Source organism: Acanthochromis polyacanthus, chromosome 12, assembly GCF_021347895.1.
Source record: "Acanthochromis polyacanthus isolate Apoly-LR-REF ecotype Palm Island chromosome 12, KAUST_Apoly_ChrSc, whole genome shotgun sequence".
Classification (NCBI taxonomy): Eukaryota; Metazoa; Chordata; class Actinopteri; family Pomacentridae; genus Acanthochromis; species Acanthochromis polyacanthus.
The window spans coordinates 36,928,502-37,202,004 of record NC_067124.1 but is presented as its reverse complement, the minus strand read 5'-3'; the positions used below and the strand labels follow the sequence as shown (position 1 = coordinate 37,202,004).

The following is a 273,503-nucleotide window of genomic DNA, read 5'->3' as shown; positions in this document are numbered from 1 at the left end:
CGCGGCCAGGTGGACTGAAAGAAAGACGAGGAGAGGTGAAGAGGTGGAGGATGCAAAAATAAAAAAAAGAAGGAAAAAGAAGCAGAGGAGAAAAGAGAGGAAGAGTCAAATGAGCGAATAAACAAAGTAAACAGGGATGCGGGGAGGAGGCGGTTGCCGTGGTGACTAAGAGAAACCAGAATGCTCCAGGAGGAAGCGACCTGTTTCTCCTCGGTTTTGTCTATTTTCATCGCACACAGACACACACACACGGAGGCAGAACACACATGCGCAGACACACACAGATGTACATATGCATGCGGGCGAACTCTTCCTCTCACATGCTATCTTTATACACTCCTCCGTCCCTCCCTTCCTCCCCGGCTCCTCTCTGCAGTGAATGAGCTGACCTGACAGTGCTCCTCCTCTGCACTGAGTGCTGCGAGTCTCTCCGTGAATTATTTAAAAGCTGGGACCCCCACGAGTGCTTGTCTTCCCCTAACACCCCCTCACGCTCTCCCTCTCTTCTCTCGGCGCTGTCCCTTCCTCTGCTGCTGTCATTCTGGCTCCTGGTGGCTGCAGCTGCTTTCTGTGGTTCGAACTAAAATACAAATCTAATCCACGAATCGCTCACCGGCCGGCAGAGTGGACTGGAAATCATCAGAGGTTCATCAGACGAGGGTTCATGCACAAAATCTAACATCAAGCAATAAAATAAGATGTGTTGTAATGGAAGAAATGCAGGAATGTCTCAAAAAGAGGCTAAAATAGTCTTCACCTTGACTCTTCTATGTTAAAATGCTGTTTTGCGTTTCACCATAGAAAAGATACAAAAATGTCCTTTTTTAAATTTTGTACATTTTTCTGTATTTTTTCAAGACATCAACATATCAGTAAAATGGCAAATAAAATATTCTGACTTTATGTATAGAATGTTAAATGGCATTTTAAATGTGTAGCTGTAAATAGCCGCAAAATATATTTTAAAATGTTATTTTTCTAAATAAAAAAAGAGTGGCAAAATACATGTGTAATGTAAAAGAACATTAAAAAAAAAAAACCAAATGAAATAAAGACGTAAGAAGACACATTTTTGACATAAAACAACTGGAAAAATATGTGGGTCATGTAAAATAAAATTAATAAAAATTTATTTTAAAATTAATATCATAAAAGTGTGGCTGTCAATATCATAACATCTCTTTCCCTTTTAAATAAAAACAATTATCATATAAATTATTGTTGTATTATTTTATTATTATTTTTTATTTTTATTAATAATGATATTTTTCCTGTATTTTTATAGATATATTTATATATAGATATATTTGTATAGTTTTTTTTACAGACTGTTAAAATACATGTCGAATGTAAAATAGCATTAAAGTACTGCAGCTGTGATATGCAATAAAGATTTTTTTAATGTAAAAAGAAAAAAATGAAAATGCATTTCCAAAAATTTTGTAATTTCACATTTCTTAAAATTTATTTGATAAATAAAACTGCTAAATTCAAGCTTAATATGTTAATTCTATTTTCAGAATCCACATATAAATATATAAAATGTATACATACAATAGGTAACAGTAAACACAGAAAAATAAATATTGTTTCTGTCATTTCATGTAGATTGTTTCAGTTAAATGATTGATTGTTTGCATAATTACTGAAATTTTCACAACAAAAATATTGAATGAATCATTTTTGTTACACTGGTAATTAGTGAAATTATGGCTAAAGATGGATATTTTGGATAGTTTTCTTATTTTACAGTATGCCAAAAATATTAGCCTTTTTTAAAAAAAGTTATCATAGTTACTTAATATATCACACTGATGTACCGCTGCTATTTTTCTCTACAATCATTTTTTTTTAGCACAATGCTCTTCTGTCACCATATTTTGCTTCTAATACTTGCATAATATCTTTAATTTGTGTTTTTATCTTTCCCATTGCTGCTTGCAGTCAGGATTTGGGACCCTCCTTCATCGCTGGATGTCACATTCCACATGCAGATGATAGAAATTATGCATATCATCTCCGTCCTGCTAAAGCCGTGTATCTGCAAAAGGTTGTCAACTTTTCATGAGCTGTGAAACCCTGTTTTCAGCTCTGTGACAATGCACTCTTCACGTACCCCAGAGGAGGGGTTTAAAAGTAGGAAGTTGGATCATTTTCTCCCACAAAGAAACGCATACTCTTTATAGTTCCATATTTTTAAAAATCAGATATGTAGGACAGTAAATTCACTTCCTGAGCTGCAGCATTCTTCATGAAACCACATCTGTTTTTCAGAGCTGACTCTGTTTTTAGTCATGCTGCCATTCTTAAAATACTGCATTTTCATCTATTTTCTGTTGTTCTGGTTTGAAATAAAGTGTTAAATTTAGTCCAATGCACACAAAATGCTCTGGAGCTGTTCAGTTCTGTTGACAGATTCTCGTACACTGAGTGAATCCCTCGTCAGATGTGTCTTTTAAGGACAATGATCAGATAGCATGACCAGAACACAGACACACCTTTGACCAGCGACGATTAAAGTCCACTTTAAAATGCAGCTTTATTCAAATGACACGATGCCACAGGTGACGAGAGAAAGACGAGAACGAGCTGCTGGATGCTGCGGGTCAGTCAGGGCTGCAGTCAGGCACTCGAATGTCCTCAAGTCTGTTGTCCAAGAAATCATTTTAGACGGCACAAACATTCTGCTACGTGAGTGTAGAACACGTATCTCCACCACCAATCCCAAAACCTGCCTAAAACTACCTAAAGTTAGTCTAATTCCAGTCCAGAACCAGTCTACAACTAATCCAAAATTAGTCTAAAACTAGGCTAAAATCAGCCTAAAGACGAAGCGAAATCAACCGAAAACCAGCCAAAAACACGGTTAAAATCCAGTCCAAAATTAGTCCCAAACTAGCCTAAAACTAGTCCAAAACCTGTCTAAAACTAGGCTAAAATTGACACAAAACCAGTCTAAACTGATAAACCCCACCTTAAAATCAGTTCAGATCCAGTCTACAACCAGTCTAAATCCAAAGTACAACTGCTACATGACGGCAGAACATGTGTCATCACCACCAGTCCCAAACCTGCCTAAAACCACCGAAAATTAGTCTAATTTCAATCCAGAACCAGTCTCAAACTAGTCCAAAACAAGTCCAAAACTAGGCTAAAATCAGCCCAAGAGGAAGCAATATTATCCTAGAACCATCCTAAAACCAGTCCAAATCCAGCCTAAAATTACTTCCAAACTAGCCTAAAACTAGTCCAGAACCAGTCTAAAACTAGGCTAAAAGTGGCCCAAAACCAGTCTAAACTGAGGATAAAACCAGTCTAAGACCAGCCTAAACCCCACCTTACAACCAATCTAAACCCAAAGTACAACTGTGACCAAAAAAGTGCCTTAAATTAGTCTTAAACCAATCTAAAACTAGTCAAAAACCAATCTAAGAGGAAGCGAAATCATCCTCGAATCGGCCTGAAACCAGTTCAAATCCAGTCTAAAGCTATTTCAAAACCAAACCAGTCCCAAACTAGCCCAAAATTAGTCCCAAACTAGCCAAAACCCATCTAAAACTAGACTAAAATTGGCCCAAAACCCGTCTAAAATGAGGACACAGCCAGTCTAAGACCAGCCTAAACCCAGTTTAAAACCCAACCTAAAAGAAGTCTAAATCCAAAGTAAAACTGCCACAAAAAAAACTTAAAATCAGTCCCAATCCAGTCCAAAATCAGTCTTAAGCCAGCATAAATTAGTCTTAAACCAGCTTATAATACCAGCTTAAAATCAGTACAAATCCAGCTTAAAATCAGTACAAATCCAGCTTAAAACTGGTTCGAACCTGTGTAGAAACCAGTCCAAAACTAACCAACAACTCACTACTGAGCCCAAGATCATCACATCTGGTTCATCCGTCTGTACAATCATTTACAGTCGACTGCAGAAGTTGTTGATGAAGCTGAACTGTGAGGAACCTCCTGAGGGGAGCTGGTTTACGATGTTCACACCGACGCCTCCATCTAGCAGCAAAATGATGTAAACAGTCCCAGTGGACGTCCACTCATGTTCACTGGACACTAGCAAGATGGAGGACGGCCCTCTTCATTGATCGATCTTGTTTTCCGCTGTGCAGAACAGATGGTAGACGTTGCTTATGGCGATCGCTATGCAAATGTCAGCGTCATACATAGAGCAGTGAGTAATGCTGCCTCATGTATTTTCATTCATATTTATAAACTCATAAAGCAGTCTAAACGGGAACCTTCATCGTCGTTCTGATCCGTTCCGCATCAGAGCTCCTGAGAAGTTCCATCAGAAAAACATGGAGATAACATGCAACTAAGATCAGTCACCTGGTTCATTTAGACGTAAATACATCAGTGCTGCAGGTTTGAATGGATCAGGAACCAGGGCAGAGGTATGAAATGGACAAAAAGCCTGGCAGCTTTTCATTGATGTCGAGATGTAATCCTCTTACTTACGGTTGGTTTGCTGCCATCTCCGGACATTTCAACAAGGCAACATCCTTCTGTAAAATGTTCAAGTAACACCACGACCTGCAGACTTTGCAGACATATCACGTCGTCTATGGGATGGTCTGGTTTTCGGATAGCTTCATCCATCCAAAAATGTCCAACAGCTTCACCAAGTCTTTCAGGATGAGTAGGACAACATGTGGCTTTCAGTGCACTGGCTGGAGTGGCATACTTTTTGATATGTTTTGCACCTTGTCATGGATTAGATTGGACATTGTGGTTATGTTTTATGCACCTTTGGATTGCAATCAGCAACATTTTTGGTTGAAATATTGTTATCTTATGTGTTGTCTATCTACTATCCATTTCTCTCCGGGCTTTAACCTCACCCCGACTGGTCAAACCAGATGTCTGCTCTACCTAGGCCTGGTTCTGCCGGAGGATTTTCAATACATTTTGTGCAGCTTTGCATAATAATCAGTGCCATTTTCAGTTGAAATACTGTTATTTTACGCGCCATCAGTCTGCTATCCATTTTCATGCTTTACCTTCACCCTAACTGGTTGTGGCCCTTAGTGGACCTGGTTCTGGCGGAGGATTTTTCATACTATTTGTGCACCTTTGGATTTCAATCAGTGCTTGCTTTGCCCTCACCCTAACCAGGTGAGGCAAACCTCTGGAGTTTTTGTGGGCAATCGCTTGGATTTGTTGGGTTTCTTTGTATCAGATTGTGATCTCAGTAAGTGAAGTGTCCTGAGATGGCCCATACTGGGAACTTGCTTTATATAAATAAACTGAACAGAATTTAAGGAGTCGGTGTGAGTTCTGTGGAACAAAAGAAAGAAGCACGTGTCAACTTAAAGCTTCCACTAAATTTAGGATCCTACAAATCCCCCAAAAAACAGACCGACAAGCTCTTGCAGAATCATGTGTCCGGCACCGCGGGCCTCCTGTTTGTTTTGACCTAGTTTGTGATTTAATTAAGAGAGCACAGAGGACTAAACCACGGCAGATCACACGGATGGAAGGAGGCCTGATAGTTAGTGGTGTCTGCTGTTGTGTAACTTTGCCATTTGTGACACGCTGGGTTGCCGGGCGGCCAAGATTAGTCCTCAACCGGAAAAGCCTGGGTTCAGGCGTTAGCATCTGCCGGGTCGAAGTGTCTCTGAGGAAGACGGTATTCGCTCTGAGTCGACGCTGCCCTTTGACCCTTTGAGGAGGTGAAAGCACCGCAAAAAGTGACTTGTGCTGACCGGAAAATTACTCTTTTCTTGCTCTGTAATTAAAGTCCGGACGCGAGACCCATTCACAAAGCGCCCGGGCCGTTCTGCTGCTACTATGGCTACGATTATTCACAGCCCTTTCTATATCGCAGCCTCCTCCCTCCTCGTCGCTTCCCTGCAGAGACGGCCCTACCTCACTCTAACTAATCACCATGGCAACCTGGTAATCCCCGAACAGAAAAAAAACACGTCTGCCTCACACGCACACATGTACACATGGTTGCACACGTTCGCGCTCGCAGCCACACACGCTCGCACTCTTTGCAAAGGGAGTGACGCAAACCGACACACAAACCGGTGTTTACTGGTAAGAAGCATCTCACTACCAAGCTCGGATGAAGCTATTCTTTTTGTGTGTGTGTGAGGATTTAAATACACACCATAGGGGGTTTTTGCAAGAGCATGTGTGTTTGTCAGTTTTTGTTTACTACCGACGTGTGTGTCTGTAATTGATTTCACACTCAGGTCAATGGCTCTGCAGCTACAAAAGAAAAAGCCAACAGATTTGCTCTGGTTTGCTTCCCATCTCTGTTGCATCGCCTTTGACTTTGGCCGCCGGCACGTCTATTAATAACGCTGCTTTTCTACCCCCCTGTTTAAAATGCACTTCATTTATTTGTTCGAATAAATGTTTTACAACAACAACATACAGCTCACATGGTATCCAACAACATCCAACAACTGCTTCATACATGGTACAGGTACATTTCTAAGGCTTAATGTATGTAAATAGGCTTCACATTCACATTGGCTTGGTCACGCTGGAGCAGTTTCTGCTGACCGGCCGCCCTAAAGTTGCACGGCTCCTCCCAGAACGCTCGCTCTAATCACGTAATCAATGAGGCTCTTTCTCTTGACAGACGCGGCGGCTGGCAAACGAGGCCGATGTTCAGGTGGGATCGATCGGCTGATTGACACGTCGGATGGACGGGTGAATATCCTCCAATCAGGCGCATCGATCCGGGATGCGGCGGTGCTAAACGATGACGTCAGCAGCCTTGTATGTCGAATATCAAATCGGTTAAAGTGAATGCAGCACTTCATGTGCATCATTTCAGGTACAACGGATCAATCAGTTTGGCTCGCAGGGGTCATGCATGTGGAGGAAGCAACAGAGCGAGCGTGCAGGCGAAGAGCCGGTTGATTTTTATCTTGGAAACTGTCAGCGCTGGAACAACACGATCCATGCATCTGTAGTGATAATGACCGAGGCGATGCAGACAAATCAACCCTCTGAACTCCAATAGTTTCTGGGTGTTTTTGCACATTTTTCCTAACAGGCTAAAAGTTTGGAAGCAACTCCAGGTTTCTTTCTTAACCGTCTTGGTAGGTTCGTTTCTCAGGAACAGCAATGATGTTCATGGGTCAGGTTGACACTAGGTTTATTTAATCATCCAAAAATGTCAGAAATCTCATTATTAACTCCATTACTTATCATTTCTATCATATTTAGTGCAGTACTGTTCTTTACGTCTCAGATCATGGTTCAATGGGGATAATTTGCTTGTTTTTCATTAAAAAAAAAAATGCATGTTACATATAAAATACAGTAGTTTTACATGACGTAAATTTAAAAAAATTATTTTACAAGGACGATTCTGGTTAATAAGTCTTGTCATTTTGGCAGTTTTTAAAAAGATAACAAACCTGATTTCAGGTGGTTTAAATACATTATAATATATGATTGCATAGAATAAAAGTCAGCTGTGCACAAATGTTCCAAAGTTTTTTCTTCCAAAGACATTTCTCCTTTCTAACCACAACGATGCACGAAATATAAAGCAAGCTTTTCATTCATTCAAGATTCACTGTAATTACAAACACAACCTGCAGTTCAGCGGAATAATCACTGAGTTTTTGTCTCGTGATTGTTGAGTCAGTCATGTTTTTTTTTAACTTAATCAAGCATAGTGCAATAGTTAATACTTTAATTCTTAATATACATATTTTTCTTTCAAATGACAGCAAATATCTGGAAATTTATTAGATTTTTTCTGATTAAATACAGCAGAACTGTGATATTTTACAGTCAAATGTTATAAAAGAGCAAACTAAAATTTGTAAAACTATTCATTTATGATGAGATCATTATTTACAGTTTTGGCCTGTTTTTCTGTTGCTGTTTTTAGGGTTAAAATGTAATTTAATACTTTTTCTGTTAGATTTTGTTTTGACAGGAAAAATCTGTAAATTACTAGGTAAAAAATGATTTACTATTTTTCGGCGGTGTTTAAAGGTTAACGTGTACATTTTCACTTTTTGTGACTTTACTATTTATTATCTGTAACTTAACAAAACAAGGGAAATGTGTAAATTATATTTACCATTTTTCAGTTCTAAATATGAATATTTTTATCTTTCAAATACCAGTTGTGTGTGTAAAACTGTAATTTTATGGTCAAACATACTAAAAGAGCAGATTCATATTTGTAAAATACACAATTTTTTATTTTCTTAAAGATGTGAACTTTATTTGAATTTTTAAAAATGTAAATGTATTTTTTTTCTTTGATTTTGATCAGAATTATGGATAATTTAACAAAAATAAGTAACATCCATATAATTACAGTAAATTGTTCTATAAATAATGCTCAAAAATTAGCTGAAACAAACGGTTGATATTTGGTGAACTTTGAAAAAAGGCAATTGATTTTGACTAAATATCACAATTTTAAGGTTATATTGTTTTTTTTTCCCAACTGAACTGCACATTATACATGATTAGCTTGAAAACAGTCCGAAAGTGTTAAATATGTAGATTTTTTCAGTTTTTACAGTTTCCATCTATGATAAAAGGTGTAATTTTGGCGATTTAAAAAAAAAAAAATCTAACATGCTTTTGGAACCCACTGGGAGGTGCTGGCTTCAGAGGGTTAATGTAGTACAAAGACAGTACAAAGCAGCACATCTCTGAGTATATTTATATATGTACACATGCGTTAAAAGTTCACGTGTGCGCATTCGTGTCATACATGTCTCAGCTGTGTGTCTGCGTCCTTCATGTCCGCTGTGGCCGGGACACGGGGTGCTGCAGCGTCATGTGTTCGGCTCCGGTGAAGGGCAGTCTGTGGGAGCAGTAGTGATGGACCAGCTCAGGGATGCTGGAGAAGACGCAGCTGCTCTGGTCCAGCGTGTAGACCAAGCCCTTACTGCTCTTAGTCTGGGCCACGATGATGTGCACGCAGCTCTGACTGGTCCTAACGAAGCAGGACAGGGAGAGAAAACATAAAATATATGATGTCAAAACTGTCGGAAACTTAAGACTTCAACTGACGAGTATTTTCACTGCTGAATATTGTGTTGCTTGTTTGCCCAAATATGTTCAGTTTCCTGTCAGAGATAGATACCAGAAATTAGTCACATTTAAGAAGATGAAATCAGAGAATTTAAGCCTCTGTTTTTTTAAATTAATTAAACCAATCGAGTATCAAAATAGTTGCCTCGATCAATCAGTTGATCAATCTTTGCAGCTGTGGTGCACACAGAGGTTGAAGAGAGCGTCCAACATTAAAATCTTCTCAAAAAGTAAAGAAAAGCACTTTTGGTTGCATTTAAATGGAATCTGGGTGAAAATTTTGATATATTTAAGTTTATTTTTGACCTTGAAGTTTTGTTTACAAACTGAGATTCTCAGTTTACTGTCAGAGAAGAGGAAAGAAAACATTAAAGATCAGAGAATTTAGACTTTTTTTGTCTTAAAAAAGGACTTAAATCAATCATCAGAGTAGTTACTGATTACTAGTTGACAACTAATTGAGTGGCCGGTTAACTGTTGCAGCTTTATTCAGAAAAAGATTTCAGTGCTATTACAGGCAATTTGTAGAGAAGTCTCAGTTTTATAATTTCCAGAAATCAACTGCTGCAACTAAATAATGATTCTGCATGTCACATTTCACACAAAATCAGTCATCATTTTGTCAGATAAAGGTTAAAAATGGCTGTTATAGTTTCCTACTTTAATGACATGTCTTGCTTTGTTTGACCAACGGACCAAAACCAGCTGCAACTAAAGATTATTTGACATTTTTGATCATTTTCTTGGTTTATCGCTCAGATGTTTGCTCTATAAAGTGCCAGAAAATGATGAAAAATGTTGTTTCGTTCAAAGATATTCAGTTTTTGTCATTTAAGAAGGTGAAATTTGAGAATTCGGACTTTTATTTTGTTAAAAAAAACGACTCAAACTGAATAATGGATTATCAGAATAGCTGGTGGCTTATCTTCCAGGTGAGAACTAATCAATAAAACCTCTGCAGCAGAGACGAGGATCCTGCAGGAAGACGAGCGCAGATGTTGAATAATGAAAACATTATCACTCTCCAAATGAGGCGGCGAGTTCAGCGGACGTGCAAACGGGGTCAATGATGTGGACTCTCAAATGAACGAGCAGCTACAACTAATGCGCACTCGGCCGCGAGAACACGGGCTCACAGTGGCACCGCAGGATTGGAGCCGTGATCCTGAACCTGTTTCTGGCACAGACGTGTCCACGGATGACACACTTTCTCCTGCAGTAACACCTCGGAGGCAGCCGCTACAAACGGCACAGATTTTAGCTCCTCGGTAAAACCTTGAAAACGGCCAAAAATCAGTGAGAGACGGAAATGAGAGCGTCTGTGTTTAGGTTTTTAAATTCACAGCATAACACGAGATAAACGTGCCATACCGAGGTCAGTTTGTAGACAATGTACATGTAAAAAAAACAAGACAACACCACAAGAAGACATTTAAAATTTCACAGCAAGCATGCCAGAAAAAATAGGTCAAAAAACTGTGAAAATAAGGGCAAATACCTGTTAAATAATTCCATTTTTAAAACTGATTTAAATGGTGAACCTGCGTACTTATATGATTACACATTGCAAAAAAAGCAACCTAATATTTCCAAAAAATAGACGTGTATATTTTTATATTCTTTACAGTGTTGACCTGTTTTTTCGGTCAATGTGTAAAATATTTAAAAAAAAACAAAAAAAAATAATTCTGTGACATTAGTCATTATTTTCTGTAACAAAACGGAAAAAAATCTGTTAAAAAAAATACATGCAGAAATATATTTGTAATTTTTAATAGACGTAATTTTTCTTTCAAATAACAGCAAATATGTGTAAAAATATGTATTTCTTATTTAAATACAGTAAAAGTGAGCTATTTACAGTAAAATGTTGCAAAAGAACACGTTATTTGTGGAAAATATATATGTATTTGATGTGGACATTATTTGTAGTTTTGGCCTTTTTTTTGGTTTTTGTTGTTTTTAAAGTGAACATGTTATTTAACAAAACAGGAAAAACTTGTTTTAAAAAAATATTTCAGTAAGATTATTAGTAAGATTCACTTATTGAATTATATATTTGTTTTTAACCACACAGTATAAAACAGAGAAGCCTTTGGTTTTGTTTTTTTGTTTTGTTTTTGTTTTTTTGGGTTATTATTGTTGTTGTCTTTTTTCCATGTTTGTATGTGGAAATACCTTAAAAACCCAATAAAAAGATAATTATGGGGGAAAAAAAGATTCACTCATTGCCCACATTTCAATGATTTTAAAACAATGAAAATTTGTAAAAAAAAAAAAAAAAAAACCTGTAAATTGTGAAAAAACTGCTTAAAACCTTTTTCCCCCGTTGGTCCTAATACACAGAGACACTGTCATGATTCCAGTTCAGGTGAAGACAAACTAGTGGTGCAGAAAAAAAAAAGCAGCGCTGGATAAATCAGCTCTCTATATAATTGTGTCGAACGCTGCGTTGTGTTTTGTGCACTCACTTGAGAGCGATGGAGTATTTGCTGGTTCCTGATTCGCTGTCTCGCACCAGGAAGCTGGCTTCCCTGCAGCGCTGCAGCTGAGCCTCGGCCTGCTGCCGACTCACGCTGCCGTGGTACCAGCTTGGAGAGGTGATGGAGGAGAGGGATGCGGAGACAGACAGAGGATCACTGACATGCAGCAGAGTGACATATGGAGCTCAGTCAGATGTCAAGTTAACGATACGTCAGAGACACGACTAATTACAGTTGCTGTAAATTACGCTGATGCTTCTGTTCTGCAGCTAACAACTTAAGCGGTAAATAAACCCGCAAACAGTCAGGAGGCCTGACAGTGGCTACAGGCAGCAGTCAGATATAAACAGACTGCATGAGGCCTCAGCGCTCCGAGGCAAAGCACACTGACATTCAACCGCAGCATGAGAGCAGCTAGCATGTTCCTCGTCTGAACACAGAAAGGCTCAGGCTTAAGAAGGTGAGCGAAGACGGTTTACAGTTTAAAATGAGCCTTTCTGTCTTTTCAGTCGCCTAGAGGTCGCAGCCTTCATCCACAATTTATGCTCGGCGCCTCGTCAGGAGGCTCAGCTGCCGGTAACAAAACCCAGTTTCACTTATTGTAATAAATTAAAAGTTAAAATTAGGTCACAACTCTGGACTGGAGGGTTTGATGCTGTGAGGCAAAGATTGTTTTATCAGACTGCACGGATAGATGAGTGAAATGCAACACAAATTACTTTATAGAGCAAAACCAAACAATAAATCGACCCCCCTAAACATTATAAAATTTAATAAAAACACTGAGTGCCACACTGAGGATGATGAAACGGGGAAAATCAAAAATTCAAACGAGCAAACGAGGAAAATAATGGAAAATCAAGTGTCCAAAGGCAGATAAATGGGCTGAAGTGTATGGATAAAAGACAAATCTGCAAAATTAAAAAAAGAATAATATATTTGTCAATATAAATATTAATATAAATAATTTAGAAGAAACAGAAAAGTTCAGAGAAAAGTGACTTTTATCATACCTATTCTATCTCTCATTTAATATAAATGAAATTATATATTAATTATATAATAAAAATTATATAATAATAAATAAAAATAAATGATTTTTATCAAATAGCTAAAATTACACCTTTTATCAAAACCAGAAACTAAAAATAGAAAAAAAAACATTGAATTTCTGACAGCATTTTATATTATTTTTAAAAATTGCTGAAATTACACAATTTATCAGAAATAAAAACTGTAGAAACTGAAAAAATTACTGGATTTTCATCTTTCCGACTGTCCTTGAACTAACCATGTGGTTCCATTAGAAAAATTAATCAAAATTAAGTTTGAAATCGGGCTTTTTCTTCAAAATCCCTTTATTCTACATGTCTCGTTTAAAAATCTGCAGAACACAAACCAATTGCAGTGATCAAATTTAGTTAAAAAAAATAAAAATTCTGCACCTCTTTCTGCAGTCAAAAAGCCATCACTGACTCATCTGTAATCAACAGTCATGTGCCAAAAATTCTGGGACTTTTTTTGGATGAACTGCAGGCAGCGTTTACGCTGAGGAGGCCATTTTATATTATTATTTTTAAAAAATGCTGAAATTCCACAATTTATCAGAAATAAAAACTGTAAAAACTGAAAAAATTACTGGATTTTCATCTTTCCGACTGTCATTGAACTAACCATGTGTGACGTGGTTCCATTAGAAAAAATAATCAAAATCAAGCTTGCAATCGAGTTTTTTTTTTTCAAAAATCCCTTTATTCTACATGTCTCATTTAAAAATCTGCAGAACACAAACCAATTGCAGTGATCAAATTTAGTTAAAAAAAATAAAAATTCTGCACCTCTTTCTGCAACCAAAAAGCCATCACTGACTCATCTGTAATCAACAGTCATGTGCCAAAAATTCTGGCACTTTTTGGATGAACTGCAGGCAGCGTTTACGCCGAGGAGACCAGAAATGTGACTCTTTTTGTGTGTGTTTTTATGATTTATTGCATTGTAACTGTGTCAAACTACACAAAAGACATTTCAGAGCTCTGTCTCCTTCTAGTCCTTCTGTGCTGCTTTTATAAAGGTGCAGGGTTTTATATTATAGTTTAAAAAATGCACAGAAAGGGTTAAAACTCAGACTAAAAAAAAAAAAATCCTTACAAGGTGAAACTGATTTTCAGCCAAACCTGAGGAGGGCGCTGTTTGACAGTGGGGTAAAAAAAGAGAAATAAGGTTTTTATTAAAAGCAGAGCAGAGCGGCACAGCGAGCAGATAAGGAGTGCTCCTTACTCTGCAGAGTTTATTCAGATAAACCCAGCGTCTCGTCTCATCTGTTTAATTCCTTCCGCTCATTAATCGTGCTCAGGGTGGCTGCAGTGGGTCATGATGGAGTCTTTCCCAGCATCAGGGAGGTGAGACCTGGGTCACAATACTAATATATAAACAGAAAAAAGCTGCTGTTTGCTATTTAAACATGTTTGCTGCCACTCAGTTCTTTAAATCGATCAAATAAGTTGTTAATTATATGAAGTGTGGCCGTAATTTGTTGGTGTTTTCCAGTCTAATCAGCCCGATACAGTGATTTTAGAGTATTTTCTGTTGGATTATTTGCTGTTTCTGTTGCTGTGGCACCTGTTTGCTTTTTAATAATGCATCTCCAACGTCTCAGATTGAACTTTTTGTGATCAGATGACGGACGGCGGCTCGTTTTTCGTCTCATTTCTCGCTCTAAACTTTGTCCCGCAAAGTTTGGGAGTTTTATTTCAACACTTGTGATCCTTTCGGGGGGGGGGGGGGGGGTTTCAGAGTCAATACTAAAATCAGCTATTAATAATTAACATCAATAACCTTGATAATCAAAAATATTCAGCATCGTATAGATAAAAAAGTACATTTTCACTAAGTTTACAGTTCATTTGTACTAAAAAGAATGACTCAAGTAAATATAAGCTATTTTATTCTGATATGGGAGTTTTCAAGCAGCTAATATTGTTGATTATTAGTAATCAATGAGACAATAATCAATATTTTTACTAAATATTAAAATCTTAATGTCTAAATTCAGAAAAAAACTAACTGCAACACCAAACTTTGCTTAAATGCGTCTGTTTATTGATGTTTTACGTGATTAATTCTAAGCAACTTTTAAATATTTATCCCTCAGTGCTGATTGGTTAGCTTCAGTGACATGTAACCAATCAGATAGAGACGTGTCTGCAAGTAGTGCATGTTTAAATTTCTTTATTTTCTAAGTAATTTGGTAAAAATAATGACACCAGTGCCTTGTTTTCTTTCACTTACTGAAATTCAGTGCAGATTTTTTTTGTCATTTTTGACTGTAAAACACTGATGCTGCAACATTTTGTGTTTCTGTGCTATACTGTATATTGCAATATGAAAAAAATGTACTTTTTTTTTTACAGCATGTTGGCTTTACGGGATGCTGCAAATTAACTCTCGACACGTCAACTAGTCGAGCAGCAGAAGTTAATTGATAGTGAGGCTGCGTGATGTAAAACAAAGCCGACATTGTGATATTTGTGTATCTGCGACGTGAAGAAAACGCAGGCACACTAATCTGAATAACTCCGTCAGAAAAGAATGAATTATTCTAGCATGATTGGGGTGATTTTGATTCAAAATTTTAAAAAAAAATAGTTGTAAAAAAAAAAGCTTTAAACGGCTGTTCTAACTCTGGCAAACACATCAGAAATAGATCCTTTGTATTAGTTGGCATTCAGATGTGGCTTTGCACACTTTTGTGGTGCCGATTTAAAGACACTAACTGACAGAAAAGCTGCTTTTGGCTCCTTTCTGTATCCGAAATATTTCTAGGAGATTGATTTCTTTCTGCAACCAAATCTTTCTCTTCTTTTAAAATCTTTTTTGCTCATTTTTCTGTGCACACATGGAGCCAGCATGTCAACAAACTCTGTGTTTTTAAAGGAAAAACCTCATTTCAACCAAGAAGCTTTAAATCAGACGGACTTCTCTTGCAGATTAGTGATTTAAAATGAAAACTGTGCAAGTTTTCTTCTTATATCAAGCAGCTAAGAGAGTTGTGCTTCACTGAACGTCTCCTGCTTACCTTTGCTTCTCCAGCTGCAGACTCTGATCCGCTTTGGCCGTCTCCCCGTCCATCGGGGCGGCGGGGGACGTGGGGGACGGAGGGGAGAGTTTATTCGGGCTGGAGGAGGGTGAGAGGGGTGAGAGCTTCAGGGTGGGGAAGGAAGGAGGCGACGGGGTGAGGGGGGAGAGTTTAAGGATGGGAGAGGACGGAAAGGAGGAGGAGGAGGTGGAGGAGGAGGAGGAGGAGGAAGGAGAGGCGGGGATGAGGGATCTGGGGCTCCAGTTCTTCTGCCTCAGGCTTTGCTGCTGCTGCTGCTGCTGGTTCTGCTGCTGGGACTGCTGCTGCCGGACGGACGTGGAACCGTTCTCCTTGCTGTGAGAACAATCCTCAAACTGAGCTGGTGGAAGCAGGACAGACAACAATGTGAAACCCCTTCACAATAAAAGCCCTATCAAAGCAGGGCCGGGGCTACCAAAGTAAACACGGCTGTGGAAATTCATTCACCACGACTGTTTTGTTTCCTCTCTAAAGCAAACACAAAGCTGTTGTGGTGTGCGCTGTGCAAATACAACTCGCCGCATCCTTCCTCCACGCCCTGAACCCTCCGCCCTTCCCATCATGCCTCTCTCTACCTGACAGCGCTCTCACGATGTCCTCCTTCCTCCACTCCCAGGGCAGCTCGTACTCGCCGGCCGGCCGGACGTCGGACTCCGGTCGTGTGACGGGGATCCACACCCCGTCGCCGTCGCCCTGCAGGCCGCCTTCGTACGGTGTGTCGTAGATGTTGGGGGGCGTCGGCGTCCCCTCCTCGACCTTCCCTTGTTTCTGGCCTCGGTCCAGCAGGACGCAAACTTTCAGGAGGTCTTTGGAGCCTCGCCGGCGAACGTCTGCAGCAGAACGGACACGAAAATGTGAAATACACCATCACTGAAATGTCCAAAAATCAAAACGTCATCACCTCACAGTAACTGCCTTACTTCCAAGTTAAAAAAGGAGGTATTTATTCTTATATAAATGAATAACTAAGAGTGTAGATTCACCGTTTTAAAAATACAGGCCCCACAGAAGGAGCTCTATGCAGTAAATGAGAACTACGCCTTAGTTTAAGTCCAGTTATACAAAGGATGCTTCTTATGTTTCCAAGTATATGCTTTATTTTAAAAATAATTTGTCATTTTTCATTGGTGCTGTTCAATTAGCGTCATTAAAATGTCCAGTTGATGATTCTACGCATTCATTTTTTATTTTACAGTAGTAGAAATTAGTGAATATCTGACAATGTCATATAAAAAGTCAAATGTTACAGTAATTAGATTACTTCTAAGCTGGACAGCAGGTATTTGCTCATATATTAAATTAAATTAACAGTTGAGAGAGAACTACATCTCAGCATCTGTTCAGATTCCTCCTATCAATACCCACATTCAAAACTTTTTTATGCAAAATATACAAAAGATACTTATTACATTTCCCAATACATGCCTTGTAGCAAAACTATGTCGTTTTTGTTGTAGCTGTTGAATTTGTTTCTATGAAATGTCTAATTATGGTCAAATTAAAATCAGTGGGTGGAAATAGCAATTAGACTTTTCACAGAACAGCAGGTTAAATAAAATATGTAAACAGTGCTTAGAAACGGTCAGGGCTGCCACGGTGAAGGCGTAGTCCTGACAGCGGATTTTCAGAGAAACTAGGATTACGTTTACAGGACGAGCACTGATGTAATGGGACTGAGACTTGGTGACCTCCTGAAGGAACGGAGCTACAGTGAGAAGAAGAAATGTACAGTTTCTACAATGGCCAAGACATGTTCTGTAGGTTTAAATTCATACAAATATTTATGATGAACCAATGGGGGGATATTTTTTGTTTACTGCCATTGCTGTTTATCTCTGCTCTGCGATGGAATTAAGTCACTCATGACCCAACAAAGTGTGGGTTTTATTAAGAGAACAGCAGGTTTTTAGCAACACGGTGCAGTTTTACACCAAAACCTGTGATTTAGGGGAAGTTTAGAATAAAAAGGATCCAAACCCCCCCATGCTTTCATGGAACCTGTCCATCAGCTGAAGCTATGCTTAATTAACTCTGTTTTTCGCTTTAGTGCACAGATGAACAGCTGCTCTACGGCCTGTAAAGCCTCGCTGTTCTGACGGTATTCATGAACTCTGCCCCTCCACTGCTGCACAGTTTGCATGTTTAACCCGTCTGAACATTCTGTGGTTTTTTTTCTACATTTTGGGGAATTTCGTTCGCCGTGTTCCTCGGCCGTCCGACAGGTAGCCTGTGTGTCTGCACTATTGTGTGACCAAACAATGGAGTTACAGGAAGAAAAGGTCAACACAGCCGCTGATTGGCTGGCTGGCCGGGGCTACTTCCTGACTGCTGGGAAGTGATTGGGTGAGACCGAGGGGGAGGCAGGGGGGAGCTGTAGGTTTTTAGGGAGGGGGGGGGGGTCGTTCTTGTCGCACACAAGGGACCATAAAATATTAGGAGTGTGTTGAGTGTGTGTGGGGGCCTCTGCAGGGCCAACGTCCTATCAGGAGAACGGGGCAAAGGAAACAGAGGCAGGAGACAGGAAGCTGGAAGAGGAAGCTGCACCCATTGTCCCTGCACAACAGGGTTGCTATGGCGACCGCCAGCGGGGAGGGAAGTCAGCGGAGAGATCGAGGGTCCAGTTTGGATCTTTAAACCTATAACTTAGCAAGAACATCCTGAGAAACTCGGCTGAGACGTGCAGCAAGCGTTCCCTGACCTGAGCTGATTAGGAATGATGAACAAAGTGTGCTGAGAGGTTTATAAGTTCATTTGTGCTGTCAGAAAACTATTTCACTCACATGATGGTCGTAGTAGAGCTGGAATACACTGTAAAAAACTGTTAAAACAGCAACAACAACAACAAAACTCTTATATTCTGGCGGCTGGGGTACAAATGCAGTAATTATACATTATTAAAATACATTTTCTAGCCTGAATTTACATAAAATTCTGTGTATTTTTAAGCTTTTTGATGATAATCTTTTTGTGTAAAAAAAATAAACTAATTTGCAAAATAAATGTTTGTATTTCGTTGACGAGTTTTTAATGTTATTTCACATTAGAAGTGTAAATTCTATAAAATTATGATAATCAAATGATAATTCTAAAACCTGCATTTTGAGAGGTTGTCACTTATAGACATTATACACTTATTAAAACAGATCATTTAACATTTTTGCTGTGCAAACTTTTGTAATTACCCAAGATATCTGTTATCTAACATACTACACAAGTAGCACTTACTTTTACAAAAACGATCATGTCTTTGCTGTCATATTTTGCAAATTTTAGAGATATATTCCACAATTAAACTTAAATTTGGCACTTTAATCTCATAATTTCAATGTTATTGTTATTTAACTACAGGTTTATCATGTTATTCTACATTAAAGAAGTACATTGAGAGTCTGTTTTTGTAGTTTTTTTAATAATATTGTGTGCATTTCAAATACAAACTTGAAAAACTGCGCAAAATTGCAGATTTGCTTTACAGTGCAGTCAAAATCACTCTTAGAACTCATCTATTTTTTTGTCTGCAGTCCAAATCCAGTGATTCTTTCCTTATTTTTTTAAAGGTATGTTTCTTTCCAATAAGTGCAGGAATTGACTTTTACTGCAAGATTCTGCAGATTAAATTTACTATTTGCATATTTTCTCTTCAAAGTCGACCTTTGAGGAAACAGTTTAGTGCTGTGGAAAGCAGAGATGTTTGATACTTGTGCAGTGCGGATGTCACCTCCGTGGCCCTGAGCTCACCTGTGATGATGACCTGGGCGTCATAAGGCTCCATGTATCCATCATTCATGCCGGCCCTCTCAGCCTCCCTCTGCTCCTTGGTTTTCTCTGCATCAAAAGGATCTGCATAGTCCTCCAGGATGATCAGCTGGAAGAGAGGGTAAAGAAAAGACACAATACTGATGTTAACTTTACCTGGAGACAACAGAGCAGACAGGGGGGGGGGGGGGATTTGTGTGTGGTGTCCATGACTGAGTGACAAGCAATGGAAGGACCAGCGGAAATACTTGTGCAAAGAGGTCAGCGCATTGTGTTTGCCTGTTTGATGTGACACAATGTAGTGAAACTGCATTGTGTTCTTTAGAGAGTGATGGAAACTCAATATGGGGTTTAGAACTGAGGCGGGGAGAGAAAACAAGAAGGAAAAAACAGACCTCAAGCACACAAAGACGCAGTTTTTGGTGAAAATATGCTAACGTTTGATCAGAATGCTGCTATTTTTGCCTTCTCTGTGTCTAAAATAAACAGGAGAACTTGGTGCGTTTTAGTTACTCACTGTTGTTTTTATGTCTGACTTCCCCTTCTCGTTCTCCGGCAGCTTCTGCTCAGTTATCCCGTTCAGTTTGGGAGTCTTGTCCTGTTTGTCCACTTTGATCATCCTGCTGATGTACGCTTGCGCCAGACTGGAGGTCCTGACCTGTCGGTTCTCGTCTGGCGCCTCGATCTTGGAGTTCTTGCGACCTTTCCCAGGTGCCAGACTGTCCCACATCGTCCCACCTGAACCGGTGTTGTTGCGACCCAATTCTGTAGCCGAATTTTTCCTGTTTCTCAAAGCAAGCAAACCCCCAACTCCTCCATCTTTACGCTGATTTCCTTTCAGGCTGTCGCGAGAGAACGAAGGTTTGGGTCGAGTTTGCGGACCTGATTCGGAGGCCGAGCGGACTCTTTCATTTCCGTTCTTCAGGTTGATGGGAAAATCTCTGAACCATTTCGCCATGGCTGCTGATATTCTCACCGACCTTTAAAGTGAACAAATTTGTGGTCTTTTACACTTTCTTGCATTCGCCGCCTCCGAGAACTAACTTTGATCCGTGCGTAAAAGCTCCAACTTTACGCACGACGATTTGGCTCACCCCTCGGTTGAAATAACTCTGGCACGCACGAATATCGGATTAATCAAGTCAAACAGAACCCAATCTATGACACTGTGCTGACTCCTGTCGTCTGAAGCTTCCTGACAATCGGACAACTTCTGCTGCGTCTTGGAGATCATTGGCCGGCGGCTCTCTGTTGCGCTCACCCCGCACCTGCGCTCACAACTTGCTATCCCTGCAGCTTGAAGAGTAGCTTCTGCAGAGCGTAAACTCGGAAGAACTGGAAGTTTTTCTTTGAACCCAGTAAAGATCCCATTCCCGGAGCGTGCGGTGGTGCGTCCAGTCTGTCGACCAGGCGAAGTGAGGAGTAAGGAGAGCAAAGTTGGTGCGCGCAGACTGTGGGATGTCTCTGGGTTTGTGGGGAGGGGCTGTGTGGAGAGGCGGAGTAGGAGTTTTACGCAGCTACATCTGGAATAACATGTGGTCAGTACACCTCTACAGATGCAGATCGGATCACAAATGAGAGTTGTGTTGTGTCTGATCTCTTCATGCATGTAATACTGCAAACAGCCTGCAACAATTTTTCCACTTAAAACAATCCAATAAGTGCTTTTAACCGAATTGTTGTTTTAAAAACGACAAAAATAGAATAAAAGTGTGAGTCTAAAGCATGAAATTGACTGGGTGACAGCAAACATTTAAACTTTTAGTGTACCTGAACTTTTATTTTTCTTTAGAGATTGTTCAATATTTACGTGTCTTTCGGAAATCTAGAGAAAATCTGGAAAAAATCCAGAACTTCTGTAAAATTACACGTTTTTTCTTTTTCTTTTTTAAAAACAGTGTAGTCGTGGTTACTTTTTAAACTGCCAAGTATTTTTGTCTGCAGGCCAAATCTGATGATTCTTTTTGTAGTTATGTAAACCAAAATGTCTGGATTGTTTTCTCTTATTTTTGAGAAAAGGGTACAAGATCATTTAATGATCATTTAAAACTTGACATCCAGAGCTGTTTTTCCTGCTTTATTGTAATTTATGCCCATATGTGGACTTAAAAGAACAAGAATATCTTCAAAAAGTGAACAATTAATCACTGAATTTTGAATGTAGACAGCAATACAAATACCTGCCAGGACTGAAGAGTAAGTTTGACCATTAAAACTTCACATTGTCCGGACGTTTTAAAGATTTAATAAGTCTGACTTGTATCATAATTTCCCTGAAATAGCTGGAAATACGGTCGTTCTCCTGACAAAGAACACTTATGTTACATGTCTGAGATTCTTGGCATCACACATCTCACATTCTTTCTAATTTATCAGTTTAAAGAACCAAACTGACTTCCCTCCCCTGCATAGAGAGCGAGATTGTTATATTTTAACCATCAAAGGACAAACAGAACTAAGATAACAGAAACAAAATTGTACTTATTGTACTTTCGTATTCCTTCTTTTGTCTCTTATTCTGCTTCATTTATATCTAGCTGCTGTAATGTGAACTTTCCTGGTAAGACATGATTAAAGCTGATCTCATCCTAACAAAATCAGAGTTGAATATGATTTCCTTTGAACATCGGGTGGGAGGCATTAAGCAAGGAACTGGACGTCCTGCTCTGAGAAAACTCAGAGTTTCACCCAATTAAATTGCTGCATTCTGGTGAATTTTTAGGCACCAGTTTCTTCCTTTTCTGCATTAATTTATGTTGGAAATGCTTGTAAATGAAGTAAAACACACAATTCAGGCACTGTGATGAATAAAAAGGCTTTTAGACTTTCTGTATTACTGTCAGATATTTATTCTCCTGTAGATGGATGAGCTTTCTCATTTTATATTACACCTGTTTTGTTCACACACATATCATTTGCTCTTTTGTTGCATGTTGTTTAGTTTGTTTGGAGATGGAGCCTCTTTAAATGTGCAGGCGGCACCTTTTCACGTAAACGGACAATTAATTTGATCTAATTAAGATGCAAAGTCCTCTACTTTTATCACTCGGATGTTTTTCAGCAAAGGTTCTGCACATATTCAAAACTTTCTGAACATTCAGGACGCATTACACAAAAGAAAACACCGCGAAACAAGTTAAATATGATCTGACAGTAACACTACTTCTGCTGGAGTAAGATATCTCATGTCACCTTTCAACAGATTCCTGTAGTCAGTTCCATGTTTCTGGAGGTCGTGCACTTGAGGCTGAGGGTTAGTAGAGCTTTAAAGGGCCCTTAATGATGATGATGATGATGATGATGCTCTATCAGCTGGTAGATGTCATAGACTGTAGTTGCTCCATCTACTGGTAAACTGGAGAAACAAACCCACTGGAGCACCAGTCTGCTCTGACATCACTGGCCCTGAAAATGTGTTGTTTATCTACTGTTAAGCTGCAAATGATTCATCCTCATGCCAAGTTTTGGTCAATGGTGCTTTTATAATTAAAGAAAAAAGTTCTTTCAGGCAGGAAATGTCATAAACAAGTGGCAAAAGACAGTAAGACATTGTGTTAGATGTTTTAATCATTTTTCACAAGTTCTACGTGTTTTTCCCTGCTATATTTCTCCTAAAAATACTTTCTTAGTATTTACTATCAAAGTCTTTATTTTCCTCCACATCAGTAGTTCTAGTGTCTAACAGTGTTTCTGCAGGTCTCCACCGGGATTTAGTTCCTCCAAGTGTCCATCTCCAGCTCTTTGAAGGCTTCCTCTCCATCACTCTGCTCTTCATTTCCTCCACAGATTCTGGATGGATTCAGATTTGGACTCCAGCCAGGCCTGCTGATCTACCATTCTTCCAGTGCAGGGCTCAAATCTGGCTTGCTAGCAGCCTATTGACATGTCTCACAGTGTGGAACTCCTTGAACTTTTCATGTGGCTTCAAACTGTGGCCGCTGGACCTTGAAAACACTTGGATATGACTGTAGCCTTTAAAGAAACAATGTGCAGCTTTCTCTCAATGATGGATCCAGATTAATTTTAGTGGGGTGGGGTGGGGGGGTACAACAGATATTTTGGGGGGCACCGAAAAGTTGTAAGAAAAAATGAAAGCTGCAACCGACCTCTTGCTTTTACAAAGTATTTTTCGTGTTTTTATTGGCTCTTTAACCCAAAAGGGAAAGCTGTATATGAGCTTTTCAGTTTGGACTGTTAACATTTAAATTATGATGGACTCGTTTCCTTCTTTATGTGAATTACAGCATCAGCTGCAGCATCTGCCTGTTATGTAAAACTGGTGAGCTCAGCGACAGAATCCTGAGGGAAATTAAGTGACAAATATTGTGCAAGAACAGCACTATATACAACCCTGTCAATTTCCACTTCTTAGAATGTTTACTGACAATTATCACACCTAAAATAAGAATTAATATTCTGTACTTTTAGCAACTAGTTCTCAGCTGTAAACCATAAACATCATAGGGTTCTGTATGCTAATCAGTCTAAATCAAAATGAACACTACCCAATTCACAGTGAACAACAACAATCTGCACCCTTGATCTGTGGTAAAATAATCCGAAATGTTCTGTGCAGTAATGTAAATTTTAAAATGCAATAAAATACAGTAAGTAGCACTTTGTACATTTAATAGTAAATCTGAGAACAGTAACAGTATTTAACCAGGTCTCTGAACATCTCGGAACAACAACCCACTTGACCCTTTTCAGTCAGGCTTCAGGTGCGACCACTCCACTGAGACTGCAGTCCTATCAGTCCCAGAATCTCTGTGGCTGGCGAGAGCTGCTGGTCAGTCCTCTGTCCTACTCCTGCTGGACTTGTCTGCTGCCTTTGACACCGTGAACCATCAAATCCTCCTCTCCACACTCTCTGAGCTCGGCATCTCAGGTTCTGTCCTGTTGTGGTTCAAGTCCTACCTCACAGGCAGATCCTTCAGAGTGTCATGGTGAGGGGAGGTGTCAAGGTCACACGACCTATCAACTGGGGTCCCTCAGGGGTCAGTGCTTGGTCCCTTACTCTTCTCTCTGTACACCACCTCACTTGGTGCAGTGATCCGCTCCCATGGCTTTTCCTACCACTGTTATGCTGACGACACTCAGCATTTCCTCTCTTTTCCACCTGACGACACAACAGTTTCAGCTCAGATATCAGCATGTCTGGCTGATATCTAAACATGGATGAAGGAACGGCACCTTCAGCCAAATCTGTCTAAGACTGAGCTCATGGTCTTTCCAGCTTGTCCATCTGTTCAGCCTCAGATCAGTGTTCAACTTCACTCGAGCCTACTTGTGCCCACAAACTCAGCCAGAAACCTGGGTGTCATGATTGATGACCAGCTGACCTTTAAGGTTCACGTGGCCTCAGTTTCTCGATCTTGTTGTTATGCCCTCTACAACATCAGGAAGATGAGACCCTTCCTGACACAACAGGCCACACAACTTCTGGTCCAGGCTCTTGTGATGTCACGCATTGACTACTGCAACTCTCTTCTGGCAGGTCTCCCTACATGTACAGTCAAACCTCTACAGATGATCCAGAATGCAGATCAAACTAATGTCATTGGTGCATTCAGGTGCAGTCGGACAACGAAGTTGCGTTCAGGAGAGTCGGAAATTGGAGTATCAGTAATGTAAATTTCCAACAAAAAGTTTGGAGGGGGATGCAGGGGGCAGCGGCTGCCCGTCTGATTGGCCACCCCCCACAGAAGATTTGCCACTGGATGGATCCCAACAGCAAGCTTACTGAGCTTTTTATGATGTTAGCCATGACTTGTAATTAACTAGAGAACTACTACATCAGCTTTAGAACATGGTAGGAATTATCAGTGCAATTTTAGATGGTTTAAAGGTTGCATTTTCTGTGCAAGTTGGTGACAATTTCAATGAATAATGAATAATTTTGGACATGGTAGTTTTAATAAAAATGTCAAATAACTTCATCATCATCATCATCATTGGCCTATCCCATCGTAGACAACGATGGAGTCGACGACTTCTGTGCCTGGCACTCTTCGCAAAAGGAGATATAGCAGATAACAAATAACTTAGAAACTTAAAAAATCATTAACATCATAAACACTAAAAACAAACATTAGAATTTGCCATGATTATCAATATTTTGTAAGGTTTGACTTCTTATTTTACTTGGAACAGAAAGTCAAGTCTCCAAATGGGCCAATCACAGTTAATGATTGACGTGGAGATCCTACCAATAGCAAACGCAGCTGATATCTATGCCCACGCCTATATAGCAGCTCTGGTCCAATCAGAGCGCTCCCTGTGGCGGGGCTGGGCGGGACGTTTCCATCCCCGACAAAAGGTAACAGGTTGCAGTTTCAGTCCGCAGAATGAACTTGTTGCTGCGGTTATTTACGGTGGACTTTTCTTCTTTTCCACCCAGTTTTCTGCGTGTGGACTTTGTCGGATGTGTGTGAAAATATCTGGTTTATCGTCCGGAGACGAAGACTGAAGGAGAAACGGAGGAACAAGTTGGGAAAAAGAGGTAACTTTCCTCCAGTTATGTGTGTGTGTGTGTGTGTGTGTTTTTTTTCTGGAGCTCCTCTCAGAGCCAGACGGGTAAAACCAGACAGACACGACTTCTCTGACAGTTAGTTAGCAGCTTTGTGGCGGCTTTTCTGGAGCTCTACGGCACTTGTTTCTTAATTTAAGCCCGTTAAATAGTACTTCATATCAGTATTGTGTCACTGTGGTTGTTTTTTTCTGTTGGTGAGAGTAGCTTTTTAGCTAGCGCTGTCTCGTGAGAAAGACAAATTGTTGATGCTACTAGCTAAAGTTACCTCAGGATGCCTCAGATTTGCCTGTAAAGTGATGATAAATAAATTTAATCAAGCGAGTAGAGTAAAGCTGCAAGCAAAATATAAAATTAAGGAGGTTGATATTTACTGAATTTAAATTTAAAGGCAGTTTCAGTGTCATGTTTATGCAGTCACTGTGTATCACCTGTTATCAGGGGATTTGTCAATGGAAAAACATGCACTGAGGAACAGTTTACACCTGTGTTAATGCTCCAAATTAAATATAAGTATGTTCAAAATCATTAGAGGCAATAAATCTGGGTACACAGTGAGTAAAAACAGCCTGACGTGCACTCAATGTCATCAGTTTCATCTGTACAGGAGTTCAGATGAAACTGATGACACATGTAAGAGGGTGCAGCAGATTATAGTTTTGAAGCAGTTGTGTCATGAATTGCACTAATTACTGCACTTAACCTGCAAAAGTCACTGACACAGGGTCATTTTAAAGTAGTTTAATAGTTGGTGGTTATGCTCATGTCTGTAGAAACGCAGGAAGATGTATGTATTTCATTTAGTTTGACAGCAAGTAATGGTTCTGGACTGATAGAAGTGGAAAGCAGCATTAATCAATTGGTTGTTTGATCTTAAAATGGTAAAAGAAAATGTAAATCAGAATTTTTCAAGCTCAAGGTGACAACTTACATGTCTTATTTGTTTATGACCCAGAGATATTCAGTTTACTGTCATAGCGGAGGAAAGAAACCAGAAAATATTCAGATTTAACCCTCTGAGCCCCAAGCAGTTTTTGTGTGTTTTTCCTCATTGTGAGCTCATTTTTACAGCAAAATAAAGTCCTGCACCTCCATTGAAACAACACAACTGTAGCTAGAAGTATTCTGTAAAGGATGAGATGGTTATGATGCCATAAATCCTTAAAAAATAAAAATTTAATTTAAATTTCTTTGATTATTTGTTTTGCAAAATTTTAAAAAAAACTCTGAATCAACTTGTACAAGGTTTTTCAGAGTTCTAACAGGTGTTGCCAACACTTGGGGTAAAAAAAGGTGGCTTTGTATGCCACCGATTTTACTGTTTATATTTTAATTTGTTTGCATTCTCGTCTCTGCTGTTATCTGCTCTGTGTAAACACCGCCTGCAGTTCAGCCGAAAACCACTGAGTTTTTGTCACATGACTGTTAGCTTCAGCTGAATGGCTAATGATTCAAAGGTTGCGTCAAGAAACACAGATTTTTTTATTTTTTTCCTGTTTCTAGTTAAAGCAAATGGCTTATTTATGGCAGATTTTTAAATGATACACATAGATTAAAGCACACAATTTCAAGATAAGATCAACATTATTCATCCAGGAAATAGTTTTAGCAGAGTACAATGCAATAAACAATAAACAATACACAAAGGTCGGTGGAGTATATACAATTACACAGGGGTTAGTAGTAAAATAGAAATAACAAAGAATACAAAGTACAAAATGCAAACTGTCTAAAAGTATTGTTGTGAAGTGTCTGGAAAAAAAAACACAAGTCCAAAATGTAAACTGTAAACTTAAATTTTAAAGCTTAAAGTTCATTGTCTGTCTGAAATTTAAATATCAATCAATAATTTCTGTCTGTATGGTTTCTTGGTGTAAGAAATGGTGTCATTTTAGACAACCAGCTGGCAGGTTCTCGCTCTCAGAAGATCAATTTTTCTGTTAAAAACATCACTCAGGCTGATTAATTGATTTAAAAAATAGCTTGTCATCGATTAAATATATGACAACTAATCAATTAACTGGCAGCTTTAAAAAAAAGAGTGGCCTAATGTCAGACATAGCAGGAGAAAATGCAGTCAGATATGAAGATATAATCTCATAAATCAGCCTCTCTCCCATGAACACACACTCAGCCTGTATGGGTGAGAATAGAGATGAGTGTGAGGAATGTGTGGAGAGGGAGGGCTGTGTTTGTGTGCTCCTAATATGGTGTCATTTGTGTACTATTTGGTAACACTGGAGTCTGTCTTTGTTATGCCAATGAACTCTTTGGGATTTGAAAAGAGGCATAAATGGCTGTTTTGTTTGAGTGTGAAAGAGGAGCAGTGGCGAGTTCGTAGTGGAGAGGTTGACTCCCGGAGAGTGAGGGTCTGGTTTTAAGTCAAGAATGTAACAGAGGAGGGTCCTTTAAGACCAGAGGAGGAAGAAGCTGCTTTTATCGCTGTTTGTTACACCCTCACGTTTCTGTTTTCTAGGTTGTGCCTGTAAAACGTAATGATTCACGTGGAATTAAAGGTGTGAGCGAGTTTTTTTACAGCATGTCGGCTGTACAGGATGCTGTAAACGTCTCTTAATATGGTCAAGCAGTGGAAGTTAGGTGACAGTAAGGCTGCATGGTGCATTTATTTGTTTTTCTGAGCAAGAATTTTCCCCAGATGATGAAGAATTATTAATTCTACACAGATTGGGGTGATTTTGCAGAGAATATATCTGCATTAATAGTAAAAAGATCATTTAAAAAAAGCCATTTGGAGCTTTCTCATGTGGTGTAACACTGGCAAAGTCATCTAAAGTTGTTGTTTTTTTTGCTTTGGGTGCCTTTGCACTTGTCACACAGAGCTTTGTGCTGCTGATTTAAATGGTCCAACAACTGACACTGTGTTCCTGTTTACGGCCAAATCTTCCTTTTTACTGCTTTGCATTTTTCTGTGCACATGTGGAGCTTGCATGTCAACAAACTGTGCCTTTCAAATACAGTTAAAAAGAAAACTGAGTGAGTCAAAGAACCCTTAAACCAGAGGAAATGAGGTCGTGTTTGATCAAGCAGCAAAAAAAACGCCAGATTATTTATTGCACAGCCCTAATTAACAGCAGTTTTCATAATCAGTTATTGGTTCAAGTGCACTATTAAAGAAAAATGACAACTGAAATTCTTTCTAAATGTGAGGATTAACTGCTGTTTTCTCTCCTTTATCACTACAAATTTAAAAAGAGCCTGAAATTAACATTTTTTTAAACAACACTTTGACCAAAAACCACCTTCTGCAGTCCAGTTCCTCACTGTTTTCCAGTAAAAGTGCATTAATAAACTGATTTATTGTCAACTATTGAATTAATACCTAACTACTTTGATAATCGATTAAACAGTTTTTCCACAATTAAAGACAAAATTCTCTGATTTCTGCTTCTTAAATGTGAATATTTTCTGTTTTCTCTCCTCCTCTGTCACAACAAACCGAGTATCTCTGAGCAAAATGAGACATTCAAAGACGTCATCTTGGGCTGGGCGACATTTTTCACCATTTTCTGGCATTTTATCCACCAAACAGCTGATCGATCGATCTAGAAAATAATTGACAGTGAGAATAATCATTAGTTGCAACCTTCTTTTCCACTGCTTTCACCCTCATTTGCTCGTCTTTCTGACTGAAATAACTTAAAAGTTTTGATCTTTTTGATAATTTTTTGGTGTTATTTTACATCCAACTATAATAAATAGAGATGCCAATGAGGCCAGCTTGAGAATTTTGACAATTTTATTACGTTTCTTAACTCATAAATGTAGAAACTAGTACGCAGGTTTATGATGGCTGGTATAAGCTTCAGTTGCAGAAACTCCCTGAGTTCAAATGTTTTGTCTGTTCCACTCACAGGAAACACAATATGCATTTAATATTACATACTGTGAGTGCACACAGTTGAGCCTGGAGGACGGATAAACTCTTAAAATGAGTTTTGGCTCAAGTAACCTCCAGCTTCGGCTGCTGTCTGGAGCAGTTTGGGGCCGGAGATGATGTGATCTCATGAACCAGACGGACCCCGTGAGTCAGCAGAGGCACTTTCATGATTCCACACTTCTCCTCTCGCTCTAATCTCCTAATTCTATTTCCTATTCCATCTCAGATCTTGACGGGGGGGAAGCAGCTCCAATTCAATTTACTGTGTGAGAATTCAATTTGAGGCCCGAGGCAGAGGGACCGTCAGCATCACTGCAGGGTAGCAGGACTGGCAGGACAATCCAAAAGCTCCAGATAGGACAGCGAGAGAGGGCAAAGTGGGCAAAAGTCAGTGTGGTTTACGGACCTATTTTTAGAGATTTATTATTTATTTAACCTTGTTATATTTAACAAAGTAAAAAGTCCAGTCTTTTGATTAATCAGTTAGTTGTTTGGTTGAGAAAATGTCAGAAAATGGTTAAAAAATAAGGCGATTTTGATTTTCCAAAGCCCAAGGTGACGTCTTTGAATGTGTTTTCTGTCCACACGCCAAAGATATTCACTTTACTAAAAGAGAAAATATCCACATTGAACCCTCTAAACTCAAAGATGACAACTGTGTTGTTTTGTCCAAAGATATTCAGTTCAAAAGATTAAAAGAAATCCTATTTAAAATTTCTTAAAGTCCAAAATGTTATCATAAAAGGGCTTGTTTGCTTTATTAATCCAAAGATCATCATCATTAACTTCTTCTGTATACAGAAAGAGAGCTGAAACTAATGATTATTTCCATTGTCAGTTAATCTGCAAATTATTTTCTGCATTAATCGATTAGTTTTTTGTTTTCTAAAATGATCAAAAATGTCTTCTAAAGTGTCTGAAAATGTTCATAAATGTCAGTCGGTGTTTCCCAAAGATGACAAATCTCTTGTTTCGTCCGTAATCCAAAGATATCCAGTTCACTGTCACAGAGGAGGAAAGAAACCACAAAATATTCACATTTAATACGCTATAAGCTGAGAATTTAAGACTTTTTTGTCTTCAGAAGATACTCAAACTGAGTGATTATCAGAACAGTTGAGAATTAATTCAAAAGCTGACAACCAAACAGCAAAGAATTGGACTGCAGAAACAGTTTTTGGTCAAACTGTTGCTTTCAGGAATTAACTTCCAGGCTCTTTCAAAGTTTGCAATGAAAAGTAGGAAAGATCTTTTTCATAATTATAATTTCTCAAAGCCCAAAATGTTCTCACCAAGTGGCTTGCTTTGCTTTATTTACCCAAAGATCAACAATTTGGCAACTAATCAGTAATATACAGAAACCAGTTGATTGATTATCAAAATGGTTGAGGATTAATTCTAAAGCTCACAACTCATCAATTAATTGATTAACAGTTGCAACTCTACTGAAAAAACAGCAAAGAATTGGACTGCAGAAGATGGATTTTGGTCAAACTTTCAAGCTGTTTTTTAAATTTGCAGTAAACCGATTTAATAATTAGAATTTTTTTACGGCCTGTAATGGCTTGTTTTGCTTTATTAACCCAAAGATTACCCGTTTACCGTCACATGACAGAAAGAAGAGCAGCAAATACTCAGAATTGAAAAGCTAAATTAGCAGAAATTTACATGTCGGTCACTTGTTGATTGAAAGAACACACAAAATGCAACCTAATTTGTGATTTGCATGCAATTTCACATCACAGGAACTAGCAGGAAGCAGATAAATGCTGTCCTAGTTTCATTATGGAAAGTATTATAGAGACATGTGGGAATTAAACCCTAAAAGGGGCGTTCGGGGTCAGAACTCTATGCCCAGAAACTGTCTTGTTGTAATCCGACGGACAGTGTGAGAGCAGAGGGGGTTAGTTTTAACATTCTCAGAATTACTGCCCTCATTTTCCGCCCCACATCAACTACACAATGGGATGGTTCCCACTCACCCCCGTCCATATCAGATCTGGCACCGCGTTCTTCCTCTGAGACAAATATCAGAAAAAACAAAACACTGCAGTGATGAAAACATGCAGGTGAACGGGGGGGAAAATAGCTGCCTTACAGTTGCCTTTCTGTACGTCAGCTCGGCCCACTCATCGCCGCGGCCCCACGGATCGCCTCGGTTCAGATGAGCACGTCACATCGAATCAATGGATCGTGTTTTACGCGTTTCTCGTATGACACAATCATCAGTGCATGACATGTTTGCTTGACCTTGGTGTGAAGACAGCGGGCTGCAGGCTTCGTGCTCGGCTTCACAGATTCGTTGTGACACGGTGCTGCTTCCTCTGTGGGTCCCGAAGGGTGGAAAAAGCTCAACTAGCTGCACACGTCTGATAAGTAGGTCTGTCTGTGGACAAAGCCAGGGCATCACGAGTGTGCAGATAGGTCATTCAGTGCATTATCTTAGAGAGGGCTGCAGCTACTGGTAATTAGCACTGTCGATTCATGTGTCGATTATGGTCTTCAATATTTATTTGGGTCGATTTTGGTATAAACAGTCAAAAAAAATAGGGAACAACTCATCAATCCTTTGTAGCTCCACTTACTATTTACTAGACCCTCCAGAAAAACGCGGGCAAAAATCCTTGATTCCCCGGGCTAAAATCCTTGATTATGCCAATAAATATGCGGGTTTTATGCCATTTTATGCGGAAAGTTGCAAAGTATGCGAATAGTTGTGAAATATGCAAAAAGATGCGAAATATGTAAGAACTGGGGAAAAAAAAGGCGATTCTTCTCCTACATAGGGCTGAGTACCGAACTTCGGTTCTTTAATGGCACCGACCGAAATGTTTCGGTAGTAATGAGTATCGAAATAAGCCTCGTCTTTCGATTCCATGTTCCGGTACTTATCACGTGATTATGATAAAGCAAACCTGTGATTGGCTGTAACATTACACGTGATCGCGGCAAGCTGGGAAAAAACATGCTGCCCATTCACAGACAGGTTTCACGTTAGGTACATTGACTTTACTGTAGCGTGTCGTCGAAGTGGGAAAAGATGCCTCTGAGGTCTAAAACGTGGCTCTACTTTTGTAAAATGGACGCCAATAGTGCGCGGTGCAGTATATGCCAAAGCGGGTGGCAAACTCCATCTAAGGCTAAATACCGGAACGAGACCGATAGTCGACAAGTACCTTAAGGGAAAGTTGAAAAGAACTTTGAAGAAAGAATTCAAGAGGGTGTGAAACCGTTGGAGGTAAACAGGTTGGGTCCGCGCAGTCTGCCAGGGGGATTCAACTCAGCGGGCCAGGGGCGGCTGCTCGGTGCGGGAGGATCCCCTCGCGGGACCTCTCCTCTGTGGTGGTGCGCCGCGACCGGCTCCGGGTCGACCAGGAAGGGTCCGGGGGTGAAGGTGGCTCAGTATGTACTGAACTATGCATTGCTTGCAAATGTTCTTTTGCACTGGAAATCACTGGAAAATTAAACTCAAGATGTGAAAAGTAATGTGTAATGCAGTTTTCATTCTGTTAGTGTATATTGTAAAACTGGTATCGAAAAAGTATCGTTTAGGAACCGGTATTGAAGTGAAGGTATCGGTATCGAAACTTTTAGATTGATACCCAGCCCTACTCCTACATCCTGTTACTAGGCTACCACTGAATGAAAAAGAGCAATATAAAGATAAACAGACATACTGCATGGAAGACACATCACAGTAAGTGCTGCCAATGTCTTAAACATGACTTAAACATTCCTTAATCACAAATTTCTCAGGTTGATTTTCTTCGGTGCTCCAGATCAATGTTGCACGGGGTGCAAAAAAGTTTCCCCCCACTTTCGTGCAGTAAATCTGGGTACTGTTTTGCCCGGTCTCTGGCTGAAATATTCGTAGGTAAATGTGATCTTTGAGCATTCGCCGTTCTTGTTTTTTGTCTCTGAGCGCTGCGCTCCGCATCAGCTCGTGCTTCTAGTGTGTGTGTGAATGCGTGAACTGATGACGTCAGGCCGGGCGTCACATAAAAACTCACAACTCCATTTATATCGGTTATAGTTTTCTCATTTTATGCGGGAATTGTGAAATCAAGCGGGACCCGCATATTTCTTTTTTTTTCGTGGAAGTGTGAGATTCTTGTGGGGATTATGCGGCCTTTTGGAAAATAATTGACCCCCGCATAATCAGCGGCATTTTGGTGATTAATGCGGGAATTCATGCACATAAGCATCAACAGCTGTTTGCCCCAGTGTTTTGGCACGAGCTATCGCTCGATTTCGGAATGAGATTTGCTTTCTAGCGTCCCGAGATTTAGATACAGACCACAACACATAGCGATCGCCAAGTAATGTGGAGGTTTTCGTTCACTTCCCATCTCTAGTATGTTGTGGGACACTCATTGAGACTATCCGAGCCGGTCAGTGTGGGGAAACAACGGGGGGGGGGGCCAGTTGCCCCATACTTTTCGCTAGCTGAGCTGCTAGCTGAGCTGCTAAGCTGCCTGCCTGGCTAAATACTGGAGCTATGTCGAAAATTCATTTCTCCATCACTCACATGTATGAAATGACAAATGAAAACAGACCCCAGGTTGAAAAAAACCAAAGTTCCCCTTTAATCAACAGCACCTTTCAGCTATAACTTCTGCATTTCATTTTCATTGCCGATTGATTTGTTTATTCTGATTATTTCCTAAATTAACTGATACATTATTTGGTCAGTGTTTCCCAAATTATCAGAAACCAGATAATATTCACTTTTATATGATTAGATAGTTTTGACTGTTTTTCTTAGGTGACTTCTTTCTTTCTTGACAAATATTTACCTGCAGAGAACTAATCAATAGATGGTCACAGCGCTAACCTTCCCCTATCCTTGCCCTGAAGCTGTTTCGTGTATAAATATTCATTTTCACAGCGAGAACTGTCCGTCATGGCTCACTTTGCTGACTGTATTTTATCCACTTCTGCCTCTGAATAGCTGGGCTGGCTTTGTGCTGCGTCACACGGCTTCCAAAATCGGCGTGGACAGAAAAAAAATGTGTGGTTAATAAATCGTGTGTCGGTGCAAAATGGAGTTCTACATGCGTCGTCAGAGAACTGGAGGGAGGTTTGTTACCGCGCAGGAACAGCTCGGCTCTGGATTTTATCACACCAAGTGCTGATAAGAAAAGAAAAGTGGAGTGTTTCTTCTCTCTCTCGCGTCACCCTCCCTCTTTTTCCACTTTCTGTCTCTCGCCTCGGAAAGCTGTGAGTGGAAGTGTAAGGTGCAGAGCGGCGGGGTCAGGAGGGAGTGTCGGAATAGTTTTGGAGTGAGTTTAATGAACCGTAACATTGTAATGACACGGGGATAAGATCTAACAATGTCGCCTTACACAGTTATTAATCAGTACCTGGAATGTCCTGTTCGGCTCTTTATACCGTTGCCAGAGACAAATAAGCACAGCCGAGGCTTAACCTTTACACAGGTGTGATCAGTGGATGCATATTATCAGATTTTATCATTGTGTGTTACCAGATTTAACAAAAAGGAGTCAAAAAGCAACCCAGAAACTGCACAGCGGAGTAAGAAAAACGGTGGTTACTAGTTGCTGCCTGTCTGAGTTGAAGCTGTCGAAGTTTTGTTGAGGGAATTAGCTTTGGTATCTGGCTGGAAACTTCCAAAAGTTTGGAAAGGCTTAGTTCCTCACAAGGGGAAAGTGATATGTGGGTGTGTGCACTCAGGTTAATGACTAATGGAGTGCACCGAGGACAAAGTCCACACAGGCAGACAAGAGGCAGAAACTAAGTGTTGCTGCCCATAAATCTGTGTCCCTCTGTTTGTTCAAAGGCGGCCTGAATCTCTGAACTTTTACTGCGAGGGCACTCTCTGCTGGATTTTCTCATTAGAGAGGTTTCTTGGAGGCTGAAACGAGTTACATTTCTGTATGTAAGAAATCAGTCTTGATGCAGGCTCCTTAGATTTGTTTTAGCCTGAAACATTATGTTAAAAACTATGAAAAATCGTCTCATCAGTGCTATTCTGGTGGATAAAACTACGTGACCCACATTACTGAGACTGATATTTTAAGTAATCTCATATCAGCTGATGTATGATGGTGTCTCTTTTTTTGTGTGTGTTTTTGGGTAAATGTGACCCTGCAGAAATCTCTTTTTTTTTGCTTTATTTCTGTGATCTCTAAGCACTTTCTGGGCATTTTGGCCTCCTGTCACATTTTTTCTTCACTGTGGGGTCATTTTTTACTGCAGTATAAAGTCCTCTACCTCTATGTAAAACTTTTCTCGAAGTAGACACTTTGTAGATTTTACAAAAATTGGAACATTGAACATTTTTACCAAGTGTCCACATATGTTACTGAAAAAGATTCCTCCACACACCAAAGATATTTAACTGTTTGGATGAAAACAGCCTCTACTTTTTCTCTCTCCTCTGCACTTCAGCTCTAGATAGATGTTTCACCATGCTGAATGTATCTACCAGCAGCTTGCTATTCTCTTCTCTGTTTTTGAGCCATGCTGCATTTATTTTATTGATCCAGCAGGTTTCATTTCCCTCTCCGTTCTGAGAAAACACGGCCTGCAGTCCACCTGAAACCTTCAGAATTTTTGTCAAGTGACTGTTGGTTGCAGCTGAGGAGGATTATTTTCACAGGATATGATTTTAAAAAAGAAAAATAAACGTGCAGATTAATGGTAAATGGTCTGTATTTATATAGCGCTTTACTATACCTGTAAGGTACCCAAAGCGCTTTACAAGATACGTCACATTCACCCATTCACACGCAAATTAATGTGTTTTTATAATGAAATATCACAATTGTAAGCTTAGGTTTGTGTATTTTTCAATATTTAACTGACTGGCCAACATAATGCATTCAGAGATGGTTAAAAATTAAAAAAATTGACAATTATATTTGTTTTTGCAGTTTCTGACTTTGCTAAATTGTGTAATTTTGGTAAAATTTCACATTTTTTTAGGATAACATGACTGTCAAGCCTGCAAGCGTATTTGCATTCAGGTGGTTTATATGATAATGTAAATGTTAGGGCCCAAATATTCCTTCGCTGCGGTGGTATCTGGATATTAATTTTGGTATCCGAATCCCCCCCCCCCGACATATATCTATGTGATCTTCCCTTCCTCCCCCCAGACGAAAATATTCAGAGCTCGTCTCTTCCCTTCGCCTTCGGCCTACTTCGGTTCATCCCGTCGTGTTGCTCTCATTTCGGCTCCTCCATTCCTGTTTCTTTCCACCACCTGAATGGCCGGGTTGCTGCAGACTCTGACGTCACGCTTCACTTCGTTGCATAAACACAAGACAAGATGCTGAAGACCTCCGCTGTTTGGGAATTCTTCAGTTTAACTGAAGACAAAACGAAGGCAAAATTTGGATCCGGGAGACCAGACGAACAGATCCGAATATTCGGGCCGTCTCCGCCACAAGCCGCCCCCCCCCTTTCATTCGGAGGCCAGAAACCACTATTCGGGCCAGCCCTAGTAAATGTGTGCAAGACACTGAACTCTTAGGTTTAGAAATTTAAATTTTAATTCTGATAGTGTTAAGTTGGAACAAAAAAAGCCTCTCTTATAACCATTTCTTTCTTCTTCTTATCTTAGTGTCCTTGCTGCTCTGTTACCAGCATGAGTGCACCATCTTCAGGCCGGAAGACCCCAGTGGACTACGGCGTCCAGATCCGCTTCATCAATGATCTAAAAGACACTGGTGGAGGGCAGCCTGGACCCCAGCACAGGCCCAAGCTCAAGCCCAAGCCCCAGAATAAATATGGTGTCGCAGTGAGGGTGCAGGGCATCGCCGGCCAGCCGTACGTGTTCCTGAAGGACGGCCAGAAGGGGGACTCGTACGGGGTCCAGCTCAGGACCGATTACCAATCCGGCTACAGCAGCCTTCCCCGGAGGAGAGACAAGGCCGAACCGGGAACAGAGGGGGCAGATATAAGAGGAGGGGGACAGGGAGGAGCTCTACGTCGGGCTCAGTCTCACGGGTCGCTGCTAGACAGAGATGGAGAGTCCGGCAATGGTGATTTTCAGCTGTCTAGACCACCAGGGGATGGGAAGCCTGGTAGTTATGGGAACCTGGATGCAGGAATTGGAGTGAGAGGAGACAGAGAGCAGAACTGGCCTGCCAGTAACAGAAATGGGAGCATGGAGAGGAGTATGTGGGGTGGTTCATATCAAACCGGGTTGGACAGATCAGTGAGAGACAACCAGTCGTATCCTGAACCTCCACAACAAGAAAATCAGTCTAATCAGAGATCTGTCGACAGACAGAGAAACAGGTTCGATGGTGTTAATGCCGGCGGCCAGCAGAGAGGACGAGAATCTCCTCTCCTCCCCCCCAACGCCTACACCTCACCTCCGTCCTCAAATCACAGCAGCTTGGGACGCAACCAGCCCACTAGACCCCCGGTTAATCAGTGGACTAAAGAGGAAACTCCGCCGAGGAGTCTGACCGAGACACATGTAAGTAGCCAGTCTTCTCTGGTTGGGCTGTACAGCTGATTTTCAGTGAGCTCCAAACGCCACAAAGCATGCAACATTGCAAGAGTAGTTTTCTGATCTATGTCTTAAGGTGACCCCTGACCTTTTGCTGGACCAGGGTCACAGTGCAGAGATGAGCAGCGAGGACGAGGAGGAGGAGATCATGAAGACGATCTACAACATCCTGAAACAAGGGTACGAGACTCAATGTTATCATTATGTTACTACCTCAACACATAGGGCTTTCATTCATTTAGTTTAGTCAATTTACAGTTTTGTGAATAAGTCACATTTTGCCCTTTTCATCTTCCCTCAGGAGCAGTGACAGTGATGTTATCATCCAGCACAAAGTCAAGATCATCTGTCAGAGGATTGAGAACCTAAAGGTTTGTTCTTTATTTAAATTGCTGAATTCTGTGAAGAGTTTTTCTTCTCCCGTTTAATAGAGAGGCATTCAACATTGCATAACCCCTTTAATAATTACATAATTTGTAAGATGAACAGTAGACTGTTTCTTCTAATGAGCAATCAAAAGGAAATAGTTTCAGTAAATAGACTTCATTGAAAGTTTAGGTCACAAAGCAGAAGCTCAATGTAACAGAAGTGAATGCAGCTGGGATCACTGAAACTAAACTGTCCATCTGTGTTTTCTGATCAGTCTATGAACTTTGTCAGTTTTGGACTTATGGACTGTATCTATGTCTGCACCATGGCTCTACATGCAAAAGAATTGACAGAATAAACTAAAAAAAATCCGACAGTGAAACTTTAAAAAAGAAGGAAAATTACACAGGAGAGATCAGAGAGTAACTAACTATCAGTGAAACAGTTACAGCAGTAATCAGGAAGTACAGCGGGAGCCATAGTACCACTAATCATGGCTGCAGTTGTCGTCCTCCTAATATAAGTCCTTAAACAGTGAACTACTTTACAAATCTAGCTGTGAAAAACAGACGACAGCTGCTTCAGACTTGACACAGGCGTTGCGAATGGAAATCAGAGTTTCTGTGAAGCTCAGACAGTGAAGAACATCAACTTCTACAGACAGAAGCCAAGAAAATAATCCTTGCTTGCTGCTCGTACAAAACTGCAGGAATAAACTTTGCTAAACAGCATGAAAAGAATCCTGATGAATGTTGGAGAACATTCTTTGGTCAGATGAAGATAAATTAGTTGGGCCTGACCAGGACTACCACAGTGAATGCACGGTCCTGACAGTGAAGCACGGAGGTGGAAGTATGATGATATGAGGAGATGACATTTATAGATGAATGTCTGAGGATAAACCAAAATACTGTTTGACAAGAAGCTGGAAGAAGAGGAATGTTCCTGCATGAGAACCATCCAAAGAACTAAATCACACAAGAGTTTCTGAAGAATAATAAAGTGAAAAAAGCCATGAAACCAGACAAGTATGAAGCCTGACTTGAATCCAGCAAACACCTGTGAGAGTTTTTTAAAGAGGAAGTTAGAGCAGCAGAACCCCTCTGGCATGGAACAGCTGAAAAATGCAATCTCTGAAAAATGTGAGAATATTTCTGCAGAAATGTGGTGTCATCCATGCTGAGGAGGATTTACTATCAAAACAAAGGTGGACATATGAAGTATGGAAAAAATGAAAAATGGGCTGACTTTGGTTGCATTGACTTCCTGCTATGGGACCTGTTTTCTTAACACAGTAAATCTGAACTTCTAGTTTTATATTTTCCATCAGAAAATAACCTTCTGTTCAACTTAAAAGTGATGCTATGACTGTGAGGATACGCAGTTTGACATTTCAGCGATAATGCACTCAGTTCCGTTGTATATTGTCCGTCTCCTGTTGCAACCTTTTTGTTAACAGCCCAAAGAAAGCCCCAGAGAGGAGTGGATTAGAGAGAAACGGGAGCTTGAGACAAAGGTGGCCAAACTACAAACTGCCCTGCACGAAGAAAGGAAGGTAAGTGGAGCAGAGAGAAAGTGTCTCATGACCTTCAGTGTTAATATATTAGTTGTTTTCTTTCTCTCTTTTTTTATGCTTTAAATCTAAAGTTAGCAAAGGTGTCACTTTGAAGAATGTTTGCTAGAATTTTAGGTTGGTACTTTAGTTTTTGTGTCCTGGATCTCCCACCACGTCTGGCTGCCACCAGAGGATGTTAACATTCAGCGAGTCACCTGCCAAATTCACTCAGCTCTAATTACGGGGATCGCATCCAGTGTTGCACATAAACTCTCCTCGAAATGAGAGCAGCAAATGCCAATTGAAGGAAACCGCTTCCAACAAACATCCTCAGAGTTTTTGTGCCTTTTTAGCTAATCTAACCAGGAGGGATGGGGGGGGTTCCTCTGAGTGAGCTTCCGATTAAGCCTCAGATTAATCCTCAAATCCCTGTGGCCTGGTCAGAGGTGCACTCACACACACACATACAATAATCTAACTTCAATAATGACTCATTATATGTCGGCTTAAGGAAGCTGGGCAGGTCTTAAGCTCTAATAGCTCCTAATAACTTAATCCCTTATTCATATTGATCGGTGGGCAAATGCCGGCCTGCTTCAGCATTTCCTAAAAAGCCCTTTGTTTATGCCACCAGAGCCACCTGAAGTCTCATGTTTCACCGCCTCTCATTTATTCATCATGTCTGCTTGTGTGCAGGACTCCGTTAGCAGCTCCGATCCCGCTCTGAAAGCCGAGCTGGAGTCCTGTCTGGATGAAAACGTGCAACTGCAGGAGACGCTGGGCCGCAAGGAAAAGGAATTAAATGAAACACAATCAGAGTGAGGACACGAAAGCATGCACACTCTCAGACACGCAGACAAAAGACGGCAGGAGGGGGGATGTGGTACCATTATCTGTGGGACGGTTTCACCAAACAAGCGGCTACTGTGGCTTATTCACAAGACAAACAAGCGTGCCAGTTATTTCAGCTCAAAGAATCATTCACTGGTGTGTCGTCTTTGCCCTGCAGGCTGACTCAGCTGCGAATGGATCGAGAGAACGCGGAGACTCGGGTCAGAACGATGGAGGACCAGCTGGCTGAGCTTCAAGATGAACTGAGAAGAGAGAACGGCAACAAGACGGTAGCACAAACGCACAGATAATAAATGTCTGCTTGTCAAAAGAGTAGTTTTATGTGCATCTTCTTATTTAAAGCTGGTTAAGTTCAAGAAGCCTGTACTGTTAAAAGAAAGTTTAAGTTAAAATTGTTTTACTCACCGCAACCTAAAGTCCTGCACCTTTATGGAAACAGAACAACCGTGACTAGAAGCAGAGAGAAGCGAGAAATGTCTTCGAGGCAGTATGACACAGAATACTGTAAGACACAAAACGCAGAAGTTGAATTTCTTTGATTATTTATTTTAGAAAGATTTGACAAACCTGGAATCCTGGAAGCCTGTTACCAATTCTGGAAAACAATGTTGACTCTACACACTGTAGATATATTACTACTTACATGTTATTTAGTTTTTATTTCTGTTTCTGCTTTATATAAGCACAGCCTGCAGTTCAGTCAAGAAGTCAGTGAATTTTTGTCACATAAATGTTGGTCGGAGCTGAATCAGTCCATGCTTCCCGGTTGCGCTTAAGAGTGCCGAATTTTATTTTATTTTTTCATAGAATGTGGTTTTTGTGACGGCTTTATTTAAGTGAAACATATAGAGTACGATGCTTCTGATAAAATATTCCAATTTTTGGTTGAGTTTTAGTGATTTTTCCCATTGAAATGGAAAATAGTACATGAGTAGGAAAGTAAAAAAATCCAGTTTCCTCCTGTTTTTACAGTCTCTTTCTCCAATAAAGGGAGTATTTTGGCAATTTAAAAAAACAAAGACGCATTTTCAAGCCTGTCTGCAGTTTTGGGGCTCATATTATTAATTAGTTTTGAAATCTGTGCACATAAATACCAGATGTATGCATGTTGAACAAGCTTCAAAAATAGTGTTTGTGGGCAGAAAATCATCGTTGCAAGGGAGTATTTTGCTCTATGTGAACAAATCTTGCAAACGTGGAATTGTTGCAAGCAAGGCTCACAGTTTTCACAAAGCAGAAATGCTCTCTGTAACGGATGTTTTCCATTCATGGATGCTGTTCTCCAAGTTCTTATCACATGCATACTCCTTATTATGTACTGTTGTGAGACTAGATAAATGGCATGCATCAACTGTAGTTTCCTCGTGCCTGCAGGACCTGGTGTCCTGTCAGACGCAGCTGATGGAGGTCTGCCAGCTGAAACAGAAGCTGGAGGAGACGCTGAGGCAGAGAGAGAGGGAGCTCACTGCTCTGAAAGGAGCTCTGAAGGACGAGGTGGCGACTCACGACAAGGAGATCGAAGCCCTTCGAGAGCAGTACAGCGTCGACATGGAGAAGCTCCGCAGCAGCATGGACCAGGTGTCTCAGGTGGGAAACGCCTGAATGTCACTCACTTTGAACGTGAAATTCTGAAAAAAGTTGAAGGCGTTTTTATGTATTTTGTAGGGCTGTGGCCTGTTTCACAAATGGATGTCGCAACCACTTAAAATTGATGTGAATGGTGCCAACATCCAGTTACTTTATCTGCAAAGTGCACATCTCTTTACCAACTTATCATGAGAAAAGATCTTTTTTTTGGTGCCTGTTGTGTTGATTTTTTGTGTTTCATGTGTCATAAAACAGGATTTGGGAGAGCAGTCCTGATCTCCAGATTCATTTCGATTTCATTCAATCAATTGATTTCAGCTCAATTCGATTAGATTCTTGATGCATCATTAAAGTACCAACATTGAATGAAGATCTTCAAGTCCATCTGGGACTACAGGAGTTTTAAAATCCCTTCAGATTTTGAAATCAGATTGTACAGAGAGAAAAACTTCACATATATTCCTCTCTACATTCCCAGACATACTGCAGGCAGAGTCCAGTTTCGTTGCAAAGAACACGCTCAGCCTCGGTGTTCTGTCAAGCAGCATTTTTTATGCATTTTTCTTGAATATTAGAAAAGAAAAATCATTTAATTTTGATCCCTCCATTGAAATATTGCAAGTTGTATAAATGGACTCAATATTTCCGTCTCTTATTTCAGTCTCACGCAGGAATCGAGGCTGAGCGGCTGCGGGTAAATGCATCAGTTCGTACTTTACAGCAGCAGCTGGAGGACTGTAGAGACGAGAGCAGCCACTGGATGGAGCAGTTTCACGCCACCAGAGACGAGCTGCGAACAACTAAACAAGAGTGGGTCTTTATGCATTCAAACAAAATATTTTTTCCACTATTATTACCCACCCGGCTTTTACCTGGACGTGGATTTTTTTTTTTGTCGTCGTCTTTTCATGGTTTCTCGTTGCACCCACTTTACTACTAATGTGTTTTTTCTCTCTCATCACGCCCGGTAAATGTTTCTCCCCCTCTCTGTCAGAGGGCCACCCAGCAACCCTGAAACACAGTGAGAGTCACTAATTAAACGGCGTTTGTGTTTAGATAAGCAGAGCTGTAGATGTGGCTAACTGTGCTAACAGCTGTGTCACTGTAGTGTCAAGGCCATTCACACTCCGCTCGCCTGATGTACGACTTAATTTATCACAGGTGTAGAGTTCTGTCTGCACCTGAATGTGGCTGAGGACGGACTGCGCTAAAGGCCAGTCACAGTCTGAGGCTTCAGGAAATTATATTTTTACATTCTCCATGGTGGATTTAGTTTCTGTGAACGCTACGTTTAACCCTCTGAACCCTAAGCAGTTACTGACCAATTCTTACTCACTGTGAGCTCAGTTGTCACTACAGTATAAAATCCTTCACCTCCATGGCAACAGAACAACCATGACTAGAAGGAGAGAGAACTCAGAAATAAGTTATGTGCAGTTAACATAAATCATAAGAAGTGCATTTTCTGTGAATATTTGTGTCACAAAAAGTGTAAAAAAAAATAACCTGAAATCAACATGTCCAACATTTTCCCAAAAGCCCACAGCAGCGCTCGATTTAGACGGTCGCCATTTGCGACTAAAAACCGATTTTGGCGACCAAAAATGACAAAAAAAACACGCTGGTTAGGGGCCCAAATATTTTGATTTGGGCTACTGACCTCCAAATCCAAGTTTCAGGGATGGCAATTTTCCGCGGATTTCCGCCGATTTAATTTTCAATTTGAACACTTTATTGTGGCGGCATCCGGAGGACAGCACCAACTGAGCCTGAGCACCGTGAGCGGAAAGCACCAAGCCACCGGAGCTGTCATTTTTAACTCGGCGGGTCCGCCGGCTGCTCTCCCCGGTCACAGACTGCTCAGACTCCCCGGCTGGCTAGCTATCCCCTGCTAGCTGCTCAGCTAACACCTGCCGCTCCTCGCCGCTCATCTGCCCGGGACAAACCGCACCTGTTCCGGCTGTCAACGTCCCAGTCGCCCGCTAGGAGCTCCGCACAATGCGCTGCTCATTCGTGGGTGACTTTTCACGGCCGTGGGGGGTTTTAAGGCACACTTTGCCCAGCGGAATAAATTTGTTGGCCACTAAAAGTTGATTTTGGCTCCTAAAAATGTCTAAATTGACGTATGTTGGTGGCCCAAAAAATGTCATTTGGGCGACCGGACCTCTCGGCCTTAAATCGAGCGCTGCACAGTTATTAAAAATACTTGAAAAATGGTAACTGGACATACTATCGGCATATTACTGCATGTAAATTGTATCTGCTTCCTTACTGTTCTCTTAACTGTTCTGTGTAAACACATTCTGCAGTTCGACTGAAAAGTCCCTGAATTTCTGTCATGTTACTGTGAATCACTATTGGCTTCCAGGTTATATCAAGGAGCGCAGAATTTTTTATTTTTTTGCTGTAGAATTATGTTAGATTAATTGAAGACATTTTAAATGAGATATGTAGAATATAGTGATTTTTTTTGAAATATCAGTATATAATGCCTCTTAGCAGATGAGTATTTCAAAGACCATCGTAAAGTGCAAAACCTGCCAATTTCTGGCTGAAAAATTGTGTAACGTTGGTGATTTGTATAAAGATAGCATGTCTTTTAAATCTGTCAATGGATTTTGGGATTCAGAGGGTTGATCAGAGACGATTAAGTTGCATCGGAGTGGTGTGGATGGTTTTGTGTTTGTGTTTAGCAGAAAGCATATTGTGTTTGCTTTTCCTGTGGATATATCTCACTGTGATGTGCTAGCAGAGAACGCTGACTAATGTTGTGTTGTTTGAAGATTAAATAATCACTTATTTGCTCATTGACTACACCAAAGTAAATCATCCACACTTGTCATAAATCACATATCCAATCCAGCTGCTGTTGATGTGTAAATGAAGCAGCGTTTAGGATAATTAAAAACAGTATGATTCGTTGAGATCGGATGTATGTGCGTATTTCTCAGACTCCTGCAATCTCGTCTGGAGAAGGAGGAATTTGAGGAGGAGCTGAAGGAGCTCCAGGACAAAGTGAGCACCATGAAGCAGCAGATGCCAGACCCCAGCCACGCACAGAGCCTCAACCAGGTGCAGCAAACTTCTGCTGACTTCCATATAATCACTGCTGCACCGGGAGAGTGACCCGTTTTTACCGAAATGAAACTAAACCGTTCACATCTCTGCTCAGGAGGTGCAGCGATGCAACGCCGATCTGCAGAAGACCAGGGCTGATTTGGAGAAGCAGAGGACGGAGTATGACAAGAAGGTCATGGAGGTCATCTCCATAAAGAAATCTCATCAGGACCAGGAGGCTGAACTCAAGTATGAAATCGACCGGCTGAAGGACCAATTACAGAGAGCCAAGGATGACTTCAGCAAGGCACAGGAGAAAAATAAACGGGTCGGTTTGACCTCACAGTGAAAACATCCCCAAAGAGATCATTTAGCTTTTAAAAAATAATCCGTTAAGCCCACAATTATTCATCTCCGTGCCAAATTTTGATTCATAATGAAGGTTTTATTTGACCAAAAGGTTTCTTCTGACTGGAAATTACATTAAAAAATGACAGAAGACAGATTGACAATTTGTTATAGAAATTAATAAAGAAATTTAGCTATTTCCACGTCCAAAAACATTCATATTCCTATACAGTAGTAGGTATCACAGTCTTTTTTTAATATCAGTCGAACAGCTGTTTTAGTTTCTAACAGTCTTTCTGCAGGTCTCCACTTTTTTATTACTTGTTTGTGTAATTTTCAGGAAGGAAAAAATGCTATTAATCAAATAAGAATTGACTGTAAATCAAAAGTTGACGACCAAAGTTAATTAATCAAAAATGTAAAAACTCGAAAATTACATAAATGACAAAAAAATTGAGACAACCAGAACAACTGTTGGACCGATCTGTAGGAAAATAAAGACTTTGACACTGATTACTGAGAAATAATATCATCATTATCCTCTTTAACACAATGTCTTACCCTCATTTGTCACTTAATTTTATAATTTCCAGGCAAAAGAAAAGTATTGGTCAAGTATAATTCACTGTAAATCAAAATCTGGCATTGCCCCTGGCTAACACAATAAAATGTGATGGGTATGTAGTAGTTCTGAGGTTGGTTGCGTGATTAGATTTGTGTTGAAGTGACTGCTAGATCATAAATGTTTAATTTTAATTTTGTCCTTCCCTTGTATTTTTCCTGTAGCTCCCAGATCCAGCCACCCTTACAGAGCTGGAGCAGAAGCTCGACGTTGCACAGAGTGAAGCTAAGCAGCTCAAAGAGAAACTCTCATCGGCTGAAGACGAACTGGAGGGCAGTAAAACCCGTCTGAGTAGAGCTCAGATCGACATCAACTCCCTCCGAGACGCCCAGAAGGAGCAGGAGGAGGCCAATGCTCGTCTCAGAGAGAAACTCTCAAGATTAGAGGTAAAGTTCCCTCCTGACAAACAGCACAGTGTGGTAGATACCCTGAGAGCAGTCAAGCATAACTGGATCTCCCCCGTGGTTCACTCAGGCTCAGCTGCAGACCAACGCAACAGAGAGCTCAGAGGCAGAGCTCGCCCTCCACGCCGAGGCCAGAGGTCTGAGGTCTGAGCTGGACGAGGCCAAGAGAAAAGCTTCCAGAGTGAACCAGGAGCACCGCGAGCTCAGCCAGCGTCTGGAGGAGTCAGAGAAGGACAAGGAGGCGTTGAAGCAGACCATCAGCCAGCTGGAGGAGAGCAAACGGCAGCAGGAGAGAGCTCTGGAGAAACTCAACAAGGAGGTAAGGAGGGGAGATTCCTGTACGGCCTGGTTTAACCTCACTGGAGAATGCAAAAGCTGAAATGTCTTTTTGTTTTGTCCTGCCAGTACGAGTCTCTGACGGCCTCCTCCAGAGAGGAGACGCAGGTTCTCAGGGCTCAGCTGGAGGACCAGAGGGAGAGAGCCCGAAAGGAAATGCAGGAGGCGCAACGTCACGGAAACGACGCTCAATCTGAGCTGGAGAGAAACAGCATCAGTATGAGGAGACTGGAGGAAGAAGTGGGTGTCTGAGTTTTGAATGTTTGACGGCATGTTTGCTTGTTTTTATTGTGAAAATCATGCAGCACCTGTTTTATAGAGAATAAGCCAGGCTTGTTTCTGTTGGTCTGACTTATTATCAGCTTTTTTATGTCTTTTAAACAAATTTAACATTCCATTTACTCTGGAAAAATATGCTGAGAAACTAACCTGGTCCAGATCAGACTGACCGTAAGACTAACCTGAGCTAGTTTTGTTCAACCAGAGTTCCAGATTTAACCACAGACTGTTGATCTGAATCACTTGATGTAGACTGCAGGTGTAACTCTCCTATTCTTCCGAAAAGCAACTTCCCACTGTGAACATTTCAAGTTTCGTGCAGTGAGGCAGTCGTGCTAGTTTTTCTTTGCGGAAGATCATCTCAACAGTGTTAGCCTCCCTTTGTAGTAAAACATCCCAGGTTTTGAGGCTCCAGCCTTCACTTTAAACACAAACGTCTGTAGTAGACTGATGGTGGTGTGCAGCCAGACAATAACATACTACAGAATGGGGCTGGCTAAGCAAAACTACCATGTTATTTAACTTCATTAACTCGCATCAGTCCACAATAAAGTTAAATTAATAGCCTAAATAACTTGCATGATGATGATTAATAAGTTGTAGACCTACGTACATGTATGATTATTTGACTTAGACTCATGCTGCTGCACTCTAAATTAACCAAACTGCAGGATAATAGTGAACAGTACAACAGCAAAACATCATATTGACCTAAAATATCAACACTTTTTTTCTACTCATTAATGTTCAGAAACTACAGATAAATTTTCATGTCCATCATCATTATTCCTATTAATAAGAAAGTGAATAATAAGGACGAGAAAAGACACCAATAGTAGCTGCTGCTGCTTGTTATGTGTCTAGAAATGCGTTAAATAGCAAAATACTTTCTTGATGCATACACAGAAACAGGAAGCTTTGATAAAGTTAATTAGTGACATATCAACTTCATGCATCAATATTGTCCTCATTTTATGCATGATACCCGATGAAATAGAAAAACTGAACAGCAAAAACGGCACACTGTCAATAATTTACTGAATATTTGACCAAGACTCCAGGATTTAATCAGGTTGTATTCTAATATCTCATACTTCCATTCATTCCAGCTGCAGATTCTTGCAGCTTTCCTCTCTGGCAGCTGTATGACCTTGTTTGGTCTTTAGATGTTTCATGTTTCTCTTTGTAGTCGCTGCTGTTTGCCGATAGATCGATTTGATCCCCGTTTGACCTCTCGGGGCTGCTGAAGAAGAGCGCACACATGCAGTTTTCTCATCTGTTTGACTCCATGTCAGATTGATCTGATTGTGTGAACCGACCTTTCTAGAGTCGTGTCGGCCCCGAATGATTTGTTTGTTTCATTCAAGCCAGGTGCTGGAGTTTTATCCACTCATTTTCCGAGCATGTTTTGTGGAGCAGGTCTGAATGCTTCTGTTAGTTTTGGCGTGTAATATTCATGCCGCCTGCTTGGCTGATTGTATTGATGTGTCTAATATGTTAAATCCCACCAGATGTCCAGACAGAAGAAGGAGCTCCTGCTTGCTTGTGAGGAAAGAGACAACCACCAGCTGGATAAAGAGCTTCTCACCAACAGACTGCGACACCTCGAGGGAGAAGTAGAAACCAGCAAGAACAGCCTCAACGACAAAACCAGGGAGATTCGCATCCTGGAGGTGAGGCGCTCATCTGTTCACCTGCTGGTTTGAGAGAATAAACTAAACCTACAGGCCTCTGAGCTTTAAGATTTCTGCTCTGCATGCACACAGTCCTTCACGTCTTACTCCGATGTCCAGCCGTCTAAACTCTGAGCAACTTCTGGGCGTTTTCTTTTGCTGCTGCCATATTTGTCCTCACTGTTTTACTGCAATAAAAAGTCAGCCACCGCTAGAAAGAGGGAGAACTTTTTGAAATGGCACAGCTATAATAACATTTGAATTTGCTTGATAGTTTACAAAAATATGAAATAATTCTGGAATTAACACGTAAGACATTTTTGAGGTGTTACAGATGCTAAATATATTTTACTACTTGGATATTTACAACCTCTACAAACTGCATTTTTCACTTTATTCTGCACATCAACTATACACAGATGCTGCATCTGTCTTCCAACAACTCGCTCTTCTGTTTTGGAGCCATGCTTGCATTTATTTTATTGATCCAATGTGTTTGATTTGGGAAACACTGCCTGCAGTTCACCTGAAAATGCTCTGAATTTTTGTTATGCGATTGTTATTCACAACTGAATCACTAGTGGATTCTCCTTTGCACCAAGGAGTGCAGAATTTTTTTTTTATTTACAGAATCGTGTGCAATTTTTTTAAAATGAGGCTAAAATATCAGGATTTTTAGCTCAGATTTGGTCTTTTTTTTTCTGCCAGAACCACTCATGATATATTTAAAGACAGTTGAAAATATGACAAATATCTTTGTTTTTACAGTTTTTAATATAATTAGCATATTTTTGGTTATTCTTAAGGAAAACTTTTAGAGCCTTTCACACCCTGCTGAGGTTTTTTTTTTTAGACCCTCCAGAAAAACGCGATTATGCGATCACATGAATTCCCACATTAATCACCAAAATGCTGCTGATTATGCAGGGGGTCAATTATTTCCCAAAAGGCCGCATAATTCCCACAAGAATCTCACATTTCCACGAAAAAAAGAGAGAAATATGCGGGTCCCGCTTGATTTCACAATTCCTGCATAAAATGAGAAAACTATAACCGATATAAATGGAGTTGTGAGTTTTTATGTGACGCCCGGCCTGACCTGACGTCAGTTCATGCATTCACACACACACTAGAAGCACGAGCTGATGCGGAGCGCGGCGCTCAGAGACAAAAAACAAGAATGGTGAATGCTCAAAGATCACATTTACCTACGAATATTTCAGCCAGAGACCGGGCAAAACAGCACCCAGATTTACTGCACGAAAGTGGGGGAAACTTTTTTGCACCCCGTGCAACATTGATCTGGAGCACCGAAGAAAATCAACCGTGTTGCAGCACTTCTCCATGATGAAATGAAACATTGGCAGCTCTTACTGTGATGTGTCTTCCATGTAGTATGTCTGTTTATCTTTATATGGCCAACCCAGTCTCACGGGGATTCGTGAAACTGTCACGTAAGTTTTAGTTTCGGTTTCGTGCCGCTCACCACGAAATGTTTTTCGCTGTGGTAATCACATCTGAAAGTGGTTTATACCGGCGGATTCATGACGATCTAAGCTGTCCATCGGCGTATACTGCTTGTGTGATCGCGTTTGCGGCCGCCGGCCGCCGGACATTCTTGAAATTCCTATGCAAATTGGTAAGTGTACCACCGGCTTATGGTTAGGTTATGGTTATGGTTATGGTTATGTTTAGGGACGATGTCATGCAAAATATAGCGTTGGATTCGCCACGGTTTTACATTAAAAATATAATATACACATTCTTTTGAAATACGTTCTGAGTGGCACGAAAAGTCCGCCGTTTAAAATACATTGGTGTGCATTTCGTGGTGAGCGGCACGAAAAACATGACGAAATCGTGTTGGTGCACACGAAACCGAAACTAAAACTTACGTGACAGTTTCACGAATCCCCGTGAGATCGGGCTGATATGGCTCTTTTTCATTCAGTGGTAGCCTAGTAACAGGATGTAGGAGAAGAATCACCTTTTTTCCCCAGTTCTTACATATTTCACATCTTTTTGCATATTTCACAACTATTGGCATACTTTGCAACTTTCCAAATTTCCCCGCATAAAATGGCATAAAAACCCACATATTTATTTGCATAATCAAGGATTTTAGCCCGCGTTTTTCTGGAGGATCTAGTTTTTGGCTTAAAAGGGTTAAACATGCCTTTTTTGGCCTATTTATTGGACTGCATGTGAGGCAACCTGATCTCCTCTCTGAGCTGCTGAGTAAATTGAAGTGTTCTTGCGTCTGTCAGGACAAACTGAAGCGTTTCGAGTTGGAGCTGGAGGAGGAGAAGAGCAGCGTGGAGATGCTGACGGACCGAGTGGCCAGAAGCAGGGACCAGATCGATCAGCTTCGCTCTGAACTCATGCAGGAAAGATCCTCCAAGCAGGACCTGGAGCTGGACAAGAACGCCATGGAGAGACATGTACGTCCAGCAGCGATTTGTCCTTTTCACTCTTTGCACTTTTACATCCTTACTTCAGTTTGAGATGAGGCCTTTAGTGAAAGTCCGGCTGACCTTCCACTGGAGTGTATTTGAAATCTGATTGAACTGCTGTTTGCTCCTGCAGCTGAAGGAGTTGAGGAGTCGAGTCGCTGACATGGAGGGTCAGTCTCGCTCCTCGGCTGGAGTCTCTCAGTTGGAAAGCAAAGTCCAGGAGCTGGAAGAACGCCTGCGCGGTGAAGAAAGGTACGGACAAAAACAGAAAACCTGCTGCGCTACACTAGATCCTCATTCTGGGTAGCATTATTTCACCTCATTTGTTTGTTTGGCAAATAAATCTCTTGGATATTCTTTAATAGAATCCCATAAAATTCAGTTGATAAAGACTATTTGATTATATTTCTTACATTTTTCGGGTATTTAAAACTTTGTAAAATTAAGTATGATGTTGTTTTATCCGTTATGTTAAACATCTATTTGGACTTCAGGTTTATCGTATGACAGAGAGTTTGCACTCCCAGATTAGTCAAATGTTGTAGTTTTATAGTGAAGATGTTTCTTCTGGCTGGAAATGACATGAACAAAAAAACAAAGACATTCAAACATTGTGTTAGAGATGTTAATGCTGAATTTAACATATTTCCCTATTTTTTTTACATTTTTATTAAAAAAAATGTCCAAAATTATTCATACTCCTGCAGATTTTTGAGAAATGCAGCCTTTATTCCTTTAAGAATGGTCGTGGTAACGTCTAGAGAATTCTGCAGTGCTCTTGTTGTAAAGCACTTTGTTTTGTGCTATACAAATATATTGATAATCGTTACTATTGTTATTAATTAGAGGCCAATCAATTCTGTATTTTTGAGGAGGGAAAAAAATCGGTGCCGGTTTTTTATCTGGTTGCACATTGTGGCTGCTCACAAGATGTTTAAAGGCTGTAAAGTCAATTACAAGTGTTTTCAAGCATCATGAAAAAGTCCGTTAAAGTCCAGCAAAGACAAAAGTGAGCCCTGCAGTGGAAGAATGATGGAGGCCAAGACGATCCAAAAAACATAGAAATGGTTCAGTGTCCTCTCTAACACAGTTTCCTGTCATCTTTTGTCACTTGTTTATGTCCTTTCCAGCCAGAAGAAACCTGTTGGTCCAACAATAATTCACAATAAATCAAAATTTGCTGAGAAAATGAAGAATTTGTACAGAGCAGCTCGTTAACATGCTTTCTTTTTTTTAAATTAAAGAGAGAAAAACACCGTTTTGGCGTCCCAGCGTCGACTGGAGAGGAAACTAAAGGACCTAAACATGACGCTGGATGAGGAGAGACACACACACAGCGAGCAGAGAGACCAGGTATGAGCATTCACCGTGTAAACGATGTAAACAACGGGAACGAATCGGCATTACGGCACATTTAAACCCTCGTGTTGCGTCGCAGCTCGCTCTGAGAGTCAAGGCTCTGAAGAGGCAGGTGGACGAAGGCGAGACGGAGCTGGAGAGGATAGACGGACTGAGGAGGAAAGCTCAGAGAGACATGGAGGAACAGATGGAGCTCAAAGAAGCCCTGCAGGCTCGAGTCACAGCTCTGGAGACCGAGCTCAAGTAAGCGCATCCTCCCCTTTTTGTCTGCTCACTTTGTCCCAGTTCCAGTTTGTTACTCGCTGCGAGCTTTCGATTACGCAAGAAAGTCTCCCGGCAGCCAGATTTTCACAGTGACTAAGAGACAGACACCTTCTCCTCCTCCTTTATGTCACTGGGTGAATAAAAAGTGCATGTAAACGACGCCATTATCGCATTCCTCAGCCGTGACACAATGTCAGAGACACCTGGTAGAGATTCACTCGGCGTCCCCGAGGTGCACTTCTTCTCACTGTGATGTGTGTAAAACATACCGACAAGCAGCCACGTGTGAAAGAGGTATTTCATTAACCGGCAACGGTACATTGCTCATGTGCCACAGGGGAAATTAAATTACAAACACGCTCCAACTGGCACGGAAAGAGTGCATGTTGTTCCCTCATTTGACCAGCAGAGGGAGCACGGCGAGCACAGTATCATCCATCTGTTACTGTCACATTTTTAATCACTGTGGCCTCATTTTTCACTGCAGTATAAAGTCCTGAGCCTCTACGGAAACAGAACAACCATGATTAGAAGGAGAGAAAGCTTACAAATGTCTTCCGTGCGGTGTGACACAGTTTTAATGCCATTAATCATAAAACCGAAAAAAATCAAAGTTGAATTTCTTGCCCCTTGTCTACTCTGTCTAAGCAGAAGTTATTGTCCCACAACTGTTGGTCACAACAAAGTCAATCATGGCTTTTTGCTTGTAAAAGTTTTGGTTTTTACTAAATCTTTGTACTGTAAACTGTTCGTATTTCATGACTTTTCAAAAAAGGCTTGTATGATAAAGTGATTTTGACGAAATATTCAGATTTTAAGCTTAGATTTGGGACCAAATGTCACACAACATGCTTTTTTCTGTTTGTACAGTTTCTGACTTTGATAGACGGTGTGATTTTTAGCAATGATAAAACTAAATTGACGAGACTTTCCACTTTGCCGTCAGGGTTCAGAGGTTGATTGATTAAATTTATTTGCTTTATTATTTTTTTTTTACAATTTATTTTACATATTCTATTCATTCATACGTTTTAGTCTATTTTTGTCTGGCTTCACACTTTACTTTTTTCTCTGCACATGAAGCTTAGAAAGCTGTTTCACCATGTTGAATGTATCTTTTTTATTAGTTTCAAAAAAGCTTACAAAAGTGCATTTGTTCACAACTTTTCAGTGCTCGGCCATTATTAGACCCTACAAAGTGAGTCAGAAAGTGTGCAGAAGTCTTTTTGGACCTTTTGTGGTATGTAGAGTTAAAAATCCTGATTTTAAGCTTAGATTTGATTTTATTCCCAAACTGACATATTATTTATTAGTCTGAAAGTTAAACATTTAATGATTCTGTCAAGTTTTACAGTTTCTAGGTGATGAAAAGTGTAATTTGGCGTTTTATTTAAAGATGGCGCCATGGACCACAGAATATTTAGTTTTTGTACAATCTGAATAGTGAAAAGAGTTTATTTTTTTTGCAAATTTTTAAATGATGGACTCTCACACATCTATTTAATGAGACAGGCGCATAGAAGAGGGACAAGCATATCCAGAAATTTCAAAAAGACACAACTTTTTGTGGCTCGACCTTAATTAGGCCAAAGAAAAGGATGTTAAGTTACAAGTTTTACAAGTTAGAAAGTGTGCTGGGGTCTTTAACCCCTTAAGCTTCAGTGTACCGCCGGCGGTACACCTACTAATTTGCATAGGAATTTCAAGAATGTCCGACGGCCGCAAACGCGCTTATACAAACACTATACACCGATGGAAAGCTTAGATTCTCATGAATCCGCCGGTATAAACCACTTTCAGATGCGATTACCACAGCGGGTGAGAAAAACACATTTGTCCGACAAAAACAAATATTCATCCATCCGTTCTCTATACACGGCTTCAACATACACAGCGCGACTCACATTTCCGGGTTTATTATTACACACAAAAAAAGATTCCACAAAAAACGACCATAATCCAACCTTTTACATCCAGATGACACAAGCCACTAAACTATTTTATCCAAAACATGTCCTGAAGTCGGTATAAAATCCCCGAATCGGTCATTTTCAAGGAAATGCACCTCGCGATGCCCGTCCAATATTCCCTGTATTTTTCGTAATTTTTTTTATTTAAAAATAGAATATTAGCGATTTTTTTTTTTGTACTGAAACGGCTGGAATTGACTGAAGCTTAAAGGGTTAATACTTGTGGAATTTTTAAATTGGTAAATCTGAAGAAATGGCTTGGGTTTTGTTAAACTTTCAGTGGCTTTTACACATCACAAATCTGTTTTTTCAGTTTCTGGCTGATGAGTAACGTAATAATTTTTGGCATGACTTTCGAGGTTCAGAGGTTAAAAATACTCCCCGCAGCCCTAGAGTTTGTGAATGCATTTACTGATGTAAAGATGGTTCATCTCGTCTCTCAGGAGGAAAGCTCAGGCGGCGATGCGTCCTGCTTTGGATTCGTCGGCTCTGAGCTCCGACGACGACGACGACAGCCTGTACGACCCGTCCACCATCACCTCCATCCTCACCGAGGGCAACCTGCAGACCAGCTCGTGTTGAAGCTGCACCTCAGGGTGGGGAACACTGCAGGGGTCACACCGGAGGGAGGTCAGCTGCTCTGTAGGCCGGGAGTAGAGCACCGGTATGCACTACAGACAATGAGGGAGGAGCGGGGAGGTAAATCCCACACTGATGTTAACGGGGGAATGATTTTCCACACCAGAGTGAATGACAGGAAGCGACCACATCCTCAGCATTTCAGGGAATTTCCTTCGGTCTATGATATTCACAGATGCTCTCCACGGTACAGTTAGAACAGCTAAAGCGTTTAATTAGTCTCTGAACACCAGCAGGGTCTCTTTTTATGCTGTTGTGAAGCTCTGTTGGATTCCACGGCTGGTTAGAAAAGGAAAGAGAAACTAAAACACTGCAGTCTGACTACAGTTCAGAGGCAAATATTCTACTTTATATTCCTTTACAAAGTGATGACGTATTATTGTTGCAAAGTCCTGCCTTAATATTAGATTAAAATGAAGCTTTATTGCTCCCAATGTAGAGGGAAATCTACAAAATCCTCACCTTTACCAGCTGCAGCATTAAATTAAATCATCAATAATTATAAAACCTAATTCTAAAATGCATCGCTTTGCATAAAGACTACTTTTAGTTTTTTATTTTGGTGCTTTAGTGCATTTGCTGTAGTCAAAATGTGAATGCAGGACTCTTGCATGTAACAGAGTATTTCTTCACTGTGACATTAGTATATTTACTTAAGATAAGTTCTGATCACTGCACCTATTTTTTTTTCCTTTGGGGTTCTTTTGCACAAGTTTTGACACTAATTGAACAGCAAACTGGTCCTTTTCAATACAAAGCACTACGCAGGGTACTACAGCATACAGAACCTCAGTCAGTAGCTGGAATGCAAAGAGAAAACAACATAAATAGAAATAACTCTGATACTTTATTGGTACAAATTCACAGTCGGACCATTTCGGGGTCAAACACCTCCGTAAATGCAGAAATTCAGCAGTGTTCTCATCATTTCCTGGTGTAGAAGGTTTACATGTTTAGTTTTTTATGTCAACACCTGACTGAACTCGTGACTTCTTTAGTACTCGCTGCACAGAAATTCAAGAGAAACACTTGAACCGGTTAAACTACAAACAATATCACATTTCATCGTTAGTGTTGAGATTTCAGCCTGAACGTGATGGTTAAAGCTCTACAGATTGCTCTCACTGAATGAGATCTGGATTTTGTTCACTGAAAACAAAAACAAAAATCTGTATTTTTGTGTGTATTTTTAGAATTTTTCCTCCTGTGTCTGAGGATAGTTCGACTGCACCGTCCGGTCTTTAAAGTCACACAATAGACGCTGAATTCTACAGAAAAAAATAGCATCTGAAGTGGATTCTCTTCTGAATTCTGCTTCCAAACTAATATTAAGTCATGCACATGTGTTAGCAGCTTCACGTTGCTGTAGAGGATTATTTCACACTTGCCTGGAAACTCTTCACTCGCTGTATTTTAAGCGGTTTCCTGGTGAAGGTACGGCCGGTTTTTTGGCTTGTACGTAAAGACAGAGCGCTGTCTGCTCAAAAAAAATGACTGACTTTATGAAACAAAAGGTTGCTTTTGGACATTTAAATCAAATTAATGGCCAAAAAATCTTCTGTCGGCTAGAAACCTCAGTGTATTTCTAGAAGCTGCACAATTTCTATGCATTCCTTTATGTTATGTCAGTGAAATATACAATTACAATGCCTTAAAAATGTTCAAAAATCATTTGTAAGTGACTTACTATTCTGATTTTTTTTTTTTGTAAAGTGTATTTAACATTTGTAGATTTTTCAGAGCTGATTTTGTAAACACTTTGAGCAATCACTTAAAGTTATATTACATTTTCTTGTAATGTTTGTTCTTTTCAGTGAAGCTGATAAATGTTACTGAATGTGATTTGTTGTACATTTCAGGATAATGTTAAATTTAAAGATGTCAGTATATTCTATAATTGTCGACTGGAAATCAAATCGCACTGACTGTACTTAAGAAAATAGATATTTTGTTTCTATTATACAAGAGTTTAGCAACAATAAATCTATTAAGTTAAACTGACGACATCTTTGTCTTGTCATAATCTCAGATTTGTACATTTTTTTTACTGTATATTTTTGAAATTTTACAGTTCAGGATTCAACAGAGACCCCTAAAGATTGGGGAGAAAAATTCTTGACTACTTTTGCGCTTTCTGGCAGTGACGTCTGTGTTACCTCACAATATTTTTGCATTCTGTCGCAATAACTAAACTTGACCAACACACTAACTGTTGGTGAGGGTCAGAAGGAATGTAAAGCATATTGCAAAGGAATGCAAAAGTACTGGGAGGTTACGCAAAGAATTGCAACAGAATACAAGAATTGTTGTGAGGTAGTGCAAAATGCATTGTGATGGATGCTAAACTATTGTAAGAAAAACAAGCAAACAAAAGTAATGTAAGAAAATCTAAACGTTATTTTGAGGTAAAGCAACAGTATTGCAACAGAATGAAAAAGTTCTTGTGTCAGATTACAAAAAGTGCCGTTAGAGGGCACAAAAGTTATTGCAAAGGAACGCCAGAGTATTGCGGGGAAGTGCAAAAGTATTGAGAAGGCACGCAAAACGTACTGGGAGATATCATAAAACTTATTGCGAAAGAATGTAAAAATGCAATATAAAGAAAACATTGTCGCAAGGTTGCACAAAACTGTTGTGAGGAAACAACTATTAGAAGGGAAATCAAAAGTTATCGTGAGGGAACGCAAAAAAATTACAATGAAATGTACAGTGGGGCAAAAAAGTATTTAGTCAGCCACCAATTGTGCAAGTTCTCCCACTTAAAATGATGACGGCTCTGTAATTTTCATCGTAGGTACACTTCAACTGTGAGAGAGAATATGGGGGGAAAAAAATCCAGGAAATCACATTGTAGGATTTTTAAAGACTATTAGTAAATTATGGTCAATAACAAAAGTCCAGCTCAATACTTTGTAATATAACCTTTGTTGTCAATGACAGAGGTCAAATGTTTGGCTGGTATTTTGGCCCATTCCTCCATGCAGATCTCTAGAGCAGTGATGTTTTGGGGCTGTCGCCGGGCAACACGGACTTTCAACTCCCTCCACAGATTTTCTATGGGGTTGAGGTCTGGAGACTGGCTGGGCCACTCCAGGACTTTGAAATACTTCTTACGGAGCCACTTCTTTGTTGCTCGGGCGGTGTGTTTGGGATCATTGTCATTCCCAGCCACGTTTCATTTTCAGTGCTGTCACTGATGGAAGGAGATTTTGGCTCAAAACCTCCCGATACACAGCCCCATTCATTCTTTCCTTAACACGGATCGGTCGTCCTGTCCCCTTTGCAGAAACGGCCCCAAAGCATGATGTTTCCGCCCCCATGCTTCACAGTAGGTCTGGTGTTCTTGGGATGCAACTCAGGATTCTTCTTCCTCCAAACTCGACGAGTTGAGTTTATACCAAAAAGGTCTACTTCTGGATCATCCATATGCTCTCTGGCAAACTTCAGACGGGCCTGGACATGTACTGGCTTAAGCAGGGGGACAGGTCTAGCACTACAGGATCTGATTCCCTGTTGGCGTAGTGTGTTGCTGATGGTAGCCTTTCTTACTTTGGTCCAGGCTCTCTGCAGGTCATTCACCAGGTCCCCCCGTGTAGTTCTGGATTTGCGCTCACCGTTCTAATGATCATTTGACCCCACAGGATGAGATGTTGTGTGGAGCCCCAGATCGAGGGAGATTATCAGTGGTCTTGTAGGTCTTCCATTTTCTAATAATTGCTCCCACAGTTGATTTATTCACACCAAGCTGCTCGCCTATTGTAGATTCACTCTTCCCAGCCTGGTGCAGGTCTACAATTTTGTTCCTGATGTCCGTCGACAGCTCTTTGGTCTTGGTCATGGTGGAGTTTGGAGTCTGTTAGAGGCTGTGGACAGGTGTCTGTTATTCAGATAACGAGTTCAAACAGGTGCCATCAATACAGGTAACGAGTGGAGGACAGAAGAGCTTCTTAAAGAAGAAGTTACAGGTCTGTGACAGCCAGAGGTCGTGCTTGTTTGTAGGTGACCAAATACTTATTTTCCACCATAATTTACAAATAAATTCTTTAAAAATCCTACAGTTTGGTTTCCTGGATTTTTTAAGTGTACCTACGATGAAAATTGCAGCCCTCTGTCATCATTTTAAGTGGGAGAACTTCCACAATTGATGGCTGACTAAATACTTTTTTGCCCCACTGTACGAAAATATGCAAGGAAATGCGGAAGATAAAATATTGAGAGTATTCAAAAGTTGTGAGATAACGTACATTGTTTTCATTCATATTTAACTGTTGTGAGAGAACGTAGAACTTATTGCAAAAGTATTGCGAGGTAATGCAAAAATATTGCAACGGAACACAAAAGTTATTGTTCGGTAATGTAAAAATTATTGCAAGACAAAGCTAAACCATTGTGAGAGAACACAGAAGTCTTGAAAGAGGAGGTGAAAGTTATTGCTAGGTCATGCAGAAGTGCTGCCACGGAATGCAAAAGGTACTTTGAGGTATAAAAGTTATTGCAAAGGGTTGTAAAAGTATTGCAGCATAACACAATAGTACTGCAACAGAGCGCTAAAATTAATTCAAGGTAAAAGTTATTTCCAGGAGCTGCTGAGCTATTGTGAGGGAACCTAAAGGTTACTGCAAAAGTAATGCAACAGAAAGCGACAGAATGCAAAAGGGACTGTGAGGTATCACAAAAGTTATTGCAAGATGAAGCTTAACTATTGTGAGGGAACACTAAAGAGCAAGTAAAGCAAAAGTACTGCGAGGTAATAGAAAAATATTGCAACGCAAAAATTACTGCGACAGATTGTGAAAGGCTCTGTGAGGTGTCCCAAAAGTTCTTGCAAAGGAACATAAAATTATTACGAGCTTTTCAAAAGTTATTGCGAGAGGGCATAAACGGTTATGCAAGGTATCGAGACATTTTTCGAGGGAACACAAAAGCTTTACGAGGTATCTCAATAATGTTATGAGGAAATGCTACAGCAATGAAACACAAAACTAATTTTCCAGCAATGCAAATCAAAAAGGGGTTCTGCAGGACACACACCCTCTAAGTGTGTTTTTTATTTCCTTATTTTGTTTTGGCGTTTCCTTTTGGCAGCTGGATACAAACATATTTGGTTTTCCTCCAGCTCCAGCTTAAGTTTACAGTGTGGAGTCTTGACCTGCTTCGGTTAATTTTTAAGGAAGATAAGCTTCACTGGAACAGATTCCTGCTGGAGGAAGCCAGCGACTCTGTCACCACCCAAGTCAAAGTACAGCAACGCTCCAAGTAAGTCCACTTGTCCTCAAGGATTCGCCGTTTAATTCGCTTTGTGGCCGACTCTATAAAAGAATGACACACAGAACATGACGGACAATGTTGTGGAAGTTCAACGATGTCGAGAAAATGAGGAGGCAGACACAGAGAGATGACTTAAGTTGTGAGTTTACTGATATCAGGAGAAGTGACGCCAACGGAGCAGCAGTTCATGCAAGCAATGCAAGCATCAATTCTGAGGATTCTCTCTGATCTTTGGGGATATTATTGTAGTTGGGAGAAGGTCAGATTTAGATTACAGACCAATATGGAGACAACTAGTCTGCTTAGTCACATCACAATAGACAATATCTAACCTCGACCAGAGCAGAGAGTCTTAGCATATCTTCTTCTACAACAACTGCCTGTCTGAAGATAATTTAGCATGATGTCAGCTAACCAGTGCAAGGACGGGAGTTATTTTCCTTCGCAGACCAAAGCTGCAAGTTTAGTTTTATTACTATGTTCAGAGCTTTCTAAAGCAGATTAAATGAATGCTTTAACTGCTACCGTTCCCATGTTTGAAGATGCTCACGTGACTGTTTCAAAAGAACAGACATAATAGCGATGGTTTTGTGTTTGTTCTGCCTGCAGGGCTGAGCTTCTGTGGAATCGGAGGCGTCGTTTGTCACCTGAGTCCGAGTTACATGGAAGTGAATTTCCTGGTGAGCTGGTTCCACCTTAATAGTAGTTATTATTACTCCATCCTGGACGTGGGCTCACCTTGTTCACAGTGCAAATGTTTGATTTGGATGAATTAACTGCTGAAGTGTAGCAAGAAAAACACTTTAATTCCACTTTTATGTGGCTTTATGTGCTGTTGCTGTACATGTTGACTCATTGACACCGTTTGCTGAGACTTTTAATGTACGAATGATATTAAAGACACCTTTTCTATGTTAAAATGTGCGTGCTCAGTTTGTCCTGTATTTGCATTCTAATTCACACTCATCCTGTGTGTAGAAACTATAAACTCTGTAGAGAATGACATAGTTTGCACACTGTACTAACAATCAAACACCATAAATTACTCAAAGCTGTATAAATATACAGTACAGCTTGTTCCAGAGGCCACAAATATGTGTCACTGTTGTTTTGGCTTCATATCTCTTGTTGCGAAACGGTTTTACTTAGACTATAGCTGTGATAAACATGACATAAAGTCAGCTGATGTGCTGTTAGGAGAGGACTGTGATCTCATTTATGGACAAACCTGGATAAATGCTTCTGGCCTTCTTTGGTTAAACTTCTACTTTCTGTCAGTAGAGTTACCCAGAGCATAAATTCTCTGCATTCCTATCTTAACATAAAATCTGGATCCGGAGCAGCATGCAGAGCCAAAATATGTGAGCAAGTCCTCAGGATTCACTGACTTCAAAGAGCAGAGATGATTTAAAAAAAAAAAAAAAAAAAAGACAACCCACATCTGCAATACACCTGACAGAATTCAAGTCAAATGAATAGACTAAAATAAATAATATAAACAAATTATAATCCAATTTAAAAAATATACAATATTATAATTCTGAAATTTTATTATAAATTATTTTTACAGAATTTATCTTTTTTTTATTTTATATGTATTTACATTTATTTTAAAAAATTTAATAAAAAATAAATTACAGAATGTAATTTAATGTAAAATATTAAATAGAATGTAATAGCTATAAAAATTGATATAAAAACAGTAATTTATAATAAATGCATTTGCAAATTTATTTTAATTTCACAGATGTTTCCTTTTTAATTGATACATAAAACTGTTAAATTTTACATTATGTACTGGAAAATATTAAATTAGATAATTAAAGACAATTAGTGACAGTTCACATAAAAGGAACGATTGGCTTTATTCATTTATTTATTAATTTTAAAGAGTTGTTTATTCAGTTGGAGATATTTGATGATTAGTGGAGTTTTTACAAGCAAAAATGTAGAATAAATCTGTTTTTTCAGTGTATATCTGTCTTTATATATTATATATATATTGAATTTAATATTAAGTCTTAATATTATTTAAATCTAAAAAAAGTTCTAAAAATATAAATTATATATCATTTTATTTACACTGTGATACATAACTGTAAAGATGCAGACAAATTTTAAGTGGATTTCTGATGATCAAAAATATGGTCAAAAACAATAAAATTAATGATTTCTACCATTTGTCCTTTTTTATATTAAGTTTATTTATGTTTCCTTTATTTCTGAAATGTATTTATTAGACTACAAGTTGTCATACTTTGCTGTTGTTGTATAAATGTTCCCAGTCCATAAAAATATAACACATTTTATCCACTATTTATTTTAAAATGGTTGGTAAATCTACATTCTGGATCATAAATATTATTTATTACGTATAGCTTCATTGTTTTTACATTTTAAAATGTTGTAATTTGCAGTTCACAGTAGTTATAATTAGTGTTGATTACAGTTACAATGTTATATAAATGCAGTATATTATAGGAAAATGTCATTACAGTAGCAAACTATATGTTACTGTCGAGTCGTTTAAAGAATAATTAACCATTTTAGTTCAATTATAGCACAGAAAAAAAACAAAGACTGGCAACCACTGTCATACTGTTAATATATATTGCAGGTAATTCCATTGTTTTTGTATTTTTTTACATCTAAATATCCATTATGAAACATTAAAAGCCCCAAAAAATGCACATAATCTCATGGAAAATTGAAGGTAAACACATTAAAATTAGAATTTGATCATAGAAAATTGCTATATTTCTTATAAGATGCTATTTTCTATAACTTTACAGTATTTTTTAAGCACCTAGCAGCCAGAATTTTGGCACTTCTTCTCATTATTTACAGTGCAGTGTGTGTTTGTGGAGCTGTACCAGTGTAAACAGGATTAGTGCGAGTAATTCTGGCTTCCACAGATGGGCCGCAGTCTTCTAGTCATGGGTTCAGTGATGGATGTCGTGTTGCTGCCGCGGGCCGAGGCACGTCAGGAATGTGTCGGCTCGGCTTCGTGGGAAAACGGGGTGAAGGAAGCTTCTCTAGTAGTGAGAGAAATCAAATGTGACACGGAAAAACAAAGACGATAATCCCACCCGTAGCACCTAAACATCAGAGAAACCTCTTCCCGGTTCAGGGAGTAAAATCCGGGACTCTACTGTTCCTGGCAAAGCATTTTTATGACCTCCAGATGTTTGTTTTTGATGAGAGTCGGATCCCTGGTGGGACTCTTCACAAAGTCCTCGGGTTATTTGTGTGTTTACGTCTGATTCGGCAGGAGTTCGACTATTTCCAGACGCCACGCCTGCGTCTTTTCTTTAGCGTCTTGCTGATTTCGACAACATTCCTCCGTCTCCCACTGTGCTGTTGTGTGATTGATCTACGAAAGATGTGAAAAGGCCCCTTTTGTCCTCTCCTGCACACCAGAAGTTAAAGACTTACTGGCATGAAGTCACACCTTCAGAGTTTTTTTTTCCATCTCATCCAGTAAAACCAGCATCAACATGTTATGTACGGTACCTGTTTTGCCGGACTGTAAACTAGCGAGCGAACATACTTTCCATGGGTGGGATTGAGTTTCCATATCATTCCAGCTTTCCACACACATTTTAAATACACCCGAGAGCTGGTTTGCCAACAGTCTGGGTGTGTTGGGTTTTGAAATGTTTGCTATTCTCACATATGTTGTTCAGAAAGAATGCAGGTGTGAAAATATTTTTGCCTCCAGGCCTCAAACAGCCAGAAATGCCAGTTTTATAAGCTTAAAATGACCCATACTCAATGCAAAATAAGTTTATAGTGCTTCTACTGTAATCAAGATTCAACAGCTGACAAATAAGGGAAACGGTGAAGAGGACAGCATCATCATTTCAGTACGTCACGGCTATAAATACCGATCCTCATGTTCAGCAGCACTGTCAAGATTGTAAAATTCTGAGATGACGACACCACAACGACAGTGTTGTGCAAACTATGTAAATGAAGCTTCTGAGGAAAGCAAGAACATCTCCCAAACTCAAGATGACGTAGAATTAAATGGTCAGTGCTGCCAAGAATTCAACTCTAGTGTCTTAAATATTCAAATATACTGTGTGCAGATGGTAAAATAAGCATTAAAATGAATAGAAAAACAAAGAAGATATTACCTCAGTGGTAGCCACAGCCCTGATAATATTAATAAAGGAGTGAAAACCACAGAAAGCACTACATTCCCCCTGTTTAGATCATTGTGCTAAATCTACATACATGACTACTTGTGGTGTCATCCGTGTTTTCGAGAAATCGTCACCATTTTATCAGCTCACATGGACTTTTGACCCTTCCTGGTCCCACACGCAACATATATTCCTGTGTAGTCAGACTTCTCATTGATCGAAGCTTTACCCTTTTCATGACCTTTTATTCTGAATTTCTCTAACCCCTCATTGACTTTTCTGATTGCGTAATGTTGACTATGATCTTCCACCAATGTTTTGGTGAACTAGAACAATGAGCAAAACCCAAAAAATACACTTTCACACCAAACTTAAACATCCGTCTAATTTCTTCTGCTTGTTCAGGATTGGGTATTGACATTAGCAATCTATAGACATTAAAGTCCGTAATCTTCCCCAAGTCCACAAATGGAGGCCAAAATATGTAGCTATGGAGTATAATCAAGGCTTAGCAGGGTGTTCCAGACATTTCTCTGCATTCCGAGGCCAAATGAGATCTTTAATCCCAGCACCAGTTTTGGGTTTACTGTGGAGTGTCCTTCCAGTTGGACCCGCCCATAAAACTTCCAAAGAAGTCATCCAGAAGGCAAAGTAATCAGATCTCAAACCCATATGACACAATGTCACTACATTAGCTCCCTACAGATGTTGAAACATCTCACCTCAACTGGTGTTACCCTCTACGTCAATCAGTAGATTGGGTCCAAGTGACGGAAATTGCGTCAATTCCTGAAGTCATTAATAGTCTGAGCAGATTCCTCCACACAAGTCCATGTGGAGCATATATATATATATATACAAATCCCGACAGACTACATATGTGTCAAATGGAGTCTCTCTAGTGGACTAGAAAAGTAGTTAAAACCCTTGATCATACTCTCTTCTAGACATGCACTCTTCTGTGGACACCACTGACGTGTCATCCTACTTTTGTAGTCTGCAGAAGTCCATTTAGAAGATTCCATTGAAGACATGACCAGTAGTTTATATCTATGTATTCCAGACATGCACATTACTGTCCCTGTGGCATAGTTGTGAACCTTGCAGACCAGGAACATTAATTCAGGTGTCCCTCTCCTCAACATTTTCCATCTCTTTCTAGGAAATCCTAAAGCCTTCTGGGGAAAATCTCAGGCCAGATGAGTTATTTAATCCCTCGAGCAAAGGTCTGCCCTGAGGTTTCTTCCTAATTGCCTGGAATTCGTCCAAACTAAGGCACCCAGGAGGCTTCCTAATCCGACACTTGAACCAACTCAGCTGGATCCTTTTGACACGAAGGAGCATTGACTCATTCCGAGGTCCTCATCCTATCTCTAAGCCATTGTACGCTATTGCCTTCTTTTGGTCTTTACTAAACTAAAACAACGCCCATTGCTGCACCAGTCCATCTATCCGTCTTCATTTTCCTGTCACCTATAAACCAGGTTCCAAGAAACTTAAACTCCTTCACTTGGGGTAATGAGTCAAACCAGAGGAGAAACTCAGAGGAGGCAATCAACTGGTTTTCAGCAGAGATTTATGGCCTTAAACTCGAAGATACTGACTCTTCTGACTGTGAAACCACCACAAGTCTCGATCTGATACAACAAACAGAACCACATCATTTGCAAAAAGCAGAGATGTGATTCTTGGGTTCCCAAACTGGACACCCTCCTCATCCGAACTCACAAACGGGATGAAAAACACAAAAATCCAAAGTAATAATAATCAGCAAAAAGTCGTAAAAGTTGGTGTAATTTTTGTAGAACCGGATCAGATCTGCTCACTGGGTTGGTCATGAAACGTCGTCTTTGGCTGACAGATCTTTTTCATGTGGTTTTCCAGAAACTATTCCTGACTCAAACCTTCAATCTGGACTCTTTCTTTAGAGTCTACAAAACCACAGTGCAACCTGCGAATTCTTTCCGACAACTAAATATAATCAGAACCTGTCCGAGTGTTGTAGTCTTCTGGGAAAGCTTGAACAAAATGGCACAGTGCAAGTTTCTACTGCTTGTTTCTTCTGTATTTGGTCCATTTAAGCATTTTATGCTTCTTATCTGTTGCACGTTAATGCATAACAAGATTTATTTTTACTACAGCCACTGCAATTTTGGAGTTGTTGTGAATAGCAGAATCGTGACTCACTCCATCAGACGTGGATGTATTTGCCTCTCATAACCGTCTGCTGTCTAATCTGAGGATCAGGATGTCTGAGTTTGGACATGAAAACACATAATTACGTCTGAGGTTGTTGCTCAGTCCGTTGGACTCATGAAGACACAGCGCGGTGGTTTAGGTGTGGAGGATCCTCATTCCTAATGATAAATGAGGCGTTAAACGATAACCCCTTCTGTGATATAACCGCATTCCTGCTCAGTGATGTATTGCAGTTTACTTATTCACTCTGGGGAAACGTTGAGGAGCGTGTTTGCTTGTTTCTGCCGTTTCAGATTCTCTTAGCGTCTCTAAGTCTCTTGTGTGCCACTGTGAGCTGTTGTTTGCTCCTAATTAATGCCGTTAAAGTCTTTATCCAATTTGAGGTCAGTGCCGGCTGATCAGCTGCTGCCATCAGCTAAACGCCAGCAGTCCAACGCTCTGCTGCTCTGCTGCTCTGCTGCTCATCTTGTTCCTTCAGCTTGACCTCAGTGGCTCCTGGTAACATGCAGCTCAGGTTCTCAGCATTAAAACACACATCGATACCAGCAATAGTTTTATAATCCTGCCAATCATTTTGTTTGGAGATGAACATCTAGTGAAATGTTTTAGATAATCAGTAAAGATGATGAACTAATCCCTGCAGGACTTCATTATAATGGAAGACTTTAAGTATTGGTCAGCAGTTCACAAGCAATTTCTTTTCTCACTGTGGGCTCATTTTTCACGACAACATAAAATCCTGCACCTCTATGGAAACAGAACAACTGTGACTAGAGGTAGAAATAAGTCGGAAATGTCTCCTGTGCAGCATGACAGAGTTAAAAAAAAAAAAAGGAAAAAGCAAAATTGAATTTCTTAGATTTTACTAAAATTGAAAAAACCTACAAACAACATTTGAAACATTTTTTAAGTGCCCACAGGTGTTAGAAATACTGGAAGAAATTGCTATACTAACTATCTGTATTTTACTGCTTACATTTTGAATTCATTTCCGTATTTGTTTCCTCTCTGCTCGGTGCAAACGCAGCCCGCAGTTCAGCCGAACAGTTCCTGAATTTTTGTGAAATGGCTGTTGATCCCAGCTGAATAAATTCTAGCTTCACCGTTGCATCGGGGAACGCAAATTTTTTTGTTTTTTACAGAATCTATTTAGTGCAAATGGTGTATTTTTGACAAATTTTTAAATTCAGGCGAGTAGTATAAAGTGATTAAAAAAGAAAATAAATAGTTTCTTCTTCACTTATAATCTTTATTATTCTTTACCCAGCCTGGGCTGCTCTCTTTTTTTTTTTTTTTAATAAAAAAATCCATAGTTTCATGAACTAATTGATCATTTCTGTTGCTTGTCAAGATAAAAATGCACATTATTTCCTTGGACCTGCTTCGTAAATGTGAGGATTTGCTGTTTTCTGTTCTATATTGTTACAAATAGAATTTTTTAGACTAAAATGAGACGGTTGAAGATGCTGCCATGGGGCGATTTTTCACTTTGTGTTTATTGACTACACTAAGAATTGATTAAATCAATAAAATAATTAAAGCTCTAGCTGTAGGTCTTTTGTGAAACATCACAGGTCTGAGTAACTCTGTTTGCTGAGATGATTCAGTTCTAAGTACAATCTGAACTGTTCTGTATGAATCACGACTGTTTAGGAACTTTGACCAAACTTAACAGGAGCACCATGTTCACTGTGACAGATTACTTATCTCTAGAAACACGAAATATTTTTATTTTGTCTGGAAAATAGCGGGAACCTTCGAAAACCTGACAGTTTTTTGGTAAATGAAAAAGTCCAATATTAAGGATTTGTTAACAAGAGGTAAATCTGTAATTATATTCAGTTTTGTTTGAAAAAAATGCACAGCGTCTCATTAAATCACTGAATTTAATCCTTGGGTTTCCATTCCTCTGTAATCTAAGGAGACTTTAAGCAAGCGGCCGCAGGTTAAAGCTTCTTCAGTTAATAATTTATTGGAGAGTTGAGCAGAGGTCTTAGTGGGAAACATTTAGTGGAGGGTTGAAGGCAGGAAAAGATCACATTCAAGGCGAAAATTCAGACATCCTCTTCAATATATATTAAATATGTAACGCGTGCATTCATCTCTTTCATAGAAAGTTATAGAAATGATTGAAAATGACCAACAAAAGACACTAAAGAGGATGAAAGTGTGGCTTTGTGTGTGTGGACTAGCATGATGATATCAATTAGGAAGTCAATCAGCAAGAGAATAAACACATGGAAGAAGTACAGAAATATAGAGAGACTCTATCACAGTGTATTCCATGATATTTTGAGTTTTGCACTATTACAGCCATAAGATGAGGCAGGAAAGACACGAGCTGGTTCATAAAAGTTCATCAGAATGCAGGAAATAAAGTGTTTGATGCTCAATAATATTGTGAAACTCAAGAACTCCAACTTAACGTGTTCCCATTAGGCCTGGACATCTGTGAATGTCAGATGTTTTTGTTTGTATTTTTTTTCATTTTGTTTATTTATATTGATTTTTACTTCTATTTTTTTGTGTTGTGTTTTATTGACTTGGATTTTTAGTATTTTAATTTATTCCTTTCTTTATATATTCATTTATTTATTTAAACTTTATTCAGATTTTCTTTTCAATTATGTTTTTCCTTTTGTGTTTTCTTGATTTGGATTTTTATCTTATTTTATTTGTTTATTTATCCATATGCTTGTTTTTCCCCATTTATTTATTTATTGATATTTTTATTTTTTTCTTTCTAATTCTATTTTTCTTTTGTTTTGTTTTGATTTGTGTTGTGCTTTCTTGATTTGTTTTTTATTTTATTTATTTATTTGTACATTTATTTGTTTACGTTTTATTTATTTAGATTTTTCTTTTTTGTTTTGTTTTGATTTGTGTTGTCTTTTATTGAGTTAGTTTTTTATTTTATTTTATGCCTCACACAACCGTCACATCTAATAACTGTTCGGTCCAAAAATTCTAAAAACTATTCAGAATTTTTTTCTACACTACTGTTCTCTGATACAAAAGTGGAAATATGTCACGATAATAACACATTTATTATCTGCTAAGGAGAAAGCAGAAGACAAAATAAAAACGGAGGTAAAAATACCAGCAGATAAGATCGGAAAATGAACCACAAAAACGGTTTCAGATGAAGTGAAACTTTAACACGACGCTGACACTAATCACACCTACTTTTATGGTAGAAACTCAGATTATATTTTATAGCTTCAATAGAGTTTGGAGGTTTTGTTGCTCAGCTCCAGGCAGCAGATTCATCTCAGGATTTAGTGTTATTTATGGAACTTTGTTGAACCTTTTCTCACCCGTTTCTCATCACCTGGACTATTTAAAAGGTATGTTATCCAAATTGAATAACCACTGAAATTAAAATTCAGCTTGTGTAGTTTCACTCCAGCTGTGAGCTAAAAGTTGGTGTTTTTTTTTAGTCACTAGAAGCATCTTTGCATCTGATTCAAGCCGTAAATCGTCATAAACGGGACAAATTTGGACTGGAATTGACTTTAAGTTTGAAAATGGTGCAATTATGGGATCAAAATCTAGACGTGACGCCTCTAACTGACGTGAAAAGATGCCTTTACATTTAAAGAAGCTCCAAACAAAAGACGTAAATCATGTCTATATGTGTGTTTTGGCTCAGTTTGAACAAGAAAAGATGATTATCAGGAGGATAAATGTTGGAAAGCAGCATGAAAACACTCGTATCCTCTCATGTTCTCATTTATTTGTACGTTACTTTCATGTTTGCTCCTTTTTTCCAGGGAACAAAGTGTGTTTTGGGGTCAGAGCTGTCGTTGTTTTCAGAGCTTTCAGAGTTACATAAGAGTCCAATAATAGGGTCAGAAGAAGCTGCAGGACCTTGTAGGGGAAAAAAAACGTCTTTTCATCAGTTTGTCTTCAGAAAGTAGCCTTTCTTCTTCTACGGTATCAGAAACTAACCCGAGGTGAGAGCAGCAGAATGGAAGCAAAGAGAGAGAGGTTTGTGTTCGCTGTGAGGGAAATGCACGACTGATTCTGCTTTTATTTCCTGCAGCGATAGATTTACAAGGCAAAGCAAAGTGATTCTTTAGTTATATTTACAGAAAAGGTCTCTTAGATTTCCACTGTTCCGCTGCTGATTTTGACACTGAACTCCAAGGATTTGTAATATTTCTCTTCTTTTGTTCCTTTTCTGTTGAATTTTTAGAAAAAAAATCTAAGTATACATGCTTTAGATAGCTTTTGGTTACTCTTACTAAATGTTAGGATTTTATTTCTATTTTATTTTGAATTTGATCCTACAACTTATCTGTCTTTTCTTGTTTTCTTTTTTATTTACTATTTTATATTTATTATATTTTGATGTCACAAGTTGTAAGCTTTTTTTTCTTGTTTTATTTCTTATTTTATTGTATATATATCTAGCTTACAAACTGGTGGTTCTTGTTATTTATGTATTTTATATTTATTTTATTTTACAAACTGATCTGACAAGTTGGCCATCGATGTTTTTTTTCTTATTTTTTAAGTGTTTTATTTATTATTTAGTATTTTTTAAAGTTTGATTTTACAGGCTAGAAAGCAGATTTTTCTTCTTTTTGAAGTATTTTCGAATTTATATTTTATTTTAAATTTTGACTGTACAAGTTGTCGATCTTTATTTTCATTTTTCTATTTCATTTTTTTATTTAAGTTTCATCTAGTAAATTACAAATCTTTGTTTATTAGTTTGTTTTTTCCTTGTGCTTTTTATTCACTTTATTTCAGAATTTTATCTTGGAATTTGCGAATCTGTTTTTAAATTAATTTTATGTTCATTTTAATTTGGAATTTACCCAATTTTTTGTTTGTTTTTTTGTCATTTTTGTGAATTCGACAGATTTTTCTTCTTACTTTGTTCAACTCAGGTCGCTTTAAAATTTGCTGATTAAATGTTTGACACTCAGAATTCCTCCCAAATGTTTCCCACCCTGTACTAAAATGAAATCTACACCCGTACAGTCTCTTCGTTTACACCTGAACATTCCTCCTGGAGTATTTTTCCTAACCCAACAACCGCAGCACTGGTATCATGTGATAAAAATATCTGGAGGCTATTGTTTCAGAAGCTGTCGTACCGGTGGCAGCAGGTCTCTCTTCTCTCATTCCCTGCTGCTTCCCTCAGTTCCCTATTTGGCCGTTTTGACTCTGGCAGCCGGTGGGCGGTTCTCTTTTCTTTCACTCCCACAGTGACGTGAAAACTTTTATTGCACAGGCGAGAGCGGAGACAATCAGACGGGAGAAGCCGCCGTGGACGCAGAAACACTCCGGGAGGGAAGCTTTATTTATTTGTTTGTGGAGTATTTATTCTGTTTGTGTTAAAGATGAACGGAGTGACGAGGAGCCTGTGCACGTTTGAGGACATCAAAAGTCAAGAATACGGGGTGAGTTACCGGATGTTCTTCATTCATTTCATTCTAATTGTGTGGATTCATAATGAAGCAGATGTTTCTGTTTGTGCTTTTGTCATTTTTGCATCTTTTCTTTACATTTCCCTGCTCTAAATAGTTTTTAAAAGCTCTCTTTTATTCTCTGATTCTACCACATAGTCAGTCCGAGTGTCTTCATCAGCTCTAAGTGCCGTATTTACTATTAACTCTGTGGCTTTGTAGTAATTAAAGCATTAGCTCCTGCCCTCCTACCGGCTCAGAATTAGTCCACAGGAACATCTGTGTCTGTCACAAGCGCCTTCTGGCTGCATCACTTCTGGGCTTAGGGTTGCAGTTGTGACAGCGAAGGCGGCTCAGCACCTGGAGGAGCTTTGCCCGGCCAGAATGTTCACCACCTGCGAAGTTGGGTTCGAACGGGATTAAACGGCAAACTTGTAAATGAGCGATGAGCAGGTTCACATGCCGCAAAGGAGTGCAAGCTGTGTGACCTTTACAGTAGCAGCCTTATTGTTTCTGAGTGGAACGGGATTTACCAAAGATGTTCCGTTGGATTTAAGTCGGGAAACCTTCTCGTCCAGGTGGTACTTTCTTGTGTGATTTAGTTCTTTGGGTGTTTCTGCGGGAATATTCCTCTTCTTCAAGCTTCTTGTCAGACAGTATTTTGGTTTATTCACAGACATTCATCTATAGATGTTGTCTCTCCAACACCTTTTCTATCATCACACTTCCGCCTCTGGTCAGGTTCACACCAAACATGCTGGACTCCATCTGAACTCCTTTATCTTCATCTGACCAAAGAATGTTCTCCAACATTCTTCAGGCTTCTTTTAAAGTTTTTAGTAAGGTTTCATCTTGTACTTTTGTGCCATACAACAAGCAAAGGTGTTTTTCTCTCATCCTCCGTCCATAAACGTTGGTGTTCTGAAGGGTTCTTCAGAAACTCTGATTTCCACTGATAACCAATACACCAAGTCTGAAGCAGCTTCTGTCTGGTTTTCCACAGCTAGATTGTGAAAGTAGTTCACTGTCTGTGGAGTCATTTTACGACCACTGCAGCCATGATTAGTGGTACTACGCCTCCTATATACCTCCTGATTACTGCTGACACTGTGTTTCCCCTGCTTTTAGCTGATCTTTCTGGATCATTTTCCATCTTTGTGGATAATCAGATTTTTTTTGCTCCTCTGTTCAGTTCTTTCCCATGTGGAGCCATGATAAATGGTGGTATTTATATAGCGCTTTTATCCAAAGCGCTTTACATGATGATATGTCACATTTACCCATTCACACACACACATGATGGCGGGAGCTGCCATGCAAGGTGCTAACCACAACCCACCAGGAGCAATTAGGGGTTCGGTGTCTTGCTCAGGGACACCTCGACATGAGCACGACGGGCCGAGGATCGAACCGGCAACCCTCCAGTTACAAGACGGCCACTCTACCCACTGAGCCATGCGTAGCTCATAGGTCCAAAACTGAGGAAGTTCTCATGTTCACAGCTCATTTTATTCCCATTTTCGTGCAGTTAGACTGATTGAAAATCAGCTGACTTCACTCTGAGGTTCTGCTTTTCAGCATAGTCTTTCCATAGTATTTGCTTTTGGTTGCACGTCGGGGGAAAACACTCCAGCGTTCACTTTAGAAATCCTGTGATTTTTCACAGTTGATCCAGTTTTGAGTCATCTTTTCAGCGACGTTGCACCGCGGTGTCTTGGTCCTGACGTCTATCTGTGCCAGTCACGGTTTAATAATTCACTCACCTGAACAAGCAAACTGTCCTCCTGCTCGGCGGTTTATGAGGTCACCGAGCAACGCGACACTTTCACCTTCCACCCCGGCAGCCTCCCGCCGAGCCCGGATCAGCTGCCTTTACAGAAACACTCAGCAGAGACTGTGTTAAATTACACACAACGGAGTGAAAGGGGTGCATTCAAGAGCCACGTTGTGAATTTGTGCCAGCAGTCTAGACCTAAATGTCGCTTTCTGTTGTGTAACCGTGCGACTGAAGGTCAAAGAGCACCGAGGGCACACCTAGTAAACTGATTAACAGCTCTGAGGAATGTGCTGTGGAGCAATATATGAAACTGTGGATTTGCTCAGGCTTTGTTTAATCGATCACGCATTACATTTCAACACGAAGCCCAGAGCGCATTTGACTGTCTTTATCACAAGTCAAATCCAGCCTACAGGCCCACACCTTCAGTATTTGCATGTTTTTTCTGTTCGGGTCAGACTGAGCCAAGACATTTCACCTCGACGTGAGATCAGAAACGTCTGCGGATTCTTATCGGGGATTCATGAGGAGAAGGAATGCGTCTGATGTAGCAGAAAGAGGCCAGAAGCTGCAGTTTTGTTGTTTAGCTTCCTGGAATAGAGGAGGTGTGATAAAACGGAGGGAACAGGCGGCGCAAACTGAAACAAAATGTTCTTTTCTGTTAATAATCGGCCATTTACCAGCAGTTGTTTGAAACTTTTACCACTTTCCTGTCACTAAAATCACAGATTTTAGCTCGTACAGTCTCTCAGTCGTACAGTCCCTCAACTGAGGGAAGGAAAAATGTGATTTTCCTTCACATTTTTCTATGGAATATGAAGTCCTCCACCTCAAACAGACCTTTTGTGCATTAGAAGGCCTTAAATCATGAAAAAAAAGAAGCAAAAGTTCAATTTATTTGATTATTTATTTTACAGAAATATAAAAAACCTAAACATGCTACCAAAGCTGTAAAAACCGTGGCTGTGAATGCTCTAAATATTCAGCATTTTTACATTTACAAACTCCGTGCTTTCACACTAGCAAGCTGTAGAAAGATGTTTCTCCATGCTGAATGTATCTTTCAACAATTCCTCCTCTGTTCACTGTTTTTTTATAGCCGTGCTGCATTTAATTCATTTGATTTTCCTCTTAATATGTCGAATTTGTGGGAGCACAGCCTGCAGATCATCCTGAAAAGTCCCTGAATTTTTATCATCTGACTGTTGGTTACGCCTGTGCCGGTCATATATTTTCAGCTGGCCTCAGGATTGCAGAATTTTTTGTTTTTTAAAGAATCTGGTTCAAGCAAACGGTCAATTTTTACCATTTTTTTAAAGAGACATGTAGTATAAAGTGATTATGATGAAATATTAGACTTCTAAACTTAGATTTGGATCATTAGTTCAAGGACACGTTAAAAATCCGATGTTTCTTTTTGATTTTTTTACAGTTTCCGGCTCTGATAAATGGTGTAACCTCTGCCAGCGTTATCCCTCCAGACATTCAGTAGCTGAGCACATTCCCAAAGTCTTTCCTCATCCTCAGTAACAGTCAGAAGCTGACATCAGCGGGTGGGCGTCGGCCAAGCATGACGTATAGATGCATGTATGTCGAGAAACCACGCCAACACGCCAGAACACACCTGGTCGACACGCAACACCCAGCAGAGGGAAAATGATTATCATTAAAAGTCAGAGGATGAATCGAATTACAGAGTGAAGTCTGTCCTGATGGCAGCTCTCACCTCGTGACTCGGATCCCTTTTACCTGGACCAAATATTTACCTGTTCACCTGCTCAGGTTCTCATTATGGTCTGCAAACAACCCGACATTTAACTTCACACACCATCATCTCTTTGTTTGAGATGGATTTAACCTTTACAGGCTGTCAGCACGCTCCAAACTAATCCCAACAAAGGTCAAACTAGAGCTCAGTCTAACAGGTCCTTCTATTATGCAGTGTCATTTAGTCCAGGAAATCCAAAAAGATGGTAAAGAAAAAGCACAAAGTGACACCTTAAGAGTCCTTCAAACTCAAAAATAATCGCTTAATGTCATAAATGACAAAGGAAAACGTTACACCTTTAAATTAAAAAGGCTGGAACCTCCAGAGTTTGTTCCTCTGAGGTATAAAATGACAAACTGATCGTCACAATAGTCAATCTTTGGATAAATTAATTGCTTAATTGTTATTAAACTACTTAACTACTTAAACTGGAGCTCAGACTAACAGCTGTTTCTATTATAAAGTATCATTTAGTCCAAGAAATCCAAAAAGATGGTAAAGAAAAAGCACAAAGTGACACCTTAAGAGTCCTTCACACTCAAAAATAATCGTTTAATGTCATAAATGATGAAGAAAAACCGTAAACCTTTACCTATAAGAGGCTGGAACCTCCAGAGTTTGTTCCTTGGGAGTATAAAATGACAAACTGATTGTCACAATAGTCAATCTTTGGATAAATTAATTGCTTAATTGTTATTAAACTACTTAAACTGGAGCTCAGACTAACAGCTGTTTCTACTATAAAGTATCATTTAGTCCAAGAAATCCAAAAAGATGGTAAAGAAAAAGCACAAAGTGACACCTTAAGAGTCCTTCACACTCAAAAATAATCGTTTAATGTCATAAATGATGAAGAAAAACCGTAAACCTTTACCTATAAGAGGCTGGAACCTCCAGAGTTTGTTCCTTGGGAGTATAAAATGACAAACTGATTGTCACAATAGTCAATCTTTGGATAAATTAATTGCTTAATTGTTATTAAACTACTTAAACTGGAGCTCAGACTAACAGCTGTTTCTACTATAAAGTATCATTTAGTCCAAGAAATCCAAAAAAATTGTAAAGAAAAATCACAAAGTGACACCTTAAGAGTCCTTCAAACTCAAAGATAAAAAACTTGATGTCATAAATGACGAAGAAAAACAGTACACCTTTAAATTTAAAAGGCTGGAACCTCCAGAGTTTGTTCCTTGGAGGTATAAAATAACTGATTGTCAAAATATTGCAGCTCTTTATCTTTGGACAAATTTATTGATTATTTGTTCACTCCATCTGCTCAGGTTGGGCACTGAGGACAAAACATTTCCACAGAAAAGTCCTGATAAGTGCAGAAATTTGGCAGTGGGTCTGTGAGTTTAGTTGAGCTGCTGTTTGATCAAACACTTCCTCATCTTTAGTCACAACTCTGAAGCTCAAACTGTGTTTTATTCGGACAAAGATCCCGTTGAGCTGCTTGTGTTGGATCAGCTCAGACGTTTGGCCGGTTACGTCTGTTTAAGTGAAGGGTTTATGTGTGTTTATATTAGTTTCTATTAATAAGGAACAAAGACTGGGTTATGTAATAGACGATGGTGGTGAAGATGGACTGATACCTGCAGCTGTTATCTTAAAGGCTTTATGGCTCAGTTGGATAAAAGACAGACGTGATGACATCTGTGCAGCGAAGCAGTTCAAGAGAGCCACAGAGTGATTTAATTCATGATGAGGTTCACACACAAACACATGTGAGGAATCTTTAGTGGTATGTAGGAACTAAACCTGCAGCTACAACAGAATATTTTACTATTTATGGTCCTAGCAGCTGCTGTGAAGTCATTTCAAACACTTTTCTATCAGGAGATTTAACCTCAAAACCCTGAAATCTGCTGGTGGCTTTAAAAAAAAACGTGTTGTTTTTATGAAAAATCACCGAAATTGCACAATTTACCAGAGCAAGAAACTGTAAAAACAGAAAAAAATCACCAGATATTTCCCTTTTTGGCAATCCTTAAACACATTTTGTCAAGTTTTGAGAGGAAAAATGCAGAAAACGAGCCGAAAAATCACTTTATGCTATCTCATTTTTAAAAAATCTGCAAAATTAAACTACCTGCAGTAGTCATGTTCTGTAAAAAAAAATTTAAAAATCTGCACTTTGCAACCAACAGTCACCCGACAAAAAAATCAAAATTTTCAGGTAAATTTCAGGTGGAAGGAAAGACTGAGAGCAAAATAAATGAATGAAATAGATGCAGCACAGCTCAAATACAGTAAACAGAGGAGCAGGTTGTTGGAAGACGCATTCAGCGATTCTATGATTCCATTTTTTCTTCTTTCAAAATGAATATCATCATCAAAATAAGTAATCAAACAAATATAATCAATTAAATAATTGATGCTCCAGAACATAAATCATTTGCTCTCACAAGATTCTGTTAAAAACAAAAAAAATTTGCACCTTTCAGCCCAACTGTGAAGCTATTAGCGGCTCAACTGCAACTACCAGTCATGTGATAAAAATTCAGGAACTTTTTCGCTAAATTCGGCTGAACTGCAGGCAGTGTGTACACAGAAGTACTAAAATATCTACAGCATGTCCAGCTATTAATTTTTCCAGTGCTTCCGGTGTTCATTCAATGTATTTTTTATAGTTTTTGCAAAATAAAAAATCAAATAAACTCAATTTTTCATAATTTGTGGCATTATAATAACTGAACGGAAGCTTTTTTCTGACTTCTCTCTGCTTTTTTATGGCTGTTCTGTTTCCTTAGAGGTGAAAAATGAGCCCACGGTGAGTAAAAAAAGGGAGAGGAGCAACAAAAAACACCCAGAAAGTGCTCGTGGGGTTTAAGATCTCTCAGGCAGAACTTCAGAATCCTGTTGACGTCCCCTCAGATACTTTAACTCGGATGATTTTCAGGCCTCCTGATGCCAAAAATCCAGAACAAAAGCGTCTTCGTCTGCCCTGATCTTTCGGCCGGAGCTCCCAGCTGTGCGCTGGGTCTCATGTTTCTGCCGCTACAAAAGGCTGCGTGCACGAGTGTGCGTCTGCGTTGTGTGTTTTCCGCTCTGCGTCACCGTGCATGAGCGCCGGGCCTTTTGTCCGTGTTCCCGGGAAGTCTAGTCTTACAGGTTGTCATTTCTGTGTCGGTGGACATAAAGGAGAAAACGGAGCAGGGAGGCCGGCGTGTAAATAGCTGCTGCTCGGCCGAGGATTAGCCCAGGCCTTTTGTCTGCGAGAGGCCACAGAAGTTGTATAATGATGGATTCCTGCTCAACAAACCCTCCCCTGTTCTCACCCTGCTCCCTCCCTCATCGCTGTTCGTTCACGTCTGCAGTCTGAGAGGTTTCGCTTTGGTTTGCGGCCCCCCTGCAGCAGCTATTTCCTCCATTCCTTTCTCTATTTCTGATCCCCGCTGGTTCGCTCTGCGTCTCGGCTGCATTTTCCGTCTTCCTGAGCAGATAAGCAGCCGATGTGAAGGCCCTCTGTAGTCCCAACACACGGCCGTTCTTTGGTAAACGGCCTTTATCTCGGCGTTGCATAACAGGCCATTTGCACTGTTTGCATATCAGACAAACAGACGGCGGATCTATTCACGCTTTAAGTGCAAACGAGCTCAAACGAATGTAAAAGTGAGACTAAAGGGAAGCTTCTGACGGGTCATCTGAGGTAAATGTTAGCTCATGAAACACAGAAATAAACCGTACAAACAGAAAACCGCGTCACTAAAACACGCTGTCATAGAGAAGTTAAGCCCAAAGTTATTCATTCTCATGCCAAGTTTTGATTTGTAGTGAAGTTTTATTTGACCAACAGGTTTCTTCTGGCTGGAATCAACTAAACAAGACAGTAAGGCGTTGTGTTAGAGACATTAATGATGAATTTAGACAGTTTTTCGTCCCCATCAATTAAACTTGTTATATTTGCTGCGTAAATGTCATTTTTTTTAGGAGAAGAGTTCATTTAAAACATGGGAATTGATGAAATTCACCTTGTCTTACTGTTTTTGTCACTTGTTTGTCACTTTTTTGTGTAAGTGGCTTGTATTAATGGTGTTGTTTGGGACAAAACTCACATAAAAACATAGAAAAGGTCAAATTAGTCATTGAATTAGGTCGATTAGAGAATTTACGCACACACAGTTAGGCTCAAAATTATTCATTTTCATGCCAAATTTTGACTTACAGTGATTTTTTGTTTAACCAAGAAGTTTCTTCAGGCTGGAAATGACATACACAAGTAGCAGAAATGTTAATGATCTGTTTAAACTATTTTTATGCCTTTTTTTTAAATTTTTTTTTACCTCAAACTGTTTTTGTAGTTGCTAATAGTAACAGCAACGTATTGGAAATCCCCACTAATAATCATGTAAATGGCCTTTTTAGGAAAAATGATAAAGAAAATCATAGAAAATACCAAAACTTGCCATGTTTTACTGTCTTTTGCCACTTGTTTATGCCATTTCCAGTTAAAAGCAGCCGTTTTTGGTGTAAATCAACTGTTTAAAAGGCATTTTGGGGGGATAAATTTACATAAAAACAAAGAAAAAGTTTAAATTAGTACTTAGATTAGGTCGATTAGAGAACTTATGCACATACAGTTAGACCAAAACGTATTCCTAACATTGCTAAATTTGGATTTATAGGGAGTTTACATGTGATCATCGGGTTTCTTTTGCCTGGAAATGGCATCAATAAGAGAAAAATGGCGGTAAGACATTGTGTATTTCTCAAACTCTTTTACTGAAAAAGTCATTGACACAGTGATTTATGGTCATTTCCACCATGCTGTTGTTAATGTTAGCAATTAGAACAACAGTTTGATTAATTTGAAGGTTAAAAAAACAGACTTGAACACCAATTACTGAGGAAGAGTTTTCGTTGTTTTGGACATGAAGCGTTTCATTTTTAGTAGTTGATCATTAGCATCTCTAAAATGATTCCTTACTGTCTTTTATCACACGTTTATGTCGCTTCCAGTCAAATAGAAATTCACCGTAAATCGAAATTTGGCACGTAAACGAATAAATTTGGTCTTAACTTTACGTCTGTTTATTGATACATTTGAACGATTTCTATAATTTTCACTAAATGTTGAATTTTCACAACTATTTCTGCTATGATTCTGTTACTATTAGCAATTTAAACCGTTATTTTGGACAGAAACATGTTCTGAAAACACACAGAAACAGTTAAAATTCTTCAAAAGCATCTCTAATATGATTTCTTACTGTCTTTTATCACTTGTTTATGTTATTTCCAGCCAGAAGAAACCTGCCAGTCACGATAAAATTCACTATAAATCTGATTCTGGCTTTAACTCAGGATCATCCTCCTCCAGACTTATTAACCGGTTTATGTAATATATCACCGGTTAGTCGGCCTGTGTGTGCTGTGGATGCTTGTTTTTGTTTGTGGCTGCAGTGATTCCATGTGTTGGATGTTTCTGAGCTGACAGAACACTCCTGGGAGAATAAACAGAACAGGCTGCTCCGGGTTATATAATGTCACTGACCTCCTCCTCCTTTTCCTCCCTCACATCCTGAGCTCCACTCAGACACTAAAAATTCACTTGTCCACTCTTTTAATTTGCTTTTCAAACTCCTGCGTCTGTTCCTCCTCCTCCCTCGTGCACGAGCGTCGCCACCGTGCCAGATCCGCGGCGCTTTATGGCCTCCGTGAGGTTTTGTTGCTATGGAAATATTACATTACATTTTCCTCCCACTTCCCCCAGAAATCTTCCAATTGGTCTCCGGCATCTGGAGGGTTCCCGCCTGAGTCCCTCTGACGTCCGTAGCACATAATTTAAATCAAACAATCCGCCTGTGTGCAGCTGTGAGGAACTTTTCTCTCTGACGTCGCCTCCGTCCTCCCGCCCTCCGTCTGCTTCATGACTCAGTCTCTCCCCTCGTCCTCCTCAAAATAGTCTTCCATCAGCCTCTCCATCTCACAACCGTCTCTTTGTGGGGATTCACTACTTCTTCCTCTTCTTGGTTTTATCCAGGAGGGCTGCAGACGGCTGAGGCTCACGCTTCACGACCAGAACCAGGCGGCTCGGAGCTCGGAGCAGACCAGAGACAAGGTAAGAACATCTGGAACATCTGGGCTTTAGAGCAGAGAGCAGATGCAGCGATGGGCAGCAGAACAGAGGGAAAGAAGTTGGGACAAGGTGTTGTAACTCCTTTATGTGATGCCAAATACGCGCTTCAGGATTTTTGGGTGTTTGAACGGGCTTTCTGCACAGATTTTTGTAAGATTTAGAGATTTATCGTGAAGGTGAAGCATCTGAAAGTTCAGACAGCGTGCACACTCCTCCTAATGAAAGGAAAATCCACCCTGAGACACTGTTAGAGACGTTGATGAATAATTTTAACCAGTTTTTACCTCCACATCAATCAAAGTCGTGTTAGTATGTTAGAAATCCCCACTAATAACTGTGTAAATGGCATTTTTTTTAGAAAAATGTTAAAGGAAACTATCGAAATGTTAAATTTACAATTTTTTACTGTCTTTTGTCACTTGTTTATGTGTTTTCCAGCCACAAGTTGTTTTATCTGTAAAAAAAAATTATATAAAAACATACAAAAAAATCTAAATTAGTCATTAAATTAAGTCGATTAGAGAACTCACACATACAGGTGAGCCCAAACTTATTCATCTGCATGCCAATTTTTGATTTACAGTCAAGTTTTTATGTCACTAACGGGTTTCTTCTGGCTGGAAATAAAATAAACAAGTGACAAAGGACAGTAAAACATTGTGCTCGAGGTGTTAATGATGGATTGTATATTTGAACAGACTTTCTGCACGGATTTTTGTGAGATTTAGAGATTTATGAAGCATCTGAAAGTTCAGACAGTGTGCACACTCCTCCCAGTTGAAGGAAAAATCCACCCTAAAACGCTTTGACACCATTTCACGGTGCGTCTCGCATGATTCCTGCAGAAACGTCCGAGCTCTGAGACGCTATGAGACACGTTGGAATCAGTTTATTCGCAAACCTTTTGTATTATTTCCAGCATGAATATCACACAATTCTGGACTAAGTTAGTAATGATGGATAGACGTTAAACAGAACTGTTCATCCTTAATTTAATCCTATATCAGCTGTTTGTTTTGCTGCTTTTTAAGCTACTTTACATCATGATTTTACTTTGAAACAAGAGCGGCTGAGTAGTATTCACTTGACACAAACACGTAGCACCACTTAAATGCACATGAATGATCTTAAAACTCAAAATGGTGCTCAGATGTGTTACAAATATTGCATAATCATTTTGCATAATTGTATTTAACATCACTGTAAAGTTGATATGAAAGCCACAAAACCAAAAAAAATGGTTTCTTTGAAGAAGTCTGCTTCCTTACAGTCTTCAAAAATGAATCATACAAACAGATCTAGTAAAAAAATGACTTAAAGTGCACGGATACAAACAGAAAACCTGTCTTTGTGCACCAGAGTTACACATTTAGAGGTCTTTCTTCAGTGAACGGTGGCTGAAGCTCAGTTCAAACCTTGAAAATCACAGCGATAACTGTGCACAGCAGCTCACACAGCTTCCAAAACACCACAAACAAGCCGCCAGCTTTACTAGCCTGGTTCCCACACACACTCCAAACGTCTCAAGACGACCATTGTTCTACCAGAAAGCAGCCGGACCACCAGAGCCGCTCGGTTACGTAACACCTCCCCACCTCCTCCTCCTCCTCCTCCTTCTTCTTCTTCTCCTTCTCTGGTTCTGACCGCTTCCAAAGCGGCACCACATGTTTACGTCTCCATGGCGATCACCGCTAAACGCCTCCTGATTATAGACCATGGCACAGGAATAGCTGCTAACTGCATATTCTTCTCTCTTTTTATAAATTTCTTGTGTGTTTTGCAAGTTTAGTTGCATCATTCGTGCAGAAATTTCCCAGCAGATCGTTTTGTAATGATTGCTGAGCGGATGCACTTCTTCCCAGATCCTGTGTTGCAACGTCGTGCAGAAACAATCCAACAATCTGTTTGCTGTGTCTGGAAATGTGTCACACCCATAATTCCTCTGTTCTCCCATCTGCAGCCGATCGGGAGAGCTTTTGCGTTGGTGCAGCCGGCCGCTGACAGAACAGCTTTGATCCCCGAACCGGTGAAGTCCACAGAGGAGCAGGTGGAGGTTATAAAGGTGGGTGTTTGTCCACATTTTCACTCGCTGTGGGATCATTTTTCACTGGAATATAAAGTCCTGCACCTCTATGGAAGCAGAACAACACGGACTAGAAGCAGAGAGAACTTCTAGGTGTCTTCAGTGTAGTATGACACAGTTATACCATACCATAAATGACAAAAAATGAGAAAAAAGTTGGATTTATTTTGCAAAAATGTAATAAAGTCTGAACTCAGTATACAGTCCTGCATCTCTATGGAAACAGAACAATCATGCCAATAAGTTGAGAGAACTTCTGGGTGTCTTCGGTGCAGTATGACGCAAAATAAATCATCACAAAGGGGGAAAAGTTGAATTTCTTTCATTATTTATTTGCAAAAGGTAAAAAAAACCTGGAGTTCGTATAAAGTCCTGCACCTCTATGAAAACAATACCGCTTTGAAGAAGGAGCGAGAACTCAGGAGAGTGTTTTTTTGTGCAGTATGGCACAATTATAGTACCATAAATCACACAAAAATGGGAAAAAATAGTAATTTATTTGATTATTCGTTTTGCAAAAATTAGAAAAACCTGGAATAAACATGCCTACAGGTGTTACTGGCACTGGGGGAAAAACAGGAGCTCAACATGCAATAAATATTCGCATTTTGCAGTCTCTACAATCCTGCAGTTTGCAGCAAATCAACTCCACAAAGATGTTTCACCATGCTGAATGTATCTTCAGAGTACTTTCACTCCTCTGTACCCCATTTTTGAACCGTGCTGCATTCATTTTATTACTCTAGCAGGTTTTATTTACCTTTCATATTTCATTTTCTCTGCTTTGCGCCTGCAGTTCAACTGAAAACTCTCCGAATTTTTGTTATGTAACTCTTGGTCACAGTTGAGTCGCTAATGACTCCGTAGCTGCACTGGAAAGAGCAAAATTTTTTGTTTTTTGCAGAATTCGGTTCAAAGAAATGGTTTATTTTTGGAATGTTTTTAAATGAGACACAGAATAAGGCGATTTCAAGGAAGTATCAACATTTTTAGCTGCATTTTAGCTGGTTTTTCTGATCTAAAAGCTAAATATTAGACCATTATTTCTGTTTTTAGTGTCATTTTGGTGATTTCTTTTTAAAGATAAGATGCCATTCAAACCCACAGGTTAGTTTTAAGCTGCAGAAGTTTAAAGCTGTGTCTTCTGGTTCCAGGTTTATCTCGAAGCCCGCAGACAGGAGCAGCAGAAGCACCAGCAGAGCCTGAAGATGCTGTCGGATGAAGTCTCTCAGATACAGGAGGTCAGTTCCTGGACAGCTGTTTAACTGAAGCACAAACACACAGTTAGTCATCTCTGTTTCCCGGATTATGGAGGAATTTGCATGTTTGCATCATGTAAATTCCAGTCATGGCTTCTGTCTGTTCCTATCTTGTTTCCACTTTGGGCCGCTTATGCAAGTAGAAAACAGAGTCGGGCTGCAAGAAATGAATCGTTTCATTCATGTCATAGCTGTTTGGTTTGCAAAACTGTTCCATAACGCCAAGCAGTGCATGTTCTATTGACCTCTTATGCAACTACGCGTTGTTACATTGAACCGTGAATTATCTCCTGATAAAATGAACTTGGATAACTTGCAGATGATAAAGCAGACAAGCTTGGCCTTTGAAATGCAAAGATATGAAAGGAATGTGAGGCCTGCAACTAGCAATTATAATAATTTGAATCATTTTCTGGATGTTTTCAGGCTGTAAAATGTCAGAAAATGGCGAAAAATGTCACAGATCTTCATTTTACTGGCATAAAAGAGGAAAGAAACCAGAAAATATTCACATTTTAGAAGCTGCGATCAGAGAATTTACTGCAAACAGTTGAGCACTAATTGATTATTCTTAAAAAAATACCACAGTATCTGATAAAATGTGTGTGTTTCTTGCAGGTGAGGTACTGCCTGAAGAATCTGAGGGAGCAGATGGCGGCTAAAAACAAGGTGGGCGTATGTTTGGTGTTGTGCCCTCTCCATTGTTAACCTTCCATCCTGTCTGCTCAGAGGCATTTCCTTCACCTCTGGAGTCTCCACGCTTCACTCTTTCCTCACCGGCTTCCTCCTTTTCTCTTCGCAGCCGCACACAAACGGGTGGAAGGTCGGCATTCCCTTCAAAAAGAGCAGCTCGACTGCACCCAAAGGTGTCGCCAAGGCCGACGTTCAGGTGAGAGGTCTGGATTAAGATGCAGTTTCTGCTTGGAAAGAAGCTAGTTCGATCCTCAGGACAGTCGCATGTCGACTTTCTGCAGGATGTTGAGCAATAACGGAGCATTTTTCATTGGAAAATTGTAATTCTTCTACTTTTACGTTAAATATAAGCGCTTTATCTGATTTGTACGCTGTTTAAAGTGAAAGTTTTGCATGAAAAATGGTGCATAAATGAAAAATCCGGTGTTTAAAGATGCAAAATCAGAGCTCAGATCTGTGTTTTTGTGATGCCTGTTAAATGATCACCTCCCAAATAGACACTGAAGTGGGTTAAAGGACAAAGAAGTGAGAAAATTGTGATTAAAATACCCCCAGAGAGAATAAAAATGTGTTCCAGGACACTCTGTTCCTCTTTCTGTTGCGTTCAGGAACCTCCTCTTTCCACACATCCTTTAATAGTTTCGTCTCTGCCGCGTTTAAACCCCAAACTACGACTTTTTTAGCTCCACACTATGACTATGACAGATAGTTTCTGCAGGATGTTGTGCAATAATGGAGCATTTTTCAATGGAAAATTGTAATTTTACTGCTTTTTAGCATTTAATATAAGCACTTGCAAACAATCTGAGTGCTTTATCCATTTCGTAAACTATTTGACACGAAGGTTTTGCATGAAAAATGGTGCATAAATGAAAGTAATCAGTGCCTAAAGGCCTGGAAAGGTTGAGTATTTTCAGCTCAAATCTGTTTTTGTGATATCTGACAAGCATTTGGACTCTGATATGTGTTAAAGGGAGAAAGAAATGAGGAAATTAAAATACCCCAGAGAGAATAAAACTGGATACTCTGTTCCTTTTCCTACATATGCTGTTGCATTCAGGAACCACATTTGGGGGGGAAAAAAATGAGTGTTTCAAGGCAATTTAAGGTTGAGTTTTGAGTATTTTCACCATGTCAGAGCTTACATCTGTGTTTTTGTGATTCATGTCAACCATTTACCTCCCAGATGGACACTGATGTGCATTAAAGGGGGAAAAAATGAGAAAAATGCGAATAAAATACCCCAGAGAGAATAAAACTGTGTTCCAGGACACTCTGTTCCTCTTCCTGTTGCGTTCAGGAGCCTCCTCTTTCCACACATCCTTTGTTAGTTTTGTCGCTGCCGACTTTAAACCGCAAACATTTGGGATCGACCGCTGCCGCCCCCGCTGTGTTTTTATTGTGCAGACACAACAACAGTCGTTTGTGCACCACTTATAGCAGAAATGTGAGTCACCAGCGTTAGCGCTGCAGTATCAGCAGGGAAACATCCAGCGGCTCCGTGACGCACGCCGACACGCCTGTTTTCTTTATAAGGGCCGAACCCACTGAGATTACTCGAAACGAAAACAAGGCTTTTTATGACATCACCATAAAAGTATCTGTGTGTGTCGTTTGTGTTCAGGATGCAGATGATGAAGCAGAGAGAGCCAAACTGAGGGAAGTCAGCAAACGGCTTTATGCACAGCTGCAGGAGGCGGAAAAGAAACATCTGGAGGAGAAAGAAAGGCTCCAGGTAACATGTTTAAACACACAGAGCTCATGTTTACTGCATCTTTATGGTGTAGTTTAGTTGTACAGAAGCAGAAATTTCCACTGAAAAACCAAAAACAATGACTGAATTTAGACAAATTCTATGATGCTGATGTAGTATCAAGGCCAAAGAGTTTAAAAAATCATTTAATTTGGTTCATATTTTACTGTTACTCTCATTAATTAACTGATAATGTTGGAATATTTGACTTATTTTCATGACCACCGTTCAAAATAGTCCAGAAGAAAAGATTCTGTGATGCATTAAAGAGGCAAACTTCACCTATAAGCAAGAGATCCAGACTTTAGTCATGATTTTAGCTCTAAATTCTGTATGTGATGAGAATTAAATATGGCAGCATTTTAATTGATTCTAGGCTCCCTGTGGCTGTATTTTGTTAGTTATTTTGTTGATTAGAGGAGTAATATTCCATAAAGCATCATTAAACACAATTATGTCACTGCTGTGAAACGCCTCTTATAGAATAACTTGATATGACAGAAAAATATTTCAAGTTTAGTAAATGAATCTGGATTTTACAGTGAAGAAAAAATAAAGCAGATATTTTCATTTACTGTTGGACCCTGTCTCCATTCATGGGATGATTTCATAGAGCTTCATCCAACAAATATTTCCATTGTTGTTTATTTGTTGTTTCATCATTAAATGTCTATAAAAACTGCCAAAAGAAGTTGTTTTTCTCAAAGCTGAAAATATCAGTCATAGAGGAGAAAAGAAACCAGAAATGTTCACATTTCAGAAGCTAAAATAAGAGAATTTATTTATTAATTACTATTACTGTCTGCTTAGGCTTTTATTTCAGGCTTAAATGAACCAATAATGATTCATTTATATTTATAAAAAGGACATTTTGGCTGCAGTCTGGTTATAATGGCCTATAAAATCCAAAAAAAGGATGAAACTCCCCTGAATTTGGTCAAGAAACACTGCATATTCACATATGGATGAATATCTAATACTAATCATTTTCATAAATCATAATAATAAACTTTTAAAAACCGTTACAAAATGACAATAACAAATTTAGAAAGACGAGTAAAGTGATGAATATTGGTGAAAAACAGAAGAGGCAAAGAAATCTTTAATGTAAATTACAAAAATAATACGCTCGATGTAAGAAATAAATCAGAATGTGGCATGAAATCAAACTAAAAACAGTCGTTTTCTAACAACATGTACCTAAAATCAGCTCAAATTCTCAAAATATTTGACGAATGACTTAATAGCGGACAACTAATTGATTCATTTTTGCAGCTCTAATAATGTGTAACCATCAGTTATTGATGAAGTTATTACTGTTGTTTGTAAATGTCTGCTGCAGGTACAGTATTTAATCAAATTAGTGGAAAGATGGGAGCAACAAACTAAACTCCAGTTCCCGTTAACACCTCGCTTACTTTAACTAAAGATAAACGACTTTTACACCCTCTGTGATCTGGGCTACAGTCAAACACCGCAGTTGCATTCACGGAAACTTACATTTTTCAGTTTCAGTGATTGAACTCGAGTTATCAGATCTGCAGGAGGTGTTACTGCAAATTAAAACAACATTTTTGAAACGATTTCGTCCTGCAGGCTGAAAGCAGCAGACTCAAGGATCGTCTGAGCGACCAGGAGGAGAAGCTGAAGGTCTCGGAGGAAGACGGCGAGAGGAAAGACCGTCGCATCGAGGAGCTGCAGAGGCTGCTGGGAGGGATGGAGCAGGAGAGCGCCACCCTGAGGGAGGCCATCCGCAGCCGAGAGGACGAACTACGAGAACTGCGCAAGATCAGAGAGGAAGGCCACAGTGGAGAGCAGAGGTAATCCAGACGTTAATACGTGTACGGAATGACCTTCATCTGTCTGTGATGAACAGCGACATGCTACATGACGTGTTTTCAGAGACTAAAAAAAGTATGATGTTTAAAAAAAGTCATAGTATAGTATTTTGAAAAAAAGACAGTATATTATGTCGCTAAAAATCGACATATTTTAGTATTTTCAAAAAGAAATTTCATCGTGTAGTATTTCGAAACAAACCTCATGTAGTACAGTGTTTTAGCAACATACTATATTGTAACGATATTTTTCTGAAATGCAATACTATGTTTTTTTTCCCCAGAATACTATATTATGAAGTTTTTTCAGTGACTAAAAAACATTATGGGATGAGTTTTTTAGTGACATACGATACTATGACTACTTCTGAGCAAAATACTATACTATGACTTTTTTAACAACATACTAAAACGGTTTTTAGTGACATACTGTACTACAACATTTTCTGAACAAAATACTATGTATGACGTGTTTTTAGCGAAATATTCTACCATGACTTTTTTTAGCGACATACTATACTATGACATTTTTTAACAAAATAATATACTATGATGTGTTTTTAGCAAATAATACTATGCTATGACATTTTTTGAGTGAAACACTATACTACGACTTTTTTTAGACCAGAGGCTATACTACGACTTTTTTTGAACGACATACAATACTATGACATTTTTTGAGCAAAATACTATACTGTGACATTTTTGAATGACATAACATTCACCAGCTCCTCGGTTTATGACGTACTTGACTTGCGGTGTTTCGTGGTTGCGTTGCCATCTTCCATACATTTATTAAGAAAGTCTTGTTCCATCATTCTGATGTACGGCGTTCACGACGTTAAAACAAATTTCGCATGGGAACTAGCTAGCGAGTCAAGCGGATGAATACTCCACTCATCATACAGCGCTATACGAGGAAGACAGCTTTGTTTACATTCCCCAGTTGTATGACATGTCGTCTCAAACGTGACCAAGAACGTCATTTTTTAGTATGTCGTCCAAAATGTGACTATAATGATTTTCTATGATGACGACATAGTAAATTATGGCGTTTTTATGACATGTTGAACGACATACTAAACTATGACTTTTTTGTCAATTTTCCGACAAAAAAATTACATTTTTTGTCCATTTTCGGACGACACACTTAACTATGACGCTTTTTGTCCATTTTCGGGCGACATACCAAAAAATTAAGTTTCTGTCCATTTTCGGACGACACACTTAACTATGACGTTTTTGTCCATTTTTGGATGACATACCAAAAAATTGCGTTTTTTGTCACATTTTGGACGACATACTAAACTATGACGTTTTTGTCCATTTTTAAATGACATACGAAAGTATGACGTTTTTGTCCATTTTTCAACAAAAAATGATATTTTTTTTGCTCATTTTCAGACGACATACTAAACTATGACATTTTTTCCACATTTTGAACGACATACTAAACTATGACGTTTTTGTCAATTTTCCGACAAAAAAATGACATTTTTTTGTCCATTTTCGGACAACATACGAAACGATGACGTTTTTGTCCATTTTTTGACAAAAATGATGTTTTTTGTACATTTTCAGACGAAATACTAAACTATGATGTTGTTGTCCATTTTCCGGCAAAAAATGACTTTTTTTGTCCATTTTCGGACGACATACTATACTATGCCGTTTTTTTTTTTTTTTTGGACAAAATTCATGACGATTTTTTTTTTCAAAGAAAACTGCTATGTTTACATTCACCAGTTGTATGCCACATATGTCGTCATATGTGGGTTCCGACTTACGGTGAACATCACGTTACGTCGCATCGTAGGAACGGAATTCCGACAAAAGTCAAGGACTTCCTGTACTATGACGTTTTTTGAACGACCTATGACATTTTTATCGACATGCTATACTAGGAATTTATTTTAGCAACATACTATACTATGATGTTTTTTGAGCAAAATATACTACATACGACATACATATATACGACATACGGTGTCGTATATATGTATATTAAGTCGTATGGTGTTTTTGAACGACATATGACGTTTTTTAGCCACATACTCTACTATGGCGTTTTGTGACTGACATACTATACTATGATGTTACTTTAGCATCATAGGCTAGTACGAGATTTATTGATCGACACACTATACTATGTCGTTTTTTAGCGAAGTATGACGTTTTTTTATCAGTATGCTATACTTTGACGTTCATTTAGCAAAATGCTACACTCTGGTGCTTTTTGAACCAAAAGTTTATTTGAACCAAATACTATACCTTGTCATTTTTTTGTGACATACTCTGCTATGATGTTTTTTAGCACCATACTACACTTTGACATTTACTTGGCGCCATGCAATACTATGATGATATAACTGTCTGTGTGTATTTTTAGGGCTGAGCAGTTGGAGAAGGAGGTGGCAATTCTCAAGGAGAAGATCCACCATCTGGACGACATGCTGAAGAGCCAACAGAGGAAAGTCAGACACATGATTGAACAGGTGAGAGGCGCATGTGCGAGGCTCAGCGGAGCAAACACTTGGTCTGTCAGCGCGTGTTTGCGCAGCGATCTGCTTGTTGTTTGACTTTTGCGTTTGCTCTTCTGCAGCTCCAGAACTCTCGCATGGTGATCCAGGAGAGAGACCGAGTGATCAAAGAGCTGGAGGAGAAAGTGGCATTTTTGGAGGCTGAGGTGAGGAGGAAAAAAAGAGCTCTGAGGAATTTAAAGTGAAGATGCCGACTTCTGCAAACACTTTTTACTGGTTAGTTGTACTGTACATAACCTATGAAACATTTCTGTGTCCGCAGAACCGAGAGATGCATGACCAGATGGACTACTTTCTGGGAGGGCAGAGGTCAAATTCCTACCTTTCGTCTGACCGTAACGCCCAGATTGTCTACAGGTAACTTGTTTTGCCCTCATGCCTCCACTGTTTCACCTGCAAACTGTTTGGGTTGCAAGTTTTGCTTCTAAAATCTGTCAAAATTAATCCAAAAATAAATGATGAAAATTAAATAAATAATCAAACCTTAAATGATTAACTTTTCGCTAAAGGCCTGTTTCTGCTGAATGAAGTAGGTGGCATTTCTAGGTGCATTTTGTTCTGGAAAAGTTAAACAATGTGTCAAAAAACACCCTTTTATGGAGGAATCTGACAAAGAAAACCTGACTTACAAACAAAGCTAACAACTACCTATTATGTCTGATTGTGTTTTAGGTTCAGTTGAGCCACACGACTCAACAAAAGTCTGGCTTATGTCAAATTTACACAAACTCGTGCTTAAACATCCTCCCAATCTAGCTGCAAATCTGCATTCTGATCATTTTAACTGAATAATTTTAAACTCAGTTTCTCCTCTTTTTGTTCCTGCAGCAAACCCATCAAGGTCTCAAACTCGTCAAACAAACCGCTTCCGTTCATCAAAGTCATCGAGATCAAGTCGTGAAGCGGCTCTGCAGGAGGAAACGTACAGTTACTGCTTTAGAAGACGAAGAAGAAGGGCTCGGAACCACCAAACCTTTTGTGTGCAGAGTGAAAGCAAACGTCGGCTCTACTAACCACCACCGAGTGAATATCTGCAAGACTGCATTAATAATAATAACTCACCTTTACAGCACTTGAAGGAAACAGTTTGGCGACACACTCTGAGGCTCATTGTGTGTTTGTGCATAATCAGTCAGCTTTAACGGAGCTACTCAAGCGTCCTGATTTCATATTTGACCTTTGAGTTTATGACATTTTGTGTAACGAAAGCGTGCAAAGTACAGGATAAAGCTAATACAGCAGTGTAGCATCATTATACTGCCATTAACTCCACTGGCATGTACAAATCTTTAACTAGATGATCGAATTTGTGTTATTAGTCGCTCAAACTCGACTCTGTTCACCTGCCAAGTGAACAGTTAAGATGCTTTAACCTGTAAATACTGACTGTAGCCTCTACAAAGATGAAACCCTGTGATTTATTTTGTAGCAGTTGGTTACTTTTTATGTTTTTGAGTTTTTTTTCATAAATAAATGGTCTAAACGCCCCCTAATACCAACATGGCACTTTATGACACTGTGAGGAAGCAGAAGGACAAATGAAGATGTTCACAGAAGCGTAAAGCATTTCAATTCCCTGTCAGTGTGTTTTATTGTTTTGTACATATTAATAATGAATGTGATTTGATGTTTTGATTTCGATATAACATCTTTTCTCCTTTGTATTTATTTATATTCGCCTCTAGGAAGCCTGCTTGATAGAGGAGCTTTTGTATGAAGTACTTCCTAATCTGTTATCTGTGTTTGTGGTTTTCAAAATAAAGTCCTCAAATGTTAATGTGCTGATTAGTGATTTTTTTGAACGAGATACGATACTGTACTATGATGTTCTTGAAGCGACATGCCATACTATGACGTTTCCTGAAAGACATACCTTACTATGTTGTTTGTCAAACGACATGCTATACTATGATGTTTTGGATGACAGACGAAACTATGATACTTTGTTCCATATTTTTGACGACATACGTTTGACATACTATGAAGTTTTTTTCCACATTTTTGATGACATACTAAACTATGACGTTTTTTCCACGTTTAGGACGATATACTAAACTGTTACGTTTTTACCCCATTTTGGACGACATACTAAACTATGACATTTTGACCCCATTGAGGACGACATACTAAAGTATGACATTTTCGTGACATTTTGGACGACATACTAAACTATGACCATTTTTTTCCACATTTTGGACGACATACTAAACTATGACGTTTTTGTCATAATTTGGACGACATACTAAACTATGATGTTTTCATCACATTTTGGACGACATACTAAACTATGACGTTTTGGTCACATTTTGGACGACATACTAAACTATGACGTTTTGGTCACATTTTGGACGACATACTAAATTATGAGGTTTTCTTCCACATTTTGGACGACATACTAAACGATGATGTTTTCATCACATTTTGGACGACATACTAAACTATGACGTTTTTGTCATATTTTGGATGACATACTAAACTATGCCATATTGACCCCATTTTGGACGATATACTAAAGTATGACGTTTTCGTGACATTTTGGACGACATACTAAACTATGACCATTTTTTCCACATTTTGGACGACATACTAAACTATGACCATTTTTTTCCACATTTTGGACGACATACGAAACTGACGTTTTTTCCACAGTTTGGACGACATACTAAACTATGACGTTTTTTTCCACATTTTGGACGACACACTAAACTATAACATTTTTTTCCACGTTTTGGACAACATCCTAAACTATGACGTTTTTTCCACATTTTGGACGACATACTAAACTATGACGTTTTTTCCACAGTTTGGACGACATACTAAAGTAGTAAATTTTTGTCACAGTTTGGACGACATAGTAAACTATGACGTTTTTTTCACATTTTGGACGACATACTAAGCTATGCCGTTTTGACCCCATTTTGGACGACCAACTAAACTATGACTTTTTTTCACATTTTGGACGACATACGAAACCATGATGTTTTTGTCATATTTTAGACGACATACTAAACTATGACGTTTTTGGTCGTCATACGAAACGACAACGTTTTTGGTCACATTTTTCATTTGATAGGCTAAATAAGAGTGACAGGAAACAGGGGACAAGAGTGGGGGAAGACATGGAGCGAAGGGCCGTGAGCAGGAATCGAACCCAGGCGGCTGCGTCGGAGACCAGTTTGTGGTTCACCCGCTTAACCCATTGAGCGATACGAGCACCTGGTCACTCTTTGGACGACATACTAAACTATGACGTTTTTGTCACATTTTGGACGACAAACTAAATTATGAGGTTTTCTTCCACATTTTGGACGACATACTAAACGATAATGTTTTCATCACATTTTGGACGACATACTAAACTATGACGTTTTCATCACATTTTGGACAACATACTTAAACTATGACCTTTTTGTCATATTTTGGACGACACACTAAACTATGACGTTTTTTTCCACATTTTGGACGACATACTAAACTATTACGTTTTTGTCACAGTTTGGACGACATACTAAACTATGATGTTTTTGTCATATTTTGGACGACATACTAAACTATGACGTTTTCATCACATTTTGGACAACATACTTAAACTATGACGTTTTTGTCATATTTTGGACGACATACTAAACTATTACGTTTTTGTCACAGTTTGAACGACATACTAAACTATGATGTTTTTGTCATATTTTGGACGACATACTAAACTATTACGTTTTTGTCACAGTTTGGACGACATACTAAACTATGATGTTTTTGTCATATTTTGGACGACATACTAAACTATGACGTTTTGGACGACATACTAAACTATGATGTTTTTTCCACATTTTGGACGACATACTAAACTATGATGTTTTTGTCACATTTTGGACGACATACTAAATTATGAGGTTTTCTTCCACATTTTGGACGACATACTAAACGATAATGTTTTCATCACATTTTGGACGACATACAAAACTATGACGTTTTTGTCATATTTTGGATGACATACTAAACTATGCCATATTGACCCCATTTTGGACGATATACTAAAGTATGACGTTTTCGTGACATTTTGGACGACATACTAAACTATGACCATTTTTTCCACATTTTGGACGACATACTAAACTGTGACGTTTTTGTCATAATTTGGACGACATACTAAACTGTGATGTTTTTGTCACATTTTGGACGACATACTAAACTATGACGTTTTTGTCATATTTTGGACCACATACTAAACTATGACGTTTTTACCACAGTTTGGACGACATACTAAACTATGACGTTTTGAACGACATACTAAACTATGACGTTTTTGGTCGTTTTTTGGATGACATACTAAACTGTGACGTTTTTGGTCGACATACTGAATTATGACAATTTTTTCCTCATTTTGGATGACATACTAAACTATGACGTTTTGGTCACCTTTTTCATTTGATAGGCTAATTAAGAGAGTGACAGGGGACAAGAGTGGGGCAAGACATGGAGCGAAGGGCCGTGAGCAGGAATCGAACCCAGGCGGCTGCGTCGGAGACCAGTTTGTGGTTCACCCGCTTAACCCATTGAGCTATACGAGTACCTGGTCACTTTTTGGACAACATACTAAACTATGACGTTTTCATCACATTTTGGACAACATACTTAAACTATGACGTTTTTGTCATATTTTGGACGACATACTAAACTATTACGTTTTTGTCACAGTTTGAACGACATACTAAACTATGATGTTTTTGTCATATTTTGGACGACATACTAAACTATTACGTTTTTGTCACAGTTTGGACGACATACTAAACTATGATGTTTTTGTCATATTTTGGACGACATACTAAACTATGACGTTTTGGACGACATACTAAACTATGACGTTTTTTCCACATTTTGGACGACATACTAAACTATGATGTTTTTGTCACATTTTGGACGACATACTAAATTATGAGGTTTTCTTCCACATTTTGGACGACATACTAAACGATAATGTTTTCATCACATTTTGGACGACATACAAAACTATGACGTTTTTGTCATATTTTGGATGACATACTAAACTATGCCATATTGACCCCATTTTGGACGATATACTAAAGTATGACGTTTTCGTGACATTTTGGACGACATACTAAGCTATGACCATTTTTTCCACATTTTGGACGACATACTAAACTGTGACGTTTTTGTCATAATTTGGACGACATACTAAACTGTGATGTTTTTGTCACATTTTGGACGACATGACGTTTTTGTCATATTTTGTACCACATACTAAACTATGACGTTTTTACCACAGTTTGGACGACATACTAAACTATGACGTTTTGAACGACATACTAAACTATGACGTTTTTGGTCGACATACTAAACTGTGACGTTTTTGGTCGACATACTGAATTATGACAATTTTTTCCTCATTTTGGATGACATACTAAACTATGACGTTTTGGTCACCTTTTTCACTTGATAGGCTAATTAAGAGAGTGACAGGGGACAAGACATGGAGCGAAGGGCCATGAGCAGGAATCGAACCCAGGCGGCTGCGTCGGAGACCAGTTTGTGGTTCACCCGCTTAACCCATTGAGCTATACGAGTACCTGGTCACTTTTTGGACGACATACTAAACTATGACGTTTTCATCACATTTTGGACAACATACTTAAACTATGACGTTTTTGTCATATTTTGGACGACATACTAAACTATGACGTTTTTGTCACATTTTGGACGACATACTAAATTATGAGGTTTTCTTCCACATTTTGGACGACATACTAAACGATGATGTTTTCATCACATTTTGGACGACATACTAAACTATGACGTTTTCGTGACATTTTGGACGACATACTAAACTATGACCATTTTTTCCACATTTTGGACGATATACTAAACTGTGACGTTTTTGTCATAATTTGGACGACATACTAAACTATGATGTTTTCATCACATTTTGGACGACATACTAAACTATGATGTTTTTAGTCACATTTTTGATGACATACTAAACGATTGCGTTTTTGTCACAGTTTGGACGACATACTAAACTATGACGTTTTTGGTCGTTTTTTGGATGACATACTAAACTATGACGTTTTTTTCCACATTTTGGACGACACACTAAACTATAACATTTTTTTTCCACATTTTGGACAACATCCTAAACTATGACGTTTTTTCCACAGTTTGGACGACATACTAAACTATGACGTTTTTTCCACAGTTTGGACGACATACTAAACTATGATGTATTTTCCACAGTTTGGACGACATACTAAAGTATTACATTTTTGTCACAGTTTGGATGACATACTAAACTATGACGTTTTGGTCGACATACTGAATTATGACAATTTTTTCCTCATTTTGGATGACATACTAAACTGTGACGTTTTTGGTCACCTTTTTCATTTGATAGGCTAATTAAGAGTGACAGGAAACAGGGGACAAGAGTGGGGGAAGACATGGAGTGAAGGGCTGTGAGCAGGAATCGAACCCAGGCGGCTGCGTCGGAGAACAGTTTGTGATTCACCCACTTAACCCATTGAGCTATACGGGCACCTGGTCACTCTTTGAACGACATACTATACGATGATGTTTTCATCACATTTTGGACGACATACTAAACTATGACGTTTTGGTCACATTTTGGATGACATACTAAACTATGACGTTTTTGTCATATTTTGGATGACATACTAAATTATGAGGTTTTCTTCCACATTTTGGACGACATACTAAACGATGATGTTTTCATCACATTTTGGACGACATACTAAATTATGACGTTTTTGTCATATTTTGGATGACATACTAAACTGTGCCATTTTGACCCCATTTTGGACGATATACTAAAGTGTGACGTTTTCGTGACATTTTGGACGACATACTAAACTGTGACGTTTTTGTCATAATTTGGACGACATACTAAACTATGATGTTTTCATCACATTTTGGACGACATACTAAACTATGACGTTTTTGTCACATTTTGGACGACATACTAAACTATGACGTTTTTGTCATATTTTGGATGACATACTAAACTATGCCATTTTGACCCCATTTTGGACGATATACTAAACTGTGACGTTTTCGTGACATTTTGGACGACATACTAAACTGTGCCATTTTGACCCCATTTTGGACGATATACTAAAGTGTGACGTTTTCGTGACATTTTGGACGACATACTAAACTGTGACGTTTTTGTCATAATTTGGACGACATACTAAACTATGATGTTTTTGTCACATTTTGGACAACATACTAAACTACGAAGTTTTTGTCATATTTTGGACCACATACTAAACTATTACGTTTTTGTCACAGTTTGGACGACATACTAAACTATGAGGTTTTTGTCATATTTTGGACGACATACTAAACTATGACGTTTTGGACGACATACTAAACTATGACGTTTTTTCCACATTTTGGACGACATACTAAACTATGATGTTTTTGTCACATTTTGGACGACATACTAAATTATGAGGTTTTCTTCCACATTTTGGACAACATACTAAACGATAATGTTTTCATCACATTTTGGACGACATACAAAACTATGACGTTTTTGTCATATTTTGGATGACATACTAAACTATGCCATATTGATCCCATTTTGGACGATATACTAAAGTATGACGTTTTCGTGACATTTTGGACGACATACTAAACTATGACCATTTTTTCCACATTTTGGACGACATACTAAACTGTGACGTTTTTGTCATAATTTGGACGACATACTAAACTGTGATGTTTTTGTCACATTTTGGACGACATACTAAACTATGACGTTTTTGTCATATTTTGGACCACATACTAAACTATGACGTTTTTACCACAGTTTGGACGACATACTAAACTATGACGTTTTGAACGACATACTAAACTATGACGTTTTTGGTCGACATACTAAACTGTGACGTTTTTGGTCGACATACTGAATTATGACAATTTTTTCCTCATTTTGGATGACATACTAAACTATGACGTTTTGGTCACCTTTTTCATTTGATAGGCTAATTAAGAGAGTGACAGGGGACAAGAGTGGGGCAAGACATGGAGCGAAGGGCCATGAGCAGGAATCGAACCCAGGCGGCTGCGTCGGAGACCAGTTTGTGGTTCACCCGCTTAACCCATTGAGCTATACGAGTACCTGGTCACTTTTTGGACGACATACTAAACTATGACGTTTTCATCACATTTTGGACAACATACTTAAACTATGACGTTTTTGTCATATTTTGGACGACATACTAAACTATTACGTTTTTGTCACAGTTTGAACGACATACTAAACTATGATGTTTTTGTCATATTTTGGACGACATACTAAACTATGACGTTTTGGACGACATACTAAACTATGATGTTTTTGTCATATTTTGGATGACAAACTAAACTATTACGTTTTTGTCACAGTTTGGACGACATACTAAACTATGATGTTTTTGTCATATTTTGGACGACATACTAAACTATGACGTTTTGGACGACATACTAAACTATGATGTTTTTGTCATATTTTGGACGACATACTAAACTATGACGTTTTGGACGACATACTAAACTATGATCTTTTTGTCATATTTTGGACGACATACTAAACTATTACGTTTTTGTCACAGTTTGGACGACATACTAAACTATGATGTTTTTGTCATATTTTGGACGACATACTAAACTATTACGTTTTGGACGACATACTAAACTATGACGTTTTTTCCACATTTTGGACGACATACTAAACTATGATGTTTTTGTCACAGTTTGGACGACATACTAAACTATGACTTTTTTTAACATTTGGACGACATACTGAACTATGACGTTTTCATCACATTTTGGACGACATACTAAACTATGACGTTTTTGTCACATTTTGGACGACATACTAAACTATGACGTTTTTTCCACATTTTGGACGACATACTAAACTATGATGTTTTTGTCACAGTTTGGACGACATACTAAACTATGACTTTTTTTCCACATTTTGGACGACATACTAAACTATGATGTTTTTGTCACAGTTTGGACGACATACTAAACTATGACGTTTTTTCCACATTTTGGACGACATACTAAACTATGATGTTTTTGTCACAGTTTGGACGACATACTAAACTATGCCATTTTGACCCCATTTTGGACGATATACTAAAGTATGACGTTTTCGTGACATTTTGGACGACATACTAAACTATGACCATTTTTTCCACATTTTGGACGACATACTAAACTGTGACGTTTTTGTCATAATTTGGACGACATACTAAACTATGATGTTTTCATCACATTTTGGACGACATACTAAACTATGATGTTTTTAGTCACATTTTTGATGACATACTAAACTATTGCGTTTTTGTCACAGTTTGGATGACATACTAAACTATGACGTTTTTTTCCACATTTTGGACAACACACTAAACTATAACATTTTTTTCCACATTTTGGACAACATCCTAAACTATGACGTTTTTTCCACATTTTGGACGACATACTAAACTATGACGTTTTTTCCACAGTTTGGACGACATAGTAAACTATGACGTTTTTTTCACATTTTGGACGACATACTAAACTATGACGTTTTTTTCCACATTTTGGACGACACACTAAACTATAACATTTTTTTTCCACATTTTGGACAACATCCTAAACTATGACGTTTTTTCCACAGTTTGGACGACATACTAAACTATGACGTTTTTTCCACAGTTTGGACGACATACTAAACTATGATGTATTTTCCACAGTTTGGACGACATACTAAACTATGATGTATTTTCCACAGTTTGGACGACATACTAAACTATGATGTATTTTCCACAGTTTGGACGACATACTAAAGTATTAAATTTTTGTCACAGTTTGGATGACATAGTAAACTATGACGTTTTTTTCACATTTTGGACAACATACTAAACTATGACGTTTTGGTCGACATACTGAATTATGACAATTTTTTCCTCATTTTGGATGACATACTAAACTGTGACATTTTTGGTCACCTTTTCCATTTGATAGGCTAATTAAGAGTGACAGGAAACAGGGGACAAGAGTGGGGGAAGACATGGAGTGAAGGGCCGTGAGCAGGAATCGAACCCAGGCGGCTGCGTCGGAGAACAGTTTGTGGTTCACCCGCTTAACCCATTGAGCTATACGGGCACCTGGTCACTCTTTGGACAACATACTAAACTATGACGTTTTTGTCACATTTTGGACGACATACTCAACTTTGACATTTTTTTCCACATTTTGGATGACATACTATACGATGATGTTTTCATCACATTTTGGACGACATACTAAACTATGATGTTTTTGTCACATTTTGGACGACATACTAAACTATGACGTTTTGGTCACATTTTGGACGATATACTAAACTATGACGTTTTTGTCATATTTTGGATGACATACTAAACTATGACGTTTTGGTCACATTTTGGACGACATACTAAATTATGAGGTTTTCTTCCACATTTTGGACGACATACTAAACGATGATGTTTTCATCACATTTTGGACGACATACTAAACTATGACGTTTTTGTCATATTTTGGATGACATACTAAACTATGACGTTTTGGACGACATACTAAACTATGATGTTTTTGTCATATTTTGGATGACATACTAAACTATTACGTTTTTGTCATATTTTGGACGACATACTAAACTATGACGTTTTGGACGACATACTAAACTATGATGTTTTTGTCATATTTTGGATGACATACTAAACTATTACGTTTTTGTCACAGTTTGGACGACATACTAAACTATGATGTTTTTGTCATATTTTGGACGACATACTAAACTATGACGTTTTGGACGACATACTAAACTATGATGTTTTGGACGACATACTAAACTATGAGGTTTTCTTCCACATTTTGGACGACATACTAAACTATGATGTTTTTGTCATATTTTGGATGACAAACTAAACTATTACGTTTTTGTCACAGTTTGGACGACATACTAAACTATGATGTTTTTGTCATATTTTGGACGACATACTAAACTATGACGTTTTGGACGACATACTAAACTATGATGTTTTTGTCATATTTTGGACGACATACTAAACTATGACGTTTTGGACGACATACTAAACTATGATCTTTTTGTCATATTTTGGACGACATACTAAACTATTACGTTTTTGTCACAGTTTGGACGACATACTAAACTATGATGTTTTTGTCATATTTTGGACGACATACTAAACTATTACGTTTTGGACGACATACTAAACTATGACGTTTTTTCCACATTTTGGACGACATACTAAACTATGATGTTTTTGTCACAGTTTGGACGACATACTAAACTATGACTTTTTTTTAACATTTGGACGACATACTGAACTATGACGTTTTCATCACATTTTGGACGACATACTAAACTATGACGTTTTTGTCACATTTTGGACGACATACTAAACTATGACGTTTTTTCCACATTTTGGACGACATACTAAACTATGATGTTTTTGTCACAGTTTGGACGACATACTAAACTATGACTTTTTTTCCACATTTTGGACGACATACTAAACTATGATGTTTTTGTCACAGTTTGGACGACATACTAAACTATGACGTTTTTTCCACATTTTGGACGACATACTAAACTATGATGTTTTTGTCACAGTTTGGACGACATACTAAACTATGCCATTTTGACCCCATTTTGGACGATATACTAAAGTATGACGTTTTCGTGACATTTTGGACGACATACTAAACTATGACCATTTTTTCCACATTTTGGACGACATACTAAACTGTGACGTTTTTGTCATAATTTGGACGACATACTAAACTATGATGTTTTCATCACATTTTGGACGACATACTAAACTATGATGTTTTTAGTCACATTTTTGATGACATACTAAACTATTGCGTTTTTGTCACAGTTTGGATGACATACTAAACTATGACGTTTTTTTCCACATTTTGGACAACACACTAAACTATAACATTTTTTTCCACATTTTGGACAACATCCTAAACTATGACGTTTTTTCCACATTTTGGACGACATACTAAACTATGACGTTTTTTCCACAGTTTGGACGACATAGTAAACTATGACGTTTTTTTCACATTTTGGACGACATACTAAACTATGACGTTTTTTTCCACATTTTGGACGACACACTAAACTATAACATTTTTTTTCCACATTTTGGACAACATCCTAAACTATGACGTTTTTTCCACAGTTTGGACGACATACTAAACTATGACGTTTTTTCCACAGTTTGGACGACATACTAAACTATGATGTATTTTCCACAGTTTGGACGACATACTAAACTATGATGTATTTTCCACAGTTTGGACGACATACTAAACTATGATGTATTTTCCACAGTTTGGACGACATACTAAAGTATTAAATTTTTGTCACAGTTTGGATGACATAGTAAACTATGACGTTTTTTTCACATTTTGGACAACATACTAAACTATGACGTTTTGGTCGACATACTGAATTATGACAATTTTTTCCTCATTTTGGATGACATACTAAACTGTGACATTTTTGGTCACCTTTTCCATTTGATAGGCTAATTAAGAGTGACAGGAAACAGGGGACAAGAGTAGGGGAAGACATGGAGTGAAGGGCCGTGAGCAGGAATCGAACCCAGGCGGCTGCGTCGGAGAACAGTTTGTGGTTCACCCGCTTAACCCATTGAGCTATACGGGCACCTGGTCACTCTTTGGACAACATACTAAACTATGACGTTTTTGTCACATTTTGGACGACATACTCAACTTTGACATTTTTTTCCACATTTTGGATGACATACTATACGATGATGTTTTCATCACATTTTGGACGACATACTAAACTATGATGTTTTTGTCACATTTTGGACGACATACTAAACTATGACGTTTTGGTCACATTTTGGACGATATACTAAACTATGACGTTTTTGTCATATTTTGGATGACATACTAAACTATGACGTTTTGGTCACATTTTGGACGACATACTAAATTATGAGGTTTTCTTCCACATTTTGGACGACATACTAAACGATGATGTTTTCATCACATTTTGGACGACATACTAAACTATGACGTTTTTGTCATATTTTGGATGACATACTAAACTATGACGTTTTGGACGACATACTAAACTATGATGTTTTTGTCATATTTTGGATGACATACTAAACTATTACGTTTTTGTCATATTTTGGACGACATACTAAACTATGACGTTTTGGACGACATACTAAACTATGATGTTTTTGTCATATTTTGGATGACATACTAAACTATTACGTTTTTGTCACAGTTTGGACGACATACTAAACTATGATGTTTTTGTCATATTTTGGACGACATACTAAACTATGACGTTTTGGACGACATACTAAACTATGATGTTTTGGACGACATACTAAACTATGAGGTTTTCTTCCACATTTTGGACGACATACTAAACTATGATGTTTTTGTCATATTTTGGATGACATACTAAACTATTACGTTTTTGTCACAGTTTGGACGACATACTAAACTATGATGTTTTTGTCATATTTTGGACGACATACTAAACTATGACGTTTTGGACGACATACTAAACTATGATGTTTTTGTCATATTTTGGACGACATACTAAACTATGACGTTTTGGACGACATACTAAACTATGATCTTTTTGTCATATTTTGGACGACATACTAAACTATTACGTTTTTGTCACATTTTGGACGACATACTAAACTATGACGTTTTTTCCACATTTTGGACAACATACTAAACTATGATGTTTTTGTCACAGTTTGGACGACATACTGAACTATGACTTTTTTTCCACATTTTGGACGACATACTAAACTATGATGTTTTTGTCACAGTTTGGACGACATACTAAACTATGACGTTTTTTCCACATTTTGGACGACATACTAAACTATGATGTTTTTGTCACAGTTTTGACGACATACTAAACTATGACTTTTTTTCACATTTTGGATGACATACTAAACTATGATGTTTTCATCACATTTTGGACGACATACTAAACTATGACGTTTTTGTCACATTTTGGACGACATACTAAATTATGAGGTTTTCTTCCACATTTTGGACGACATACTAAACGATGATGTTTTCATCACATTTTGGACGACATACTAAACTATGATGTTTTTGTCATATTTTGGATGACATACTAAACTATGCCATTTTGACCCCATTTTGGACGATATACTAAAGTATGACGTTTTCGTGACATTTTGGACGACATACTAAACTATGACCATTTTTTCCACATTTTGGACGACATACTAAACTGTGACGTTTTTGTCATAATTTGGACGACATACTAAACTATGATGTTTTCATCACATTTTGGACGACATACTAAACTATGATGTTTTTAGTCACATTTTTGATGACATACGAAACTATTGCGTTTTTGTCACAGTTTGGATGACATACTAAACTATGACGTTTTTTTCCACATTTTGGACAACACACTAAACTATAACATTTTTTTCCACATTTTGGACAACATCCTAAACTATGACGTTTTTTCCACATTTTGGACGACATACTAAACTATGACGTTTTTTCCACAGTTTGGACGACATAGTAAAGTATTACATTTTTGTCACAGTTTGGACGACATAGTAAACTATGACGTTTTTTTCACATTTTGGACGACATACTAAACTATGACGTTTTTTTCCACATTTTGGACGACACACTAAACTATAACATTTTTTTTCCACATTTTGGACAACATCCTAAACTATGACGTTTTTTACACAGTTTGGACGACATACTAAACTATGACGTTTTTTCCACAGTTTGGACGACATACTAAACTATGATGTATTTTCCACAGTTTGGACGACATACTAAACTATGATGTATTTTCCACAGTTTGGACGACATACTAAAGTATTACATTTTTGTCACAGTTTGGATGACATAGTAAACTATGACGTTTTTTTCACATTTTGGACAACATACTAAACTATGACGTTTTTGGATGACATACTAAACTATGACGTTTTGGTCGACATACTGAATTATGACAATTTTTTCCTCATTTTGGATGACATACTAAACTGTGACATTTTTGGTCACCTTTTTCATTTGATAGGCTAATTAAGAGTGACAGGAAACAGGGGACAAGAGTGGGGGAAGACATGGAGTGAAGGGCCGTGAGCAGGAATCGAACCCAGGCGGCTGCGTCGGAGAACAGTTTGTGGTTCACCCGCTTAACCCATTGAGCTATACGGGCACCTGGTCACTCTTTGGACAACATACTAAACTATGACGTTTTTGTCACATTTTGGACGACATACTCAACTTTGACATTTTTTTCCACATTTTGGATGACATACTATACGATGATGTTTTCATCACATTTTGGACGACATACTAAACTATGATGTTTTTGTCACATTTTGGACGACATACTAAACTATGACGTTTTGGTCACATTTTGGACGATATACTAAACTATGACGTTTTTGTCATATTTTGGATGACATACTAAACTATGACGTTTTGGTCACATTTTGGACGACATACTAAATTATGAGGTTTTCTTCCACATTTTGGACGACATACTAAACGATGATGTTTTCATCACATTTTGGACGACATACTAAACTATGACGTTTTTGTCACATTTTGGACGACATACTAAACTATGACGTTTTTGTCATATTTTGGATGACATACTAAACTATGCCATTTTGACCCCATTTTGGACGATATACTAAACTGTGACGTTTTCGTGACATTTTGGACGACATACTAAACTATGACCATTTTTTCCACATTTTGGACGACATACTAAACTGTGACGTTTTTGTCATAATTTGGACGACATACTAAACTATGATGTTTTTGTCACATTTTGGACGACATACTAAACTACGAAGTTTTTGTCATATTTTGGACCACATACTAAACTATGACGTTTTGGTCACTTTTTGGATGACATACTAAACTGTGACGTTTTTGGTCGACATACTGAATTATGACAATTTTTTCCTCATTTTGGATGACATACTAAACTATGATGTTTTGGTCACCTTTTTCATTGAATAGGCTAATTAAGAGAGTGACAGGGGACAAGAGTGGGGCAAGACATGGAGCGAAGGGCCGTGAGCAGGAATCGAACCCAGGCGGCTGCGTCGGAGACCAGTTTGTGGTTCACCCGCTTAACCCATTAAGCTATACGAGTACCTGGTCACTTTTTGGACGACATACTAAACTATGACGTTTTCATCACATTTTGGACAACATACTTACACTATGACGTTTTTGTCATATTTTGGATGACACACTAAACTATGACGTTTTTGTCACAGTTTGGACGACATACTAAACTATGACGTTTTTGTCATATTTTGGACGACATACTAAACTATGACGTTTTTTCCACATTTTGGACGACATAGTAAAGTATTACATTTTTGTCACAGTTTGGACGACATACTAAACTATGACGTTTTTTCCACAGTTTGGACGACATAGTAAAGTATTACATTTTTGTCACAGTTTGGACGACATAGTAAACTATGACGTTTTTTTCACATTTTGGACGACATACTAAACTATGACGTTTTTTTCCACATTTTGGACGACACACTAAACTATAACATTTTTTTTCCACATTTTGGACAACATCCTAAACTATGACGTTTTTTCCACAGTTTGGACGACATACTAAACTATGACGTTTTTTCCACAGTTTGGACGACATACTAAACTATGATGTATTTTCCACAGTTTGGACGACATACTAAACTATGATGTATTTTCCACAGTTTGGACGACATACTAAAGTATTACATTTTTGTCACAGTTTGGATGACGTAGTAAACTATGACGTTTTTTTCACATTTTGGACAACATACTAAACTATGACGTTTTTGGATGACATACTAAACTATGACGTTTTGGTCGACATACTTAATTATGACAATTTTTTCCTCATTTTGGATGACATACTAAACTGTGACATTTTTGGTCACCTTTTTCATTTGATAGGCTAATTAAGAGTGACAGGAAACAGGGGACAAGAGTGGGGGAAGACATGGAGTGAAGGGCCGTGAGCAGGAATCGAACCCAGGCGGCTGCGTCGGAGAACAGTTTGTGGTTCACCCGCTTAACCCATTGAGCTATACGGGCACCTGGTCACTCTTTGGACAACATACTAAACTATGACGTTTTTGTCACATTTTGGACGACATACTCAACTTTGACATTTTTTTCCACATTTTGGATGACATACTATACGATGATGTTTTCATCACATTTTGGACGACATACTAAACTATGATGTTTTTGTCACATTTTGGACGACATACTAAACTATGACGTTTTGGTCACATTTTGGACGATATACTAAACTATGACGTTTTTGTCATATTTTGGATGACATACTAAACTATGACGTTTTGGTCACATTTTGGACGACATACTAAATTATGAGGTTTTCTTCCACATTTTGGACGACATACTAAACGATGATGTTTTCATCACATTTTGGACGACATACTAAACTATGACGTTTTTGTCATATTTTGGATGACATACTAAACTGTGCCATTTTGACCCCATTTTGGACGATATACTAAAGTGTGACGTTTTCGTGACATTTTGGACGACATACTAAACTGTGACGTTTTTGTCATAATTTGGACGACATACTAAACTATGACGTTTTTGTCATATTTTGGACGACATACTAAACTATGACGTTTTTGTCATATTTTGGATGACATACTAAACTATGCCATTTTGACCCCATTTTGGACGATATACTAAACTGTGACGTTTTCGTGACATTTTGGACGACATACTAAACTATGACCATTTTTTCCACATTTTGGACGACATACTAAACTGTGACGTTTTTGTCATAATTTGGACGACATACTAAACTATGATGTTTTTGTCACATTTTGGACGACATACTAAACTACGAAGTTTTTGTCATATTTTGGACCACATACTAAACTATGACGTTTTGGTCACTTTTTGGATGACATACTAAACTGTGACGTTTTTGGTCGACATACTGAATTATGACAATTTTTTCCTCATTTTGGATGACATACTAAACTATGATGTTTTGGTCACCTTTTTCATTGGATAGGCTAATTAAGAGAGTGACAGGGGACAAGAGTGGGGCAAGACATGGAGCGAAGGGCCATGAGCAGGAATCGAACCCAGGCGGCGGCGTCGGAGACCAGTTTGTGGTTCACCCGCTTAACCCATTAAGCTATACGAGTACCTGGTCACTTTTTGGACGACATACTAAACTATGACGTTTTCATCACATTTTGGACAACATACTTACACTATGACGTTTTTGTCATATTTTGGATGACACACTAAACTATGACGTTTTTGTCACAGTTTGGACGACATACTAAACTATGACGTTTTTGTCATATTTTGGACGACATACTAAACTATGACGTTTTGGACGACATACTAAACTATGACGTTTTTTCCACATTTTGGACGACATACTAAACTATGATGTTTTTGTCACAGTTTGGACGGCATACTAAATTATGACTTTTTTTCACATTTTGGATGACATACTAAACTATGATGTTTTTGGTCACATTTTGGACGACATACTAAACTATTGCGTTTTTGTCACATTTTGGACGACATACTAAACTATTGCGTTTTTGTCACATTTTGGACGACATACTAAACTATGACGTTTTTGGTCTTTTTTTGGACGACATACTAAACTATGACGTTTTGGTCACATTTTTCATTTGAAAAAGCTTAATTTAGAGACTGACAGGAAACAGAGGAGTAGACATGGAGCAAAGGGCCGTGAGCAGGAATTGAACCCATGTAGCTGCGCCGGAGACCAGTTTGTGGTTCACCCGCTTAATCCATTGAGCTATACGGGCGCCTGGTGACCTTTTGGATGACATACTAAACTATGACGTTTTGGTCACCTTTTGGATACTTACTAAACTATGACGTTTTTTGAACAACATACTATACTATGATATTTTTTAGTGACATATTGTACTATGATGGGGTTTTTTTTTTGTCCTGTCCAGCAACAGAGCAGGCAGAATGGGGATCTGGCTCCTGCATTGTGCCACACAAGTTTGCTTTTCCAAGGGGAGTTTATAAGTATAAGACTCCCCTTGATAATATTCAGTAATTTATTTAGTTTGAATACTTGTTGATTAGATAAATATACATAAATTTGCCGGACCTGACAGGGAAACAAAGAGGCAGGAAGAAAGAAACGAGAAATGAAGAAGGAGAAAAAGAAAAGAAAAAACAAAAAACAAAAAAAACAACAAAGGGGGATAGAGAAGAGAAAAGGAAGAGTGCAAGAATACAATAATCTTTCAATTGCAACCGACACAACAGACAACAAGCTAGTACACCTTAAAAAGACACAGCGGAAAGCATCCTACGGGTTTGGTTGGGAAACACAGCTTGTAATTATTCAGAACATCTATATGAAACGAACAAACTGAGGAAACATGTCTTTTGATATTTTGGCAACAGGACAAACTTAACACCCCACAAGACAACATGGTTGCTATGTCCACATGCAGAGTATGGTGCAATTCTGACTGTGATCATGCAACTATGACCTCTGACCTCCGTGAAGGCCAGAAGCGGGCCCGAGAGCCCACAAGACCCAGGCGAGCCGGCAGCGATCCCAGAGCAGAGACCCGAGCCACCAAACCACGAGAATGACCACCGATCGGCCCGGAAGGGGGCAGAGGGAGAACCCGGCCAGGACCCCCAGCGTCCAGCGGGGCCGGGCACCAGGCGACCAAGACCGGCGGCCGCCGACCCCGCCAGGGGCCGGAGGCCCAGGGCGGACACAGCACAGGACCCCGGGCCCCAGGCATCCAAGAGGCAACCCCCGCCCCCCCAGGCAGAGGGCCAACACCACCAGCGGAACCGACCACCCCAAACGGCCACCCAGCATGGGCCGGTGCCTCCGCCGCAGCCCAAGATCCAGGGCACCCCCCCACACACACACAACCCCCCTCCCCCCACAACATCCATAATCATTTACTCACTCACCCACCCATACTGCCCCATGAGGGCAGCCCCGGAAGGCCGGGGGATACCGGGCCACAAAACGTATTTGTGACCATGCATTTCGATTAAGGTTACTGGATAGGTCAGCCTCCCATTGTGCTGTAGGAAGAAAGACTGTATCTTCTGACTTTGATAATATTCTATATAGTTTTGATAATAGCTTTGGGGGACGAAGATTTAAGAATTCTTCTACCCTAAGAGGAAGCTGCCAATGTAATTGGTTGAGGGTGTATTTTTTTCCTATAATCGATTTAAGTTGGTGGTATTCTAAAAATTTTGTGTTGCTAATTCCATATTGTGAAGTGAGTGTGTGAAATGACAGAAAGTTACCATCTTCTATGATATGTTCTAACTGTTTTATCCCTTGATTTCTCCAGTGAGTAAAATTTATCATCTTTTTATTTTGCAGAATGTCAGGGTTACTATGATGGTTTTTGAGCGAAATACTGTACTGACATTTTTTGAATGTCATACTATACTATGACGTTTTTGAAATGTATGATATATATTTAGATAAGTGATATAATATATATATATATTTTGTATATTATTTTAGGATCTTGACTTCACTATCTAAATCAATTCAATTGAATTTTAGTTATAACCCAATTACAGTCAAATTGTCTCAAGACGCTTTACAGAACCCATAAGCCAGACCCCCAGAGCGAGCCCAAGGAAAACACCCTTTTAACTTTTAACCGTTGAAATTGATTCATAATTTACTGTTATGGTGTACGCCTCTGGCATTAAATATACTTCATATTTAGCTGGTAGTAAAATTGAAACAGTGTGTAGATTAGCATATCAAGTATAGTGAGGGTGATGCAGAGTAGACTGGTGGAAATGAGCAGCTGGAATCAGTGGGCTGAAGGAAGGTCAGCAGCAGCATCCCACAGTGGACATGATGGAGACGAGGCCAGGCGGTGGGACAGCAACCACAGATCTGAAGCATCCAGGGACACTCGGAGAAATGATTGTAAATCAGTTACGTACATTTACAAAATCCATTTTGTAGGGTCCTAATCTTATTCTTTAAATGAGTTATGTCCATTTCTATTATACAAAATACTTCTATAGGTTAGTCAGGTACATTTGTCTTATATACCTATATCCAACTCTACAGTGTGAACAGCAATACATTAGGATGTTTTTAACAATATATATTATTGTAGGTCTAAACTTTAGTATTTAAATTAGTCACTTTGTATGATAAACAATAAATCACAATCTTAACCATGACATTGAAATCTGGATGTTTGTCTTTCAAATAAAATTGCTGATTAAAAATAGTCAGGTAAATTTGTATAATAAATAATACTGCAGCTTCTTAATATTTTTTTAAACGTCAGGTAAAATAAAATCTATATGTGACATTGTAGGGTTTCAACTTGAATTTCTATACTTGTCAGGTAAGTAGAGCCATAACCGTAATAATAATCTGATTTAGGTGAAGTTGCACTATATAAAAAAAGGCAGCTTCTTAACTTTACTAGAAAAATTAGTGAGTAAAATTAGTATTCTACATAAAAACTGTAAGACATTGAATTCAATATTTACCTTGAATTAGTAAGACGCATTTTAAATTAGTCCTGGCAATTCTTTTTTCCTAACCTTAATTTAAACTTATTAGGTAAACTTATAATCCCAGTCTCAACAGGAAAACACTGTTGTTTTAGATCAGACAGTTGACGATTTGACCTGACTTTTCTATGAAAGGAGCTCCCTCTGCTGGACAACATTCACAAAACATTCAGACTACATTATTATCTGACAAGAAAACTCCACAACGCTCGGTCTGTAGGTCACAGTTGTATTTGGATGGTAACGTGTACAGAAGGCACCACAGAAAAGGAACTTACCCTGATGCAACACCTCACATTCAGAATACATTAATGCACTAAAAATACTGTTAAAGTCACATTGCACTGAGATAAAATCCTTTTTAAAAAAAAAAAAAAAAAAAAAAGCAGTTTATGATCACAGTTTCTGAAAACACGTATGGCTTCCATAACGCAAAAAGTTTAAGGCTTTAAAAGTAAACATTTTACAGCAAAAAAAAAAAAAAAAAAGAGCAGCTAAGACGTACAGTACATGAACCAAAGTAAACAGTGTGTTGTTCTCAGTGTGATGCTACCGTTAGCTTAGCATTTACATACAGTTAGCTCATTTATACGTCTTGCATAGGCTTTTACATTGTGCAATAAATACTGATTGTCTTCTGCTGCTGCATAGCCTCGAAGCTCCGGTTTTGTTTTGGTCTAATCAACCATTCTTCCTCATTATAGTCATTTTAATACCCGAATATAGCACTTAAACATGCAGTAATACAGGAAGTAAGCTACACTTAGGTACCAGTAGTTTGATATGCATGACACTGTAAACTCGGATGATTATTTCCATTAATTATTTGATATATTTCATGATTAATCAATTAGTTGTTTGGCTTAACAAATCCTAACATGTCAGACGTCTTGTTTTGTCCACTTTAAAGACCTGAAATCAATTAATTTAGACATTTATCTCTCCAACATGATCATTCAACGCTTGACAACTAATCGATTAACCTGTGCAGCTCTACCCTGAACCAGGTGTTAGTACTTTAAGGCAGTATGTTTGTCTTTCCACACTAAACCCACCTGTAGGCACTGGAATAACTGGCAGCACTACCTAGTTCTTGACCTTTCCTTTGACTGGGCGTTTTCACAGCGTACTGTCCAGCGTGTTGTAGTTGTCCTTGAAGCTCTTCAGCTCCAGGAAGTGTCTGGGCCTCTTGCTGCGATGCTGCATTGAAGAGGTGAGGTAGGTGGTCTGGGTGGGGGAGGAAGGGGAGGTTCCTGCAGGCTCGGAGCTGATGGTCAGGTCTTTGGCTGCAGATTGATGGCGCTGGCTCGGAGTGCCACCTCCTCCACCACTGCTGCTGCTGTGAGACTTCACACTGCAACAACGCAGGGATAAACGGATTGTTCCCGCTGCATAATTAACATTCCACATCGGGATTAGCTTAGAAAGAAAAGCAGCGAGAGGAAAGATTGTGTTTACTCACATAGAGGCCAGTTCGGTTAGAGCTTCCTGGTATTTCACATATTCTGCTTCACCAAAGGCCTGAAGATAAAAAGAGGAGACGAAGAAACGACGACAGTAAAAACGTATTCGTTCGCTCTGTTGGCCAACTAGTCCCCGCGCGAATTTAACGTCAGAATGATAGAACAACACTTTGTTAATAAATCAATGGGAAATGGGGATGTAACCAGGAAACGCCGTAGGTCGAGGACGTTGTAAACCGAGGACCTGCTGTTTAAGATAATCTCTATAGTGAGAAACATGCAGCACACAGCATTACAGATTGTTGTGCTAAATTCATCACGTTAAGTTTTCCTCTTTGACTGCTGAATCAAGATCAGTTTAATTTGGCTTTTTATGCACACATATCAAATCTCAAATTGACCAGAAATCAGGATGGGCCTGAATAAAGTCATCTTTCCCTCTTAAAGACTGATGTGTGCACCCAGAATTTCCAAATCAGCGTTTTCTATCTCAGCTGCTGTGGTTTGAATTCTGTGACTGGAGAAATGAAATTAGACATGAATAGTCCCCGAAGAAGGCAGCTGGTTAAACTGATGACAGAGATTGCAATCTAAAATGTTACAGGTGTCATTTTAAACATCTAGAATTTATGCTAAGTTCCAAGAAAATCGCAGATGGTTGAACACGAGGAACCTGATGACTTGAGATGGAAAAACACCGGCTGTCATTTTAATACATTAAATGATAACATATATGAGAGTATTGAATTAGCACCAGTGAAAAACAAACATAGAAACCACTGACCTCTGCTCCGTGTCGAGCTTTATTGTAGCCGTCCAGCACCGTGTCGATCACAGATCTCTGCTTGTCTCTGAACATGCAGTGGGAGTTCCGGAGCTGCAGAAGCCACGTACGAAACCGTTTTCCTGTCACAGCCGCGGACGATCCTCCCAGCTCCCGGAAAGGAAAGTCTGAAGGCACGAAGCAGAGAAGCTGAGGTAACAGCGACGTGTGTTGTCACGGCAACGGAGACAGAAATAGGCTCACCTGTGTCCCTGATGGCATCAAGTGCTTTCATCCTGTACAGGTAGTCGTAGGAACCTAAACACAAACACAGACTGTTCAGAAACGCTGATCATGTGGACAGTTTCAGGAGGGTTGTGTAAATATATATATATATATGTGTGTGTGTGTGTGTGTGTGTGTGTGTGTGTGTGCTTGCTCCTCTAACCCGACTGCTCTCTCTGATTCAGCCGGTCATCGTCTGGAGACAGCAGACGAGGCTCAAAGTGGATTTTCTGGACTAGGCACAGTTTGGCTTCTATTTCTTGTCTCAGCTCCTGCAGCGGAAACACAAAGAAAACCTACAAGCTGTAAAGAAAAAAAAGACAGCTAAACACCACACAGGATCAAATTTCTGGTGTGTTTTACCTTTGGCGCGTTGTGGCCGAGAGGAGCATGAGGTCCTCGACGAGACTTCATGGCAAGTCGCATAATTTGTCTTTTGACGAAGATAAAAAGCAAAACAAAGACCTGGAAGAAAGTCAATGGTTAGAATAGCTTCTGAATGTGAAATCTTGACTAAATAATCATCAGTTTAGGAATAAACTAATGAATTCAACTTGCTCACAGCAGACAGAATATAAATGATACAGATGAAGCCAGAAGTGAAGGGCTAAAGGATCCCACAGAATCATTTTTTAAAATAATGTCAGTTAAATACAGTTTATCCCAAATTTTTCACGCCTAGGTCAATTTTTGATTTATAGTGATTTTTTTTTCGCTCAACAGGTTTCTTGTGGCTGAAACATACATAAACCAGTAACAAAAGACTGTAAGACACGGTGTTAGAGATACTAATCACAACGTTTTAATTATTTCTATGGGGATTTTTTTTGCATCTTTACTAAAAATGGTGCCAAAATTAACAAAGTGTTGCAGATTTTTGAGAAAATGAAGCTTTTACACCATTCCAAATACTCCTGGTGATTTCTACCATGTTCTAATCCACTATAAACTGAGAACAGCTCACACAGTCGTTCTCTAATCAGTGACTAGTCATGACTAGCTTAGAGCTTAGTCAGATTGCACATTGTTGCTGCTCGCAAGACATTTAAATTCTATAAAGTCATATTTAGATGTTTACAAGGTCCAGTGTCCACAGTTTGAAGCATGATGTAAAAGTCCAAGGAGCTCCACACTGAAACATGTCAAAGGGCTGCTAGGAAGACAGACGTGAGCCCTGCACTGGAAGAATGGTAGAGGACAATCTTACTGGCTTTTACCACTTATGTATGTCATTTCCAGACAGAAGAAACCTGTTGGTCAAATAAAAATTCACTTCAAATGAACAGTCAATCTGGAATTAATATGTTGACATTAACATAACAGCGCTTAAACATCTGATAGCTGCGTTTAAAGGAGCTTCAACGTGTAATAGTGACAGTAAAGTCAGACTGAGACTCACCAGACTGCCGTAGGCCATCACCAGCACCACGTTAATTCTTGACAGAAGAGAATCGATCCGCATTTTGAGACTTTTTACTAACCTGACCTGATAGATTTCTGCTCAAACTTCGTCTCCGGGTCGATTTGTGAAAAACAGGAGGTTTCATTTAAATAGTCGGTATTTTAAAACATATTAAACTTATTCAAAAAACGGAAAAAGAGGGAAGTTCCTTGAAGTAAAGTGCTTCTTGTTGTTGTCGCATCTCGCTGCCTGATTTGTTGACTTCCGCGGTGGTCATGTGACCGGTACGGACGGGACTGACGTCACCGCTCTGACGGCTGCTGCTGACCCCTGCTGGTCAAAGAGACAAACAACAAACAGACATATTATTGTATATACAAGGTCATTAAATCAATATGTACCACCTGGAGCTCAACTCTCAGAAGACAGTGGAGATGAGGATCGACTTCAGGAGAGCCCCAGCCCGATGCAAAGTTCTACACCCCCATGATGAAGTCCATCCTCATCTCGTCCATCACCCGGTCGCTGGGGCCACTGCCAGGGACAGACGGACTTCAGAGCACTGTGCGCTCTGCTGAGGAGAAGGTGATCGGCTGCAGCCTCCCATCTCTCCAGAACCTATACGTCTCCAAGACTCAGGGGTGTTCAGGCCGGATCGCAGCCGACCCTTCTCACCCTGGACACGAACCTTTGGAGCCACTTCCCTCAGGCAGGAGGCTATGGTCCATACGGACCAGAACCTCCCGCCACAAAATCAGTTTCTTCCAGCTGTCAGACTTTTGAGCCATTAAATAACCTCCATTTACCAGTCACTTTATTCTTTTTGTTTGCACTCATTCTGGTTGCACTATTCTGTTCTGGGAAAAATGATGACAACCATTTTTGCTTGCTCTTTTACTACTACTACGACTATTATTATTATTAAATTTTAAATGTAAATTAAAAAAAATATTTAATTCAATTTATTTTTCACCTGTAATGATTTAAGAGCCAGCAGGTGTCGGTAGGGAGCGGCACAGCGCGGGCACAGAATCGGGAGGGAGCGCGCGCCGCAGCGCCTCGTGACGTCTCACCTCCCCGTCACCGACAGGTACAGATAGCTGACGATGACAGTTAAGATGTATTCTGATGAGGGATTCTTAATAATCATTTTTATTTTGTTGCACCAGTGTAACTATGATATTTTTTTTGCAAAAAAATCATCTGGCTTCCACACGTTTGGTCTGGATTGTACTTGCATATATATTTATATACAATCTATACTCAGTCTGGTTAAATACTGTACTTTCTCACGACAGTGTCACATGTTGTCTTGTGTTTTCTGCGTTCTACAGCCTCAGGAATGAATCTCCAGCCTCAGCAGTCTGTCTGAGTGACTCTCTGTTCTTTGCATCCATCCTGCAGAGACACTGAGAGTCTTTCTTCTGTCAGGAACAAGGGTGGGAGTCTGTGGAGATATTCAGCCTCCAGTGTGACTCGAATCTGCCCCGGGAGGCACCGAGCGGCCCGGCAGCTCCACGTTTTCCTGCTTCTGATCAGCGCCCGATCAATAATCGTCAGCCTCGGTGTGGTCTGAGGCGTTGAGACATCTCTGAGCTGCAGTTCGCTTTGTGCTGACCACAGTTTCCTCTTTGTCAACGGAAGACGGTGGAAGCAGCAGCAGGTGCATGCAAAGCAGCAGCGGTGAGAAAACGAGACTGCGCGCCAAACAGCACCGTAAGTAACGTTTTAAAATGTTTTTTTCCCTCACATTTAAAGGATATTCTTTCCCTCTTCGCAGAAAACAGTTTTTCACACAATTACCACTTATTTTACTGTAAAACTGAGAAGCTTTTCCCTTTAGTCGACATTGCAGGAGCTCTGTTTTGTCCACAGATGGAGGTTTATTTCAAATTTTGTTTGCCATTTTGTCTCCTGTGTTCATTTATGGTCCATTTTGTGCCTTTTCTGCACCAATTTACGGACAAAAACGTCAAATTAAGGCACAAATCAGGCGATAATTTGAAATATACCAAGAAAGCGGGTCAAATAGCATTTACTGTGACATCTTCAGTGGTTGCATGAGCTCAGTTTAATGGTTTTAAGATCAAAAAAAGAGGAGAAATGCTAATGTCAGAGGTATAATTTGGTTTGTGCATAACATTTATAAGTTTCTGTTGTGTTCAATCCAACAACTTTGACTCCGAGTGCAAAAAAAAAACAACAAAATGTATTTCTGGATGGAGCTTTGGTTCTATGATTGAGAGAAAGTGGAATTTTATAGTGAATTTAACATTTTAGATCGTGATATTAGAGATGAGACGACTGCTATACTGGACATAAAAAGGTCTAAACATGGTGCTTGTTTCCTCTCCAAGTTTAAACAATCAGCATTAGAACCCACACAGGAGTTTTTCATCATCACTGCTATAGATTCGGTACTTTTTTCTCACAGAACTGGCACAGAAAGACGTTGTTCAGAGGTTATTCTTGTGATCAGATCGTGCGTATGAGGCAGGCTGACACTGCAGGAACTCAGGGCAGATGTGAAGTGGTGCAAGATGATACAGATGTTTACAGGAATCACATCCTTTAGACTTTTTGTTTCTGTTGCAGTGTAAAATCCCAGAGGTTTGACTGTGGCATTAACTCTGAATGCAACAAAACAACAAACAATTCTGTTATTGGGAAAAAAAAAAACAGAACAACAAAGACACCTGCCCTGGAGTAGGAGCTGTTTTCTCCCTCCAATATGACTAAATCAACAGGTTTCAGGTTATTATGGCCTCTAGTAGTGGCGATAAAGTGGTATGATGCTACTTTAGATTTCTACGGTTTCTACGGTTTCTGTTTCAAAAAATTGCATCTCTATAAATGGTAGATTTTTCCTGTTGTGTTGAATTACAGATAACTAGTAATATAACAGGATTTTAAAAATTTATGTTAACTGTACAAAAAATAAAAAAAATAAAAAATACCAGTCCAAAACCATAAATAATGTTAATAATGTTACCAAAAATGATAATCTGACCATGAAATATACAATTTTTTATTAAAATAAGCCAAAAAATAATGTTATTTTACAAGTATATGCTATTATTCAAAGGAAAAAATGTGTATATTAGGCACTGATTTTTTTTTTTTAAATTAGGTATTTATAGATTTTCCCTCTTCACAATGTTTAGTTGTAGTTTTACAGTAATTCAGTTCGCTAGAATTGTATTATTTTACACATATCTGCTGTTAAATGAAAGAGAATTTGTTTATATGAAATATTTAAAAATTGTCAATATTTTTAATCATCATTTATTTCACAGATTTTTTCCCAGTTTGTTAAAAATAATAACTAGGCAAATCACAGTATTTTTATAATAGCCTTAAAAAACAAAAAACAAACAAAAAAAACAACAACAACAAAAAATAAAAAAATAATCCTAAAATCAAAAATGGTAAATAGACCATAAAAATATTTTCTGCTTTATTAAAATAAGCAAAAAAAATTGCTTTTTAAACAAATATTTGATATTATTTAAAGAAAAATATGTATATTAGGGAGTAAAAAATTGTACATAACATTTTTAATTGTCATTTACAGATTTTCACTTTTAGCAATATTTAGTTGTAGTTTTACTGTATTTACATCAGCTAATAAATGTTATTTTAAAAATAATTGTAATTATTTAAAAGAAAAAAACCTGTATATTAAGGATTGAAAATCATTTTTTATTATGTTTTATTTTACAGGTTTGTCCTGTTTTGTCAAATTACAGATAATAAGGAATAAAAAAGAAGCCAAAATCCTAAATGTTTACGTCAAAATTGGTAATTTGATCATAAAAACATAATATGCTTTTTTTTAAAAAGCAAAAAAAAAAAGTTTTTTATAGGTATTTGCCATTAAATAAAGGAAAAATACGTATTTCTGAGCACTGAACAATGGTACATAACTTTTTAAAATTATTTATATTTTTCCTTCTCCAGTTTTTACTTGTAGTTTTACTGCATTTAAATCAGCTAAAATAATTTTATTTTCTAGAATTTTGCTGTTATTGTCACAGTTTTTCCAACAGTACAGTATTCTATTGTTTTTAACATCATTTTTCTGGCATTAAGCATTTTTTATATAACTTTTCCCCTCCTCCTGCTCTAAAATCTTTTCAGATGTCATATGAGATGTACGCTGTGAACAATATTTATCACTGCTGGTATTCCTGTCTCTTTGTCCTTTCTGGTCCTGATTAAAGCTGCTCTGTTATTATGTATTCTGATACCTGCTCGGCCCGGACGAGGTGGGGCCACGTTATGAAGTAAAAACAAAACAAAAAACCGTCTTTCTGATTCCATTTCACAAAGTCATGAGCAGCGAGTGTCCTCCGCCTTCAGCTGTGAAATGCTGATGTCACCTGAAGCGCTCACAGGGTGTGTTTTTATTTTTTTAAAAAGCTGCAGCGGGTGACACATTGAACTGCAGTCAGGAATGCAACCCTGTGAGGAAAAGACGACAATAGAGGGGGAGGAGGGAGAGACAGAAAGAGGGAGGATAAACCAGTGTGGCAGGTTTGCGTCACTGTACTCAGTCCATCATGCAAAGCTGATGGAAACAGAAGACTGAGAGCAGCTGATGTCACTGCAGAGTCTGGAGAATAAAGCGGCATTATGGAGTGAAACGCTCACAGAAGGTAAGGGAAGCTTTGTGTGACCGTACCTGAGGAAAGGTGTGCAGATTCTGCTGCGTTTATCCGTTTAAAGACGGTTTAAAGGGAGCTGTGTTGCCCCGGTTACACAGATGGGACCAAACGGAGCAGGTGTTTCTGTAAACTGACACTCACCTGCACGGGGAGAAGCAGCAACACAGACCGAAGAGCTGCAAAAAGCCTCTTAAAACTACACATTACGAAGCTAAACCAGTTTAGAAACTTAAGTTGTGACTTAACTGCACTTATTGAGGAGCTGTTAAAGTGGAAAACTACATTTAAGACGCTTTTTCTTTAAAAATCTTTTAAAAAATCTTTAAAAATAGTCCATAAGCTTTTCATTTTACTGCTATTTTACAGATTTTTTTCTCTGTTTTGTTAAATTATAGATAAAAATAGTAGAAATCACTGAAAAAAAACATATTTACAACTTGACTGACTGACTCCCAATGATTAAAAACTGCAACAGTCTTCATAGAATGATATTTTATGAAGCCAAACCAGTTTAGAAAGGTGTTTTTTTTCTGAAAAAATATTTTAAAAAATCTTTAAAAATGGTATACAACCTCTTTATTTAACTGCTATTTTACAGATTTTTCCCTATTTTGTTAAATACACATAAGAACTTGTAAAAATCATTAAAAAAATAAATTTACACTTTGACTGACTCCCATTGATATTAAAAATTGCAAAAAGCTTCATAGAATTATGTTTTTATGAGTACATAAGAAGTTAAATCAGTTTAGAAACATAACTTGTGACTTAACTGTACTTAATTTTAGGTTATTAAAGTTTAAAACTAAGTTTCAGGCAGTTTTTCTTCAAAAATCATTTTTAAAATGGTACAAAAGCTCTTCATTTAGCTGCTACTTTACAGATTTTCCCTGTTTTGTTAAATGACAGACAAAAATATCATAAAAATCACTGAAAAAAAAGATACATTTACACCTTGACAGACTCCCAGTGATATTAAATCTGCAAAAAGCTTTACAGAATTACACTAGATGAAGTTAAATGAGTTTAGAAACTTAAGTTGTGACTGAATGGCTTAATTATGAGTTGTTAAAGTCTAAAATGAGCTGCGTTCAATTAGCTGAACGTGAGAAAACTAGTTCAATAAATTTAACATATTAAACTGAACCAACTAATCACAGACATGCTTTGCTTCATAATTTACCAAATTTTTCTTGAAGCCTTAGACTCAGAACAAGCACCGTTTTCGAGTCTACAGATGTTGAATTTAATATTTTTGTCACTGATAGAAATGTCTTAAAAAGGATTAAAATGGTAAATAAACTCTTTATTTGACTGCTATTTTTCCTGTTTTGTTAAATTACAGAAAAGAACCGGTTAAATCACAGAAAAAAAACCCAGAAATTTACACCTTGACTAACCCCCAAAGATGTGAAAAGCTGCAAAATGCTTTGTAAAATTATAAATGATCACCTTCATTCAGTTTAGAAACATCATGTGACTCAACTGAACTGTGTCTGGTTAATTATAAGTTGCCAAAATGCAAAATTAGCTGTGATTAATTGACTGAACTTGAGAAAACAAGTTCAATAAACTTATTAAAGACATTAAGTCAAATTAAGTAGTTGTATTGAAAATGGCTACAGACACACCTTTTATTCATAAGTAAGTAAGAAAATGAGCCTGCAGTGAAGAAAAATGTGAACTTTTGAGTCATTTTGGGTAAATTTTTTAAAACTTTCAAGTAATTCTGCAAAAGATTCAAACGAACTCATTCAGTTTGGAGAACTTTTGAGCCATTTTGGACAAGTTCTGATTTTATTTTGTCTAATTTTGTTTATTTTCTTCTGATTTGTGTCATTCTCATTCTGCCTTTTGTCTCCTTCATGGTTGTTCTGTTTACATGGAGTGGCAGGATTTCAGATTGCAGTGAAAAGTGAATTGTTTTACAGATATTTCTGATTCTTGTCCATGTTTTTACAGTTTTTGAACGTCACAGTAATCTGTGGTTTTCAAAATCTACTAGAAATAAGTTCTGGTTGTTTCTTTATTATTCAAGAAACAATTAAATCGTAATTTAACAAAGACACACGACAAGTTTCTGCCACGTCTGCCTTCCAAAACTACAAAAATTAAGATTCTCTCAGAGTGTATCGTGGGAATTTTTATGCTAGTTTTGCCTCCTAAAAGCTTAATTAATTGAGCTGAGGGAACTTGCAGCTGTTAATTCATTCAACTCATCATTTTAAGTCCAAAATGTTAGAAAAAAATCCTGTTTTGAAGTTCGAAACTGATCTGAAAACAACAAAAATTTGACATTTTAAGTTTAACTAGCAAGAAAATAAGCAGAAATCTTGTTTCGATTAAATAAAGTACAGAAGTTAAGTTGATTTGACTCAATTCTTTTATGATTTTTACAGAAACAGATAGTGCTTGTAGTAAATCCTCAGCTCACAGTCTTTACATATAATGACATTTAAAGGACTTGATGACTAATCAAAGATAGTTTCACTGACTTTTTCAGATTTTGTCAGTCAGTGATTCTAGCTTCCTCCATCAGGCTTCACTGTATGTAAATCAAAGCCACTTTGTGCTCGTCTTATCTGATCTTTTTATCTGAATCCACCAGGACAAGGTTTCGACCTGTTTTTTTTTTTATTTTATTCTGTGAGACTGCACAGAGACTCACTGTGTCACACTAATGCATTGTTTTCGCCGTGCGGATTGCAGTTCGGTGGGTTTTTCCAGTTTTCGGTGCAGGTTGGTGATGCTGACTGGTAGTCAGGAGTGTGTTGCTTGTGTAAACAGACGTTGTGATGAATGTGTGCAGCGCAGACGTTATTATTATCTTGTTATCAGAGTCCTCGCAGCTGAAAGGGCTGATTGAGTCAGTGTGAGGGGAATGTGAGGAAGGCAGCGACGTGCTTCAGAATGAAATACCTGACAAGACTTTAGCTTACACTGTGACAAATGTTCAACAAAGTATGTTGTTTCAGAGCTACACTGTGAAAATGAATGTTTTTAAACAGTTTTTCACTGAGATGTCAGGAGCAGTTTACTGGGAGTTTACACATTTTCCCTGTTCTATTAAATGACAGATAATAACATCTAATACTAACATCTGTTACTAATATCTATTTCTAGTATTTTACATGTTAACTATAGAAACAAGCCAGATCTAAAAATAATAATATTTGGATTGTTGCTAAAAGTAAGTACTAACTTACATGTTTACAATAAAAAAACAAGCCAACGCTAAAAAATGCCCAAATCATTGATAGTAATAAGTGTTAATGTGCATGTTAACCATAAAACAACAGGCAAAAACTTTTTAAAAATTTCAAATTATAGATAACAATATATATTAACTTACATGTTAACCATAAAAAACAAACCAAAACTAAAAAAAAAACAGCATATACTATGCAAATGCTATGTAAATAAAAATAAGTATTAACTTATACGTATGTACAAACAGTAACTGTTTTCAGTGGTTTTTTTTGCACCTATGCCTCCAGATTTTCAGTATTTCTATTTTTTCTATTTTTTTGCACTTTAACTCTCTTATAATTTCACCATCTCCTCCATTTACTCACTGCTTGGTGCTGCACTGTAACATGTGGCGTTGACTGTCCTTCGCCACTCTGTGATTCTGTTTGACCGTTCTGAGTGGCCACAGCGCCCACAATCCACATATCACAACATTCCTGCACCAAATCTGTTCTGAGGATGGAAATTTGTCCATTTTTATGCCTGGCAGGCGACGGGAGCTGTTCACTGAGGCCGAGCCGGAGGACCGAAGACTCCCGAGGAACCGGAGGAGGAGGAGGTTCAAGACCACGAAGCTGAGGAGAATCAGGAATATCAAACTGTCTGAATGGAGGATTTGTTTCTCTGATGACAGGAGAGCTTCTGTGACACTGACTGCTTTTCTTTTTTTTTTTTTTTTTTTTTGCATACATGACCTGCTTCCAGAGTCCAGTCCAGCTTGGATTTGCTTAAATATCACTTCTCCACTCCGTTTTTGGGATCTGGCATTTGACAGGAGGTGATTAAATCTGTTTACTCTCAGACAATGGACTTGTCTTTGCTCCCAACTTCTGACTACGACAAGGAGAGGACAGCGACGAGATTCACTATCCGATCGGCCAACTCCCCCTCTTACAGTCTCTCCCGGAGGCCGGGGGTGAGGAAGAGGGAGGAAGCCGGAGAATGTCATGCAAATGGCACAAACAAGGAGGAGGACTCTGGTTATCAAGCCAGGACGAGGAGTCGAGTCCAAGGTCAGAGCGAGGAGAAGGAAACCAAGCTGAACCAGAACAGCACGGCCGATAAAACAACCCCAGAAGTTGAAACAAACCGTGAATCTGAAAGCCGAGGAAGGACAGAATGGAGGAGAAACAACCTGTCGAGTAGAAGTAGGAGTTTAGACTGGAGAGCCGGTGTCCAAAGTCCTGATCGGGCCACCAAAAGAGGAAGGGATGTAAGTAAATGGGCTGCAGGTTTGGAGGAGGGAAAAGAAGTTAAAGATGGCACGACTGGCAGGGTGACGTCATCACTTCAGGGTTATAATTCTGCAGGTGCCAGTGGCATTCGAGACTGGAAACAACAGACTTTGGACCGGAACAGTAGGGGTCAAACCCTCCCATCCAGGTTGAGACTCACAGAAACGTCGTCTTCAGTTGGGCCCAAAGGCGGTCAAAGTATTCTAGAGCGGATACAGAAACTGTTTGGGTCGGCCGGTTTCGGTAAAGACTCACCAATCCCTGAAACAATTGGGGGAACCTTCCCCAGGCGTTTCTCGTCTGGAGATACCGTCAAAAGTCCTGTGCAAAAGATGTGGACACAAAAAGACACGATAAGCTCGGAGGCTTCACTTTCTCCTGTGAGAAGCCAGACAAGAGAGAGGTCACCAGGGAGGCAGCGGCAGGGACAGATCCAGAGCAGATATCCAGAGGAAGGTGCGGGTAGCTGGGGGACGAGGTTTGTAGAATCAGGCACTAGGTCCCTGGATAGAGCTAGGAGTCGGTGCACGGTGGCAGCTCAGAGTAGAGCTACAAGAGGGATTAATGCAACTGCACAGCTGGACAGTTTCTTAGAAGAAGTTTCTCTTAAGGATTCAGAAAAGGATAAGAGTGAGACAAAGCTCAGACAGATTGAAACTAGGGGAATAAATGGAAGACGTACAGATGATGTGACAAACGTTAAAATTGACTGGAAAGCTGCTGATGAGGATGTGTTTGAGACAAACCCACATAAAACCACACCAACGGAGAGGAAGAAGTTTACAGAGACTTTCTCCTCTTCAGCCAGCGTCAGGAATAAGATTAGCCAGTTTGAAGCTTTGACGCAAAGAGCTGGAAGTCAAGTCGTGATGCCCAGGCGGACGTTTTCGGTGCCGACGCAACTCAGCAGACGCCACGATGGAGTTAAGAAGAGCGGGTCGGCCAAAGAAATAAACAGGCTGAGAGAGGGATTCGAGGTGGGCAATAAAGCCAAAGAAAAAATAGTGGGAACAGGAAGGAAACTTGTTTCAGAAAGATCTCTATCAGTCGACGAGGTTGGACTGAGATTAGGGAAGAAAGACACAACAGGAAGTGATTCTGATGAGTTTCGCAAATATTCCAAACTCAAGAGCACACTAGAAATCCCTCTAAATGGTGGAGCTGAGAGGCGAAGTAGAAAGTTTTACTTGGATGAGGCTGATTTAGTCAAAGTCTCAAGTCCTGAGGAGACAAATGAGAAAGAAACCAGTGATGCAACAGCTCAGAAAACAGCACCGTCTGAAATCACTTCACCAGTTAGTGACGATGACAAGACTCCAACCGACACCCCAGACCTCTCGCCCTTTATTTCACCTGCCGAGGATGCCACTCCAACCGCAGACAAAACCGAAAACGAAAGCACTTCCATCTCCACACCAGCAGTCAAACCTCCAGCTCCAGACTCTTTGCCTCTTCCTCATCCTCTGGCCTCATCCTCACACAGTAACCTCCCAGATCTGGTCTCTCCAGATGTGAAAACATCGCATTCAAAGGGCATGAAACGGGTAATGGACCTGAATGCTTGGGTTGCTGGACTGAGTCCGGACTTTAAAGGCTGGAATGATAATGAGGATTATGAGGATGATGAGGATGATGATGAAAGCACACAGAAAGATGAAGATTCAAACTACGATTCGGACTCTGGAGAATCTTCAGTGACCGTCACCAGTAATATGAGCCAGTCAGATCGCAGGAGCTTCTGTATGAGGTAGGTTCTGTTTTTTATAAGCTTTTAGGTTCTACTGAGGTAATAATTAAAGCAGCTGATTGACTCTTTGTGCTTCCCGTAGTCTTGCGGATTTGTGTAACTTTGCTGGAGCCGACTACGAATCGGAGAATGACAGCGATGAGTGGCAGTCGATGGGCCGACGGTCTGCATCGCTGAGTTCGGATGTTTCAGCTCTGTCTTGTGTTTCTGTTCTGCCTACCGAGGAGCTCGACAAGCTGCTGGAGGACGTCAGGAGTCTCGGCGACGACACCCTGCAGGTGCAGACAGATAAAAACATTCTTTACATGCATGCTGTTTTATGGCTGCAGCTGCAGTGATAGTTCTTTTATCTAGAAAACCAGCGGCCACAAATTTCTGGAGATATTTTGCTGCTTTATTTTGTTCTTTAAAATACCCCAAAGGTCCTCTATTGGATTCACGCAAGGCCACATGTGTGTCCAGGTTGTAGTTTTCACTTTGTTCCTCTTTGAAACTCTGTCACGCTGGAATATTCTTATCCCTGCTGACTGGGAGTCATCTTGTCGGCCAGTATTTTGGTTTATCCCACACACATTCATCTATAAATGTCAACTCATGCAGCCCCATATTATCACACCCCCTCCTCCCGTACTTCACTGTCAAGATGATCCATCCACTGTGGTAGTCCTGCTCAGGTTCAAACCAAACATGCTGAACTTCATCTGAGCCCAACAAATGCATCTTCATCTGACCAAAGAATGTTCTACCAACATTCATCAGGCTTCTTTTCATGTTCTTCAGCAAAGTTTCATCTTGTAGTTTTGTAGCAAATAGCAAGAAAGGATGCTTTTTTTTGTCCTGCATTCATAGAGGTTGATGTTCTGAAATGACTGAAGGCTTGCAGAAACTCTGATTTCCATCTTCCGATTGTGAAAGTAGTTCACTGTCTGTGGAGTCATTTTAGGGGGACGACCGCTGCAGCCCTGAATAGTGGGACTATGACTGCTTCTATACCTCCTGATTACTGCTGACACTGTTTTTCACTAACTTTAGTGGATCTCCCTGGATCATTTTCCATCTTTGTGATGTCTCTCAGTCAGATTTTTCAGTTCTTCTCGCCATTCTTTTCCATGTGGAGCCATGATGCAGACACAGACACAGTCTACAGATCCAAAACTGAGGAATTCTAGTGTTGACAGCTCATTTTTGAACTCAATTAAGTTTCAGCCATTACAGATGTTTTTTGTTGCATTGAATTTCAACTTCTGGGCCCAAAGTTTTAATATTGTCTTTCTAAAGTAAGTTGTTTTCGATTGGTCATAAGAGGAAATATTCAACTGTTCAATTTAGAAAACATGCAGTTATGACTGAATCATTCAACATTTAAGTAATATTTTACAGGGGTGCACTCACTTCTGTTGTATACTGTACATCTTGTTGATCTGTTGCTACTGACAGTTATTTGTAGCGATTATTTGCATCCTTAAAATTCACTGACACTCTGCTGCTGTTAAATGTAATATGTAATGTTTCTTATAACATGCTCGGTTTATAGATTAAACTTCATAGCTTGACCCAGACCCAGTTATAGAAAGTGTGCATTGTTTTCATTTTATAGTAGAAATAGAGCCAATAAATGGTTTCAAAAGGTACAGAGTTGGTCTTGGTCGTTGAGTTTACTCTACATCCTACAACCGTGGAGTTAAAGATGCATTTAAATATTTCACTTCCTCTTCTCTTCACTTTTCCTCTTTTGCATGAAAAATCAAAAAACGTTGATATAGCTTTCTGTTCTGCAGGACTATGATGAAGTTCAGGTGGTGGTTCTCCACAAGGAGGTTGGGGTCGGACTGGGCTTCAGCCTGGCAGGAGGCGTGGACCAGAACAAGCCGATCACTGTGAGTAACCACATCCTCCTGCTCTCTCATGACCGATATCTAAATGCAGTGCTGATAACTTTTCGCTTGTTTCTCCTCCTCAGGTTCACAAGGTGTTCCACTCAGGCGTGGCAGCCCAGGAGGGCTCCATAAGGGAAGGGGACCATGTTTTATCCATTAATGGTACTGCACTGAGCGGTAGCGGCCACTGGGAGGCGCTGAGGGTCCTGAGGAGGGCGAAGACTCGGGAAATGGCCGTGGTAGTCCTGAGGAGGGGAGATGTTAGTGGAGCCTCCAAGAAAGAAGTTCAGAGAAGCCCCCAGGGACCGACACCCACTCAGACAGGTGAGACGTCAGGATTTCCTTGAAAGAAAGACATGAAACGCAGCAGCTTCTTAATAAATAATTGTGTTTTTTGCTTCTCGCAGGCCAGCGAATGTGTTTGCAGCTGCAGAAGAACAGCAGAGATCTGGGCTTCAGTCTGCAGGGAGGAGAAGGATCCAATCTGGGGAACCGACCGCTCACCGTCCAGAAGATCTTCCAGGGTGAGAAGAGAAATATGAGAAGATTTAACCTGTTTAATCAAACAGGCTTCATTTCAAAAGCATCTCTCATCCAAATGAAATGTAGTGCAAAGAGCTTTACAGAACAGAAGAGAAAAAAGGCAAGAACATCACGAGAAACAATCCAACAATAAACCCCCACAAATGTTATGTCAGAAATAAAAGACTCAATAAAACATGTGATGAGGAACTGAGGAAACACATTCATAAATTCAGAAGAAACATCAGATGCAGTATCGGTCAAAATTATATATACGGTATATAAATAAAAGAAAATACTAAAAAAAGTGAAGTGATGAAATATAGATAAAATGGACGAAATGTGTTGAAGCAAAACAAGAAATTAAACTCATAAACTGCAGATAAAAGAGATTAAAATATATGAATACATGGATCCAAATTAAAAACATACAAAATAAAAAACTGTGGAGTATCTGCTAAAATGAGAAACATACAGGCACAAACACAGGTTGAACAATTTTCTGCAATAACCTGTAGTTATGAAATGCTTTGATTTTAAATTACAAAATTCAAAAAATTATTGAAAATTTTTTTTTACATTTTGATTAAAATTTTACTTGTTAAAAAATCCTTTTATTTTTTTATTATATATACACATTTTATTATTGTATTTTTTCTTATTTGTTAGTATGATATAAATAAACATATAATTTGATCCCTGAAAGCTGCAGGGCAGATTCAGTTTTTAATAATGTACTGAATATAGAAAAAAAATGAAATCATCTGCTTGTTTTTCAAATGAAAATGGATATTAGATAAAAAGCAGCTGAGCAAAAGGCAAAATATTTTATTTAAAATGTTACAGGGAGAAATTGTAGAGTAGAACAACAAATAACTATTTATTAAATAAATAAATCAGATTTAATAATCAATAAAATATAAAAACTTTAAGTTGTGCACTATTTTAGTAAATGTACACAATTATTTTCAGTCATTTTTAAACATTTCCTGTAGTAACTTCCTCCAGCCGAAGCAAAGAAAAATAAATGCATAATTCCAAGATTTTTATTTTTTAGCAGAAGGAAAACTGTTGGTGGTTTTCAAGAAATATTTCCTTACTGGTCCAGACAAAAGAGAATGAGTATTTCTGTGATAAACCTCACTTACTTTATATTTCAGCTGCTTCTTGAACCTCTCCGTTTTCCCTGCAGGAGGTCCCGTTGACCAGGTGTGTCCTGGAGATGAAGTCCTGGAGATCGGAGGCGTCAGCATGCTGGGGATGAGACGTCTGGAGGCCTGGACTCTGATCAGAAGACTTCCTGCTGGACCTGTGGACGTGGTGCTGCGGCGGCCTCCCAAACATCTGGAAACATGAGGAGCATCCAGATGTTTTAATGCCCTGCGGGGATCCTCAACGTGCCACAAGCTGAACTTAACTTTGTGCCTAATGTCATTAAAACTGTAATTTATATGTATTGGCTATAAAATTCCAGGTCAAAGGTGTATATTTTTCTCAGCTCGCCTCTTTTGTACAGGATTCCATCTACCTCAAGGCCTGGGAGATTTCTCTATCAGCCATGATTAAAGTGCACTGACGGCTCTAAACTGTTTAATCAGCTACAAAAAAATGAGTAATTTGTAAACACGCCTTGTATTATATTGTGAATAGCTGCATATAGAGTTTATATTGCTTTTTAATAAATGCTAACGAAGCTGATGTTTGCTCTTATTGTGTCCAGCTGTTATATTTCAAAACAGAACTAGATGAAAGAAAGAAGTAGGTAGAAGGTGTTTATCACCAAATAGTATCTCAAACACAGATGTGATAAGACAAAGACTTTCATCCTCCAGCTTTTGCAATCTCGGTGCCAAGGTTAATTGCTTGGCAGTATAATTAATATCACTGTGCTGACCTGAGAAAATCACACCACTTTTTAGATGAAAGGAGGGTAAAAAATGCAGATACAGGAAAGATTCTGCATGTCAGCTGCCTGTAAGCCCCACTGTTGCAAAAATACATCAGTTTGATCTTTTTAAAATATTTTTTTTTTAAATTATTCATATACATTTATATTATATTTGCTATTTCTTTGCATATTTGGATTTTACAGATATTTGTATATGTACTATAATCCATGTACGTAACATGTATATTATTTCTACATTATTTTTGCTCATTTTTTCTGTGTTTGGGTTTTACAGGGTAAAGCAGCTTATCTGACTTATCTGGCTGTATTTCCATCATCTGCCTCGCTGGACATTATCAACGATGACATCGTTTGTTCTACTAAGTGCTTATTTGGATTGCATAACATATATTTGGAGTCCAGAGTTCAGGGGAAGGGGTCAAAAATAATAAAATAATAACAAACAATAGATCATTTACCAGTGTTGACATTTTTAACAGACCTTCTTAGATCATTCCTAATTATGTAATTAAATATGTGCTGATGGAAAGCATTTGATCAATCAGATTATCTGCAAGAATGATGATAAGGTGCATCAGATTTACATGGAAAAAACACTTTTATTGTTTTGTGTTGTCAGAACTGTTCTGGTAAAATATTTAGTAAATTGAAGCTGATTTAGAGGTCCCCCGAGCCCTTGTTCATCTGATGAATCCTCTGGGGTTTTCATCAGGCTCTCTACATTTGATGGCCAGATAACAAATGTTGATGCTAGCAGGTGCTTCATGTCTTCAAGACGACGCAGAGCTGCCGGTGAGTCACGATGACTCTTGTCAATAGCACACAATTTATTGTTGTCATCAAGTAGCTTTATAATTTTCTCACATGCCCAGTTTTCTGTGACCATTGGAATGTCAGCCTTAGTGTAGAATGTGGCTACCTGCTGCAAAACTAGCTTGGCTATTGTAAAGCGACTTGTTAACTACGCCTCTCAGCGGGGTAACTGCATTCGCTTCGGTATCTGGCTGGCTGGGTAAGTATGTATGTTTGTGGCTATGTCCCGTCAGATATCTCTGCAAGAGCTGAAGTCAGGATAATCAAACTTGGCACTGAAGATCAGTCTAAGGTCCCCTGCTCAGTTGTGGAGTTAGAGGTCAGCAGATCAAGTAGGAAGGGATATACGTAGGATGATCAAAATTGATACAGAGTATCATGCATGGGTGTGGTTCTGCCCTCTACTGAGGACTCGTCTAGTTGACCCTGTAGACCCTGGTCTTCTACCATGAGCAGCTTTATTGCAATGATACATCATGCACCTCAGTACTTGTGAACAAGTAGGCAGTCTAGAACCAGTTATTACTGCATCATCTTCACAAATTGCAGGGCCAAGTCCAAATAAGTTGGAAGCCTGACGAGTTTTTATAGTAGATCTAGCTGACTTTGGCGTCTTTGGTTGGTCTGAGTCTGACACTTGATCCATGATGACTAACGGTTCAGGTCAATACTGATCAATGTAAACTTCTGTCTACATTAATGTCTTCTGAAAGGGAAACATTCAAAGGACACAAATCAATACAATAATTCTAAAGATCTACTACACTACACGGTTCAAAATTGCAGTTCATATGAATAATTCAGATGCTCTCTTTATAATTCATTATACCAAAATAGCTCATAATAAGCATATATTGTAAAATTTTAGCTTGGCGGGGGACCTCTAAATATTCTTCAATTATGACATTTTTTAAACAGGAACCTTTATTTACCTATAGGGTGACCATACGTCCTCTTTTGTCCAGACATGTCCTCTTTTGAGAGGCTGTCCGGCCTGTCCGGCCGGCGTTTATAAAGTCCCTCAAATGTCCGGGTTTTTGATCCCCTAAATTCCACATAACGCGAAAGCGCGACGCCGTGCAGCGCCGCGCTCTTGAATCGTACCACGCAGCACTTAGAACCCATTCTCTTCTATCAGACAATTTCCACTGCACTCGCTGCGGAGCGCCAGCGCCGCGTCTCTGAAGCGCCGGCGCGCGCCACGGCGCTGGAGATTCGCTTCCTCGCAGGCTGACAGACAGGTAGGCACACTGTCAGAAAGCACTCCAACCGAAAGAAAATGCGAAACGCAAATGTCATTTCACTGATGAAATATGAAAAAAGTACCCCTGTTTTCGTCCGGGTCATGTCAAATGGGAGGCAGAATGTACAGTCTGCAAAGCTGGGACTTATGTCTCTGTAGCTAATAAGAAAAGGAAAAAGAAGGAAAAAAGGACTGTTGACTTGAGGCATTATTTCTATATTTTTTTCATTTGCCATTAGACACATTATTTTGAAGAATGGGCTAACTGAACATTGAAGAATAGGCTACCTCTCTTTTTTCTTTTTGTTTAATATTTTGAGGCATTATTTCTATTTTTACATAATTGATAATTGGGAGGTTATTTTGAAGAATGGTACTCTACCTCACTTTTCCTAACTAAGGTGTAAGTGTCAGACTTAGAGAGATGATCATTTCTTATTTTGTTAAACATCTGAATACATGTGTTCCTACACAACTTCAGTCAATAACTATTAAAGACTAGAGCATGCCATATTGAAGTGAAATACGTCTTTCTTCTCAATGAAACACTTCAGTGCCGTCCTTTGTTTATCTTTCAAGTTGAATTTTAGCTTCAAATCTTTAAGGGCTGTGGCCAAAGTCCAGTCGAAAGATAACTGTTTATTGTGCGCAGCCATCTTCTTGTCTATCCTTGTTTCTATGGTTGTTTCCGGTTGTTTCTGTCAGAATCATCACGCCTCTGTTGTCACTTAGTTACACCCTCCTTCTGACTCTACACTTCATGGTGATTTGTTGCCCAGTTTTAGGAGCATCTAACCTCGAGGCTTACCGAGGGTAACTAGACCCACCCTGGCAGAGAATTCAATTCGTTGCCGTGGGTTGTCTAGCGCGGCTAGGCTAGAATTAAGTATCAGACAGATCAAATTTAGAACTTTAATTTTTTTGATGCACCCTAATGATGATTAACAGCTGATTAATTTTCACGTGTCAAAATATTAAGCCGAAAATCATTGAGAAATTTGGATTTATAGTGATTTTTTAATGGACCAACAGCTTATTTCTGGCTGGAAATGACATAAACAAGCGACAAAAGATGGTAAGACACCGTGGTATGAATGAATTCTGACGTTTTTATTTTAACAATCCACATCCAGAAGTATTCATGCATGTCAAAATTGTTGGAAAGTGTTGAGAAAATGCAGCTTCTGTGATATTCTGAATGTTGTTGATAACTTCTATCATGTTCTGAAACACTATCAAATGAAAAGCTGCTGCAGTAGTTGCCCAAATATTGATCAGAAATCAATCCATACTGCAGGTAGGTCATTGATATCACTTAAACACACTCAATAACTAGATTTAATAACAATTAGATGAAGATGTAGTTTGCTGGTACAAAAACAATAGTCCTGAATACATTTATACTCTTTCACAGCACACATATTTCTGAAAAAAAAAAAAAAAACTAATTTGCTAAAGTTAAAGTAAAGCTGCTTAATTCTCCCATTTCACTGTAGACATGCAAAATATTATAGGGCCATATTTATTCTTGATAGAGAACATGCAAAAAGTTGTGTATCCTGTTTTTTGTTAGTCAAATATGCAGCAGTGATTTGATTTGCATGTACAGCGAATTCCAAATTTTGACTTAGAGTGAATTTTTATTTGACAGTTTTGTTTCTTTTGGCTGGAAATGACACAAACCATAGACAGCAGGATGTTTTATTATTTATATTTATATTTATTGTTTACTTTTTAAGTACAAATTGTGTCAATTTCAGGAGATATAAATATTTCAGACACTGCATTTTGAGAACATATTAAAAAACAAAACTGCAATAGTTAAACTGCATCATTAACATCATCTAACATAATGTATAAGTTTATTTATAGTAAATTTTTAATTGGCTAAGAGGTTTTATTTGGCTTTAAATGACATAAACAATCGACTAAAGACAGTAAGACATTGTGTTAGAGATGTTAATGTTAAATTTTTTCCTTTTTATGAAAAAAAATGGCTAAAATTGGCATTTAAGCTTAATTTCTAAGTCTAAACATGATATTGAGACTGCATAATCTCCAAAAAAAATGTCAATTTGAAGAGATATAAATATTTCAGGTACTGCATTTTGAAAATATATTAAAAAAAATATTAGAATAGCTAAAATGCTTCATGAACATCATGTAAGACTCGCTGTAGCACACAATGAAGCACAAAATTATTCATCTTAATGCCAAATTTTGATTTATAGTTAATTTTTATTTGGCTGGAAATGACATAAATAAGTGACTAAAGACAGTAAGACATTGTGTTAGAGATGTTTATGTTAAAATTGTACTTTTTTTTATTAGAAATTAAGTCAAACATTTCCATATGAGCTTAAAATCGAAATTTAATCACGATATAGAAGCTGCATTTTCTCAAAAACGTGTGACATTTTCAAGAGAAATAAATATTTCGGACATGACATTTAAAAATATGTACTGAAAATAACATTAAAATGGATCAAATGTGCCATTAACATAATCTAACACTATGTCTTCCTCTAAGGATAGACATAATATGCAGTTAAGTCACAATTATTTATCCTTTTTTCAAGTGTTGATTTATGTTTTCCTTTTATTTGACTAACAGGTTTCTTCTAGCTGGAAAAGACAAAAAAGAGACATTATGTTAGATGTTAAGGATCATTTTTACTATAAATATCAGGTCTAAAATTTTATTCTCAGCTTGAAATTTACATCTAAACAGGCTATAGAAGCTGCATTTTGCCCCCAAAAATTTGCCAATTTCAAGAAATGTAAATATTTTGCATGACATGTTAAAATATGTGTTAAAAACAACACTAAAATTTCTAAAAATGTATCACTGACACCAGCTAGCAAAGTATATTGTGATGATGGTGATCATAACCCGCAGTTGTCTCCAGACTTATTTATTCTTATACCAAATTTTTTGCTTATTTTTTAAAACTTTAATATGACAAAGAGGCTTATTTTGGCTGGAAATGACATTTTAAAAAGTGACTAAAGACAGTACGATATTGTGTTTGAGATGTTAATGGTACATTTTTACTTATTTATTAAAAATATCATGTCCAAAATTAACATTTTAACTCGAAATCTAATTCAAAACAGGACACAGAAGCTGCATTTGATCAAAAATGAAAAAAATGTGACAGTTTGGAGAAATATAAAAATGTTGAACACAGCATTTAAAAAACATACATTAAAAAAACAACACTGAAATAGCTAAAATGCATTTTTAACATCATGTAATACAATATTTTACTGTACTTTCTCATTTTCTATGTCATTTCCAGCCAGAAGAAACTTACTGATTAAATAAAAACTCACTAGAAATCAAAAGTTGAATCTCAGCTAATTGCGAAACAGGTGTTTTCCTGTTTAAATAATATTAGAGTTTGTTTATATAACTCCTATTAGCCATAAACTTCTGCAGCTGACGGTATCGTTATCAGGGCTCTGCTGCATATTCTGTACATCCTGCAGCTTATTACCTGCTGCTCTCATGACATAATCTCAGCATTTATGGCCTCTGCTGTTTCGGTCTGATGTGACGCTCCCTGCAGCAGCCAATCCTGAGGGGCGATGACCCAATAAAAGCCCGACGGTGTTTGTCCAGAGTTCAGGAATCAGCTCTCGGCTCCTCGGATGCTCAGCTGGAAGTTCAAAGACATAAGAAGAGAGATTTCATTTTTCCTCCAGCCAAGATGAAGTTTTCACGGAGAGTGAAGAGCGCTCTGGTGAGAGAGTGCATGGCCGAGGTCCTGGGAACTTTCGTCTTGGTGGTAAGTGACACTTCCGTCTTTAAAATCTATTTTTAGGGCTCTTTGTATCCCTTCAGAAAAGATATGCAAGTTTAAAAAAAAAAAAAAATGCAAGTCAGAAAATAAATATAAAATAAATAAATTAATTAATTAATTAATTAATTAATTAATTACAGCCAAAATAAGCCAGAAAGAGAAGCAAATATTAAACAATATACATAATCTTTATTTTTTTTCTCAAAATCCCTCACCTTTAGACTGGAAATATATGCAGATATTTTGTATAAATGCATTATTTTAACGTTTAAGTAATTAACTGTGCATTGTATATTATGGTGTTATTTTAAGAATTAAAAACTATTTTTTGCCAAATTATAACATAAAATTAAAATTCCTGTTGTCACTAAATTAACAAAGCTGCTGCAAATGAATAAATAGAATAAATATATTTTTTATATTTTAAATTATTTAATTTAAAATATAAATACATATACAAATAAAAAGATTTAAATTATCATTTAAATGATATTATTAAAATCCTAAAATAAGTATTACACATAATTTTGCCTCTTTTTTTAGCTTGTTTGGAATTTTATTTTATTTGTCAGAAGAGTGAAACCACTGCTGAATCGAAAAAACTTTTTTAAAAACCTAAATATTAAAATATTCATAAAATTTTTAAGCACTTCTTTAAATTGAAAGTGACACTGGGATTACCATAATATTCACAGAATTATTCAGATAATATATTTTCCTTCCTATTTTAGAGTCAGATTAGAGCTACTCACAGTTCACTGATCTCTGCAAATTATTAACCCGCATGTTTCTCCTTTTAGCAGATATTCCACATATTCAGTTTGTTTTGGATTTGGATCTATGTTTTTGTATATTTCAGTCTACTTTATCTGCAGTTTGAGTCTAAAAGAGATACACATTTAGCTATAAAGGCTTTACATGAGTCAGAATGTCTTTGGCTGTAAAAACTACATTTTATTCTAAAGAAATGAATCCAGATCCACTGTGTGTGAAGTAATGTGACTTTGCAGTTTTTGTGTCATCGTGCCAAGTGCTGCACAAAACCTAAAGATAAGGCAATTAGACTGAATATAAATGGTAATATAATTCCTGTAATAAATACATATCTTGCAGCGATGCTCATCAGTGATTAAAGGCCCATAAATGCTCCTCAGCTCTCATGTGTGTGTTTTCACTTCTAACATCTCATCTGCAGGTAGATCTGAGTTATATGGTGTCTCTTTATGACTGTTTAGATAAAACGGTTCCATTGTAAAGTTTAACTTTATGAGAGGACAGAATGCATTATATTTGAACAAATGATCGTCAGAACTGCTGACGAATTGGGGTAAAGTGCTGGCTCGCAGACTGGAAAACATTCTTCCTTCTATTATATCAAAAGACCAAACTGGATTCGTTAAAAATAGGCAATCATATTTCAACATTAGGCGACTCTTCGACATCCTCTACACTCCTCAGGAGGATAGGCCAGAATGTGTTGTGTCTATCGACGCAGAGAAAGCATTTGACCGTGTTGAATGGCCATACCTATTTGCTGTCCTTAACAAATTTGGTTTTGGACCCTCCTTTTGCTTGTGGATCAAATTGTTGTACTCTCACCCCACTGCCATGATCCGCACCAACTCCCAACGGTCAATGCCTTTTAGTTTACATCGTGGGACCCGTCAAGAGTGTCCCCTAAGTCCTATGCTCTTCAATTTAGCTATAGAACCTCTTGCTATTGCCCTTCTTACTTCGAGTAGTCTGTCTGGTATTTGGAGAGGGGGCGTGGAACATAAGGTCTCTCTCTACGCGGATGACCTTCTGCTTTACGTTTCCGACTCATCTAAATCCCTTCCTGCTGCTTTAACAATTTGAAATCAATTTGGTATACTCTCAGGTTATAAACTTAATGTCAGCAAGAGTGAGCTCTTTCCAATAAATGAAAAAGCGAAGGCTTTGGATCTTTCTCACCTACATTTTAAGGTTGAACATTATAAATTGTCATATCTTGGAGTTACAGTCACCAAGAGGAATAAGGACCTGTTTAAAGAAAACTTTGCTGTTCTTTTAGACCAGACCAAAAAACTGACGTCCCAATGGTCGCCCTTATCAACGTCTTTAGTAGGTCGTGTGAATTATGTCAAAATGGTTATTCTCCCGAAATTCTTGTATCGCTTTCAAACATTGCCAGTCTTTATTCCAATTTGTTTTTTCCAACAGTTGGATTCAATCATAACTTCCTATCTGTGGAGAGGCACGCATCCACGTTTAAACAAAACACATCTCCAAAAGCCGAAATTTGCTGGGGGCCTTGCCTTACCAAATTTCTGTTTTTATTACTGGGCTGCCCATTTGAGATGTTTTGTTCACTGGTCCTTTTACTATGAACAGTCTGAACGCCCTCACTGGGTTATGTTGGAGCTTTCTCAGAAGGGTTTTTTTTTAATTTATTTATTTTTGTTTTTTGTTTTCTTGTTGTTTTTTTCTTTGTTTATTATTTTCTATTTTGTCTCTTTTATATAAACTGAAGTACATACATACATGTCTTTTATTGTGATTCACACGTTATATCTCTGTCTTATGTTTATTTTTATTTATAAGAAGATTTTGTGAGCAAATTTTTTTTTTCTTTACAAATGTACATATGCCTTCATTTGAAAACAATAAAAATATTTTGGATTGAGAACTGCTGAGGAATTGCAACAAAAAAAAGTGCACCTGTATCTTTTTAAAGTGACCTTTGACGTTGGTATTTTTTTCTGCAATGGAAGGACTGTTGAAATTTGACTTCTCACCTCACTTTATTCTATTTATCTGTCCTGCAGTTCTTTGGCGAGGCGACTGCAGCTCAGGCGAGATTGAGCAAAAACACAGAAAGCGTACTTTTCTCGGCCAACTTTGCCTTTCCTGTGGGTGTCATCGCAGGCATGTACCTCACCATGGGCATCTCAGGTAAAATACAAAAAAAGAATGACAAAAATGAAAATGAACTTTCTCCTATTGAACTCTCTCATAACTCAACATAAAACCCAGCAGAACTTATCAGCCTGATGCTTCACACTGTGCAATTATTGCAGTTATCTGCTGATAAGAGATAACAGATTTGTGTCTATCTCACTACAAAGAATCATTATTAAGCTTAAGGTGGTGGTTTGGAAATTACTGCTGGCAGATCAGCAAACTTTTTAAACAATGTGTTCTTTTTGCTCGGCTTAGTTTTCTTTTCTTTTTTTCCTGCTTCTTCACTATCTCATGTAATCAGTACAGCATACAACATAACAACAAGTAGTTTAGATAAAGATAATTCACAAAACACAAAATGCATTTTTAAAAACCCATATCACCCCTGTGAAAAAAAGAATTGCCCTCCTAAAACAAATAACTGGTTTAGTCCCTTGGCAGCAACAACTGTGCTTCTATTTTTCCCAAAGTCTAAGTCATACAGTATCTCACCATTGTTGTTCTGATAATGCCAACATCCTCTACACAACTATGAAAACATGGCAGCATTTGCAATTGCACAACATGGCTTAACCCCCCTGATATGAAGGCAAACATGACAAATCTGCAGGTATTTCCATACAGGCGTAAACTAACCGTGACGTCACCCGTTGGTTTCAACGCCAAGAAAATGAAGCCCGGATTTTGCTACTTCCTGGTCGCCGTTTTGGATTTTTTGGAGCCAGTGACGTAAAAAGCGTCATCAAACAGACTGGACCGGAGAGCAACTAGGGGCAGGATTGGCTGAGGACTCTCTTATCCCGCCCACATTTTACCGCAGAGGCTTCTGTTGCTGTCTATCAAGTATAGCCACGCCCCCTGGCTCCGCCAACTTTAATGATTTATTTAAAATTCGGTATTGATTTATTTTAAGATCGGCCACCTGATCTCTCATTTTGACCATGAAAACTAACGGGAAAAACATCCTGAGCTGTAGAACATCAGTCTATCAAATTTTATTTTTTCCAAAAATGAATTGGGGTCTATGGAGCAAAAGCTTTTTGGAGCCAGCCCTAGCGGACGGCATGATATTGAAAGTTTTTGACACTTCCGGGTTGGCTTCAATTCTGGAGCCAGATGCTACGTCCACTATATATACAGTCTATGTTTCCATATCAAAAGATGAAAAATCACCAGTACAACCCATTATATGGCGGCAGACGATCTGAGATCTTCTTACCTTCCAGTTTATCTTCACCTTTAATTTTCGCCTTCCTTCATGTCCTTCATGTCCTCCATAGGCGCCCACCTGAACCCAGCGGTGACTCTGAGCTTCTGTGTTTTGGGCCGGTGGCCGTGGAGAAAGCTGCTTCCCTACAGCCTCAGTCAGATTCTGGGAGCTTACTTGGCCGCAGGGGTCGTCTTTCTGGTCTACTATGGTTGCTCCTTCTGCTGTTTCAGATTATTTTACCTGTTTACATACAGATCTGCATGCAGTTTGTTCTGTTGTTTTCTGCATTACCCCTGTTTCTTCCACAGAGGCTATAATGGACTATAGCGGAGGAGTGTTGTCGATTTCTGGCCCTAATGAGACTGCAACTATATTCTTCACATCTCCCTCAGAATACTTGACTTTGGGCAGAAGTGTCCTCGACCAAGTGAGGGTGATTTACAAAGAATCCGATCAGTGCTGAGGCAGCTCCTCCAACACTGACTGATTGATAATGATTACATTTTCATCAGGTGGTGGGAACCGCCATGCTGATGTTGTGCATCCTGCCTCTGGGCGAAAAGAGGAACACTCCGGCTCCCAATGATCTGATTCCTGTTGTGGTGGGAGTGATCGTCTTCGGCCTCTCCATCTCAGTGGGGGGCAACTGTATGGGCGCAATCAATCCTGCTAGGGATTTTGGACCTCGACTTCTCACACTGACAGTAGGCTATGGCATCGAGACCTTCACGTGAGCATCTCATCTTACATTTAAAATGCACAAACACAACTCTTCAGTCAGGAAAACAAAAAAATTTCTATATTTCTCATTTGCACGTTTCTGTATACTCTAAATATATAAATACTGTCACTCTTTGATATTCTGTTGATTTTTTTCTATATTGTACTTGAAACTAAACCTTATTTTACTTTAATTTTAGTTAAATTTTATTCAATTTAATTTTATCTTTACTTTATACTCTAATATTTTGTTTTGTATTATGTACTTATATATACAATTTAGATATTTTTATTTTAAATATATTTCAGATATCTATTATATTTCAAAAAATCTTATCCAGTTTAATTTTAATTTGATTTAATCTTAATGTTGTCTTATATTTTATATATTTATAAATAAAATGGATAGATTTTTATTTTAAATGTTTTATATATTATTAGATATTTTATCTATTTTTTAAAATATCATTTAATTAAAAAAATTAATTCAATTTAATTTAATCTTCATTTAATACCATAATATTTTGTGTTATCTTCTTGTTTACCTCTGTACTGAATATCTCTGCTGTTGTAACGATTTAATTTCCCTCCAGGCATTAATATAGTCATCTAAGTGTCAAAAAAAATACTGCCACTCTTGTATATTCTGTTGATTTTTTTTAATTTTACATTTTTTGTATTTTTTAAAATATTATTTTACTTAAATTAAATTAAACTAAATTAAATTTAACTTATTTAATTTAATCTTACTTTATGTTACCTTCATTTTATACCCGAATAATCTGCATTGTTTTATTATTTACCCCTTTATTGAATATCCATGCTGATGTACCAACTTAATTTCCCTCTAGGTATTAATAAAGTCATCTAAGTCTAAAAAATACTGTCACTCTTGTATAATCTGTTGATTTTTTTCTATATTATATTTTCTATATTTTAAAAAATCTTATCAAATTAAATTAAATGTAGTGTAATTTAATTTAATTTTATCTTACCTTCACTTTATACCCTAATATTCTGTGTTGTCTTATTATTTATCCCTTTATTGAATGTCCTTGCTGCTGTAACAACTTCATTTCCCTCCAGGGATTAATAAAGTCATCTTAGTCTAATGAACCTGCATGACTCATTAAAGTTGTCAGTGACATTTGAACCTATTTTTTTTTTCATTCTTTCATTCTAGTAAATCTTTAACCTTTTGTTTCTCAGGATGCCAGGGGTTATCACCAATTAATTATTAATAGTAGCTGAAGTGTTAGACTTACTAGTTGTTGTAGATGTTAGCAGTAGTTGTTATATTAATATTACTAGTTGTTGTAGTTGTTTTGTAGTAGTAGCTGTAGTTGTTACATAATTGTTAAAAAAAATCTCTTTTTTCTTTTCTTTGTTTTCTGTTACAGTGTTTATGATCTTATGGTCCTGTGATGCTTCCGTGGTTATGAAATAGTTCGACCTTATCTATGTAGAGATTTCTTTCACACTACAGGGCAGAAAAATATCAACACAAGCTGATAGATACACAGACAGCATGATTTTCTCCGTCTGGGTAGGGGGGAAGTTGAGTGAAGAAGTATTTAGTGGATCCTATTTATAAATTACAGGAAAATAGAAATGAACCAACAGATTGGTGTAAGATCAGCTGTAAGATCAACACTAATGCAGGTGTTGTACTAGACTGTTGTTGTGAAGAAGGAGCTGAACTGGAAGTTCATGTACATTCCAATCATTTCGTATGGTCAAGAGCTCTTGGTAGTTATCCAAAGAATGACATCCAGGACACAAATTATTTGTCTTTGTTGGGTGGCTGAACTCAGCCTTAGAGACAGAGTGAAGACGTTGGACATTTGGAGGAAGTTTGGAGTAGCATTGTGGACTTTTATGAATCTGTTTCTTCATCCACAACTGCAGTTGAGAAGGTATTTTTGGCACAACGTTTGTGTTGGATGGTGGTTTCCCTTTTACTCTGACCCTGTTGATGGTATTTATGACAAGATCTCAACACACAACCAGGGTGAGGAGGGTTTCTGATTTGGGAACCTAAGAGTTGCATATCCGCTGTTTTGCAGATGATGTGGTTCTGTTCGCAACCAAGTATGAGGCACCTCCAAGCCTTAGACCATAATTCTCTTGGAAACTAGTGAATTGCTTCCTCTGGATTGGAGGGAAGTTGAGTGAAGAAGTTTAAGTATCTCAGGATCTTGTTCATAAATTACAGGGAAATGGAAATGGACAGCGAGATTGGTGCAAAATCAGCACTAATGCAGGTGTTTTACCAGACTGTTGTGGTGAAGGAGCTGAACTGAAAGACAAATCTCTTGATTTTCCAGTCAATGTGCACTCCAATTTTACCTATGATCAAGAGCTCTGGGTTGTTACCCAAAGAACTCAGCCTTAGAGATAGAATGAAGACGTCAGACGTTTGGAGGAAGTTCGCAGTAGCATTACGGACTTTTCACTTTAAAAGAAACCAGCTGTGGTGGTTCAACATCTGATTAGGATGTTTCCTGGGTGTCTTTGCTTTGGTTTGCTTTTTGCATGTCCACCTGGGAGGAGACTCTTGGGTAGACTCAGAATTCTTTAGACGGATTATATATCTCATCTAGCAACTGCCATCGCAACTTAATCCTGCATAGGTAGACAAAAATATACAGACTGATCAATGAAAATACTAATTGAAGTAATATTGGTGAGATGTCGGCCAACAAACAAACAAACACTGTTTTCACTGCTTCACCCTGTTTACCTGTCTGTTCATCTCCAGGTGCTACAACTACTGGTTCTGGGTTCCTCTGGTGGTTCCAAATGTCGGAGGTGTTTTAGGTACTTTCATTTATCTGCTCTTCATCCAGTGGCAGCTTCCCGATCCGGAGCCTCCGGAAGACTCTTCCAATCTGTTCACCATCAGCGACAAACTCAAACAAGAGGCCACCACGTGGGACAACGGAGACAAGTTAAAGGCTGAACGTTTGTGATCGTTACTGTAATAAAAATGTGATCAAGGCTGCTGTCAGGACCACCGCAAACATCTGATAAACAATCCTCTGATTGTAGTGATATTTAATAAACAAATACCTGCTGCTAAAACACAAACACATCTTCTGTAAGCAGAAACATATTTTCTTTTCTGTTTCTGATCCATCGAGGTAAATGCCGCCAGTAGAGGCGGAGGCAGCTGAAACACAATAAATGTGAATGAGTAGTGACAATAAGGTATTTAAATTTACGTCTATGTTTCTGTGAATATTGATTTACTCTACTTGTTGTGAAACGCTCAGCTGAACTCTGTGTATATGTTCAATTCTAAAAAATGTTTTAAAATCAAATGGAGCACTGTACCGTTTATTTTTCTGTATATTCTTCTTTGCCTCGGCCCATTTAGTCCACGACAGTCTCAGGTATACGCTGTAATTTATTTTATCTCCTGCTTTTTATGCCAGTATCACTCACACTGTGGTATTCTAATGTACAAATCTCAGTTTTATATTAAAAAATCCAAGAATTTCATGCTTACTTTTTCACATTGACGAATAGAAATATATACTGAACATATATCATAATACATAGAATTTGCACACAAATTCTGTCAAAATATTTATGTTTTTTATCAGTTATATTTGGAGAATCACTTTAAAACTCCAGAACTCTGCAAATACTTTTGTTTTTGTGGTACAATGTGTGTTCAATCGGTTATACGAATTCAACAAAACTTTTTCTTTTTCCATTGTTGTGACCAACTATTTCATATTAAAAGTATTCTAAATGTTTTGCGTTGTATTATTGTGACATAGAGCTACAAATAAATATCTATATTCAACTCATGCATTATCAAATTCTTTTTGCTAATTTGAGCTAAAAAAAATGTGACTTTTCAGCAATAATTTGATCTACTTGTCCAGTATTGCAGTAGGAAGTGTTAAATTATTTTACACACCAGTCTGTGCAATACTAATATTTCTCTACAAGTATTGAAGTAAATATAAATAAAATTACATTAAAAATTAAAGTGAAATAGGACAAAATATATATATATAAAATATCGAAAAAAATCTAAAGATAAACAAGAGTGACAGCATTTTTTAAAAGAGTATACAGAAATGTATAAATGAGAAGGCAGGATATTTACTTTGAATATATGAGAATTTTTATGGTTTCTAAAAACAAAATAAAGTAAAATAAAAATGTAGAAAATATAATAAAAATATAGAAAAAATTAACAATATACAAAAGTGACAATATTTTTAAGTATGCAGATAAGTTTACGGATACATAATGATATGGTTCAGAAAATATCACTAAATGACTTCTGTATTATCAATATTTTCGCTAATATGAGCTCAAAGATGGAACATATTTCAGCTCAGCCCTAAAAGAAATCATTCAATCTATTAATCCTGTATTGGAGATTCTGAATTAGTGACACGATCAGAAATAATTAACAGTGAAAATGTCTACAAACATAGACTTTGTAGGAATAAAAACACTGAATTGTGGTGCAGGATCAGTAGTGGATGCATAACACAACTATGGTCTCGTCTCCAAGTAGATTTTAGGGGTATACTGTTCAACACAAGTTCAATGTGACACCATTATTATAGAATATACTATTGAACAGAAATACAGCAGAAAAGAGTAAAGCGACCAACACCTTGATATATATATATATATATATATAAATAAAGGAAAATATGCTGCAACAAAACTTGCACACTAAAGTGCAAAATACTCTGTCAACAAAAAAGAAATAAACTATAAAATGTACTATAAAGTGCCGAATATAATAAAAATACACAGTGAATGAGGATATTAAAGTCTGTAAACAGCAACATGTGCAAGTAATGAGTGCAACAACAGCAGAAAAACAGAGAATTGCTTAAAATTATCACATAATTCACATTTTAACTGTGACATACGCATATACAGTATATGGTTACCACAGTGTTTTTTGCGTCATGGTGCCACTGGAGACGTTGGTGACGCTGTTAAAGCAGCAGAGGGCGCTGTGACTCCAAACTATCACTGGAAAGGTGTTCAGGATGTCAATGCGGTGCAGATTTCTAAAATACAAAGTGTTTAAAACCGAAATTCACCACCACACGTTTGAATCAGAAGCAGAAAAAGACATGACGCAAGAAATAAGCCGGCGCTGTGCTAGAAGGATCTTCAGTAAAGTTGCTTTAGGTGGACTTCGGATGGAGGTGGAGACGGAGGTGAAGGAGGTGCAGCCCCCAGCTCCTCCTCCTCCTGCCCTCCACCCGGAGCTCAACCCGCCCTCACTTCACCTCAGCCCAGATCAGTGGAGCATCCTCCTCCCTCCGTGGCCTCCGATCACCTCCTCCAGCCTCCAGCGGCTCCTCAGCGGCAGCAGGATGAACCCAGCAGCAGCAGCAGCACATCTGTAGGAACAGCTGGTTAAAGGTAGGATCTGCTCCCTGCTCTCTCCTCTGCAGCCTTTTTTTTTTTTTTTTTAAAAACTTCATCAGCTTCACATATCGACGCTCGTCTCGGTTTTCATACCGGAGCTCCTCTTACTGCAGCACAGGTTCACTGTGAAGCTGCACATCCAGTCAGTTTGGAGCTTAAAGTTACTGTTTCAGTCTGAACATCTCACAGAGTCAGAGCGAAAGTTCAGGCTTCAGTTGCTGCTCCTCTAATGGAAAGCTGAGAGGTGTCTAATTAAAGTCTTAAAGTCTTCACGTCCATGCCTGTAGAGCTGCTCTCCTCTATAATGCATTAACTTCATCAGAATTATTCTCCTCCTGCAGCCTGATAGCCTCATTTTGATCATTACTGAGAGCACATGTGACATTTTTATACAGGTTTTATGCAAAGAAACCTGCAACTGTGCATAACTCAAGGACACACCATTGAGTTTTTACTATATTCTATTGGTTGTCATTCAGTTGCAGCTATTTTATGTACAACATTTGAGCAGCTCCTTACAACTCACATGCATCAGCGTGATTTCGGTTTCGACCTGCTGATGTTTATTTCCAGAAGTGAGAGTAAGACTGAGAGCTGCAGAGGTTAAAGTTAAGCGTGTAACGTTCTGTTGTACTGGGGTTTATTCAAAGAGAAACTGAGGCCCAGACTGGGATTTTCCTGTAAATGTGCAGTCTGACAGGTAGCTGTGCTCGCCAGTATTCTACCTTACAGTCAGATTTATACATCAGAGACAATATGAGATGCATTGGTTAGTACTGTGGCTAGACTTTCCAATAATAAAATGTATTTATAAAGTGATAAAACTGTAATTGCCTGTAAATTAGAACATTTTCTTCTTTGAAAGTATAGAAACACAACTGTAAATGTACAATGAATGATAATGGAATGTGCTTTCAGTCGTTATGATCCAGAACGTAGATCTACAAACTCTGTTTAACATTTAAAAAAGGCACGCAAAAGGATGAGGTAGCTTACAGAACCACTACACTACTGTTAGAGTCTGGCTGTGTTTTGACATTAGTTTATACAGTGAGATTTAGAGTAGTTTATTAACTCTTAGATGCATAAGTGGGTCAAAAATGACCCGGTGAGGTCGTTTTCTTGTAATATCTCTGTAATGAAAAGTTATTATTTCATTTTCCAGCTATTCCTAAAAAAATGCTTTTATATTTTTAAGCTGCCTTCAGTACTTTTAAAGAAACTGTAATATGTGTATTACTACCCCATTGACAATATCATACAAGAGTTGATAAAGTACACAAACTTGAAGGGATGGAGAGCAACAACAGCTGGAGGAAAAGAGTGGAAAAATGTCAAAATGGATGTGGCCATTCTTCTATTGCTGTTCTGTGTAATATTCATATTTTTCAATTGTCAAAATCTGTTATAAAGTGAAAAATAAACATATTTAAAGGCATTAGAGGAGATTTAATTTCCTACGACTTTGAACGTAGCATGCGCACATACAACCTCTCCCTCACCCCCCTCTAACCTCCCCCCTCTTAACATTTACGAAGAAACGCCCCCCTCCAGAAACTTGCGTAGGACTCGTGAAGTTGTCTTTTACGGCTGGGTCCCCCTGGATCTTTATCTGCCATTATGTAAAAAAAGATGAGCAAAACAAGTCGCCAGCTAACTACGAAGCTATACCAAAGCAACACATACAGAAAACACGGAAGTCCAAGGCGTACGTAATCTACGTAACTAGGCCTGAGCCGGAAGATTTTTGATTGACAGGAAAGGGAGCAAAGCAAACGCCTCGGTCCGAGCACGTTGATTGGCTGATGTTTTTCAGGTCCTGCCATGTCCACAGTTATTTTTTTTTTTTTTTTTTATTCTTTTAGAAACCATACATACAAGTCCACGAAAGGTCAGTATATTCATTTTTTGTGAATCAGACAAATTAAACAAAAAAAAACATCCTCCATAATGTCTTTAAAACATGAAATCATTCTTGTGTGGACAAAAATAGAATACACACAATAATACAAATGATTCTCTTTGACCAAAATGACAAAACTTGCATAAAACACATTGATTCTCATCATTTTTGACTCACTTATGGAAGAGTGTAGGGTCCAATCACTCATGCATCTAAAGGTTAATATACCACTAACATTTGAATTCTTGTTTCAATGAAGATAACATGTGAAGCTGAACACAGCAGACACTGAAAATGATTACAACCAACAGTACAAAACGGCATTTTTGCTATTTTACTTACTTTGTTCTGTGCTTCCTTATGAAAGTTAACTGTAGTGACCGACAGCAATACTGTAGTTCAATTTAAAAAGATGGCATGCAGATAGCACAAAGCTATGACCGGTACTTTTTAGGACCGTATATGCAGTAACTACTGTAATTTCATTACTCCTAAACACATATATAACTTGAATTTAAAGTAGGACAAGCGCATTGTGGTTTATAGTGGTTAGAATTAGGAAACTGACGATGCAAAATTTCACTTTTCTGCAAAAATAGATTTACTTATGTTACTCATACTTGTGTTTTTCAACATATATTGCAAGAAAAGCAAAATATCACTGTGGCAGTTTGTTCTAAAGTCGTGCAGCCTGACTACTGACCCACCAACATGAGTTTTCTGTGCAGCACAGTTCGTGTTTTTCAGCATTTAGGACACAAGCTCCTGCTGCAGGTGGTGTTGGAGTTCAAAGCAACACATTTCTTTAAGGATTTCTGCCGCTCCAAATCCTCTCAGACGTCAGCCGGACTCCACTGAGTGGGACGGAAAGGAATTCTGCCGGGAGGCGAGAAAGGTGCTCAGATATTCTGGCGTTTTTTTCCTCACTCCGCCGGCTTCATTTCACCGGGCCTCTGTGGCTCCGCGGGGTTAGACAAGACGCCGGCCACAGAGGACATCCTCACCCTCTGCTGTCTGCCACACCAATCTCAGAGTCGACACAGCGAGCACAGAGCACGCAGAAAAAACAGAGTGTGACAGGGAAAGCTGGAAACTGGATCCGAAAGCCGATCGGTCCGGCTTCACGAGGAGAGAGCAGCTCTTCCTCGGGAGTATCGATCGGACGTCTCGAACCCTCCGTCTGCCATGTTGTGTGTTTACTGTAGTGCAAACCCAAGAGGCCTCTGCAGCCTCATCCGTCATCCGTCTGGCTTTTCCCACTTAGCCGAGATAAAACACGGTTAATAAAAGCGGCCGTGGGTAATATTAACAGGTCAGCATATGTGGAGAGAGGAGGAAGAGGAGCTTTTGGATGCTGTGCAGGCAGAATGAGCCGCTCCATTAGACTGACAGTGGATCTGGGCCGAGCCATCGCTCCCCAGACGCCGAGTGCCAAAGAGACAGATGCAGCTCTCTGCTGAATGTCATTTCCTCATTATGGCTCCAGCAGACCAGACAAGCTCGGCTCTGTGTGTGTTTGCGTGCAGCAGTTTTAATGCCCGACTGATTTTCACTTTCTCAGTGTGAGGACAAGAAGAAAAAAAACTGTTTTTCACAGCCACAAACCAAAAAAAAAAAAAAAAAAAGAAGTGTGGATTTTCAGTCACACTTTGTATCAGGAAAAAAAAAAGTGTTTCTTATCACTTCTTTCTCAAAACTCAGCCTTCCTCTGAGACTCTAAACCCAGCAGCAGGTTTAAAATGCATCCTCATTTTTTTTTTTTTTAGAAAATCACCAAAATTGCACCATTTTTGAGAGCCACAAACTGTAAAAGCCAAAAAAAAATGTGAGGTTTTCAAATTTGAGACGCTCCTGGAGCTATTTGTGTATGACATACAATTTGGTTAGAAAAATTAAACAAATCTAAACTTAAAATTACTTATTTCTACACATCTTAACTAAAACTTTCCCCAAAATAAACAGTTTGTGCCAGATTCTGCAAAAAAATACACAAAAAATTCAGCGACAGGTTTGAAATGTGTGCTCGCGTTTTAAAAAAAAAAAATCACCGAAATGTCACCATTTGTCAGAGCCAGAAACTGTAAAAGCCAAAAAAATCATCAGGTTTTCAAATTTAAGATGGTTTTAGGGCTATTTCTGTATGACATACAGTTCCATGACAAAAATTAATCAAACTCAGCTTAAATTTATTTTTCTACACATCTCATTATTATTATTTCAGTATTAGTAGCACTTCCTGTGTAAGCTTGGAAAAATGTTACACATGTTGATTCCTTACATTTTTGCAAAATAAACATTTAAAGAAATTATGAAAAGACTGATTATCAAGGCCGATATCTGACATTTATTTGATTATCTGTGCCCTCATTTCTATGATAATCGACTTATTAAAGGCGCTAGTTTGGGTGTGATGCAGCAGTTTCTCTCTGCTCTCAACAATTCTTCTCCAGCAGAGACACCAGCCGCAAAACAATGAACAAGATTAACGAGACGGAGAAGGACGGCGGACGCAACTGCAGGAGACAAACTGTTATCGATCCTAATCAGTGGATCTGATAGTAAACAGAAGGAAAGACTTCCTGTGATGCTCCGGCGTCGTCCCTCCTGTTTCTGTTGTACAAGAGGATGTCAGAAAGTTCTTGGAAACAAGGGTGCATAAATCCTTACATCAGTGTCCACAAAAAACTCAGATGTTTGAAGTAATGAAAGAAAAAGGAGAGGAAAGCTTGGAGCTGGAGAGGAGTTGTTCCAGGACGATGCTTTAAACGGCCGCCTCATGAACCCAACCTGCAGTGTTTGACTTCTCTCCGTTTTAAAATCCCACTTGATTGTTGTCATTTTCTGATCGATGAAGACGTCATGCATGCTGTTGAGGAGTTTCGTGGATGCTCAATATGTGATACTTTAAAAAAAAAGAAGACATTTCCAGCATAAACTGAGGCAAAGAAAACCCCCCAAAACCACAAAAAACCCGGGTTTTTCAGCTCTGAGTCTCAAAACCCAACCCCCAGAAACTAATTATGTGAAACACGCAGTTACAAATTAGAAAAGTAACCAAATCTAAGCTTAAATTTGTAACAACTCAATCAAAAATCACAACTCAAAGTCACATTATTCTGCATGTTTAATTTATAAATGCGAAAAAAATCTGAGTTTCGAGTTAGGTCCTTGAACCTATCATGTCAACCTATCATGACACTATTATTTCTGTTATAAAAGTGTGTGTGTGTCTGTGTGTTCATAGGAAGTATGATGTGGGGCATCGTCTTTTATTGTTTTTTATTGTTTGTTTTTAACTTGTTAAGCACTGTGTTACTTTTTGTGTGAAAAGTGCTATAGAAATAAACTTTGATTGATTAATTGATGTGTGACCTGTTGTTCTACTGGAAAAATTAACCAAATATCAGTTTAAAATGGTACTAATTCATTAAAATCCCTTTGTTTTCCCTGTCTCATTGAAGAATGCAACAGATCCTATAAAAAGTAGGGCTGCAACTAACGACCGCCGACTAATCGTCTGAGCACGATACGTCATCAAAAGCATTGAGCGCGCAATGATTGCTGACAGACGGACATCGGCGCTGCATCGTGCATATATTATGTTTGCACGATGCAGCGCGGATGTCTGCGTTTAGATACAGCTGTACAGTAAACGCTGACATCCGCGTTTACGATAGATCGTGGATGTCCGCGCTGCATCGTGCATACATAATACATGCACGATGCAGCGCTGACGTCCGTCCGTGTTCAATGCTCCGGTCGGACGCTGATTTCTGTTGCATTGCACGCTCACTCCGCTTCTGATGACGTATCGCACTCAGACGATTAGCTAACGCGTCGCCCTAGTAAAAAGCTCAATATTCTGCATTTCTGGCTAACCATGAAGTAATGAAATATTCAGTTGTAAGAAAGGGTCAGATAACCAAAATTCTGTGATTTTTTGAGGAAAATTAAACATATTTAAGCAATAAAATAAATGCAGCATGACTCAAAAACAGTATATAGAGTTTGCAGAGGTTGCAAAAAGTAATAAAACTAATGAACTCAATTTTCAGTTTACCAAAAACACATTTCTGAGTTCTGTCTGTTCTGTTTCTATAGAGGTGCAGGACTTTATATTGCAGAGAAAAATGAGCCTAAATGAGTAAAAATGTGCCAGAAGCAGTTAACGCCCAGAGTTAAAAGTGTTTAGACTTTACTTCCGTCTTCTTCACCTTCTGCTTTCCCCGTTTCCTCCTCAGACAGTCCCATGGGCCAGAGCAGAGGGACGCCAGCAGAGCGGAGATGTCAGAAAGAGGCCTCCTCCAGGTCAGACATCAAACTTTCATCATATGTGCATTCAGTCGCCTTGGTTTTTAGTGATCCCAGTGACGTTATGATGAAGTAACATATGGGAAAAAGATGGAAATCAGTCTCTGGAATCTTGTCTTATACCATCACTGTTTACCCAAGAGTCTTCATGACAATTACTGATCTAATCCAACCATTTTGAGTCATTTTTTTTAAAAGAAAAAAAAGTCTACATTCTCCTGCTAGAGCTTCTTAATTTTGAATATTTTTTGGTTTCTTTCCTCTTTTATGACACTAAACTGAATATTTTTTGGGAAACAGTTCATTTTGTGACCTTTTATTAAAACCCACCACACAACTAATCGATTAATTTGAGAAAAAAATGACAGATTAATGACATTAATTCATTAGCTGCAGCCCTAGTTAGTATAAACAGGATGTGGTAGAGTTCTGTTTATCCAAATCAAGTCTAAAGTTGTTCAGGGATGCATTAAAAAGAGCAATAACTGCTTTAATCACGTTTAGACTTTAACAATGTGGTTTGACTTTATGCTCTGTGGGGATAATATACAAGATGAGACGTTAAATAATGAGAATAACTTAGTTTTCTCTCATTGATTTCTGTTTAATTTGAGTGGATTTAGAGCTGCCCATTGTCAGCGTTACAGTAAACCCAGTGGTTCTACATCAGTCCGTTGCTGCAGCTCATAAATTCAGATGTCCAGTCAAAGTCTGTTGTCTCTACTCAACTTTTTGGCTCAAACTCTGCAATCACCTTCATTTTCCTAAATCTGGACAAAGAAAAGACAACAAATATCACATTATAACATCTTCAAAATGCTGCAAACTCATTCAAACTGTAAAAACTGGGGACGTAAGATGACAACATCTGAAAATAAAAGAAGGTCGGAAGCAGAGGGCTTTTATTTTTGAATAATTCGACCTCTGAGGTCATCAGGTACTGGTCTGCTTTCAATCCGCAGAGTTAAAACTAAACATGGTTGAAGCAGCGTTTACATCATTATGCTCCATATACCTGGAACAAACTCCCTGAAAGCTGGAGGTACGCTCCAACTCTCACTTCTTTTAAATGATAGCTCAGGAAGGAAGGAAGGAAGGAAGGAAGGAAGGAAGGAAAGAAAGATCCATTGAAATGTTGACAAATTAACCGACTGACCAGGAGAATAAATATTTTAGGTAGTACAGAACGTCTGAGTGCTTTACTGCTTTATTAAATTTTTAATTTACCATCTGGTGCCTGGATTGTGTTTTCCTTTACACAAAAACAGATTTCCAACATAAATTGAAGCAGAAAAGGCACAAATTGACGTAAAAAATTCACCAGAATGTACAAAATTGGGCACTTTGTCTCCTAAATGTTCAAACAAAACTTACAATAAAAATAAAATCTACATGAACTGTGGCTACAAGAAAAAGCAAAAAGGACCGTAATGAAGCAGTTAAAGCTATGTTATGTCAGTTAAAGCAGAACAGTGATGAATTACAGTGAATGAATTGCTTCCTGACACGTAAACAAACATACATTTTAAGGAGAATAAAATCTTACGTGTGTATATGAACATTAATGGGCAAATTTTGATTTATTGTTAAGAAATATCAACCTAAAGTGCTGAGTAGTTGTTAGTTGTGGTAGAAATGCAAAAAATCATCACTTTTGTAGATTTATATATATATATATATATATATATATATTTGATGTGGGAAACATGAATTCGGCAGTGAACTTACTCTGCTGTCATCATCCAGTTAGCTTTGACTTTTATAGGTAAATGTGAACATAAATAGGTAAACATTGGTTTCTGCTGGAGAATTTCTAACCTAAAAATGGTAAATATTTGTTAATTGTGATGGTAGAAATTCAAATTCATCACTTTGTTTATATATTTATATAGTTGTCTGTGTCAAAGCAGTTTGCAATACAAACAAAGTTTATTATATATATATATATATATATATGGTTTGTATTAAATGAAATCAAAGAAAAAAAAAGAGTAAATTTGTTGTTATAAGAACCTTTCTTGTCATTTTGGTGCAGTGCAGAACAGCAAAATAAATTACTCTTCCGTGTATAGATGAACATTAATTGCGCACATATTGATTCATTCTGGAGAAATATGAACCTAAAATGCTGAATATGTGTAGATTCTGATGGCAGACTTGCGGGTTCATCACGTGCGTTGTGTTTCTGTGTGCATTAAGTTGCAGACATATGCGGGTCCAGAACGTGCACGCACATTAAAAGCGTATGTCCGCGTGTGATCGGTTGTCTTTAACGTATGGGCACGAGGGGGCCGTCCGGGGCCGCACGTGCAGTGGCACCTGTCTGGCCCCGCCCACTGCGGCGCACCTTGGTGGCTGGAAACCGGCCCGCTGCGCGCGCCATTTCGGGCTCCGGGCTGCGGGAGTCCGGCTATAGCGCTCTGGACTCTTGCAGAGCCAAAATGGCGGCCCACTTTCCTCAGTCAAGCTGGCGGCGTCCCCCTGCAGAGGCGTCTCCATGGCAACGCGTGGCATCCACACATTAGTAATGCTTCCAGCGGAGGAGACTCAGCGGATCGATGGAGCTGCAGAATCAGCGCTGATTTGTGCAACTTTTTCTAGAACATTTTCTCTGCAACGTTCAGAAGCGACGCGAAGACACACAAGCCGCGGGTTTGACCTTACCAGACAACATGACCCGCGTGGGGAGAGGGAGGGGGAGGGGCACGTGCACCGGGAGCGGGGAGAACAGCACCGGCAACGGACCGTCCCATTCAGCCGAGCCCGTGGAAGTTGCGGAGACGATGTGAGGGCTGCAGCAGCAGAACATCCCGCAGAAGTCCAGACGACATGACGGTTCCCACGGAGATACCGGAGAAATGGTTCCCCGTAGTCCTGCCGCTGCTCGGGAAGAAGAAAGGAACCGGAGGAGGGAAACCGAAGAAGAAGAAGCGGACAGGTACGAGTTTCTGTCCGTCGGGAGGACGTTTACCGAACAAAGTGGATTTTATTTGAAATAAATCTCATCTGTCATCTTCATCCTGAGTCCCAGTTTCATTCCTTCACCTCACTCTGCTCACTTCATGTTGTGATTAATCATCAATCACATGTCTACAATTTGTTTTTTATGGTTTATTTCTGCTCCAACATCTACTGCCAGGATGTAAAACCAGGGACAAAAAATGTAATTTTTCCTACTTTCACTGACATTTCTGCAGCTTTTGTTGTCGTTTTTAGCCTTTATTTGTCAATAAATAGGAGCCAACAGGTCTGAAGTTTCACATTCATCTGTATTCCTTCTATTTACATCTGAACAAAAACAAATAACCAATCAAAAGAGAGAAAAAAAACATTTAAAACCTTTTTCTATATTTAAATCCATCAGTTTTAGTGGCTCTACTGTGCACTAATTGATGTAAACAATGACTTCAACCATGCTGATGGACTTCTGGATGCAGAGATTGGGAAGACTAAACAGATTTTTGCAGCATTTCTCCAGTTTGAAACCATCTTTTCTGACAGATATCAGTGGTTTTGATTCAGATATCATCATTTAAAGTCAATAATATTTATTGTGTGATACATTTACAGCCCTGCAGCATGAGACACCATCAGAAGTGACTGTAACACAATGAGGATGGTGTGAAATTACTGACATGACAATTTAAACTCTGTAGAGGTCAGACGTGCTGTAAAAGGTGTGGCTGTTAAATAATCAAAAATAACAAGGTTGGGCTTTATGTCACACTGTAAAAAAAAGTATATGTTTATTTTTTATGTTTTAAATTAGCATCTGGGACACAAAACAAACAAAAAATAATGAATTAAAATTTTAAATAAATTAAACTCAAATTAAAATTTAAATAAATAAAAATTCGCAATAAATTAAATTTAATAATCAAAAATAATTTAAATGTAATAAAGTAATTAAAATTTAAAATTAAATAAAATTTTATTGTTAAATTAAAATTAAATAATCTAATATAGCCATCTCATAAAACTATAGCAATTTACATAATTAAAATATATTTACTAAATTTAATTTTACATGAGACAATGTATTTTTAGGGGCTTTTTAATGCCTAATAATGTATATTTAAATGTGAAAAATAATTAAATTGTATGGATAGATGACACAAAAATATTTTTACAGACCACGAATGCATGTATACACAGATAAAAACATACTATCATAAAAAGCTATGTAATTATACAAGATATCTTTAACTTAACAAAACAAATTGATATTTCCAGAAATTTTCAGTAATTGCATTAAAAAAATTTTAAATTTTTTTGCAATATTAAACTTAAATTTATTATCTATAAACTAACATTAAATAAAATTAATAATATTTATTAAATTAATTAAATTAAAAATTGTAGTGAAATTGCAATAAATTTGTAAATTAAAGTTTTTCTTTTAAAAAAATAAAATTTTGTTTATTTTTTTGTCATTTGTTAACGAATGAAATAAAAACCACCTATTCACAGATATTAACACTTCTTTACATCAGACGTGTAAATTTACAGTCATAGTTTGTACTTTTATTAACTTTTTTCATATTTCAAAAATAAAGTTGAAGAAATCTGTAAAACAAAAAGGAAAGAATCCAGAAAATCGTTGACTTTTTTTTTTTTTTTTTAACTTTTACTATGCTCTTAACCCTCAGCATGCATGTCTGAATGTGGTGATTAAAGGGCAGCATTAACAACTTCTATCTGTATTAAATTAAATTGCATTACGGCATGAACTTAATTATTCATTAGACAGCTTTCATCTCCTAAGCTGCAGCCGTTGCAGTTTTCTCGTTGCATTACGTCACTTTGATTCATCTTTTATGCATCAGTTTTTATTGGAGGCTGCATGTAAACAAACCAGAGCTGATCTGAATCTGAACTGGGTGTAAATTCTGGCCTGGTGTCCTTGTCTCTGCCGCCCGAGACTCTGATCAATCATCCGGCGCCAGCCTCCTCTGCGGCCTTATTCCTTAACCATCAGGCTGGATGTGCACCTTCATCCGACCTCCACTCCATCAGCTGCTACTGTGTCACCGGCCTCGTTTCCCGGCAAATTAGATCAGCGTGCACGAGCAGACGACACCACTATCCCTCGTTTCTTGTAATGACATCAGTGAGCACATCAGTCTGATGGGATTCTGACTCCAGACCTGAATCAGAAGTGACTCTGCTTATCTGCGTTAGTGCTGGAAGGAGATCGGTGTCCTCACATGTCCAGACATGAGCGTTAAAGAGACAGCATTTGACTTTAATCGATATGTATTCACTCCTTTATGTCCGAGTTGTTTATGGAAACCTTCTTCTCAGCCTGCGACTCACAGTAATGGATTTCGTTTATGGATTTCTTGCCGTATAGCATGTTGCTCCACGTCAGGGCTCCTGATGCCCTTGAAGTTGTCGGAGGCATTAAACACTTACCGGGCGCTTTGCTAAAGATGCATTCTGTGGCGTTCAGGAGCCTCGGTTCTTTCTGGCATCAGCATCCTCTCCCGGGGTTAATGCAGCTCTGGCAGCTCTGTGTGGTGGACACCTGGCGAGAAAACAAACCCGTGACCTTCAGGTAGACAGCAGAGGACGGGAAAGCAAAGAGGAGGCAGAGGATGAGAATCTGCATGTCAGACACAGATATGAGGGATGTTTTTAACCAGAATTTATTAGAATTAATGTAAAATATAGGTGTGAAAAGATGCCACATGCACATTTAAAGAGGTTATGGCGTCAAAACAAAAGCAGAAAGCAGGGCAGAAGAGTGAATCGTGCCTTTATTTGTGGAATAATGAACGTTCAAAAACATATTTGACAGAAATGTAGAACACAGAGGTTTACTGCTCTTACTAGCTATTTAGTGTTTATTGCTTTTAAATTTCCTTAAAATCTATGCCTGAGTGTGCACCTACACTGTAAATAAAATGAAAACAAAAAAAACAACCTGAAAATCTGGAAGCAGGTGTGGCAGAAAAAGTATGTAAAAAAAAAAAAAGGTACGATATTGTAAGGTTAAAAAACTGTAAAAACTGTGAAAATAGTAGCAGATATTTTTGAAATAATCATTTAAATGCAGTAAAACTGTGATTTTATGTTCACACATTGCAAAAGATTTTTTTTAAATATATAAATTTTTGATATAAAATTATTTACAGTTTTAGTCTGCTTTTTTAAATATCTTTTTTAAATAAAGTCAGCGTTTTTCTGTGATTTTTTCTTTTACTAATTTACTATTTTTCATTTTTAACATATTTATTTATTTATTTCAACAAACAGCAAATATCCATAAAATAATTTATTTTTTTCTGATTTATTTAAAGAGTTGGGGAATATGCAGTTTTTTTATTTGGACAATATTTACAGTTTTGGTCATGTAAAAAAATATTAACAGTCAACATGTAAATTAATAACTTTCTTCTGTAATTGTATCAGATATCTGTAATTTAAACAAAAAAATCTGAAATATGTATTTATACATCATTTTCTTTAAAATATTACAAATATCTATAATTTTTTCCCCAATTTAAATAAAGTAAAAATCACGGAATTTTACAGTTACACTTTGTAAAAGGATTAATTATAATTTGTAAAATACAGAGATTTTTTTTTTCAAATGCGGACATTATTTATGATTTTGGCCATTTTTAAAATTTATTTAATAGCCAGCATATAAAAATATATATTTTCTTATTAGATATTATCTGTAATTTCACATAAATATCAGTAAAATACAAACATAATACTTCATTTTCAGTTAAATATCACCCAATATCTGTTGATTTAAATACAGTAAAAATAGTGGAATTTTACAGTCACACATTTTAAAAGGATTGTCTTTTTTTTAGATGTATAGATTATTTTGATGTGGACGTTTGACCTCTTTTCTATAGTCAGCATATAGATGAATACGTTTTCTATGATTCTTCTAGTAACTATTTGTAAAAGAAACTCAGAATAAATATATATATATATATATATATATATATATATTTTTTTTTTTATTTATTTTTTTTTTATTTTTTTTTTTTTACAGGATCTGATGTTTTTGCACATTTTTAAATGAGAAGTGTAATGCATTAGAAAAAATACTTTGATTTTAATTAAATGTTGTGATATTTAGCCTTGATTTGGTCAACTTTTCAGATGGAACCATACATCTTCCATGACATGTTCAAGACCAGAATGTTTCTCTGGTTTCTGGTTCTCAGGTTTTAGGATCAGCTAATATGAGTTTTGCAGGGCCGATATTTGGTAATTAAGGACCAATAACCAAATGTTTTTGAGTATATATACATTTCCCAATAGAGGGCTTCATCACCTCTAGTCCCACAGTTGTTGTAACGCTCCCCAAACAAAGGCAGAAATGTGAAATAATATTTCTAAACCGACTGAATCCTCTGACGGAGCCCAGCTGGTCTGGAGGTCGCCTGCCTCAAAACATCCGTCTAATAACCGACAACAGAGCAGACCTGGTGGAGCCGAGAGCAGATGTAGGTTATGAGGCGACAGGACTTCACAGCAGCACAGAAACAGGAAACCACACGGTCTTTGTTTATGTGTTTCTGCTGTGTGATGTCCCTTCCTGTTGCGCCTCCATGCCTCTGAGTCAGTCACAAATTATGTCGTCTCAGAGCTTCATGAACAGTTTGCTGTTGTTTTGCAGATTGTTATTTTTCCCCTTTAATTAAATAACAGATAATAATCTGTAAAATTAGAGAAAATAGTATTAATTTACATGTGAACTATTATAAAACAATTTAGACCACTTGTAAAAAAAAAAATGAACACATCAAAAAATCTGTATTTTTTTCTAAATAATGATTTGTTATTGGACAGCATTGGACGCCGAGTAATTTTGTGCACAGACAGACAAACGTACGGCAGTTGTCACATAACTCCACTGCGTTAATTGGCGGAGTAACAATCTGAAATATCTGAAGAAAAATATGTGAAATTTCAATAACATTCTGTCTCAGTTTATCATTTCCACAGTACAACTTACAGATCAGTTTATGTAGAACTCCACAGCATTTTGCTTTATGGTCCAAACAACTTGTCAAGATCTAGAAATTATTTGAAATTTATAGTTCTACATATTTACTCTTTACAGTTAATGTCTTCTCTGTAATTTTCACCCTTTGCAAAGTCGTCTCACGGGCCGGATTGAGCTCTCTTGTGGTCCGGTTTCGGCCCACAGACCATATTTTTGACACCCCTGCTGTGCAGTATCTCTGTGCTTTGGCCTTGAATTTTAAACCTGAGCGTGTGCAGACATGAACTATGTACAGACCCGTCATTTCAGTTAAAAAGCCGCCTCATCAATATTAGAGGAGACGGTCTGATGGAGGAGGAGGGGAACTCCCAAACTATCTGCATCAGCATAAACATGAACCTGAAAGAGCAGCAGGAAGAAGAGCAGGAGACCAACAGAGCTGCTGTCTGCCAACTCAATTCATTTACCTGTAACGAGCTCTGGGTTGTGCATCCGGCTCAGGCTGCACATCCGGTCATTAACGGAGGCTAATTAAACATCAGAGGTAATTTGGCGGCTTATTAGCTTCACTGTGTGTGTGTGTGTGTGTGACACTCTGTATCTGTTGATAAACCCATGAAGGATCTATAAATAAAGCCACAGACATCACGGACTCTGTCTTCACTCCCTGCAGGGCTCCAGAGGATTCTGACATTTTTGAAGTTTGCAGTTGATTGCACACGGATGCAGCTTGTGGATGTTTGTGGTGTGTTTTTATTTAGACGCCACATCGTCCCTAATGACTCATGTGGTGTCTTGTGTTTGTGCAGAGGAGGAGAGGAGGGTCCGAGCCAACGACAGGGAGTACAACGAAAAGTTCCAGTACGCGGTAAGACACGTTCGTTTTCTAAATCATGTTTTCTATCATAAAAGTGTCAGACAAGATGACATAATTCTGCGTTTTCCGCCTCCAGAGCAACTGCATCATGACATCAAAGTACAACATCGTCACCTTTCTGCCCGTCAACCTGTTTGAGCAGTTCCAGGAAGTAGCCAACACCTACTTTCTTTTCCTGCTCATACTACAGGTGAGCAAAATAAAACATTCGTTACTAATAAAATAAATGCAGCACGGCTAAAAAAAAAAAAAAAATACAAACATGTTTTCAGATAATTGAAAGGGATTTGCTTTTTAATGAAGCACCAAGGATATACAGAGGAGCAAGGTGTTGGAAGATACATTCAGCATGGTGAAATTATCTCTGGAGCTGATATGCAAAGCAGAGAGAAAAATATCTCATTAAAAGGTTTAATATTTATCAATTTAGAGGGGAGCTTTTCCCACCAAATATTGGTTCACATTGACTCCAGTTTTTCATTTTAATTTGTAGGAAATTCAACTTTCATTATTTCTTTTTTAATGATATTTTATGGCATTATTATGGTGTCAAACTGCACCAAAGACATCGCCCAGATAGTTCAAAATTTATTGAAATATTATTAGACGTACTCTTTTTTTTAATCTTATAATGAACCCTTTGAACTCCCCAACCCCGCAGCAGGTTTGAACCAAATCCAAGCCTAAAATTGTGGCATTTCATCCTAATAAACAGTCTGCACAAAATTTTGTAAAAAAACAAAAAATTCTGCACCCATTGATGCAACTGAAAAGCCATCGATGACTCAGCTGTGACCAACAGTCAAGTGACAAAAATTCGGTGAAAATTTGGCTGAAATGTTTGAGACGAGAAGAGACCATCTGTTTTAGGAGTGGTGAAACCGCACTGTAAATATGAAGTTTTCAACTGCAATTGTGGAACAATTTAGTGTTATTTTACGGATTTTCCCTGTATCTTTGAAGACAATATCTATTAAAAAATTTAAAATAGTATTAATTTGCAGGTTGACTGTAAAGACAAAGCAAAAACAAAAAACAGGCCAAAATTGTAAGAAGGTAAATAAATGAGACAAATAAAAGATAAGTAGTAAAATATCTTTATCATGCAGAGCTAATATTTTTTCCAGTATTGGTAGTGTCAGAACTTGTAAAACTGTCGTATGTCTCAATTCCAAATATTTAAAACTTTCATGAAACAAATAATCAAAGAAATTAAACTTTCTGTTTTTATGTTTTTATAACTTACTGCATTTGAACTGTGTCATTCTGCACAGATAGCATTTTATTTGAATTCTGTCTACTTCTAATCATAGTTGTTCTGTTTCCATGGAGGTGCTGGACTTTAGATTACAGAGAAAAATGAGAAAAATGTGACAGAAACAAAAAAAATGCCAAGAAGCTGCTTTGGAATCAGAGGGTTGAAGTTCTTTCAAAGCATAATTGGAAAACATAAAATTCCGTACGTGAACTAAAAACAAGAGTTCGTTACCCACCTGCTAGTGAAACAATGCCGACTCATGCATTTTAGAGATAATTCTTGCTTTGTATCCCTGTTTAAAGAAGTTCTCTGTGTTTAGTTGATACCTCAGATCTCCTCCCTGTCCTGGTTCACCACCATCGTGCCTTTAGCTCTGGTGCTGAGCATCACTGCAGTAAAGGATGCCACAGACGACTACGTGAGTATCGTTTTTACACATAAAACACCCCTGAACCACCACTTTATTCCCATCAAAGTGAACCTACTTTAGCTGTAATGCACCACCACATGGTTACCGTTTAATAAAAGCCAACATTGATCTTTGCCGCCTGCAGTTTCGTCACAAGAGCGACAACCAAGTGAACAATCGTCAGTCTCAGGTCCTCATCCGTGGCTCGTGAGTCTTCTCAACCGAGAACTTAAACTTCCTCTGACTGAAACAGTCACGCTTTTTTTTTTTCTTAAATCACAATAATTTCACTCTACCGTTTCCCTTCCATTTGCTGTTGCAGGCTACAGAATGAGAAGTGGATGAACGTTCGAGTGGGTGATATCATTAAACTGGAAAACAACCAGTTTGTGGCAGTAAGTGTGCGACACGAACATACAAACACATTCAGGGATAAGTGCAGGTGCCGTTCTAATTATAGCATTTACAGAAGTGAGTAAAGCTCTGTGTGATGTTGGTTGAATGTCAGATGATTCAAAATATCACCTCTCTGTAATTCCATCCAGCTTGAACAATCGTGTTTACTCTTCTGGACAACCAAAAGAATAAACTTCAGGTCATCAACAAAGAATTTCCAGCTGTGATCAGTGAAACTAAACCGAGTCCACCTGTGATTTTTAGTCCAGCTGCATGAACGTGGTTCTAAAATGAGCTGTGGACATCAGAACATTCTCAGTTTTGGACCTATGAGTTTCGTCTATGTCTGCATCATGGCTCCACATGGAAAAGAATTGAACAGAGGAACTGAAAATCAGTTTGTGAGACTTCACAAAGATGAAAAATGATACAAGAAGATCAACTAATAATCATTAAAATACAGTTACAGCAGTAATCGGGAGGTATAGAAGGAGCCATAGTACCACTAATCATGGCTGCAGTGATCGTCCTGCTAAAATGAATCCACAGACAGTGAACTACTTTCACAATCCAGCTGTGAGAAACAAACTGATTCAGACATGGTACATGAGTTATAAGTGGAAATCAGAGTTTCTGTGAAGCTCAGACAGTGAGGAACACCAACCTCTTTAGACGGAGGCCAAGAACAAAACTGTTGCTTGCTTTTTGATACAAAACTGCAACATGAAACTTTGGTAAAGAACATGAAAAGAAGCCTGAGAGAACATTCTATGGTCAGATGAAGATAAATTTGCGGTTCTCTGATGAAGTCCAGCATGTTTGGTGTGAACCTGAGCAGGACTACCACAGTGGATGCATGGTCCTGACAGTGAAGCATGGAGGTGGAAGTGTGATGATCGAAAAGGTGTTGTGGAGACGACATTTATAGATGAATGTCTGAGGACAAACAAAAATACTGCCTGACAAGAAGCTGGAAGAAGAAGAATATTCCAGCAGCAGAACCATCCAAAGAACTAAATCAGGAGTTTCTAAGAAGAACAGTGAACAGAGATGACCGGTATCCTGAGGATTATTTCCTCAGGAGCCTCAGACAGGCTGGACTCCATTCTTGGCTGCTGACAGACTTCTATAGAACCACCATGGAGAGCATTCTCAGGAAGGACTTGGCCAGGGTGGTAAAGACCGCTTAGGGGATTGTGGGATACCTTCTGCCAAACCTGGATTCTGTTTATGCTGGGCGCCTTCAGAGAAAGACTGGCAGCATTCAACCCACCCTGGTAACAAACTGTTTGAGCCTCTGTCCTCAGGAAGGAGGTTCAGGTTTATAGGAATTCAAACCACCAGATGGGACGACTTCTTCCCCAGAGCTGTAAACTCTGTCCAACCTCACGCACACTCACTTTAAAAGCTTCAGACAAGATGGAACTGAATCTGAACCTTGCACTTTAATCAGTCTGTTGCAAATATATTTTCTTACTTTTAATGTATTTTTACAATTTTTAAATGCACTCTATGTTTTACTGTCCACATCTTAATGCTGACTTTTAAGCCGGTACTACCAACAAAATTTGACTGGTGAAACCTAATTGCATAATGACAATAAAGATTCTTGACCTTGAAGTATGCACCCTGACTTGAATCCAATAAAAAAAATGAAGAACTGCAGAGCATCTCTGCATCCTCCATGCTGAGGAGGATTGAGTCTGTCAACAAAAATAAAGCTGGACAGTCGTACGGAAAAAAAACAATCATGAAATGCTTTTAGTGCTCCGGGGCCTGTATTTTATTGGATAGTAAATCTAAACTGTTAGTTTTCAGTTCGACAAAAGAGCAAACACTTTTCTGTGCTGCAGTTACTGTAAGGTGATACAGTTCTGAGTCATTTGACATTTAGGTGATATTGCACAGTGGGGTGATCATTTCCGTTGTATCCACCAAACAGCAACAACAGTGAGCTGCTCAGGCCTGCGTCCTCTTCAGGATTTTAAATGTTTGTTTGCAGCCGTATTAGGTTCATCATCAGCGTGTCATCAGTGATTTTCTGACTGTCGTCATGCTGCAGATGCTAACTTTAGCCGCTGGATCTGCTTTCAGGCTGACCTGCTCCTGTTGTCCAGCAGTGAACCTCACGGTCTCTGTTACATCGAGACAGCCGAGCTGGACGGGTCAGTAAACGCAACACGCCACCACGTCTACACATCTGCACAAGCAACACAACATCCAATCCGCTGTGTTATCTTGCAGAGAGACCAACATGAAGGTGCGGCAGTCCGTCTCGGTGACATCTGAACTGGAAGACCAGAACAACTTGGCTTCTTTCGACGGTGAGATATGAACTCTCGGTTTCTGTGTAAAGGTCAACAGTTTTTCGTTTTTTGACACAGCGTTTTTTCCCTCCTTCACACCTTTGCTCATTACGATGCAAAAACACACCAAACGCTCACTTTCTGTCCCCCTCTGCTGCCGCTGAATGGCAGCCTGTCATCCAACGCCCACCAGAACCCCCAACAAAGACCTCGGCGTCAGCACAGCACGCCCACACAACGCTCACCTGCCCTGGAAAATGCATTAGTGCAGCAAATCAGCCCACACTCTGCCTCATATCAGCTTACAAACGATGTGTGTTTCTGCCTGTAGGTGTGCATTTAGGTGCCACGAGGATGATTAATTCATCTGTAGATCAATTTACTTGGAAAATATGCTGTAATTGGATTTTGTGCACAGTACAGCAACAGATTTATGCGTGTTTGTGTGCAGGTGAGGCCGAGGAGATGCTTTTAGCTCTGTGTGAACACTGCCTGCAGTTCAGAAGAATCACATGACTGTGCAGATGGTGTATTTTTGGTGTATTTTTCAAGAGGTTGTGCAGAAAAAAATGTGATTTTTTTAAACAAATATCAATGTTTTAAGCTTAAATTTGGTAAAAATTTTCCTGACAGAAGCACACTCGATTAGTTCAATGACCGTCGGAAAGTTGATTCCTGATGTTAAAGTTATGGGTTTGCTTAAGGGGTCTTTTTTTTTTTTTTTTTTTTTTTACACAGAATCTGTTGCATCCGGTTCATTTTTGCTGCATTTTTAAAGTCTCAGGTGTTATTTTGACTCTCTTTCAGATATACAGATTGTGCAGCACACCTGTACGTGTGCATTTAGGTGCCGTGATGATGATTCATTTAACTGTAGATCACTCTGCTTGGAAAACGTGCAGTAATTGGATTTTGTGCATGACATAGGCGAGGTTGTGTGTGAGCCTCCCAACAACAAGCTGGATCGTTTCTGCGGGACTCTGTACTGGAGAGACAAGAAGTACACCCTGACCAACCAGAACATGCTGCTCAGAGGATGCGTCCTGCGCAACACCGAGGCCTGCTACGGCCTGGTCATCTTTGCAGGTTTGCGTTTGAGCGCGTTTGCATGCGAATTCGTGTATTTGGTGGGTCAAATGAGTCCGTCTCATCCTGTTTTTTCTGTCACAGGCCCAGATACGAAGCTCATGCAGAACAGCGGTCGCACCAAGTTTAAGCGCACGAGCATCGATCGGCTGATGAACACGCTGGTCCTCTGGGTAGGACGCCCCAAACCTCTCACTTTCATGGCTCACAACTATTTCAGGACATGAGCTCAGCTCTTTGAATTCAGTTTCATGTGTCTGTTTTATTCTAAATTTGGGACTGGATAACCAAACATCCAAAGGTAAAATAGTTGTTTTTTTTATATGTTAAGGTCTGGAAACTGCAAATTTTAGCGAAGTTTTATAATATTGCAACTTACGAGCAGAATTTCAGCATCTGCTCCAAGCGTTGGTTCTTTGTGTCGCCTCATAACAGAATATATCTCATCCAATAACTGTAAAACAGTCCTATTTTAATGAATTTTCAACAGTGAACCCTATTAATTCCTAGTAGTTTCTGGGCATTTTTGCTCTCGTCACATTTTTCTTCTCTTTGACCTCATCTTTCACTACATTATAAAATTCTGCACCCAGTTAAAATCTTTATCAGTCATAAAAAGGAAAAAAAAAACTAAGTTGTGTTCCTTTGTTTATTTATTTTCCAAACAAATTTAAAAAGTGGAGTCAACATGTACAACATTTTTCAACATTTTCCCAGTACCAACAGGTTCTACCAATACTGGGGAAAAATGGTGACTAAACATCGTATAAATATTTTCCTACTTACATTTTTTAAGTAGTTTCTATGCTTTCTTATCTCTCTCTATATGTATAAACACTGCCTGCAGTTCAGCATAAGAGTCCCTGATTTTTTTTTGGTTTTGTTGTATATGGCTTCTCAGTTGTTACTAGGAGAGCAGATTTTTTTTTTTTAAATAATCTTGCACAAAAGGTTAATTTGGGTGCATTTTTCAGAGGAGTGTGTGCAATAAAGTGATTCAGATGAAAGATCTGGATTTTATGCTTAAATTTGGTAAATTTTCCCAACAGAAGCACACTCAGTTTAATGACCATCGGAAAGTTTAAAATCCGATACTCCTTTAATTTTTTTAGCTTCTGGGTCTGATAATTTGTGCCATTTCACGAATCTTCCCTGAATTTTTTGCTCTTTAATGTTGTCGGCACCTGATTCATTAATGTCTTCTCAATTTTGCAGAGGAACACAGAATTTTTTTCCTTTTTTAAAAAAACAGAATCTGTTACAAACTGTACATTTTCGCTGAAATTTGATCTATTTTGGGCTATTTTGAATTCCCCTCTCATCCAGATATTGCAACACAGACATTAGCTAGTAACAGTAATTAAATATTTACATATATTACGTATATTCAGTCTAGTAAAACAAAGGGATGAGCTTGAACCAACATTTGCAGGTTGCATGAGTTCATGGCTCAGTCTAATAGCATTGTGAGGCTAAACAGCAGCAGCTATGCTCTTTAGATTTAAACAAACATGTCTAGATTTCTTTAGAGGTTAGCTAACGGTGATGCATGTCCGATCTCTGTCAGATCTTTGGCTTCCTGGTGTGTATGGGTGTGATCCTGGCTGTGGGAAACGCTGTGTGGGAGCGAGAGGTGGGCTCACTGTTTCAGAGCTACCTGCCCTGGGACCCTCCGGTGGACAACTTCCTGTTCTCAGCCTTCCTCTCCTTCTGGTCCTACGTCATCATCCTGAACACCGTGGTGCCTATTTCTCTATACGTCAGGTAAGATCGAGTATAATACAACCCCATGCAACTGGACAGACAGAATGGACACAGCACCTCTGCAGGAAGTTTTGTGAAATACGCATGGACAAATGCACTTTATTACCTCCGCCAGGAGGTTATGTAATCACCAGAGTTTGTCTGTTAACAGCATAACTCAAAAAGTTATGGATGGATTTTCACCAAAATTTTACAGAATGTCCGGAAGAGCAAAAGTAACAAACGATTAGATTTTGGAGGTTTATTTGAGAGTCCTTCAAAAAAATCCTGGATCCAGACGGTGATCCGGATCACCTCCAAAATCTAATCGATTGTTACTTTTGCTCTTCCGGACATTCTGTAAAATTTTGGTGAAAATCCGTCCATGACTTTTTGAGTTATGCTGTTAACAGACAGACAGACAAACAGATGGCCTGGCGGAGGTCTGCGCTCTCCGAGGGCTTTTCTAGTTCTGCATGCAACAACTGCTTATCTATTTCAGTATTTAATTCATGAAGTTTGGTGAAATGAAAATATGGTTGAGGAAACTTCAGGAACTTGCATAACAGACCAGGTGCATGTATAGTTTCGACATGAATAATCCGAATAAAGGAAAAGCTCATACATGCACACAAAAGCATATTAATGTCAAAACAGATTCCTGCATTGACCAAAATGCCCGAAGTCAGTACCACAGCTTTTTATATGGACAGAACTTTGAAATAGAAGAAATCTAAAAGTAGAAACTGAATGACTTATATTTGAATTTGTCAACTTGAATAATTGAAACAAACATTTGAATTCAAATCACATAATGTGAATTTATTAAACTAAAACTGAATTCCAATTAACTTGAAACAGAACGCAATTTTCTGAAGTTGATTTCTGCTGCTCTGAATTTGTATTTGACCCTCACCGAAAATTTAACTCCGTATGTCCAGTTTTCACTATTCAAATTTGGCTCATGGAATTCTGATTTTAAGGATTATTTTTTTGCCTTCATCAAGACATTTGTATAAGAAAAAGCCGTTTTCTAATCCACTGCTTTAGTTTCTGCACTTCAGAGCCCACAGCGTTTATGGTTCTATGTCTAACCAGAGCATAAATGTCGGACTGAAGTTTTTTTTTCCCTCCCCTTTCGGTGCGTCAGTGTGGAGGTGATCAGACTGGGTCACAGTTACTTCATTAACTGGGACCAGCAGATGTTCTGCTCACAGTGTAACACAGCAGCTGAGGCCAGAACCACCACTCTGAACGAGGAGCTGGGACAGGTAGGAGAGCATACTCCATCTATACATTGCAAAAACTCAAAATCTTACCAAGCCTATTTGCCGTATTTTTAGTCAAAATGTCTCATCCCGCTTGATTTAGGATAAATTCACTTAACTAGTGACATAAGTCAAACAATCTTGAGATTATCTTGTTTTAACTCTCATGTTATCCTGAAAATGTGGAAAATATATATATATATATATATATTCACAGTGAAACTTCTGATGTCCACATTTTCAACATTTTGAGGGAGTTTTGAGCATTCAGCAAAAAAATTTTTTTGAAAAAAAATATTTCTAAAAAATATTTCTTTAAGAACATTCAGAAAAAAAATCAACCAAAATCCAGCGAGCTTCGCTGGATTTTGGTTGATTTTTTTCTGAATGTTCTTAAAGGAAACATTTGAAGTTTTACTGATATATGTGTAATCACTTTAGATATATTTAGGATTTTTTGGTAAGATTTTTATTAATTTTTTGAAAATATTTACAAGTTTGATATTTTTTAATTTTTATTTCTTTCCAAATTTTTTTTTTTTTTAAATAAAACTTTTTCTTCCTGAAGATTTTGCTTTTTTTTTTTTTAAATTTGGGGAATTTTTTTGCTGAATTTTTTGAAGTTTTTTTTCAGACAAGGAGACAATTTTTTTTGGCGCCGTAAATGAGGACAACAGGAGGGAGAAGCTTGACAACCCTGGTAAAATATAGTTTTTCCCAGCAAATTTTAAGATCTTAATATTCTAAATATCATATCTTATTTGAAGTAATCTTACCAAACCATTTTTCATTTGTTCTATTGGCAGATTTTTTCCACTTATTTCAAGGTAAACTTCCTTGAGTTTTTTCCCCTTGTTTTGAGAGGGGCATTTTTTCCAGTATACTCAGTCTGTGTGTTCCATTTATCCATCCAAAGTAGTTTAAAAACAACAACTGCATGTCCACAGTGTCTGCAGCTGAGTATAACCCAAAATCATTTGCTTTACTTCAGTTTTTCAGACCTTGTTGTTGGTTTAACTTCATACGTGTCGTTAACATTTGATTTGTTTCCTCTAGGTCGAATACATCTTCAGTGACAAGACCGGAACTTTAACTCAGAACATCATGAGCTTCAACAAGTGCTCCATCAACGGACAGACTTATGGTTGGTGCACCAAAACACACACACAGATACAAAAATACTCCCATCACATCAGGTTTTTACACATCTGGTGTTTGTTTTCCCGCCAGGTGAAGCTGCAGACCCGCTGGGAGAGCAGCCGAAGGTATTTTTTTTCCACTTTTTAAGTCCCAATATACACGTAGGAATGCAGTTTATGGTGAGTTATGACAGTCCTATGATCTACTGTGTTCTCCATCAGAGGCTGGACTTCATCCCCTTCAACCCGCTGGCTGACCCCGGCTTCTGTTTCTATGACGACAAGCTGCTGGAGTCGGTTAAAGTCGGAGATTTGCACACTCACGAGTTTTTCCGGCTGCTGTCTCTCTGCCACACCGTCATGAGTGAGGAGAAGAGTGAAGGCGAGTTATTAAAAAAAAGAGAGACACAAAGACACTAAAACGCTTCTTCTTCTTATCTACTGACTGTTATTACCGCCCGGAAAAACATCGTTTTCCGGAAGGTATTGTTTTGAGCTGCATGGTCTTGCTTGCGTGTTTGTCTGTAACAATTTGGTTTCCGTGCGATAACTCGATAAAATATTGATGTAGCCTCACCATATTTGGTACACAGGTCTACCATAATAAGATACAGGTGAAGTTTGCATTTGGTGACCTTGACCTCATTTTCAAGGTCACAGGGGTCATCTTTGTAAATGTGGTGTCCGATGTCACTGGCTCATGTCCATGACATACAGATGATCTCGCCGGGTGGTCCAAGTTTGGTAAAACTTCTTGTTACCGCCCGGCAAAACATCGTTTTCCGGGAGGTATTGTTTTGAGCTGCATGGTCTTGCTTTCTTGTTTGTCTGTAACACTTTGGTTTCCGTGCGATAACTCCATAAAATATCGATGTAGCCTCACCATATTTGGTACACAGCTGTACCATAATAAGACACAGGTCAAGTTCCAATTTGGTGACCGTGACCTCATTTTCAAGGTCACAGGGGTCACCTTTGTCGCCGGGCGGACCAAGTTTGGTAAAACTTCTTGTTGATCTTGTTTCTATTCAGGAGAGCTGCTCTATAAAGCTCAGTCTCCAGATGAAGGCGCTCTGGTGACGGCAGCAAGAAACTTCGGCTTCGTGTTTCGTTCCAGGACGCCCGGAACGGTAACCACCACAGAGATGGGACGAACCGTCACCTACTCGCTGCTCGCCATCCTGGACTTCAACAACATACGCAAGAGGATGTCCGTCATCGGTGAGGACACGCCAGAGATTGTAGATGTTAAATTTGAAGTAGTACAGCTGGAAAAAACACCAAGAAACAGACCGACGCCGCTGGGAAAAATGTGTTCTTCCAAGTTTACTCACTTAGACTGAACAGTCTTTCCATTTCAGTTCTCATTTTTTATTATCCAAAGAATTTACCGACCCATAGTCATGATAAATGAAATAAAATCTAGATTAATTATTAATATAAGATGATTAATAACTACCCGAATTGACCAGCGTGCTCCATGTGTTATAAGATGGGCATCAACAAAACTACATGTAAAAACGGAATAAAAACTTCGAAAATCAGTTTAGTTCAACCACACAAAAGTGAATATACTATAACATACAACACTCTAACACTACATACAAAACTATAACATACTCTAAAATACCATAACATACTATAGCACAATAAACGATAAGATATTGTCCTATAACATGCTACATTCTAAAACTACATATTATACTATGACATCATACTGTAACATCCTACATTGTAACGTGTTGTACTATAACAAACTACACAATTTTAGTTGCTGATAATACAAAAAAGAAAAAACAAAACCTCCCCCTAAGAAATAAATAATAATTCACCAAATGATCCCATTTATCAGAACCGGAAACTAAAAACAGAAAAAAAATTACTAGTTTATCAACTTTTTGGCTGTCATTGAACTAATTATGTGTGTGTTTAGTTCAGTCAGCAAAATGAACCAAATCTAAGCTTACAATCATGATATTTCAATTTTTTTAAAAATCACACCATTTGACATGTCTTATTTTTAAAAATCACCAAAAAATAAATACTTTACAATAACCAGATTCTGTAAAAACAGAAAAATTCTGTGTTCCATCATGCAACCGATGAGCTTCATCTGGCTCTGCTGTGACCAACAGTCAAGTGTCAAAAATTCTATTATTTTCAGCTGAACTGCAGGCAGCATTTACACAGAACGGAGAGAAGACAAGAATTTAAACTAAACTACAAAAGCAGGCAGTTAAATACATAATATTAGTATATATGTCAACATTTTTCCCTGTATTGGCAACACTTGAGGACACTTGTTTATGTTTAGCACACTGATGTGTACTATAAAATATGGAATATATAATAAAAAATAAACTGTAGTTTTTCCTTTTCACGATTTCTGACATAACTGTGTTATTCTGCACAGAAGACATTTCTCTCACACTTACAGTACAAACTAAAATGCTGACTAAGAAGCCATAAATGACTAAAAAATAAGCTTAAAAACAATCAGTGAACATTTGGCTGAAGTGCAGGTTGTGTTAACACTGTGCAAAAAGAATAGAAACTATTTAAAATGTAAGTAGTTAACATTTATAGCATGAAGAGTCAACTTTCTTTCTAATACTGGAAACACCTGTGGTCACATGTTGATTTCAGTTTTTCTTATATTTTGTGAAATAAATAATGAAATGTTTGAGTGATTTCCACAGTTTATGGCTTCATAACAGCGTCATACTGCACAGAATATATTTCTGAGCTCTCTCTACTTCTACTCACGGTTGTTGTGTTTCCTGAGAGATGCAGGACTTTAGATTTTAGTGAAAAATGAGCCCACAGTGAGTGAAAAATGTGACTGGAGCAATTAAAAAAAATCTAGAGACTGCTTGGAGTTCAAAGGGTTAACTTAGAAATATGTGCTTAAATCAGGATAAACACAAACTGAGTGCATATTAGCTGCTAGATAGGGGTTTATTTTATCCCTTGGTAAGTTTTCCTGTGATTTATCTTCTTGTAAGTTGCTGAAGAGAGCCTAAATAACTCAGCTGAGCTATAAGTTAAGATGCAACAGCAGAGCTCTGACACTAGGAGACTCTGCAGACTCGTGTATCACACTGTAGTAATAATTATTGAAGAGGAAGAGTTGTACGGACCCCTGGGAGTACTTTGTCTTCATGAAACCCTGTTCTTCCCGTCAGTACGTAACCCAGAGGGCCGGATCCGTCTGTACTGTAAAGGAGCCGACACTGTGCTGCTGGAGAGACTCCACCCCTGTAACCAGGAACTGATGGCTGTCACCTCAGACCACCTCAATGTAAGAAACACAGAAGAGAGCTGGAAACACTGTGGGATGGACGGAGCTGCACCGCCATCTAGTGGCTCTGCTCTCCAACACTGAACATTCCCTCTAACCTACTTCCTCCTGATCAGATAGAGTCAGACAGACATTATTTAGCTTCAGAAAAGATAAGATACAACTGCATTAATACCAAAGGAAGCTCTTTTGCCAGATAAAATGACAAAATGACATAACATGAGAAATCTAGTGCCTTGTGCAAAAGCAAAGAAATAAAAGTACGATACAGAAAAAGAAAACTCTGATATGAGCGAGAGTGGCTGTGCAGGCCTCTCAGACTTCATCATTAGTTTGTTTGGTGTTTGTTTTTAATGCTTATTGTAAACTGATTGTTTATTATAACGGTGCTGACAGCATAGCTTTATTCTTCTTTCTGCTCCTTTTCATTCAGAAGTTGGAAACTTATTTTTGTATTGCATTGAATTGCTTTTTCTTTGTCAGTGAATGAAGTAAAAGCTATTTATGTCGATCTGCCCTTCTGCCAGCTATTAACAGCCTTCAACGAGTCTGAAATTAATTAAAACTGGAAATTTGATATGATGTAATTAAACACAACAAACCAGGGGTGTCAAACATGCGGCCCACGGGCCAAAACCAGCCTTCCAGAGAGTCCAGTCCGGCCCGTGAGACGACTTTAGAGAGTGTAAAAAATTCAGAGAAGGCATTAACTGCAGATTGTAAATGTATAAAACTATAAATTTAAAATAATTTCTAGATCTTGACAAGTTGTTTGATCATGAAGTAAAATACTATATGGCTCATTGTTCTTTTGTCATTTTGTGTCTCGTTTTTGTCGTTTTGTGTCTTGTTTTTGCTATTTTGTGTTTCTTTTTTTCTCACTTGTTTTGTCTTATTTTTGCCGTTGTGTGTTTTGTGTTTTGTTTTTGTCATTTTGTGTTTTTGTCTTGCTTGTGCTGTTTGTCTATTTTTTGTCATTTTGTGTCTCGTTTTTGTCGTTTTGTGTCATGTTTATGAGTTTTTGTGTCTTGTTTTTGTTATTTTGTGTTTCCTTTTTTCTCACTTGTTTTGTCTTATTTTTGCCGTTGGGTGTTTTGCGTTTCGTTTTTGTCATTTTGTGTTTTTGTCTTGCTTGTGCTGTTTGTCTATTTGTCATTTTATTTCTCGCCTTTTGTCTCACTTGTTCTATTTTTTATAACTTTGTAACCTTTTGTCTCGTTTCGTTTCATGTCATTCGTCTCATTTTGTGTCCCGCTTTTGTCGTTTTGTGTCTTGTTTTTGTCATTTTGTTTCCTTTTTTCTCACTTGTTTGTCTTATTTTTGCCATTGTGTGTTTTGCTTTATTTGTCGTTTTGTGTTTGTTTTGTCTGGCTTTTGCTGTTTGTCCATTTTTTGTCATTTTGTTTCTCGCCTTTTTGTCTCACTTGTGTCATTTATCTGTTTTTTATAACTTTGTAACTTTTTTGCCTCTTGTTTTGTTTCATGTTCGTCTCATTTCATTTCTCGCTTTTGTCGTTTTGTCTCATTTTTATGATAGTCTTTTTTTGTCATTTTGATCATAAGGTAAAATATATAATTCAGTTCCAGATACCTGTGACTAAAAGCTTTTTGCCGTTTTGTAGTTGTATTGTGAAATTGAACTGAAGCATAATATGTTGAAACTGATCTTGTTTTTCTTCAGAAGTTTTAGGTTGTTCGTAATGTTTTGTAAAAAGATTTTTTTTTTTTTGCGTTAAAACAAAGGAAAAGTTTGGAATTGTGGTCATTTATAGGTCACTATGTTCTGATTTTACTGCTCCGGCCCACTTCAGATCAAATTGGTCTATATGCGGCCCCTGAACTAAACTGAGTTTGACACCCTGCTATAAACAGACGGAGGCCTGTTGGTGTTTCTCTCCTGCCACATTTTACGTCTGTGTTTTGTTACCAGGAGTATGCAGCGGACGGTTTGCGGACGTTGGCTCTGGCCTACAGAGATCTGTCGGAGGACGAGTGGGAGTCCTGGTCAGAGAGCCACCGATTCGCAGACAAGGCCACGGACTGCAGGGAGGACCGGCTGGCTGCAGCGTACGAGCAGATCGAGCAGGACATGATGGTGAGAATCTGCATGTGTCGCTTTCAGTTTCCCCGAGAATATCAGCGCTGCCTTGCCTAATAAAAGTGAAAATCGTGCTTTGAAAAGGGGAACCTTGAGAGTTTCAGCCAGGCTTTAATTAGACGGGGGATTTCTTTGTTTTTATAACTGTACTGAACATTTTAGTCAGGTCTTTATGTGTAATAATCATAATACAGAAATAGCCGTCATGGCCTGTTTTTAAGCTTTCTGTCTGTGTGTTTAGCTGCTGGGTGCCACGGCGATAGAGGACAAGCTGCAGGAAGGCGTCCCAGAGACCATCGCTGTCCTCTCTCTGGCCAACATTAAGATCTGGGTTCTCACCGGAGACAAACAGGGTAAACTACTCTTCATTTTTGGCTCACTGTGGCTCATTTTTCTCTGCAGTATAAAGTCCTGCTACTCGATGGAAACATGACAGAGCTCAGAAATGTGCAGAACGACACGTTTAAATGCCATACATCCTAAAAAACTAATTGAATTTTTAATTTATATTACAACAATATTGCCCAGAAAGTGTTACCCATAAAAGAAAAAAAGGTTGCTCTACACACTATAGATATTTTACTAGATTTTTAATTTGTTTCCACACTTGTCTCCTCTTTCCTCCATGTAAACACTGCCTGCAGTTCAGCCACATTTTCCTTGAATTGTTAAGTGACTATTGTTTGCAGCTGAGTCACTGATAGCTTTATGATTCTGCAGAGAAGCTAGAAATTTTTAGTTTCTTGCAGAATCTGATTACTGCAGATGGTGTTTGTTTTTTTTTTGCAAATTATAAAATTGAAGAGTTCATTTGCAAAAGCAGATAACTCCGTTTTATAAATATTCAGAAAACTCATTTTTTTATTTTTGACTTGAGATAATTTTTCTCTATTTTGTCATGTATTTTTCTACCGAGTCAAATCCACTCAACTTCAGTTTGATTGATATCATCTCAAGTAAACAATAAAAAAAAGTTTTCTGAAAATTTATCAAAACAGAGTCATTTGTTTTTGCAAATGAACTCTTCAACTGCACTTGTCGATTCGGTGATTTTAATGTAATTTTTAAGCTCAGATTTGGTCAATTTTCTCCAATGGAGCTGCATATCACACATGATTACTTCTATCGGAGCATCTAAAGGTTAAAAATGTGACAATTCTGTTTTAAGAATTGTCATTCCAGTGTTTATTCCCCCCCAAAGGACGACAACCCGACCAACTGATTTTGGGTTGAGTTTTAAAAAGCACCAGAATTAGCAAAAAAATTCTAACAAAAGCAAAGTCACGTCTTTGTGTTGAGGTGTTTGCAGACTATTACAAACCTGTACCGCTCATGTGCATTCATTGCTGCGGTCCCGTTACCGCCTACCTCGCATATGCACCGGGTTAGTGCTCAAACATAGAAAGTCACATCTAGACATGTGAATTACAAGCTTCTGATACATCTTATGGAGCTACAAAGCTGCCAATGAGCACAAATTTGACCTCCAAGACAAAAAACATTTCTGTGAGAGCACGCTGGTGAAACTTGTGGCAGTAAAAGCAATGCATCAGAGGTGGTAGAGATAAAAAAAACTCTCCCGTTGTTTCCCACAGAGACGGCCGTGAACATCGGCTACTCCTGTAAGATGCTGACGGACGACATGACCGAAGTGTTCATCATCAGCGGACACACAGTGCAGAGCGTTCGGCAGGAACTCAGGTCAGCGTTTTTATCTCCACAGAAAACTGAAGGTTTCTTTTAAAGTGAACATTTTTAGCATTTTAGCTTCCAAAGTTGATAAATATTGCAGATATTTGTAACTGAATTGGAGCGTTTTTGATCCCCACGTCATCGTTCTTGCAGGATAAATGACTTCTTTCATGCATTTCTTTATTACAGATAACTAACTGGCTGTAATTCCACTTTCAGATATTTACAGTTAAATTCTGACTTGTCAAATATCTGGTGCAAAATATCTTTAATTCCCCTCAGTTCAAGATATCTGCAGCTAATATTCTAACTAGGATAAACTGAATTCCTCAGTTCTTCAGCAGTGTTTTCAATGAAGCTATAAAAAAAATCAGGAATAAATATTATGACTAGTCACAGTGCAATTATGACTAGATAGGATTAATTTTAATTTCTGGATAGTTTAACTCCATTACTGAAACCCTAATGTAAAGCAGTTTGACATCCATCTTTCGGTTTCTCTCCACACCGATTTTAAATATCATAAGACAGAAATAAACTGAGGATTGCACGCACGATTGCAGCGAACAGGTGTGATCTCGGAGCGTTTTACGTCCACCGTTTTACTTGTGTTTTCACTTTGCTGCTCCAGTCAAATCAGTTTAATCTGCACGGCAAAAAGCCACCAAATATCTGAATGCACAGATCTGCAAATGTACTTCCTGCTCTTAAACGTGGCAAATTATGAAGTCACTGAAGGACAAAATTGTGACTTGCTTCAAAAAAGTGAACAAATCTAGCAAATTGCAAGGATTTTAATGCTAATACTGCAAGTTTGTCTTGTCTGAGAGTGTAAATGAAGAAAGGCGAGCAATAGAACTGCTAGAAATTTAAGAATCAAACAAGCTAAACCTGGACATTCTGCCCATATTGAGGTTTTGAATTCAATGCACAAATGAGACTTTGGAGTCCTGCAATGTTGCTACAGAATTATACAGTTAAGCCCAAATTGATTCATATGCATGACAAATTTTAAACTATAATGATTTCTTATTTGACCTTTATTTTGGCAGGAAATGACAAAAACAAGATGGCAAGACATTGTGTTAGACATGTTAATGATGAATTTTTACTATTTCTATGTTTTTTTTAAGCACACTTACTAAAAAAAAGCCTTGTCCACAAAAGCCATATCCCATGAAATTGTTGCCAATGTTTTGAGAAAATGCAACTTCAGTACCACTGTAATTTGTAGCATGTTAATTCTAAGTCATGTCTACAATAAACAGCATCGTGAGAAAAGAGGAAACAGACTGTGGAGGAAAACAGACAGTCAGTAATAGCGGGAATAATTTTAAACATGACATTTTTAATTTTTTTATGTCAAACCCAGCCATGAGAAACCCATTTGCTGAATAAAAAATTACTATAAATCAAAATTTGCAATGCGTATGAATATAATTTTGGCTTAACTAACGTGTAAATGTGTGTGCTACGCTTTAAAAATTAATTTTTTAGCAGTTTCAACTGTAGGCTTGTGTTATTTTACAGTAATAGTATGTAGTAAAATAAGAAAAAGTGCATTAATTTGCATGTTAACCAAAAGAAAACAAATCAAAACTAAAAGAAAAAGTCCCTTCTAAATGGTAATTCATTCTTTTATAATGTTAAAACCCATCATTGACATGTCTAAAACAATGTCTTACTGTGTTTTTCAGTTGTTTATGTCATTTCTAGCCACAACAAACCGACTGGTGAAGTAAAAAAAAATCTATGTCCAGTTTGTTGTATCTCCTCTATGTTCTCATGTTGTGTTCTGCTGACGTGGAGTTTGTGTTTTTCTGCAGGAGAGCGAGACAGCGGATGATCGAGGTGTCACGAAGCAGAGATGGAGGCAAAGAGGAGGCGGCGGAGGGATGGAGGGAGGCCTGTTTCATGAGTAACGGCTTCAAAGAAGGACAAGAAGGAGATAATTCAGCAGCAGCAGAAGGAGGAGGAGGAAAACAGCTGCAGTGTTCTCCTCCTCCTCCTCCTCCTCTTCCTCGTCCTCCCTCCAACTTCATGGAGAACATCTCCGGAGAGTTTGCTCTTGTGATCAACGGTCACAGTTTGGTACGAAGAACACAACCTCACACTCACATTTTATACACAAACTGGAAATTATCTGAACATTTTTCCCCTCACTATTGGTCAATTTTTCACTACAATATCAAGTCCTGCACATCTATGGAAGCAGCACAGCCCTGACTAGAGGGAGACAGAAACGTCTTCTGGGCAGCATAACACAATGACAGAAAGCTTGATAAATCATTTTACAAAAATTGAAGGAAAAAACATGTCCACAGGTGACACTAATGATGGAAAAAAAAATGGCTCTACATGCTGTAGATATTTAACCACGCCCAACGGGTACGTCGGCAGGGTTATTTCATTCGGTGCGGTATCTGGCTGGGTAAGTATGTATGTATGTATGTATGTATGTGGCTATGTCCGGTCCGATATCTCTGCAACCGCTGAAGTCAGGATAATCAAACTTGGCACTGAAGATCAGTCTAAGGTCCTCTGCTCAGTTGTGGAGTTACAGGTCAGCAGATCAAGTAGGGAGGGATATACGTACAATGATCAAAATTGATACATATTGCATCAGTTGTATAGGGAGGACAGGGTTTTCGCCAGCAGAGGGCGTGGTTCTGCGCTCTACTGAGGGCTCATCTAGTTACATTTGTAAAGCCTCGACAAATTGCATTTTCCTCTCTACTTTGTTCATCATCTGCAGAAAGATGTTTCACCGTGCTGAATGTATCTCCAACTACTTGCTTCTCTGTTCACTGTTTCTGAGCCGTGCTGCATTTATTTTATTGATCCAGTAGCCTTGATTTTCATCTAATTTGTTTTCAAGCTTGTCTACTCTGCCTGGTGAAAACACTGCCTGCAGTTCATCCAAAAAGTCCTCAGATTTTTGTCACTTAACTGCTGCTTTCAGCCGAGTGACTCATGGTTTCTCAGTTGTACCAAAAACTGCTGATTTTTTTTTTTTTTTCATTTTTACAGAATCTTTCCATCACAAATAGTTTATTTTTGGTGATGTTTAAAGTGATCTGGTTAAATTTCCGGGATGAACCACTCGTCATACATTATTATTTCCGTGACTGTCTAAAAGTTAAAAATCCATCGATTCCTTCTGCTTTTACAGTTTCTGCTTTTGATTGATTGTGTTGGTGATTTTTTTTAAAGATAACATGAGCTGGGTTTTTTTTGTGCTGTTAGAATCAAAAGCATCCAAGAAGTGTCTAAATAGCTGAAAAATGCCATTTTCAACAACCTTTGTTTCTCATGTTTAGGATGAATGGAATACCATTGTGGCTCATTTCAGTTTCTAGAAAGCTTTTTATAATTTGTACAATTTTTTTTGTCCATACTTGTCATTTTGGTGGAAACACTGCCTGCAGTTCAGCTGAGAAGTCCCTGAATTTTTCTCACGTGACCATTTGCTTGTAGTTGAGCGACTAACGGGTTCTTGATTGTGCAAAAGAATGCAGAGGTTTTAGTTTTTGTTACATAATCTGGTTCAATAATAAAATAGTATATTCTATTCTGAAAATAAAATTATTTTGATGAAATACACTGTACTTTAAAACTTAGATTTGGTTTATTTTCTAGATAGGACTGCATGTCACACATAAGAACCTCGAAATTCGCTCGGTTTTTACATTTTCTTACGCTAAAGAAAGTGTATATTTGGCGGTTTTGTAACGAAAACATGACTTTCAAACCTGCCGGTAGGTTTTCTTGTCATTTTAATTTAATTAACTGCTTGCCTGCCCTTCATAAATGATACCATTGGACTCCTTTAAGGAAACATAGTGCAGGTGGACTCAAACTATAACAAGAAATAACTATGATAAACAGACTATTTGTGTTCAAGCCAAAAAAACACACTGCAACCACAAAACTATCCTTTCACATCTTCACATGTGAATGTTCAGGTGTTTTTTAATGTGTTATGAGGTACATCTGCAATACAACTGGATTTCCAACATTTCTACAATAATAGAAAAATGTTAATTGCATCAACAAAACATTTTTCCTCCAAAGCTGCACTTTTGCTCCTAATATTTTTACTTGTGAACGTCTCTACTCTCTGCTGCCTGTTTTTAGGCCCATGCACTGGAGGCCGACATGGAAGCGGAGTTCGTGTCGACGGCGTGCGCCTGCAAAGCCGTGATCTGCTGCCGGGTGACGCCGCTGCAGAAAGCTCAGGTGGTGGAGCTCATCAAGAAGCACAAGAAGGCCGTGACGCTGGCCATCGGAGACGGAGCCAATGACGTGAGCATGATCAAAAGTGAGTGGAGCAGAGGAAGAAGAAGAAGAAGAAGAAGTGCGACCGGGCTGATGTTGAGGTGCAGAGCAAAGGGAGAAGTTGGTTTTCTGCTGCGTGGCTGCCGTGTCCTCAAGCCTTTTTAAGCAATGCAAATTCTCAGCAGAAGTGCAGCACGACGTGCCGTTGATCTGCAGTGACGGAGGCTGTGGGGAAATGTGTGTTGCAGCGGGGGTGATGTCTTCACGACGTCGGGTTTTCCAGAGTCTCTTTACAAACGTGTGTGGTCCTGAGAAACACTCAAACTCTCAGGGCTTCAGTTTTAAGATTCCAAGATACCAAATAACTGAGGAAACGTGCACAAAATGATGAAGGAAAAGCGTATCTAATGGAGTGAAGTCTTCCGTTTGCAAATTTTAATCAGATTACGCACTTTATAGCCGATTTAAAAAGTGAAATAAGATGACAGATTGAGTTCAGTCAGAGCTTTTCACACAGTACAAGTAGAGATCTGAGGCTCTTAAATCATTGAGAATCTGCCATGTTTATAATTTACAAAGTTAAAATACACACTACAAATTATCCATTATATTTCACAAAATGCAGAATTCCTCTCCTCATAAGGACCTTATGATATTACAAGATATCATTCCTACCTGAACTGGCATCTCAGTGATTAGAAATCTCTCCATTTTTGTTTTCTGTGCACCTTTCTTCTGCCTCTTCAACGCTCATGGGTTATGGAGGCTGCATTTGCAATTCTAAGCAAAGGTTTGGGGCATTTCGGTGAAGATTCAGAACGCTAATTTGGCTGCACAGAATGGAAACCATTCATAAAAAGTGCAAATTCATCAGAGGAGTAAAATATCGAAGAATGATTATTGGACGACATGCATTGAGGAATGTTTGACACTCATCCAGGCTTAGCAGTATCAAATCTGCAGAAAGAAAACAGACTTCGCTTCAAAAGCAAAGTGGGGGCCATTTTTTAAATCACTTAAGATCTCCAGCTGATTCTAAATTCATGCAAACAGGAACTGAAGTTGTTTTCTTTTTATCTTGAAGGTGATAAAAGTGAAACTAAACCAGAAACTAGAAGTTAAACTAAGGCGTCGACCCAATAGCTCAATACTTTTTTGTAATATTCTGTGTTTTGTAAGTTGTTGCATCACCTCGTGTGTCTACCTGAAGGTCTGCATCACGTCTGCACGAATATTTCTTTTGAAACTGATTTGGCAAAGCAGAAATGCAATCAGTGCAGCGGTGACGGGCAGGACGGGTCAACATCCTCTGAGCTCACAATCATCTTTTGTTGTTTTCCTCAGAGGATTAAGGACTTCGTTAGGGTTAGCAGATGTTCAAGCTAATGCTCTTTCTGCTCCGTAAAACTACTTGCTTTGTATGAAATTGTTGAAATGTCATGAAATAAAGAGTGGAGTCACTTTACCTTCTACAGTAAATGTAGAGACAGTATTAGCTAAAAAACCCACAACAAAGGCCACGTTTCAAGCAGTCACAAAGTTTGTAGTTATTTAAACAAACCCAAAATTATAAATTTTTTTGCACATTTTTTGGTATTAAGAACAGTTTCAGTATCAAGCAGTGGAAAGTAACTAAATACAGCTTTGTTTTTCTTATTTCCTCTCCAATTTTCAACTTTTAATCACCAAAATATATCATTACTTCATAAAGAATTTCCTATTTGAGAGGGAAATTATTTATATTAACAATTAAAAATGTTTTTTTTAGCAGTTATTCCACCAGTTTCCCCCATTTTGTTAAATCACAGATGATAACTAGTAGAATCCCAGAAAAAAAAAGTGTTAATTTACATTTTGAGTGTAAGATTGAAAAAAAAAAAATGCCCCAAAAATGGTAAAAATGTTCACATCAAACATCTGTATTTTTACAAAAGAGTAATTTGTTCTTTTTGCAGCGTGTAACTATAAAATTCCACTCTTTTAGTGTATTTAAATTTGCTTAATTACAGATATTCGCTGTTATCTTCACCATTTTTAAACAGTTTTTTTCATTACAGTATTCTATTTTTTTTAGCACGTTTTGTCTGCCAGATTTTCTCAACTTATTTACAGGAGTTATTTCTTAACAGTGGATCAGTCAAAAGGACCAAACCAGGACATTTATTGCAATACATCTACACTTTTCTGCCGTGTACTTTTACTTTAGTAGGATTTAATGCAGGACTTTTAACTGTATTTGAGTGTTTTAACTTTGCTGCATTGGTACTTTTACATTAGTATAGAATCTTAATAACTTCTTCCACTACTGATTCAATTATATCTAATTTATGAGTCCTTTTTTTTTTTTTTAGTTTCCGAACCAGCTGTATGTGACTTACCTTTATCGTCCTCCATCCATCCGTCCTCTGTTTTCCTTCAGGCGCCCACATCGGGGTCGGTATCTCGGGTCAGGAGGGCATCCAGGCGGTGCTGGCCAGCGACTACTCCTTCTCCCAGTTCCGCTTCCTGCAGCGCCTCCTGCTGGTCCACGGCCGCTGGTCCTACCTGCGCATGTGCCGCTTCCTCTGCTACTTCTTCTACAAGAACTTCGCCTTCACCATGGTGCACTTCTGGTTCGGCTTCTTCTGCGGCTTCTCTGCTCAGGTCAGACAGTAAAGGTCATGAAGTAGTTCGTTTAAACAAAACACACTTGTGCTCCAAACAAACAGGATGAGCACTAAATGAAGAACATAGAATCCCTGACCCATCACTGTACACACCAGTGAGCAGTGATTCCTCACATCTCTGGGGGTCATCTTCAACGGTGTTTCACCTATTTAGAACCTCCTTACTATAACCTCCAGAATGCTCCTGCTTTCTCCTCTCAGCTTACAAGCTTCTCAGCACCCAATTAAGCCACCCTTGTGATCAGCTTTTTGTACAATCAGATAAAATATGCTGTAAGCTTGCAGGACACGATTGGTCACCATCTACCCAGAGTCTTAGGTTCTGTAGGGTTGGCAACACATCGTATGTTGCCCCTATATGTGTATAAAGTACATAGAGTCAAATATTCCTGATATCTAACTATGCGTTTGTTCTCATTTCTCCTGTAGACGGTGTACGATCAGTACTTCATCACACTCTACAACATCGTGTACACGTCCCTCCCTGTGCTGGCCATGGGGATATTTGACCAGGTCTGTTCAGTCTGTCACCTTTTATACATACATGCTCTCAAAAAGTGCTTGAATAAAGAAGAATTTTTCATCAGAAGTGCCAAAAATACATGGAAAAAATTACTACTTGCTGTCCACCCAACAGAATACTGCAAAAAAAAACTACTTAATGGATCCCAGATGGCATTTAAAATTAATATTTAGTGTACCCAGAGGATAAAAACTTTACTTTTTTTAACTTAATCAAGTGGAATATGACAGATTTTGTTAAGATATATATGATCACCTAGCCTAACCGCGCTAGACAACCCACGGCAACGAATTTAATTCTCTGCCAGGGTGGGTCTAGTTACCCTCCATAAGGCTCGAGGCTGGATTCTCCTAAAACTGGCCGGACCAATCACCATGAAGTGTAGAGTCAGAAGGCGGGGGTAACTAAGTGATGACAGAGGCGTGACGATTCTGACAGAAACAACCGGCGCACAATAAACAGTTATCATTCGACTCGGCTTTGGCCACAGCCCTTAAAGATTTGAAGCTAAAATTCAACTTGAAAGATAAACAAAGGACGGCACTGAAGTGTTTCATTGAGAAGAAAGACGTATTTGGACTTATGCCGACGGGATATGGCAAATCCTTAATATACCAGTTAGCTCCGCTGGTTGGGAAGCTAATGGGACTTAGCCACAATCCGCCGGCGCTCTAGGAACTACGTCAGCCTATTCGTTGCGCTGATTGGTTGTATACCTACCCAATTGCTGCAGAGGGATTTGATAGACAACCTTTTAGCCCGCCTCCCTCCCTGTCGAGCGGCCCTAGACCCTTGTGCCTTCAGAAACATGGGGCTAGCGCGACTAGGCTAATGATCATCAGAAAATTAATCCCAATTTCTTTGGTGATTTGGCCTCTTTCTATACAATATCTTTTATTAGCAAATGTTAAAACTACACCTGGAACTCCACAAACATTACAGTTTCAGGAAACTTTGCAAGGTTTTAAACCAGCCTCAAGGTTTGGCTGAAGTCAGCACACCAACGATAACCTCATATTTATTGTTATTTTTTATGCTAATGGGGTTTTTACAAGGTGTCTCTACAGCTAGGGACAACAAATGCTAAATACGTGCTTGTAAAACTTGGGGTGCAACTTTAAATTGTGCAAACAAATGCTAACATGGCGAGCTAAGACGGCTACCGTGTTAAACATTAAACCTGTGCTGCAAGGAGAAGGAGCAAGGTGAGGCACGTGGAGGACAAAACACTGGAGAAACCACTGGAAATGTAGGAAACCATCCCTCCAAACAGAAATATGTAGCCAAAATAAGAAGGAAAACCCCTATAAGAACCACTTCTAAATAATTCCTCTTACCAGCTGCAGTCAGAACAAACAGCTCCTCCATTGCTGTCCCAGTATCCTCATTTATATACTGCAGGAGGCATGGCTTCCCATTCAAACTGGCCAATCAGGTCACAGCTCTAGAGGGGCGTTGTCAAAGTTCACAGCAAAAACACGATTTTCTTCAAACTTTTCCAACAACGATGCCTCAAATTATAGAAACACATCGATTCATCAACACTGAACGTTCAGAATAAACAAAACAGTCCTGTCTCCTTGTATTTTCACGTCCATTGCTTTGAATTTCATCACACATCTATTGTCCAATCAAATTTGAGACCCCGCCCGCTCATCTACCAATGAGAAAGCTGCTTTTGAGGCAGGCTTCCTTTTAAAAATGCAGCATAAGATGGCTTCCACACATCAGATAGATAAGGGTGTTTGTCTAAACAAAAGAAATAAACTTAACTTTAAGAGGTACAGCTCTGTCTAGATTTGTTAAAATTAAACCGAAATACAAAATTCTTAGTGATTTATGTTTGTTTTTCTGCACAAAAGGCCTGTATGTGTCCACCAACCCGCTTAACACTCACGAATCTCTTTCAAACATGCATTTGTCCGTTAATCTGTTGGCGTCTGAATTTGTCTCCTTCACGTTTGAATCAATTTTGACACGTGAAATACTTCCCGTTGTGATTTTTAAAAGACTTTTTCCACATTTCACATCCCAATATTGAGCCAAAAGCGACACCGAGACAAAGGTGCAGTTTGAAACTCACAAAACATGTTTCTTATTCACTTTGCTCAACAAATCCACATTTATTAGGGAAAAAATAAGCAAAAACGCAAAATTTTACGTCATGTATCAATGCCTTTTGCAGAAATAACTTCTTGTAGGGGTTTTGCATAATTGTTCACATTTGTTTGCCCAGTTTTTTTGACCATAGATGGATGGATGGATGGATGGATGGATGGATGGATGGATGGATCAGTTTTTGAGTAATTTTGAACAATTTATGCCTGATTTTATTCAATTTTCAAGTCATTTTTGGCAGATTTTTGAGTTCATATAGACAATTTTAACATAATTCTGGAGTATTTTAATGGATTTTCGACAAATGTGGAATTGTTTTGGGAAACTAGATCTAATTTTAGACACATCCAGTCATTACGGACAGTTTTTTGAGTAAAGTTGGGTTTTTTGTCTAATTTTGGACCGTTTTGATTGATTTTTGACAGTTTTTGAGTCATTTTAGATCATTTATATCTACATAGAATAGAACAGGGTATTCTGAAGGTACAACAAGGTGCAATAGTCTTATCAAATGCATCCTCTGACTGCAGGACGTTCCCGACCAGAGGAGTCTGGAATATCCGAAGCTGTACGAACCCGGACAGCTCAACCTGCTCTTCAACAAACGAGAGTTCTTCATCTGCATCGCCCAGGGCATCTACACGTCGGTGGTGCTGTTCTTCGTTCCCTACGCCATCCTGTCCGACGCCACCCAGAGCACCGGGGTGCCCCTCGCCGACTACCAGACGTTTGCAGTCACCACGGCAACGGCCCTGGTCATAGTGGTCAGTGTGCAGGTGAGTCCGGCGCGTCACAGCTTCTGTATTTCACCACATTCTCTCCATCGTTTGCGGATTAACTGTGCCGCTTTCTGCGTGTTTGTGCGGTTCTGCAGATCGCTCTGGACACCGGCTTCTGGACCATCATCAACCACGTGTTTGTGTGGGGCTCTCTGGGAACGTATTTCACCATCATGTTTGCTCTGCACAGTCAGACCCTCTTCAGGATCTTTCCCAATCAGTTCCACTTCGTAGGTCGGTCGCCTGTTGTCTCTTCATCTGCACACAGCCGAACTGTAGTTTTGTGGCCTCTAGCAGCAGAATTATTTCTGTTGTAGGACAAAGTAATCTGATAAAGATCTAATCAGTCAACATTTCTTCATTTTCATACATGCATAACTTAATTTTAGAAACTGTACATTCCCTCACATGTGAAAAACCAGCTGCCAGGTTTGAAAAACATATCGTCTTTGGGGGGAAAAAAATCACCACATTTGCACCATTTATCATCCAAAAGATGTCCAAATTTCAACTTTTTGCCATGCTTGAGCTAATCATATCTGGAAAATGAATCAAATTTAAGCGTAAAATTGTAACATTTCCCGAAAATCGGCTTATTCTGAGTGTTTAGTTCAACAATTCACCAAAAGTAAACCCGATCCTGTTAAAAACAAAAACTAAATCTGTGTTCCTGATTGCATCTGAGCAGAGAGGAGACAAATCTGGAAAGAAATTAGAGACACTGAGAGCAAAATCAAACCTAATGGATCAATAAAATAAATGCAGCCTGGCTCTGAAACAGTGAACAGAGGAGCAAGTTGTTGGAAGATACATTCAGCATGGTGAAACATCTTTCTACAGCCGATGAGCAGAGTAGTGAGAAAAAAGTCTGGAAACATGGAAATAGTTAAATATCTACAGTCTGTGGAGAAAAAGAGACATAAATAAGATAAAAAAACCCAGCAAAAATAAAGCACGAAATGACACAGATGAGACAGAAATTTACAAAAACCAGACACAAAGTGGCAAAAACGAGATAGAAAAATGGCAACAAACAGGACACAAACTGAGACAACAAGAGAAACTGAGGAAAATCAAAGCTACTGGATGAATAAAATAAAAGCAGCATTGAAAAGAGGAGCAAGTAGTTGGAGATACATGCAGCATGGTGAAACATCTTTTTCTAGTCGATGTGCAAGAGTAAAAAATGACAATTTTATAGCAGTTTTCCAAAATGTACAAATTTAAACGTCTATACTATTTGAAGCGATCATTTTTCCCAGTATTAGTAACATCTGTGGGCACTGTTTTCATAGAGGTGCATGCCATTATTGTGAAAACTATCATGTTTATGTTGATTTTATTGCATCAAAAATATGGCTACAGTGAGTTAAAATATGAGAGGAGCTTCAAAACACTCAGAAACTGCTTAAAGTTTTCACTAACGCTGTATTATGATGTATGAGAATTAAAAAAGACAATTATAGGAGTACACTTTGAGCCATGAACCTTATTTCAAATAACAGTTTACTTCATGCAGAGCTGACGTTTCCTCCACCAGTGAGGTTGTCGTATAAAGCTGCTGTATCCCCATGTGTTTACCCTTGTTTGCTCATGTTTGTGTCTGTTTTTGTGCTTGCAGGCAGCGCCCAGAGCACGCTGTTACAGCCGGTCGTGTGGTTAACTATTGCACTGGCAACAGCAATCTGCATAGTTCCAGTTTTGGCGTTCCGCTTCCTCAAGCTGGACCTCAAACCTCAGCTCTCCGACACGGTGAGAAAGCACGTTTTCTGACTCTGATGTGTCCAAACTCTTTGGTTGCGACACGATGCCAGCGCGTTTCCAGCACGTCAGTTTGAACCGGCAGCGGGCAATGATTAACCGGCGACATCAAAACACCGCCCGAGTGTGATGATGCTTACCGTCCCTGTCACCGTGCTCTCCAAACACCCTGCAAATATTGACTTAATCAGTGTGACCTGAGGACACGAGCAGCTCTCAGTGGATGACTAGCGGCTCAGAGTTGCACGAGTCGAGCATCCAACCGAAGCTGCCGTGAAGCTGGTGTGAAGAAGTTCCTTTTTTAATATCTGTATCTAGTTTCTGCTGCTGGTTTTGATTTTAGGGGTTAAATTTGATTTGTAAAGTACATAAACATTTGAGTTTCGATGAAGTGATGTGAAAACGCGACAAAGATCTGGATGATCAGCTATGAGTGGATCTGAAAATAAAATTAAAAATGTCACCGAGCGCAAAATGCAAATCAGACACGCAACAGAACAGTAATTCAGAGAGAACCCTGTCATGCATGAATTATTTAAAAACAGAGTGGATTTTTTTCTCATTTTCTTCCCCCCCAAGCAACACTTAAAACATGTCAAAGTAGACTGGTTTTAAAATCTATTCCTTTGAGCGAGATAAACATCTGTCCAGTGGTTTAAAATGCACTTTAAGTCAAAAACACCACAGATTAACAAGATAAAAACCTTTACGTAACAGAAATCACCACTAAACCTCCCCAGCTGATGACTTCAATGAAGTCGTTATTTGTTTTGTTTACAGTTTTTTTTAAATTTGTGAGTTTAAATATGTAAATGAAGACAGAAAAACCTGAAATCTGAGCATGCCAAATGCTTCCACAAAGGGGATTTTCAATATATATTAAAGCCATTTTCATGTTTTAGGAATAAAATGTTTGTATAAATTAGGCTATGAATGATAATAAACAAATATCAAAATATAAACTGAATAAAACTGGAACGTTTGGTAAATTTTAGAGTGGCTGAAGTGAAAGAAAAAACTACATTTGTACATAAAATTATATTTTAGCTGTGAGCCATCGTTTATAGTTCTTCTCAGGAATCCTCCCCAGCTGCCATTTAGACAATTACTCTGTGTCGAAAATGTTCTGTCGAAATAAGCGACCGCGGTATTATCTCAGTAAATTCCGCACATTTGCATAAATTTCCAAAAGTCCTGTTTAAAGTTTTTGTTCCAGTTTTTCTTTTCGACATACTAGAGTCAAAGGTTTTTAGAGGGGATTTTAAATATCTATTTTTAATCTCTTATAAATCACAAACTACTGTCATCAGCTAGAGAAAAATAATAAATTCTAACCACGTTTTTAGGTAATAAACTATTCTATGAGTCAGGCTGTAAATGAAGTGAAACCTTCAGATTTTAGGCAGGAATAAAAAGGGAACATTTGAAGCTGCTGATTTTGAGATTTTTAGCATTTAAATTGGAAAAAACTTTAACTAATATGTCGAAAACAAAAACTGAAACAAAAACTTTAAACAGGACTTTTGGAAATGTATGCAAATGTACAGAATTTACTGAGCGAATTTCGCTGGATTTTGGTTGATTTTTTTTTTGGTGAATGTTCTTTTTACTGATATATAAGTGATCACTTTAGATATTCTTAGGATTTTTTTGGGAAGATTTTTACCAATTTTTGAAAATATTTACAAGAATTTTCTTGCCAAATTTGGGGGATTTATTATTATTTTTTATATGAAACTTTTAAGGGAAACTTTTAAGAAATTATTGAAATTTTCTTCCTGAAGATTTTGCAAATTTTCAGAAATTTGGGGAATTTTTTTGCTGAATTTTTGAATTTTTTTCAGACAAGAAAACAATTTTTTGGTGAATGTAAATGAGGACAACAGGAGAGTTAATAACCATAGTAACTAAAAAATGGGATGCAAATGAGGCTAATGCTGTTTTTATGAGTTAATATATAATACATGTTCTTTGTGGTGCTCGTTCAGGTGCGCTACACTCAGCTGGTGCGACAGAAGAGAAGGAAGCCGGTGGGTCGAAGCGTCGGCGGTCCCTGGCGAGGCGTCGGCAGCGTGTCCGAGGGCCGGCTGGGGGCCCGCGGCGGCTCCAGGAGGTCCGGCTACGCCTTCGCCCACCAGGAGGGCTTCGGGGAGCTGATCACCTCAGGGAAAAACATGCGTCTGTCCTCTCTGGCTCTGGCCACCTTCGCCTCCAGACACAGCTCCAGCTGGATCGACACCCTCCGCAGGAAGAACAAGAACGTCCACACCCCCCCAGCACGTCGGGCGAGTGCAGCCCGGCGCCCAGCTGCCTCTCCGGGTCGGTGCCGCCGCTGTCCAACTCCTCCTCGGTGGTGGGCGGCTCGCAGGACACGCCGATCGAGGAGGAGACGGCCGCGGCACCGGCTCAGACTGCCCCTGGTTCGTCCTCGGAGGCAGCCGCTCCTCAGGGCCCCGCTGGAGGTTTAAACCCCACAGCAGTGAGGGCTCCTGGGGGAGACTCACCCGGTGGCTGGACGCTCTCTCTGGGGACCGTACAGGTGAGCAGCAGCTGGTTCTACTCATGCAGCAACAACAAAACAGTTACACAACACACAATTACACTCTTTTCTGTGGATGATTTAATATAAAATACAACAAATCTGAAAAAAGTTCTTATCTGACCTCCTCAGAATCAGCATCTACAATAACTTTAGCATATTTAACGACGCTATGCAGAGTTTTGCCTTCATACTATGAATATTTTCTTAGTTACAAGCCCCCAAAGTACAGAGTTGTGGGTTGAAATTTCTACTTTTTCAAACATTTCTTGGCCTCTTAACTTCATCGGTACTTCAGATAGAAAGATTAAATTTCAGGGTTGAAAAATACATTTAAGTTCTGTTAAAAGCATCCACTGCAGGTGTCACAATCTAAAGACAAAATGTTTCTATGACCAACTTTGAGCATCGGTTTGATGGAATATATCATAGTTTGAACAGCACCAATAAATTCCCACCTGAGCTCCTCAGAATCAGCTGATTTTTAGTATATTTAATGAAGCCAGGCGAAGTTTTATCTCCATACTATGAATATTTTCAGACTTACAGGCCCTTGATGTGCATAGAGGTGGGTTGGTGGTTGGGAAATCTCTCCAGCAAAACCAGGCTCTGGTCGGGCAGATGTCAGCCTCGACCAGTCAGGGTGAGGGTGAAGGGGAGGAGGGAGAAAACAAAGAAAAAACACAAATGCAGAGAAGACAAAAACACAAACTACAGGAGCAAGAAAACAAAGTTCATTTTGAGTTTCAGGTCTATAAAGTACATCATTTGTGCCTTTTTAAGGCCCTCATAACATCATCAGTACATCAGATGTGACATTTTTACAGCTGAAAAACACATTTAGGTCGAGTAAAAACTGCAACCAAATCTATTTTACGTCCACTCCAGGTGTCACAATCTAAACACAAAATCAGCTTTTTTTTCCATAACCAACTTTTAAAATGGATATTATGGGATGTATCACAGTTTGAAAAGCAAAACTGCAGCAGTTTAAGGTTTAGAGTCATAGAAACAATCATTAGTAGCTTGAATGAGTTTCTATTTTCTGATAAGTCCCTAAATAAAACTTTAAAAAGTCCATTCTGGGCAAACTTTCAAAGCTCATATCAGCATGAAGGACAAGTTATAGCAAATGAAAAGTCACATTTTTACCCACATTTGATACAAGGATCATCTTTTTGACACGATTCCTTGTGTGTCAAAATAATTTTCATTCTTTTTTATTTCCTTTACACGTGAAAGTATGAGGCTTAAAAAATGCTGCAAAAAAAACTTCAAGGGCCTGTAATTTAAAAAATATTCATCGCATGAAGGTAAAACTTCACATGGCTTTAGTAAATACACTGAAGTTGTTGCACATAAAAAATGAGTCGATTCTAAAGGGTCTGATGGGAGTTATTAATCAACTTTTAACCTCTCCCTTCTCGTTCGATAGGAAGCTTTGTTTGGCTGGAAAGGCATCACGACTCGTGCATCCGGCAGCCCCGGACCACCCTCCTCCGTTGCCAAGGAAACCAGTCAGATCAAGTGAAACTGGGAAGAATCCTGTAATTTACTACCGTCCACCGGGTGTTTGCACTCTCAGGCAGGATTAGTCGAGTGCTTGAAGGACCGGAACGAGCACGAGGACTAAAAACTTTACCCACTCAGTGCTCTTGTCTCAAAATAAATATATTACATCAGAATCACGGGAGGAAGTGAAGACGCGGGACTTTCCAGGCTCCAAATTAGGATTCAACGGTGAGATCACTGATTGTAGCAGCGGAAAGGAGACACTGAGCTGTTAATTATCTGTAGAAAACAACTTGTTTCTGCTTATTTGTAAAGCCTCGCAGCATCTCAGCGAGTGAGGTGCAGGCGTTGTTATTGTCTGCAATCAAAAATACTCCGTTTTTATTATAGTTCTCAGTGAGAACGGCTCTTAATTTACAGAAGATTCTTGTCTCTTTTCTCTCATTGATCTGTTTTCTTACCGATACCTCGACTCCACCGCGTTTTCTTTGTTTGCATCATATTGATGTGTTTCTATCGGCCTGCTTGAGTTGCACCTTAAATGCTTTAATTGGACCTTTTTTTGGTCTGACGAAGGCCCGGATCAAATTAATGAAATATGCAAAGCAGTGGGAAAAACAGAGAAGACAAACTGCCCACTGGTTTACTTCAGGAGTGAAAATGAACATTTAAAAAGCGGCTCGTCGAATTGTTAAACCATAAATGTCATTTTGTGACTCGTGCAGACTCAAGTTCTTTAAATCTTTTTGTTTGTCCATGAACTTGAGTTGGTTTGTGGATAATCATGCCTTAAAAATGCCAAAGCCTTCTGGGTTCTGTTCCATCTTTCACGTATAACTTTGGATTCTTGTTGCAAACGTTCCAACAGGCAAACATTTAGACAACCGTTAACCGGAGGAACGATATAAAGCTGCTCCTGGATGTCATCTCCATCGACCGTCAGCGAAAACTTCTGGAAATGAATGTTCTGTATAGGGCATCTTGTCGGAATGTGGAGCTGAATAAAAATGTCATTTTTCTGTCACATGAGGAACACTCAGTCTGTGCAAATGTCATTTTATGCAGGAGGCAAAGTTTAAGGTAGAAATGTCATCAGAAAAACAAGTGGAAACGGGTTTTTAGTTGCAGTTTGTTGAAGCTCTGGTGGTTTTTGTGGCGAAACAACCCTTTAATCCTCTAGTTCAGTCAACTTTGTTCAGTTTCTTACATACTTAGCGCCGATTTCAAGCACGTCAGGGGACTTAACACGGTCAGGTGAAGACTTTACGATACTATATTATAGAGAGAAACCCAACAAATGCAAACAATCCTCCTTGAGCAGCAACAGTGGAAAGAAAGAAAACTTTTCCCAGCATTTTGGAGCCCATAGCTTCATAAGACATGGAACTGCCAGGGCTGAAAAACCCATTTGAGATGTTAAAAACTGCAATCGGATCAGTTTTACGTCCACTTCAGGTGTCACAATCTAAAGACAAAATCTGTTTATTGCTAATTGTGTTCTGTAACCAACTTTAAGCATCAATATTATGGGATGTATCACAGCTTTAACAACCAAAACTGCAGCAGTGATGTAGACTAACAGAAACAATCATCGGTAGCCTGGATGTGTTTCTGTTTTCTGATAATTCAGGGAAGGAAACTTTTTAAAAAGTTTAAAAAGAACCAATTAAATGTTTTTTGAAACCTGCATATGTTGAAAACTGACGCCTACAACAACCTTGTGCACAAACTAACTTGAACCTGGTGCTAGGATAAAAACTGTGATTAAGTCTTACATGCGAGATTAATGAATGGCAGTGAGCAAAAACAGCATTACAAATAAAACACTTCAACATTTAAGTAACTTAGTTTAGGACTTTTGCCCGCAACTCACGAACTCTAGGAGACTCATTTGTTGTTGCCACATCAATGTTGTACACTGTTGTTTGTAAAAAAAGTGAAAAGCTGGCCCAGGTACTCGTCGTACGACAGGTTGAATACGTAGCGCGATTTAAACAGTTCATCAAACGCACCCAGTGAGCTGGTGGCTTGGCAGGGGATGAGCTGTTTGTCCACAACAATGTATACTCACACGCAAAAGAAACGCAAGTTTCTTTTACCCGATGAAAAATTAAATTTGGTTTCCCAAAACAAAAATGCATTTGGTACTTTGTGGTGCATGGTGTGTTCTTAACATTTTCTGTTGCGTTTTGTAAGGTTGGTGTGAAAACCGAAAACCGAAAACGAATCGTCGCAAAACACCAATGCATTGATGATGTGGACATGATTCACACTTTGCACGTGCAATTGAATATGCACGATTTATCGACACCTTCAGTGGGTATAAATTTCATTCAAGATCATAGGCATTTCACTTGCTGTTTAACTATGCCACGCTTAAACCAAATTGAGAGGAACCAAGCCATCGGACGTCTGCAAGCTGAAGAGTCTGTCCGCTTCGGTGAAGGTCATCGGTGCTCTGTGTGGTGTTGTATCGACGCTGGAGACGGTAAATGGTGGTGATGTTGACATTAAAGTGACGGACAATGTCTCGGACAGACTCTCCAGCTTGCAGACGTCCGATGGCTTGGCTCCTCTCAATTTGGTTTACAAAACGCAACAGAAAATGTTAAGAACACACCATGCACTACAAAGTACCAAATGCATTTTTGTTTTGGGAAACCAAATTTAATTTTTCATCAGGTAAAAGAAACTTGTGTTTCTTTTGCGTGTGAGTATAGAAAGTGTCAATCCTGTTCCTGGTTCGACCAACAGCAAGGATGTATGGTTGTCTACCATCTCTTTTCTGAAGGTGTTCATCGAGGTAGTGTCTACAGATATGGACTCGTACCCGTAGCCTGTGGGCTACGGATACGGCACTTTCCATTTGCCAGACAGATACGGACCCGTACGCGAGTCTCGCGAGTCAAGAAGCTGCTAACCACTGCAAACTGTTGAAAGGTAAGCAAAGGTTAAGGTTAGGGTTAGTGTTAGGGTCAGGTTTAGGGTCCGTACCTGTAGTACCGATGCTACGAGTCCGTACCGCTAGCGTCTACCGGGAGTCACGTGACCAGATCTCGCGTATCGGATTGGCAAATGGAAAGTGCCGTATCCGTAGTCCACAGGCTACGGGTACGGGTCCGTACCTCTAGCAACTACCGTTCATCAAGGCTGCAGCATGACTAAAAACAGAAAGGAAAAATAAAAAAATAGAACATCAACACACTATCACACTTACACTATCAAGTTGAACAGGTCACTAGGGTCTATACCATTAAAGTTAAGTTGTATGTATGTGTGTGTGTGGTTTAGTCCTTTTGTTTGACTATGCATTTCAAATTGAGTTAATGCATATAATATTATGGATAACTGGATAATAAAAATACCTTGTGGAAGTGCAACATTTTGTCCACTGCACCACTGGGACTTATCTTCGTCCTCTTCCGTCCAGCTGTGGGTGGCAGGAGATGGAGAAGGAGCAGCAGAGAAGCCATGTCACTGTCCCAGGCTATCAGGAGGAAACAGAGGAGAGATAAGCCATTACTGTCACTGTGATGTCCAAAGTAACCAGCACTTGCTGTTATGGATGAAAATAAATTCTGTCTATTGGCTTACTGGTGTCATCACTCTCGCTCAGTTTCTCAGCAGCTTTTAGAAGTCAGTTGACTGAGTCAGGTGTTTGGCCTCATCGATAACCTTGGGCCTGAAAGTTGTGTCCCACTTCTCCAGCATCTTGGAAGTCGTTTCAGCTCCAAACAGCAGACTGAAGTCTTGATTAAGCTGTTGATCATGCAAGCATATAAATACACATTTCAAAAAGGTTAGAGTATTGTACTTTCATCCAAGAAACAAAAAAGTTAACTGTAAATAAATGAACTGGGCAACTCACCAGCCCTTTGACATATAAAAACCGTGGAAATGTTTTAAAGACATCTGTCGTTCTGTCATGCACTAAGTCTTGGCGATATTCAAAGGTCATCTTCATCTTCTGAAACACACTTGCTTCATCATGAGAGTGAATGAGAAATGACATGGCTTCTTTGCAGGCATCTCCATCAAGCTGCTCGGGCAAAGTGGTTGGCAATCTTCTGCGCTTTGGGCCTTGTGCTTGAGCCACTGTAGCTGTCTTGGCTGGTCTTTTTCCTGTATTCCTGGACATGGTCTTCAGGCGCCATGCTAAATATCCAGTGCCTTTCTCCCCATCATAGAAGTGCTCCTGTCAAGACATTTATAAAACATTAAAGTCTTATTCAATTTCACAAAAAATGTGGTAAAAGAATTACTAAAAAGCATAATCACTGTAACAACACATAATATTCAGCCATGGCCATAAGTTTGGACACAAGTACCATGACGCTTGTGAATCTTAGAAAATACCACAAAATTGTCACTTACAATATAAATACCAGTCATAGCCATCAACCAAAATGAAATACAGATATTTCCAGTGCATAAATTTGATGTTTGACAGCAAATAGTATATGGAAAACTTTCGTCAGTCAATGACAAAATTTGTGCAACAATTTGCAGTTAATATTCCAATGTCAATATTTGCTGTCAAACATCAAATTTATGCACTGGAAATACCTGTATTTCATTTTGGTTGATGGCTATGACTGGTAAGTGACAATTTTGTGGTATTTTCTAAGATTCACAAGCGTCATGGTACTTGTGTCCAAACTTATGGCCATGGCTGTATGCATATTTTTATGAAAAATGGCACAGAGGCTCAATTTGTTCTGTCAAAATGTGATATCAACAAAACTCAAGACACTTTTTTAATTAATAAATTTATTTAAATGCTATTTAAAGATCGATAAGGCCACTTTAAGCCAAGAAAATAAAAGAAAATTGACTTTTTGGTGTGTATAAAACATTACAAAACCACATTTTTTATTAATAAATTGCCTTAAATGCTATTTAAAGGTCAACAAGGCCATTTTAAACCAATAAAATAAAAGAAAAACTCACTATATTTAGCGTATCAAACACTATAAAGCCACTTTTTCATTATTAAATTAATTTTAAATGCTATTTAAAGATCAATAAGGCCATTTTAAACCAAGAAAAATGACTTTATTTGGTGTATAAAGCACTAAAAAAGCCATTTTTAATTAATAAACTGATTTAAATGCTATTTAAAGGTCGATAAGGCGACTTTAAACACAGAAAATAAAACTGATTTCATTTAGTGCATAAAACACTATAAATCTACTTTCTTTAGTATGTCAGGTGTCAGAATAAGTGGATATTGTAGCAGCAGGTCTGTGTGGAGCTTTCTGGGGGTTTATTTTGACGCTGAGGAGGATTTCCTCTGTGTAACGGTGCTGAACAAGGGGAAGAGCGCAGGGATTTCACAATAACGGGTGTTCAGAGCTCAGAGCGACCAGAGGAGCTCTGACCTTACCGGAGAAACAAGCTCTCCGCCGGTTAAAGAAAGACCTCCGATGGGAACCTCCGGCTGCAGCTGAAGGTCTGAGGACTCGGTAGAAATCCGGTTTGACGGCAGAAATGAGGCTTTTTCTGCCGCTGCTGGTCGCTCTGTGCGTCCCGGAGCTCCACGGGATCTTTGACGGAGTCTGTCCGAGAAAAGGTGAGTTAATGAGTCACCGATTAACGTTAGAGAACCAAATGGTTGTTTAGTTTAGTGACAAAGAAGGAGTAAAATGGTGAAAAAAACACACAATTAAAACGCTGTTTGTTCATTTTCACCGAAACATATGTAAGTATCAGACTTCATATTTAACATTCCCACAAATCTATTATTATTATCTGTTATTATTATCATTACTCGTACTATTTTCTATTATATTCTGTCAATAGGATCTGGGAGGTTTATGTATTTATTGGCAAACAGAGGGACACTTTGCTTAACCTGCAAAGAAAGAAAGAACAAAAAGATTTATATACATCATCATTATTATTATTAATAGTTGTATTTTCACTTTATTCTGTCAATAGGATCTGTAAGGTTGCACACTAATTTATTTATTTATTTGCAAACGTTGCTTTACCTGCAAAAACAAAGAAAGATTGAAAAAATATAGATATATTATTGTTGTTATTAGTTGTAGTAGTAGTTGTTGTTGTAGGAGTAGTTGTAGTATTTTTATGTATTTATTGACAAACTATGAGGCGCACTTTGCTTAACCTGAGAGAGAGAAAGAAAGAAAGAAAGAAAGAAAGAAAGAAAGAAAGAAAGAAAGAAAGAAAGAGAGCATTATTATCATTAGCAGTAGTAGTAATAGTATTTTCCCTTCATTCTGTCAATATGATCTGTGAGGTTGCACAGTCATTTATTAACTTATTGGTAAACTCTGAGATATACTTAGATAAATTTACAAACAATAATAATAATGACAAATGCATGCATACATTATTATTATTGTTGTTCTTATTATAATTATTACCATTCTGTCAGTATGATCTGTGAGGCTGCAGTTATTTATTAAGCAGGTGTACTTTGCTTAACATACAAATAATAATACTATTACTACTACAACCATAATAATCATAATAATTACAAATGCATGTATGCATTATTATTTTTACTATTATACGAAACTGTGAGACACACTTTTGCATAAAAAATACAATCACACAGACGTGTATTAGATATAGAATAAATATGTATTTAACATAAAATTTATATTCTAGAGTAGAATAAAAAGATTTATAATACTAAATGGCTCTGAAACATGAACAAACAGGGTTTTAATTATGTTATTATACGACTTTAACCGGACAAAGTCCCTCTGAAACTCAGGTTTTGTTTTGTTGTTGTTGTTTGTTTATCATTTTCAGCCAGGAGGAAGCATCTGTTTATGCCGCCATGTTTGTTGTTCTGGGCTCAAGCCTTGACAACTGTTTTTATTCTGATGTAAAAATTTTTAATGAATATCTTATTTAGGTTTAGAGGTTAATTTTTTTTGTCTACTTGAGAGCAAAGTCAGTCAAAAGTAAATGTGTGAAACCTCAAACTACCGTCAATACACTAGTATGAGTGGAATTCTGCTTTTTCAGCCCCATCAGCTGCAGATATTCGATTTCCCTTATTCTAATTCTCTGGAAACTGATAAGGAACTGGAAAGGAGTGAGAAAGAAACCATTAAACCATAGTATTTTTTGAAATAAGAAAATGATAAATTCTCTGATCAGAGCTTCTAAACTGTAAATATTTTATGGTTTTTTTCCTCCTCTGTGTTTTTGTCACAGAGGAGGAAGGAAACCTTGCCATCTTGGACTTTAGGAAAGACTGATTTGTTCACTATAATCTGGCATTTATAGAGAGACAACAAATTAATTGTACTTGATTAACTTCAGAAATACTGAACCGATGACCTGCTGTGAAAATAATCAGCTCTGGGGTGAATAATGCGAGGGCAAAACGAGTTCTGACGTTAAGTAAGTCAAGGACAGACGGGAGGTAAAAAACAAAAAGAGCTCGGGCAGGTTAGAGGTGATTTCTGAGCAGAATCTGAAAATGTGGAAGCTGAGGAGGATTAACGTCAGAAATGCAAATAAGTGAGAGAAAGAGGGGATAGAAAAGAGGTTTAATTTAGGGACAGAAAAGGAACCGTGAAGGCGAGAGACGTGTTAAAAGAGGAAGTTCAGGAGCACTTTGGTTATGCAACATTACACCCTCTCTGTGCTGAGCCGAGTCCACCGAGACCAAAACTCAGGACGAAACAAGCCGTCGTTTGGTGCAGAATAGTGCAGACGTTCAGCTCACACACGGTCTGACTGATTATTGACTGAAGTGATACAGCAGCTCCTTCTTTTATTCCTGCTGCTGTCAGACTTTACATCCAGCACCACTAAACCACTCACTGAAAAACTGTCCTTTTGGTGCAAATAAACATATTCAAAGCTGTGAATTATGAATATTATGTGCATTTAAAAACACTGTGCAATTTCAGTTTTTCTATATATGCAAGACTTATGTGCACAATCTGTATTTTTATGGACAAATCTGTGCAGTATTAATACTTCTCTATCGGTATTTCTGCTTACTAAAGAATCTTAGCTGGCTCAGACTGTTCATGTTTACTTTTTTTCACCATTTGACTATCTAAATATATCAGAAAATGCTTTGATTTTGAACTTCTTTCTGGTTGTTGAGAAAATGCAGATTTAATATCTATAATGTGTCTTCATATTAGTTTTTTTTAATGGACAAATCTGTGCAATTTAGATCAAATCTGTAGACAGACCATTTTTTTCTGTATATACACAAGATTTAGCACAAAATCTGTATTTTTATGGACAAATCTGTGCAGTATTGATACTTCTCTATCAGTATTTCTGCTCACTAAAGAATCTTAGCTTGCTTAGACTCAAACTCTTCATTTTTCTTCTTTCACCATTTGACTTCGACTATTTCTAAAGTTTAATAGTAAACTTTTAGCAAAAAAAATTTAAAAATTTTGACTGTTAGACACTAAAAACATCAGAAAATGCTTTCATTTTTTATTTTCTCTCTGGTTGTTAGGCTGTTTTTACATCAGTATTGCTGTTTTTTCTTTTTACATATACTAGATTCTGTGCAATATCAGTGTTTTTATGGACAAATCTGTGCAGTATTAATACTTTTCTATTAGCAATACTGACTTCAACTATTTCTAAAGTTTAATAGCAAACAAATGTTTCTAAATTTGGACTCTCAAACATTTAATTTTTTGAAAAAATTAGAAAAGACTAACTTCAAAACTGCATGTTCTGTATGTTTAAGAACAAAACTGTCCATTTTTCTTCTTTCAGCACTTGCCTATAACTATTCCTAAAGTTTAATAGCAAACATTTAGCAGAAATGTATTTATTTTTACTGTTAAACATGAAAAAAGATCAGAAAACGCTTTAATTTTGAACTTGTCTCTGGTTGTTGGCTTTTTTTCATCAATATTTCTTGTCAACATGACAGAAAATACAGATTTAATATCTAGAATGTGTCTGTATGCTTCTTCATATATTAGAATTTGTGAAATATCAGTATTTATATGGATAAAGCTATGCAATTTAGATAAAATCTGGACAATTTCAATACTTCTCTATCAATATTTCTACTCCTGAAAGAATCTTGGCTTCATTTTTGAATTTTGACTTTCAAACTTGGAAAAAAACAACATCAGACAAGACTCCAATTTTAAACTCGCCTCTTGTTGTTGTGGTTCTTTCCAACAGTATTTCTTGTGAACATGACACAAAATACAGATTTTTTTCGACAATGTATCTGTATTTTTCTACATATATTAGAATCTGTGCAATATTGCTACTTTTATCTACAAATCTGTGCAACATAGATAAAATATTTTCCTCTATCAGCAGCTCTACTCATGAAACAATGCATTATTGTATCGTGTTGAAGAAGTTGTTTGTTTTTTGTTTTTCTGGACAGATCCTCCCACCGGTGCGCTGGTTTTATCTCCGGGCAGCGAGCTGTTTCTGACTTGTCGTGGTCATGTGAGGGTGAACGGAGTAAAGGTCAGCCTGTCCAGAAACGGCTCAAACACCAGACAAAGCTCTCCGGGTGTCATCACAACAACTCAAAAAGCTTTAAGCGATGGTGCAACTAAAACTTCAGATTCTCCTGATGTGGTTCATCCAACCAGCAGCAGCAGCAGCAGAAGGCTGGAGGGTGAATCTGACTGGGAGGATGAAGAGATGGAGTATGAGGACGATGAAGGAGGAGGAAGGGTCACGAGAGGCATCAGATCGAGGCCTCAGTGGAAGTGGAATAAGAGCTTGGTGGGGTCAGGAGATAAAGACTGGGGGAATTTTACTTTTGGAAGGAGCGGGGCGACTCTAGCTCTGACCTCAGTGAGGCTGGAAGACTCTGGGAAATACAGCTGCCATCACAGAGGACGAGAAAAGTTTGCAGTGAAAGTTATTGTAGCAGGTGAGTTACAGCTACAAGCGGCGTCTCGGTTCAGTTTGATCCAACAGATGAAGGGGAAAAGCAATCAGATGTTGAAGTGATTGCAGGTAAAAAGGTATAAATCAAAGCAAAAAGCATCAGGAAGATTTGAGTCCATCCAAACACTGGCTAACATCACCTCCAAGTTCTGATAATGTTAGAAAGAAAGGCTTAATCTAATGTTCAAAGAATGATATTTGTAATTTTAAATAGAGTTCCTGTGAGGTTAAAAGTGAGACAGAACATTTCAACATTCAGAGGATGTTGTCAGATTGATAACAAAAGGAAAGAACGTTCTCAAATCAACAATCAAGGCCTCAGAAGACAGAAAATGTTTTATACAGCCTTCATGGAGTTTGGTTTACTTATGAAGGTAGAACATTTCTCCTGTACTATGCACTGATGTTGCTGTTGAGAACATTCAAGTCAGAAAATCTGGGTGTAACATTTGGGGAAGTATCTTTAACAAACTTGACTCTGTCTTTAAAAAAAAAGAGTATTCTGGAAATTTAAAGAAAACTTCCCCCTGAAAATGTAGAACTTTCTCAGAATGTTTCGAAAACGAAAAAGTTCCAGCAGAGGGCTGAACTAGGAAGTGAGATTGGTGGGTTAGCAGCTATGTTGAGCCTAAAGTCACAGTTTTCAGTGAAACAGAGGTGGCTCTCTATTTACCTGCTAGATCTCCATGGTAACTGATGCTATGGGGCTATGTCACCATGGTAACTGATTCTGTGGAGCTAGATCTCCATGGTAACTGATGCTGTGGGGCTAGATCTCCATGGTAACTGATGCTGTGGAGCTATGTCACCATGGTAACTGATGTTGTGGAGCTAGATCTCCATGGTAACTGATGCTGTGGGGCTACATCACCATGGTAACTGGTTCTGTGGAGCTAGATCTCCATGGTAACTGATGCTGTGGGGCTAGATCTCCATGGTAACTGATGCTGTGGAGCTATGTCACCATGGTAACTGATGTTGTGGAGCTAGATCTCCATGGTAACTGATGCTGTGGGGCTACGTCACCATGGTAACTGGTTCTGTGGAGCTAGATCTCCATGGTAACTGATGCTGTGGGGCTAGATCTCCATGGTTACTGATGCTGTGGAGCTATGTCACCATGGTAACTGATGCTGTGGAGCTATGTCACCATGGTAACTGATGCTGTGGGGCTAACCTGGTGCAGAGCAGATTTTCTGATTTAAATCAGCTGTAACAAGCATCCCCTTTCAACCAAAGCATTTCCATTCCGTTTTATTGGAACAGAGTTTGAAGCAGAAAGTCTGAGCTGACAAAGGACGTTGATAAACATTTTAGTGTCCGTTTAGTCTCAATACAGCAGGAATTAAAACAAACATGGGATTGTTAGCCAGATAATTAAAGTTTTGTGTTGGATTTTGTGAATTTATGTCTGTTTTTTTTTTTTAAATCAGTTACTAAATGGTTTAGGCCCTGAGAGTCTAAACGAATACCTAATGAATGCACAGTAACATCGCAAATCTTCTCCATCTTTTAGAGCCTCTGGAAAGTCCCATTCTGATCTGCTACAAAAGGTCACCTAGCAGCAAAATCCGCTGTGAAGGGAGTCCTCAGAAGTCTGTCATTAAACAGCCTCGGTGTTCCCTTTTTCTGAGTAAAAGGTAAGAAACAGGAAGTTCTTCTACAAATATTGAGCTGAGACAATGGGAATGGGAATTAGTTGATGACCAGATCAAACAGGTGAGCCCCAGCTGCCTCCACATGAAGCTGTTTTTCCAGTAGAACACAATATTTTCTTACCCGATTAACAGAAAAATCTATTCACACAAAAATTAATAACAAAAGCTGATCTCCTTAATATTTAAAATCTTCATTCTATCATCTAATTTCTACAGTTAGCTGTGTTATGATCTCAAAAATATTAAGAGGCTATTAATAGTTAATCATTAATAAGAAAATGCTCACTTCCTCTTCCTTATGAAACTGCCTGATGAGGAATCTCAGGACTGCATTATAAATAACTGATAAGTCCAGTTGCTTTCTATTGATGCAGTCCGGTAATTCCATGTTACATCTAGAATTTGTCAATCATGTCGACCCTAATTAATGAAGATTGATGGTCTGGCAGAGAAATTCCACAACAAGAAGAAGAAAATTCATTTGATAAAGCTAAACTGTTTACTTTAACTCATACACAACATAAAATACTCTCCTTTTCAACAAATAAGAGAAAAACAGGGGCAGTCAAAGCAATTAAAACGCTATTTTTTCCAGAATTAATTAATTGAAATTAACGCATTAAAGCCCTAATTTAAACATCAACTTGAAGGTATTTCGGCTCCTATAAAAGCTTTTCAAACGACAAAAAAGAGTTGTTATAATACTAATACCTATGTCTTTTTTTTTTTTCCTTTCTTTCAGTATGACAAAGAACTTCCATCAGTTACCGTGCACGTTCTCCTACCAGCATTCCCGCTGCTGGTGCGCTCTGAACCACGTGGACGACGACCTACGGAGCCTCCACATGGCCTTCCTGTGTCTCACAAGCATCACAGGAAACGTCACCAGTAACCTGCTGCAGTTTACGCCGCTGAGGATCCGTACGTGTCGCCGCAGGTACGTTAGTTTTAACTGGACGTAAGCTCACCATGTTCCTTTATGTTCTCCACAGTGACGCCAGACCCTCCTTCAAACGTCTCCGTCCACCAGAAGGAAGGACATCAGATGAGGCTGGCGGTCACCTGGAACTTGCCGGTGTCCTGGAAGCAACAGGACAGCCACTATCACCTCAAATATGAGCTCAAATACCGACCTTCAAAGACCTCGTTTTCTAATGAGCAGGTCTGTGTGTTTACTCAGTAATCTGGCCTGAAGCTGTAAAACTGTCTGCAGGTTCAGCAGATGGAGATGACTGTGTGTCTGAATGTCCTGCACAGGTAAGAGAAATTGAAAACCGGCGCTCCTACACCATCACCGATGCAATCCCTGGCGTAGAGTACCAGATACAGCTCAGAGCGAAGGATGAGTTCGATGGTCGATGGAGCAGCTGGAGTCCACCTTACTACGCCAGGAGCTGGACAAGTAAGTCAATAAAATGAAATATTTAGCTGACAGTCGGAGAGAGTTGGTTAACAGGAGCCAGATTTTACTTGAGGTGGTGTTACAGTGGAGACAGACAGTAATGAATAACAATAGAACATGCACATATGCTTCAGGATGTGGGACATCCCTGGAAATAATTGGTTTGGATCTAAAATAAACACTTTTTAAAGTATAGTTTTCCAAAAAAAACTTGTCTCAACTTGCCTCCAGCAAAGGGCAAATCGAACCTTTGGAGAAAATACATCTCTGTAAATAGGGCCATCAATTACGTTCAAGAAAAATTTAAATTTTATACTTCATGTCATGCTATATCTAAGAAAGACAAATTCAGCATGAAATGACCTCTTAAAAATTGTATTTAAAGATAAAATGTTCAACTTTAAAGGCCCACTTCCTTCAATAAGGCCCAGATGACAAATCTTGGAACAAACTCATGTTCAGAATGAACAAACTTTACTGTCATTTTTTACAAAACTGAAGAAGAACGTGGAGGTAATCCTCCGTCTTCATTATTCCATTTACTTTGTGTAAAGCTCCAGTTCCACAGAGCATGATGCTGCCACCGCCATGCTTGGTGGTAGGTTTGGTGTTCTTGGGGTTAAAGGCCTCAACTTCTGTCTTACAAACATATTTCTGGTCATTGTGTCCACATAGCTTAATTTCTGCCTTATCTCACTGAAGAATGTTCCTCCAGAAGTCCTATGTGCATGAGAAAATGCTCAGTGACAACGGATGATTACACTGAAACGAGTGTATGGGCTCACCGAGACAACGTAAAGCCACTCTGTGCTAAATAGTGACTCAGAAAGTTCAACGCTGCAAGTAGAGAGTTGGTTCCTGATGTTTTTTATTCTGCAGTTCAAGGTGGATGTGGTCAGCCATGGTGTTGACTGCTTCATAGTTCATGATGTGTCTTCCAGCGTATGAAAAACACCATACGACCATGTTTACAAGCTAAAAACAGGTCTTCAAGTGGACCTGTAAATCCTAGCTTCATGATCCACCCTGGACTCAGACAAAGGTAGTCATGACAACCCGAGGAGGTTGTTCTAATGTTTCCTTCCCGGCATGAAGACGCTGAGCACATAAACATCCCTTCATGTGGACTTTTATCTCCTCCAGCTTCTCTTCCTCTTGGAACAAGTTTATTTTTTGTGCACAGCATGCACTCACACGTTTATAAAGAGAATATTTATTTTAATAAAGTTTATGAACCTGAGTAAGTCCTACTTAAAATGAAAGTGACACACACACGCTCTCACAGTTTGTGACATGAAAGTGAAACCTGTTTGAGGTCATTATTGTTTCGATTTGAGTCAGAGTTGCAGGTATGCAGATTTTTATAAAAGTTGTTGGACATCCTGTCACCAGTCTTTATGCTACGCTAGGCTAACTGTCCTCTGATTTAGCTTCACATTTAAGGTGCAAACATGTAAGAGGTGCAGATCGTCTATAAGGCAAGAAAACTAGCACTGACCCACATGTGAAACTGTTCCTTTAAGTAGTATCCTGGTGGTTTGGTGGTTTAAGAAGTTGCATGAGCTGTAATCATCACTTCCCCGGTTTGTTTCATGTCATCCAGATTCTCTCATTTCCAGCCACTTCTCTGGTGTCTGTTGTCAAAATACAAGCAGAAAAAGCAGCAACTCTGGTTTGTTAAACACATTTGTGATCGTTTAGTTTACCACTGTAATGTCGAGTGCACTTTTGTTAGTATAACAATGATAGTAGATTACAAAAAAGACAAACATATCCGGTATTCCATATGCAGATACACTGTAGACCAATGCAGCAGTTTATTTAAAGGATTCTTCAGCTCATTTTTCTGGATTTAAGATCATTACTAAACAAGTACTGAATATTTTGCTCCCTACAAACCTATTCTGGACTTATTTTAAAAAGATTCTGCCTTACAGAGGTTCTGCAGAGGCTAAATTGTCTGATTCAATAAAATGCCTTGAATGCAGCAGTAATGCAATAGACATTTTCTTTCTTACTGTACATATCTACCTAAACGATCAGTGGTTCTTAATTTTTAATTTTTTTTGGCTTGTGGCTATTTAGCGCTCTAAATCTGTCTAAAGACATGCTTCCCTTTTTAAAAAAAAAAATCACAAAAATTACACGAATTTTTGGCTTGAAACTGTAAGAAATAAACTGAACCACTCATCAGTGACGTCCTGAAAATTACCAAATCTATGAGTAAAATTGCGATATTTCATTAAAATCACTTTGTTCTACATGACTCGTTCTAAAACTCACCAAAAATAAACCGTTTGCACCACATTTTGTAGCAAACAAACAAGTTCCACTCTCTTCAACAGTCACATTACAGAAATTCAGAGAGACTTAGAGCTAAAAACAACGTACTGGATCAATAACATAAATGCAGCATCGATCAGAAATAGTGAACAGAGGAGCAAGTTGATGAAAGATACACTCAGCAGGGTGAAACATCTTTCTACAGCTGATGTGCCAGAGTAAAAAACACCTTTATTATAGCAGTTTTAAAATATTTTCAAGGGTTAAATATCCATACTAATTGGAGCGACATTTTTTCCCCCAATGTTAGTAACACCTGTGGAAATACTTGGAAAACCTGAAATACACAATGATTCCAATTAAAGTTTTGTAAAGTAAATGCAAAGACAAAAGCAGAGAGAAACAGTTTGAGGAAATAGTTAAATATCTGTAGTATGTAGAGCCACCATTTGGACACTTAAAAAGGTATGCATTAAAGTGTTTTCAGTTTGTGTGAAATAATCAAAGAACTTTGAAATAGAAAATTAGCAAAAATGAAACTTTTTTAAAAATTTCTTTCTATTTCTATTCATAGCTGTTCTGTTTCCATAGAGGTGCAGGACTTTATTCTACACTGAAAAATGAACCCTTAGCGAGTAAAAATGTGACAGGAGCAAAAGCAAAATGCTGAGTTTTAAGTGTAGTTATTGTTTGCACAAGTCTATTTGTCATGAAGACCTTTTGATGGTCCAAAACAATCCGATAATAGACAAGAAAAGGTGCAAAAAGAAAAGAAAATATAAAAAACTCCACATGATGTTGTGTATTTCTGTTTATGTCTGTATTAAAAGATTCTGTTGTGGGTTTTGAAAACATGTTTTCTCTCTTTTCTGTTGAAGCTGAAAGCACGCTGATGGACGATCTGAGCACCACAGTGGTACGAGTCTTTACAGTATTTACGTTTCCACTCACTTCTAATTTCATGCTAATGCTGTCCTTTTCTTTTCCTGACAGCTGTCCGACACGATCGAAGGCACGGGTTCTGGAGCAGAATGGGAGTTTGACGGTGAGACACTAAAACATTCTGGTTAATTTTGCGTCTGAAGAGAGGGAACTCCTGAAATGTTGCAGAAATGCTGCTGAAAATCCCCCGTTTTTGCCCAGCTGGGGTTAAACAGGAAACCGTGTCAACATAATAACTGAGGCTCAACAACGAAACAGGCCACAGGAGACACGGTTACACCCAAACACAGTCCTGCATGTTCCATCACACTTTTTCATCTTTTTATTTTTAGAAACAGTTTCCCCGACTGAACCAGGCTTTGCCACGGAGGCGTCTCATCACGTTCTGTGGGTCTTTGCTGTATTCGCCTTCCTGTGCACCATTTTGGGCGCTTACATTTTCAGGTACAGTCAGATGTGTCTCCAAAATGTGAATTTACTCTGATACAGAAAATAATTCCTGCTCTACAACAAAAACAAATACATTTAGTACATAACAGGAGTTAAGGTGGCAGTCTACCCTAATTGATTAAACAACTTATTTTGTTATAATTTATAAACAATGCAACACTTGGCAGACAAAGATAGATTTAGTAGAAGCCTTTTACATTGAGCTAAAGTCTGCCACATTTTATAGTTTCCATGGCAACAGATTTGGGGAGATACTAAAAATCTTGTGGAACAAATATCGTCAGAAGGAAAAAATAGCTATCAGCACCAAATTTGGTGTGCTGACTCCTGATGTCATTATGTTTGTTTTAAGTAGACAGATTTTTACTTCATCTTCTGCCCAAATAGAAAAAAAGGACTCTTTTCATGGTTATCGTTCAAGTATACAAAAATAGGAAAATCTGTCTACTTGAAACAAACATCAGGAGTCAGCACACCAAATTTGGTGCTGATAGCTATTTTCCTTCTGAAGATATTATATATTTTTGTATCTCGCCAAATCTGTTGCTATGGAAACTATAAAATGTAGCAGACTTCAGCTCAATGTAAAATGTTTCTACTAAATCTATCTTTCTTTGTGCCAAGTTTTGTGTTGATTGGTTGCACTGTTTATAAATTATAACAAAATAAGTTGTTTAATAAATTAGGGTAGACTACCACCTTAAATAATAGTCAGTGGATGTACAGTAAACCCAAAGATGACTCACAGTGACGCCAAATTTTGATTTACGGTGAATTCTTAGGTTTCTTCTAGCTAGAAATGATTTAAACAAGTGACACAGCCGGACGTGAAAAAAATCACTATAAATCTAAATTTGGCACCGATAATCGAGGTTTACCTGTATTTTACAATTTATGTTAGAAAATTTCACAGTATTTTACAATATTGCACTCCAGACCATGATATAAATTACCAGGAGCATTTTGGAATAGTACAGAAGCTGCATTTTCTCCTAAATTAGCAGCAATTTCAAGGGATTTGACTTTTATTTAACATGGTATTTTTTGTATAAATGTAAAAATCAAGGCACAGGCACTGTTAAAACGAATCATTAACATATTTTCCTGTCTTATCTGACTTGTTTTATGTCATTTACAGTAAGAAGGACGTTACTACTCGCTCTAAAATCAGTATGTTGTGGGACTGCATCCCAGATTTCCAGCCTCAGCAAATATTTTTGGTCAGCTTCTTCATTCGAGCGTCTCTTTTGTCATTTCAGGCACAGGGACAGGCTCATGTCCAAACTCCACAACCACAGCGTCATCGCTCGCTACCGTGACTCGTCTCCTCCTCCTCCTGCCCTCGCTTCGACCCCGGCGCCTCCAGAAGTTCAGGTTCCGTTGACGTTTTCTCCGCCGATTCGCAAGGAACGAGAGGGAAGTGACGCAGAAGAAGAAGAAGAAAATGAGGAAGAAGAGACGGCGACAGAGGCGACGGACACCATGCACTTCAACAACACCAGTTACTTCTTGCTACAGAGGGAGTGAAGCTCGCCCAGAAAAGGGGGGGGGGGAAAAAACAGCCAAAAAATGTGTTTTTGTTGGGATATTTTCTACTTCAGAGCCAGTGTTACAGATGACAAAATGGGGGGAAAAAAAGACCTTTCCAATGAGCTTCTGAAACTCAACAACAGCTTCTATCATCTGTCTCTCCAGCGCTCTAGCTCTATCTCAAGCCTAAAATACCTCTTAAAGACTTTTGTATTTTTTTGTTGTAAGAGTCGCCTTTAAGCTTCTCCGTCCTTCATCTGTGGCAGTTTCAGCTGTAGACTACACGTAGGCCTCATTGTCGGCCAGTTTCTAGCACAAAACCTCACGTTCCATTTGTAAATATTACTAAAGTTTAGCAAGTATGACATCTTGTTTTGTTTTTTTTGTTTTTTTAGTTTCTACGTATTTGTCAATGTAAATGCTCGCAGGGGACACATTCAGCAGGAAGTCTGGGTTCTCCTTCAGGATATTTTCAGCGTAAAACACTTAACTTGAAATTTTATGCACCAATTTGTGACTTTTCTGCTTCAGTTTATGATGAAAATGGTGGAAAATTCAGGCAAACTCAAAAAATATGGGCTCTATAAAGGCTCTCGGGCATTCTGTGTTGCTTTCTGTGGGATTTTATGCACCAATTTGTGCCTTTTCTGCATCAGTTTGAGGTGAAAACGGTGTAAAATTCAGCTGAATTTAGAAATGTAGTGAAATATAATGGCTTTATAAAGGCTGTCAGATATTTTGTATTGCTTGCTGGTGAGTTTTATGCACCAATTTGTGTCTTTTCTGCGTCAGTTTTGGGTGAAAATGGTAGAAATTTCGGGTGAACTCAAAAATTGAATGTAATCTAGTGGCTCCATAAAGGCTATCAGGCACTCTGCACTGCTTTCTGGTGAATTCTATGCAGTTAATTGCGATTTTTCTGCAAAGATTTTATGTTGAAATGGTGGAATATTCAGGTTAACTCAAACTATAATGGAAAAAATGGGCATATAAAGACTTTTATGCATTCTGTGTTGCATTGTGGTGAGCGTAAGGCAACAATTTGTGCCATTTCTGCATCAATTTGGGGCGAAAATGGTGGAAAATTGTGGTGAACTCAAAAAATTATGGAATTTAATGGCTTTATGAATGCTCTAAGACATTCTGTACTGCATCGTGGTGAATTTAAGGCACCAATTTGTGCCTTTTCTGCATCAATTTGTGTAGGAAATGGTGGAAAATTTACGTGAATTAAAAATGTAATGGAATATAATGATTTTATTAAGACTCGAAGACATTCTGCACTGCATTCTTGTGAATGATTTGCACCAATTTGTGACTTTTCTGCAAAGATTTTAGGTGGAAATGATGGAAAAGTCAGGTGAAATTCAAATATAATGGGATATAATGGCTTTATAAGGGTGTCAGGCATTCTGTGCTGCTTTCTGAGGAATTTTATGCAATAAATTGTGACTTTTTCGCAAAGACTTTAGGTGGAAATGGTGGAAAGTTTTGCTGAATTTAAAGGTATAATGAAATATTAAGGCTTTAAGACATTCTGTATTGCATTCTGGTGAATTCTGTGCACCAATTTATGACTTTTCTGCATTAATTTGAAGTGAAAATGGTGGAAAAGTCAGATAAACTCCAAATCTAATGGAAAATCATGGGTCTATAAAGGCTCGGAGGCATTCTGGGTCACTTTCTGTGAAATTTTATGCACCAATTTGTATCTTTTTTGCATCAATTTATAGTCTGTAGTCTTTATTTATTGTGTAAAAAAACACAAACTTGAAATGCCAGCTAATAAATTCAAAACATAACAGAATGTAATGCAGTGAAACGTCTCCTGTAGATCAGCTTTCCTCATTAAATGTATTTCCCGATGAGTCAACACACGCAGATAGCTGCTTTTCAGAATAAAAGTCCTCTTTTTTGTGTGTTTTTACTGGGTTGGAAGACAAATGCAGAGGTTTCTTTATTTAGGCTGAACATCTACATCTATGTTGAAAGTAAAAAAAAAAGCTGTTTCTGTGCTTTAATTGTTATATTTAAGATGGTTTCTGGGAATATTAACTGATGTGTCTTCAGATGCTTCATCAACTTTATCATGAGGTTTCGTCTTTTAAAAAAAGTGCTTTTATTAAAAATTGTTTTAAGATATTAGCTTTGTGGTTTGAAGTTTTGTGTGAGAATTGTATATTTTTAAGTAAATTACCTCCTTGCAAGCATATCTGCAGCCACATTCCAGCCCAGGAAGAAGGAACAGAGAATTAATACGGAAAGAGCCAAAAACGTAAAAGACTTTTAAATAGTTTTTAATGTCAGTATGTGCTACGGCTGTAATTCTGCTGCCAAAAGTTTGGATAAATAGACATTTTTTAAACCAGTAAAAGTCAATAACAATAAAGCATGTTTTAAACATCAACTGTTTAAAACATGCAACAAATTCACGAGTTTAAAAATGACCATTAATACTCTACAGTATTAGCTGTTAAGCAAAATCACCAGAGTATTTTAGAATTTTGCAGTTAAGACACTAATAGAGTATATCAAACACAAATTCACCTGAATTATTTAAATATTAGGGCCCATATTCTAACAAAATAACATAAATTCAGTAGAACTGCAAAGAAGTTCAGACAAGGAATTTAAAATGTCATGTTGTCCTAGAAATTGCTTGAACAATTTAAAAATTTACAACCATTATGCTGGTTTAATGTTCTTGAAATATGACGAAAAATTCCAAAAATAAGTTTCTTCATTAGGCCCTGAACACTGACATTTATTTGTCATAAATTAGTGAAACTATTTCGGCTTCAAGATGCAAATTAATTTGATTTATTGACAGAAACTACCAGCACTATTGTTTTGGTTTTTTTGGCGTCTGCTGCCACCTGGCGGTCAAAGTTGTTAACTGCTGTTGGTCGTTGCCACGGCAACAGTTTGTTGTCAGACTTCAGCCTCTTGTCAGGATCAGCTGATGGTTTCCTTTCCTCCTATTTTCAATCACTTTATACTTGAGATAAATAACCTGAAGGACATTTTTAGCCTTCTCATGGCTGGAAAAGGCGTTTCGACCAAACTGGACGTTGGAGTTTTAAGCTCTGAGCAGCAGGAGAAGCTGAAACAGTTTAAGGTAAAAATGAACCACAAAACCACACAAAATGCAGCTGGATTTATGTGTCTGTGTGTAAATTAACCCCTACTACTAGTGGCATAAATACTGAATATCTGATGATCATGGATTTAAATGTCACGCGTCCAAACTTGTGATTAAATTAAGTCAAAAACTGGTTTATTTTACAGAAATAAATCAAGTTTTCTGCTGCATTAAAGCAACTTTTCTGCATGTATTATAACCTGTTACTCTTTGCTCTGCATAAATCACCTTCTTTCGTGATAATTACAGTCTAAATCACTGTGAGCTTTATGCTGAGACACTGGAATTATTTACCTATGAGGTCCTTTTACTCCTTTGTGTTAATTTATTACCACTAATGATTGGATTACACTATTTTTACTGAACTTGGAATAATTCCTTATTCATTTTGTACTTTAAACCTGGACAAAAAAATCACAATAATCTCAAATGTTACTCATTTTTGTCTCATCTGTCCTTTAATTTCATCTTATTTTATTTATAAATTTATCCAATTTATTTGTTAAATTGAATTTTAAATGATTTAATTCATGTTTTTTTCATTTCACTTACTATTTTACTATTATTTTTGTCAGTCTTACTTAAGAGTGTGTCTAATTATTTTATTTATTGTTATTTATTCATTTTTGATTCTCAATTGCATTCCAGGGCACTTTAGAGATTTTGTTCCTTCAGTTCTATTTCTTTTATATTGCATTTTATTTTTTAAATTCTCTATTCCAGTCTTTTTTACGACACCTACAGTTGGGTTGCACTTTCAATTTCGTTGTACATGTACAATGACAATAAAGACATTTATTCTATTACTGTAAATGAGACTTTTAAAGAAACGTTGAACGATGAATTAATTTTATTCTGACTCTCAGATCAAGACGAGAATCGAGAACGAGAAATATCTGAGGTCTCATCCAGAGGTCGAGGTGCTGATCGGCGACTTTCTGAGGTTTGACCGTTTTTATTTGACTTTAAAGAAAATCAGTTGGCAGAAGAGGAAGAAATTAAACTAAAAAACACCACAAATTGATTAAAATCATGCATTTAAATTTAAAATCAATTAAAAGTACAAATGTGGCAGCATCAAAATATACTTTAAGTACCAAAAGTAAAAACTCTCATTGCATAAAATGACATATTTCAGAATAAAGTCTATTATTGGATTATTATTATTGATGCATGACCCTCAGGGGTTAATAAAGCTTCATGTTAACCTAAATTATAACATATAACCCCATTTTATTTCTTGTTTACCTTTAGTATTGTTAAAATAAATCTGTAAAGTAACAAAATCTATCAAAAAAACGCAGGAAAAAGTACAATATTTGTCCCTAAACTGCAGTGGAGTAGAAGCATAAAATAACAGAAAATAAAAATACTCCAGTACAAGTAGCTCAAATGCAAAGCAAAATGTATGAAAAAAAAACAATATATTGGGCCTAACTGAAATGTAAACATCTCACAAAGGCCATTACAAAACAGAACGCCACAACAACAGCACACTTTAAAATGTAAAAATCTGTGTGATAATAACTATCAGTATTTCTATTCATCAGAAATCTGTGTAATACCACCAATATGTCCAATAATGTTATTTTCTGATGTAGTCCTAATGCATGTTTTGGTTGATTTTTATTATATCTTTTCTGCTGTAACTCAAATCTGCAAATTTCTCCATGTGGGATGAATAAAGGCTTATCCTCTCATTTTATTTTATCTTTTATAACATAAATACGATCAAATATAATTTTTTTTAGCCCTAAGGAAATTCTTGGATTTGAAATCTCTTCAGGCACCCTGTTCTACTGGTTTACATGTAGCTGAAAACTGCTGCTTTTAGTTTAATTTTAACTTTAAATTAGGAGATTTTTATGAGTTTATTTCTAATGATAATAAAAGAAATGAAATATTTGTTGCTCTACATGTTTGCTGCATACAACATATCACATAAACACATGAACTGTACATCTCTCAATATCCTTAAAAGACACAAGAATGTGGCATTTAATTTAATAAAATGCAATAATCTGCATTTTTAAATAAATACAGTCCTATAAAAGCCTGTTTATGGAGCTAAAAGAGAGACAGTCTAGGTTGTCAGTGAAAATGACATTAAATTTCTCAGTTTTTCTTCATATCTGTGCTTTCAGGGACATGTTTTTTCTCCTGTCCCTGTTTTAGCTTCATACCTGTGCTGCTCTTTAGTTAATGCTTCTGTTAGCTTTGAAAAAATCTGCCTCTGTTGTGTGTTAATTTTTAAACATCTGACATAATATGCAGGCAGGGCCGGCCCTAGGACTTTGGTGGCCCTAAGCAAGATTTTTTTTGTGGCCCCAAAACATGCACAGGGCAACTACCAAATCACGTGCACAGCTTGTAATTGGGTTAAAACACACATGCACATGATTAACAGCAAATATTTATTTTTTAAAAAATGTATCCTCGACAGGGACAAAATGCGAATCACACACTTATTGTGGTGTGGCCCCCTCTAGTGGATGTGGCTATAAACAACGGCATAGAGTGTTTATGCCAGCAGCCGGCCCTGTATGCAGGTATTATTGTGATATTCCTGGGTATTATGCTAGTACAGTACGTCAGTCCAGTTGTACAGACACTATTCTCTGTTCTGTTGTGTTTTCCGTCCTCCTCCCACAGAGACCTGCTCCTGAAACGGCCGGCTGACGTCCGTGAGTTTGCAGCTGGTGAGATGTTTGCATTGCAAACACACGGCGCCTTGTTCATTTTACTGCTGTGTTTACCACATTGATCTCAACTAATCCCTAAATCTGCAGGTATTTCAGGACTTAACGTAGGAAAACACATGCTTGGTGACCTACTTTACAGCAAAAAAACAAAAAACAAAGCCAGCCTTATCTTTGAACCTTTTCAACTCCAAAACCTGTCGCCGGGTTTGAAAGACAAACTGTCTTTAAAAAAAACTAAATTACTACTTCATCATAGCAAGAAACTATAAAAAACAGAAAGAATTGTTTGATTTTAAGCGTTCGAACTGTCCTTGACGGTTGTGTGATGTTCCATTCTTTTGGAAAAATTAACTCAATTTAAGTTTGAAATCATAAAACTTGATCGAAACCACTTTATTCTATATGTCTCATTTAAAAAAAATGCACCAGACTCTGTAAAAAAAAAAAACAAAGAGAAGAGAACTTTTGAGAATCCATGACTTAAAGACAGTGAACAGAGGAGTAAGCTGGTGGAAGATGCATTCAGCTTGGTGGAACATCTTTCTGTACTGCAGAGTAGTGTGGAGAAAAGAGCTTGTTGAGGCTGTAAAAATGGAAAAGTATAAATAAATATCTGTAGTAGTAACAGAGTTGGTAACACGTGTGAATCAAAAACGCCCAAAATGACCAAAAAATGGTGCAAAATGACTTTAAAATTGTCATTTTTAATTATTGTTAAGTAATCTTGGTCGGTTTTCAAGTTATTTTGGATAATTTCAGACGAAATCAAAGCTACTGGATGAAAAAAATAAGAAACAGTGAACAGAGGAGGAAGTTGTTGGAGATACATTCAGCACGGTGAAACATCTTTCTACTGACGATGAGCAGAGCAGAGAGAAAAGTTTGTAGAGGCTGTAGAAATTATCAAAATTTGTCTAAAATAGGAAAAAAAAGTGTCTAAAACCATTGAAAAAGTGTCACAAATTTCACAAATTTATCTAAAATGCTTGACAGATACATTCCGCATGGTGAAACATCTTTCTATGCTGCAGATTAATGTGAAAAAATAGCTTGTAGTGGCTGTAAAAATGTAAATACTAAAATATTTATAGAGTGTAGAGCCCATTTTACTTTCTTCCTGGTACCGGTAACACTTAATACACCAGCTGAACATGTTGAGTCCAGTTTTTTTCAATTATTTTAATATAATAACCCCAAAAAATTCAACTTTCCCCTTTCCTTTCTTGGTGATTTATGAGATTTTCACTTTATTATCCAGGGAAAAAATAACATTTTTTAGTCTTCTCTACTTCTAATCGTGGCTGTTCTGTTTCAATAAAGGTACTGGACTTTTTATTGCAGCAAAAAAATGAGAAAATAGTGAGCAAAAAATGTGACAGAAGCAAAAAAAAAAAAAAAACTGGCCAGAAACTGCTGCTTGGAGTTCAGGGGGTTAAACAAGAGAAATTCATACCAAGATAATAACTAACAGGGGTCTAGTTAAATACTGTAAACACACAAACACAAGAACAATCTCACCCACTAACGAGCCTCATTTTATTTTTGTGTTTTTTTGGTTTTTAGATCACTTCACAAACCCAAACCTTCACGAGACTGTCAGCCCCAAAGTGGAAAGCAGCAGCAACGTGGAGTAAAACCCATCTGACAGCTTCATCTGTGGACATTTGATGTGTTTTTGCAGCTGTATGATGCTGATAAGTTTGTGTCCAGGAAGCAGAATAACAGGGAGGACGGTAGCAGCCTTTTCCTGATTACATCTGATGAGAAGCAGACGTCCTGAGGGTACAACATGTTCGCATGCATGACTGTAAACGGGCTAATTAAAGGGTTTAATTGTGTCCAGTTACTGTTGCCGTGCGGACGTTCTGGACTCATTAATCTCATATCTGCTCGGCTGCATGGATTAAAGCTGTAGTAGGCAGATATCTGATAATGTATTCTGCTCTTCTTTCTATGTTCTGAGCCCACAAAATGAAAATAGCCTTCAAAAGCACAAACATTGGAAAGCTAGAAGTCCACATTTAGTTGTAGCTTCACCTGTTTATGGTCTCAGCACCTGGTTTTAAGACTTTTTGAATTTACTATTATGTTAATTTGGTAAATTATGGTCTAATTTAGAGGAAAACGGATAATGAAGCAGGACATGTGATTTCTCCAGTCAGAAATGCCCTTCTGTTACTAGGTTTGGTTTCAATAAAGCAAGATGGTGACAGATTTATTTAGTTTTTTTTGTAACCTTTTTGTAATACCGAGACCTTAAGCCTGCATTCTTTCTAACAGCCAGCAGGGGGCGACTCTTCTTGCTGCAAAAACAATCTGATTGTATAAAAGTCGATAAGAAAATGATTCTACTTCTCACCTTTTTTTTATTACCTCAGTATACATTTTTCTGATGAGTTTATGGTCTCAGCACCTAGTTTTCAGACTTTTAAACACAGTATGATGTTAATTTTGGACATTATGATTTTAAAACATTGACTAAACTCACAGAGAAGCTTCCTACAAACAGATGGAAGCCACAAACTAAACTTCAGCTGGATTACATTTGGTACATTGGTCCCTTACATAATAATGAAAATGTTCAGCACCACAGTCACACCTCAGAGGAAAGATTTTAATAATGACTCCCTTATTTATTTTGGAAACATTAGATGACCTAACATTCAAATGTGCTTGTCGCTGCTGCTTTGAGAGCTGTCTGCACGCAGGATGTAAACAGAGCTTGTAGTGTGTGGCTAGCTTCGTTTTTTTTGTGTGTCGGGAACTCGATCCTGATTGCGCAGCATTAAGGTGTGGTGTGTGGAGGTTATACACCCAATCATTGTTCCCAGCTCGCATTCGAGACTGTGTGATCTGAGCATTAACTGTGACAATACGACCACAAAAATGAACTCGTTCTTATTCTGCCCTTTATGATGCTTTGATCCATTGTGATGAGAATAAGAGCTGCAGTTTTATTCACTGAGAACAGGATAATCAGATGGTTTCAGTGTTGACATGAGAGTCCATCGACTAAAATCTGACAGGACTTTAGTCTGCTGGTTTTGTTGTTTCCGTCTCTTTCTCACACACACACACAGACAGACACACAAACACACACACACTGTTGTCGCCATGCGATGATGCACCTGATTTGACTGACTCCAGGTGACACCCAACCAGCTTACATCAGTCCTGACATAAAGGCAGAGGACCGACACACCTGTTCTCACATCGACCGCTTTTTGCTACATTTTTCTACAATCTGTCACTGAGAAGACACCAAAGTCTGTAAGTATGAACTTATTTACACATAAATTAGCATGTTTTTTGCTATATTCCAGTCCTTCATTGGTGATATTTCGGAATTTTTGTGCACAAATCTAAAATATTTGTGGATTTTGTAGGTTTTTTGCAGTTAGTTTTATGCCATTTTCATTATATAACTTGCAAATGAACAACTTTGCACTAAAATCCTGTCTTTCAAATCAACTTTACAAGAGAATATGTAACATTTTGGCACAAAGTGATGCTAAATTCTTCGTCACTTCTGGTGCGTTCTAAAGAAATTATTTAAATACATGAATTTAATACAGAAATAATTAAAATTTGCATCTTTTTTTTAAAGATTTAAGACAACTTTTAATGAAAATATGTTCAATTAGCATGCTATATTAAGCGACAGTAATTACCTTTTCTTCAACAATAAAAAGTTATTTTTAATTACTTAATAATTGGTGGCATAAACACAAGTTTTTCCAATATTTTTTTTCACTTGTGACGTACTTAATTACCTTAAATATGAACTCAGATTCTAAAAATGAAGTTGTTCCAGTGATCAGAAGCAGAAAAATTAAGTTATCCAGTCAGTTTACTCAACTTTAGTTTAGTTTTAAATCAACTAACGCAGAAATTTGAGCTTAAAATACGCTCAATATTAAGTTTATGCAACTGTATTATGTCAGTACAACCCTTTAAAATAGTGTTCGCAACTTAAATATTATGTCTAAAACAGTAAATTATTTAATCTCTTGCAACTACGCATTTAACTAAGTGGTGAAAGCAGGTGGAATAAGTGTATCGTCATTGGATTTATTCAAATGGGAAGTCAAATTGCTGCACAGCAAACAAACTGACCGAAGGTGGAAACACCGACATGCAAATGAGAGATTAGGGGAATTTAAGATATAAAAGATGATGGAGGGGTTGGCTTAGAGGAATTAGAGGGAGAAGAGGTGAAATATTGTTCTGCAGTACATCATGTTCGTTACAAACCTGTTTTTCACCGCGTGAGTCCCGCAGGACAAATGGTTACCGAGCAAAGCGGAATCACAAACCCTCCGAGGAGGAAGTTTGTCTGAAAACTGGAGGTGGTTCACATGGAGACGGTTTCCATAGCAACTACAGATTTAAAAAAAAAAAAGAGCGTTTACATCATGGGAGAAAGAAATCCAGGGAGAATTTGCATGATTAAAAGAGATGTTAATGAAGGATTTTAACATTATAAAAGGATGAATTTTTATTTACAAGGGACATTTTTTCCAGTTTGGATTTGTTTTCTTATTGTTACCGTATAAATGAATGCACTTTTTTCTCCTTTTACTGCTATACTATTACTTTAAAACAAGAAAAACCTACAGTTTTTACAACTTAGTACACACATTTACATGTTAGTTTAGCCAAAATTATACTGATGTCCATTGTAACTCTGATATATAGAGACTTTTTAGGTTTCTCTGGGTTGGAATTGACATAAAAATGACAAAATACAGTAAGATACTGACTTTAATGATCATTTTAATTTGATTTTGAGGTCATTTAAATTCTTTTTTAATTGAAAGAGTATGAATAATTTGGGATGTGGCTTTTTTTCATACAAATATGTAAATAAAACACAGAAGTATTCATAATTAACATCTATACCACTATGTCTATGTCATGTACATTTGTCTAATTTTACTACTATATTATTACTGTAAAATAACAAAAACCGACAGCTAAAACTGCTAAAAATTTCATTTTTCAGATTAGGAGACATATTTAATGTTAGCTAAGCCCCAAATTCTATTCATACCCAATGCAAATTTTGATTTATAGTGAGTTTTCATTTAACAAACAGGTCTCTCTTGACATTAATGATAATTTTTTTATACGATTTTTTTGTTATTTTACTTCTTTTAATTGAAAGAGAGTGAATAATTCTGGATGTGGCTTTTTTTTCCTCATGCAAATGCAAAAAAAGCACAAAAATATTCATCATTTATACCTACAACACTGTGTCTTACTGTCTTTTATAGCTTCTTTATGTCATTTCCAGCCTGAAGAAACCTGCTGGTCAATAAAAAATCACTATAAATTAGGAGAAACGTAGGAGAATTGTAAGAATAAAAGCCTTTATTTGCATTCGGAATGAAACTGCTTTGTGCTTTAACCTTCTAGTTGCGTAACGATCCTTTCAGCTGCTATTATCTGTGCAGTCAAAGAAGAATTTGTTACCTTTTGATGGCGATTCGTCTCTTTTTAAAGGCTCAGAATGAAAACCTGTGTCAGTTATAATATGGGTTGGTTTTAATACGCTTTCTGTCGTCACATTCAGGCACATGGCTCCTAAAGGAGGACCATGTTTATTACTGCTCGTCCTCGTCTGTGCAGCTTTGGGTAAGCCGTGTAAGTGTCTCACTGCCTCCCCCATTTAACCTCACCCCGACTGGTCGAATCAGATGTTTGCCCTCGAAACTGCGCTTTACTTTCAACCACAGCTGCATGAAATCATCTACAGGAAATGTTAGAGGTGGCACAGAAAAGCCAAAACTCTAATTTAGAATATAAAAAGATCAGAAAATCAGATTTCGATATACTTCAGTGTCTTATTTTACTCTTAGATGCATAAGTGGGACAAAAACGACCTGGTGAGGTCATGAAAAGTTTAGGTATTCTTAAAAAAAAAAGTACATTTTTAAGTTCCCTTTTACACTTTTAAAGAACCTCTAATATTTGTATTATTCCCCCAAGCTCTTTATCACTGACAACATCATAGAAGAGGTACGGAGGCCCTAAGGTGCCATGGAGGAAAAAAAAATATAAATCGTGCTCACGAGATACGTATCTCGTGAGCACGCTTTCGTATCGCGTGCGCACGAATACGTATCTCGTGAGCACGATTTATATTTTTTTCCTCCGTGGCACCTTAGGGGCTCCGTAATGAGGTGATGGAGTACACAAACTTGGAGGGAAAAAAGTGGAAAAATGTCAACAAAATGAACGCTAACATTCTTCTGCTTATGTTCTGTGTAATATTCTTCTTTGTCAATCATCAAAATATCTTCTAAAGTGAAAAATAAACATATTTCAAACATGAAATCATTTTTGTGTGGGCCAAAATATGACAAATTATTATTTTTAACCAAAATGGAAAAAAAAGTGACATAAAAACCCGATTCTTATATAATTTCTGAGCCACTTATGGAAGAGTGTAGGTCCAATCACTGGAGCATTTAAGGGTTAATGTTAGTAATAATACAATGTGCACAAACTAATACAGGTAGAGTTTTGATTTATTGGCTAACAATTGTTTAAAACAGCCCGTAGGAAGAGATGCTGTGGAGTATTTGATGAGAAAAGGTTCATCTACATGCAATATATCCATAGTTTCTGTCCGATTTCCTAAATTTAAAAAAATAAATCTGTTCATGTGTGATGATAACTCATCCAACTACAGCAGTTTATGACAGTAAAATATGCTTTCACTAGATCCTGATCCATCCCATCTCCATGTCTGGGATAATTTAGAATTAGAAGTAATTAATAAAGTTTCTGCTATTGAATAAACTCAAAGGAAATAGTCCTAAACAGCTGGCAACACAAACAAACATCAGCCCCTGTTAGATCCTGATCCATCCTGTCTCCATGTTGGGGATCATTTATAATTAGAAGCAATTAATAAAGTGACTTTTGCTGTCTGATGCTGCAGTTATTCAATGAGCTCAGAGGAAATAAACAGCTGGAAGCAACAAACTTCATTCACTTATTATTAGACTCTGACCTTGCTATAGACTCGGTGTCACTGCAGTAATGCACATTTCAGTTTGAAAACGATGTAAAATTGAGGAGCAAAGTGAAGAAACACACACTGAAGTTGTTTCATAATTTAACTGAGGGCTGTATTTGTGTCTCTGTCATTGAAAGGCATGAAAACTGTTGTGCTCTCTGTGATGTTTAAAGCGGATTAGCTGCTGCCCTGAAATCATTGTTAGACCTTTAAAACTGCAATAAGTGTATTTGAAGTGTATTTGAAGTAAAGCACAGTTTTAAATTATTCTAACTTAACATTCTGCTTTGGATACATCAATTTATTTTAGTGGATTCTATCAATTTAAAATTACATTTTGTCCTTTTAAACTCACTTTAATTCTGGCAAAAGTGTGAAAATTAGGTTTACGATGATGAAGATTTGTCAGATTTTACTGCTGCAAGTCTTTGAATATCATAACAGAGTGAAAAATAAGGAAAGGACATCTAAAGCCAATGACATGTTTACATTTTTACATTTGAGTGAAGCAAATACACAAGTAGGAAGACGAACTTTCCTCAAAATTAAAACTGCTCATTTGAAAGGATTTAAATGATTAAAGTACATTAAACCTAAACCAGTGACCTTAATGTTAATTATTAACTTAACTTAGATAAAACTCAATTCAATTCTATATTACAAATTTAAAAAAAATAATTTAAATTGGTCCAACAGGTCTGTTTTTTCAGTTTAATGCTGCTTTCACTTGCACTCAGACATCGTAGTTCCTGAAACTCTGATGTTCCATTTTCAAGAAATTAACTTAAATTTGGGCTAACTTGGGAATGTTCTGGATTTGTTTGCTTTCGCTCTATAATATGCCATATATATATAATAACATAATTTTATATATAATAAGTCATGATTTTATTCTGTAAAATACTCTACGATGACTTATTTTGTAAATTTTTTGCTACATCCATAAAACTGAGCTGAACTTGAATTAAGTGGACTAACAGAGAATGAGGACTGTTTGATGTACAAAAACCTACTCATACTGATTTATTATTATTAATTATTCTTGTTTCTGCTCAGCTATGAAACCAGATGGGATGCCTGGAAACAAAGATCTTTTCAAGGCCGCTACCAAAAAACTGGTACGTAAAGTCCTGACCTTTTAACAGTTTTTCATCCACAATATTTTGTCACAATCACACTGAGATTATAAAATAAACGGCAACTGAAATGGTATTAATTTGTAGTAACTTTCCTGGAAATCACAACTTGTTGTTTAATTGTTGAAGATGGCGAATGAGCTGAAAAATCTGACCTAAAAACATGCAGGAAAACGATGCGGCGCCGCTGATGATTACATCCTGAACATTTGTTTACCATTCCTGTAAATTTGAATAAAGTGTCATTTTCAAACCCTTCTTATGCAAGTTGGATATTTGCATAAAAGTCATTAAGAAAAATCTCACCGGAACCTCAAGAAATAATTACGAGCATCATATTCATACTTATATTTTGATTTATCATCAGTTTTTGTTGGACCTAAACATGGAAATGACATGAATAAAAGAAATAAAGGCAGTAAGACATTATGTTGGAGATGTCAGTGATGAATTTTAACATTATAAAAGGATGAATTATCATTCACAAGGGACATTATTTACAGTTTTGACTTGTTTTCTTATGGTTGATGTGGAAATTAATGCACTTTTATTTATTTTATTGCTGTACTATTACTGTAAAATAACAAAACCGACATTAAAACTGCTAAAAAAAATAAGTTTTATAACTTAAAACACACATTTATATGATAGTTAAGCCAAAATTATATTCATACCTATTACAAATGTTGATTTATAGTGATTTTTTAGGTTTCTCATGGCTGGAACTGACAGAAAAATGACAAAATACAGTAATATATTAATAATAATGCTAATTTTGATTTCAGTTTAATTGAATAATTTAGTACATGGCTTTTTTTCATACAAATATGCAAACAAAGCATAGAAATATGCATAATTCACATCTGCAACACTGTGTCTTTATGCCGCCTTCTTGTCATTTCCAGCCAGAAGAAACCTGCTGGTCAAAAAAAAAATCACTATAAATTAGGATAATTGTAAGAATCAAAGCTTTTATTTGCATCCAGTCCCACAGAATGAAACTGTTTTGTTCTTCTAGTTGCATAACCAGCCTTTCAGCTGCTCGCTTTGTGTGTTATGTATTCAATAATGTTTTCACAGACCTGTATCATGTTCAGCTGCTATTATACGTGCAGTAAAAGAACAAGTTATTACCTTAACTTTTGATGGTGATTCTTCTTTTTTTTTTTCCTTCAGATGATGAACTGCAAGAACAAAGGTGAGAAATTCAATCGTTCGGCTCTTTTGTTGCTCCATTAATTCACTGTGTAAAGCAGTGATTGTGCGAACGAGGCAGTGAATGCACCAAGCGTCCTGTGTAAAATAAATCAGAACAAACGAATGGATGGCTTTGTTGCGAGTTCATTGCGCTGCATCTAAATGTGGAGGCTTGTTGTTGCAGGAGTCCCGGTGCCTGACATGAAACTGTCGAACGAAATCTTCAAAAACAGGTAATTCTGCATCTGCTTTGTTCACTTTTAAAGGGTTTGAGTATCAGCTGTGGTCCGTGCTTTAAAATAAAATCGAGGACGATGAATTCTTCTAATCTTTTTTTCCTCAATGAGTCCAAATTATTTATATTTATTGTGAATTTTTTGTTTGATTTGATTTTTTTCTCCCTTTTTTTTTTGGTGCTTGCGGATCCGACTGAGATTTATAATATTTTCCAAAGAAATAAACAAAACAAAACAAGAAAAAAAATTTTTTGAATTCGTGAATTTTTACATTTTTCTGGCTGGAAATGACATAAACAAGTGATAAAAGAGAGTAAAACATTCTGTCAGGGGAGCTAATTCTGAATTTGAACTATTTCCATGCATTTTTATGAAAAAAGTCGATCAGAAACTTCAGAAATAAGAAGCTCCTGTAATTAGTAGACCTGCAAAACTATTTTGTTTTCCTTATTTATCGAAGGACAACATAAATCAACAAGTAAAAAGTTAAAATTGTAGCATTTCCTTTACCTACCCGTTTTAAATTTCCTCTTTACTTTCTTTCCCAGTGATGCATCCAACGAGGACACGAACTCGGACCAGTACAAGATCCTTAAATCCATTTTTCTTCAAGTCCTGGATTCAGTGACTGGAGGCAGAAACAAAAACGAAGACTCACCTCGTCCACCGCCAGCTGATGTAGAAAAAATGGTGCAAATGAAACACAATCATCCACGCTTTAACAGTTCATAAAAAAATAAAACTGTAATCAAAACTTTTATACATCTTGTTTATCACCGTGGAAGCAGATCAGTCACTGATCATTTGGAGCATTAAATCATTATCATAGCAGTCAAAGGTCAAAAGTTATATAAATTCTCAATATTTCGCTATTTCTAAGTTGAACAGTAGATTTCCTTCCAGACAATGAAAAACAAAAATTTTAGAAAGATTATACTAAAAGTTCAGGCCCCAAAGTAGAAACTCAGTGCAACAAACTCGTCAAACTGCATGAACATGGCTATGAAATGACTTGTGAACAGTAGAACTTGTCAGTTTTGGATCTCTGGACTGTGTCTGTGTCTGCATCATGGTTCAACATGGGGAAAAAAAGCGAGAAGAACTGAAAAATCACATTGAGACTTCACAAAAGATGGAAGAGGACACAGGAAGATGAAAACATCGCTGGAAACACATTGTCTGCAGTAATCAGAAAGTATAGAAGGAGTCATAGTAGCACTAATCATGGCTGCAGTGGTCGTCCTCCTAAAATGACTCCACAGACAGTGAACTACTTTCACTCATATGCGTCAGTTTAGGGGGGACGGTGGGGATGTGTCCCCCCCACTTTTTGTCAGGGGTCATTTTGTCTCCAACACATTCAAATTCTTCACATGTAAGCCGTTGTAAACCCAGTTATTTTCAGCAGTATAGAAAATTCTGACGCTCCTGAACGCACCATCCGCACTCGGCCGAGAGTTGCACAGACATGCAGCACACCTTCGTGAGGTTAAAAAAAAAACGTGCAGATGCTAAATTTGCGCCCGTGCCAAGTGGAAGCTCCGACCAGAGGCGTGCAGGGGCAAAATTTCGGCCCCGGAGAATTAGTACTATAGCGGCCCACAGACCCCTCTACCCACATGTACCGATAGCTGAACAGCTTGAGCCTCTGCCTTTGGTGCGGTGGTTGTGAGTTCAAGCCCAACTTGTGTCATTTTGCCGCCGTTCTTCGACACTTTCTCAAAGTGCTGTGGTCTCCATCCCCCCCACTTTTAAAAACAAACTGACACCCTTGCTTTCACTATCTAGCTGTGAAAACAGACGGCAGCTGCTTGATGCAGGGGTTACCAATGGAAATCAGAGTTCACAAAAGATCAGACAGTTAGGGACACTTCAGAACATCAACCTCTATGGACGGACCAAGTACAATGATCCTTGCTTGCTGCTCGTACAAAACCGCAAGATCAAACTTTGCTAAACAACTTTAAATGAAGCTTGATGAATGTTGGAGAACATTCTTTAGTCAGATGGAGTCCAGCATGTTTGGTGTGAACCTGACCAGGACTACCACAGTGAATGCATAGTCCTGACAGTGAAGCACGGAGGTGGGAGTGTGATGACATGGAGGTGAATGAGAGCAGAAGGCGTTGGAGAGACGACATTTATAGATGAATGTCTGAGGATAAACCAAAATACTGGCTGACAAGAAGATGGAAGAAGAGGAATATTCCAGCAGGAGAACCATCCAAAGAACTACACAAGAGTTTCAAAAGTGGAAACTATGACCTGGATGTCACCTGACTTAAGTCCAATAAAACGCCTTTAGTGTATTTTAGAGAGAAAGACAGAGCTGAGTTCATAGTGTGTAGCCTGTATTGTAAATCTAATAAATCTAAACTGTTTTCAATGTGACACAGGAGGAAATATTTGCCGTTCAACTTAGAAGTGATGCAATTCTAAATCATTCGGCATTTACGTGATAATGCACAAGGGTTTACTCTCCTCTTTTATACACTACCAAATGTGTCTCTCCTTCATGTCTCTTATTAGGACAAGATGTGGATTTTCAAAAACCTTCCACCGCTGGCCAAACGGATGAAGGACTCTTCTGTCAGTACTGAACAAGATAAACAACACAATGCATGGATGAATGAAAGCAGCCCACCATCAGTCTAATCAGACCTTTATTTTGATTCTCCAGGACCCCTCCATCTGCTACCCGAGGGCGTTCGTGGCCTCAGCTGCCTGGCTGGTTCTGACCGATCAGGTCGAAAGCAACATCGACGAAGACGACTACGACGCAGTGAAGTGGGTTGCCGCTCCGATCTTTCAGCAGAGAGAAGTGGACCTTCCTTCCAAAATGGACATCGAAAAAATGAAAAACCTGTGAGTATGCAGTTCTTCCAGCTTGTCCCCAGGTCACCGGTTGGATGGGGGATGTTGTGAAATCAACAGGTAATGAAAAATTGGAACGACTGGCTCTGAAATCATCAGCACACATCATTTCTGAACATAAAATCCTCAATTCCAGCATCCCCTACTATAGCTTAGAAGACGGTTTATGCTGCTAAGGCTTGTAGAAAATCTGAATTAAACAAAGATTGTCCAATTGTAAAACTATGCTTGAATCATATTAATGAACATTTGAAATATTTATAATTCCACATCAGTTCTGTTTCAGACACATTGCACCATTTCTGCTATTTCTTCAGTGAATAATAATAAAATTTCAACCTAAAATAGGGGGGAAAAAATGGACTACTTGACCACTCTCTGTTTTTACAACTTTCTTCTCTGGGCTTTGTCACTGTTCTTTTCAAATGGAACTATTATGATTTACTTCTAAATTACTTATACTGATTTCTTTGTCTCGTTGTAAATCCCTACACTTTCCAGCAAAGTTAGTGTATCTTAGGAACTTCTCTTGAGACTGCAAACCCTCGTTTGTTTCCAGGATGAACATGTTACAGGGGGTTCACGGCTTCATGTCCGACGATCTGAAGGAGCAGGTGTCAAAGTGGGAAAAAGAGCAGATCACCGGGAACTACTTCAACTGCACACTGAAGCCACCATCCAAGTCCAAATCCAGTAAGAAGCTAGTTCAGAAGATCAGAATCTGCTTTCTACACTAAAACCTGGTCTCTTTCTTACAGCTTTTGTTATAATTTCACTGACTTAAACTTTAAACTGCATCCTCACCCAAAGTTTTCATCATTAGCATCATGGGGACTTGGGTTGAACGGTTCTAGCTCTGTAAAATGTGATAATCTAAACTAAATTCCAACAAAGAGAAATGTCAAATACACAAATAAAAATGTGTACAAATCCGTAAAAAAAAGAATCTGGCAGCAAAGGTACCAGAAAAAGTATATTACTATATGTTACAAAACTGCAAAACAACAAAAATACCAGTAAATATCAGTGGAATAATTATGTTTTTTGGTGATTTAAATACAAAAACATTGTAATTTTGGATAACAAATTGTGAAAGAATGAAATATTATTTGTGAAATTATAGATTTTTGATGTAAACATTATATAAAGTTTTGGTTGTTTTACTTTTTTAAATGTCAAATATGTAAATTAATACGTAATTTAAAACATTTAAACAGAGGTTACGGTGTAATTCTGAGTGTAAAAGAATTGTAAAATTACAGATTCTTGATGTGAACATTATATGCAATTTTGGACTGTTTTTGTTTAACTGTTAAATTTCTTTTTTTTATTTTCCCCCTGTAAATTTACTAGATGTCATGTATAATTTAACAAAGTAGAAAAAATCTGTACAATAATGCCTAAAAAAAAAATACATTTTTTGTTAGCCCTTAATATACTTTTATAAAATGATGATAAATATATGCTGAATAATTCTGTTTAAATAGCATTTTTTATTTTACAGTCAGCCTGATAAAAGGCTTAACTGCAATTTTATTTACAATTTTGACCTGTTTTCTTATGATTAACGTGTAGATTCATATATTTTGTCTGATTTTACTACTGAATTACTACTTTTTAAAAAAAAAAAAAAAAGTAAATAAAAACTGCTAAAAAAATACACATTTATTTGCTATATTATGTACAGTTGAGCCCCAAATTATATTTAAGCCCATGAGAAATTTTAATTTATTGTGAATTTTTATCCGACAAATATTTTTCTTCTGCCTGGAACCGACATAAAAATGACAAAATACAATAAGAAATAATGATGATTTTTTTAAATGTATTTTTTATGCTATTTTAATTTTTTTTAATTTAATTTTGGACGTGAATTTTTTTTTTAAATGCACAATAATTTGTCAGAAAAATCTTTTTATAATCATTATTATTTCTAACACATCGTTCTACTGTCTTTTGTGACATATTTTTGTCTTTTCCAGCCAGAAGATTTGCACTGGTTGAATAAAAACTTGCTATAAATCAAAATTTATCACGACTATGACCATGTTGAGCACCACATAGCTCCAGTATGAAACAGGGTGGAACAAAAGGATTTACTGTAACTTACTGAGGAGCTGCACAACAAACACCAAGATAATTTACACTAAATATAAGAGGCGGCTTTGTTTTCTGCCTCATTTCTGTTGTGTTTCTATGTGAATGTGAATTGAAAGAGCCCGTTTATTTTGCAGCGCAGATCAATCCATGCAAACCTTCACTACCGTGGTTGAATTTTGACGCAATGAGCATGATGGGGCCTTTCCTTTCTGATTTAACGCCAGCCGATGTTGATTCCTCTCCCAAGGAAATGGTGAGAAAAAATGGAGGATAAAAAGCTGATCAGGCTCAGAATAATAAACTCGGATCTGTGACCCTCTCAGTTTCCTTCACTTTCTCTTCCAGATGTGCAAGTTTTTCAGCTCATCCCGGTTTAACTCCACCATGAACGAAGCAAACATGAAGCACAGCCTCATGAAGAAGTTTCTGGGGAAATTTAAAGAGTGCTTCAAGGGAGAAGACTTCCTAAAGCACATGGACAAGTGTGTATTCAAGCATGAGCGTCTGTTCCACAGTGGATTACAGCTAAGCAAATCACACCTTTGATAGATACAGATCTTAACTTATTTCAAAAAGAACAACAGTTTTTTTCAGATTTCCATATCATGTAATTTTGCAACAAAATAGAAAAGTGTGTTTAAGCGTATTTTTGTGGTTTCAGTGGTTTGAAATGTCACAGCGTTGCATTCTTGGGTTTTGTAAAGAGAGAAAACCTTAAGGAAAAGACAGTTTTGTTATGGTTATGAATTCTAATTGATTTCAACGTTGCATCACCTTACTCTAATTGCATTTCTTCTAAGTTGAAGAATTGGCATTTGCTGGTAATGACTCAGAATAATCTTGTCAGCCAGTATTTTGGTTTATCCACAGACATTCATCGATATGGATTTACTTTTCAATCTGATTTTTTTTATTTCCTCTATTGAATTCTTTCCCATATGGAGCTCTGATGCAGACATGCAGATAGACACAGTTCATAGGTCCAAAACGGAGAAAGTTCTGCTTCTCACAGTTCATTTCCTAATCATGTTCATGCAGTTAGACTGATAGGAAGCTTTTCTCACTTGTGTGTCAGCTGCGCTAAGTTTCTACCTTGGGGCCTGTGTTGTCAATGTACTCCTTCTAAAGTATTTCTTTTGATTGGTCACAAGAGGAAATACTTTATTGTTCAACTTAGAAATAATGCAGTTGTTGAAAGGTGATATTTTGAAAATTTTGACAAGTATGCAATGCTATACAGGTTGTGTACAAATGTGCATATGTGATATTAAAGAAGCCTAAGAAAATTTTGAAGATACATCAATCACTCAATGGTTGCCGTTGACCGTCCACAGGCTTGGCCCGCTGGCTTGTTATTATGATGACGTTCCAAAGTTGACTCTCGAAGACTCAAGGAAAGTTCTTGCTCAGCTTGAAAAATGTGACAACCCCCAAATCAAAAAGGTATCTTGTACTCGCACATACTCACCCAAACCTTCCTCCAGCAAGGGAAGTAACATTTCACAAATATCATTTCTTGATGGCTCTTTGTGTTCTGTCCTGCCTCCAGGTGAAGAAGCGACTTATCAACTCTCTGATGACAGATTCCACCAATGCTCAATTTCTGCCCGACTTCCTCAACAAAAGTATTACACTGTTGTCGACCAAGCAACTGTCTGAAATCCCAACCGAAAAACTCAAGGAAGTTGTGAAGAAACTGGGACGCACCGTAAAATGGACACGGAAGCAGATGCGCGCTCTGATCAGGAAACTGACAGATGGGAAGAAGGTGAGCCGACAACTGGTCTCTGATCGCTTTACCATTGTTTGATGCTGATTTTATTCTGCTTTCCCTCAGGGCAAAGACTTATCACCTGAGGACCTGAAAGTCCTTACGCCGATTGCAGAAGGTTGGCCACTCAGTGTATTCAAGAAAAAGAACTTCCTGAACAACACAGCGGGTCTAAAGAACCTCCCCGAACAACTGAAGAAAGGACAGCGGAAGGCCATAGTGGAGGGGGTGAGTAAGGATTGATTAAGACAAACGACTAAAAACTGCTGTATCTCGGAAAAGACTGGAGGAGCGCAAGATTGATATGAAAATCCACATTGAACAACACACAGGTTGATCTCAAATATCATTCATTTATACAATAATTTTAGAAGAATTCAATGGTTCCCTGCAGATGAAAAACATGACGGTCTCCGATATGGCAAAGCAGTTCTCTGGGGCTTTGCTTCGCTACATTTCGCTGGACAAGCTGAAAAATGCAAACGGCGACTCTCTGGACAAAGTGGACAATGAAGGCTGGAATAAGGCACAGGTAACGTCAATACCTCCAGCATATCATGACTGTTGTTTCGTTTACCGTTGACATTATATTATCACTTCGATGATTTTACTGACAAAGTGATGTCATGTTTACTTCTTTGTTGTCTTTTGTGCAGGCAGCATATCTGGTGAAGAAGATGCCTGGAACTAAACGAAATTTTAGGTGAGATGTCCGGTTGAGGACAAAATCCAAAATCCTTTCTGTCAAATCAAGTCAAGTCACTGCTACTTATACAGCACATTTAAAGCAACAGCCACTGCATTAAAGTTCTTTCCAGCAGAGAAACCAGATGAACATTAACAAGTTTAATCATTTTAAGGTTAACATTCCGCATCATTACTTCGTTCCTTGGCGGAGTTATGTGAGACTCAGCATTGGTTTGTCTGTTTGTCCGTCTGTTAGCAACATTACTCAAAAACGGACAAACGGATTTGGATGAAATTCTGAAGGAAGGTCAGAAATGACACAAGGACCAAGTGATTCGATTTTGGCAGTGATGCGAATTATAGTCTGGATTCACAGATTTGTTAAAGATTTCTGCATCATTGCGAGGTGGTGGTGAACGTCACTGTAACTATGACGACAAGTGAACACTACGTCATCTGTCTAATGACGGTCACGTGATTGTGATCCTACTACAAATCCACCGCTGCAGACTTATCCATTGGAAATTAAACAAGGAATAATTTATGAAATTGTGGGGGTGTTTCTGAGTCCCATCAATCCCCGCCACCCGCTACATATTTAGGTCACGTGATTCAGTATCCGTACATAACGTACACATTATAACACATGCCTGTGCTCAGTGCAAGGTCATTTTGTTTGTGGGTACATCTACAGGGTGGGCCATAAGTTTTCTTACAGAGGAGAAGCAAACATTTTATGTTGGACAACCGTTTTTATTTACATAATGTGCTCTATATGATTACCATTGTTCAAAAACATATTAATATGTTTTCCACTGTTGATGAACTTGCAATTGCACAGTTGAAATTATGCTTTTAATGCTGTTGGTGACACGTTCATTGAGATGATTTATGTCTCATATCTTCACCTGATACACTATGACCTTCAAGTGCCCCCAAAGATAGCATTAAACGTGTCTTTTAAGGTATATGAAATATAAAAATATACATTTTCCTATGTATGGAAACATGCGGCCCACCCTGTATATTAAATGGCCCCATTCTGCAGCGCTGTGATTTCTGATCGTTAATAACTAATAAACAAATGCTGCATTTTTGACAATGAAAATGCCATATCCCCCATATGGCAATGAACAGCCTTGGTGGGGTACTGTGCTCTCTGAGTGCTCTTCTAGTTTTCTATTTTGTTGATTCACACAGTTATTTTAAATATTATGGTAAAAACCCTACAAAACTGTCTAGAATACAAATGGTTGACTAACTTCAAGGTCACAGTTAAGAACCTACAGTACTGTATACTCTACTACAAAGTTAGATATGGAAAACCCAACAAATCTAACGATTGAGTAAGCATGCTGGTGACAGTGGTAAGGCTTAAACACTTTGAGTTTCAACATATCATCTCAAATCTGCCGCAGATCATTTGGACTAATGTTTAAAATATTCTTTGCCGAGACAGGAAGCTGCGTTCTCTCATGCAAGGAATAACCTGTAAGATTATTGATGAAGTTGCTGACCGTGAGGTACAGGACATGGCTCAAGGTGTAACAGAGAATCAAAAGTGGGTCTCCAAAGTTGAGGTACTCGCACATGCAATGCAGACACACCGTTATCTTTAAGTACATGTACACTGTTTGTAGAATATGACACACTGTATGTTTTACAGGCCAAATGTGCTGCTCGAAGGTTATTTGCAAGTCTGGAGAAAGAGAGAAAAGACTATTTCAAAACCATCACCGAGGAGGAGCTGGATAAGATCGACACATTCTTACTTCTTCACCTGCCGTAAGCAAACAATGTGTTCTCTATCACACTTCATCATGTATGTAAAACAAATGATAGAATCTGACAGTCTGCTTTGTTTCTCCCAGACCTAAGAAAGTGAAGGATCTGCCTGACTCTGTTTGTTCAGCCTTAATCGACAAGATGGAAATGGCCAACCTGAGCAAAGTGCCTTTTCGTTCCCCATCCCGTCCTGCATTCACAATGAGAGCTCTGCACTGCCTGGCACAAGTACACATATACAAATACATACTGTAGCTACAGTCATGAACAAAAGTTGAATACACATGTAAAGAACATGTATATGATGTCAGTTTCCAGTTACTCATGAGTCTTTGTCACAAAATCAGTCATGCACTTTGGTTTTTCATAGATTTATAATCGTCAAATATGTTTTCTGGAAATATGGCAAAATCTGCCGGGTTATTAATACATATACAGGAACCTTAATTATCCTTAAGGTTTTGATGATGTAGAAAGCTGTGTTGAAGTTGGGTTTTTTTGGCATAGTCTTTTAACTTCTCATGAGTGACTGCCATTGACTACAGCTGCTGACTCCTCTGAGCCAATTTCAATAGAACCCATTGCTCCACTCATTAGACCCAAACACTACAGTGGGAAAGCTTGAGGAGCTCAGCAAAGATCTGAAAATGGAAATTATTGACTTGTATAAGACGAGAAGATAACTTGGAGTGATCTAAAAGCAGCTACAGATCCCAAAATCATCTGCTTATTGGGACAAAAAACCAAACCTAAACTACTCCTAAAAAAGTCAAAGATCCACCCAAGGCAGTCTGAAACCAGTCCGAAGCCAGGACCAAATCCAATGTGAAATAAATCCTAAACCAACTTTAAATTGCATCCGAAACCAGAACAACCAAACATAAACCAGTGCCAAGGAAGTCCAAAACAAGCCCAATATGCAATCTGAAACCAGTCCCCGAAGCTGTTCTACAAAGCCCCAGAGCATGATACTGCAGTATAAAGTTCATGGTCCAGCTGTGTTACTGCCACCACCAGGGAGAAAACACAAACTATCACCTGCAGCTAAGTGACAACTGGGCAGGATGATCAAGAGTCAAACAAGAATAAGCAAAAGAAGGTTTCAGTGAATAATAAGCTGCTGGAACACAGCTGTCAGTGTCCACAGTGTTTTACATCAACATGAGCTGAGAGGCTCCATGAAGAAGGAAGTTCTTCCTCTAGAAGCAGAACTTTAAAGCTCCACTCAAGTTTGCTGCTGATCACATGAACAAAGAAAGGCCTTCTGGAGAAAAGTTCTGTGCTCAGACAGAACAAAAACTTAGTGGAAATACATTGGAGGAGACAAGATGAAGACTTTAACCCTAAGAACATCAAACTTATTATCAAGCATGGTGGTAGCAGCATCATGCTCTGGGACTAGGGATGGGAATTTCGACTAATTTCCGAACCGACTAGTCGCCAATAAAATTAACGACTAGTCGGTTCGGAAATTAGTATTGAACTTGCAATTTAACCCTTTAAGCGCCAAAGTCGCAATATTGCCACAAGTAACATTGCTGAACATAACAAGCCATAGCTTCAAATATACTGCCTCGTGTGCCTCATGTACTGTACACCAGGAGATGGCGGACATCTGGAACTTCAATCTGAGCATCAGTTGTGGGCGTGTTTCATGCAAAGTTTTGGAGTTTACAGAGTTTGAAAACCGAGGAGATGAGACTCGCCGTCGGAGCGTATCAGAGCTCAAGACGGCACATTTTAGAGTGAGAAAACTCACCGTACCGAGAGGTCTGGTCAATGCTGACAAAGTACTTTGTCAAGTAATGGCTTACTCATATTCTGAAGAGGAATATTCACCCTCTGATGAAGATGTTCAGTCGTCCAACTGAGACAGAAAGTGCCGCTGCGTCTGTGCGTAACGGCAGCGGGTCGGTGCGCCATGACAGTCCACGAGCAGCACATAGTGGAGCCGATGCTTTGCTTCGGGGTGGCAGGAAGGGACGTGGTGGGTGTAGCTGGAGTGGTCAAAACACCGCTAATGATGAGGGGGATAGCGGGGGTTGAAAAAAGAGACAAGCATATGCTACTGGCAGGATCAACCAGTTAGCCCAGACGGGACGAGTGTGCGGCGCACGGCCGAGCGTAGAGCTGCATGGTGGCGCACGGTCGGGACCTGGGGGGGGGGCACACTAGCGTTTAACTGACTAGTAAAATACTAACCGTTTAATAAATGAGTCGACAATTAACCGATTAAACGACTAGTCCGCACATCCCTATCTGGGACTGTTTTGGTGCCAGCAGATCTGGTGTTTTACACAAAGTAATTGGAATAATAAAGGAGGAGGATTACTTCCACATTCTTCAGGATCAAAAAGCATGACTTTTTTGTGACATAAACATGGTCGTTACAAGTGTATGAAAATGTTTGTTCATGGCTATGCTCTCACAGTCATATTAGTATCATATATTAAGTTGGTCCGTGCAGCAGTCTCAGATGTTTACTGTGTGTTTGCAGGGAAAAGATTTGTCCAAACTGACCACTGCGAATGTTACCAAGCTCGGACCACTCTTATGTGAGCTGCCGCCTTCCAAACTGGAACTCATGGCCCCTGACGTCCTTAACTTCAGCCTCATTGCCATGGCTTCCTGCGAGCGGATCCCTCAACGCAACAGGAAGGCGCTAATGGAGTTGCTCGTCAAGACTTTTGGGTAAGACACACTCGCAGTGATGGATGCTGGAGTTAAGACAAAAAGTGAGAGAGAAACCACACGGGTCATTTCTCAGTTTGTACATTATCGAACAATCCTGTGTCACATGCAGTTTCACTAGAAAAAAAATACAGAATTAATGCTACAAATTGTACTATTTCACCAAAATCACTATTACACTAGACTGTTTTGGGGGACATTAAACATTGCACATCATCAAACTCACCATTTCCACCGTGAAGCATGATGGCAGCATTATGATGTGTAGCATGGTGGTGGAAGCATCATGATGTTTCTCAGCTGCCGGTCCTGGTAGTGCAAATAGAACTTTAGCAAAGTATAGGGAAATTCTGATACAGTCTGAAACTGAGACTTGGGAGTAGATTTGTTTTCTAGCAAGACAATGAACCGAAGCAAGCAGTCAAAACTACAGAAATGGTTTAAGAGCAACAAGTGAAGCATGGTGGTGGCATCATTGTGATGTAAAACATGGTGGTGGCAGCATCATGATGTGAAACACTGTGGTGGCAGCATCATGATGTGAAACAACATAAAACAGCCAAAACTACAGAAATAGCTTAAAGACAACAAGGTGAATGTTCTGGAGGTGGAGTCAGATCCCAGACCTCAATCCAACTGAGAATCTTTGGTCAGTGACCATGATCCAATGTTGGAAAAACAATAAAATCTGAAAACTTACAAGGGGTTGAGTATCTTTTATAGTCACTGTATGTAGTTGTAAAGTCAGCTGTTGTACATGCTTAAAGGGGGGAAAAAAAAAAAAAAAAAAGAGTGATGCGTTTCTTATTGTCTGTAGGAAACCCAGTGATTGGTCGGCTGAGACTGCGGAGAAACTGTTTTCTCACCTGGGTGATGATGACATAGCTGCTCTGCCCAACCAAGTTTGTGTCTCCTTTACATGAAACTCATAATATTTCACGTCAATATATCAATGGATATTCAGGTCTGAGAGGGAATTTACTCTCCTGACTGCCATGATTCATGCATGTATGTTGGTTCTATGTCTTTATAATGTTGTTCCTCTGTGTTTCTGTCAGACTGATATAAAGGGCATGATTTCTTACATGAAGTCGCGTTTGCGCGACGTTCCGAATGGCCTGAGAAAGAAACTTTTTCAGCTCACCACCAGCAGCACATCAAACGCAGCACGTAGAAAGAGAGCAAGTGAGGAAAAAACATCTCGTGTTTGTTTGTGTGGAAAAAATGATCAGAGACGACTGTTTTGTACATTTCGGTGTCTCACCTTCTCACTGTGTGTTTTAGCCAACAGTGTTCAGGAACCCACTGAGGCTTTGATTGAAGAACTGGGATTGGACAACATCTTCTGGACAAAGGAACAGCTGGGCAAGATGTCAAAGGACACTTTCCTGGCAACCGTGGAAACACTCGGAGAGATTCCTGACTTCAGTGATGAGCAGCTGGCAGTGCTCAGCGAAATAGCCCAGGAGGTAGAGTACAGAAACTGACCTGAGATATGATTCTGTAGCAGGCTTCATGCATTCATAAAAAGAGAACACATCACCTCTCATCTGGCAGAAACCATCTGGACTAATAACTATTTACTTACTTGTGCAGGCGATGGGCCCGGTGTCAGAGCTGACTGAGGAAAACGTCTTAGACCTGGGTTGTATGATACGGAATTTCCCCAACTCGGACCTGGAGAACCTTCCCTTGTCTCTGGAGTCTGTGGAAGGACTCATCCAGTGTCGCTGGACCGAATCACAGGTGAAGTATGAAACCAGTTTCACATGCTGGTGACTGTCGCACTGATTGGGCTCATGGCTTGACTCGTGTCTCCACAGATGGAGTCGGTTTGGAGGGCTGTTTCTAAATACGACAAACTGACAGCTCAGCAGCTGGACAGTGCAGATATCGTCACTCTGGACCGCTTCATCTGCGGCCTGAACTCCGACGAGATCAAGCAGCTCAGCGTGGATACCTTCATGTTCGTGCACCATAAACAACTCTTTTTTTTTTTTATTCACACTTCCTACTGGTCTCTTATAATCACATATTAATTAATGTTCTGTTCACTGTCTGAGCCCCAAAACCCAAGGGCCTGTTTGAAATTTAAAAAAAAAAAATTCAGCAAAATGTCTGATAGCCTTAGATTTGCAATATTCCAATGGTTCTTGAAAATGGAAGAAAATCAACCAAATCCAAGCTTAAAATTGAGATGTTTCTTCCAATTAGCTTTTTTTTCCACGTGTCATTTCATTTTAAGATTCTCCAAAAATAAACCAGATTCTGTAAAAGACAAAAAAATTCTGTGTGCCATTCTGAATTTTTGGCTGAAAACAAAACATTATTGATCTAAAACAGTAAACAGAGAAGCGAGTTGTTGGAAGATACACCCAGCATGATGAAATATCTTTCCAAAGATGAAAAAACAGACAAAAATGAGAATATTCATATTCGAAGCGACTCAAAATTTTACTAAAATCACATTAATTTGCAGAAAATTATTGAGAAATTGTCCAAAATTACCCAAAACATACAAATGACTTAAACTCATCCAAAATGATCATCAGAGGAAAATACAACATTCTGGAGCAATAAAGTAAATGCAGCATGGCTCAGAAACGGTGAACAGAGGAGCACGTTGTTGAAAGATACATCTAGCATGGTGAAACATCTTTTACCAGCTGATGTGTAGAGTAGAGAGAAAAAGCCTGAAGAAGCTAAAGTAAAAATCTAAATAGTTAAATATCTATAGTATGTAGAGCCTCCATTTATTTGTGGGCACTTGGAAAGACTTTGCATATTTTTTAAATATGTTTTGTAACAAACAATTATGGAACTCTTTCTTTTATGATTTAAAGCAATATAACTGTGTCATACAGCACTGAAGACATTTCTGAGTTCTCTCTCCTTGCTAGTATTTGTGCCGTTTCCATAGAGGTGCAGGATTTTATATTGCAGTAAAAAAATGAGCCCACAGTGAGGAAAAATGAGACGGGAGCAAACGCCCAGAAACTGCTTGGGGTTCAGAGTGTTTAAATAAAGTGAGATTCTTTCTTTGCCTCATGTGTTGGTGTGGTTTACAGGGACGCTGTGGGATCAATGGATGATGTCCAGTGCCCCTATACAGCTCAAAAGAAGGTCAAACCTCTTATTGTGTCTGCCAGAGGAGATCCAAGCAACTGGACAGAAGAAGACATATCCGAAATAGGCACCTTCGTTGGTAGGATTTCCTTTCCTTGCTAATTAAACAAAGCCCATATTTGTGAAAAGGCCTATAAACTGTTGTCTGGTGGAGAAACTACACTTTAATAATTAATTGTCATCTGTCTGTGTCCCTCAGGTGGGTTGACTGGAGAAGAGCTGGCTTCTTTGAACCCACAAGTCTTCTCGTTTTTCACCGAGACTTCCATCCCGCTCATTCCACCAGAAAATATGGCTGTAAGTGATGAAGAGCTTCTACTCAAATGTTGTTCAGTTCTCAAGTGCTTAGACATATTTATTTTATTTCTTTATTTGTTATTTTATTTCTATTTATTTTATGATTGTTTCTTAACGTTCCACCATGGTCAATATAATGCTTTTTATTTTTTGACAAGAATACACACAAAGCACTGCACATCACCACCAACACACCACCCCCACTGTGAAGCACGGTGGTGGCAGCATCATGATGTGAAGCATGGTGGTGGGAGCATCATGATGTGAAGCATGGTGGTGGCAGCATCATGATGTGAAGCATGGTGGTGGGAGCATCATGATGTGAAGCATGGTGGTGGCAGCATCATGATGTGAAGCATGGTGGTGGCAGCATCATGATGTGAAGCACGGTGGTGGCAGCATCATGATGTGAAGCATGGTGGTGGCAGCATCATGATGTGAAGCATGGTGGTGGGAGCATCATGATGTGAAGCATGGTGGTGGCAGCATCATGATGTGAAGCATGGTGGTGGTAGTATCATGATGTGAAGCACGGTAGTGGCAGCATCATGATGTGAAGCATGGTGGCAGTAGTATCATGATGTGAAGCACGGTGGCGGTAGTATCATGATGTGAAGCACGGTGGCGGTAGTATCATGATGTGGGGATGCGGGGGAGGAGGAGTACTTATGCAATCAGTTATATATATTTTAATTATTCTACATTACTTTGTAGAGATCTGTTAACACTTTGACATGAAATACTCTTTAAATACAAGATGCTCTTCCATTTTACCAAGTCTATCTAGAGATTTATTAACTTCAACTTTCTAAAATGAATTTTTTTATTATCCGAGTGACACAGACTGTTATTTATTCTTGGTTTAAGAATTATTTCTAGGGCTCAAATATTCTTACTGCACTTCGAGAGAACACATTTAGCAGTACAGGTACTAATAAGTACAGTATCAGGTAGTAATTTGCAAGCAGGGCTATAATGAAGTATTTTTGCACCTGCCTATTACCATCTATGCTTCAGTAAATGCAGCGTTCCTCACCGTTTTCCCTCCAGAAACTCTCTGCTGCTCAGCTGGAGAGTCTTGGGCCCGACGCCGCCGCCATGATGACCGACCAACAGCGAGCTGCGCTGTCAGACGAACAACGAGACGCACTGGACAGGGCTGAAACTGGTTCTGACGAGGAACCAAACGGCACCACCGTCATGTCAGGTGAGAAGATACAACTGTAAATTATATAGTGAGTTTTAGGTCATTGTTTAGCTGTATTTTACTGCTCCTTCTAAAGCACTTTTGGCAGATCAATCAATGCAAAGTTGCAAAGTTTAACTGGCAAAACTAGCCGATTTATCAGAACCTAATGGACGGTTATGGAGCAAATACCTTCATAACTTTACATCCCATTTTAAACCAAATGTTGCGCCGTGATTGATGCAGAACAGTAGACGACAGCTTTAACCACCTACTTTAGAAAAGCACAGATACAGAAACGTATCCTTCTGAACAGCCACACTTCAAAGTTTCTTCGTTTTCCGTCCCGTCCAGGAGCTCCATCGCTGAGCGTCGAGGGGATCTCGGCCTTCGTGAAGCCCGCTCTGGTTCTCCTCACGGGCTTCCTGCTGCTGTGAGAACAGAGAAACATCACATCCAACGACAAAACCTGCAACAGCTTCAGCTAAACGCACATTTACAGCATCGTTTTCTTCCAACTAATCCTTATAGAACACTTGTGACAGCATGCAATTATCCTACTCGTGGCAAAGAGACGTTTTGTATAGATGCATTGTCTAAGATAATTACTGTGCGATTGTAGGAGCGTGGGTACGGTGAATAACTTAATCAAATAAGCTATGTAAAGGCGATTTACTGCTCAGTTTTTATGCAATATTCTGTCCGTTATATATTTATAAGAAAGCATATTTTAATAGAATCAAGAGAAATATGTAAGATTTGACAATAATGCTCTCTGTATGAGTTTGATATGTGGATATTTAACATGTACTGACAAAATGCAGGGTGACAAACTCAATAAAAACTACAAATATACTTACATACTTACTGTCAGAATGGTACTTGGAGACAGAAAGCAAGTTAAAGCCAGTGTGCCAGTTTTTATTAATGTTTTCTTTGTATAAACATTTGGTTAGAATTGGTTTTGTTAATGCAAAAACAGATAAATAGAAGCATTCTTGTTAAAGCACTAAGTAAAATCCTGAGAAAGTAACCACACACACACACACAGGTCATTACTGACTACAGCACATTAAAGACAGAATTAGTTTTGACCAAACATTGCATAGATATTACTAACTCTGTCTACAGGTACTGTTGATGTATCGCTGGCAGAAATACAGTATACAACAGAAGGACATGTGCAATGTCACAGAAATGTCAAATCCAACAGTACATCGTTCATTAGTGAGGTTTGAATTTTTGTTATTTTTTCAGTACTTTGTAGGTTCATCTTTACTTTTGATGACAGACTGATGTTCTAACTTTCTTACACTGGAATATTCCTCTTCTTCCAGCTTCTTATAAGCCTGTATTTTTGGTTTATCCACACACATCCATCTATAAATGTCATCTCCCCATATCATCATACTTCCACCTCCGTGCTTCACTGTCAGGACTATACATCCACTGTGGTAGTCCTGGTCAGGTTCACACCAAACATGCTGAACTCCATCTGAGCCCAACAAATTTATCTTCATCTGACCAAAGAATGTTCTCTAACATTTGTCAGGCTTCTGTTTTCTGCTGAGGAGACAGAAACTGGTTCTTTTCTTGGATGGAATCCACAGAGGCTGAAGTTATAAATTCTCTTTCACACTATTTGAGCTTCACAAAAACTCCTGTACCAAGTCTGAAGCCGCTGCGGTCTGTTTTTTCATGGCTGGATTGTGAAAGTAGTTCACCGTCTGTGGAGTCATTTTAGGAGGACGACCACTGCAGCCATGATTAATGCTACTATGACTCCATCTTTACCTTTTGATTACATTGCTACTGCGTTTCCACTGATGCTAACGGATCTTCTTGTGTCCTTTTCCATCTTTAAGTCTCACAATTAGATTTTTCAGTTCTTCTGTCAATTCTTTTCCACGTGGAGCCATGATGCAGACCCAAAACTGAGGAGGTTCTGCTGTTTGCAGCTCATTTTAGAACCATGTCCATTTAGTTACGCTTGTTGGAAAGCACAGGTGGACTCAGTTTAGCTTCAACGATCAAATGCGTTCACTTTTTTGTTGCATTGAATTTCTACTTTGGGCCCTGAAATTTTACTATAGTCACTGATAATCGTCTATGATTGTCCACAAGAGGAAATACTCTAATTTATAAGTAATGCAATCATCCAGAGGTAACACAATTTTGAATCTGTGACATTTAAATGATACTGCATGGGAACATCTGATATATATCTACAGAACAAAGATTTTTAGTTTTTTAGCAGTGTCAAACGCTGGAGAAACACACCGTTTAGCATGTTCTTAGGAAAACATAAGGAACAGACACAATAAATACACCCTAATCTTTTGTTTACAGTCATCTCATCAAGCCAGATTTAGACATATGTACATGTGCCTGCATTAAAAAAAACAACAAAAAACAGCAAAAATCTGAATGACCATAAACCTCTTGCTCACTGAGATGGAATAAAGGTGATGTAAATACAGTACTTTTCATTTAAAAAGGTATTCATTTAAAAGGTTCTCGGGTTGTTTCACCCCAATAAATATAGTGTGTCTAAAAAGGTGCATTATTGCTGAGCCATTTTCCAAAGCAGTCAGTTTTAAGGTGTGATTTCAGTAGGGCTGGACCCGAATAGCCGAATATTCGTATCCGGATATTAATTTTGGTATCCGAATATTCGCCCCTCCCCCCGGGCGAATATTCGGATACCCGAATATCCGGAGACCAGAATCCACCATTCGAGCCAGCCCTAGATTTCAGAAGAGAGCTGTTGGTCCACGTTCATTTTAGCTCGACAGAAATACAAAAGAAAATTCCTGAGAAGTCTGCCTAATGTGGATACACAACTACGTGCATTTACAGACCTGGCAGTGAACATGCGTAACGGGACTCCAATTTTAAGTAGAGAATTAGATTGTAAAGCTGAGACTAAGGTGATAAAAAAGGTTTCAGATGTCAGAGTAAGACTGTGTCAATGGGAATCTTTTAAAAAATACCGTATCTTTAGTTCATAACTACATCTTCTGTTAGTATAATTTCATTGCAGCTCAGTGAGAAAACGTTGCCTGGGTAAACACTAAAAGAAATTCAACAGGTGACCCATCAATAATTTTCATTTTAACACCAAAATGTACTAAAGCCAACTGCTGGGTGTCAATCTGAAATACAAATACCGATATTACCACGCTATCTAGTATGTCAGAAGAACATTTAGGTTATAAAACAATGTAAACAGCCAAAAAAATACCTTAAAAAATCCAACTACACTGGGTCACATGTCAAATCTATCTGTCAAAAATGTAATTACAGAGAAACTAAATTAGACGACTCAGGTAAATGATGTTGCAGATACATGTAATTATGTCAGAAGCTACGGTGAGTGGGAGGCGGACAAGGCTTGCTTTTCAGACACACTGTAGCGCTGTAAAACTAGCTAAAAAAAAACCAACATTTTCAGCTAAAGCTACCCCAGAACAGGAGGCAAGTGCTCTGAGCCTCTCCAGACTTCATTATAGGTCCATTAGTGTGTCTAGATGCAAAAAACATTACAATACGCTGTCAATTCCAGCCACGAATGAAGCTTTTGTTATAATAGTAGGGAATTAGCCTAGCCGCGCTAGACAACCCACGGCAACGAATTTAATTCTCTGCCAGGGTGGGTCTAGTTACCCTCCATAAGGTTCGAGGTAGGATGCTCCTAAAACTGGCCGGACCAATCACCATGAAGTGTAGAGTCAGAAGGCGGGCGTAACGAAGTGACGACAGAGGCGCGACGATTCTGACAGAAACAACCGGAAACAACTAGCCTAGCCACGCTAGACAACCCACGGCAACGAATTTAATTCTCTGCCAGGGTCGACAACAAAAACGACAACAGTCGTTGAGCTCCATTAGCACCGACTCTGAATAATCTTTCTGTTAACATGTCTGTAATATACTTGAGCTTCACCCATTGACTGTATAAATAAGGCTTCACCGAACTACCGCATCCTCTGATTTCGGCGCTCTAGGAGCCTATTCGTTGCACTGATTGGTTGTACACCTACCCAATTGCTGTAGAGTGATTTGATAGACAACCTTTTAGCCCGCCTCCCTCCCTGTTGAGCGTGCCTAGACCCTTGTGCCGTCAGAAACATGGGTGTAGCGTGGCTAGGCTAGTAGGGAATAGTAATGGGTGGTAAATACGGACTACGATGCTGATATTTTTGATTTTAAACTCCAGATAACCCATTAAATGACACCTTATTTCATATTGGATGTATAAGTAAGACGGTAAAAGCCTAAAACGGTGCAATAAGCAGGAAAAAGCAGTATTTTCCACGTACGTTCTTTATAAGGGCAGCTGCAGAATATATAATAAAAGAAACAGGTGTGTCAGCTTTGGAAAATGGCCAACAATAAGTTACCCGAGTCAACATCATACCCAAACCACTTGAGAAAGAGGGACTTTTCACTAAAACACCCGGACTAGAGTAAAAATATTGAAATCGAAACAGGCACATTCCGTCGCCGTTCATCCACATTCACTCAAACAGCTGTCACGATCACAGCAGGATCATTATTGCATCATTTACAGTACTCTGCAGGCGCGTGGAAGTCAAGAAAGCGGCTCTAATCTTGTCGTTACGGAGCACAAACGCAGCTTCAGATCCTGAGTGCAACAAGATTAAGGCTCGTCTGTGAGAATCGTACTAGAATTTCCAGGATTAATCGATTAGTTTTCATCTGCTAAACTAGTCTGAAACGTCCATATTCTCTTATTGCAGCTTTCTGAATGTGAATATTTGCATTTTTTTCCCCTCCATTATGACAGTAAACCGAGTATCTTTGGGTGGTGAAGAATTAAAGATGTGATTTTACATAATTTTCGCGCATTTTCTAGGCCAAACAAGTGATCGAATAATCGAGAAAATGATCAGCAGACTCGGTAGCTGCAGCCCTAAATCACAGTGTGTTCCATATCGATCAGAAATATTTGGTAAAATCAGTGCAGAGGTGCAAAATTCACAAGTTCAACGATAAAAAGGCACTTGGAAATATTCTTTTATCACCTCCGGACACTGATTTTCCCTTTTTTTTTTGCCATCTCAGGTAGTTTTTCCTGCGTTCCGTGCGTTGATAAAAGCCATCCCGTGAGTTCTGAAGTGTGTGTTCAGATCTGACGCCTTCTCAAAGTGTTTCCCACACACCTTACAGGCCAGAGCCCCGTCCTCGTCGGGCTGGCCGGAGGGCGACGCCGGAGCAGAACCGTTCAGAGAGCCCCGGTCCTCGTGGTTCCTGCTTTTGCCGGGGGAGGGAGATGGCTGCTGGGCGTCGCCGAAAGCCTCCTTGACTTTGTGGGTGATAAAGCGATGGCGCGACAGGGAGGAGGTGGAGGTGAAGCAGGCGCCGCACTGCAGACACTGCAGCCCGCCGCCCTCCGAACCCGACCGCCGGTGCTGGCCGATGTGCTCCAGGAAGGCGGCCTGGTCCTCGGTGGTGAAGCCGCAGGGGGCGCAGCGAAGCCCCGGCTCAGGAGGAGCGTCGGGCCGCGGCTTCTTCACCGGACTCGTGGCGCCTGCAGACTCTTCATCCCGGTCGATGTTCGCGGCTCCTCTCCGTCTCCGGCGACCCACCGAACCGCCGTCCTGTTCTGAAGAGCTGTCGGCTTCATCTCCGCCTTCCTGTGTCCAAGACGGCAGTATTTCAAGACAACAAGTCCTCGTGTTTGCTTAAAAAATGCAGAGTAAGTGTCGTACCGTCAGCGTGTCCTGGTTCACACAGTCCATGATGTGAGTCAGCAGAACGTGTCTCTCCAGCATCACTCTGCTGCTGAAGGTTTTCTCCCCATCAGTGCAAAACCTACAGATTTATCACAAATGTTCAGATTTGTTCTCATGTAATTTAGTTCTTACAGACATTTCAGCCAGTCAGACTTTACTTATACAGCATTTTTCATACAAATCAAATGTTTTCCATAAAAACTCACACTTTTATCCATGTGCTAGCATAACTGCACAATGGTTTTCTAATCATCAGTGAGCCTTTCAACACCATTAGCTAACACAATGTAGCATTAGAACACAGGAGTGATGGTTGCTGGAAATGTTCCTCTGTACCCCTATGGAGATATTCCATTAATAATCAGCCGTTTACAGCTAGAACAGTCATTTACCACATTGACAATGTCACACTGGATTTATTATTTATCTAATGTTATCTTCACTGAAAAAAACTGCTTTTCTTTCAAAAATAAGGACATTTCTAAGTGACCCCAAACTTTGAACAGTAAATACAAAAACAAAAATCATCCTCATAGTAGGTTCAATATTTGGACAAACAGTGAATTGTGGGAGATACTCACTGGCATTGAAGGCCTCCATTCGCAGCTTTGTGTTTATCTCTGATGTGACGGGTCAGATTGGACGGGGTGGTGAAGGAGTTCTCACATTTGTTACAGGGAAACTTCTTCAGCTTCTACACAACAAAAAGACGGTCATTTTATCCTAAAACATGCTACAGTCGGGAAAGTGGAAGGCAGCTGTGAGAATAAAAAGGAAAGTTGGGGCAATAAATCGAAAATACTGAGTTGGAAGGGGTTAAAATGCGTTTTCTTAAAAAAAAAAATAGTGAAAATGTCAAGTGGAATGACTCATTTTGGTCATTTTTTGGTATTTGTGGTGAGAATAATCAACATTAACATCTCTAACACAATGTCTTACTGCCATACACATACACAGATAGTATGTACATACAATTCTAGTGGTTTCTGGTCTCCGGCACTGTTGCCAACTCCTCAGTAAGGAAAGTCGCTGTTGGCTGTCCTAAAAGTCGCTAGAAGTCGCTAAATGACGTCATCGCCTAATTTGCATATTTCCCAGTTTGCATGTAATTGTAATCAACGTTGTAGGAGAGAGGAATAACATTGTGGAAGAGACCAAAAAGTGAGTATAAAACACCCAAAATACGTTTTTGTACTAGAGGATAAATGCTGTGGTTTATTTTAGTATGACAGAGAAGAAACATTTTCATTTATATCCCGCTCCGTAAGTCTGGAAAATCTATTCGGATCTATTCGGATACCCAAATTAATATCCGGATACCACCATAGCGAGCGAATATTCGGGTCCAGTCCTATACAATTCATAGCAATGTTTGGCACAATAAGCAAAGTTTTTCAATTCAAATTAATTTTGGTTGATGACTGAATCAAGGAATAGACATACGTGAACTTAAACAACAAAAATGTTTGTTTCATTTGTATTTATCTAAATTCACAGATTAATACAAACTCAAAGTCCAATTATAGCGATCATATTCAACATTTTAAGACTTTTTGTAAACTCAAGCACTTTCATTGTCTTGAAAACTGGTCTATTATGGGATGGCTGCACCGTTTGTCGTTGCTAACGTTAGCTGTTGCGCTAACAGCGACATTGAGGTGATACCATCGGCTTGAAGTGCTGCGATAATAAGTAAACTCTTTGTTGGACAATTTGCACACGACTACGATTTTATCGAAGCTGCCATCAGGAAGATTTGAAAAAAAACTTTCCGCCCAACAAGCTCAATGCGGTCTCGTCTTCCTTCACCAAACTTTCTTTTTTTCCCCTCAGTACCTCCTGTGCAAACACACTTTAGCTGCATTACCGCCACCTACAGGGCTGGAGTGTGTCACAAAGCAGGGAACTGAGAAAGGGGCGATTAAATGCACCATTTTTTTTCTGTAATAAATTAATCGACAAGAATGCATTAAAGTCCCGGCCCTATTTGTACATCTTAGACAACAGAACAACGGCGGGTTTCCTCACTTTGCCGTGTTTCTCCCTCATATGATTGATGTAGTCGTCCTGGTCTGTGTAACGCGTGTGACACGACAGACAGTTCCACGAAGACGGACGCTTTATCTTCTCCGTCTTCACTTTCTCGTCTTCGTGCGTCAACTCCTCTCCGTCTGAGCTCTCCGACGGCCGAGAACTGGAGGAGGCGGGCGGAGATGAAGGCTCTTTAAGCGAAGAGGCCTTGTGGGTCTGAGAGGAGATGACAGGAAACGATAAAAAAAAGGAAGAAGAGCTACCTGGGCTACGTCAGACATCAAAATAAGTAAAGGTATACCTTGAAATGGTCCAGCAGGGAACTCCTCTGAGAAAACAGCTTGGTGCACTCCGGGCATTTAAACACGTGCACCTTCTGATTGGTCAAATGCGTGTCGAAGTGGGCGTGCAGCAGAGGCTTCTGCGTGAAAACGGTGTCACACGTCACACATTTATAGATCAACCTGTAAATGAAGGAAAACTGGGTCAGTTCACTGAGAGGAATCCAGCACATGAGCGTACGTACATGCACATATATAACGCGTATACATGGGCTGTCCCTGAGCGAGCGTCGGGTGCTGGGCGGAAATGTGGCTCTGGATGCTGGGGGCAGATTTAAAAGCCATCGGACAGCTGGGGCACTTGTGGAACGTGTCACAGTGAGCCTGCTGCATGTGAGACTTGACCGAGTTGAGGCCTCCAAACACCACCAGGCAGCTGGAACATCTGGAGAAAGAGAAGTGAGAAAAGAGACGGAAATCTGATTGGTGTAGCCGCATACATTTACTGAACCCCCCAACAAAAATTACACCATTTATCACAGCTAGAAACTGTAAAAACAGGAATAATAGTTGGATTTTCAACTTTTCAGTGGCTGTTAAATTAATTATGTGATTCAATCAATCGTCAGAATGATTTTATTCTATGTATAACTTAAAATTTATCCAAAATAAACCATTTGCTCTAAACAAATTCCGTAAAAAACAAAAAATTCTGAGCTCATGTCTGCCTCAGTTGTGACCAACAATCAGAGTTTCTTGGTTGAACTGCAGACAGTGTTATGAATAATACCAAAGAGAAAAATCAAACCTACTGGACCAATAAAATAAAAGCAGCACAGCTCAGAAACAGTGAACAGAGGAGAAAGCTGTTGGAGATACATTCAGCATCAGTGTTAGTTTTAGTAACAAAAATTATGAGGAAAATTATTTTCTGGAGACACATTTTCCACAATAAACTGAAACTAAAAAGTACGATTTCAGGATGTAAAACCTTTCTAGCAAAAAAAAAAAATTAAACGATAATGTCGAAGATGGAACGATAAATTAAAGTCTTTATCTGTGGAGTCAAACACTGCAGCTTCTTCTGCCACCCAAAACATCACTTTTTCAGTAGATTCATCAGCTGCTGCCCTGATAAGAAGCTCCTTAGATCCATCAACTTATTAATCACTTTATCTGGTGGTTAATGAATGTAAACACACTCATGAACAAACATATGTGCATGAGAAGCAGCAAGAAAGCACCTGAGACAAATGTTTACAGTATTTCTTGACTAAAACTAACAAAAATCTGATTTAAATTTGAGTACACATTGTTAAAAGACTGAAACCAGCGGAACATGTTTCTAGAGTTTCAGGGCAGTAAAGCTGTTTGCAGAGGTTGTAAACATGCAAACAGTTAAATATCTACAGAATGTAACACCGTGGACGCCTGGAAAATGCTGCACATAATGATTACAGTTTGTTTCTACTTTAGCAAAACAAATAATCAAAGAATTGTAACCTTCTTTGTTCATTTTTATCATTTTTTTGCATTCTAACTGAGTAATACTGCACAGAAAACATATCTGAGCTCTCATTACTTCTAGATATGGTTGTTCTGCTTCCATAGAGGTGCAGGACTTTATATTGCAGTGAAAAACGAGCCCGCGGTGAGTAAAAATAACCAGAAACTGCTCAAGGTTCGGTGGTTTTAACAACAGAACATCACACCTGTATCCAATGCGGCGGGAAAAGTGCAAGCATGCCTCCTCCAGATGCGTCCGAAACAGCGCCTGCTTGGCCGTCTCTCCGCATTCTGGGCAGACGTGCGGCGAGCAGCTTTGGTGGATTCGCTGATGAGCTGCTGAACTGCAGCCGTTGGGCAGCAGCATGGGAGGAGAACAGTCTGGGCACGGCTGCAGGACACAAGCAGCAAACAGAGGATGTCAGTTAGCTCGCCGTGACGGAGCAGAACTACATCTGTCACTTTCTGAAGACTTACAGTGCTGTGTGCTGGTCTGATCTCCTGGAAATGCTCGGCCACCTCTTCCTTGCTGCTGAACTGAGCCTGACACTCCGGACATTTAACACTCCCGCTGTGAGCTGCTTCTGAGGCCTTATGTAGTGTTGGCTTTGGCATGGCCTTGGCTTAAAAAAAAAAAAAAGGACAAGAGATGAAGGAATCAAACAGGATTCTGCATAGAAATCACACCATAAAAAACAGAAAACGCTCTCTAACCAGGCGCCACGTGCTCCTGCTGGCTGACCATCTGCTCCACAGGTACAGGCTTCATGACCAGGTGTGAACACTGCATGATCAGGCCTCTCTCCTTGTGCTCTCTGGCGTGCAGAAGCAGGCTGCACTTGTTGAAGAAGGCCAGGCGTTTGGCGCAGTGGTTGCAGGTCACCTCGATCCTCAGCGAGCGCCGATCGTAGTGCTGCGCCAAACTCTGCTCCAGGGCGAAGGCGTCGCCGCATTCCAGACAGCGGAAGCCCTGGAGGTGTGGGGAAATGTGAAGTAGATGTGCAAGTAAGGAAAATAACTGGAAACGTCATTCAAATTCTCATACAAACATCAAATGTGGCATGCTCGTTACTTACAGGCTGCACATTTAGACAAAAAAACCCCACAAAAAATAATAAAAATGGACGTTTCAATCTTGGATGCTGCATTTCTGGCAGCAGAAAACCTGCAGATCTGTGCTCAGAAGTTTACATACCCAGGCAGATTTTGTAAAATAAGTACCATTCTTTAATGAAAACATGAACAAAAGCAGCAAATACAACTGTGTGACAATGAATTACTTTGTCTGACCACAAGTCCAAATAAAAGAAAAGTTTCTCCATGATCTCACATTTTTCTAAAAAACAAAAAAGGACAATATTTAACCCTCCTGTTGTCCTAATTTATGAGCACCAAAAAATATTGTTTCCTCGTCTGAAAAAAATCCAAAAATTCAGCACAAAAATTCCCCAAATTTCTGAAAATTTGCAAAACCTTCAGGAAGAAAATTCCAATAATTCCTTAAAAGTTCCCCTCCGAACTTTTATTTAAAAAAAAAAAAAAAAAAAACACCCAAATTTGGGACAAAATTCTTGTAAATATTTTTAAAAAATGAGTAAAAATCTTTCAAAAAGATCCTAAAAATATCTAAAGTGAATCCATATATATATCTGTAAAACCTCTAATATTTTCTTTAAAAACATTCCCCCAAAGAAATCCACCAAAATCCAGCCAATTTCGCTGGATTTTGGTGGATTTTTTTGGGGAATGTTCTTAAGAAACATTTTTAACATTTCTTTTTTTTCTACCAAAAATTCCCCAAAATGTTGAACATGTGGACATCAGAAGTTTCACTGTGAAAATACATTTTTTCCTCACATTTTCAAACTTTAAACGGGTCAATTTTGACCCACAGAACAACACAAGGGTTAAATTTTGCCAGCATATGTAAACCAAAGAGCACAACTGTTTGAATCTTCCACATGCAGTAAAACCTCAGCAACCACTTGTTTAGTTACTTGAAGCTTATTGATTCTGTCAAGACCGTAGAAAAACACTTTACTTAACAAGATTTTACAAGCACATGATGCATATTATAGCACTAGAATGCAGTTTGGTAGATTGTTATTTAAATAAAATGTACAAACATGCTATTACGGTTTAAGTTGTGGCATTAGAAAATGCAAATGTCATAAATTCTGACACCAAAACGGAGCATCACGCTGTGTGAAAATGCAAGGGACTGCACGTTACAAACGGCCAGCAGTTTGATCAGCTAAGTGGCTAATTTTGTTTCATAATTTATAACCCTGGGATGGAAATGGGCAAATTTTGATGCTTGTGTGACAAAATGAATAATTTTTCTGACATTTGCAGTCATCTGTCCCAACATACAGCATGAAAACAAACCATAAACCACTATAATTTGAGACAAACTGCACACATTTTCCACCTGCACATTGATTTTTACATAAATACAAAGCAAGCTGCTCCTCTATAGCTTACAAAGTTGTGCTGCAACAGGTTGAAGTGAGCATCAACCTGATAATCTGGTCTGAATTTGATCATTCTCACTACCAGGTAACCGTTTTCCTTTGATTACTCAGTGTGCTGCTCTGGCTCTATTCACTAGAAACAATTAACTGATTATTTAGAGAGCAAAAAAAGTGTAAATTCTGTTCTTGCAGCATCTTAAACGTCTATTTTATCGGATTTCTTTCCTCCTCTGTGACTGAATATGTTTGGGTGGTGGACAAAACAAGACATTTACATTTTGGAAAACATTTTTTGCTGTTTTTGGCATCTTAAAAAAAAGACCAAACAAACAATCGATCAATCAAGAAAATGACAGATGAAGTCGCAGCTAGAGTCGGTGATAAACAGACTATGAATAATATCAATTAAGCTGAGGATAACTTAATGCTGAGCATGGTACCTGTACAGGAAGAGAGATGCCCCACTCTGCTGGAAGAGGAGCGCTCAGGTCCGGTTTGTAACTGGGCAGCAGGTTCTTGTTGTTGAGGATTTTGTTGAAGGCATCCACCAGGTTGGTCTGGCTCTTGGATATGATGGCCCCGGTGCTGTTCACTATGGAGGCCGGCCGGCTGCTGGTCTGAGGAGGCAGCAGAGGTAACGGCGTCGGCAGCATCATCCCGCTGTTGATGGTCTTCTGGCCTAGGCTGCGCAGGTTGATCGAGCCTGGACTCGACCTGGAAGACGAGATGGAGGGCAGCGCTGCGGTTTTCGTGATGTTCACCGCTGCGGCGGAAACCTTGGCTTTGGCGGTTTTCGTCTCAGCGTTCTGGAGCACCATCTCGGCAGACAGCTTTCGTTTGGATCTGGTGTTTTGACGTTCTGCTGCAGGTTTTGAACCGAATCCGCTCTTTCTAGAAGCTCTTTTGCTTCTTTTAGGCGCAGCGCCGGTTACAGTCCTCGTGATGCTGCCTATAGGCGTTTTGATTTTAACTTTGAGGGGTCCTAATGGAGGTGAAACTGCCTCTGCAACACTAACAGGCTCAGCAGCAGCATCACAGCTCTTCTCATTTAACTTCTCCTCATCTCCAGCCGCCTTCTCCTTCAGCTCTTCTGTGTCTTCTGGATCCTCTTGGGGTTGGAGCTCCTTCACAGCTGGAGATGGACTGCTGCTTCTGTTGGGGACCACCAGGCCCGTCTCGCTGGGCGGTGGGCTCTCAGGGGAATCTCTCTCGTCGATCACATGCTCTGGGTATTTTTCCTCGTGGATCGATGTGGAGCTGACAGGAGGGAGGCTGTCCTGGCTGCTCTGAGGCTGAGGATCTGAGTGAGGAGAGCTGGGCTTGGTCCCGTCCTTCTCTTGTTGGGGATTTGTGAGTGTTGGAGGAATTTCAGGAGATCTGAGAAGATCTGGAGGTAATTTAGCTCTGTGCCTGAATTTAGGTGGAGAGGACATTACAGGTTCTGGACTCTCCTGGATCACCAGCGGACTTCCCAAGTCTGGTTCAGAGTCGTCTTCATCTGTGTGCATAACGAGCTTGACTCCAGTTTTGTCGTTTTGTGGTAAAGGGGAGGATCGCGGGTTACCACTGGAAGGAGGAGAAAGGTGAGGGCTGCCGGAGGGAGGAGGAGGTGAGGTGGGACCGGTAGTGATGGAATCCTGAGGGTAGAGGAGAGGCTTCAGGTCGTTTATGACATCTGCTGTGTGCTGAACCGATCCAGCTTTGGCTCCTTTATCGCTCTCATCCAGTGTGGACTTCAGAGGTGAGGACTGGGACCACGGCTCGATGTTGGATTTTGACTTCTCCAAACCGTTTGCAATCTGGGGCTCCGTGGAAGCTTCAGTAGAAGGTTTGGGACTACCCTGCGTGGTGAAGTCATGAGAGGCTGAGTCACTTCTCGGAGAATTGTCTGTTTTATCCCTGACGGATACTTCCTCCTCTTCAAAAGACTCTGAACGCACCGTGTTCTTGACAATAACGCTGACAACCGGCGGGTCGCTCTGAGAGGCAGGAGGTCCAGGAAAGCACGAAGGAGATCCACCGTCTCGCTTCTCTGCATTCGTCCTCTCCTCGTCCTGATTGTCCTCCTCTGGACTCGACTGAATCGCTTCTTTAGCATCGATGTCAGGAATGTCAAAAGCTGCCAGCAAGTCATCAAAGTCTGGGGTCTTCATGTCCCCCATTGCCAACGCGAGGCTTAAAACCTGGAGAGGCAACAAAAGAATCAGAATAAATCATAAAATATTAATTTAGCTGAAAAACAAACAAAAACTATTTAATTCATTCCATATTTAAGTGAATTTTTATTTGACCAATAGGTTTCTTCAGGCTGGAAATGGCAAACAAATGACAAAAGACAGTAATGCTTTTTGTTCATATTTTCCTATAAATACAATGTCTATAATTATTAATACTACTAAAGGTGTTGCAAATTGTTGAGAAAATGCAACTTCTGTAATGTTCCAAGTGGTTCTAGAGTCTTCTAACACACTATAAACTAAGAAAATTAGAACAGGTGATGCAGTTGTTCTCTAGTCAGTTCTAAATCATGACTGAAACCAAAGAGATCAGTGAGAACCTTCAGTGTCACATTGTTGCTGCTTACAAGACGTTTAAAGATTACAAAGTCATATCCAAGAGTTTTCAAGGTCCAGTGAAAAGTTCAAGGAGTTCCACACTGTGAAACATGTCAAAGAGCTGCTAGGAAGACAGACGTGAGTCCTGCACTGGAAGAATGGTAGAAGACAAGAAGAATCCAAGGATCAGCACCAAGAGCATCCTGATGAATGTGAGCACTTCTGGTAGCAACATGTCCATCAGACACTCCAGCAGACCAACAACAAGGCTGGTCTCCACCAAGGAGGACTCCACTTCTCCAACACAGACACACTAAAGCTCAGCTGGACCTGCAGCACTTCTCTACTCACTTACTGCTCAATTACAAGTCGTGTCTGAAGGAAACGGCATCATGAGAAAAGAGGAAACATTGCGATTGTGGAGAACATCAGGCAGTCTGCAGAAAAACTGCTCCTTGGGCAGCATTGGAGCTTCCAACAAGACAATGATGTGAAACATGGAGATAATAATGTGAAGAAATGAAGAGAAAAGAATGAGAAGATGTTGGAGCGGCCCAGCCAGAGTCCAGACCTGAATCCGAATGTGTGGAGGAAGTGAAGAGCAGAGTGATGGAGAGGAAGCCTTCAAAGAGCTGGAGATGGACACTTTGAGGAACTAAATCCCAGTGGAGACCTGTAGAAACACTGTAGACACTACAACTACTGCTGTCTAGGCTTTGACATTGATTACTGAGGAATAATTTGACTAATTTTGGATAAATATGGCATAAATAACAATAAATAACATCTCAAACACAATGCTTTACGGTCTTGTATTTATCACTGTTCAACACTAGAACAACTGTTGACTTGACGTGAAGGAATACAAGGACTTTGACACTGACCACTGACAGAAATAATCAAAAATAATCATCACTAACATTTCAACACGGTGCTTTTTTTTCCTCTTGTTCATGTCCTGTCCAGCTGTTCAAATAAAAACTCACTACACATCAATATATCTATATCTTACTTTGGTTAAGTCTAATGTCTGAAATAGAAAACAGTCTGTGTGACTAGAGGCTTTGGTGTGCAGGCAGTAACTTCTTAACTTATTACGCGTTTAAAAGTCAGACAAAGTTGCTGAAACATGTTACACTTTCCAACCATGTTGCTACTGCTAACGGCTAGCTGCTGTTAGCTGGCCTCGCGAACGGCTAACTTCAATAAGCTCGCTAAAAACTACAACTAACACAGTGCAACGCTCACTTAACCAAGTCCTAATGCACCGTGTTTAATGCCTGTTAAGTTGCCTTACAATGAAAATATCATTAGTGGACGCTTAAAGCTAATAATCTTTGGTACCTGCTAGTTAGCGAAGTTGGTTCCTCACTTTCCAGTCGGTCGCGGAAGTTTGTCGTCGTCAATACTGCGACGTAAATAACTTCCGACGTGCTTCGCTGCTTCTCAGATGTTATGGTTGCAAACGTTACTTATATATATATATGCAGGGGTTTTTTTTATGTAGAAGTTGTGCAATTGCGTCTGAAATAAAAACAAAAAAATTATTTAAACTAATATGTTCTAAATGTGCAGGAAGGTTTTAACATAGGTTTATAAATTATTTTAAATTAATTAATCTGGAAGCGTAAACGGGAATTCTGTGTGCACTGAATAAATAAGGATAATATTAAAAAAGAAAGAAAAGTTGATCTACACAGGAATAAATACTTGAAAGCAATACAGAATCTGTCATCTGGTGCCCAAATTTATTTCCTTTATTATTATTATTATTATCATTATTATTATTTTGTGCCCGTATTTAGTATTTACCTTTTACATAAACTGTAATAACTAAAAAAAAACAAATATTAGAAAACAAATGCTGGAAAAAATACACTAAAAAATTAAATACTATAAGAAATGTGAAAATTACAGCAATTTTAAAAAATGATTTTAGTGGATTTAAATACAATAAAATAGTGAAATTTTAGTTACACACTGCAAAAAAATGAAGTACTGTAAAAGTCAGACAAAAAAGTGAAAAATACAGCAATTTAAAAAAAATGATCCTGGTGGATTTAAATACAGCAAAAATAGTGCAGTTTTAGTTGCACACAGTGCACAACAAAATTTGAAAACCTGTAAGAAACGAAAAACGTGAGTAAGAAATGTGAAACTTACAGTATTTTTTAAAAATATGTAATTTTAGTGGATTTAAATACAGCAAAATAGTGTAATTTTACAGTAATACACTGTAAAAGAATTTAATTTTTAAAGAATTATTTAGAAGAATAGCCACTTCATTGTCAACCAGAACATACACCAGCTGGTACACACTATGACTGAAATTCCAGATGGATGGATGCTGCTGTGATACTGATTATCTGGATTATCAGTCCAAATTTAACCCTCCAGCTGAATATTTTGCAAGAAAACTTACTTAAATTAGATAAAAATTCAAATTTAAATAGATTTTAGGTTAAGTTAGAGTTTATACATTGATGTCTTTCCCCTTTCATGTAAGATTTAAGATATGAAAACTTGTTTTAGAGGATTTTGTCCACCTCTATCTTTAAATTTTAAGTTTACAAGACATTCTGCCATTTTAATATGCGAGTAACATCTTAACAGATGAACAAATGTCGTAATTGCTGCTTACTTTCCTTAAAGATGTAGAAAAGAAAGTGTCCAATGAAGACCCGCTTTGTATTCTTGTAAATTTATTGAGGTAATCTGCCTATGTTACTGAGTATTTATATTACAAAAGATTCAAAATGAAGCACATGTGCTCGACACACACACACACCCACAAAAAAAGGAGGATCAGAACAGGCCCCAAAACCCCAGAAAAGGCAAAAGGTTGTTTACAGTTTACACAAGAACAAAAGAAGAACCAAACATTTTCCATGCTGAGGAGATGAATACTGTAACTGTGAGTGACACATGCAGTGTAACCCTCAGCTCTTCTTTATTGGTCAGATTGTGTGTTCGCTTGTTCACTTCTTCTTCTCCTCGTCCTTCTTGGGGTCGGGTTTGGAGCCGGTCTGAGAGGCCAGAGATCCCATGGCGTTACGGATGGCCTCGTTGTTCGGGTCAACACCGGGAAGGTTTTCTAAAACACTCTGGAGGAACTCTGGATCCTGCATCACGTCGTAGTCCTCCTCATCCTGGACACACACAAGAAGGAATGGAACCAAAACCAACGATTTCTAAAGGCGGCGTAAAATGTGATTTAATTGTTGTTACCTTCGCCTCACTGGAGTCCATGTCAGCACCCGTGTCCATGTCCTCAGCACCAAACTCTGCAAGAAACATCAAAAAGAAACATCAAAATGAACAAAAATGGGCTTAAAAGTCATCGACGTCACTGGAAACCTGGATTTAAATCAGACACAATGTCTGCAAAACTCCTGCCAGACACAAATATTGCAGAATTATTTGTGTTTTTAAAGTAACTAGAGTTAAATTGCAGAAAAACTGTAGCAGTTACCGTAATAAAAAATGTTTTTCAGGCTTCACTCTTTAAACTGAATAACAAATGAAATGGTTGATTTTTATGTGAATGTTCCTAAAGAAAATATTAGAAGTTTTACTGACGTGTATGTAATCACTTTAGATATTTTTAAGGCTTTTTGGAAGATTTTCACTCATTTTTTGAAAATATTTAGAAGAATTTCTTGCCAAATTTTAAAATAAAACTTTGACGGGAAACTTTCAAGGAATTTTCTGCAAATTTTCAGAAATTTGGGGGATTTTTTTTGGCTGGATTTTTACATTTTTTTCAGACAAGGAAACAGTATTTTTTGGTGCTCGTAAATTAAGTCAACAGGAGGGTTAATGCAAAAGAAGAATACAAATGATTGCAGGTGAATAAAGAAGCAGAAATCCGTGTTTCCACCTGCTCCAGCTCCCTGCATGGACATCTGCAGAGCATAGGCGATCTGTTCGTCCTCCGTCATGCGGCTGAAGTCTGGCAGAGCGGGTGTAGCAGAGTCTGTGTGTGGAACAGACATCTTCAGCAGGGCGTCCTCGGACTCTGCAGCGGGGAGGAAAATATGCAGCGTGAACACACTCGCGTCCGTCCATCACAGCGAAGGAAAAACGGCATCTGTGACAGCAGCTCAACTTGATGGACGTTTTCTCACCGTCTGCAGCCGGGGAGGAGATGCCAGCTTCAGCAGCTGATGCAACGGCAGCTCTGCGGGCTTCGTCCTCCTGTCGCTGCCGCTGCTCCTCCATCGACACTCGCAGAGCCTAGAGAGGAAACAGCAATCCACAATAACTCAGTCTTATATTAAAATTAGAGATGTTTTTATTTTAGTGCAGATACAGATGATCTTTAACTGCCATTTGGAACCTGATAGAAATTAAATAGAAGCTTTTAACACCATGTGATAGCAGAAAACTGACATGTATAACGAGCCTTCTTCATTAATTAGTGTAAATATAATATGTGAAATAGAAACAGGAGTGATTAAATCAGGATGCTCTCCTGCAGTTATGTCTGTTGTTTTTGTCTATTTTCTTAATATTTCTGTGTTCTCTCATGTTCATTGCCCACTAAGGTCCAGATCTTAAAGCTTCATTAATTACTGCGTTCCATATTCTGTTTCAGGTTCATCTGTGGCTGCCTAACTTAGCTGCTAGCATAGCATTAGCCAATGTGGGAGAAGCTAACTTCCTGATTCTTATTCAGTTTTGCTGCTTTAGAGACATTTTCTAGGAGCACAGAGCGACAACAGAGAGAGGAGACTGAATCACACCTGAAGTAGAACATTTAATTTATCAATTAACATGTCAAAACTAAATATAGATACCAATAATTAGAAAAATGACAAAACTGGCTACGATTAGCCGTCTATCCTCATGATAAAACAGCAGTATAGATGAATAGATCAGAGAATTTTGAAGGCAACAGATAAGGTTGCTGTCCAGGACTCAATACGCAGCCTGAAGTCTTCTCAGTGCAGACGGACTTAGCTAACAGTGATTCCAGTTCTACGATGTGGCCACAAATCAGGGGTGTCAAACATGGGACCCGCAGGCCAAAACTAAAACCTAACCCAGCTAACCTCCTTGATATCTCTTTTATAATTTGCTTGTAAATTAAATTTGGATTTGTTTTTTGCTGATATCTTAATTGTGTCTTAACTGTGTAATTTGGTGGCTTTGTTGTGTATTTACTGCTGCCTATCCTGGTCAGGACTTCCTTCAAAAAAGAGTTCTTTTATCTCAATGGGATTTCTCCTGGTTAAATAAAGGTTAATAATTAAATACAATTATCTCTTACCAAGGCCAGCTCTGGGTCTGCACTGGGATCCACTCCAAACTCAAAGTCGCTGGCGCCCAGACCCAACACCGCTCCTCCCTCTCCGGCCAGGATGGGCGAGGACAGCAGGGCGTCGGCCAGACTGGGTCCTGGGGGGACGGTGACCAGGTGGGATCCGGCTCCCTCCTTACCGTTCAGGGTGTTGATGAAGGCCGTCAGCTTCTCCGTGTTCATCTCCTGCAGGAGGACATAGAATTAGTCCAGAGAGGTAAAGATACAAACAAGACATAGAGAGAGTGCGTGGAGCTTTGATGGAAAAATACCTCCTCTCCAAAGTTAATGACGTCCACGTTGACCTTTTCTTTCTTCAGACGCTTTGCCATTTTGACAAGCTACAGGAAGAAGAAAAAAAAAACACTTTAGCCGCCGGCACAAACACAGACAGATTCACATCAATGCTATCAGACCATTTTCTCCATAAATAGAAGTCTGTTAAATGAAGAGGACTCACGAAGAAAGCAACTCTAGTTTTCTGATTTCAACAGACTGGCACAGATATCACAACAAAACTTTACAACATCAGGAAAAGTAATAGAATAATCAACGATAAACACATGGAGCTTAAAATTTAACGGATGTTTCTGTTAATTCAAAAAGAAAAACTGAAAACGGATCCCATGCAAGGCAGCAGAAGATGTGAAAATAAGCCGCATATGATGTCATATCAAACAAAAACTAGAGAAACTCTTCATCAAGATAGTTCTTTTTAACAAATTCCTGCTTGGAAAAGGTTTAATCGTGGCAGAGAGAAGTGCAGCAGTACTTTAGTGCACTTTTTAATCTCCCATTGATCATTGGTTGGTTTGTATGCTTCAAAAAAATGATTTTTAGCGGCTTGCAGTAACACTAGACACTCGTGTGAATGTTTTCCACACTGGTAAGTTATTTCTCAAGAAATCTAGTCTCTGTTCAAACATTCTGGGACTAATAAAATGGGGAATACTATCGTTTTTAATGCCACGTTACTGCGATACTTTTCTAGTCCACTGTGAAGATTTTTCTGTGCTTCAGTGATCAGCGTTGAGCTGAACTTTCCATTGCCGTTTGCAGAGAAAAAATTACACAACAGTTACCTGCTTAAAAGTCATTGACATTTGCTGTTTGGTGTGTTTGTCAGTTCTTTACATAAACCAAGGGGAGGACACGGGTATCCGTCTACTATCTGTCATATTTACAGAGTTCACGGCAGGATCCAGTCGCCGATAAAGAAATGTAAAAACAGTTCATTTCTGTCAGATTTAAGCTCACCTCTTTCTCGTTGTCCTCCACCGGGCTGCCGACAAATGCGATAATGCGCATCTTGTGGTTTTTGCCCTGTCTGTGTTTCAGCGCCAACTGCGGAGAGAAACAGAACAAATGCATTTTGACATGTGGCAGCAAGAAAAGTACGAATCACTGCACTGTGGTCAGCCGGAACTGGCTGCAATTTTCTGCTGTTAAGTTACAGTTAGTTACTTTGGAAACACCTGATTGGAAAGATACTGTTTATATCAATGCACCAGGCACTTATATTTGAGTTACTAACAGCGATGATTAGCATAGCCACCTAGCAAGACTGTCTAATACACATCCACTACTGAGGGCCGATGCATAGAACTCCATAAGATGTATTTGAATTTATGTAAAATACATCCATCACTCACGCGTTCAGACATACAGATGAGAACATTTTCTGTCTGTATTATCTACCAGAAATGACTTTTTAAAGGCTAGAGTCAGTCTCATTTCATTTCTCATTCACATCATGTACCTCTCTACATCCTTCAGCAGATCATTTATTGTTTTCTTTTCACACGGACACGCACCATTTCAAATATACACCCGCTGCATTCATAAGTATCGTTATGACGCGGCTGTCTAGGGTAGCCAGACCACAAAAAGAAAGCGGAACAAATGCCGAGCTCCACAGGGATGGGCTGGATTTATTTTGAAAGGAGGCATGTTCAGAAAGTACAAAAAGTGACGGTAAGTAATGGATGCTGCTGAAATCTAAAATATAAACCTGTTTGACAATCAGACATTTCAGAAGGACCAGAACAGCCTCTATGTTTTCAAAAAAGAAGCTACAAATAAAAATGTACACATATTTGTCATGAAGTTTGGATAATAGAATAAAATCTATTTTTAAATGCATTTATTTAAGCTGTATTTGTTTTTTGTTTGTTTTAAATGCTCTAATATCTTTGGATAGACAGCAAAGTTACTGACAGCTTGCTGAAATGTGAGTGATAAACCAAAGCGTGTTAGTTAGAAAGTACTATTTGGGTGGAATAACCCTTTAAAACTGTAAGTATTTGGACAGAAAGTAGTATTTTAGGTGGAATAAACCTTTAGCATCACAATCAGTGCCTTTAGGGTGGAATAAACCTTTAAAAACATAAGTACTTGGACAAAAATCAGCAGTTTGGGTGGAATAAATTTGTAAAACCATAAGTCTTGCACCATCATGACAAACAAGGGTCCTTAAAATGGGTCCTACAACTGTGGTCCTGAAACTGCAGCCTCCTCTGCTGCAGACACTGAATATTCATATCTTAAAATCTACTGGTATCCTGCAGGAGGAGCAGGAGAACTCTCATTGTATGTTAAACACTCACATGTGCCACCCTGATGCCGGTGCAGAAGCTGATGTTTCCTCGAGGCTGCACAGCATGCAGCTTGGACAGTATCCTGCCGGTGTCTGGAGTCAGTGTGGTCAGCACCTCGCAGTTGCTGCACGGAAGACGCAACATTAGCGTTGTAACACGCTCGTATTTTGAATGTCAGGACGCTAATTGAGGCACAGAGTCTCTTACTTTGCCATGGTGATGAGGCCCACGTTGTTTTCGGGGTTGCTGCGGGTCTTGGAGTGGCAAACAATATTAACTGCGTCCTGCTGAGCCTGCAGTCTGGTCGGCAGAAAGTCTCCATTCCGCATGTACTCACTGTTGTCCACACTAAAGAAATAAATAGACAGGATCGTAAACAAGCGCTAGTTGTACCAAAAACTGCACAAACTGTACACATACTGGTTGCTGGTTTAGGTCAGTTCAACAACATATGAGCGCATCTTGAATGAGAGCACCAAAAACAAATGTTAAGGTTAGCTGATTGGACAATTACTTTTAATTACCACAGCATTTTTAATTATTGAATGATTTATTTTATCAAGCAGAATCATCACAGTCTCCACATCAATATAAACATGCGTTTGAGCTTTAAGATTGGGCTTTTCTTTAATTTAACTGGCAGAATGGGGAAAAAATATGCATAGTTAAGCCCCAAATGATTCATTCACGGGCTAAATTGAGATTTCTAGTCAGTTTTTACATGACTAATAGGTTTCTTCGGACTGTAAATGACATAAACAAGTGACAAAGCACAGCATTGTGATAGAGATGGTTATGACGCATTTTAACTATTTTAACTTGTTTTTGAATATTTTTGCAACAAACACCATGTCCAGAATTATTCATACTCTTTCCCAGTCATCAGTCAAAGTCTGCATTTTCCTCCATATCCACATCAGTAGTTCTAGTGTCTAACAGTTTTTCTGCAGGTCTCCACTGGGATTTAGTTCCTCCAAGTGTCCATCTCCAGCTCTTTCAAGGCTTCCTCTCCATCACTCTGCTCTTCACTTCCTCCACACATTCTGGATGGATTCAGGTCTGGACTCTGGCTGGGCCGCTCCAACATCTTCTCATTCTTTTCTCTTCATCACATCGGCTACATGTTTCACATCATTGTATTGTTGGAAGCTCCAATGCTGCCCAAGGAGCAGTTTTTCTGCAGACTGTCTGATGTTCTCCTCCACAATCTCAATGTTTCCTCTTTTCTCATGATGCCGTTTCCTTCAGACATGACTTGTAATTGAGCAGGAAGTGAGTAGAGAAGTGCTGCAGGTCCAGCTGAGCTTTAGTGTGTCTGTGTTGGAGAAGTGGAGTCCTCCTTGGTCTGATCCATGGAGACCAGCCTTGTTGTTGGTCTGCTGGAGCGTCTGATGGACATGTTGCTACCAGAAGTGCTCACATCCAGCAGGATGCTTTTGGTGCTGATCATTTCACTCTTGAAATGTATAGAGGCTGCATTTTCTCAAAAAACAGCAATGATTTCAAGGCATTTGAACAATTTAAGACATGATATCTACAGTGAAGCTCTTAAAAACCCACAAAAATAGTTAGAATTCATCGTGATCATCTCTAACACAACGTCTTACTGTCCTCTATCTTTTGTTTGTTACATTTCCAGAAGTACAAATCCTATTGGTTAAATAAAAGTTCAGTATAAATCAAAATTTCGCCTGTCAGTGAATAATTTGGGACTAAACTGCACCAGTCTAGCTTACTAGGTTGGTCAGTTTAAGCTAGCATGTAAAAACCTCCTGGAGAACAGTTGCATGTTTTGACAATGACAGCAGCTTTTGTTAGCTAGCTAATGCTAACACGTAAAACAAAGCCGTTTTCATTCACTGTCAGGAGAGACCTGGAGTTTATATTTGAGACAAATAACAATTAGACAGCAGTAAATACTACTAATCAGCGTTGGTAAACATAGAAGTTGTTAAATTGCCGTATTTTAGCGAAAAACCTGCATGCTAGCTAACGAGCTGAGGTGGAAGCTAACGGTAGGCTGTGGAGTGACTCAGGAAATAGTGATCGTATAAAAGGCAAAACAAAGCGAGTAAATGTGTTTTAATGCTTCAAACTAACAACGTGAAAAGACAAATATTTAGTTTTTCAGGTGCTAGCTTCAGGAGAACAAAGTTTGCGCTGTAAATTAGAACTTTAGACACATTTTAGTTTCCTTACCAGACCATAGTACTTTCAAGCACCATCTTGAAGTCTGTCGTTTTCTACGTCATCACGACGGATTGTGGGTAATGAAGTTTTTTGTTGAAAAGACTAAAACTACATTTAGAGGTAAGTTTTTCTGAAGATGTAATTTTAAAATAGGCGAAAAGAGTGCATTTTATATTGGACATAATATATTGATCTTAAATTAGCATAGTTTATATACTAACCTTTACTGTCAAATGTTACTAACCTGCCTTTTTGGTTATTTTAGCTGCTGAACACTTAAATTTCCCTCGGGATTAATACACTATCTATCTATCTATCTATCTATCTATCTATCTATCTATCTATCTATCTATCTATCTATCATCTACTAATATACTGATATAATATGTATATATATATACCATAGCAGACTACAACTTTATTATTATAAAACTATCTGTAAAATCTGTCTTACTTCAAATGCAACATAAATGTTCACACACAGATATAACTGAAGTGATTAGTTTGGTAAGGACTAGTCACAGTTTCTTTACAGAGCTTATAACTTTCTTATCACCCTGGCCAGGACCATGCATCCACTGTGGTAGTCCTGGTCAGTTTTACATCAAACATGCTGGAATCCATCTGAGAACAACAAATTTATCCTCATCTGACAAAAGAAAATGTTCCTAACATTCAGCAGGGTTCTTTTCTTGTCTTTTAACAAAGTTACATCTGGCAGTTTTGTACTGAAAAGCAAACGGGTATTTTTGGGTCTCGTCTGTAGAGGTTGATGTTATAAACTCTTCTTTCTACCGTCTGAGCTTTCACAAAGTCACTGATTTCTTTTAATAAGCCCTGTACCATGTCTGAAGCAGCTCCTTCATTAATTTTCACAGCTGGATTGTAAA

General features: G+C 38.5%; 12 protein-coding genes and 1 long non-coding RNA gene across 20 annotated transcripts; 8 read left to right on the top strand and 5 right to left on the bottom strand.

The window, feature by feature from the left end:
• Positions 1-7,106: 7,106 nt before the first annotated feature.
• On the bottom strand, positions 7,107-20,837 carry she (Src homology 2 domain containing E). 2 transcript variants are annotated; one of them, XM_051956323.1, is made up of 6 exons: positions 19,907-20,837; positions 19,372-19,498; positions 16,209-16,463; positions 15,595-15,973; positions 11,508-11,627; positions 7,107-8,938 (listed from the first exon to the last, which is right to left on the bottom strand). In XM_051956323.1, the coding sequence occupies exons 1-6, from the start codon at positions 20,345-20,347 to the stop codon at positions 8,740-8,742; spliced, it is 1,521 nt and encodes a 506-aa protein (XP_051812283.1). In that variant the 5' UTR covers positions 20,348-20,837; the 3' UTR covers positions 7,107-8,739. The 2 variants fall into 2 exon arrangements, with proteins under 2 accessions (XP_051812283.1, XP_051812284.1); XM_051956324.1 differs by lacking the exon at positions 7,107-8,938 and adding an exon at positions 11,374-11,418.
• Positions 20,838-25,684: 4,847 nt separating this feature from the next.
• LOC110970946 (cingulin) lies at positions 25,685-58,069 on the top strand. Of its 3 annotated transcripts, none has more exons than XM_051956301.1 (21): positions 25,685-25,891; positions 37,405-38,268; positions 38,405-38,481; positions 38,603-38,672; positions 40,130-40,225; positions 40,922-41,043; positions 41,235-41,346; positions 42,452-42,664; positions 43,326-43,474; positions 43,659-43,685; positions 45,616-45,736; positions 45,837-46,049; positions 46,856-47,077; positions 47,166-47,414; positions 47,501-47,671; positions 49,222-49,383; positions 51,651-51,824; positions 51,970-52,088; positions 53,081-53,189; positions 53,275-53,438; positions 55,873-58,069. In XM_051956301.1, the coding sequence occupies exons 2-21, from the start codon at positions 37,429-37,431 to the stop codon at positions 56,009-56,011; spliced, it is 3,549 nt and encodes a 1,182-aa protein (XP_051812261.1). In that variant the 5' UTR covers positions 25,685-25,891; positions 37,405-37,428; the 3' UTR covers positions 56,012-58,069. The 3 variants fall into 3 exon arrangements, with proteins under 3 accessions (XP_051812261.1, XP_051812260.1, XP_022076952.2); XM_051956300.1 differs by having other exon boundaries at positions 38,378-38,481; XM_022221260.2 differs by lacking the exon at positions 43,659-43,685 and having other exon boundaries at positions 25,686-25,891; positions 38,378-38,481.
• A 13,569-nt stretch (positions 58,070-71,638) lies between these two features.
• Positions 71,639-94,670, top strand: tuft1a (tuftelin 1a). Its single transcript, XM_022206355.2, has 13 exons — positions 71,639-71,673; positions 72,929-73,097; positions 82,632-82,709; positions 84,688-84,789; positions 85,965-86,051; positions 86,688-86,738; positions 86,872-86,958; positions 88,387-88,497; positions 90,112-90,335; positions 92,743-92,848; positions 92,956-93,039; positions 93,156-93,250; positions 93,722-94,670. Exons 1-13 carry the CDS (start codon positions 71,654-71,656, stop codon positions 93,792-93,794), a joined length of 1,287 nt encoding a protein of 428 aa, XP_022062047.2. The 5' UTR covers positions 71,639-71,653; the 3' UTR covers positions 93,795-94,670.
• A 20,137-nt stretch (positions 94,671-114,807) lies between these two features.
• c12h1orf43 (chromosome 12 C1orf43 homolog) lies at positions 114,808-118,842 on the bottom strand. 2 transcript variants are annotated; one of them, XM_022220404.2, is made up of 7 exons: positions 118,503-118,842; positions 117,467-117,568; positions 117,267-117,399; positions 117,083-117,136; positions 116,840-117,006; positions 116,055-116,113; positions 114,808-115,946 (listed from the first exon to the last, which is right to left on the bottom strand). In XM_022220404.2, the coding sequence occupies exons 1-7, from the start codon at positions 118,563-118,565 to the stop codon at positions 115,712-115,714; spliced, it is 813 nt and encodes a 270-aa protein (XP_022076096.2). In that variant the 5' UTR covers positions 118,566-118,842; the 3' UTR covers positions 114,808-115,711. The 2 variants fall into 2 exon arrangements, with proteins under 2 accessions (XP_022076096.2, XP_022076097.2); XM_022220405.2 differs by having other exon boundaries at positions 117,267-117,375.
• A 423-nt stretch (positions 118,843-119,265) lies between these two features.
• si:dkey-92i15.4 (uncharacterized) lies at positions 119,266-133,500 on the top strand. Of its 2 annotated transcripts, none has more exons than XM_022220402.2 (8): positions 119,266-119,595; positions 119,910-120,221; positions 126,912-129,403; positions 129,486-129,681; positions 131,182-131,280; positions 131,364-131,604; positions 131,688-131,804; positions 132,995-133,500. In XM_022220402.2, exons 3-8 carry the CDS (start codon positions 127,227-127,229, stop codon positions 133,156-133,158), a joined length of 2,994 nt encoding a protein of 997 aa, XP_022076094.2. In that variant the 5' UTR covers positions 119,266-119,595; positions 119,910-120,221; positions 126,912-127,226; the 3' UTR covers positions 133,159-133,500. The 2 variants fall into 2 exon arrangements, with proteins under 2 accessions (XP_022076094.2, XP_022076093.2); XM_022220401.2 differs by having other exon boundaries at positions 119,840-120,221.
• Positions 133,501-139,408: 5,908 nt separating this feature from the next.
• Positions 139,409-148,210, top strand: aqp10a (aquaporin 10a). Its single transcript, XM_022220408.2, has 6 exons — positions 139,409-139,558; positions 142,381-142,507; positions 143,797-143,934; positions 144,035-144,153; positions 144,239-144,456; positions 147,208-148,210. The coding sequence occupies exons 1-6, from the start codon at positions 139,481-139,483 to the stop codon at positions 147,416-147,418; spliced, it is 891 nt and encodes a 296-aa protein (XP_022076100.1). The 5' UTR covers positions 139,409-139,480; the 3' UTR covers positions 147,419-148,210.
• Positions 148,211-149,721: 1,511 nt separating this feature from the next.
• atp8b2 (ATPase phospholipid transporting 8B2) lies at positions 149,722-198,838 on the top strand. Of its 3 annotated transcripts, XM_051956296.1 has the most exons (30): positions 149,722-149,861; positions 156,012-156,078; positions 164,866-164,924; positions 165,010-165,123; positions 166,511-166,609; positions 166,746-166,807; positions 166,923-166,995; positions 169,091-169,161; positions 169,241-169,320; positions 170,230-170,388; positions 170,473-170,561; positions 171,956-172,152; positions 173,282-173,402; positions 174,456-174,543; positions 174,630-174,664; positions 174,761-174,920; positions 175,571-175,759; positions 177,724-177,839; positions 179,770-179,934; positions 180,179-180,290; positions 181,533-181,638; positions 183,456-183,720; positions 185,767-185,950; positions 188,327-188,550; positions 189,003-189,086; positions 191,745-191,990; positions 192,089-192,227; positions 193,615-193,745; positions 195,743-196,293; positions 197,729-198,838. In XM_051956296.1, the coding sequence occupies exons 4-29, from the start codon at positions 165,022-165,024 to the stop codon at positions 196,220-196,222; spliced, it is 3,777 nt and encodes a 1,258-aa protein (XP_051812256.1). In that variant the 5' UTR covers positions 149,722-149,861; positions 156,012-156,078; positions 164,866-164,924; positions 165,010-165,021; the 3' UTR covers positions 196,223-196,293; positions 197,729-198,838. The 3 variants fall into 3 exon arrangements, with proteins under 3 accessions (XP_051812256.1, XP_051812254.1, XP_051812257.1); XM_051956294.1 differs by lacking the exons at positions 149,722-149,861; positions 156,012-156,078 and adding an exon at positions 158,425-159,019; XM_051956297.1 differs by lacking the exons at positions 149,722-149,861; positions 156,012-156,078 and adding an exon at positions 161,518-161,638.
• Positions 160,580-188,416, bottom strand: LOC127536350 (uncharacterized). Its single transcript, XR_007945353.1, has 2 exons — positions 188,286-188,416; positions 160,580-161,608 (listed from the first exon to the last, which is right to left on the bottom strand). It is a non-coding gene; the product is annotated as an uncharacterized LOC127536350 (long non-coding RNA).
• Positions 198,839-203,135: 4,297 nt separating the features above from the next.
• Positions 203,136-218,103, top strand: il6r (interleukin 6 receptor). Its single transcript, XM_022196020.2, has 10 exons — positions 203,136-203,377; positions 207,179-207,679; positions 209,213-209,336; positions 210,097-210,275; positions 210,347-210,516; positions 210,612-210,756; positions 213,918-213,955; positions 214,033-214,084; positions 214,314-214,425; positions 215,691-218,103. Exons 1-10 carry the CDS (start codon positions 203,296-203,298, stop codon positions 215,956-215,958), a joined length of 1,671 nt encoding a protein of 556 aa, XP_022051712.2. The 5' UTR covers positions 203,136-203,295; the 3' UTR covers positions 215,959-218,103.
• A 780-nt stretch (positions 218,104-218,883) lies between these two features.
• LOC110952441 (regulatory subunit of type II PKA R-subunit domain containing 1) lies at positions 218,884-224,151 on the top strand. Its single transcript, XM_022195983.2, has 4 exons — positions 218,884-219,079; positions 219,970-220,046; positions 221,756-221,802; positions 223,369-224,151. The coding sequence occupies exons 1-4, from the start codon at positions 218,924-218,926 to the stop codon at positions 223,437-223,439; spliced, it is 351 nt and encodes a 116-aa protein (XP_022051675.1). The 5' UTR covers positions 218,884-218,923; the 3' UTR covers positions 223,440-224,151.
• Positions 224,152-233,936: 9,785 nt separating this feature from the next.
• On the top strand, positions 233,937-248,779 carry otoa (otoancorin). The gene is given in 22 exon segments (XM_051956505.1): positions 233,937-233,990; positions 234,082-234,266; positions 234,835-234,968; positions 236,510-236,628; positions 236,721-236,857; positions 237,710-237,818; positions 237,925-238,374; positions 238,541-238,678; positions 238,803-238,849; positions 240,293-240,413; positions 240,500-240,618; positions 240,705-240,846; positions 243,116-243,309; positions 244,127-244,211; positions 244,368-244,494; positions 244,594-244,778; positions 244,906-245,055; positions 245,133-245,275; positions 246,378-246,514; positions 246,635-246,732; positions 247,783-247,939; positions 248,273-248,779. Coding segments are annotated over 22 exon segments (3,114 nt in total). The 3' UTR covers positions 248,356-248,779.
• Positions 248,780-248,813: 34 nt separating this feature from the next.
• Positions 248,814-263,935, bottom strand: znf687a (zinc finger protein 687a). Its single transcript, XM_022196019.2, has 11 exons — positions 263,869-263,935; positions 260,410-262,152; positions 258,210-258,465; positions 257,973-258,118; positions 257,702-257,886; positions 256,258-256,434; positions 256,010-256,172; positions 255,706-255,924; positions 254,259-254,371; positions 253,654-253,756; positions 248,814-253,578 (listed from the first exon to the last, which is right to left on the bottom strand). Exons 2-11 carry the CDS (start codon positions 262,129-262,131, stop codon positions 253,003-253,005), a joined length of 3,660 nt encoding a protein of 1,219 aa, XP_022051711.2. The 5' UTR covers positions 262,132-262,152; positions 263,869-263,935; the 3' UTR covers positions 248,814-253,002.
• Positions 263,936-265,209: 1,274 nt separating this feature from the next.
• On the bottom strand, positions 265,210-272,692 carry LOC110952467 (26S proteasome non-ATPase regulatory subunit 4-like). Its single transcript, XM_022196018.2, has 10 exons — positions 272,623-272,692; positions 270,631-270,771; positions 270,433-270,547; positions 269,084-269,170; positions 268,099-268,167; positions 267,797-268,012; positions 266,652-266,760; positions 266,405-266,542; positions 265,753-265,808; positions 265,210-265,673 (listed from the first exon to the last, which is right to left on the bottom strand). The coding sequence occupies exons 1-10, from the start codon at positions 272,646-272,648 to the stop codon at positions 265,503-265,505; spliced, it is 1,128 nt and encodes a 375-aa protein (XP_022051710.1). The 5' UTR covers positions 272,649-272,692; the 3' UTR covers positions 265,210-265,502.
• Positions 272,693-273,503: the final 811 nt, after the last annotated feature.

What these genes read in the sequence shown, in the direction of transcription:
- she (XM_051956323.1), bottom strand. Translation starts at nt 20,347, where the DNA reads ATGGCGAAATGGTTCAGAGATTTTCCCATCAACCTGAAGAACGGAAAT. An exon ending in CGCCCAGGTCATCATCACAG is followed by an intron (nt 16,464 to 19,371) that starts GTGAGCTCAGGG and finishes GTTCTGCTGCAG; the next exon opens with ACGTTCGCCGGCGAGGCTCC. An exon ending in CTGCAGCTGGAGAAGCAAAG is followed by an intron (nt 11,628 to 15,594) that starts GTAAGCAGGAGA and finishes CACCTCTCCAAG; the next exon opens with CTGGTACCACGGCAGCGTGA.
- LOC110970946 (XM_051956300.1), top strand. Translation starts at nt 37,429, where the DNA reads ATGAGTGCACCATCTTCAGGCCGGAAGACCCCAGTGGACTACGGCGTC. An exon ending in GGAGTCTGACCGAGACACAT is followed by an intron (nt 38,269 to 38,377) that starts GTAAGTAGCCAG and finishes CTATGTCTTAAG; the next exon opens with GTGACCCCTGACCTTTTGCT. An exon ending in CTGCGAACAACTAAACAAGA is followed by an intron (nt 43,475 to 43,658) that starts GTGGGTCTTTAT and finishes CCTCTCTGTCAG; the next exon opens with AGGGCCACCCAGCAACCCTG.
- tuft1a (XM_022206355.2), top strand. Translation starts at nt 71,654, where the DNA reads ATGGAAGCAAAGAGAGAGAG. An exon ending in TCAAAAGTCAAGAATACGGG is followed by an intron (nt 73,098 to 82,631) that starts GTGAGTTACCGG and finishes GGTTTTATCCAG; the next exon opens with GAGGGCTGCAGACGGCTGAG. An exon ending in AGCAGGTGGAGGTTATAAAG is followed by an intron (nt 84,790 to 85,964) that starts GTGGGTGTTTGT and finishes TTCTGGTTCCAG; the next exon opens with GTTTATCTCGAAGCCCGCAG.
- c12h1orf43 (XM_022220404.2), bottom strand. Translation starts at nt 118,565, where the DNA reads ATGCGGATCGATTCTCTTCTGTCAAGAATTAACGTGGTGCTGGTGATG. An exon ending in TGATGCCATCAGGGACACAG is followed by an intron (nt 117,007 to 117,082) that starts GTGAGCCTATTT and finishes TCGTGCCTTCAG; the next exon opens with ACTTTCCTTTCCGGGAGCTG. An exon ending in AAGCTCGACACGGAGCAGAG is followed by an intron (nt 116,114 to 116,839) that starts GTCAGTGGTTTC and finishes TTTTATCTTCAG; the next exon opens with GCCTTTGGTGAAGCAGAATA.
- si:dkey-92i15.4 (XM_022220402.2), top strand. Translation starts at nt 127,227, where the DNA reads ATGGACTTGTCTTTGCTCCCAACTTCTGACTACGACAAGGAGAGGACA. An exon ending in TCGGCGACGACACCCTGCAG is followed by an intron (nt 129,682 to 131,181) that starts GTGCAGACAGAT and finishes TCTGTTCTGCAG; the next exon opens with GACTATGATGAAGTTCAGGT. An exon ending in ACCGACACCCACTCAGACAG is followed by an intron (nt 131,605 to 131,687) that starts GTGAGACGTCAG and finishes TGCTTCTCGCAG; the next exon opens with GCCAGCGAATGTGTTTGCAG.
- aqp10a (XM_022220408.2), top strand. Translation starts at nt 139,481, where the DNA reads ATGAAGTTTTCACGGAGAGTGAAGAGCGCTCTGGTGAGAGAGTGCATG. An exon ending in CCTCACCATGGGCATCTCAG is followed by an intron (nt 142,508 to 143,796) that starts GTAAAATACAAA and finishes TGTCCTCCATAG; the next exon opens with GCGCCCACCTGAACCCAGCG. An exon ending in CGTCTTTCTGGTCTACTATG is followed by an intron (nt 143,935 to 144,034) that starts GTTGCTCCTTCT and finishes TTTCTTCCACAG; the next exon opens with AGGCTATAATGGACTATAGC.
- atp8b2 (XM_051956294.1), top strand. Translation starts at nt 158,911, where the DNA reads ATGACGGTTCCCACGGAGATACCGGAGAAATGGTTCCCCGTAGTCCTG. An exon ending in CAACTTGGCTTCTTTCGACG is followed by an intron (nt 169,321 to 170,229) that starts GTGAGATATGAA and finishes TGCATGACATAG; the next exon opens with GCGAGGTTGTGTGTGAGCCT. An exon ending in CGGCCTGGTCATCTTTGCAG is followed by an intron (nt 170,389 to 170,472) that starts GTTTGCGTTTGA and finishes TTTCTGTCACAG; the next exon opens with GCCCAGATACGAAGCTCATG.
- il6r (XM_022196020.2), top strand. Translation starts at nt 203,296, where the DNA reads ATGAGGCTTTTTCTGCCGCTGCTGGTCGCTCTGTGCGTCCCGGAGCTC. An exon ending in CGGAGTCTGTCCGAGAAAAG is followed by an intron (nt 203,378 to 207,178) that starts GTGAGTTAATGA and finishes TTTTCTGGACAG; the next exon opens with ATCCTCCCACCGGTGCGCTG. An exon ending in AGCAGAATGGGAGTTTGACG is followed by an intron (nt 214,085 to 214,313) that starts GTGAGACACTAA and finishes TTTTATTTTTAG; the next exon opens with AAACAGTTTCCCCGACTGAA.
- LOC110952441 (XM_022195983.2), top strand. Translation starts at nt 218,924, where the DNA reads ATGGTTTCCTTTCCTCCTATTTTCAATCACTTTATACTTGAGATAAAT. An exon ending in AGAAGCTGAAACAGTTTAAG is followed by an intron (nt 219,080 to 219,969) that starts GTAAAAATGAAC and finishes TCTGACTCTCAG; the next exon opens with ATCAAGACGAGAATCGAGAA. An exon ending in CGTCCGTGAGTTTGCAGCTG is followed by an intron (nt 221,803 to 223,368) that starts GTGAGATGTTTG and finishes TTTGGTTTTTAG; the next exon opens with ATCACTTCACAAACCCAAAC.
- znf687a (XM_022196019.2), bottom strand. Translation starts at nt 262,131, where the DNA reads ATGGGGGACATGAAGACCCCAGACTTTGATGACTTGCTGGCAGCTTTT. An exon ending in CTCGCTCAGGGACAGCCCAT is followed by an intron (nt 256,173 to 256,257) that starts GTATACGCGTTA and finishes CTTCATTTACAG; the next exon opens with GTTGATCTATAAATGTGTGA. An exon ending in AATGGAGGCCTTCAATGCCA is followed by an intron (nt 253,757 to 254,258) that starts GTGAGTATCTCC and finishes ATAAATCTGTAG; the next exon opens with GTTTTGCACTGATGGGGAGA.
- LOC110952467 (XM_022196018.2), bottom strand. Translation starts at nt 272,648, where the DNA reads ATGGTGCTTGAAAGTACTATGGTCTG. An exon ending in TGGAGGACAACGAGAAAGAG is followed by an intron (nt 268,168 to 269,083) that starts GTGAGCTTAAAT and finishes TTCTTCCTGTAG; the next exon opens with CTTGTCAAAATGGCAAAGCG. An exon ending in TGGACTCCAGTGAGGCGAAG is followed by an intron (nt 265,674 to 265,752) that starts GTAACAACAATT and finishes GTGTGTGTCCAG; the next exon opens with GATGAGGAGGACTACGACGT.